This window comes from Passer domesticus, chromosome 25 (assembly GCF_036417665.1).
Source record: "Passer domesticus isolate bPasDom1 chromosome 25, bPasDom1.hap1, whole genome shotgun sequence".
Lineage (NCBI taxonomy): Eukaryota > Metazoa > Chordata > Aves > Passeriformes > Passeridae > Passer > Passer domesticus.
Window position 1 is genome coordinate 4,509,016 of NC_087498.1, and position 273,787 is coordinate 4,782,802.

At 54.5% G+C, this 273,787-nt stretch overlaps 13 protein-coding genes and 2 long non-coding RNA genes across 43 annotated transcripts in view; 6 read left to right on the forward strand and 9 right to left on the reverse strand.

Annotated features, from left to right (window-relative positions):
• The first annotated feature begins 31,541 nt into the window (after window positions 1-31,541).
• Window positions 31,542-39,537, forward strand: LOC135286280 (polymeric immunoglobulin receptor-like). Its single transcript, XM_064399383.1, has 8 exons — window positions 31,542-32,141; window positions 33,109-33,444; window positions 33,760-34,047; window positions 34,699-35,025; window positions 35,643-35,706; window positions 36,501-36,616; window positions 36,932-36,981; window positions 37,425-39,537. The coding sequence occupies exons 1-8, from the start codon at window positions 32,093-32,095 to the stop codon at window positions 37,623-37,625; spliced, it is 1,431 nt and encodes a 476-aa protein (XP_064255453.1). The 5' UTR covers window positions 31,542-32,092; the 3' UTR covers window positions 37,626-39,537.
• A 172-nt stretch (window positions 39,538-39,709) lies between these two features.
• On the forward strand, window positions 39,710-43,341 carry LOC135286283 (triggering receptor expressed on myeloid cells 2-like). Its single transcript, XM_064399405.1, has 4 exons — window positions 39,710-39,764; window positions 41,418-41,759; window positions 42,407-42,461; window positions 42,582-43,341. The coding sequence occupies exons 1-4, from the start codon at window positions 39,725-39,727 to the stop codon at window positions 42,793-42,795; spliced, it is 651 nt and encodes a 216-aa protein (XP_064255475.1). The 5' UTR covers window positions 39,710-39,724; the 3' UTR covers window positions 42,796-43,341.
• A 3,750-nt stretch (window positions 43,342-47,091) lies between these two features.
• Window positions 47,092-62,429, reverse strand: NFYA (nuclear transcription factor Y subunit alpha). Of its 19 annotated transcripts, none has more exons than XM_064399393.1 (10): window positions 62,272-62,429; window positions 59,905-59,992; window positions 58,100-58,180; window positions 55,805-55,951; window positions 54,370-54,501; window positions 53,622-53,727; window positions 53,020-53,186; window positions 51,825-51,998; window positions 51,068-51,169; window positions 47,092-50,287 (listed from the first exon to the last, which is right to left on the reverse strand). In XM_064399393.1, exons 2-10 carry the CDS (start codon window positions 59,977-59,979, stop codon window positions 50,234-50,236), a joined length of 1,038 nt encoding a protein of 345 aa, XP_064255463.1. In that variant the 5' UTR covers window positions 59,980-59,992; window positions 62,272-62,429; the 3' UTR covers window positions 47,092-50,233. The 19 variants fall into 19 exon arrangements, with proteins under 19 accessions (XP_064255463.1, XP_064255462.1, XP_064255464.1 ...); XM_064399392.1 differs by having other exon boundaries at window positions 58,100-58,183; XM_064399394.1 differs by having other exon boundaries at window positions 53,020-53,168; window positions 58,097-58,183.
• A 329-nt stretch (window positions 62,430-62,758) lies between these two features.
• On the forward strand, window positions 62,759-67,178 carry OARD1 (O-acyl-ADP-ribose deacylase 1). 2 transcript variants are annotated; one of them, XM_064399020.1, is made up of 6 exons: window positions 62,759-63,158; window positions 63,440-63,507; window positions 64,217-64,361; window positions 64,469-64,527; window positions 65,226-65,338; window positions 65,631-67,178. In XM_064399020.1, exons 1-6 carry the CDS (start codon window positions 62,774-62,776, stop codon window positions 65,731-65,733), a joined length of 873 nt encoding a protein of 290 aa, XP_064255090.1. In that variant the 5' UTR covers window positions 62,759-62,773; the 3' UTR covers window positions 65,734-67,178. The 2 variants fall into 2 exon arrangements, with proteins under 2 accessions (XP_064255090.1, XP_064255091.1); XM_064399021.1 differs by having other exon boundaries at window positions 62,961-63,033.
• Window positions 66,763-83,761, reverse strand: APOBEC2 (apolipoprotein B mRNA editing enzyme catalytic subunit 2). Of its 2 annotated transcripts, XM_064399023.1 has the most exons (6): window positions 83,664-83,761; window positions 82,172-82,380; window positions 81,480-81,618; window positions 71,792-71,949; window positions 68,083-68,630; window positions 66,763-67,692 (listed from the first exon to the last, which is right to left on the reverse strand). In XM_064399023.1, the coding sequence occupies exons 2-5, from the start codon at window positions 82,342-82,344 to the stop codon at window positions 68,090-68,092; spliced, it is 1,011 nt and encodes a 336-aa protein (XP_064255093.1). In that variant the 5' UTR covers window positions 82,345-82,380; window positions 83,664-83,761; the 3' UTR covers window positions 66,763-67,692; window positions 68,083-68,089. The 2 variants fall into 2 exon arrangements, with proteins under 2 accessions (XP_064255093.1, XP_064255092.1); XM_064399022.1 differs by lacking the exons at window positions 81,480-81,618; window positions 82,172-82,380; window positions 83,664-83,761 and adding an exon at window positions 72,457-74,489.
• A 7,805-nt stretch (window positions 83,762-91,566) lies between these two features.
• Window positions 91,567-105,286, reverse strand: BAK1 (BCL2 antagonist/killer 1). 2 transcript variants are annotated; one of them, XM_064398993.1, is made up of 6 exons: window positions 105,143-105,286; window positions 102,153-102,252; window positions 99,626-99,761; window positions 99,407-99,550; window positions 96,252-96,435; window positions 91,567-95,265 (listed from the first exon to the last, which is right to left on the reverse strand). In XM_064398993.1, the coding sequence occupies exons 2-6, from the start codon at window positions 102,220-102,222 to the stop codon at window positions 95,164-95,166; spliced, it is 636 nt and encodes a 211-aa protein (XP_064255063.1). In that variant the 5' UTR covers window positions 102,223-102,252; window positions 105,143-105,286; the 3' UTR covers window positions 91,567-95,163. The 2 variants fall into 2 exon arrangements, with proteins under 2 accessions (XP_064255063.1, XP_064255062.1); XM_064398992.1 differs by having other exon boundaries at window positions 99,407-99,496; window positions 105,143-105,261.
• Window positions 105,287-118,661: 13,375 nt separating this feature from the next.
• Window positions 118,662-156,011, forward strand: ITPR3 (inositol 1,4,5-trisphosphate receptor type 3). 2 transcript variants are annotated; one of them, XM_064398886.1, is made up of 58 exons: window positions 118,668-119,033; window positions 124,425-124,495; window positions 127,929-128,050; window positions 130,748-130,834; window positions 131,479-131,637; window positions 131,750-131,848; window positions 131,934-132,017; window positions 133,168-133,314; window positions 133,398-133,493; window positions 134,453-134,503; window positions 134,952-135,094; window positions 135,200-135,299; window positions 135,588-135,748; window positions 136,405-136,546; window positions 136,751-136,912; window positions 137,050-137,222; window positions 137,309-137,428; window positions 137,804-137,986; window positions 138,071-138,322; window positions 138,566-138,710; window positions 138,840-138,987; window positions 139,282-139,478; window positions 139,607-139,736; window positions 140,026-140,083; window positions 140,257-140,422; window positions 140,562-140,726; window positions 140,910-140,978; window positions 141,336-141,461; window positions 141,591-141,713; window positions 141,876-142,076; window positions 142,467-142,718; window positions 142,805-142,930; window positions 143,210-143,335; window positions 143,435-143,555; window positions 144,210-144,394; window positions 144,501-144,649; window positions 144,803-144,911; window positions 145,040-145,130; window positions 145,324-145,493; window positions 145,947-146,121; window positions 146,208-146,392; window positions 146,685-146,885; window positions 147,196-147,306; window positions 147,658-147,753; window positions 147,903-148,004; window positions 148,233-148,319; window positions 148,894-149,004; window positions 149,409-149,601; window positions 150,351-150,476; window positions 150,902-151,074; window positions 151,166-151,330; window positions 151,810-152,002; window positions 152,333-152,428; window positions 152,781-152,905; window positions 153,107-153,272; window positions 154,102-154,262; window positions 154,701-154,862; window positions 155,141-156,011. In XM_064398886.1, the coding sequence occupies exons 1-58, from the start codon at window positions 118,945-118,947 to the stop codon at window positions 155,207-155,209; spliced, it is 7,995 nt and encodes a 2,664-aa protein (XP_064254956.1). In that variant the 5' UTR covers window positions 118,668-118,944; the 3' UTR covers window positions 155,210-156,011. The 2 variants fall into 2 exon arrangements, 1 of the variants encoding a protein (XP_064254956.1); XR_010350584.1 differs by lacking the exons at window positions 151,166-151,330; window positions 151,810-152,002; window positions 152,333-152,428; ... (3 more) ...; window positions 154,701-154,862; window positions 155,141-156,011 and having other exon boundaries at window positions 118,662-119,033; window positions 150,382-150,476; window positions 150,902-150,931.
• Window positions 156,012-156,944: 933 nt separating this feature from the next.
• On the reverse strand, window positions 156,945-160,502 carry LOC135286018 (ubiquinol-cytochrome c reductase complex assembly factor 2). Its single transcript, XM_064398887.1, has 4 exons — window positions 160,326-160,502; window positions 158,197-158,271; window positions 157,821-157,890; window positions 156,945-157,123 (listed from the first exon to the last, which is right to left on the reverse strand). Exons 1-4 carry the CDS (start codon window positions 160,461-160,463, stop codon window positions 157,029-157,031), a joined length of 378 nt encoding a protein of 125 aa, XP_064254957.1. The 5' UTR covers window positions 160,464-160,502; the 3' UTR covers window positions 156,945-157,028.
• Window positions 160,503-162,167: 1,665 nt separating this feature from the next.
• On the reverse strand, window positions 162,168-175,692 carry IP6K3 (inositol hexakisphosphate kinase 3). Its single transcript, XM_064399196.1, has 6 exons — window positions 175,233-175,692; window positions 171,492-171,836; window positions 167,661-167,841; window positions 165,707-165,879; window positions 164,918-165,093; window positions 162,168-163,573 (listed from the first exon to the last, which is right to left on the reverse strand). The coding sequence occupies exons 1-6, from the start codon at window positions 175,327-175,329 to the stop codon at window positions 163,121-163,123; spliced, it is 1,425 nt and encodes a 474-aa protein (XP_064255266.1). The 5' UTR covers window positions 175,330-175,692; the 3' UTR covers window positions 162,168-163,120.
• Window positions 175,693-177,201: 1,509 nt separating this feature from the next.
• Window positions 177,202-189,176, reverse strand: LEMD2 (LEM domain nuclear envelope protein 2). The gene is made up of 9 exons (XM_064398888.1): window positions 187,744-189,176; window positions 186,573-186,613; window positions 185,408-185,483; window positions 184,131-184,207; window positions 183,405-183,484; window positions 181,506-181,651; window positions 180,472-180,573; window positions 180,288-180,390; window positions 177,202-179,131 (listed from the first exon to the last, which is right to left on the reverse strand). The coding sequence occupies exons 1-9, from the start codon at window positions 189,128-189,130 to the stop codon at window positions 178,981-178,983; spliced, it is 2,163 nt and encodes a 720-aa protein (XP_064254958.1). The 5' UTR covers window positions 189,131-189,176; the 3' UTR covers window positions 177,202-178,980.
• Window positions 189,177-193,876: 4,700 nt separating this feature from the next.
• LOC135286175 (promotilin-like) lies at window positions 193,877-207,013 on the reverse strand. Of its 5 annotated transcripts, XM_064399185.1 has the most exons (6): window positions 199,232-199,280; window positions 198,613-198,813; window positions 197,345-197,470; window positions 195,991-196,113; window positions 194,774-194,876; window positions 193,877-194,021 (listed from the first exon to the last, which is right to left on the reverse strand). In XM_064399185.1, the coding sequence occupies exons 3-6, from the start codon at window positions 197,459-197,461 to the stop codon at window positions 194,014-194,016; spliced, it is 351 nt and encodes a 116-aa protein (XP_064255255.1). In that variant the 5' UTR covers window positions 197,462-197,470; window positions 198,613-198,813; window positions 199,232-199,280; the 3' UTR covers window positions 193,877-194,013. The 5 variants fall into 5 exon arrangements, with proteins under 5 accessions (XP_064255255.1, XP_064255253.1, XP_064255257.1 ...); XM_064399183.1 differs by lacking the exons at window positions 198,613-198,813; window positions 199,232-199,280 and adding an exon at window positions 206,925-207,013; XM_064399187.1 differs by lacking the exons at window positions 198,613-198,813; window positions 199,232-199,280 and adding an exon at window positions 206,585-206,763.
• Window positions 207,014-208,757: 1,744 nt separating this feature from the next.
• On the forward strand, window positions 208,758-212,698 carry LOC135286153 (green-sensitive opsin). The gene is made up of 5 exons (XM_064399158.1): window positions 208,758-209,277; window positions 210,875-211,043; window positions 211,313-211,478; window positions 211,584-211,823; window positions 211,967-212,698. The coding sequence occupies exons 1-5, from the start codon at window positions 208,917-208,919 to the stop codon at window positions 212,096-212,098; spliced, it is 1,068 nt and encodes a 355-aa protein (XP_064255228.1). The 5' UTR covers window positions 208,758-208,916; the 3' UTR covers window positions 212,099-212,698.
• Window positions 212,699-233,289: 20,591 nt separating this feature from the next.
• Window positions 233,290-236,288, reverse strand: LOC135285957 (putative uncharacterized protein DDB_G0271982; the record flags this gene model as incomplete). The annotated part of the gene is made up of 2 exons (XM_064398761.1): window positions 236,252-236,288; window positions 233,290-233,711 (listed from the first exon to the last, which is right to left on the reverse strand). Coding segments are annotated over exons 1-2 (459 nt in total), but the record flags the coding sequence as incomplete, so codon positions are not given.
• A 32,806-nt stretch (window positions 236,289-269,094) lies between these two features.
• On the reverse strand, window positions 269,095-272,555 carry LOC135286188 (uncharacterized). Of its 3 annotated transcripts, XR_010350646.1 has the most exons (3): window positions 272,347-272,555; window positions 270,474-270,539; window positions 269,736-270,307 (listed from the first exon to the last, which is right to left on the reverse strand). It is a non-coding gene; the product is annotated as an uncharacterized LOC135286188 (long non-coding RNA). The 3 variants fall into 3 exon arrangements; XR_010350647.1 differs by lacking the exons at window positions 269,736-270,307; window positions 270,474-270,539 and adding an exon at window positions 269,095-269,260; XR_010350648.1 differs by lacking the exons at window positions 269,736-270,307; window positions 270,474-270,539 and adding an exon at window positions 269,095-269,260 and having other exon boundaries at window positions 272,337-272,555.
• Window positions 272,556-272,691: 136 nt separating this feature from the next.
• Window positions 272,692-273,787, forward strand: part of LOC135286189 (uncharacterized) — a 1,217-nt gene continuing 121 nt past the window's right edge. The window contains exons 1-2 of the long non-coding RNA XR_010350649.1: window positions 272,692-272,931; window positions 273,768-273,787. The exon at window positions 273,768-273,787 is cut by the window's right edge and continues 121 nt beyond it. This is a non-coding gene — a long non-coding RNA (uncharacterized LOC135286189). The remainder of the gene's footprint in view (window positions 272,932-273,767) is intronic.

Sequence of the window (273,787 nt, forward strand, 5' to 3'; positions counted from 1 at the left end):
TCCCCTGGGAGTCCCAACCCGTCGTCTGGGAGTCCAAGATCATTCCCTGGGAGTCCCAACCCATTCCCTGTGAGTCCCAAATAATTCATCCCCTGTGAGTCCCAAATAATTCACTGGGAGTCCCAAATTATTCACTGGGAATCCCAACCCATTCCCCGGGAGTCCAAAATCATTCCCTGGGTGTCCAAAATCATTCCCTGGGTGTCCAAAATCATTCCCTGGGTGTCCCAGCTGATTCCCCGTGAGTCTCAGCTCTCTCTTCTCACTCCCTGTACAACCCAGCTCTCCCTGATCATTCCTTGTGAGTTCCAACCCATTCCCTGTGAGTCCCAACCCATTCCCTGGGCATCCCAGCTCTCCCTATTAATTCCCTGGGAGTCCCAGCTCATTCCCACAGAGTTCCAACCCATTCCCTGGGAGTCCCAACCCATTCCCTGGACATCCCAGCTCTCCCTGCTCATCTCCCAGCTCACCAAGGGCTGAGCAGAGTGGAAGGAAGAAAGAGCAAAGCCCAGAAAACTCCTTCCCCATCATATTTACTGAACTGCTCTGAGTTATGACTGGAGGCCAAGATCTGGCTTCAGGCGATTGCCTAAATCATTTAGGAGCTGACAAGGCAGGGAGGGGGGAAAATGTTCTTGTAATTCTTCAGTCTGAGGTACATTAAGGAGCCATAAGCCATGTCGAGAGCTTGAATTACATTAGAGAGATTATCCTGTTACAGTTCATAATCCTGGATAATATAGCATCCCGCAGCACACCTGCCAAGGATAAATCTCACCCTGTAATGGGGCAGCCGTGACCCTGGCGCTCCCAGAGCCCTCCTGGCACGGAGCAGCAGCGCCAGGCAGAGGGATGGAGTCAGCAGGGACAGCACTGAGCAATAACAGCCTGGCAGAGGGGGCTGCACCCGGGGAAATTCATGGTTTTTCCTGGGATGGGATGCTCCAGGGCTGGGGTGCAGGTGTGGGACACCTGAGGTGTCCACTGAGGGGTTTTGCTCCATGCCAAGCCCAGGGAAGAGCCTGGCAGGCAGGTGGAGCAAATAATTGCATAAATGCATTCCAGAACTCAAAAATAAGATTCAATAAACATCAAAACAATAAAGCACCCTCGAGTCCATAAATCCTGGCATTCCCTGGGTGTGAAGTGACCGTGTAAACACAACCAGGCAGCTCCTGCCTCTCTGCCAGGCAGCCTCTCCCTCTCCCAGCCCTCACTCCCCTGCACTGGGGACTGCAACTGCTCTGTGTCAGTCTTCCAGCACATCCCAGGGGAAATTCCCAGGTGAAGCCCACCAGCACTTCACCCCCAGAGGCCAAAACCTGCCCCAGCCCCAGCTCTGGGGTCTGCACAGAGTAAGGAAGGAGTCCCTGCAGGGATTTGGGGTCTTCCTTAAGGAATGAGCCCCTCTATCCCAAAAGGGATTTGTGTTATTCTGTAAGGAATGAGCCCCTCTATCCCTCAGGGATTTAGGGTGTTCCCTAAGGAATGAGCCCCTCTGTCCTGCAGGGATTTGGGGTGTTCCCTAAGGAACAAACCCCTCTATCCCACAGAGATTTAGGGTGTTCCCTAAGCAATGAGGCCCTCTATCCCAAAAGGGATTTGGGGTCTCCCCTGTCCCTCAGGGATTTGGGGTGTTCCCTAAGGAATGAACCCCTCTATCCTGCAGAGATTTGGGGTCTCCCATCTCCCTCAGGGATCTGGGGTGTTCCCTAAGGAATGAGCCCCTCTATCCCACAGAGATTTAGGGTGTTCCCTAAGGAATGAGGCCCTCTATCCCAAAAGGGATTTGGGGTCTCCCCTATTCCTCAGGGATCTGGGGTGTTCCCTAAGGAATGAACCCCTCTATCCCTCAGGGATTTGGGGTCTCCCCTGTCCCTCAGGGATTTAGGGTGTTCCCTAAGGAATGAACCCCTCTGTCCCTCAGGGATTTAGGGTGTTCCCTAAGGAATGAACCCCTCTATCCCTCAGGGATTTGGGGTCTCCCCTGTCCCTCAGGGATTTGGGGTGTTCCCTAAGGAATGAACCCCTCTATCCTGCAGAGATTTGGGGTCTCCCTTCTCCCTCAGGGATTTGGGGTGTCCCCTATCCTGCAGGGATTTGGGGTGTCCCCTGTCCCTCAGGGATTGCTGTCTCCAGCATGGCCCCGCCGGACACTTGACAGAGCCTCTTGTCCGGGCCGTGTGTGTTTTGTTGAAGTGCTCTGAGATAAAGCCCTTTTATCCCGACGAGAGCCGCGTTGCCCCGGTTTCCTCCTCTGGCCTGAAGGCCATTCTCCTCCTCCCTCTTGTTTTTGACCTCAGGTTCAAGAGTGCCAGACCTCCCTGCTTCAGGGCAGACCTCGGCGGCCGCTGTGGGAAAAGGCAGGGCAAGGGTTGGAGAGGGCTCCACAGGCCCACAGGGCTCAGGAGCAGCTCCCAAACCACTCAGGAAAAGCAGGAGCGAGAGGAACACCAGAGCAGAGCGCTTCAAACCTCCCCTGCCCTCCCTTTTGTCTCCTTCCCTCTGCTGCTCCCTTTTATTCACCCCTCCATCCTTTCTCAGCCCTTTCTCCCTGTTTCTCCTCCTTTCCTCCTTTTTCTCACCCTTGTTTTGCTTTCCTTGCCTTCCCTCCTTTCTCCCTCTCCCCCTTCCCCTGCGGCTTTGCCAACTGCCAGCAGATGACATCTCCTTTCATGTTTGGGGCTGAGCGAGGCTCTGAATGTTCGTTTGATTCCGTTAAGATAATAGCTGGTTCACTGTCAGACGCAGACTGATCAGTTAAAACCTTAATCACTGCCTGTCTACTCACATGGCACTTATTTTTTAAGAGATTAATCCCCTAAGCACTGCACCAGCATACATTGAGGCTCAAAGAAAAGGGTGGGTTTTTATTATTATTTGATGCGTTTACTGTTTCTTTTTTTTTTTGTTGTTTCTTTTTTTCTTTTTTTGGCTCTTTTTGGAACTGATGCCTCCTCCCCACCCTGCCACCTTTTTTTGGAGCTTTTCCCCCTCTCTGTGCCTGTCCCTCACAGCGGGCAGAGCCGGGAGGGAAGGAGGGAGGCGATGGGAGGAGGTGGGAGATGGAGCTGATGCTCCATGGGAGCTGAGATTTGCAGGACGCCGTGGTGGGCTCTGGATTAAGCCTGGTTGGGCTCTCAGGAGAGCTGGGCTGCATCAGTGCTTCCCCAGCCAGCCAGGCCTCCCTTCCCTCCCCGAGCCAGGGCAGCAGCTCTGGATGAACAGCCCAGCTCAGGGAGAGGCCCCAGCACATCAAAACCGGCCGGGGAAGGTCTGTGTCCACCTGGGATGGAGATTTAGGCAAAGCTGCCTCAAAGCACCTCGGTTTAGCACCTGCCTGCATGAAGCAGCACCTCTGCAGGCAGGCTGAGCCAGCGCCCAGACATGGGACGTCACCCCAGGGTGTCACCGTGGGTGCCACCACAGCCCCGGCTCTCCCAGCCACGTCCCCAGCTGCTGCTGGCACTTCCAGCACCAACCACTCCACGCTGGGACGACAGCGAGCTGGAATCTCCTCCCAAGCCAGGGTTTTAATTGATGGAGAGCAGCACATCAGCCCGGCCCTTGCAGCTGGAGGAGGACGTGGGACAAAAGGATGGGGACGCGGAGCTGGGCTCCCCTGAGCAGCTCTCAGGCAGCATTTGGTATTCCCAAACTTCCAAGGATCCCACAGAGCAGCCTGCCATCCTCACATGCCTCCAAAGGGAGGGGAAAAGCTCCTTTGCCTCAGGTGAGGGCACCTCCTGCAGGTGAGGGCACGGCTCTGTTTCCCAAATCAGCCCCAGCAGCTGCCAGGCAGGAGGAGCTCGGAGGTCCCACTCCAAGCCAGACCATTCCAGGATTCTGTGATGCTCCTTCCCTCCTGCTGCAAGGCCCCGGGGCTGGCCTGGGGAGGGGGGTGTTTGTTTCACTGCTCCCAGCACCAGAGACACCAGGCAACATCTGAGCGCTGAAGGGTTGGGAAACTTTTCCTTCACGTTTGACTTGTGATCAAAGGAGGAAGAACAGCCACATTCCCGGGCTCGGGGTTTGCTTTCACACTTGTGAGGAAAGTTCCAGAAAAGCCAGTGTTTTATCACCTCCTGGTTAACATTTCCAGACTCCAGTTGCTCGGGATGGCCATGAGAAATGAGAGATTCCTGCATCCCACCAGTTCCTCCTGCCTCCATCCCACTAATCCCTGCATCCTGCCTCCATCCCACTAATCGCTGCATCCTTCATCCCACCACATTCCCGAGTGCCCAGGCCTTGGATCTGCCCCTCCCTGAGGTCGTGGCTCTATTTTTGGTCAGACCCAGCTCAGGGGATGCTGAGCTCTCACTGTGCCCTCCACAGGAGCTCAGCCAGGGGCTGTTGTGCTCCCCCTGGCACAGATCAGCTTCCAGAGAGGCACTTCCAGCAGCTCCTCTGGCAGCACAGCCGGGGTTTTGCAGTCCCAAACTGAGCTGGACACCTGGACAGAGCCCTCACTTCCCCGTCCTGCTCCTGACCCCACACCTGCAGCTCCTGGATGGAAGAGGAGGAATTGCTGGCAGCGAGTGAGGAGTCAGGATTTGGTAAGAGAAAATCAGGGGAGTGTGAAAGGGGTTTTGTCAGCTGCTCTTGGAGTTTCCTATTGAAACTGAAAATGGAGTGAGAGAACAGGCCCTGAGTGTATTTTGGCAATTTTTTGGTGAAGTAAAACAAAGCTGTCAGAAAGATCTGAACTTCTATGGAGAAGCAGAGTTCACCTGCAGGCCTCACTCTGCTCATTCCCCGAGCGATTCCCGAGGAGTTGGAAAAAAAAACAAAGAAAACAAACCCACGGAAATTGAAATAAATGATCCCCAGAATCAGGGGGATGGAGTTTTAAGAAAGCTCACAGAGGAAAGGGATGCAAAATTCCTCACTGCAAAGGGATAAAGCAATTTTGAACTAATGGAGATTAGGAAGAACCTCTCCCAAAGGACTGGTTATCCCATAAATTAATGGAATCAATGGTGTCACAGCCCCCAGCCTCAGGGTCCTGAGTCATTGCCTTAAGTGCTACGAGGGCACGAGCACCCTGTCCTGGAGCAGCTGGGGCTGGGCACTCCTGGAGATTGCACAGGGACAGATGGATCCTGTTGTCCCATTGTCCTGGTCCAGAATTCCAGGTATCCTGAAAGGTACACCTTCCTCGGAGATCTCTGCTTTTTAACAATAAACCTCACCATTTTAGGAAACAATTATCTCAACACTGAGGAAACAATTATCCAATGGATTTGTTGTTATTTATTGTTGGAGCTCTGGCTGTGCTTATGGCTCCACAGCAGCATCTTTGCAATGAGGGTTGATATTAATAAATAATAGCCAGGAATTAACAGTAATTCCTTAATTATGGATGTGATCTCCATTCCGGGCCTTTCCCTGCCTAACATCACCCCTGGGCTGAGGAGGAAATTGCTGCCAGGTTTCCAAGGGGTGTGGAAGTGTTTGACTCCCCCTGGAAATGCCCATGGCTCCAAGGCTTCAGCCTCAGAGCCCAGACCTGGGGTGGATTTGGGAATTCAACAGCATTTCCTCAGGATTTCACCCTGAGATCCTTCCTCCTCTATCACAGGACCTCGAAACCATTTAAAAGCCTTGAAAATTGATGAAGAGAAGGGGTTGTTGTTGCTTCTCAAAGGGGCTCCAAGGCAAAGGGACACAAGGGAACCCCACAAGCTCCCATTAAATTTTGCTGGGAACACTGAAATCCCAGTGCCTGCCCCTCATTCCCATCGCGGTGACCTCCGGGAGCATCCCTGCTCTCTCAGCAAATGGAAACGGGCAGGCACAGGTGACAGATTGACCAGCAGAGCTTCCTGCATGGATTTCCCACAGATTGCTGCCGGGGCCCTACAATGGAAACCAACAAAAACCCCGGCGGGAAATACACGGCAACCTCATCCCCCGCTTGTGCCGCGCTTCAAAAAGCCCTTTTCCCTCGCAGGGGATAAATCCTTCAGGCCCAATCCTCTGGTGGGAAGCAGAGAAGGAGCAGCAAACCCCCTGACCCTGCCCGGAGTCAACAAGTGGTCAAGCAGAGGTCAAGGGGCCGAAACGGGGCCAAAAAGGGCATTTTCTGCCAGGCCCATCTGGTGGCAAGCAGGCAGGCAGCACCCCAAAGGTGCAGCACGGCTCGGGCTCCAGGCCTGGGCTGTTTCTTCCCCCAGACAGTAGCAATTATCATAATCAAGCAGTTGACTCCAATTACGCCTTCCTCTCCTCGCAGCCAGGGGATGGACACAGCCCAGGGAAAGTTCGCAGCCGCGTCGCCTTTGCATATCTTAATCTAAAATGACAGGGTGTGACACGGGGGGCCGGTGACCCTGCCAGCCTTCAGCTGTTCGTGTGGCAACAATTTCCAGCCCCAAATTACTCCCAGGCAGGGCTTGATTGGAGGTTCAAGGCGGCAGGAGAGAGAAGCCATTTAGGGGACTGAAACATTCTTCACAGCCCTATTTAAATACAATTTACATTCCAGGCTCTGCTGTTGGTGCATTGTTAATTGCACCTTGTACCTCAGTTTATTTTGTAGTTGAAGGGGGTTTTGCTTTGCTGTTGTTTTTCAAAGGCCTCCTTTGCCTGCTTTTTTCTCTTTTCCTAAGGGGCTGTTCTCAGAATACAGTCCCAGTTCCTGGAAGGGAAAACAGATTAGTGGATTTAAAGGCCAGAAGGGACAAACAGATCATCTCGGTGACCTCCTGCAGAAGACAGGCCAGGACATTTTGCTCAGTAATTCCTTTGTCTCCCGTTTGTCCAGACTTAACCCAATCCCCTGCAGTGACCAGAACACCCCTTCCAGAAAGGCTGGAGCCATGGAATCACGGGAATCTCCAGCTCCTGGGCAGCTCTTCCAGTGCAGCATCACCTGGAGCAGTCACGGGGAGATCCGGACAGTCCTGGGCTGCAGGGACAACCTGGTTTGGTGGTGGCATCTCAGAGCTTCAGGTGAAATCAGGTCCCTGCTGTGCTTGGTGCTGGAGAGAGAGGACAGAGCCAGCCAGGAATGTCACCAGCACGAAAGGACAGGCCAGTCAGGACAAAGACAATTGTGGAAGCCAAGAGAAACCTCAATTTCCAGCATTTCTTTAGCACTGCTGCGTTTGTTGCCTCACCTGAGGTTAATTCAATCCAAGTGTGGACAGAAAATCCTACACAGCTGAATTTTGGGGGTGCAGACATTTCTCTCTTCTCAGAACTGACCAAAGGCTGAGTTCTAACCTGGCCCTAACAAGGCAAAAAGGGATTCCAAAATCCCTCTTCCTCAGCCATGCAGAAACGGTGACCGGAGAGATGGAAAATGGATTTTGAATTTCCCAACGTGGATGGAATTTCAAACCTCAGCTCTGCTTGCAAAAAAAAAACAAACCAAAAAACCAAAAACCCAAACAAAACATCTGTTGGGGAGCAGAGGAGTGAAATGCTGCAGAACTTCCCACTCCTCTTTTCCAACTTGTTGGAACAGCCAAAGTCTCTCCAAGTGCTCAGGATCATTTCTGACTGTGGGCTTCCCACCAGGATAAAAGCCAACTTTGGATCCTGGCAGCTGGAGCTGGGATCCAGGAATCCTTGCTTTAGGAATGCCCTGAGAGGTTCAAATGTAGTTTGACAGGTGGGATTGTTCAATCTGGAGAAGAGAAGCTTCAGAGTGACCTGACTGTGGCTTTCCAGCACCTGAGGGAGCCGACAGAAAGGATGGAGAGGGAATATTTACATGGGCCTGGAGGGACAGGACACAGGGATTGCCTTCAGACTGTCAGAGGGCAGCGTTAGATGGATATTGAGAATAAATCCTTGCCTGGGAAGGTTAGATTGATATTGAGAATAAATCCTTGCCTGGGAAGGTGAAGAAGCCCTATCACAGCGTGCCCAGAGCAGCTGTGGCTGCCCCTGAATGCCTGGAGTATCCAAGGCTGGGTTGGATGAGGCTTGGAAAAACCTGGGATAGTGGGAGGTGTCCCCGTGGCATGGAATGAGGTGAACTTTAAGGTCTCTTCCAACCCAAAGCATTCTGTGATTCTCTGAGTGCCATCCAGGTGGCAGCCAGGAGGGAGGCAGAAACCTTCCCCCTGGAGCTCCTGCCCCCCAGGCCAGGTGTGATTCTGCCCCAGGGACACCCAGCAGCACCGCCAGGCCAGAGCCATTTTGGCATTCTTTTCTTTGAGCCCCATCTGCTGGAGTCCCACGATTTCGTGACACATTTGATCTTTCCCTCATTTGTTCCTATTTCCAAAGCCCCCCCCGAGCCTTTGCAGAAGCCATAAACCCCAAAAAATGAAGTAAAATGATCAAATTGAGGAATTTCAGGACAGCCCCCATGATTCCACAGCTCCTGGGTGTTGCTGGCTGGGAATCCCTGGCGCTGCCACTGCTGAAAGGAACCTCCAGGGCCTGGTTCTCATTCCCATGGGTTCCCATGGATTCCCTGCTCCGGCCACGCCGGGAGCTGCTGCCACACAAAAAGGTGTGGGTGTAAATGACAGCTCAGCTCACTTGACCCCAGCCAGCCTCCTCCTAATTTACTCCAGCTCTGGGGAGGTCTGACTCAGACACCAGCTCTGCAGAACTTGACGGAGAGACAGACAAATGTACTCCCCAACCTGCTGCTGCTCCAGAGGCCTCGGAGCCAATTATCCCGGTGATCTCACTCCTCCCTTCCCTCTCCTCTCTCCCCCTTTTCCCCATCACGTGCCCGCTCCCTGCACACGCACGTCCTCCTGCAAGAGGGGGAAAAAAAGGGAAAAAAAGCAGCGCCGTGGAGGAATGTGAGGGTTTGGGAGCCCCCTGAGAGCAGGTAGATCCATCTGAGCAGCGCCTGCCTCCTCCGAGGCGGGAGGAGATCGGTTTACATAAGTGCTTTGCCATATGAAGGAATAATTCGGCGGTATTAATAGAGGTTAAAGTTTCCCAGGAATCCCAAACAGGCCCCACAGACACAGGTGGGTTCTTTCACTCGCAGGGACGGGTGGAGTGACACAGCTCCGGTGGGGGTGCCCAGGGGTGGGCACTGCCAGAGGGGTGAGCCATGGGGTGAGACCCCAGAACCTCCCTGTGGTGGTTGGGGGGACAGGAATGGCCAGGCAGGGTGCTGGGTGCTCACAGCGTCGCGGGATGGGTTGGTTGGAAGGGAGCTGGATCATCCCCTTCCATGCCCTGCCACCTTCCACTGTCCCAGGGTGCTCCAAGCCTGGTCCAGCCTCACCTTGGGCACTGCCAGGGATCCAGGGGCAGCCACAGCTCCCCTGGACAATCCCAGGGCCCCACCACCCTCACAGGGAGGAATTTCTTCCCTTATCTGATCTAAACCTGCTCTCCTTCTTCTCTGGGAGGGAGGAGCCGAGTTCCAGGTCACATTTGGGATCAGGAAGGGGTCTGTGTAGGACCCAGGCAGGGACACACATGGGATGAGGCTCATGGTGTGTCCCACTGAATCCCAGGACTTCTGAGGCTGGAGAGGCTCCTCAAGGCCATCCAGTCCAAGCTGCCCAGTCCCTACTTTGTCACCAGCCCAGAGTGTGACATCCAGTCCTTCCTTGGGCACCTCCAGGGATGGGGACTCCAAACCTCCCTGGGCAGCCCCTTCCATTATCTGGCCACCCTTTGCATGAGGAAATTGTGAATTTCTCCCAGGTGGAGCCCACCCCAGACGAGATCAGCGATGTGTGGAGAGGGCTGTGCCAGTGCCACAGTGGGAAATTCACTTTTCCTGAGCTCAGGTGTCACAGACCAACCTGAAACCTCCTCCTGCTTTGGCACAAAGCCCCAGCTGGTGCCCAGCCATGATCCAGCTCCTGGAGAGGTGGCTCCATGCCAGCTAAGAGGATAAACCAGCATGGAGCACAGAGAGGGGGCGACAAGAAGAGCCTGGCGAGCCCAAATCTCCCTTTGTTTGGATTAGGATCCCAGATAATGTTGCTGATTCTCCAACACGGAGATTTTCACAGCCCAGAGAGTTTTACACCACCCCAAAAATAATCATCTCTCAGATCCCCAGTGGTTACTGAGCTCTCACCCTGCAGACACACACAGGACCAAGCTCCAGCCCACCCTACCTGGACTGTGCTGCCTTGCACGGATTTGGGATTTGGCCCAGAGCCTTGGGATCACAGCCCTGCCCGGAACATGTGGCGGCTGCTCTGCCCCAAAAGGGACTAACAAAGAAATAAGAATATTTGTTAATTTTTTTTTTCCACTGCAAAGCAGTTAAACCTCCTAAGACACTTTTTCCAGACATCTAAATCCTTTAAAAATATTCTCTAGACTCCATAAAACTTACATTTTCCCTGGGTTCTCCTGTGAGTTATTAAAAAGCTGAAGTCCCTACCTTAAGAGCTTAGAGCTTGGTCATGAGCAGAAAGCCAACAAGGTGGAGTGGCACCTCCTTGTGCATGAGAGACAGCCCAGATTGGTGGGGAAGAGCTGGGGCTGCAGAGAACAGCCCAGCCTGGGGGTTTTGGGGGTATCCAGGCTGGGGCAGAGGGAGGGATGAGTGTTTGGGATCACTGATGGGCACGGCAACGTTTGGGGCTGTTGGAAAATTGTTACCGCGTCCTCAGTGTTTGCTCTTTTCTCAACAAACTCTCGGCAAAGTTGGATTTTAATGGCATTCGGTTCGGTTTCTACCAAAACCAAGTTTTATTCCCAGGAAGTCTTGATACACAGGTCAGAAGAAAGTTTCTGGATGCTGTTGTCTGTCCATCCATCCATCCATCCATCCATCCATCATCCATCCATCCATCCATCCATCCATCCATCCATCATCCATCATCCATCCATCCATCCATCCATCCATCCATCCATCCATCCATCCTCCATCATCCATCCATCCATCCATCCATCCATCCATCCATCCATCCATCCATCATCCATCATCCATCCATCCATCCATCCATCCATCCATCCATCCATCCATCCATCCATCCAATCCCCAGCCTGCTGTAGTGACAGGACAAGGGGAATGACAGAAGAACTGGAAGAGGGGACATTTAAATACCTGGGTGTCCCTGTGAGGTGGGCAGGCCCTGGCACAGGGTGCCCAGAGCAGCTGTGGCTGCCCATCCCTGGAAGTGTCCAAGGCCAGGCTGGAAGGGGCGTGGAGCAACCTGGGGCAGTGGAATATTTCAGGAGGTGGGACTGGAAGAACATTCAGGCCTCTTCAAACCCAGACCCTTCTGTGATTCCATCCCAGCTCAGCACGGAGGGGCTTCAGACGGAGCCAGCGCAGGGTGGATTTTTCCATCGCCGCTTTCCCAGATCTGTGCTCCAACAAGGCTGGAATCAAAGGGATCTAAAACCCTCCCTGCTTGCCTTGAACATCACTTTGTCTGGGCCGTGAACTCAGCAGCTCCCTCGAAGTGCTCGCCTCTCACTTTTCCCCTTTTTTTCCCCTTTTTTAAAAGCTTTCCCTCCCTGCTCTTCCCCGGCTCCCTCCCCGCAGCCTCCCAGAAGCACCGGCGTGTTTTTAACCCAGGCATGAAACAATCCCAGAGCCGCAGATTGTGATGTTTCAGATAACATACGGAGAATGTAAATCCTGTCAGCAAGTGCAACAGCCGTAAAAGGCTAAAATGGATTCCTGCGGATTAGAAATAAAGCACAGAAAGGGCCCTGTTCTCTCACTTTCCTCATCCCACAAGCTCCTCCACCCCCTCTCCTCACTCCCCTTGAAAAAAAAAAATCTCCTGGAAATACAAGGGGTGGGTTTTTATATTTTTTTTTAAATTATTTTTTATTATTTTTTCTTTTTTTTTTTCATCAACTTAAAAGAAAAATAAAATACATTCCAGGAAAAGGACTGCTGCTAAGAAAACTCAAACCAGAAAATGCTTAAAGATGTTTTAATGACTTAAACACAGGGCCGGGATTGTGCCTAAAAGTTTCCACATTTAAAAATGAAAAAAAAAAATAAGAAAGAAAGAAAAAAAGGGGGAAAATTCAATACGAAAAGTCCCCCAGTACAAGTGCTGGTGGGTTTCTTGCTGGATTTCTTGCCGGATTTCTCTCCCAAACCATCGGATCGGATTTAAGACGGGGGTTGTTAAAGGAGCTCCGTTTAAGCAAAGTTGATGCTTCTGGTCCAAATAAAATAAAAAAAAAAAAAAAAAAAAAAAAAAAAAAAAAAAAAAAAAAGGGAAAAAAAAAGGAAAAAAAAGGAAAAAAAAAAAAAAAGAAAAAAAGAGGGGGAAAAAAAAAAGCTCCTAAAAATAATGAAGGCCACGTGAGCGCGGGTCCGAGAGGCTGTTAACAAGCAGCTGACAAGTTTCTGCCGGAGGAATTAGCCCCTCATTTAGGAGGAGATTAGCAGAAATCTTCCTTCTCATTACGCAGCGAGCCGCGCCGGGGCCGCCCCGAGAGCCCCGGCCCGGGCTGGGGTTCAAGGGCTGCTTCAAAGCCCCCCGGGGTCCCCGCTGAAGCCACCCCATGTAATTTGTCACGACTGTGTTGTGGAGGGCAGAGCTCGGGGTCACGGCCCCGGGCAGGGCTGGGCTGCGAGGAAAGCACCGGGGGTGTGAGCTGGGGAGAGGGGAACTGGGATCGGACAGCCCCGAGAGGGAGAAAAAAGTGGTAAAACAGCCCCAAAAGGGAGAGAGAAAACTGCTGAAACGGCCCCAAAAGGGAGAGAGGAACCTGGCTCAAATGGCCCCAAAAAGGGAGACAGAAAACCTACTCAAACGGCCCCAAAAAGGAGAGAGAAAACTGCTAAAATGGCCCCAAAAGGGAGAGAGGAACCTGGCTCAAACAGCCCCGAGTGGGAAAGAGGAATCTGGCTCAAATGGCCCCAAAAGGGAGACAGAAAACCTGCTCAAACAGCCTCAAAAGGGAGAGAGAAAACCTGCTCAAACAGCCGTGAGAGGGAGAGAGAAAACCTGCTCAGAGAGGGAGAGAGGAACCTGGCTCAAACGGCCCCAAAAGGGAGACAGAAAACCTGCTCAAACAGCCCCAAAAAAGAGAGAGGAAACTTGCTAAAACAGCCCCAAAAGGGAGAGACAGATCCGGCTCAAACAGCCCCAAAAGGGAGACAGAAAACCTGCTCAAACAACCCCAAAAGGGAGAGACAGATCCGGCTCAAACAGCCCCAAAAGGAGAGGCAGATCCAGCTCAAACAGCCCCAAAAGGGAGAGAGAAAACCTGCTCCGAGAGGGAGAGAGGACCCTGGCTCTAACGGCCTCAAAATGGAAAGACAAAATTTACTAAAACAGCCTCAAAAGGCAGAGACAGACCGGCTCAAACAGCCCCAAAAGGGAGACTCAAACCTTGGCTCAAACAGCCCTGAGAGGGAGAGACAAACCCAGCTCAAACAGCCTCAAAAAGGATAAAACAACCCTGCTAAAACTGCCCCAAAAGGGACGGACAAACCCGGCTCAAACGGCCCCAAAAGGGAGAGACAAACCCAGCTTAAACAATCCAGAGACATCCACGGGCAGCTCCATCGAGCCTTGGCACAGCTCTGTCCCAGGGAGCAGCACCTGGAGTGTCCTGGGCAGGAAGAAACCCCAAATCCCTTCACAGAAAAATCAAACAAGGCCGAGCTTTGCCTGTGGATGTGCCCCGTTCCTGAGAGGAATGTGGACACACAGAGGTACCACAGGCAGAGCTGCTCCCAAAACATCACCTGGGTGCAACCCTAAAATCTCCCCATGTCCTGTCTGGAGCCAAATGTCCCACCCTGCTCCCACCACAGCAGCCCTGAAGTCAAACTTGCTGAACCCAAGGCTCTTCCACAGCTTTGAGAGGAGGAAAGTCCTCTCCTACAAAGATCCTTGGTGAAAATAAACCAGTGTGGGACAGGGGATCCACCAAACCACCGCTCTCCACCCCTTCACACAGCAGGAAGGACCTGCTGAGGCTCCAACCCAGAACAACTCAGCAGCTGCTCTGCCACCTTCTCCCCATCTTCATCCAAAAACCTCATTTCTCTTTTATCCACACTCTCTTAGGGAGGGCTGGGTGGTTGTTGGGGTTTTATTATTATTATTATTATTATTATTATTATTATTATTATTATTATTATTATTATTATTATTAAGAACGTGCAATCGTGTTTCCAAGCCCAGATTTCCATCCAAAAGAGTAGGAGGCCGTAGTCAGACTTCCCAGACCACGAAGACGCACGACTCTGTGGCTTTTCCAGCCAGAGTTTCCATTGTATTCTTCCCAGATGAACTTTTAAAATGTGTGTGTGTTATGTGTCAGCGTGTGCGCAAACGTGCGTGGTTTTACCTCTCTTAAAAATAATAAAAAAAGACTTTGAAAAAAAAAAAGAGTGAGCAAGTGAGGCTTTCAGGAGGTTAATCACTGACCTGCTGCCAAGTTGGATATGTGCATGGAAGGGGGGAGTCAAGGGTTTTAATCCCAGTTTTTGATAAATAGAAGACATTCTAGTCATAATAAAACGTGTTTTACACTTGAGGGGAGGAATAAGGGGGAGAAAAAAAGGAAAGTTTTGGCCAGGCACTGCGAGCTCCTGAGCCCAAACAATGAGGTTCAGAAACATAACTGTAACGCATTAGTAAATTGACAATGAAATTGCAGTTACTTCACTGGCTCTTTATTAAATAAACACAGCCCGAAAGGGACCTGTCTGCCCCGGAGGTATTTGCAGAGGGTTCACGTTACAAACCCAACACCGGCACCGCTCCCCCCCAGAGCAAACACATTCCAGCCGGACCCTGCGAGGTGGGGCCTGGCTTTTCCCCCTGTCACTTTTTCCCTTTCGTGGAGATCCAGGGTTTTACAGGCTCTGGAGTTTCACCCCCAGCCACAGCTCCGCTCAGGGAGAAAGGGCTGTGGGAAGGGGGCGTTCGTGGAGCAGCCCCTTCCCACACACCTGGCCCTGTTCCTGCACCTTCAGAAAGCTCTGGATCTCCTTCCCATCCCATCCCATCCCATCCCATCCCATCCCATCCCATCCCATCCCATCCCATCCCATCCCATCCCATCCCATCCCATCCCATCCCAGCTCCTGGTGGCAGTTCTGCTCTTCCCAACCCTTCCCACTGAATCCCAGCAACAAAAATTTCCAACCAACCGCCACGGAGCCCTTTGCAGCCACAGCCCCAAGCAGTGACCACCAGCACTTCCCACTCAGCAGCTGCACTAAAGGGGCTTCCAACAACATCTCCAGCCCTGTCCTGCTCTGGATTGATCCCATCAACATTCCTGATGCTTTTCCAAAGCTTTACCCACAGCCCTCCGAGGCTGCAGCCACGAGTGGGACTGAGATCCCCCACCAGAAACCTCAGGAGAGCCAGCTGGAGCTCCCACGCAAGGTGAAGCCACCTTACAAACCCTTCACCTGCAGCTCTGCCCGACTATTCCAGCCAAATCCCAGCCCCATTCCGGCAGGGAAGCTGGGGTAATCCATCCCCCCACACACACACGCCGGAGACAAAAGGAACGTCGGCGTGTTCAGCACCTTGCGAGGCCTTGAACGGCTGCCAAGGGCCTTTGGAGAGGGGCCAAGGCAGTCCATGAGATGTGAGGGATCGGGATTCTCAGCAGCCCATGGGGTCTGGAGCAGGCTGTGCTACTGTTGGAGCCTGGTCACGACACGCTCCCCCTTGTTCCGAGATGTACCTCCTGTGGAGGAGGCTTTTCCCCGGCAGGGATTCTCTCCCCGTCTGCCAGGAGCAGGGAAAAGCCTCTGCTCCTCTTTTCCTGCAGCACCAGGACTCAAAGGAGCAGTGGGTTAAGTGTTTTCCTGCTCTGCTGTCATCGAGGGCTTTGTGGGAAAACATCAGAGTCCCACAAAGGTAAAACGCAGAGATGGGAGGAATCCTGTGGAGCAGAGGATTTACCTGTCACTAATTCCATCCAACCAGCCTCCACCTGGACTTCAGATTTCCCCAGCTCAAGGCTCATATTTCCAAACCTTCATGCAGACGTCTGAGGTGGTGGGAAACCACACCAAAATTCCTTTTTTGGGGGGTAATTTCTTCTACACCTTCTCCACAAACCTGAGCCTTGGAACAAGGGTGAGAGCATCCCACTGAGGAGCCCCCAGGCCCGTTCCTGCAGGGAGCAGCCAGAGCCAAGGGGATGAAGAGGAAGCAGAGACACAACCACTGATGGGGATTTCAGTAACATGGGAGATGAAATTGGCATGTTGTGTTTTTGTTTGTGCTGGGGAAATCAGGAGGTGAAAGCTCAGGGCAATGACGTGATGTGGCTTTGCACAACTCTGTGTCAAACACAGGGCTGGGGATGCTCTGCACCTAAACATGAGTGTGGGGAGCACTGGAGGGTGATTATCTGGGTTCCTCCTCTTTGTCCCATCCCCTCAGGTGTCTAACTGCTTTAAAATCCACCAGCATCAAGCTCACACCAAGTGTTTCCTTCACCATCCTGCTTTTCCACGTGAGCAAACGGTGGCGTTGGCACACTGAGCCTTGGGAAGGGCTTAGAGAGGGGGGAGGCAGCAAATTCTCAGGGATTTGGGGATCTTAAAACAAGGCTGGGTGTTTCTCCCTAGGAGATGATGCTGTGGCTCCACCAGGGAGTGCCTGGAGCGTGGAGGGTGGCAGTGGGCAGGGGGTGAGCCCAGCTGCTCCAGGGGATTCCATCTGGCCCCAAGGAATCACAGACACGGCCCCTTCCCTGCCAAAAGCAGCTTCAGTTTGGTGAGTGAGTGCAAAGGAGAGCTTTCCACAGAGTTCTTTCATTCCTAGAGAATGGTGGAGTTTCAGATTATTGGTTTTTTTTCTTCCAACTTGGTGCCGCCTCCAAGTTTCCCTGAATTCCATGCTGGGATGGTTTTGTCTGTGAGTTACCCTTTGCAGACTGCCCAGGTGCAGCCCCCTCTTTAAAGGGGTTCTGACCCTTTCCTGCCTGGGACAGGGTGAGTTTCCAAATCCCACTTTAAGAAAAATCCACTGTGGAGTTGCCCTTTGTGGGCAAGGCATGAGGGAGAGGGACTGCGAGACAGAATTTACAGGGAGTTAAACTCTTGGAGTTTCCATCTTTTCCCCATCCAGGTGGTTCTAAGCATCGTCCCTCCTCGCAGTGGAAATCAAATCCCCTTGATTTCAGAATGCTCCCACCTTCCCCTGCCCCATTTTCCAAGCCTTCCATTGCCATCTGGGAAAGAGGGCTGGAAGCCACCCTGCAATGAAACCTTACCCTGCCTCTTTTTCCAGCCTGTCTGACAGAACAAGTCAGCTGTGGGCCTCAGCACCAACTTTAAACAACCCCCCCAATCCAGCAGGTCAGGCCATTTTAGCATCTGTACCTTTTATTTGTAGCAGACTGTTAATAATTAAGTGATGCCTTTCATACAGACATTTACAATAATTTAACCTTGCCCTTGCTGTGTAATTTATTCTTCGCAGAAGCCAATAAAAATAAAGGCCCCATATTTCGTCCCCCTCGCTCATTCTGTGTCCATATATATAAATATATACACACACATACAGCCAGGAGAGTGTAATAGGTTTCACATATTGTTCCATAGGTATCATTAGGGTACCAGAGCCAAGTGTCTCAGTTCATATGACTCTTTATAGGTGCCTTATAATCCACATAAAATTGAGTTTATGTTTCCTTTCCATCTGCTGATTCTAAAACAAGATGAGGAAGGGTTTTCTCACTCTTTTTCTCTGTTTTTTTTCCTTCTTCACTTCACTCCTCACTGAACTAAACTCAAAATTTAAAGAGGAAGCAACAATCTCCAAACTGGGCATCCTTTATTATCCATCTTTGGTGATGTCTTATCTCTGATTATGATAAGCATTAAAGGCTCCAGAAAAAAAGGTTGGAGCAAAGACAGGGAGGAAAATCCTTCCCAAGTTTGCCATGGAATCATTTTTCCTGTTTCTAAATCCACATAACAGAACCTGGCAGGTAGATGGAATAGGAGCAAGGGAAGGGACTAAAACCCGAGATTTATTTCTTCTCCAAAAAAACCCAAAAAAACAAAAGGAGAGGAAAAAAAAAGCACAGGACAGGGAAAAAAAGAGCCAGAGCTCAAAGTATTGGCTGCACTTCCACAGCAAGTCCTAAAGAGGCTACGCAGAGAAACAAAAGAAAAATATTTTCCCCTAAAGAAACATTCGTAAAAACACATTTATTAAAGCCCCAAAAATTCCGTAACACTTCAGAGCCCCAGTGCTCTGGAGAGTGCTGGGCTGAGCACGGGGCCTGCCCTGCAGGGCCTCCCAGTCTGCCCAGTCCAACCCAGCCAGGGCCACCAGCACAGCACAGCTTGGCCTGATCCTTGTGGAAGAGAGCCTAGAACCTCAGCTGGGCTGTTCCTGCTCTCCAAAAATCCCCTTTCTTGCCCTTCCTGTGGGCTAACCTGCTCTCAAATCCTCTGCTTTAGTTATTCCAGCTTTTTCAGGGGAACCATGCCATGGGATGGGGCTTGGAGCAGGCTGGGATGGTGGAAGGTGTCCCTGTCCATGGCAGGGGGTGGAATGAGATGGGATTTAAGGTCCCTTCCAACCCAAACCAGGTTGGGAGAAGCCTGGAACCTCTGTGCCACACAGGGACCTGTTTCCCCTGGTAACAGTGCAAAAATTTCCCATTCCATCCCAACCACAACTTTTTTTTTTCCCCCTGGATCCTTTGCAGCAGCAGCTCCATGAAATCCCCCTCATGCTGTTCCTGGGGCTGTTTTCCAGCAGGAGGACAGGGAAGGACAACCCAGACCCCGGTCCTCGGCAGGGCTGGCTCAAAACTGCTCCGTGGTCCCCGTGAGGTGATGGAAAACTTTCCCCAGCATCAGGTGTGAGTGTGAGCAGCTCCAGTCCCACCCCGAGCAAGTGTTATAAACACACAGGCACAATCTAAATATTTATGGCACATGAAATCTCCCGTCTGCTGTTGCTCAGCGCCCAGAGCCGAGGAGGGAGGGGGAGTTAAGAGGTGATTATTGTGAGGGGCCTGTAAACCCAAAATGAGGGATTGAGCTGAGTCCAGTGCCCTGGAATGGTCACTGCACCAGGGCCAGGTGTCAGCTCTGCTCCCTGACAAGGATCTGAGGGTTTGTCACCGCCTGGGCTGGGCTGGGCCTGGCTTCCATGGGGAAACAGCAGATGGAAAACACGGCCCTGGCTTTGTGGGCTCCTTTTCCTCTCTAGCACCTCCTGAGAGAGCGGCTGCTCCAGCTCGTAAAACCTTCCTGGGGCTGGGAAGGAGGAGCAGAGCACGCCGGGCAATTATTTCCCTGGCCTGGAGAAAAATTATGATAGAATTTGTTTTCTTATTCGAGCTATTTTTGCTCGGATCTCTGGGGGTTTTTGTTAAAGGTTGAAATAAAATTTTCAAAAAAAAAAAAAAACCCAATGAAAACACAAGACAACAGAAGGAGAGAGGCAGGCTGGGGAGTTCCATGTGTTCCTGGAACAATTGCCCATTGATCCAGCCTGGAAAGTGCTGAGTATCTGGAGGTGATAGGACTGTCTTGGCAGCAAGAAGCAGAGCTGCTTTAGGAAAAATGCTCCACTTAGCAAAATTTGGGGAGCTGGTATCACCCAAAAAAGGCACACCAACACAAATCCTGCCCACGCTGCTCTCTGGGCCCACACCACACTCCCCCAGGCCACCACAGAGAGCTGCCAAGGTGAATGATGCCCACAGCAAGTCCTTCCTCCCTCCTGGGAGCTGCTGCTCCCACAGACGCAGTGATTCCCGTCAGGAAGGGTGACACCACACGGAGCAGTGGGATTTCAGCTCCTGCTGCCTTTGGTTCCTGGCTGGCACAGCCCAGGAGAGCAGCACGTGGGCATTCGTGCGCTGCTCTGCTCTCCAGGGCAGCTGAGCCCTCAAAGTTAGTTTAACTCAGCACCAGTGATGGAGCAGAAGGCTTTGATGTTTTTTCTGAGTGAGTCCCAGGGCCAAATTATAAAATCCAGGCAATTTCAGCTCCAGCTGGGAATCTGTAGAGAGTTTCACCTTGATTTGTGTAGGTGATGTGAGCACAGGCCGCAGACAGGGCCAGCAGGACACACGTGGGTCCCTCTGGGGTGAGCTCCACCAACCAAGACCTCATTTCTCCAAAACACAGCTTTGGTTTTTTTCCCCAGCCCTACTCTGCAAAGCCACCCTCAACTTCAAGGAAGCCCTCCAGGGGCTGCCAAAGGAGAGCAAACACAGCAACTTCCACGTGCCCTGGAGCCGCGAGCGGGGCATGGATGGCTCCGGAGAGACTGCGGAGGCCTCAGCACAGCCAGGGCACGCTGGGCTTGGCACACCCAGGGCACACCAGGCTTGGCACACCTGGGGCACGCTGGGCTTGGCACACCTGGCTGGTTTTGGCATTCCTGGCTCGTGTTTACACCCACACCCAGAGCGGCGCCAGCCCCGCGCCCCGGCCATGGCAGGCCTGGCTCTGCCGGGCTTCCCCAGCACAGCCCCGCTGAGGAATTCTGCTCCCAGGAGGCTGGGAGAGTTTTTTACAGGGAAAAAAAAAAGGAGTTTGCCCTTGGGAAAGGTGCTGTTTTTGTGTTTAAACAGGCAAAGTTGGATATCACCTCACATGGCCTAGCACACATTCATCTCTGGGACTCGGGGATTCACTGGGGCCGTCAGTGAGACAAGGGGCAGCTTTGGAATTCTTCCCGTTCCCCATTTCCCTGATCTCTCATTTAAACCTCTCCTATACCTCAACAAAGCACATTCCTCCAGGAACAACAGCCCGGCCAAAGGTAAAGCTACTGTGGATGTCCAGAAGCCTCCAGGCTACACCACGTCTGAGCTCAAGCCTCCAAAAAAGCCAAAACCCTCCAGCTCAAACTAATAGACACATCTGCCAACAGCTTCTTTTAATTTTTTGGAACCACTCTCCAGATTACTTCATTGCCAAGAAAAAGAAGAGATATTTATGATAGCAACTGGAAAGCCTTGAAATTCCAAGTCAGAGCCTCGCTGGTGTAAACTGAGGCTGCTCCAGTGAGTCAGGGGGCCACTGCCAATTCACACAGGTTGAAGTGGCTCTCTGCTCTTATCTCCTGGCTCCCCAGCACGCAGGGACAATTAAAGGCAGCTCAGGCAGGCACTCCATGAATCTCTGCCACTCTCTGCTCTGAAGTCATCCCCTTGGAAAAGAAATAGGAGGGTAAAAATGCAGGAGTGAAAGCAGACATTTGCTCCTGCCTTGAACTCGGAGCTACAGCTTCAGCAGGAAAACCAAAAGCTGGAGGGACACAGAACACCTGCTGAGAGTGTCCAGTCATTTCCTTGAATGTTTTGTTGTATAAATCAGGCAGAAATATGTGGTTTTAGTTTGAAATAGGTTCAAGTAGATTTAGTTTGTGGGTATTAAAAGCAGGTAAGGCAGGGAGAGGTTTCAGAAGCAAAGGAGCACGAGGGAGCTCTGGAGAGACAGAACTCCTGAACAGGTGCCTGGGTTTCTGGAACATTCAGCAGGTGTTGATGTCCAGCTCAGTGAATCCTGAACTTTCCTGTCCTGAAAAATGTTCTCTCCATGAAAAAAACCTTTCCTGGGGTGGTTTGGTTCCAAATCAGGGCCTGGTGTGACAGGGCGTGGGTGGGGTTGGTCTGTCACTCACCTGGGTTGTGTGTGAGGAGACACCTCTGTGGTTAATCAGGGGTTAAAGAATGGACTTTGGAATTAAAAAAACCTCAGATTTTGGTCAACAGAAAAAGAAAATGCAAGCTGAGGTGTGCACCAAACACATCAGACTTAACCTGGGAGTAACTTTACTCATGGTAACAGTTCCACTTGTCTTAAACTTCACACTGGTGAAGTGATGGACACTCCTGCAGGACCCTACAGAGCATTTTAAAAATATTTTAAAAAATAATTTTTAATGTCTTTAAAAGCCCCACAAACCAGAGGTGAGCTCCTGTCACCCTGGGAGTTTGCACCAGGAACGAGCCCTTTGTTAGATCTGAATTTAATCTCAGGATGGAATTTTATGGCCAGGACATCACCCAGCCTGAAAAGGGAGTTTATAAAGGACAATCTGAATTCGAAGGCCATGAAAGGCAGCACTTTAATCACCCATTAAAGCCACCAGTCCCTCCCAGCAAAGGGTGCTGGAGCCACTGGGCAGGTGGAAGGATCCTCACTGGCTTCAGAGATCTTGGGATCAGGCCCAGATTTTCTATGGATTTCAATTATTTTATTTCCTTTCAATCCTTATTCAGCCAGATATTTTAAAATATGCTAAATATCTGCCGTTTCCTAATCCCAAATTCCAGATTTTGCCTGGGTGTAACTGTTGTGCCAACTGGTACTGGATGAGCTCCTTGAAGAGGCTCTTCCTTGACTTTGGGATGGGATTTTCCCGTGATTTTGGTGACACTTTGATTCCTTTAAAACACTCGTCCCCTTTTGTTCCAGCCCACACTGACACTGCAGTGTGGGGATTTTAATTGTGGGGATTAACAAAAAAAGCCTTTCCAGTTATTTGGGGTTTCATTTTCATTTTCTCAGGAAGAAAAGACAGGAAAAAAATAATAAAGAGAAAATGGAAGGTTGAAAATGATTGGGTTTCGGGGGAAAATATATTTTTGGCATTGAAATGAGGAAAAGCACCAGGGTTAGGGAAAAAACCTGAACTGAGCTCTGAAACTTTACCTTCCTTTAATTATCCAGGTGACATTTCAGACATTTAGTCTGATTTTTTTTTTTTTGCATCTGCATATTGAAAACACCCTTTTAAAAACACTTTCAAAAAAACCCAGCTGCTCCCGAACATTTATTTAGCAAAAAGTAAATCTTATAAAAATTCAATTGCAAAGTAGTTAAGGTATTTGAATTTTTTAATATATATATATATATATTTTTTTTTTTTTTAAAGGAAAGAAGAATCCCAAGAAAGAAAGTATTTGATGGCTAATAATCTCATTTCAATATAATAGGACCTTTCTTTTGCAAAGAGCAAGACAGGTTAAAAGATATAATTATGACTTTGCAAACTCTCCCAAGTGCTACGAGATCATCTGACAGTTCTGATCCCGGGCTCAGCTCTCAGAGGGGAAAAGTCTTTGTCTAGTTCGAGAGTTAAAGAGACAGGATCCCTATTCCACCCTCTGCCTACATTGCAATTTAACTGTCAAAAAAATCCAAGCTGCAAAATTGTCTTATTCCAACACAGCCAAGGAAAGAGAGAGAGGTTTGAGACTGACCTGTCAAACGCACCCTCTTTAAAAATGTATAATATATTTTAAACATTTTTTTCCAGAGGTACTTAAAGGTTAAAGATGTGCCAAAGAAGGAGGATGGATTTTTTTTTTCTTCTCCCCCTTTTCGCTAAAGCTTTTTAAAACAATTAAAACCAAAAAAAAAAAAAAAAGGAGAGGGAGAAAAAAAAATTCGAAATTAGGGATCATCAGTGTAAAAAATCCCCTGAAGATCAAAAGGAACACATTAGAATCACATTAATTCTGATTTAAAAAAAAAAAAAGAAAAAGAAAAAAAAAAGACAATAAATCCCCTCTTTCAATGGGAAGAGAAACTTGGAGGACATTTAAATGGTGTTTCCATTGTCAGGATGTGCAGGAAGGTGGAGCAGAGTGTCAGGCAGAGATGGAGCCACGGGCAGAGCTGGAGCCTGGTGACACTCCAGGATATTCCTGGGCTTTTTAAAGCTCGGCTTTTTTCGTGTTTCAAAACAGGGAAAGAAGGAGAGGAAAATATTTTTCCCAAGTAACCAAACAAAAGGAGCCATTTCCACGGGGGGGTTTCCAAGGAGCCACAAACAAACAATTCCCAGTCATTTTTTGACCAAATATAGATGGCAAACGGGCAGCTGGACATGGCCAGAGGCTCGTCCGTGGTGCCACCACCCGGGCACGTGGCCGTGTCCCCACACACCCCTGCCACTCCACGGGGACCCAGGGGCTGGGAGCAAAGCCTGGGAGCTGCAGGAATGCCAGGCTGGGGTGTGGGAGTGCAGGATTTGGGTGTTTGTGGAATCACAGGATGGGTTGGGGAAATTTAAAAAATCATTTTATCCACCCCTGCCATGGGCAGGGACACTTCCACCATCCCAGGCTGCTCCAAGTCCTGGCCTTGGGCACTGCCAGGGATCCAGGGGCAGCCACAGCTTCCATGGACAACCTGTGCCAGGGCCTCACTGTTAAAAAATTCCCATTATTCATCCTGCTGCAAGTCAGGAGCAGGACCCCCACAGATCAGGAGTGGATTCCTGTGGGACTGTGATTTCCCACCTGACAGAAGCCAGGCGGGAGCGTGTTCAGGTCCGTTATCCACCTCCAGCCCACCCCAGCAAACTGGGAGCTGGCCCTGGGATCTCTCAGCCCAGCAGAGTATTTGGGGTCTTTGTTTGCTGCTTGTCCAAGGAGCCAGCTTGGGTTTTCCTCCCTCCTAAACTGGGATTGCTCCTTCCCAGCCATGCCTTGATGGATTGGTGACAGATTGGTGGCTTTGGGACAAAAGGAAAAAATGACAGCTCTCCCTGTCCCACCTGGCATTGGAGGTCATTCCCACAATGGTTCCTCTCGCAGGCACCAAACCCACCAGGAAAAATTGGGAATCTCATCCAGGCTCTCAGCTGATCCTTCCAAGCCAAGGCTGCCAGGGAGGGCACCTGTGTGAAAGTCACAAAACCTAGTTAGGACTGAGAGCCAAAGGACAAAACCTTGGGGGTTTTCCCAAATTATTGAAGATCAAATAGTCCCAGTCCAGCAGCACCTGCAGATTTGTATCACCTGCACAGGAGCTGCACAGCTGGGCTGATGTTTCAAGCTTTAAAGAGCTTGGAAACCGCCCCTGATTTCCTTGGGTTTACACAAACACCAAGGCCGTGGGCACACCCAGTAAATCCACCCTGAATGGTATCAGCACAATCCAAGATAACCTGGCACCAGCCTGATAAGGGGCAGGAAAATCAACCCACCCCTGTGCCAAATCCCTGCCTTTCCAGCCCTCCTCATCCTGGCTTTCCAGGTGGGTGGGGAAATCGAGGAGTTTTGCAGCAGCAGAAATGTCAGATATGGGAGCTTGGGAACAGGGGAAAGTTGTGTGCTTATCTTCAATATTGAATAGATATCAACCTCTGCTGAGCTGGGGGTGACCAAACTGAAACAAAAAAATTAAAAAAACAGGGATGGGGACCTCCTTAAAGCATCCTGGCAAATGGATTTGTCCCTCGTGCCACCCTGGGAAGTGTCACAGCCCTGATTGCCTGGGACCCGCAGGGTGACCGGGCTTTTGGGATTGCTCACTGAGAATGAAATCCAAACTGGACTCCTGCCCCAGGAATGCTGCCAGATTCCTGCTCTGCAAGGAATGATAAACCTTTGGGATGCTGCTTGTCTGACTGCGCAGAACCAGGGTGAGTCTGGGAGCTCCTCATTAAACGGCTCCAGTCCCTCTTCCCTTCCATCAGAGGGGTCTTCCCTGAGGAGCTGGCCCAGGACCCATGGGCCATCCCAAGGGCTCCCAGGAGCTCTTCCTTTCATGGATGTTTTCCCAAGGAGACAACACAGCCTTTCCCATCAATTCCATCCCAAATTCTCCTCGGTTTGCCTCAGCTTTCCAGGGGTGAGGTGGTGATGAGGCTTTCCCTGGTGTAACCAGGAGCAGGATCTGGGTCTCCTTGGAAAAATCCTTGTGCCAAAGCCGAATTCCTTGTTGAAAGCTGCCAGGATTCTGTCACAGATGAACCCAAACTCATCTGCTTTGTACAGCTTCCTCTTAATTCAACCCATTTTCCAGCTCATCGTGCCTTGTTTGGGATGGGTTTGGAAGGATTTGTCCCTCTCTGCCAGGGACAGGCTGGCTGTGACAGCACCATGAGGGCTGCAGGTGTCGGGAGGGAATTCCAGCAGTGAAAATCATGGATGTAGCTCCGAGGAGACAGGGACAGTGGGGAGGTGACACTGTGAGTGTCACCTGGTGAGAGGACAGCGTGTGACAAAGGGCACACAGTGATTCCAGGAGCACCCATCCAAAGGGGAATGGGAACCAGCAGGAGAAAGCCAAGAAATCTCAGACAAACCCATCCCTGTGTGGATTTTTCCTGTGAAAACGGCTGATCCAAACCATGGCTAGCACCAGCAGCTTTGCCAGGCTTTTCTCAGGAGGGGAATTCTGCAGGGGGTGTGAGGCTGGTGGTGCCAGTGCCACCCTGTCCTGGGTGTCCCCAACACTGAGTGGAGCTGCCCCAGGCTGGGCAGGGCTCTGGCACCGTCCCTGTCCCCAGCCAGGCCCCCCTCGGTGCTCGGCTCTGGTTTGGTTTGATTGATTTTGTAATTGCTCGTTTAATTGAACAGTTACAGCAACACTACCAGGGAAAGGTTCCAGGGCTGGGAGGGGAGGTGGGAGGGTGTGGGGGTGGAAGGGGAATTGGAGCTGGGGAAAGAGCAAAATGGGTTTTTCCCTGTTTCTCAAGATGCAGACAGAGGGAAGAGGCAGGGGATGAGTTCCCTTCAGCAGGAACTGAGGAGGAGGAGAGCCGAAAACAATAAATTACCAGGAGGAGAAAAAGAAAAATGAGAAGTGGGTTGAAAAGTGTGGCAGGGCCAGAGGGTCCCAGGGACTGCTCAGCCTCCAACTGACATCGGCTTCCTGAGGGCCGGGAGTGCTGGGATGAGGAAAATGGGCCACCGAGAAGGAAAGGGGGGAAACTGGGAGGGCTGGGAGGGGGAACGAGCAGGGCAAGGTGGGAAAAGATCTCAGTGAAACGTGCAGGAGCAGCATGGGGAGGAGGGGAAAGGCAGCCCTGAGTCAGAGGAGCTGCAGAGAGGGGAGTGGGGAAGGAGAACAGGTGAGCTCAGGAAGGGCTGTGCTGCAGAGGGACTCCTGACAGGGAAAGGGACAATGGGACAATGGGACAATGGGATATCGGGAAGGAATTGTTCCCTGTGAGGGTGGGCACAGAATTCCCAGAGCACCTGCGGCTGCCCCATCCCTGGAAACGTCCAAGGCCAGGCTGGGCAGGGTTTGGAGCACGCTGGGATGGTGGAAGTGTCTCTGCCATGGCAGGGGGTGGCACTGGATGATCATCCCTCCAACCCAAACCATTCCACGATTCCATGTGTTACCCCACGGCGTGCCCAGCTGTGGGGCGGGCACAGCCAGCTCTGAGCTCGGTGCCAGCCCCTGGCTGGGGTGAGCGTGAGCCAGGAGCTGGCTGGGAGCGTGTCAGGAAAAGGACAGGAGAATGCAGACGGGGTCAGGGGGGAAGGTGCACGCAGAGGCCACGGTGCAGCTCCACAGCGAAGCAGCTCAGGTTTCAGGAGAGCCTGGAGCCGGGGCTGCAGGGGGACAGGAGGTGGGCTCTGCATTCCCTGGCAGGCAGCACAAGGCAGGTTTAAAGAATATCCTTCCATTTAGGAATTTGTTTATTATTCTTAACTAAGCAGCTCAGACAGGCAGCGCTGCATCCACGCTGGCTCCCCAGGAAGGCAGGGAAGGGAGGGACAGGAAGGCACATTTCCAGACTGGGGGCAAAGGGATTTGTGCCCTGCTGGGCCAGGGAAGGGGGCAAAATGCTTTGCCAGCTCTTTAGGAGAAGTGTGGAGGAGATTCAGCTTTGGGATGTGAGGGGAGCCGGGGTGGGGTCCAGCTGAGTGCCCAGCAGGGTCAGAGCTGAGCTGCTGTCCCCAAACCCAGCAGCACCTTTGGGGTGGCTGCTCCTCTGACACGTCAGACCTTGAGATTTTAATCTGAAATTCCTCAGACACTGGAGCAGAGACTGAGAAGTGTTTTTTAGGGAGGAGAGAGAAGGGATCTCTCTTCTGTTAAAATCCTGAAATCCACTCATTCTGTGAGGAGTCACAAGGCACCAGGACATTCATGGTCACAGAAATCCCCTCACCTGGCAGGTGTGTCCGTGCTGGGGGGTCAGGGCACATCTCCCACCTCTGCATTTTGAATTTCTGGACCTTCTGGAGTGCCTTCACCTGCTGCAGCAATGTCAAGAACACAACCCAGGCCAGGCTGGACATTTCTCCTTGTGAGGGTGGTGATGCCCTGGCACAGGGTGCCCAGAGCAGCTGTGGCTGCCCCTGGATCCCTGGGAGTGTCCAAGGCCAGCCTGGAGCAGCCTGGCATGGTGGGAGGTTTCCCTGCCCATGGCACGGAGTGGAAGTGGAAAAGCTGTGTTTGTTTTTCAGCCCAAATGTTCCAATATCCCCGACCCTGCTGTGCAGGGTGCTGGACACCTACCCTGGGGTGAGCACTGCAGGACAGCGAGGAGAGAACAGCCTGCCCTCCCCCAGGCCCTGCGTGCTGGAAATGAGGGTGAGGAAGGTCATTCAGGATAAATCAAGGAGGGAAGCGCAGTGGGAGCCTGTGGATGCCAGCGGTGGGGGAGGAACGGCTGAGGAGAGCGGGAATGCCACACGTGGGGGAGCAGAAAATCCCAGGAATGGAAGCAGGGAAACGGTGGCAGCCAGAGCTGGAGGCAGGAAAGGTCCCTCATCCTGGCCATAACCAGGGCTGGGTGTTAACTCCAGGGATTATCCTGCTCCACACCTCCGACAGGAAACCCTGCGCTGCAAACTCGCTGCAGAATGCCTCACTCCTGGTAGAAACTCATTCCCCATCCCTGGAACGTTGCTGGGAGCAGAGCAGCAGGCGGGGGCTCCCACCTGGCCCCCCCAGCAGGGAGCAGAGGGCTGCCTGTCATCCCCTGCCAGCCCTCAGCCCGCCTTTCACCACCTCCCCTGCCACCTCTGCCCTCTCTCCTCCCTTTTGCTCCCATTCTCCACTTTCCTTTCATCCTTTTCTGTTCCTCTCCCATCTCCAGGCCTCCCAAACTCATCTCACCTGTGCCCCACCAGCAGAGCTCAGCACTTGTGGCTCAGGCCGAGCCTCCAAAGCCTCTCAGTGGTCAGTCCTCCCCCAGCACGCTCTGGACAGAGTCTCCCTCTCCCCTGCTCCCTTCCCCCTCCTCTTTCTCTCCCTCCCATAATATTTTCCATATGAAGAAGCCTTCCTGAAGCCGCACACTGCCCTCTTGGCGAGTCTTAGGCGGGTTAGAGGAGACCCTGGGAGCCTTTAATCCTCTCTCCCTCTCTCTCTCTCTCTCTCTCTTGCTTTCATCCTCAGCCACAGCTGGACGCCCCATTGATGTGGAACAGACCAAACACCCGGCCCCTCACTAAGCTGCTGCTGCTGTGGGGCCTCTTGTCCTGCAGAGCCCTCAGCCCGTGCCCAGCAGCCCCTCCACACCCAGCCTGGGGGTCCCAGCTTGCCCCAGCCCCGCTCCCCTCTCGCTGCCTCTGCCCCTGCCTGAGCCACCTTTTCATTCTGAGTCTCCCCGTTCTCCCTCATCCCAGGATTTCCTTTCCCAGGGTGGTTTGGGATCGATTCCCCCTGGCTGTGCAGAGCTGGGTGAGGGTGGGGGGCTGCTCAGTGTTGGGATAACTCGTGGTTATGTCCCGGGAGGGTCTGCAGGGCTCCCCCAGGTGCTCAGAGTTTTGGGGAGAAGCGTTTTTTAAAGCCCACTGCAGGTGAGGCAGGAATATCTTGGAATTGTGAAGTGGTTCGGGTTGGAAGGGATGTGAAAGGTCACCCAGTGCCACAGACACTGTGTGACAGCAGCTGTGGCTCCCTGCATCCCTGGCGGTGTCCCGGGCCAGGCTGGACAGGGCTTGGAGCCACCTGGGCTGAGGGAGGGGTCCCTGGCATGGCAGGGTGGCACTGGGGGCTGTGTTAGGGGTCCCAGGGTGGCACTGAGGGTGGCACCAGGGGTCACTGCTGTCCCAGGGTGGCACCAGGGGTGGCACTGGGGGGCTCGCTGTGGTCCCAGGATGGCACTGGGGTCTGTGTCAGGGGTCTCAGGGTGGCACCGGGGGCTTGGTGCGGTCCCAAGGTGGCACTGGGGTCTGTGTCAGGGGTCCCAGGGTGGCACCGGGGGTGGCACCTGGAGTCGCTGCTGTCCCCAGCCCGGGCACTCTCGGGCTCATTCCTGAGCCTCCCCCGCCTCCTGGCGGCCCCGCTCGGCCACTGCAGCCCCCTCTGCTCCAAAACCCACCAAAAAACCCCAAAAACCTCAAAACCCAAAAAAATCCCACCCCAAACCCCGATATTTTCAGAAAAATCTAACCCACAGGAGCCTCCGTGGGTGTGACAGCAACCAGAGTGAACCGACTGCAATCAGCTGCAGTTCCAGGGTCTCCAGGAGGAAGCAGAAAGGGGATGGCTCCATCCGTAAGATCCAAAGGAACTTTGGGGAAACCAAGAAGGCAGGAAAGAGGTGGATTGATAACAGAGTTCAGAGAAAGGGGGAGAAAATGATCCGAGTTGTCAGGAGCACAGCTGAGGAGGGAAAAATCCAAATATTTGGGATGCAACCATCTGGAGTCAGCCTGGAGGGGAAGGACTGAGGGGAGGAATGGAGAATGGGAAGGACTGAGGGGAGGAATGGGAAGGACTGAGGGGAGGAATGGAGAATGGGAAGAACTGAGGGCAGGAATGGAGAATGGGAATGGTCTGAGGGGAAGAATGGAGAATGGGAAGGACTGAGGGGAGGAATGGAGTATGGGAATGGTCTGAGGGGAGGAATGGAGAATGGGAATGGTCTGATCTCCCAGGTCACAGTGGGTACTGAGGCATTAAAGTGCAGCAAGGCCTCAAAGAGCAGGGAGAGGCAGAGCTGGGAGGAGTGCTCAGATGGGGCTGGTGCCTCACTGGAACAGGAAAATGCTGCAACCCCAACTGCTTAAAGAGATCTCTAGAAATGCCATGGACAGGCCTGATCCTGTCCCTGGGCTGGATGAAGTGACCTCCTGAGATGACATTCATCTTCTCCCTGTGATTCTAGAATTAAAATCATATCGATCCTCTGCCAGAGATGCAGCAAAAGGCCCAACTTCATTCCATTCCTGCTGCTCCAGGATGCCAGGCCCTGGATGGGCATCTCCCCACGACCTGTGCTGCCCCACAGAGCCTCTCCCCTCGGGCAGGACCTCCATGGATGCACCAAGCACCATGGGAAGGGCTGAGGAACAGCTCTTGGCTCCGTTTGGAGGCAACCAGTTGCAGCAACTGAACTAATTGCAGACTCCTGGGATTTGCTCACGGGAGCCCGAGCGCGTTCCCCCTTCTCGTTACCGAGCATCAAGTGCCTGATGAGAGAGGGATTTGGGGACAAGACAATGCGGAGCTATCTAGCACAAAATGATTAGCCAGAATGTATTGTTAATAAGCTGCTTATTCACATAATTGGAAATTCTTTGCAGCCGGGGTGTCAGTGGAGTCTGCGTGTGCTGCTCTGCTGGAGCGGGGCAGGTGCCGGCCCAGGGGACCCTGCTCTGCTCCCTGCTCCTCCTTCAAGGGCAGGGAAGGACACAGGGAGGTGAAGGGGAGGCAGAAAGGCTCAGCCAAGCCCCGCTGATGAGGGACACAATTCCCAGTGTGGAAGCACGGGGTGTTTGGGAGCAGGGCACAGCACAGGCCTTCTGCAGCATCCTCGCAGCACTCAGACAGAGAAAGGCCAGCTTGGCCTCGAGGCAGATAAGACCTGGCCCTGCTCCTGCTCCCCAGAGCAGCTGTTTGGGACAGAACCTGGTGTGGAAGATCACGAGGGAGCCCCCGGAGCTGGGGCAGGTGCCACCAGAGGGGGCTGTGGCTGAGGGATGCACACACAGCAGCTCCAGGACTCACCTGGAGGCTTGCACAGGAGCACTGGCTTCGTGTGGGTTTGTAGGAGGCAGAGCTCCCCAGAGAGGCTGAGGGAAAGGAGGGAAAGAAGCCATTCCCCATTTTCTCTGTTAGCCCAGGCCTGCAAAGCACCTGGGTGCAGAATCAGCTACAGGAAATTCCTGTGACACCAAAACCCGGAACATTTCTCTGTTACCAGCCAGGAAGGAAGAGGAGCCAGGTGGATCAACCTCACCACAGGCTGGGGGGACAGGAGGGTGACAAAACAGATGCCAGCAGCCAGGCGAGAGCAGCAACAGCCTTTGGCACCAGGACAGGCCGTGCTCTGGGCTCAGCCACTTCCCCAAAAGCACCCTGACATTGCTGTCATATTAATTTTGTAACAAAACATGGGGAGGTGTTTCCGCTTGTGGCAAGAATGAGAACTCGGCACTTCCCCCCCCAGATGTGTCACTTCCAGGCAGGAGAGGCCAGGGGCACCCACACTGGCACAGGACACGCTGGGCAGCCCCCAGTGATGCCCCTTCCCTGGGCCCCAGCATGGCCATGGAGCTGAGAGCTCTGTTCCTGCTGCTGCTCTGCTTCCCAGGTAGGAGAAGGGCTCGGGGTGTCCCTGGGGACAGGGAGAACCTTCCCCACTTCCTGCTGCCCCGGGAGCTCCTCCATCAGCAGCCGGGCTCTGAGCTGGCAGTGCTGCAGGGCTGGCAGGGAAGGGCAGCCCCAGTTCTCTGGCTCCTCCAGGTTGATCCATGCCGGGGGCACAGAGCCTCTCCCAGCCAGCATTCCCACCCTGCTCAGCTCCTCTGCGGGCAGTCCTGGGTCAGGGCAGTGCCCAGGGCAGTGCCAGTCCCTCAGCAGCCCTGCAGAGAGCACAGAGCTCCCAGAGCCAGCACAGCCTCACAGCCACGAGCCCTGGCATGGCTGGGCATGTGGCAGGAGAGAGCTGCTTCCCTGCCCTGGCTGCTTCCCTCTGCTCCTCCCCAGCACCCAAACAGGGCAGGGCATGGTCCCCATCTGCCTGCAGGGAGGAGCAGGGACGAGGGGACAGCTGCAGGCACTGTGCCACACGTGGCTTGGAGGGCCAGCACCTCGAGCACCCTGTGGGCTTCAATCCCCAGCTCAAAGCTCAGCGCTGCCCTTCCCATTTCCAAGCAGGTGAATTCAGCGTGGGGAAGGGATTTTGGGTTTTTGAAGTTCTTCCAGCCACCAGTGTCCACGGGGGAAGGTTGGAGGCAGAGTTTCCGTGTGTGCCCCGAGGGGCTGTGGGCAGCCCTGCACCTTCGCAGAAGGGCTGATGGGGCATTGGAAGGGGCTGCCCAGGGAGCTGGTGGGGTCACCATCCCTGCAGGTGTTCAAGAACAGACTGGATGTGGCTCTGAGTGCCATGCTCTGGGTTAGGACTGGTTGCTCTGGGTGACAGGCTGGTGTTAGGACTTGGGTTGGGCTTGGTCATCTCAAAGGTCTTTTCCAGCCTTGTTGATTCTGTTTCTGTCGTGCTGTAATTCTGTGGTTCTGTGATCAGCTCCCCTCTCCCTCACCACATCTGATCCTTCCAGGTCTCCAAGGCCAAACCCCAGAAGTCCAGAGACGACGGGAAGGAGGCACTCTGTATATTGAGTGTTCTTATGCAGCACAAACTGAACACCAGAACGCAATATGCTGGTGCCTCCTGAAAGATGGAGAATGTCAAAGACTCCTGTACATATACAATGAAGGCACCAGACACTCCAATGACAGGAGAATTGAAATAAAGGATAACAGAACTAGTAAGACTGTTTCTGTCACCATGACTGACCTCAAGGCAGAGGACTCAGGCACATATTTCTGTGCTATTTACAAATCTTACTATGACTATCCACGGCTAAAGACAATCTCACTGATTGTTTTCAGGGGTGAGTACCTGTACCCCACCCAAAGCCAAGCCTTGTCAGGAAGCAGCATCACTCCTTCCCCTCCTCTGCCCCCTCTCCCTCACAGCTGAGCAGCTTCCCCTGGTCCCCCCAGCCTCGCTCCCTGCTTTCCCTCCCACACAGGGAGAGAAGGAGCCCCACAGACCTGCCTGGTCCTGCTGGCTCCCAGCTCCTGCCCCACCTCCCCCCTGCCCTGAGGAGGGCCTCTCCTGAGGGAGCTGCCCCAGGGCATGGTCTGTGCCAGGTGCCCCTGTGCCCAGCACTGACTGGGCAGTGCCCACCTTTGGTGTTTCACAGAGCTGCTCAGGTGGGAGCTGGACACCCTGACAGTGCAGTGCCCAGTGGGGAATGGCATGGCCTGGTGCCGAGGGCAGACTGAGTGCACAGCCCCAGCGAGGGGACGGACATCTTCAAAGCAGAGTGAAATGAAATCCCTGCAAGACAGAGTGACAACACAGTATAACGGTCAAGGGGCTCTCGTTGTCACCATGAAGAACCTGAAGAGCCAGGACTCTGGTGTGTACTGGTGTGCACTGGGCTCCGAGCGCACCCCGAAAATGGAGATCGTGCTCTCTGTGTTCAAGAGTGAGTACCTGCCGTGTCCTCCGTGTCCAAGGGGGGGATTTTACTGCACTCAGTTTCCTACTGCACTCAGTGTCCAAGAGTGAGCCCCTCCTGGCAGCCAGGTGTGGATGGGGGCAGGTCTCAGCCCAGGTGATGCCCATCTCTCCCTGCCATCCCTGCAGCACACACAGTGCCAGGTGATCCCTGGCACCTTCAAGCCAAAGCTCAGGTCTGGCCCTTCATGCTCTGTCTGCTCCCTGCAGAGGCTCAGGGCAGGTTGCTGTGGGTCCCACAGATGGGGATTCTCATCCCAAGTGCCTCCCACAGGGCCAGACCTGTGGCTCCAGCACTGGTTCCCACTGGGTGCTGCTGGGACCCTCCCCCATGCCAGGCACTGCTCTTCTCCGACCCCACAGCCACCAACCCTCCCAGACCCCATGGGCTGAGTGTCCCACTCTGAGGGAACCAGAGGAGGAGGACAGGACCCCCACATTTATGACATTTCTGCATGGGGAATCTGGGTGCAGTCCCCTTCTGCTTAGGGGAGGTGGATGTGCAGGTGGAGGTGGATGGGTGGGGAAGCAGTTCCAGGGTATTGCAGTGCTGGGGAGGGGGTGTCCCACTGTGGGATCCCACTTTGGGGTGTCAGCACACATCCTGGGTGTTTTGCAGGGACCCAGAAGCTCACAGCCAGGGAGTCAGGCAACGTCACTGTCCAGTGTCACTACAAGATCTCAGACTACAAGGATGTCAGCAAAGCCTGGTGCAAAATCAAAGAGGGGAAAATGTGCAATGTGCTGGTGACCAGCAGATCAGAGTCCCCAGCAGGAAACAGCACGGCTCGGGGGGGTGTCAGCATCCAGGATGACACCCAGCAGGGCATGGTCACCATCACCATGGAGCAGCTGCAGGTGCAGGACTCGGGCGTGTACTGGTGCGCGCTGCAGGACGGCTCCGCTCTGCTCCGCATGGAGGAGGTCACGCTCAGCGTTTCCAAGGGTGGGTGTGGATCTGTCAGGACACGTTTGTGGATTCCAGACTCCCTGCCCAGCTCACCCCACCTCCCACCTTGCCTGTGTTTGCCTGCCCAAGTTTTGGATCTCCTGGTGGCCACCACCGTGTGGAACAGCAGCAGGGATGGGAGCAGATCCACATCCCTGCTGTGCTGCTCCTCCTTAACCTGGGAGCAGCTCCAGCTGTCCTGAGAGGCGTTTCTGTCACTCAGTGTCTGATATCAGTTCTTTAGAGTGACTTTAGAGCCCCTTTGGAGTGATTCATCCTTTGGCTTTCAAAGACCTTCCATTGGGTTGTCAAGGGAACAACTTTAGAGTTGGATTTTACAGATCTGTGACTTGTGGGGTCTCTGTCAGACAATGTTTTAATGGCAAGGGAAGGCACTGAGTGCCCTGGTCATGGCAGAGCAGCCCCAGGCTGCAGCCTGGCTCTTGCAGCACTAAGAACAAGCAGTGCAGATGATGAGAGGGGACACTGGGATCTCTGGACAAACTCAGGGGATTTGGGAGCATGGCCATGGGAGCAGCAGGGGCAGGGGTTTCACTGCTGAATGCAGAGCAGCCCCACAGTGACCATTCCTCTCCTCATGTCTGTGATTGCAGCGTTGCCTCCAGGAGGTTTTCCAGACTCTGAAGGCCAAAGTCAAGAGACTCTTTTGGGCGACAGGTAAGGCTTGAGAAGAATCTCTGAGCCTGAGCACTCACAGGTTACTCGTGTTGTACACCTGGGACACGCAGGCCCTGGGCACTCTCCCTCCTGCCTGTAGAGGAATTGGGTATGACAGGATCCTCAGCAAAGGTGGCTTCTCCTCCTCCAGCTCCTGCCCTAACCCTAATTCCAAAGGAAGAGGCAGATTGGTAAAGTCATGTCACAGCCTTCTGCAGGTGCCTCTCTGCTTCTTTATCTTCTCACTTCTGCACTTCACATGAACAGAACCCTCAGATTCTGCCCCTCAGCCTGGGCTTTGCTCCCTCCTGTCTGAGTATTTAACAATGGGACAGTCCTTGGCTGCTGTTATTCCATTTACCAGTTAAATGTGAAGGATTTTTCTCCCTTTGTACATCTGCTGTCATCAATGCTACAGCAGCACCTAACAGCAGAATCATCCCTGCTCCAGAGAGCCTGGGATTTTCCTTGGAGCTCTGAACAGTGGCTTTTTCCTAAAGCCTGGAGAATGGTTTAGGAAAAGCTCAGAAGATACAGCCAAGTAGAAAAATCAAGAATCAGGAAGCAGAGAAGTTCCCCAGTGCCTCTTTTTCCCTTCTGAATCAGCAGGGACTTGCCCAGGCTCATAGATGGAGGACCCTGCAGGATCTGCAGGAGATCTTGCAGAAGAACCAGACCCTCCTTCCAAGTGCTGAACTGAGCACATAAAACCTGTCCCTGTCCCTCTTTTGGTCTCTGTTTGGTGATGGGCTGTTGAACCATCCCAGGCTGGTAACTGCCCTCCTCTCCTCCAGCTGCAGTGGGAACACCTTCCTCATCCTGTCCGTGGTGCTGCTCATCCTGCTGCTCCTGGCCCTCCTCACCTCCGTCGTCCTGGCTGTCAGGTACTCCAGGCTGCTGCTGAGAACAGGTACGTGGGGCTGGGGTTGTCCCAGGCAGGGCCTTCCCTCCCTGCACCCCAGCTGAGATCAGTGCCCTGGGAAGGTCAGGCTGGCATGGCAGTTTCCTCCCTGCCTCCCCTCAGAATAAATCTAACCCAGGTTCCTCCAGAGCCTGCACAGGGGTGTGAACACCTTAGAGGAGGAGTAAAGAGAGCAAAGTGTTCCCCAGGCCCGGGGCAGAGGCACATCCCATCTCTGGGCAGTCCCACAGCCTTTCCAAACCTCCTCAGGAAGAGCTTTTCATTGATTTCTCTTCTAAACCCTCATTTTGCCTCATTCTAAAGGTATCAGAGAAGCAGAGGACACCAGTGACAGAGCAGAGGGCACAGCACAGGTAAGGAAAACAAAACATTTCCCACATGGTGCCAAACCCCTGACCAGCAGTCTGGGAGGAACTGTCAGCCCCAGCTGCTGAGGAGCTTGGAGATCAGTTTGGTTATAAACAGGAGGGAAATGGTATTTAATGGCAGCAGAGAGAGGAATATTCCTGGCTGGAGACAGTGGGGGGTAATTCATGCAAGGAAATTCCAGTGGGAACAAACCCAGTGGAGCAAATTCTAGTAACCCTTGAGAAGGGACTCAAGGAATAGCAAGCAGGGTCAGAGCATGAGGCTCCACCTGTATCCAGGAGAGGTGGTGGAAAAGAGAGTTCTCTGTTCCTTCATCTGTCACGACCAGAGGTTTTGACACAGCTTCTCCTTTCCTTGTGGGAAAATCTCAGCAGCGGTGGCCTGGCACTGACTCATGCTAACGAGTGTTTTCCCTTTCTCTTCCCAGCCTGGCAGCACTGGGAGGAGGGAAAGTTCTCAGGATAACAGCAAAGGGCCAGCATACATCAACCTGGATGTGCAATCGCACCCCAACCCCGAGGATCCTCTTTACTGCAACGTGGAACTGAGTCAGGCTCCCCGGAACCCCCAGCATGTGGAGTACGCCGTCATCGCCTTCAGCCAGTCCCCAAGGACCAGCAGGGAGTGAAGCCCAGAATCCCAGACAAGCCAGAAATGGGAGGAAGGAACTGGAATACAGAGTGGGAATGAGGACTAGGAGGTGTGTGGATGGACAAGCTGAGTTTTGCTGCTGTGTGTGTGGTGGTGCCTGGGCATTTTCAGCCCTCCCTCCCGTTTTAGGGCCAGGCAGAGGTTTTGCCACACTCGTGGCAGATTGTCTCGGGTCAGGAAGAGCTGTGGGGGAATTCCACAGATCTCCTGTACATTGCTTTTCCAATTCCATTAAAGTGCAGAATCTCAGAGAGGCAGGTGTGGAGGCCTGGCCTTGTGGAAAGGAGCAGTGTGGACACAGTTGGGTGGGATATCCCAGCTGTGTCCTGCCCCAATCCCAAGAATTCAGCTACTATGCCAAACAAACTCATTCCAGTGCTGCAGGGACTCAAACCTTGCTGTGACTGGGTTCATTTTCACGGAATGGGCTGGGGATGTGAGTGCTGGATTCTAAGAATAAGCAGAACCAGCTCCTGCACTTCCCAGTCTCTGCTGGAAACGCTCCAAATGACACATTTGATTTAGCAGTCATGTGGGGAGCAACATGAAATGAGTTTATGGGGCTCAGTTCCATTTCTCCAGGAGCTCTGGCTCCTGATTTCCCTGCCCCAAGCCCTGCTGGAGGTGACAGACCAAAGGGGCCTGAACCAGCTCTCATTCCCAGGCCAGTCACATCCAACAGGCTTCTCTTGCCAGGGCTGCAGCAGGGAGGCTGATGGAAATTTTTTAAAGATTTTCAGAGTTGATCTGACAGAAAGAAAAAGAAAATGGTTCTGGAAATGGTTCATTCAGTCCAACATTCCCCTAACAATTTGATCTTCGTGCAGTTGCACTGGGTCAAGCTTTGGAAGAGTAATAGCAAAAAACAGTGGAGTGGAAGAGAGACATTTTTGGGAAGATTCTTGAAGAGAATCCAGATTTGTGCTCACTGAAACAAGAACAAAAGCTGCAATCAGCCACCTGACAGAATTTCTGGTCACTGTGAGGGACCATTTTCTTACCCACTAACTCGAGGAAAGGCACATTTAGGAATGGCCAGGCCTGCAGATTTGGCACCACACCAGTTTTGAAGCCAGGGTCTATTTGTACTTTCATGGAAGATCTCCAAGTAAATAAATCACCTCAAAAACTAAAAACCAGCAGCCCACCCCCATCAGTCTGCTGATATTCTGGGGGGTCTGTGGCTGCATCCCTGAGCCCCTCCAGCACTGTGGCACTGGCTGCTCAGAATCCCCAGCAGAGCTCCTGTGCCCTTTGTGCCAGGTACAGAACACAGGTGGGTACTGGGCCTGTTTAAAGCACCCACAGCTTCTCCCAGAGCAGTGCCCCTGCCCTGCTCTGTGTGGTTGGGTTTCAGACAAGGATGCTCCATGCACAGGCTCTTCTTTCTCTTGGAAACCCAGGGGATGATGTCCTTGTCCTCCTTCACCCTCAGGATGCTGCCAGAGCTACCAGGAGAGCCTCCCTTTCAGCTTTCCAGAAATTCCCTCCATGCACAGCTCCTGTAAATAATTTATTGTGATTTATCACCATCGTGCTTGGAGTGCCAGCACAAGGGAATGGCTTCCCACTACCACAGGGATGTTGGGAGGGTGGGCAGGCCCTGGCACAGGGTGCCCAGAGAAGCTGTGGCTGCCCCTGGATCCCTGGAAGTGTCCAAGGCCAGGCTGGACAGGGCTTGGAGCAGCCTGGGGTAGTAAAAGGTGGATGGAGCTGGATGAGCTTTGAGGTCTCTCCAACTCAAAGCATTCTGTGATTCCATGATTCCATGAAATCCTGCTCCAGTGGGAGCAGACACCCAGCCTGTGGTGTCACCACGTGCTGCTCCCTTCTGTCTGCCTGAGCTGTGGCTGGGACTGGGCAGTGCTGATGCCTGAATTTTCAGCCCACGAGGGCAATGCCTGTCCCTGGAGAATTGCTCAATGTGCAGGATGAAAAAGATGCCAAGTTCCTGTGCTCCTTCCTTCCGGCACGGCCGGGGAGAGGAGCTGCCCATGGGCTGAGCCGGCTCGCTCCTCTCCAGCTCCTCTCCAGCTCCTCTCCAGCTCCTCTCCTGCTCCTCCTCTGCTCAGCCCCATGGAGAAGCTCCTGCACCTCACCTTGGTCTTCCTGTCAGGTAAGAACCACACGAGGCTTTGGGGTCAGGTAAAGGGGGAAGGATTGGGGCAAAGCTTTCTCTCTGTCTGAAGGCTCCATCCTCAGAGTTTTCCCGTTTTTTAGCAAAGGGCCACCCACCAAAGGGTGGTCCCAGTGCTCCCAGATTTCCTCACAGGGATCCTTTGGAGTGAGAACAGGAACCACTGGTGAGAGAAGTCCTGTGTGCAATGTGAAATTGCAAAATCCTGGGTTGTTTGCATTCGCAAATGGGATTTACATAGATGCAAATGATCACAGGTGGGGCTCAGGGGCAGGGAAATGAAACCCAGTGAAGGGCACAGCTCTGAAATCCCAGACACCCGGCTTTTCCAGCTGGGAAAAGAATGTCCAGCTGAAATGAGAACCGAGGTACAGGGCCCAGCACTTTGGGGATCCCAGATCCTCACAGCAGTGCAGGGAAGGCAACAGACTCAGGCTGCAAGAGCACAGGAACCTGTCCCAAAAATCGGGATGAGTTTGGGAAAAGTTCACTGTACTTTGCCCAGTGGCACCCAAGAAGAGAGGAGGAACAACAACAGTTTATGATCTGTCAGCAAAATTGGTTGAAAAGAGAATGACAGAACATTTTCCAGAGGGACATGAGGAAATCTTTCAGTGATTGTGTTTGAGAGATGTTTTGCAGTTCTGTTGGAATTCTGGGACTGAGGGGGCAGAGCTGGAGGAAGGAAGGGGAAATGGGAGAAGCAGTTAAAGAGTTTTGGGAGGGATTGAACAGGACTGGACTGGATGTTCCATGAGGTAAACTCTGACTGGAACAACCAAGGGGAGCAACACGTCAGGATAAAGTCCTGTAGGTGTTGGATTGCAGAGCACAGATCCATTTTAGGTCTTCTTCAAGTCAAGCTGAAAGAACTTCATAGTTTTTAGTTTACAATCCACTTAGAATTGTTGAAATTATTGTAAGAAGTGTTATTAAAAGACTCAGCCAGCACAAAGTCCTCACAAGAGTCTATTTTTAAATTTACTTTTGTTTTATCATTACTTATGGTGTCACAGAAGCATTTTCCTTTTTTTCAGTAGAAATAGAGATTTCCACAAATACCACACTGCACTTCTCTCTGGAAGTATTAATAGCTCAGACTGTCGCCTCTGCCTGTCACAAAGAGGAATGGAAATTAGAAATGAGGAACCAACACAATAAAAAAAACCAAACAAAGTCGAGCAAAGACCAGTTGTCAACATGGTTAAAATTAGTAAGATATTAAAATATAAGGTAGGAAAAAAAGTTAAACTGGATTTGATAACTGGGATTCAGAAGGAACCAGTGAGTAGGGTACTGGTTTGGAGGTGTCACTGGGACGAATTCCAGAATATCTGAGCCAAGGTCTGAGTACAGTGGGTTGGTCATGGAGAAAGTGGACAGGCGACATCCTACAGGTGACAACCCTGAGGGTGACATCCCTATGGGTGAGAATCGTATAGGTGTCAGCCCTGTGGGTGACAACTCTACAGGTGACATCCCTGTGGGTGACAGTCCCACATCACGAGACAATGAAAATAACGTTCAGCATCCCCACAATGAGGGATAGACATGGAAGAACCTTGTCTCACCCCTCCCTCTGTCCCTCTGTCCCTCTGTCCTTCTGTCCCTCTGTCCCTCTGTCCCTCGTAGCATCCTGCGCTGCAGAGAACGTCACCGTGGTGGCCGCCATGGAGGGGGACACCATTTCTGTCAACTGCTCCTACGACCCGCGGCAGTGGTGGCGGGAGAAGAGCTGGTGCAGGCAGCTGGAGCAGAGGCGGTGCCAGCACGTGGTGGGCGCCCCGCCGGCGTGGCTGCCCTTCCCCGGGAGCAGGAGGGGCACCACTTCCATCAGGGACGACGCCCGCGCCGGGCTCCTGACCGTCACCATGAGGCGCCTCCGCAAGGAGGACGCGGGGCTCTACCAGTGCAGAACGGATTTCCTGGGCCAAACAAAGAGCCTGAGGGTGGTGCAGGTGGAAGTGCTGGCAGGTACGTCCTGGGGCTAAGAGTTTGGAGGGTTCCTACTGGAATTTTATGGGTTCCTACTGGAATTTCATGGGTTCCAATTGGAATTTCACGGGTTCCTACTGTAATTTCATTGGTTCCTACTAGAATTTCACAGGTTCCTATTGGAATTTCACGTTTTCCTATTGGAATTGTACGGGTTCCTATTGGAATTTCACGGGTTCCTATTGAAATTTCACAGGTTCCTACCGGAATTTCACGGGTTCCTGTTGGAATTTCACAGGTTCCGATTGGAATTTCATGGGTTCCTACTAGAATTTCACAGGTTCCTACTGGAATTTTATGGGTTCCTATTGGAATTTCATGGATTCCTACTGGAATTTCACAGGTTCCTACTGGAATTTCACTGGTTCCTATTGGAATTTCATGGGTGTCTGCAGCTTCCAAGGGCCCACTTGAGTCAACATCTACTTTTGTCTCACTCTAAGGAGGTCCTGTGTTTCACTGTCTCTTTTTATTCCTGATTTTCAGCAGTGTGACCTCACTGTTAGAGGGTATCTGACACGTCACCTCTTTATTGCTCCCAGTGCCCTGTCTCACCTGGGTTACCTGCCCAGCTGAACGTCCCCCAGAAACATCTGCAGACTAAACTGTTGTGTTTCCATCAGCAGCTGACCTGGTGACCCACGTGCCAGAGGAGCCCAGAGCTGTGCAGAGCATCTCCAGGTGAGCCCAAAACTCCTCATGCTGAGATCTCTAATCTTCCTAGGACTTAGGCAGCACTACAAGAGATTTTTTTCAAGGTTGGACCATCCACTTGATGGTTGCATCTCTGGTTCCCCACAGGTCCTCTCCTGATGTGGATTTCACTGTTTTCTACATCCTGGCTGGATTCCTGGTGGCCAAGTTCATGGTGGCTGTGCTGGTCGGGGCTGTTGCCCACAGCAGGAAGAAGAGGGAGAGAGGGCAGAACGCAGGCCTGGGTGAGCAGCAGGTGCTCCCCCTCCCTGCTGACCTTGGACATGATGGAATTGGCCTCTCCTGGGAGAGCTCTGCATGAGCCAAGCCAAAGGGAATCCATGGAAAAGGCAAATGAGGGTTTGCCACCTGCCATAAGCAAAGGATCACTACTAAACACCGGTCTGGAAGAACTGGAGAGGGAACGTCCCCATCTTCTTTGTCACCTCTTCCCCTTGGCACCTCATCCCCAGGCAGTTATTCCAGACATCATTCCCAGGACCATTCCATCACAGTCTGAACTGACACCCATCAACTTCCTGTGACAGATTCTGTCTTTCCAAGGTGAGGAAGAGCAGCTCTTCCATGGGAATGCTTGGAGAAAATCCCTGTGGAAATGCGTGAGGAACTGCAGGACACACCAGGAAAGGGATGTGGTCTCTTTGCATCTCTGAGCCAGCTTCTCCTCCTTGAAGGGACTTCGTGAGCACAGGAGCTGTCTCTGTTGCTCTCCCTGTGTTTTCTCTCCCGTGTGGTGGTTGTTCATCCCTCCCCTCTCAGCTGCACTCAGCTCTCCCAGGCTCCAAACCCATGGGCACTCACGTTTCTTTTTCCCTGCAAAACTAAATAAAATCCAGCTGATTCTCTGGCTTGGTGTGGATTCCTGCAGGACACCAGGTGACAGTCGTGTCCCAGAGCAGAGGTGATGCTTGGAACACCCTGGAGTGTTTAGAACATCCAGGAACACCCAGAGCCAGCTCTGTGCAGGAACAGCAGCTCAGAGCCCAACCTCTCATTGCCCACAGAAGCAATGGCTGAAATTTGCTTATTTTAATTACACTTTTGGGTTCCCTTTTTTAGAGTAGTTCTGTGTTTTGTCCAGAAATTGAAATTCATGGTGGCACATCTGGCAACCCTTGTCCTTCCGAGGTCTTTCCCTCCCACCACTCTGAGGTTTTCAGTCTTAAATCAGCAACTTTTGGAGAAGAAAATCTGTATTTGTTGCTCTCTCCTGGTCTAGACAGTGACTTGCTGTATCTGCATCCACAGAGAGGAATTTGTCATCTGAAATAAAATTATCTCCAAGGAAATAAGAAGAAATTAATCAATAACTTACTGATTGCCATCAAAAACAATGAATGTAATTTGGGACAATTGTATTAATCAAAACCAAAAGGGTTTGGGGCAGAAATATTTCTGGGGCTTGTTCTGTCCTTCCCTTCCCCAGTTCCCTCTGTGCTGACGCTGGCTCTGCTCCTGTGCTGGGTGACCTGGACACTCTGTGGGGGTTGTTTTTTCATGTCTTCCCCCCTGATGAAGGTTCATCAGAACTTTTAGGGCTGTTTGCAAAAAACAAAAAAAGGAACTCGCTGTCCCTCAGTGCTCCCAACCTGTGAGAGCCAACAGGAAACTCCAAGGCTGTGTTTGGTGCAAAATGCCGTCCCAAATTCCAGGTAACTCTGATCAAAGTCTCATTAAAGCTCACATTCACTTTCACCACACATCCCCTCTGCTCTTCCCCAATTTCATGAGACAAGGAGGAAATATTTCCGTCTGTAGATGAACCAAGGGTGATACCCAGAAACCAAAACCACTTCACTTAAACCGCCCAGCTCGGTTTGGACCCAGCTGCTGAGGGTGGTGATGGGGTGAGGGAAAAGGAAGACCTGGAAGCACAATTCCCCTGGAAAATAACTGCACTTTTCTAACAGCACAGCACCTTGGTGGGCAAACCCAGAGGAGAGCTGTGGTGCATTTGCTTTTCAAAATTACTCTCTTTTTTAAATAGCAGGGAGCTATAAACCCAAATACAGGAACTGCTTGTGTCTGTCAGCAACTGATACAGCAACACAGCCAGGCCAAGTGAGCTCCTTCCTCTGGACCTAAATATTCACAAAAAATAATTAATTACTGCCTATTCCGATGAGATTCAGCAAAGTGGTAAAAATCTGCTTTATTTTAAACCTATGAGATTTTTCCTGAGCTTCAGAGAGACAAGTAATGCATTTGACATGTTCTAATAAACAAGGGGCTTCTTGGAAAATATTTGTCTACTTTATAGTATCAATTGTCATCAGCTTGAGCTCCCGGGGTGGAATTTACACTCCAATGCATTGATTTGTTTTACAAAGAAATAACTGTATTTCCATGTTTGTTGTTTATTAACACACACCTGTCCTCCAGGATAAATCTAGCTTGACTTTATTACAAATTACACCCCTGTTGATCCAACTACAGAATCCTGTTATCACAGTGATATGAGCAAACATCCCTCAGGGATTACGGATAAATCCCCAAATTCAGCTGACTGAGATTTCCCTCTTAATTCAATGAGCTAGAGACTGAGGATGCTGAACAGGACACAAAAATGGGTTTAAATTTTGGATATCAAGATTGCAGGAAGATCCCAGCCTGGATACTGGCTGGCAGGGGAGGGAAGGAAGGTGGAAGGGGAGGGAATACATCCATGGCTTGGATAAACTCTGCTCTGGGAGTGATTATGCAGTTCTGAAGATGAGGGTGAGAGAGAAAAGTAAATTCTTGTTGACTGCTTTGATGTGGCTACACAACACCAGGTTTTTTTTACCATTATATCCAAGATGATTTTATTATTCTACTGCAAATTGTCTGAAAAAAAAAAGCTAACCAATTACATCATAATAGCTAAAGAAACTGATTTCTGACTTCCTCAACAGGCTTGCATGATTGTTCTCCTCATTTCCTATCCCAGCTTCCACTCTGATCTCACATACTGTCATTTCCTTCTTTTCTTGTTTGTTTGTTTGGGTTTTTTTTTTTCTGGTCATCACTGTATTGACCAATTCTGGAAAGAATTTGTGACTGCCAGCTTTGTGCTCTGGGGGTTTTGAGATGGTGCAATGTTGGTGTGGAGTTTGTACCATTAACTATTTCTGATATTGCAGTGAGTGTGCAGTTCCAATCCTGGGAAGAGCAGCGTGCCCAGAGGGATTACACGAGACTGGGAAATTCTCTGTCTCTTAAAGCCTTCAAAGCCCACCCAATCCTCCTAAGAGGAAAACTCTTTTTGTGCCAAAACACAGAAATAAGCTCATTCTGAGGTCTTCATTCAGCTGAAAAAAAGATAATGACAGGATCCCTGGGAGTTGGGGATGAGGAGGAATCACCTTCCTGGGAGGTAACCTGGAATATAAAGGGATTAAATCTTGGAAAGAAGGGCAGCTGGGCACGTGAGGATGGAGTGGTACAGACACAGATTCCAGCACCACTTCCACCTGGAATATAAAGGGATTAAATCTTGGAAAGAAGGGCAGCTGGGCACGTGAAGATGGAGTGGTACAGACACAGATTCCAGCACCACTTCCATCTGGAATATAAAGGGATTAAATCTTGGAAAGAAGGGCAGCTGGGCACGTGAGGATGGAGTGGTACAGACACAGATTCCAGCACCACTTCCATGGACACTCCTGGTGCTCCAGCACAGCTTCCAGGTGACTTCAGGGATAATTACAGAGCACAATGGATCCTGCAGGAGGTAATGGCGCATCTCCATGAGTGCTGTGCCCACAGCTCTGCCAGGACATGGAGCCACTGCCAGGCACATTTCCCATCCCCTTCCCAGCTGGAATGGTGGCACAGCCTCCCTCCCATCTTCTTCCTCTCCTGCCTTCCTGTCTTTCCTTTCTCCCTTTCTGTTCCTTTTTTTTTCTTCCTTTTTTCCTCTTGTTTTCCATTCCCAGCTCTCTGAGGGCCCTCAGGCCCGGGGCAGAGCCCTCTCCCCTCACGCCGCCATCTTGAGGCGCCGCCTCATCCCTGGGACAGAATCAGCCCAGGATGGAGGGTCCCACTCCCAGAGACCCCCCCACACCAGGAGCAGCTCTGAGGGGACATCCCGGTGTCCCTCAGTCCCCTCAGCACCCACAGCCCAGCCCTGGGGCCGCAGGAGCAGCACCCATGGGCGGCGATATGGTGGATGGGGCTGAGGGGAGCCAAAATGGCCGTGCTGGGCCCGTGAGGCACAGGGTGAGGGCAGGGGCTGTCCGGCCACCTTGGAACAGGGCAGGAGCTGTCCCGCCATGCTGGGTGAGGGCAGGGGGTGAGGGCAGGGCCTGCTTGGCCTCTTTTGGGGTATGGGGGGGCAGGGGATTTGTTTGGATACACCAGGGCAGGGCTGTCCAGCCATCCCCGGGTGAGGACAGAGGGACAGGGCAGCGATGTCCAGCCACCCCAGGTGAGGGCACAGGGTCAGGACAGGGCTGTCCAGCTGTCCTGGGTCAGGACAGGGCTGTCCAGCTGTCCTGGGTCAGGACAGGGCTGTCCGGCCATCCCCAGGTCAGGGCTGGGCTGCCCGGCCACCCCAAAGCCGCCCCTGTCCTCCCCACAGCCCATCACAAAATCCCCAAGACACAGCAAAAGCTGCTCAGTTTATAAATTTTATTAGCTGGAGAGTGTACACAGTACTTACAATTGCATCTATTAAAGACCAAAATACACTTGAAAAAATGCGTCATATAAAAAAAATTAAAAACTTTGAACTATGTACAAACGTTGACATCACGTTAAGCTCAGGACCCTCCCACGCCCCTTCACAAAGAAAAGTTTTATTTTTCCCCTCTTGTTAACATGCAGGGCCTTAAAGCCATTTAGCATCACTTGAGGACCATTTTTTTTCCCAAATCCTGATCTTTACACTCCTATAAATCTGGGTTTTGATGGGTTTGATGCTTCACTGCTCTGGGTCAATCAAACACATTCCTCCCAAACCTCCTTTCATCCTCACCCACTCTAACTCACTCCTAAAGTGAAGGTTTTGTTCAAGTGTAGCCAATCTACAGAGAATTTTAATTTAATTACTAGGGAGGTTTGAGCTGGACATGTCTCCAATTTTCACAGATTTGCCTAGAAAAAAAAGCAGATATTTTTGGTACCGTGGTGTTGATTGCTGGCTCCAACCTCACCAAATAAACACAACTTTCAGCAGTGATACACAGAACACAAAACAAATAAAAAAAATGATAGGAGCACTCAGGCTTTCACATCACTATTTCAAAATATTAACAATAAGACTTCCTAGAACACAAATCCATATTTCTTCACACACAACCTACAACAGCAGATCAGAGAACCTAGATATGAAAGGATATTGGGAAAAAGTTTACAAGTTCTTTAAGGAAAGTAATTAGTCATTAAAAAAAAAAAGAAACAAAACCTATGTCAGAGCAATAATCTTGCTTCCTGAACTTCCAGCTTTCAAAAAGTTGTTTCAGGACAGATTTACCATCAACTGAAGAGCAAAAAATATCACGGAGAGGGTCTTACTCCAGCACGCAAATATTCCAACAAAATGTACAGATGCTCCAAAAAAATATTTACAGTAATGCTGCAAATTCAACTAAAATCCCTTAAGGAGAGCTGCACCTTCCTGGAATGGGGGAGACCCCAGGAAATGCTGTGTGAGTTTAGGTGCCAGCTGAGGAAAACCAGCACCAACTGGACAAGGATTTAAGGCAGAAGCAACCAGAGGCCCTGATGATGCCATCGATGTCAAAAATGCCCTTGGAATTATTAGAGATAAATCCTAATTAAGGGTTGTGAGCAGAGTGTCAGATTACTCATCTAACTTGGGACAAAAACTGAAAGAAAGAAGATTTATTTGCCTGCCAGGAGCCAGGCCAGCTCCTCCTGCAGCTGCAGGAGTCCCTGAGTGTCCTTCCCAGCTGCAGCTGTGGGCAGGGACAGGAACCAGGACTCACACCAAGGAGCTGAGCTGCATTTAGAGATCCAGCTGGCAATTCCAAACCTCTGCAGCTCCTCCTTGTCCTTCCACTGCCTGCACAGGGCATCCTTCCACCTGAACAGGCTCCCTCTTCCTCCAGGATTGCCTGCTCACAGCAAGGATCCAACATTTCTCCTCAATCTCATACTCTCAGGTTTAGCATTTTTTTTTCATCCAAAGGAAACAGAATTTTGCAAGCTCTGTTCTTTTGTATCCTCCCAGTCTTCCACAACTTGCTGATTTGCCCTCCACTTTGTCTTTAGCCATAAATTTCCAGTAAATGGGAAAAGATGGGAGGTAGAAAATGTAATTTCCAAGCTGCATTTCCTTGTCACTTGAATTCAGCATTCACTGGATTGAACCCAGTCTCACCCATCCTTGGCAGCATTTCCTCAAAAACTCTTCACTCTTCAGCTTCACCTGGCCAGGTTCACATTCACCCAGCAACATTCCCAATCCCAAACTTCACTGCTGTGATCCAGTTTGAATTACAGGACCCAAAGCCTGGAAATTCTGGGACTCCAGCAGGCAGATGATCCCCAGAGCAGCTGTGTCACTCATCAAGGTGAGAGGGAACAGGAGTGCAATGGTGAGAAATCACCTGTTAAATGCTTTTAATACTGCTCCCATCACTAAATTCAAATCATAATAGAGCAGGCTTAGAATCTAAATGAAAACTGTTCTGGGGAGATGCTCAGCCCAAAGCCAGCTGTAGGTCATGGGAAAATCCTATTTTTTAATCATGTAAGTATTGCTCCTTTGCTAAGTGCCACTTCTGTTTTGTTTTTAAGAGCTTAATTTACAAAAAGCACGAAAGGTTCATCAGTATCTGCTGAGTCCTTCAGGTGCCTCAGGCTGAGCTGCCCCAGCTGCTGCTGTCCTGAATCACCCCTCACTCTGGAACTGTAGAAATGATTTAGGCATCAGAAACTCCATCCCAACCATGGCCAAGTGCCACCAGTGTCACACTGAGGGTTCCACATCTCCTGGAGGAACCATGGACTTCACTGGCAGGTGAGAAAGAAGATTTAAAAAAAAAAATCCTTTGGAAGAGAGTCACTGAAAAGTTTCAATCCTTTCTAGACTCACATCCAGTTTTCTTCCAAGCAACAAGTACTGGCAATGAACATCCAAACCCACCCAGAGACTGATTTACTGACCCAATCCCCCCACATCTCCCTCTCCCACCCCACTTGCAACAGAGACACAACACATCAAGTCCTGCAGTAATCTTGACTATTTCTAGCATTGATTGGATGGCTGAACCTTTCCCAGAGAAGAGCTTCTTTACACATTTACAAGGTGGAATTGAAAAGAATCCCCTTCAGTTTCTGCCAGGCTCGGAAGTGCAGGGTCCAGCTCAGGGAAAACCAAGTCCAAAGGGGTGAGGAGTGGATGGAATAACAAATCTCTGCTGGGCAAACCCAGCCCCGAGGTGCAGCCATTCAGTGCTGGCTGGAGGAGCTGGAATCTGTCCCTGGACAGGGCTGAGCTGCACCAGCCCCAGGAAAAGGTGGGGAAATGAAGGAAAACCAGAGAAGAGCACTCGGACTCTGAATTCCCTGTGCTGGATCAGGAGAGGGCACCAAGGAAGCCTGAAAGGTTCTGTTGGTAGAATTGAAACCTCAAGCACGTCCTCAACACGTGGTGCTTGCTCTGTGGAAAAGGACAGGCTGTGACATGGAGATTGTCCCACTCCAGGATTCACTGGACACTCTGGGCAGGCAGGACAGGCTGGCAGGAGGGATGGGAATTCCCTTCAGGTGTTTTTCCTGGGAAGCAGGGGTTAGGAGACCCTGATCATCTGTGTCATTGCTTCTTCGTTGCTTTGAGATGGATCCTGCAGACACAAAAGGGTGGAAATGACACATTTTCCCATGAAGCACAGAGAACCACACACAACCATCAGCAGGACACTCCTGCACTTCCCTTGATCTCCAAAACTGTCCTGTTTTTCCTGGGTTTTACAGACCAGAGACACAAAAATCCTAATACCTCCCAGGAATTTGTTGTTTCTGGTATTTAGGAAGATTTAGGACTGGACTGATATTTAAGAATGATTTTAGTTCAAAATAAGAAACACTCCCTAAAGGCACAGGACTGCTCTAAAGCACTGAGCCACCACAGAACCTGTTTGTTCTACTCCATTATGTCCCTTCCTTTGAAAAATGCCTTGCACCTTTTATGCAAATCAGGATACAGCTAAGAATCAGATATTCCCGTTTTTAATTTTGCATCAGATGTAAAGATAAGGAGTCTCTACCTTTAATTCATGTCCTGAAAGAACACCCCCGTACCCAACCAGAAAGGATGTTTTACATACACAGAATGTTTCTGTGCATTTCCCCTAAGAACTACAAAGCCTCTATCCACATTATTGTCATTTAATTCCTCAGGGCAAACATCCCTTGGTGTCCACAAGCAGTGACAGGAGGTTTTATTCCCAATGCTTGGAATAAATCTAAAGGCAGGGAGGGCCAAGGGGCAGCAGATAAAAAAATCAGAGGCAGTGAGGGACAAGAGTCAGCAGCCAAGCCCAAAAACCCAAACAAAGCAGCACAGCCACCTCTGCTGTGTGTCCTGAAGGGCTGGAAGGGGGTTTGCCCCAAACCCCACTCACCTGCATGTGAGGGCTGTCCTTTTCCTTGGGGGAGAAGAAGCGACCCCCCTCTCCCCGTTTCCTGGCCATGGCGTGCCGGTGCCGGGACTCGTGCAGGTATTTCTGCAGTGAGGGAAGAGCAGTGAGGGAGCAGTCACTGCTTTCCCAGGGGAAATTCCCAGTGCCCATCCATCCTCTGACCCACAGATTCCCAGTCACTGCCTCCCCAGGGGAAATTCCCAGTGCCCATCCACCCCCTGCCCCATGGATTCCCAGTCACTGCTTTCCCAGAGGAAATTCCCAATCCCCATCCATCTTCTGCCTCACAGGCTCCCAGTCACTGTCTCCTCAGGGGAAATTCCCAGTGGCCATTCACCCCCTGCCCCATAGATTCCCAGTCACTGCCCCCCCAGGGGAAATTCCCAGTGCCCATCCATCCCCTGGCCCCATGGATTCCCAGTCACTGCTTTCCCAGGGGAAATTCCCAGTCACTGTCTCCCCAGAGGAAATTCCCAGTCTCCATCCATTCTCTGCCCCACAGACACTGTGCTGACAATCAGTGCATGCTCACACACAGCTCCAGACACTCCCAAAAACATCCAAAATAAGCAGAATTATCCTCAAGGGACTTAAAAAATTTCCTCCGATGTAGCTCATCAACAACAATAAAACCATTGTTAAGGAACACCAAAATTCTAATCCTCATATTCCATCCCAGGTGGGATTCTGTGCCTTTGTCACAGAGCAAGCCCGTGTTAGATATGAGTTTTATTCTCACCCTTCTCTCCTTGGGGATTTTCCCCTCTGCTTCCAGCTTGGCCCGTGCCTGCCTCCTCTTCAGGATGCGGTGGTACTGCTTGGCATTGACATAGAGGGGCTCCTCTTCCAGCATCTCTGCTCCAGGCAAAGGGATCCTCTGGATGGCTGGGACTGAGCCAGCTCCAGGCACCATCTGTACACACAGGGTGGTTTAGTCCTTGCAGCTCAGCACACAAACTGAACACAAAAATGGCATTAAAAACCCCAATACTTAAACAGAAAGTGGGTTTTGCTCAGGTAATGCAGCTGCTTAAATGAAAAGGAGCAATGAAGCTGTTCTCAAACTGCAAAACCAATCTAAACAAATCAATTCTTCATCAGTCCTGCTGGGTTTTCCTGACAAAGTAACATTTCAATACAATTCTTTGACTGTGTTGCTGTTTCTTGCACAATTAAACAGGACATGGCTGGTGCTTCCCTTTCTTTTGGGTTATCTCTTATTTCAATTTTCATTCCAGAGCATCTCTAAGCTAACACTGCAGAGCTGCTGACATCTAGTGGGGACCAGCAACATTCAAAGAAACAGGACCTGGCAGGAAGAACCTCTACAAATGATGGAAACAAATCCTAAGGGACCCTCAAGAAAACCAGAAGTGACTCAATCTATTTAAACCTTTGCTCACCAGCTCACAGCTCAGTTTGCATTTCAGTTTCTAGATTTCTGAGCTGCTGTGGGAGAAAGTCCAGAGCAAAGATCACAGCAGGATCCAGGCCTTTGAAGCTGAAAATTTGCATTGTTTAAACTTTAAACCAATGAGAGGACTAAACTTTACTCACTAAACTAAACTTACAGAGAGGACTGACCATGGTACCTCAATCTCAGACAAGAGTTTATCAGAGAACCAGGGATGGGTTGGAAGGGATTTTAAGGATCACACAATTCCAACCTTTGCCATGGGCAGGGACACCTTCCACTATCCCAGGGTGCTCCAGCCTGGGATGGAGAAGCCACAGCTTCTCTGGGGTCCCTGTGCCAGGGCCTCCCCACCCTCCAGGGAGAAATTCCTTCCCCATATCCCACCCAACCCTGCCCTCCTTCGACTTAAAGCCATTCCCACTATCCTATCCCTACCCTCGTGAAAATCCTGCTAGATTTGAGCACAAACACCTCCAAGCTGAGCCTCCAGAGGCAGCAGTGGGAATTTCACACCTACCATGACCATTCCCCCTGAATTGACCACGTTCCCAGCCACTGGCAGTGTCACTGTGACCGTCCCCTGGCCACTGCTGGTGGTGTTGGTGTTGGCTCCTGTTTGGACAATCTGGGCTCCAGCCAGGCTGGCTGCAGGAATGGTGATCATGCCTGTAACAGGGACTGTAACTTTAAGGAAGTAGAACACAAAAGGAAAGGAAAAAAAAAAAAAAAGAAAAAAACAAGGAAAAAAATAGAGAGAAAGAAAGAAAAAAGAAACAAAAACACGCACACAAAAAGAAGGGAACAGCATTAGTCCCACTTCTGTGTTTTACTCATTCATCCTTCCAAAACATGCAGAGAGGCAGGAAAGTGCTGAAGCCAGGGATTAAATTCCATCAGAAATTCTGGTTTTTGCATTTGTAACCTCACTGTGAGTAACTATGTACTCTTGAGGTGGAAAAGGAAATTTCAGGGGTTTTATTCTAGCAGCCCTTGCCAGAGACAAGGAGTTATTCTGTTTCTGGGGAAAGAACCCTGGAGTGGATTCCTGCAGAGCACACAAACACCTCAATAAATAAAGAGCCTCTCAAAGAGGTGCCCTGGCTCCTCCCAGCCTCCTACCTTGCTGCAGGATGGTGCCATCAGCATTCACGGGCTGGTACACGATGGTCTGGCCCTCAGCAGCCTGGGCAACCTGCTGGCCTTGCACTGCAATCTGCTGCTGGGTCTGGACAAAACAAAGAGCACAAAAACGTTACAAAGTGCCTCTTTTTTTCCCAGTGTTTACAATTCCTGAATGAACACATGGTGCTTGAGGTGTTCCAGGTGTTTATTTCTGCTGCCTCATTTGCAGCAGTAAGAAATAGGCTGGAGCACAGAGCAAATACCTGGAGATCAAACACCTGAAGCACATGTAAGATGCATTTTCCAACAGTTCAATAATGAAAAAACCCCAAATTCTAGGTTTCCTGTCTCACTATGAAGATGTAAAAGGAAGAACTGTTCTGCTCCAAAATTTAATTTTGGCCCTGACCAAAAGCATCAGCAGAAACCCCAGGTGTGACTGGACTACTGCACACAATGGCCCAAGTATGGAATTAGCAATGCTTCATGTTTTCAAAATCCAACAAAGAGACAAAAACAACCACGAACCAATAAAATACAGAAACACGATGGAGAAAAACATGCAATCTAATTTTTCTGCCCCAGAGTCATGTATGGAACACTACAAAAACATGACACTCATTCTCAAGTTCTCCTCAATATTAATAATTCCTTTTTTTTTTTTAACTTAACCACATCTTAAGTCATTTGTCAAGTTTCTCTTCCTGTTCCTCTGCAGAAAAGCCTTTCATGCTGGTGCAGTTACCTGTGTCTGGCCAGCAGTAACTGCAGTCTGGGGCTGCTGTATAATGATCTGCTGGGTCTGGCCCTGCTGCCCCTGTACCTGCACAGCCTGCCCACCTTGAATCTGAATCTGACCTGGCTGGACCAACTGAATCTGTGGAAGAAAGAGTCAGAAAGGAACATTAACTATGCCTCTGATTTCTCCCTCCTCGGCCTCAGCATGACCAAGTCATCTCTGAGGGTGATTTACTGTTGCACAGAAAAAGGAAGCAGGGAGTCTTCTCTTTTTCCAGTTGAGAATGAGGAGTTTTAATGGATTGCTCCCCGTGCCACAGCCACCCAGGGCAGAGGGACCAGCGTGCTGTGTCACCGTGCTCCAGCAGCTCTGCACTGCTTACACAATAAATCACCCAGGAGAAATCAATTATTCACATCCACTGGGAACAAATAGTCAGGTGGAAGAGGAGGACTAAGATTTAAGACATCTGTGGGGTGTTAATTATCCAGCACTCAGAAGTGCTTCTGGGATTTATAAAGTTGTCCTCAGCTTTGCAGAGTCTTTCCACCACTGTGGAACATTCTTAGATTAAAAAAGAAGAGCTGGAATTCAGTTTGAAGTTTGTGTATAAAAACACAGTTATGGATTTTCCTCCACCAACCTCATACAAATTACAGTGGTTTGCAACAAAGGAAATATTAAATAAACCTCTCAGAACACCAAGACACCGTTTGCCTTCCTGGACTGTGCTGGGTTCCTAAATCCCATCCTAAGCCATCAGGACACTTTCATCATGCCATGGTTACAGTTCTTCCCTTTGCTTTTCAGGAACACTTCAACCACCTCCTCAGATTTACTGTCTTTTGAACAGGTAATTACTTCCAAAAAAATCCATTTTCTATACCTCCTTCACTACAGCCTTCTGTGCAACAGGGATGTTTAAATCCCCCTTCAGCCATCACACATTAGAGGGGCTCAAGCACAAGTTACTTGCAAGAAGCTTTCTTAAATAATATTTTTTAATCCTCTTTCTGAGCCATAAATTGAACAGGCACCAGATCCCCAACTACATTGCAAGGGCCAGATAAAACATCCCAACAAACAAAAATCCTGCTCTGTGGGACAGTATCCCACATGATAGGCATCCCTATCATAGGTATCCCTATTCCCACAGAAGATATCCCTATGGCAGGAGGGTGCAACTGGATGAGCTTCAGGATCTCATCCAACCCAAATCATTCCATGAAAAACCCCAAACCAACCCAGCTGTGTTCCATCAAAAGCTTTACACCAGCCCATAAACCATAAAAACTCAGACTTCCACTCATTCCCACCGTGCCAGAGCCACCACCACCAGCACCTCAGGCTGGTTTGGTGGCGCTGAGCAGAGCCCTGCGTGCCAGTGGCAGCACCCCAGAGCGTGGCCAGGCAGTGCAGGGCAGTGCCCGGGGTGTCTCACCTGCTGCAGCCCCTGCGTGCCGGACACGGGCACCTGCATGATGGTCTGGCCCTGGCCCCCGGGCACGGCCTGCACCATGATGGGCTGGCCCGTGGAGGTGATGAGCTGCCCCCCGCTCACCTGCACCATCAGCGGCTGCCCCTGCACCTGCAACAACAAGGCAACAATGAAAAGCCTGCCAGAGCAGCCCCAGAGCCCTCCCTGTGGGGCAGAGGAAGTGGGGAGCGGGCACTGAGCTGCCTCAAACCTTGCAGCACGTGCTGTGGATTTAGTGGGTTATCTGCTTCTCTTGCAGTCTAGTTGTTATAAAGCATGAAAAACACGTTTTCCAGCCACAAGAAGTACCTTCATGCACAGCCCAAGAGCAAAGTGGGATAAAAAACTTCATTATTCACCTCGGAATTACTGATTTTTACTTGAGGTTCCTACTGAGAGAACTCTGTTCTGACAGGGAGGTTCTGAGGTGGCCTCAGCTCTCTCCAATTTCATGCCTACAACATTCCCATTCCCAAACTGACATGGAGCATGGGATGTGCTGAGAGAAACTCTCAATGCTTATGGAGGGAAACTGTAACTGGAGCAACACAAAATGGAGTTCAGGGAGGAAAACTCAAAGTGGATGAGCAGCAGCCACTTCTGGGCCCAAAAAGGTTTAGACTGGAAATATAAATATTTAAAAAAACTATAAATAAAACTATAAATATAAATATAAATATAAATATAAATATAAATATAAATATAAATATAAATATAAATATAAATATAAATATAAATATAAATATAAATATAAATATAAATATAGTGTGAGGGTGGGCAGGCCCTGGCACAGGCTGCTCAGAGAAGCTGTGGCTGCCCCTGGATCCCTGGAAGTGCCCAAGGCCAGGCTGGACAGGGCTTGGAGCACCTGGGATAGGGGAAGGTGTTGGGGTAGGAACTGTGTGAGCTTTAAGGTCCCTTCCCACCCAAACCAGTCTGGGATTCTGAGGTAACTTTGGCCTGAGAATCTCTGGACTCTTGGACCTGGTATCTCTCTGCTCACTGGGAAAATGGCCCATGAAAAGAAAAACAAGGGGAAAACCCCTCTGTTTGAACCCCCTCACCTGCCAAGTCCCCAAATTCCCCAAACACATCTTGAAAAGTACTCCACCTCCACAGCATAAATGCAGAATCAGTCTCATGAACTCGGGGATCACAAAATCTGATTTGTTCAGGAACAAGAACATCACAATGTGGTAAAGCCACTGAGTTCTGGGTTTCACACCCCATGGAGTGAAGAGCCAATCCTGCCCTGGCAATTGGAGTTTCCAGGTCCCCACTCTGTCCCTCAGCCTGTCCATGTCCCATCCAAAGGGATCCCCGGGCTGGGTCACACAGGGAGGAGCATGCTCAGGTCAGCACAGAGAAGCACAGGCAGCAGCACAATATCCAAGAAGCAGAAAGGAAAACAAGACATTCCAGGATTTTTGTTAATGAATCACAGCAAGGCAAAATAGAAAAAAAAAAATGGTGGGGAGAACAGAACAACAACCAGAAGTCCCAGTGAGCTCAGCAATCCAAGTGAGGCAGCATCTGAGATTTAAACTCTGAACATAAAAAATGCTGTGTTAATTCTGTAGCTGGCAGGGCCATCCCAGCCCCTCTGAACCACCCTGCTCTGAAGAATTACAAACCAAACAAAACCAGAATCCTGAGAGCAAAACTGCCACGGCTGCCCAGGTCTGTCAGCTGCTCTACAATGGCTCTGGAAAGCCTGGCTGAGCTAAGGAAGTGGAGGCTGCATACTGGAAATACTTCACACTGACACCAGGTTCTTTCCAAACTGGGATGTATTTGCTGTTTGGATCCACGTGGCTCCTGGCTTTCCCTGTGCTGTTCACAGGTAAATAAGAAATTGGATCTCTCAGAGCCACAGAGGCCAATGCTGTCCCCAGGTGCCCCTTCAGTCACAGCTGAGAAGGTTCCACTGTCCAAGGTCAGGTTCTGGCACCACCTCAGAACCCTCATTTCCTTGGAATTACAGGAAATCTTTGGGGTTTATCCCAACTTCTCCCTCCTCATTTTGGTCTTTTTAACTTTAAAGTCTCCCTGAACCACAATTCCCTTCCAGAATTCCTGCCGTGCACCTGGGAACAGCTCCAGTGCCACGGCAAACCCTAGAGGCAGCACCCAGCAGAGATTCCTGCTCCACATCCCCCTGCTCCTCCTGGAAACCCTGGGAAAACACAGCATTAGATATGTGCTGCTGGGGAGGCTCATGCAGTGCTCAGAAACACAAACCAGAGAGGTCACCACTACCTGGAGGGTCTGGACTTGCTGGCCTGAGGCCGATGCCACCTGGGCCTCAGTCTGCAGCTGGACAGCTGTGACACCTCCCTGCTGCTGGGAACAGGAACAGGGAGAGCTTGAAACATGGAAATGCACAACACACTGCTGGGACAGGGCGTGGGGGTCACACACACTGCTCCAGGAACACAGGAATGGGAGTTGTAGCAAACCTAAGGATGGAGTTCCCGGAACTGCACTGCCAGGCTTCAGTATTTCAACCCACAGGGAACAGGATTTTGCAGGATTTCAAGCTCAGTTTCAGGGTTTTAGTCTGGCACTGTGAAGGGTCTCACATTTTGGGCACACTGGTGGTCCCAACACAAAGCTCTTCCTGCAGCACAGTCTGAGCTCATCTCTGCCACCCCTGTGTTGGTGTCTGCCCACCAGTGACCCTGAGGGACAGTCTGGAGAGGCTGCAGGAGCAGGCAGAGCTAAAAGCCTTTTCTATCTTTAGCCTCTTTGCTAAGAGTCCCAAAATACTCCCAGTAACTGTGTTAGCACGGGGAGATGAAGGACAGCTCCTTCCCAAGTGCTGCAGCAGCCTGGTAAAACAACTTATTTTAGCAAAATGCTTCATATCACACACAGGCTTTAAGAAGTTGTGCTGAAAATGAAAGCCAAGAGTTGGTTTTATCTCCTTTTCACCTAGAAAATGTCAATAAACCAACTGCATCTCTGGTTATCTGCTGCAAACAGGTATTTCAGATAATCCTCGATATAAAATGTTTTAATCTCAAGTGCAATCTTGTTCTGACTGAAAAAATCAACTCCAGCCAAACCCACTGGAAGGATTTGGTCCCTCCTGAGGCCAAAGCAAAGCAGATCCCCTGAAAACATCAACTAGAGCAGAAGATGCAACAAAAATTCAGCAGCAGCTGAGAACACATCCCCAAATCTGGATATGGAAAGCTGAACAGCCAAAATCAGTGAGCCCTCTAAACTCAGCCCTGGTATTTTGCACACTGAGAGATGAATTTTTGGGGATGGATGAGTTCATCCAAAGCTACATGGCTGGTTGAATTCCTGTTCTGTGTGTTTATTTTGCTCCACCTGCTGTTCTGAAACAAAGAATCTCTACAAATGTTTAATTGATAAAGCTGGAGGAAACCTCTGTGGGCTTGAACAAAATCTATTTCAACTTTGGGGAAAGTTTTCTCGTGGACAACTGATTGTTCCTGTTAATATTCTGTTTCCTCCATTTTCAGAGATGTGTTAATATATTTTTATGTTTCACTTTCCCCATGTCACTACCATTTTGCAAACTTCCTGCTACACTGAAATTTGGTAACATGTACACCTGCATTTTCATTTTAATTTTATATTAATTTTTCTAGCTATATAAAATGTTATCAATTTTATTTAATTTAAAAAATATAGTAAGTGTTTTCTAAAGACCACATTTACTCTGACTTCCAGGCAGGTGCTATCAGTGCCCAGGTGACAGAAGTCAGGTGAACAGGTACCCAGGAGGATCAGGATTGTGCTGCTGAAACCAAGTTCTTTCCAAACTGGGATGTATTTGCTGTTTGGATCCACGTGGCTCCTGGCTTTCCCTGTGCTGTTCACAGGTAAATAAGAAATTGGATCTCTCAGAGCCACAGAGGCCAATGCTGTCCCCAGGTGCCCCTTCAGTCACAGCTGAGAAGGTTCCACTGTCCAAGGTCAGGCTCTGGCACCACCTCAGAACCCTCATTTCCCTGGAATTACAGGAAATCTTTGGGTTTTATCCCCACTGTGCCCCTGTGAGGGGTGCAAAGGGCTCCCCCATTCCGTACCTGCTGCTGGATCTGCCCTGCCTGCACCACGATCTGCTCCGTGGAGCTGCTGCTGTTGGCAGTGTACTGCTCCATGGTGCCTCAGCCCCTGCAAGAAAAACAAAAACCAGGTGATTGCTGTCCCCAGGCCTGGCACTGCCCTCCCCACTGTCCCCAGGCCTGGCACTGCCCTCCCCACTGTCCCCAGGCCTGGCACTCCCCTCCCCACTGTCCCCAATCCTGGCACTGTCCCCAGCAGCTGCCCAGCCAGGCAGAGCAGGAGCTGCCCCAGGGCAGGGCTCCCCAGAGCTGCCCCATCTCAGAGATAAACACAGGAGGCTCTCCAGGCACACCCAGCCCGAGGGAGCAGCAGAAGCACGTCAGTTGTGGCCCAGATTTCAGGGGCTCAGCAGCTCTGTGAGTTTGCACAGGGCTCCAGATCACACAGGGTGTCACTGCTGGGAAACCTCAGAAATGCAAAACCTCCAGGTGGGAAACTGAATTCAGCAAAGCTGTGTAGGTTTCTCTCCTCATTTTTCCTTCCCTCTCCTACTCTCATGGATGGTTTGGGTGGGAAGGGACATTAAGGACCACCCAGTGCCACCCCTGCTGTGGGGACACCTTCCACCATCCCAGACTGCTCCAACCTGCCTTGGACACTTCCAGGGATCCAGGGGCAGCCACAGCTCCTAACCCAGGCCATCCCCACCCTCACAGGGAGGAATTTCTTCTCTAAAGAAGTATTTCCATACTCAAATACAGCCTTCATGTATTTTGGGAAGCAGATTTCCCAGCACCTCCATCCTCTCGCTGCCCCTCGTTCCTTGGTCCTTTTCCTGCACACATCAACACCACAGTGCTGAAATAAAAACATCTTTTCCCTGCCACTGCTTCTCTCCTCACGGGCCCAACAACAGCACAGCTCCTGCTTTAGTGAGGTGTTTGATTTATGCCACGACTGAACAAGTTCCTGCTACACTGCTGAATGAAAACACAGCCTGGAACTTTAATTTTCCAAGTCTAAAGCAACAAAACTTCTGGCTCCCTGGCTTTTTCAAGGAATGCTGACAGGATTAAGTCACAGACTCTCTGTACCCGTTGCTGTGGTTACTGCTGCTGTTGGAGTTCCATCCTTTGCCCATTTCCTGAGACTTTTCCACAGCCAGAATAAAAGAAGATAAATTTTCTTTCTGAAAGTGCTGCTGTCAGGTTCTCATTTCAATTTCACACTGGATACTTCATTTCTGCCTTAAATTAAAATCCTTAATTAAAAGATTAACAGCTCTGTAATCCCAACACTCTGCAGCAGCTGCCTGAATTTCTGGGACAAAACTCCACCAGCGCTGGATCCTCACCATCCAAGGGATTATCTCATCCCCTTCGTTAAACAGAGCAGCCAAGTTAAATATTAATGATCAGGGATCAATCAGTGGCAGAGGATGGCAGCTCCTCCCCCAGTGAGCTCATGGGCAGCTCCTCCTCACCGGGAATGCTCTGGGAACCAGGGAGTGTTCCAGTCCCAGCAGCAGATATGTATATACTACATTTATAAGTCAAATAATATATAAATATAGTATAAATAGAATATTACTTATAATATTTTAATATTATAAATAATATATAAATGTAAATATACTGAGTTGTATCATATGGGAATCATTAGGACCATCAAACTCCTGGCCCTGCCCAGGACAGCTCCAAAAATACTTGCAAATATTTATATAGACACATATAAAATACACATAATTTATATGTATACAAATATAGCTACACCAGGAGCAGTTTCCCCAACAACCAGCCCACACCGAGAGCAAACCAGCGGCACGAGCAGCCCGAGAGCTGCGGAACATCACTGAAACCGCGTCCCGGTGCTGCCGAACGGGCAGAGCCCGATCCCGCCGCTGCCGGGGCAGCGCGGAGCCGCACGCCCACCCGCGAGCGGGCTTTAACACGGGGGCGGGCTGAGCAGCACACGCGGAGCCCGGGCTCGGCTCCCGGTGAACCGGGGATGAGCCGCGGCCGGTGTGTCACTGCGGGAATCCCCGGCCCGCCGGTCTCCTGGCTGCCCCCAAACGCCACCCCAGCCGCCGGAGCACCGCGTGCCCGGACACATCAGGGCAGCCACACCGGCACCGGACGCGCGGTGAGGGCTCCCGGTGAGGGCTCCCGGTGAGGGCGGGGCGCCGCGGCGCCGGGCGAAGAGGCCGTGCCGCGCTGCCGGCGCTCGGCCCCGCGCCCCCCGCGCCCGGCCGCGGTGTGCCCGGCCCCGCTGCCGGCGGCCCCGCGGCCCCGGCGCGGCCCGGCCCCGGTTCCCCCCTCAGCCCCTGAGTGGCCGCGGCCCCGCCAATCCCGGCGCGCGGGGGCTCCATATTGGCCGCTCGCGCTCACCGTGCCGCGCTGCCCGGTCCGCGCCCCGCGCTGATTGGCTCCGCCGCGGCGCCCCGAAGCCCAATCAGCGCCCGCACTCGCCCGCCGCGCAAAATGGCGCCCAACCGCGGACAAAGGGGGCGAGGGGCGGGGCCGCCCGCCCGCCCGCGGCCGCCCAACCGCGCGGCTCGCCCTGCCCCGCGCCGCTGCGCCTGCGCGGGGGCTGCGGCGCGCACGCGCCGGGCCACGCCCAGCGTCATGCTCCGCCCCCTGTCCGGAATATTCTGGGGCGGGGCCGTGGGGAGGGTCCGCCCGCGCGCGCGGAGAGGCGCGGCCGCCATGTTGTGTGGGGCGGTGCCGCCATGTTGTGTGTGGCTGTATCGCTGAGTTGTGTGCGGCTATATCGCCGTGCTGTGCGCGGCCGTACCGCCGTGTTATGTGAGGCGCTGACGCCGTGTTGTGTGCGGCTATAGCGCCGTGTTGTGTGCGGCCGTACCGCCATGTTGTGTGGGGCGGGGCCGCCATGTTGTGTGGGGCCGTGTCGCCGTGTTGTGTGCGGCTGTATCCCCGTGCTGTGTGCCGCCGTACCGCCGTGTTGTGTGGGGCCGTATTGCCGTGTTGTGTGGGGCTGTATCGCCGTGTTGTGTGCGGCGATACCGCCCTGCGGGCTGCGGACGACCCGCCAACTCCCCGCGAGGCGCGTCCGCCATTTCGCCGCCAGGCGGAGCCGCTGAGGCCGAGGCGGTGTCGGCAATGTCCCCCTGAGGCGGAGCGGCTGAGGCGGTGCGCTGTGGCCGTGAGGCGGGGCCGCCCTTGCGGCTCGGCCGGAGCGATGTGGGCGGCGCTGGGCAGGCTCGGCGTGGCGCAGGCCGTGGGCCCGGCCCGGTTGATCGCTGTGCGCCCCGCGGGTGCGGCGGCCGAGCGGCCCTGAGGGGTGGGAGGGGAAGGAGGAGGGTGATGATGGTGATGAGGAGGAGGGAGGCAGCCTGGGGGTGCCCATTGTGCGGTGACTCAGGGCTGGGGCCTCCTCCCGGGCGCAGCGGGACCGGGCCAGGGCCAGCGGCATCTTCAGGGGTGTCGTGGTTGTCCCGCTGTCACAGATAGAATTAGGATCAGCCTCGCCCCCGCTAACACACTCTTACTGCCTAGCTTGAGGTTCCTAATAATTGTTTTTCTCTCATCTTTCCAGCCGCAGGAGCCTTCTCCATACCCCACGTTACCATGGCCACCCACTTCTCCAAGGATCAGGAGGAGAGAGTGCGTAGGAAACGGGTTACATGGGATATTATTGTGTGTGCAAAGAGGCTTTCCCCTCATTACAGCCCTGACAGCACGGCACTGGCTGCTTCCTGCAGCTTTTGAGAGCAGAGTGCCTGCCAGTGCTGAATTCCGTGTGCTTTTTGTGTGTAATAGTGAGGCAGATGCTGTGCAGCAGCACAGAGCTCACCTGCCTGCCTGAGCACCTCGAGCCTGGTGCTGCTGCAGGGGTTTCACTAATCCAGCTGTGCTCCCTGTCACATAATTACCCTTTTAAGCTTTGATTTTGTAAGATTGCCTGCTGAGCTGCTAGATGATGCTCATAAATCATCTTGTTGAGAAGGTGTAGCGGGTTTGTAATTCTGTGTGCGGGGCGTGTAATTCTCTGTAGTGGGTTTGCAAATCTCTGTAGTGGGTTTGCAGTTCTCTGTGTTGGGTTTGTAATTCTCTAGATTGGGTTTGTAATTCTCTAGATTGGGTTTGTTATTCTCTGAGTTGGGCTTGTACTGCTGTGAATTTGGTTTGCAGTTCTGTCCGTGGGGTTGGTAATTCCACACGTGGGGTCGGTAATTCCCTCCCTTGGGTGTGTAGCCCGTGCCAGCTCAAACACGTACAGCAAACTCAAACCCTGCCCCTCTTGCTGCCCTGTCCCTGGCCACCTGCGTGCCCAGGTGTGCTCTCTGAGCCGTGTTGCTGCCCTGCCCTGCAGATCAGGTGTGTGAAGGGGGACCTGTTCTCGTGCCCGGGCACGGACGCCCTGGCTCACTGCATCAGCGAGGATTGCCGCATGGGCGCCGGCATCGCCGTGCTCTTCAAGAAGAAGTTTGGTGGTGTCCAGGAGCTCCTGGATCAAAGTGAGTGGTGCCTGGAGGAGCTCCTGGTTTCCAGCAGGGAGGCAGTTGGAGCTGTTGGGGTTGTGGAGTGTGGCTGTTGTAAAAACACCTTGATTTTTGTGCCTTAGAGAAGAAGACGGGTGAGGTGGCGGTGCTGCAGAGGGATGACCGCTACATTTACTACCTGGTAAGGGCTGGGGTGGCCCTGGGACACCTCCCTGGAGCTAAACTGTGTCACACATCAGGCATTAATAGCTGTGGGGGTTTTGGTCATGTTCATGGAATCAGGAATCACAGAATGGTTGGGGTGGGAAGGGACCTTAAAGCTCATCCTGAGCAGGGACACCTTCCCCTATCCCAGGGTGCTCCAAGCCCTGTCCAGCCTGGCCTTGGACACATCCAGGGATGAGACAGCCACAGCTGCTCTGGGCAGCCTGTGCCAGGGCCTCCCCACCCTCACAGGGAACAATTCCTTCCCAATATCCCATCTAACCCAGCCCTCTGGCAACGTGAAGCCATTTCTCTTGTCCTGTCACTCCAGGCCTTGTAAATAAATAGTCTCTGCCTTGTTGCCTCCCTTTGGGCACTGGAAGGGAGTTCTGGAATGTTCTCTCAATAAGAGATGTGTCCTTAAGCATTGCTTGTGAGGAGCAGCCAAGCTGTTGTGTGTATCTGCATTTCCACTTTACCTGGACAGAGCTGGCTGCTAAATTAGAGTGTTTTAAACTGGGAAATGTTCTTTGCTCAGGCCTTTCCACAGAGGCAAGTTTGGGTGTGGAGTTCTGGCATATGAGGGAATGTGTGTTTTATACCAGTATTTATAACAGACAGAAGTTTGCAGGGGTCGTGCCTTAGGCACAGCTGAGCTTTTCTATTTTTCTGTAGATTACAAAGCAGAAGGTTTCTCACAAGCCCACCTACGAGAGCATGCAGAAGAGTTTGGAAGCCATGAAAGCTCACTGCCTGAACAACGGAGTCACCGACATCTCCATGCCCAGGTGAGGGGCTCAGCAGCTGGATGCCAATGCTTGGGTGTTTAATTTCCAGAAGGATGTCTGAGGGATGATCCCCTGCTGTGAAATAAGAATTCAAGCATCCACCTCTATCCAGCTCCTCTGTTTAATTGGGCAGATCTAATTTGCATTTCCCTGTGCATTTGTTTCCTTGTTCTCCCACGTTCTGTGGGTTCATGGGGAGGTGTGGCAGGGCCACCTCAAACTGCAGCTGCTCCAGGGCTGGCTGGGCACAGCACAAGGCCCAACAAGGCTCTTTTGGTGCTTTGTCTTCCAGGATTGGATGTGGACTCGACGGCCTGCAGTGGGAAAAGGTGTCAGCCATCCTTGAGGAAGTGTTTGAGAACACCGACATCAAGATCACAGTTTACACCCTGTGAGCAGAACAAAGATCCCCATTTCCCCCAGTTTGGGAGCAGAACCTATGAACTGACAAGATGGGACCTGTATGTGGAGCACGTTCTGCCTTCGGGTGCCACTCACTCGTGTGACAGTGACAGCGACAAGCTCCCGAGAAGTTAATTTGGGTTGTTAATTAGCAGGCGGCAGCGGCGCTGTGAAAGCCCGGGGGGAGCTCCCAGTGTGTCCCTGCAGCCACCAGGTGTCACTGGGGCTCCGCGCAGCGAACGGAGCCGCTGCCTCGTGGGGACTCGGGCTTCTCTTCGGGTTGGCACTGCCCCGGGCAGCGCTGGCACCTCTGCTTTGTTCTGTTTGCCTGGCTCTGGGGTCACTCACCTCTTCTCACACGTGGAACGGTTTCATTTCTCCCTTCCGGCCACAAATTGGGTTTGCTGGGATTGTGCTCACTCAGGATCATGGTGTGATGTGAAATAAACGGTGCCCTGCTGTTGGATTGGTACCTGTGGCTGTTCTGGGGACAGGCTGGGATTGCAGGGAATGCTGGAGGGGAGGAAATCCACCTGGTGGGTGTGTTTTATCCGGCAGCTCTGTAATTTATGGTCTGCAGAGCTCTTGGTGAGGATCCAAACAGGCTCATGTGCTCTAAAACTCACAGGATGGGGTTTGAGGTGGGATTTTCACATTTCTTTGTTTGTTGCATTTATAGTCCAGGTGTTACACAAAGGTTGGTGTTTGTCAGCCAAAACAAAAGCAAATCAGTACCACCCCTGGTTCCTGAGATCCATGGGAAACTCCTGATTTGGAAGAGTTTGTTCCAGAACTGAGGAACTGCCACAGACTTTTCCTTCCTGTTTGGTTTTTAAACCCCCCCACAATAACAAATCTTTTGGACTTCTGTCATTCTAAATGCCCAGAAAAGTGCCAGGTGTGTTGAAATATAAAAATGGGACATGAGAGTTGGGAATTTTGTAGCATGACAGGGTTCTTGATAGGATTCCTTGGGAAGGGACTGGGTTACTCAGTTCTGTGGGGCTTTTTGCTGATGCAAATCCTGTTTGTCTTTATCCTTACTCTCCTTGTTCCCTGCCCATATTTTGTAGAACTCTTTGGTGGGGAATTGCTGTAGCTGGGAAAAACAACAAAGAGGAATTTGGAGCAGAGAGCTGATCCAGAACAGGCACTGAGGCTGCTCATGGATTCAGTCCTTCCCCTTATTTGTGTCTGGGTTTTTGTCCTGGTTCCTAACTCATGGTATCCCCGTGAGCTTTGTTTTACATGGAAAATGATCCTGCTCTCCAACAGTTGTGTGTACTCTGGAAATTTTTTTGGCATTTAGTTCTCCCTTCCCAGCTACAAAATATTCCCTGTGTGGCTGTCCCGGGATGTCCTTGAACTCAGACTTGTCAGGTTCAATTTAGGACTTCTTGCAAGTAGAGAAGAAGGAATAAACAGTGTTTTGGCTTTTGCAGTGGCTTCCCATTTTATTTCATTCTGCTTTTCCCAGGTTTATATCCCAAATAACATTGTTTGATATCAAGTTCTCGGGCTCCATCAGATTTGGAAGAGAGCTGTTGGCCCTGAATTAAATCACAGCTCTGACTATTGAGGAGAACAGAGGGAGAAAACTTCTTTTTCACCTTAAATCCCTTTCTTTTCCACTTTCTAATGTATTTACCTAACCAGCAGCTTTGCTCTAAGGTCTTTTCCCATGAAGGATTCCCAGAATGTGATCCCACAGCCTGCCTGTGGATCACTGCCATCCCTTTCACCACAGCATGGGTTTGGTTGGGGCAGGGAGGGGGAGGAACAAAAAACACCCAAAAAATCCCAAACACCAGAGGTCTGTGTTGTGTGTGTGTGTTTGGAGTCCCACAGGGCCTTGTTTCCCAGAGGCTGGTTCTCCATCCTGCTGGAATCAAAGCTTTGGGAAGCAGGACTGTCCCAGGTCTGTCACATCTCTTCATGGATCCTTTCTGATCCTGGGGAGGGAAAAAGAGACATCCTAGAGACTCAGAGGTGACTCCTCAGTGCCCCATAGAAAAGGGAATTCTGCAACCACTGGGATTTCCTTTATTGGTGTTTTTTAGACTTTGGGGTATGAGTAAAATCCCCTTCAATCTGCATTCCTCTCCCTGTTGTCCTAAACATCAACCCTGTGGGGAACAGGGAGGTGTTCTGGTGGCCCTGGAACCTTCTTATTCCTGGAGGGGAAGACAGAAAAACACTAAATCCCTTGGGAATGTGCTGTGGGGGAGCCCCTGGCAGGGGAAAGCCACTGCCTGGGATTATTAGCAATATTCAGCTAGCAGTAAGAGAAATTGGAACCCAAATTAAAGAGAGGAGAGTTAATGAGTGACCCCCTCACTCACCTGAGCCTCAGTGCAAGATCTCCGCCAGCTTCTCCTCGTAGTACAGGAAATTCTCCTGAATATCCTCCCAGGGCACAAAGGACTTGGCCTCCTCCCCTTCCTCCTGCTCCACAAAGTTCTTCCAGACATACTCAAAGTCTTGAGGCTTCATAATCCTCAGCTTGCAGCCCGCCTCCTTCATGCTCCTGAGGGCCGCCTGCATCTCGGGCTCCTCCCACATGAAGAGCCTGCCCACCATGATGGTGAGGCGCAGCCCCTTGTTCTTGCGCAGGGCCTCGCAGATCCTCTGGGCGCAGGTGACACAGGGGCTGGAGGACACGTACCAGGTGACGTCGTGGCGGGCGCCCGCCTGGCACGTGGGCAGGATGGTGTTGAAGAAAGCCATCTCGGCGTGGGCGGCCGCGTGCTCGTCCTCCAGGTAGCCCCGGCTGGTCACCGGCTCCTTGCCCTGCGTCTCCACCACGTAGCACAGGAAGGTTTTGTTCCTGCCCGAGCTGTACTCCACGTTCCTGAACTGGAATTTGAAGAAGATGGCTGGGAGGCGTTCCCTAGGAGAGGAGAGCAGAGAGGAGGCTCAGAGGCAGGTTTATGTCACACTTTTGGGTCACCTCTACCCATGCCCCAAATCCCGTGGGCAAATCACTGCCTTGCCCCTGGTTTCTGTGTTCCAAAGTTTAGGTTATGAAATATCCAGGATCAAATCCAACTTTGCTGTGAAGATGTGGATTTCCTGCTGGAGTCCCTACTGATAAACTTCACCTACTCTTTTAATTTATTGTCCACATCTTCCCTTCTGTGACTCCAAGATGACCTCCTGGTGGAACATCTCGTGGCATGGCTCTGGAGATGGGAAGGGAAAGGGATGGAAAAGAGTGGGAAAAAATGCATGTGCTTCCAAGAATTGCACATTTCCTGCTTGGGATCCCGGATGATGAGTGCTTCTTTGGCTAAGGGTTCTTTAATTAATGATTTTTTGAAGGACAGACATGAGACGCCCATTCCAGAGCAAAGTCTGCAGTGAGTTGTTTCACAATAACATCAGGTTTTTAAATACATCAGAGGCACAGGGAATTTCATCCCTGATTTAACTCTGACAGCAAAGGGGTCACAGCAGTGACGAGGTTGGCTCTGGGTTTCCATGGAACAGCTGAAGCAGCAGCACCCTGCTCCAGGATGGATTGACTCAGGCAGGATTGACTGGGAGCTGCATTTAGCCAGCCCTCCCTGATGGATTTTCTTGCTTATCTCGGTGTGTGCCTGGGCTTAGCTGGGATGTTCACCTCCATTCTGCTCCCAGCACTTTGGAATCTGCATTAGCTCAATTAATAACGTTCCAAGAAGGAATAGAAACAACGCTCAGAGCCCATTGCAATGCCTGGCAACCCTTGCTGTGAAGAAATTCCCCCTGATGTCATCCCCTGGCACAATTTGAGGCCATTTCCCCTCATCCTGTTGTCTGGGGGAAGAGGCTGATCCACACCTGGCTCCAGCCTCCTGTCAGGGGTTGTGGAGAGTGAAAATGTTTATGGAAATAATTTATAAACTGTTCACAGGCACTGAATTCCCCAATATTCTCAATATAAACCCCTGCTCTGACACCAGGCTGGGGTGGCATAGCTCACCTGAGGATAGGAAATGTCAAAATTGAAACCTTCCCTGAAAAGCATCGTTAAATGACATTTTTTAGGGATTTCTAAATGCTCCAACCTAATTTATCAGTTTTCCCTGAGTAGGAAAGTGATAGATCATATTGAGATGTGACCTTGGCACTGTGACACAGGAGAGAAGGAAAACATCTAATGAGGAAATAAAAATGTGGATTATCTGAAAGAGTAACAAGGAATTATTCCTACAAGAAGCCTCATTTACACCTGGGGAAAGTGGAAAGAAATGTGGCAGGAAATGCTCCCAGATTGGGATTACAGGCTGTGTTCAGTCAAAAAAAAAAATAGGATAATATTCTTAAAGAGAGTAATTGGCTTCCCAGGGATTCCTGGAAGCCAGGCTCCTCCTGGAGCTGTAAGCAGCAGAGTGAGAACTTGGCTGGGAGTCCTGAGATGCCCCTAATCCAAGGGCTAAAGCTGAAATGCAACATAATTGGGTTTAAGTGCTTCTTCCCTGGCTGCACTTGTGTTTCCTCATCACTCCCATAACTGCCTTGATTGCCTGGGAATTTGTAAATCACTGGAAAAATCCACGTGGTGATCCCAGGTCAGGACCTGGCCTGATCTCCTGGTGTCCTCCTTAAAATGAAACTAAAAAAATCCCTGGGGTTTCTCTACCTCTTTGGGGCTCCTTTAGGATTTCTGTTTCACTTCCTCACTCTCCCCTTTGCAGGGTGGAAAATCCTGACAAATCCTGGAACGCCTGTGGCATTCCAAGAAGGGATTTAACTGCAGGATGGTGCTGAGGGAGTTTTCCAGCCCTGGTTTTCCAGGGCCTTGGGCTTAGCAGGGAAGTTTGGACATCCTGCTCAGTCCCTCAGCATTTCTAACTGCAGGCCGAGTGCTCCAAGGCTAGAAAACCCAATTTTCTCATTAAAATTCATACTGGGACTTGTCTTAAGTGTTCAGAACTTGGCCCAGTGGTTTATATCCACAATTTTTGGTGCTTTAGCTCCAGTCCTAGCAGAGGGATTTCTTTCCTTAAAAACCACTGCTAATCATTTATTTCTATGATTATGTGTGACAGAGACTGCCCCAAGAAGGGATTTTTTTCACATCTTGAGAAGAGAATGGAGATTTTTCCTCCCCTGAGCAGGAATGGAACACAATTTTGTGGTGGGGTGCTGTCCTGCCTCACTCATCCTGGTTGGAACACACAGCCAAATTTCACCTGCACGGCCCATGGCACAGCCAGAAGGATTCCAGGGGAGATTTTGGAGGCCTGAGCTTTAGTTTTAAGTAGCTGGAGGAATTCCTGAGGTTGATTTATTTGATGGGACACTCCTTTGGTGACTGATAAGGGAAATATGAGGGGAGAAGGACTCATCCTGCTGCTCCTCCAGGGAGCATTTGGAGGGAGCAGACACCCAGGGCTTTTCCTACTTGCAGCTGTCAATTATGGCTGAGTTCAGCTTCCACCAGAGCCCTGTGATATTCTGCTTTTCCAAAGGCCAGGCTCCCTGCTGCCCTGCTGCCTTCAGAACTGCCTCTTGTTTTGGAGCCTTTCTGCAAGTTGGGCTTTTTGGTTTCTTTATAAAAGTCAGGTTCCAGCTGTGGCTGTGGAGCTCTTGAAAATGTGAACCTTTAGGTCTCTGGAAAAATGTGTCCCTCAGGCCCATCAAGCCAATCAGCCATAGCAGGGGTGTTTTTCCTGATCCACAGGTGGAGAAACTCTCAGACAAGAGCCATTGATCACAGCAAGAAATCAATACTGAGCTCTCATCAAAGCCAACACCTCCATCCCCATCCCGTCAGCAGGGCTGGGAGGGAACCAGCACTGCAGAAACAGAGCTGTTCCTATAAAACAAGTGCACTGCAGAAACAGAGCTGTTCCTCTAAAACCAATACACTTCTGTGCCTGCCTGGTGGGAGTCCATCCTCCAAAAAGTCAGCAAAACTTAGAACAAAATCCCACAATAAATCCAAACCATTTCAGACTCTTCAGAAACTCACTGCAGAAGATGCTGCTTGTGTTGCCTGACCTAAAAGCTGAGACAGAGCTCACCGAAGTCCCCCAATTCCATATTCAAATCCCAGTCTCTTACCCTGTGACAATCTCAAAGGGTGGCAGGTCCTCCCTCTTCACCTTCTTCTTCTTCCCCTCGCCCTCCTCGGCGTTGTCGGGTTCCCCGTTCTGGGCATTGCTGGGCTCCTCCTGCTTCTCTGCCATCTTCCCCAGCACACTGGGACCGAGCTGTGGCCACTGGGAGAGAGAAAGAGCAATTTCTGAGAGCCCTGGGAGCCGAGGGAGGAGGGAAAACAGAGCTGGGAGTTCCTGCCCCAGGCACAGTTGTCAGGAACTAAATATGGAACAAAGCAGCGGCGGCGGCAGGGGCTGGACAGGGTTGGGTGACCCAGGGCTCTCAGGTGTCACCTCCTTCCCCTGCCCTCTCCAGCTCCTTTCAGCAGCCCCTTCTGCTCCCCTTTTCATTTCAAACCAAGTGACAACTTCTCAGGGGGCAGGAGGAGCCCATCATTTTCCCTGATGGAAAATCCTGGAAGCTCTGGCGGGTATTTATCCCGAGGGGTGACGGATGGCTGGCACGGGGCACTCCCTGCTCTCACAGCCCTCTCCCTCCTCTGCCAGTGGATTCCACGGCTGACCTTGAAGGACCAGCTCAGCCTGGCCTGGCCCAGGCAAGAGGGGAAGGGGTCGTGGCTGTTTTGTTGGAAAATCTCTGCTTTTGGTGGGTTTGGCTTCCTGGATCACCTGGAGCATCCTGTGGTTCCTCCCATCCTCCTCATGCAGGACTCTGAGGGGGAAATCTCCTGGTTGGAGCTGTAAATCCAAGCCAGAACCTTCTCCCAAATATTTGAAAATCCAGCTGGAATTCGCAGTGGGCAGCAGTGCTACTTCTCCCATTGTTCTGTATTTTCCTCCTTTCTGTTCCAGAAATTCCCAGTGCACTGGGGTACAGCTGGGTTGGAGGGGTTTTCCCTCTCTTTTTTGTTCCCTTCAGGATTATATTAAACTATCCCAGCATCTCACTCTCAATTTCAATCACTTACAGTTTGTATCAATCCTGCCTGAGCCGAGTTTAATTAAAAACCTGGGTGAGGTTTCCCCAGGGACCAATCCTGGCCATGCCATGGGGCAAAGGAGGTGGGAAAAGCGTGGCTGTGCAGGATTTTGGGATCAAAGCACATTGGAAATCAAACCTCCAGTACTGTGGGCTTTGCACTCAGAATCCACCACCAGCAAGCTTTGAGTAAATGTGGAGTATTCATCTGTATTTGATGGAGTATTCAGTCAGTATTAGTGGAAAAACCTGCTCTTAGTTGGAAGAGGAGAAGAGGTATTCCATAAAAATCAAATCTGTGGGAATATCTGCTTTGGAGCCAAGTCAGCCTTTGTGATCCTGTTAAATTCAGCTCTTTAGAGCCTTGGGAGGAGGCTGCACCATCACAAAGGGAAATAAATCCACACCATCAGGCAGGTCATTTATTATCAGAGAAAATTAATAACAAATTATCACAGATAATTAATTCTGGCTGCTCTTCCCAGCCCCCTTGCCATCACCCTGCCTTTGCTGGGCTGGATATCCTTTGGAGTTTTTCCCCAGTGCCACCATGGATGCAGTTTTTGGGGACAGAGCACCCCTTTGATGAGTTGTTGTTTAGGTGGTGTTGTTTAGGTGACAGTGGTGACAGCCCAACCAAGGATTTGACAAATTTCAAGACATCCTATCCATGGAACATATATCTTCCATGGTGCAGGATTTTATTTCTTTTTAAGCCTAGAATACTTTCCTGCAGGGCAGGGGTGGTGTTTTGCCTCCTGTGTGGTGACAACGCTCAAATTCCACCTCCCCTGTCCAATTGCTGTCACCTCTGACATTTCAGGGGCTGCTTTTAGGGTGGGAATCCTCTCCCAATGACTGACAGCTCATTTCCTCCTAATCCTCATATTTTCTAGCAGCATCTCAGCCCCTCTCCAGTCCCTCTGACCCACTCTGCTTTATTTTTGGAAGCTCTTCCTGGCTGGGGTCCCAATTTTGCTGCAGCTTTAGCCTGGCCCCTCCGAGGGCTGAGCTCTAATCTAATCTGGGGAATGTGGCACTGAGGTTCCCCCTCTCTCCAGCCTTTCCCAGCTGCTCCCCAGCTCCTTCTAGGGCAGTGCTTGGAACAGCCATGATCCTCCCCCCACTGCAGCCAAAAATATAAAAGGGCACCACGGAGCTGCTGTGTCGGAGCTGGGGGTGGGTGAGGGCTCTGGTGGCTGCTTGTGACCCCAAATGTGTCCCCAAGGGCTCAGGAGGGGCCTCCCAGCAGCACTCAGGGACCCCAAATTGCAGAGTTTGTACTGAGGTTCCTCTCCACCTGTCCCTGTCCCCACTGATTTCATATTTTATCCAGCTGGCTCTGAATTTGTTCATAAAATCTCTTCGGGATCATCGTGTCCCAGCTGTGCCCAATCCTCACCCTGAGCACTCAGTGCCACCTCCAGGGATGGGCACTCCAAACCCCCTGGGCAGCCCCTTCCAGCCCTTTCCAGGAGGAAATTCCTGCTGATGTCCAACCTGAGCCTCCCCAGCCCAGCCTGAGGCCGTTCCCTCTCCTCCTGTCCCTGTTCCCTGCGACAAGATCCCAAATCCGCCCTGGCTGTCCCCTCCTGGCAGGGAGTTGTGCAGAGCCACAAATTCCCCCTGAGCCTCCTTTGCTCCAGGCTGAGCCCCTTCCCAGCTCCCTCAGGACTCTCCAAACCCTTCCCAGCCCCCTCAGGACTCTCCAAACCCTTCCCAGCTCCCTCAGGACTCTCCAAACCCTTCCCAGCTCCCTCAGGACTCTCCAAACCCTTCCCAGCTCCCTCAGGACTCTCCAAACCCTTCCCAGCTCCCTCAGGATTCTCCAAAGCTTTCCCAGCTCCCTCAGGACTCTCCAAACCCTTCCCAGCTCCCTCAGGACTCTCCAAACCCTTCCCAGCCCCCTCAGGACTCTCCAAACCCTTCCCTGCCCCCTCAGGACTCTCCAAACCCTTCCCAGCTCCCTCAGGACTCTCCAGACCCTTCCCAGCCCCCTCAGGACTCTCCAAACCCTTCCCAGCTCCCTCAGGACTCTCCAAACCCTTCCCAGCTCCCTCAGGATTCTCCAGGCCCTTCCTAGCTCCCTCAGGACTCTCCAAAGCTTTCTCAGCTCCCTCAGGACTCTCCAAACCCTTCAGGTTTCTCTCCAGGCCCTTCCCAGCCCCCTGAGCCCCAGCCCTGCCGGGGGATCACGGCTCAGCCACAGGGGACACACAGGACAGGCCTAAGGGACAGCCTGTGCTGGGAGAACCTTCCAGGCTCTGCTGGAGTTTTGGATTTTGAGGATCCTGCATCCATCCAAGTCCAGAGCAGCTTCCTCAGTGGCTCTAGAGGCACCCCTGAGCGCTCTGATGGCTTTTGTCCCCAAACAGGGATCTCCGTGGCCCTGTGTCCCTGCAGGTCCAGGCTGTCCCTCCCTTTGCAGCAGCAATTCCTGGGGTTAACCTGGCTGTCCCCATGTCCCATCACCTGCCTGCCACAGGCCCTGCCAGGAACAGGGAGCTTTTATGGCATTGTGGGGCCAGAGGAACATTTTGGGATAGATGGGAGAGTGAAATAAGAGCCTGGCCGGGTGAGTCACGGCTCAGCCGTGCTCTCCATGCCGAGGGGACAGCTGGTGGCACTAACAAATGTCTCCCTAGAGACACTGTCTGGCAGCCAGCCCCCTCCTGCTTTTTCCAGCTGTAACTACGGGACAAATAAATAAACACTGACAGCTTCCCTTCCTCCCTTCCTTTGGGGTTCTCACCTGGCCCTCTCCTCCTGCCTCAGCACCCAAAAGGTTTCAAAGAGGGCTGGAAACGCTCCTGTCGCACGGGACTGACCTGGGCAGTGCCCAAATCCTGCTGAAAGGTGCCCAGCTGTGCTGAGCCCAGGTGAGGGATGCTCTCACCTTCCATGCAGACCCTCCCTGGCTCTCCGTTCCCAGCCTGGCACTTGAGGAGCCTTGGCAGGCGCTGCTGCCTCCCCAATTAATTCCAAGCCCAACTGGGAGTTAATGACAGCTCCCAGCAGGGCTGCAGCTCCTGCTGCTGCTCCCTGCGAGCAGCTCTGCTGGAAAGAGAGCTCCAAGCACAGGAATTGGTGTCCTGCAGCAGCAGAGCTGGGGCAGGGCCTGGCAGAGTGGCTGTGTCACCTGCACGGAGGTGACAAACCCTGGCTGGCACCTGGGTGGGCGCTTTAACCCAGCTCCAGGGGGGGAAATCGGGGAGGGCTGCAGCAGAGTGATGGGGCAGCTGTGGGTTGTGGGGTGGGAGGAGGGAGAGGAAAAAGGGGAGAGGAAAAAGGGGAGAGGAAAAAGGGGGGAAGGAAAAAGGGGAAAGGAAAAGGGGGAAAGAAAAAGAGGGAAGAGAAAAAGGAAATAAGGAAAGGAAAGGAAAGGAAAGGAAAGGAAAGGAAAGGAAAGGAAAGGAAAGGAAAGGAAAGGAAAGGAAAGGAAAGGAAAGGAAAGGAAAGGAAAGGGAAAAGGAAAGGGAAAAGGAAAGGGAAAAGGAAAGGGAAAAGGAAAGGGAAAAGGAAAGGGAAAAGGAAAGGGAAAAGGAAAGGGAAAAGGAAAGGGAAAAGGAAAGGGAAAAGGAAAGGGAAAAGGAAAGGGAAAAGGAAAGGGAAAAGGAAAGGGAAAAGGAAAGGGAAAAGGAAAGGGAAAAGGAAAGGGAAAAGGAAAGGGAAAAGGAAAGGGAAAAGGAAAGGGAAAAGGAAAGGGAAAAGGAAAGGGAAAAGGAAAGGGAAAAGGAAAGGGAAAAGGAAAGGGAAAAGGAAAGGGAAAAGGAAAGGGAAAAGGAAAGGGAAAAGGAAAGGGAAAAGGAAAGGGAAAAGGAAAGGGAAAAGGAAAGGGAAAAGGAAAGGGAAAAGGAAAGGGAAAAGGAAAAGGAAAAGGAAAAGGAAAAGGAAAAGGAAAAGGAAAAGGAAAAGGAAAAGGAAAAGGAAAAGGAAAAGGAAAAGGAAAAGGAAAAGGAAAGGAAAATAAGAATTTGCCCATTCCAAAGGCAAATCTGGGGTTGGGGCTGGACAAACACGAGCTTGGACAGGGCTTGGCTGACCTGGGACAGTGGGAGGGGTCCCTGCCCCTCCCAGGGGGTGATCCTTTAGTTCCTTCCATCCCAAACCATTCCAGAGTTCCAGGATTCTGTGAAACCAAGGCTGGTTTGGGGCTGGCTGCACAGTCTGGGCAAGAAACCTTCCAGATGACTTTGAAATGTCATTAAAGTTATTTTTATGCAAGGGGGTTCAGTGTATTTGTTTAAACAGCAAATGCACCAAATGTTGCTTTAAATATTAATACAGGAGGGTGTCTCACTGAATTTAATTTTCCCAATTGATTTCAAGTTGCTCTGGATATCACAGGGAGGAATATTTGCTATTTTTGCTGCCTGTGAGAAGAGGCAGGAGGCAAAGAAAAGCTCCTTCTGCACTTACAGGTGGGCTGGGAGGAGGAGAAATTGGAAGGAAAACAAGAACAAGGCAGCCAGTCCCAGCAGCTGGGAAAATGGGGAAGGCACACATGGAAAAAAATCTATTAATCTTAATTTCAGATTTTCCTTTGCCTGCAGAAAAAAGTGGGAAAAGGAAATCGTCCCAATTTATGAAAGCTGATCAAATATGCATTCATCTATTTAATTGGAAATGTTACTAAAGAGTTGCAGGTATGAGCCAGATCTAGAGCCATCAATTTAAATGAGATTTAAATAATTCTCTTCCCTTTCCAAAAGGAGATAAAGGCTCCTTTAATCCCTCCTGCTCATCCCTGTTCCCTGAGGACAGGATGGGCAGAGCCAAAATCAGCCTGAACTCCCCCAAATCCAACATGCAGCCAGACCCCACCTTCATTTGAGGGAGAAATAATTTACATTTGCCTTTCCTTTGGCATGAGGGACTTCCTGGGAGACACAGAAGCTGTAAATAAGAGCAGTGGTATCACAGAAAAGAAAGCCCTGAAGTGTTTTAGGATTTCTTTTTTTAATTCCTTTTTTTTTTTCCAGCAGTTTTTGATGTCACCAGTGCTGCTGGCAGGGCTTTGTGGGGCTGCTCCTGCTCCCAGCCTTTTCCTGCAGCTTTTCCTTGGGACACACAGCCCTGGGGAAAGAAACCCCGAGCCAAGAGGGGAAAAATAATGGATCAAAATGACAGAATCACCAAATTTGACAAGGAACTACAAATTCCAGCTGCTGCCAGCTCCCGGGGTTCGTGTCTCAGTGGTGCTGAGAGATCCAGGCTGGATCCAGGAATGTTCAGCATCTCCCAAAACCCAGCTGGACGGGGGTCAGGGGGTCCCAGAGGCAGGAATTGTCCTGCTCTCCTCAGAGCTGGGCTGGTGGCACAGAGGAGCCTGTCACAGGGATGTCCCCAAGGGAGGATGTCCCCAAGGAGGGCACCCAACCTGCCCCAGGAATGAATCCACCTCTGGAGCCTTCCCAAATCCCTTCCCTGGATCCCTTGAGCTTTGGGGAGCCTCACCCCAAACCAGTCCAGCAAGAATAACTCCGATTTATTTATTTATTCTCCAAAGAACCAATGGCTTGGTTTATTCAAAGCAAATACAATTTATGTTACAGCCCCAGCTCAGCCCTCCCACCCCCAATTACACCCCCAATTACAGCCCAAATTAATTACAGCCCGTGCCAGGAAGAAGTGCCCCTTCTCTTTACATTTAGTGCTTTTAGCAATTAAAAATGATGTAAATTCTGTCTGGAGACAGCGGATCTCAGGTTTTTAGGAAATGGGGCAGACAAGGATGAGTCCATGCACCACTTGTGTCTGATTCCATCCCATTCCTTCGGAATTCCTGTTATTTTAACCTTTCCTGATTGATAATGGCCTGGAAATGCTCCAGGATGAGGCACTTGCACTGCACCTGACAGATTCTGCTTTTTGCCAATTATATAATTAATCACAACCTTCGAGGCAGGGGAGCAGGCTCACGAATTTTACATGCTCTCGTGTCTCTGTACTTGGAAAAAAAGAACAAAATGAAGAGTTTTCTTCAAAGGCACTGGTGTGAGCTTTTCAGTTCTGCTGAGGGATGGCACACCGAGGTGCAGGAGAGGAATTTCCTCTGGGGAGAAGCATTTGGGTGCTGCTCATTGCTGCTTTATCCCACAGCAGGGAGGGGAAGGAGTGGGATGCCCCCCAAAGAGGAGGCAGAGCCCAATCTCCATCCAGCAGCAGAGCAAGACCCAGCCCTGCTGGCAGATAAAGAGCTGAAGCACAAACTGGGGCATACAGGAACACGAAGCAACAGCACAAAGAGCAAAAAAAAAAAGGAGAAATTTCTTTTTAATAATCAAGCATTTTCTTAAAAATTCAAGTAATTAAAAAAAATCAAGTTCTTAAAAAAAACCCAAGTAATTTCTTTTAAAAAAAATCAAGTAATATATATATATTTAAAATCAAGCAATTTATTTTTAAAAATCAAGTAATTTCTTTAAAAAAGATCCATTTATTAAAAAAAAATAAAACCAAATCAAGTTAGTTCTTTAAAAAGAGGTGAAGGCCATTTTGGTTTGGTCCCAGCAGAGGAGATGGGATTTGCCAGGTGTGTGCCCAGGCTCTGCTCTGGGGGGAAGGTGGCAGGTGAGGGGTTCCCAGCCTGAATTATTCCAGATAATAATTGACTGCTGGAATTTGACCTGGTGGCATTAAGGCCATTTGGGGAGGACGGAAGAGTGGCAGCTTTGGAGCTCTGCAGGGGAAGATGCAGCACAAACACTGAATTCTGCAAGTGTCCTGCTCTTACCCTGCATTGTGTGGGGACATTTTTATTATTAAAGAAAATTTCCCTTGCTTTTATACAAAAGGAAGTCCATGAGCAAATTCAGAACCTCCCCCTGTGCAAAGGTGAGAGTTCTCTCTGCTGTGGGTTCCTGCAGCACTTCAAGCTGCTGCAAGGATTTTTGTGTCATAGACCTCTTTTAAAATGAAAATTAAAATAGAAATCCATGTTGAAAAATCAGCTGGATCCCCCAAACCTGCTGGAGAACACCCTAGGAATGGAAGGAATGGTGCAAACCTCTCCCCGGGTTTGTGTCAGCAAAGGGAGGAGAAGGAGGAGGAGGCAAATCCCAAAACAAACCCCCCAAATTGTTCCACCTCAGGCCAGTTAACCTTACAAAACAGGATTTTAGTCGCTCTTGGCCGACTTCTGCTCGGGGTTGTCCTTCCAGATGCGGATGGTGAGGCAGGTGGCCATGGCCAGCCAGCCCAGGTAGGGCAGCAGCAGCAGCGCTGCCAGCCGGTTGATGCGGTACCAGGAGCACAGCGTGCCCAGCGCCAGCGCGTCCAGGCACAGCACGTCCACCAGAGCCTGTGGCACAGGAGAGAGGTCAGCCCGGGCTGGGGAGCGCGGCACGGCCCCGCCTGCCCTGCCGGAATATCCCGGGATGGGGGCGAGCTGGGGGGCTGGCACTGGAGACACCCCGACACGCAGGACGCTGTCCCTGGGCTCTGACCGCTTCTGAGTGTGACACCGTGAATAATTAATGTGCTCATCTCTGCTCATTATGGAATTCTGCAGTTGAACACCATGTTCATGGCTATTGTCCCCTTTGCTGACAGAACCTGCTCGTGCTGGTGGCCATTGAACAAAATTTCCAAAAGACCCGGGTACAGGTGGGGAAGTGGGACAAGGATGGGGGGCTGGCACTGGAGAGACCCCGAACCACAGGACACTGTCCCTGGGCTCTGACCACATCTGAGTGTGACACCATGAGCCCACACTAATTAATGTGCTCATCTCTTCTCATTATGGAATCCTGCAGATGAATGCCCTGCTCATGGCCACTGTCCCCTTTGCTGACACAACCTGCTCCTGACAGTGGTCACCAAACAAACTTTCCAATGGCCAAAATATCCTGGAATGGGGGGAGCTGGGGCAGGGATGGGGGCTGGCACTGGAGAGACCCCAACCCACAGGACCTTTCCCCTGGGCTCCGACCACATCTGAGTGTGACACCACGAGCCCACACTAATTAATGTGCTCTTCTCATTATGGAATCCCACAGATGAACACCCTGCTCATGGCCAGTGTCCCCTTTGCTGACACAACCTGGTGGCCACTGAACAAACTCCAAAATAACCTGGTACAGGTAAGGAGCTGGGACAGGGATCAGGGGCTGGCACTGGGGAGACCCCAACCCCCAGGACATTGTCCCTGGGCTCTGATCAATGACACCTGAGTGTGTCACACCATGAATAATTAATGTGCTCATCTCTGCTCATTATGGAATCCCACAGATGAGCTCTTCTCCTGGCCAGTGTCCCCTTTGCTGACACAACCTCCTCGTGCTGGTGGCCACTGAACAAACCCTCCAACTTTCAGCCCCAGAGTGACAAAATCCAGGTGGAAACGCCAATCCCCAGCTGTGCCTCTGTCACCTCAGCCTTGGCACCTGAGCAGAGCCCGGTGCCCAGCCCGGGTGTGGCAGTGCCCAGCCCCGCCCTGGCTGTGCCCGATAAGCCCGCGGGGGCTGCTCCCCGCAGGGATGTGACAGCGCTGTTGTCACTCAGGGTGTGACCCCACAAAGGACTTTATCTCCCAGCCCCGACCCTTAACTGGGGGGTGCAGCCCTGGCACTGCCCAGCCCCGATCCCCCACCCAGCTATCGAGGCTGGAGGGGGCTGATACCATTGTCTGTGGGCAGGAGTGGCTGCAGCCCCAAATTCCCACAGAATTCCCCCCAGCGCAGCCCCAAAGCCAGCGGGGAAGCCCCGTTACCATGTTCAGGTTGTGGGCACCGAAGAACAAGGGTGGCCATGCCCAGTTGAACACCAGCTGAGCCCCGTAGAGCCCCAGGGGGACGATGGCCTTGCTGCTGCAGCCACCCAGGTCGTTCCACACCAGGTAGGAGGCGTAGCTGTGGGGAGGGACACCCGTTAGTGCCACCCTCGTCCCTCCTGCACGAGAGGTTTCCCCACCAGAGATTTGCTCCACAGCAGGATGCAGGTCAGGCACTGAGCTGGGAGCAGGGGCAGGCCCAGGGAACAGCTCTGGGGAGGGTCAGGTTGGACATCAGGGAAAGTTCTTCACCCAGAGGGTGCTGGGCACTGCCCAGGATCCCCAGGGAGCTGCCAGGACGTCTCAGGGATGCCCAGGGTGGGATTTTGGGGTGTCTGTGCAGGGCCAGGAGCTGCACTGGATGATCCCCTCGCAGCATTATTCCATTCCACAATTCCCTGCCCCACACTCCTCCCAAACCTCCCCTGTCCCACCAAAGTGGCTCCTGCCCCCTGCCCGGTGCCACCACGGCTGGTGGTGGCATCCCCCAGGCTGTGTCCCTGCCAGCAGCGTGCCAGGCTCACCCCTGGCTGGCACAGGAGCCCCCAAAGCCGGGGCAGAGCCTGGCAGGGCTGAGGGCTGTGCCAGGGGCAGCAGGACAGCAGGACAGGAGGACAGGAGGCAGCACTCACCCCATGCCCGTGTACAGCATGGTCCAGGCCACGGGGAACACTCTGCGGGACGGGCACCACGAAGGCTTCTTCAGCTTCTCGTACCACGCTGGGATCTCCTTCCTGCTCAGGAACCAGCCAAGGAATCCTCCAACGTGGGGCAGCACGGTGAAGCCCACGGTGTAAGCCCACATCCTCCCTCAGGGGCTTGAAATCGCTTTTTTCCTGCTCTGAGTAAAAAGCAACATCACAGCGTCACTTCTGAAGGACATTTTTCCCCCCCCTACTTCCATCCTCTAATTCCATGTTGCACCTCAGCCCCTAAGGCAGGTGGAAAGGATTTAAGGTGTTCAGCCCTCTCTGCCCCTCTCTGAAATGGGGATTATTCCTGTCTGGGATGGTTTTCCCCCCTGATTTCCGCACTCTTTCACAGCTCCCTGCAGTATTCTGGTGAGGTGGGAGGATGATGAGGCTGTCCCCATCCCTGCTCCTGGGGCTGGCAGGCTCTGAGGTGCCTCCTGGAGCTGCTCCTCCTTCTCTGCTGCCCTCAGGATGAAAACCCAAACTCCATCCAGACCTCCCCATGATTTTTCAATGTGGATTTCTTCTTTAATTTCTATTTTAAAAGAGGTCTATGACAAAAAAACCTTGCAGCAGCTTGAAGTGCTGCAGGAACCCACAGCAGAGAGAACTCTCACCTTTGCACAGGGGGAGGTTCTGAATTTGCTCACGGACTTCCTTTTGTATAAAAGCAAGGGAAATTTTCTTTAATAATAAAAATGTCCCCACACAATGCAGGGTAAGAGCAGGACACTTGCAGAATTCAGTGTCTGTGCTGCATCTTCCCCTGCAGAGCTCCAAACCTGCCACTCTTCCATCCTCCCCAAATTCCCCTTCCCTCAGGATCCATCCAGGAATTAAACCCCAATTAACATTCGTCAGGAATGCTGCCAGCAGCGCAGTTCTGAGCTGTCAGCATGGGCACAAAATGCACAAATGGGAAGGTTTGGGATTAGGAATGCAGGAGTGGGCACGGAGCAGTCCCTGAGCCAGGGAAATGTCCCGGAGCACTGCCCAGGGAAATGGGGAATAGGGGATGGGACTGACCTGCACGGGCTCTGCTTGGGATTTCAGTTCCCAATTAACACTCTGCTGCACGCTCAGCTAATTGTAATTATCGTCACCACACCGTGCTTGGGAATGCCAAATTCCCACCTCACCACGGAACAAACACCCCGGACACCACCTCAACCAACAGTTCCTTCACCTGACAATTTCTGGCGCTCTCAAAGTCCCCAGAGAACCAGGAAACAACTGAGAACTGACACAAATTCAGTTCTGCTTGAAACGAGACCCAGCCCTGCCGAGTTCTGCTCCCCACACACACCCCAGGAACGGAAAATGGGAAAAAACTGAATTCCGCCCGATTCCTTAGGGGCTGCAGAGGTGAAGGAGGGTTGAAAAACCTTCTTTAACCTCGCAGCTGCCTCCCCCGGAGCTGCCTGAGCCTTACCTGGGTCAGTGCCTTGCTGTGCCTGGCCGAGGGAAGGGCTGGGACATGCAGGGCTGTCCCCCTGGTGATCCCCGAGGGCTGCAGCTGCAGCCGCGTTTTACCCAAAGAGCCCCAGACTGGGCGGAGAGCTGGGGCTGCATCTGATTAAACGGGAGCTCCTGCGGGGACAGGCACTGGGAGTTTGGGGTGCTGGAACCTGGGTAAAATCACTGGGAATTCGGGATGGTGGAGCCTGGGGACAATCGCTGGGAGTTTGGGATGGTGGAACCTGGGTAAAATCACTGGGAATTCGGGATGGTGGAGCCTGGGGACAATCGCTGGGAATTTGGGATGGTGGAGCCTGAGGACAATCGCTGGGAATTTGGGGTTCTGAAACCTGGGGACAATCACTGGGAATTTGGGATGGTGGAGCCTGGGGACAATCGTTGGGAGTTGGGATGGTGGAACTTGGGGACAATCACTGGGAGTTTGGGATGGTGGAGCCTGAGGACAATCGCTGGGAATTTGGGATGATGGAGTCTGGGGACAATCACTGGGATTTTGGGGTGCTGGAATGTGGGGACAATCACTGGGAATTTGGGATGGTGGAGCCTGGGTAAAATCACTGGGAATTTGGGATGATGGAGCGTGTGGACAATCGCTGGGAATTTGGGATGGTGGAGCTTGGGGACAATTGGGAATTCAGGATGGTGGAACTTGGGAACAATCGCTGGGAATTTGGGATGATGGAGTCTGGGGACAATCGCTGGGAATTAGGGATGTGGAGCCTGGGGACAGTCTCTGGGAGTTTGGGGTGCTGGAGCTTGGGGACAATCCTTGGAATTCAGAATTGTGGAGCTTGGGGACAATCACTGGGAATTCAGGATGGTGGAGCCTGGGGACAGTCACCAGGAGTTTGGGATGGTGGAGCCCAGCAAAGGCACGGTGGCTTTGGGGCTGTCACCACCAGGATGGACCCGGATCCCCCAGCTGGGGACACACCCCAGAGCGTGTCCCTGCTGTGGGCAGGAGCTGCTGCACTGCCGGGTGTCCCTGGCACCTCCTGGGGTGTCACTGTCACACTCATGGGGTGTCCCTGCCTGTCACACTCATGGGGTGTCCCTGCAATGTTCATGGGGTGTCCTGTCACATTCACAGGGACATTCACCCCTGTCACACTCATGGCTGTCCCTTCTGCATGTAAATGTTGTCCCTGCCACACTCCTGGCCTGTCCCACCCTCCCCCAGGCACTCATTAACACCCCAATAATTAACCAGGTGTTTCCTGGGGCCACCTGTGCAGCCCTTTGGCCGAAATTTCCCTGGCAGGTAAAACGAAGCTGTTCCACGGGTGTGTAAAATGGCAGAGGGAAAAGGCAGAAATCAATTTCCATTAGGGAGCTGTCTGGCAGGGCTGGCAAAATGAAACACTAATTCCCAGCAGTTCTGGGTCATTACCTGGATTTCATGGAGGCAGGAGCAGGGCTGGCTCCTCACCCGCTGGCATTTTGCTGCTGCAACAGGAATCAGGAAAATCTCCTCTTTTACTGAGCTCCCAAGGAAATTATTTTTTTCATGGGAGGAGAAAGAAAGGGGGGGAAAAAACCACTGTAAAAAGGCAGATTTTCAGCCAGCCTGAATGCTGCCCTGCCGTGGGCTGGTCCAGTGGAATTCCCAGTTGCAGAGACAGATGCAGAGCTCGTTAATCACACCCCAGCCTCACACCTCCTCCCAGAGCCTGTTGCTATTTGTGCCTGGAAATTTGTGTCATGGAACGATGCAGCTCCTCAAAGACCTGAATGGTTTCCATCCCAGTCAGCCCTGCTGCCCCCACCAGCCCCTGGCAAAAGGCACAAAATTGGGCAATTTTCACCTGGAGATTTTTCTCTCCCTGGGCACGGTTACTGGATGGTTTGGCAGGAGTGTGCCCAGGCTGGTTTGGAGCTGAATGTGCTGGAAGATGGAGAAGCTGAGGGTCACATCCCAAGGATCTGTGAATGTGTGACGCTGGGAATGCTGCTGGTGATGGGGGAACAGAAAATGGGAGGAGGGAAAAAATAGCAGGGGCAGTTCCAGGCCTAAAAGTTGTGTCTTTGCTGAGCTTTGGGGCAGAGAACGGGATCAGGGAGTCGTGGAAGGGATTGGGTGGGAAAGGGACCTTAAGGCTCACCCAGTGCCACCCCGTGGAGGGTGGAACAGCCCTGAGAATGCTCTGGAAAGGTTTTTCCCAGCCCTTCCCCTGCTCTCATGGATTTTCTCCTCGATATTCCAGCTCTGGATGATTTTCAGTAACCCAGGCCGAGCTGAGGCTGCTCTGCAGTGGAACCATGTCCATGCCAGGGCTTGGAAAAAATCAGGACCGGGTTTGGGAAGAACCTTTGGTGGCACCATCAGTTCTGGATCCAGCCTGGATTTACCTGTGGCATGAATTCACCCACAGCTACCCCAAGGGATGTGTGTGATGCCCTTGGTGTTCCTCCTGCCCTGGGCACGTGCTGGAGCAGGGAACAGCCCTGAGAATGCTCTGGAAAGGTTTTTTCCTGCCTTTCTCCTCTTCCCATGCATTTACACCTCAATATTCCAGCTCTGGATGATTTTCAGCCGCCCAGGCCGAGCTGAGGCTGCTCTGCAGTGGAACCAGGTCCATCCTGGGTCTTGGAAAAAATCAGGACCGGGTTTGGGAAGAACCTTTGGTGGCACCATCAGTGGGTTGGTGTGGCACAAATCCATGCCCAGCCACCCCAAGTGTGATATCCTTGGGGTTCCTCCTGCCCTGGACACGTGCTGGAGGATGGAACAGCCTTGGGAATGCTCTGGAAAGGTTTTTCCCAGTCTTTCCCCTGCTCTCGTGGATGTTCTCCTCGATATTCCAGCTCTGGATGATTTTCAGCCGCCCAGGCCGAGCTGAGGCTGCTCTGCAGCGGAACCATGACCACGCCAGGGCTGGGGACGCCGGGATTTAGGAGCTGTGCTGCATCCCTGCACACGCAGAGCCGGCTTACACAACGCTGCTGTTTGTTTTCCCTTCTTAGCAACCCCCGCACGTCGTCCCCGGAGGTGCTCGCTGCGCGCAAGATTAATTGCTCAAATAGAAAGGCCCCGTTAACCTGAATATATTATTGAAAAGCAGCATATTTCAATCCGCCCTAGATTTGGAAATAGAGATGCCGGGTCAGCTCCTGGCATAAATCTGCAGAGCTCCTGGAAGGCGGCGGAGCTTCCCTGATTTACGGCGGCAATAAAGGCGCCGTGACCGCGGTGGGGACGCGCCTGGCTGCCACCAAGGACGTGGCAGGGGACAGGCAGGACCCTGCTGGCCATCCCTGTGGCCTGCCATCCCCGACACTGCGGCAGGAAACCTTTCCTTGTGCTGCACTGGAAAAAAAACAACAAAAAAAACCAAAAAACCAAACGAAAGCACCACCGTACTTTTAATTTTTAAACATTTTTTGTGGGGGTTTTTTGGTTTTTTCGTTGTTTTGGGGGATTTTTTTGAAGTTTTTTGTTGTTTTGGGATTATTTTGTTAGGTTTGGTTTGGGGTTATTTTTAGTGGTTTGGGTTTTTTTTAGTTTTTTGCGTTTGGTTTTTTGGGGTTTTTTTGGTTTAGTTTGTTTTTTGTTTGTTTAGTTGGGTTTTTTTTGTTTGTTTGGGGTTTTTTTGTGGTGCTGACATAAAAACCCTGGATGATATGAAAGGATACAGGAATTTCCAACTGTTTAGTTGGAGTTTTTCCATGTGGAAAAGCCCCCAGCCCTTCAGAACGGATGTGGGATGAGCAGGGAGCTGGATCTCCACCTTCTCCCCGCTGGAGGGGATTTTTAAACAGGTCGATTTTGGGGAGGAAAGTTCAGTTTTGGTGTGTTCTGAAAGCTGACTAAGGGATGGGCTGGGGTGCACGGGGATTGGAAAGGGCTGGAAATGGGGATGGAAATGGGATGGAAATGAGATGGAAATGGGATGGAAATGGGGGATGGAAATGGGGAGATGGATAAGGGGGCATGGAAAGGAGGGATGGAAAGGGAGGGGTGGAAAGGGGGGATGGGAATGAGGGGATGGAAAGGGAAAGATGGAAAGGAGGGGATGGAAGGGGAAGGATGGAAAAGGGGATGGGAATGAGGGGAATGGAAAGGAGAGGATGGAAAGATGGGATGGAAAGGAGGGATGGAAAGGAGGGGATGGAAATGGGTTGGAGCTGGCTGGAAGGGGCAGAATGGGGCTGGAGAGGGCTGGAAGGGACTGCAGGGGACAGAAAGGGACAGAAAGGGGATGGAGGGGACAGAAAGGGGATGGAGGGGACAGAAAAGGGATGGAGGGGACAGAAAGGGGATGGAGGGGACAGAAAGGGGATGGAGGGGACAGAAAGGGACTGGAGAGGACAGAAAGGGGATGGAGGGGACAGAAAGGGACTGGAGGGGACAGAAAGGGGATGGAGGGGACAGAAAAGGGATGGAGGGGACAGGAAAGGGATGGAGGGGACAGAAAAGGGATGGAGGGGACAGAAAAGGGACAGAAAGAGACTGCAGGGGATAGAAAAGGATGGAGGGGAGGGAAAGGGCATGGAGGGGACAGAAGGGGGCTGGCAGGAGCTGCCTCCTGCGATAACGCCGGGCCGGGCTCGCCCTTATCTGCCCGCCTTGTGGCCACAGGAGAGAATTCCAGCGGCCACAGAGAGAATTCCAGCGGCCACAGGAGCGAATTGCAGCGGCCCCGGCTCGTGCCTGTCCTCGCACTGCTCAGCGCTGCTGTTCCTTCAGTGCTGCTGCTCCTTCTAACACGACTCACCTGTATTTTTACCCCACCTAGTCCTGCTGGAATGCATCTTCCGCAGTTCTAATTCTCTGAAATATCTGGTGTTTTTGCAAAGGCAGCTTTGAAAACTTATTAAAAGTTATTTTTTTAGTTCAGTCTGTCTCTCAGCAGTGTCATCTCTATTCCAGGGATTTCTTCAGTCAGCACGCCTTATTTCAAAAAATATACAAAATATACAAAAATATACAAGAATACACAAAAATATACAAAAATATACAAGAATACATAAAAATATACAAAATATACAAAAATACACAAAAATATACAAGAATACACAAAAATATACAAGAATACACAAAAATACACAAAAAATATACAAAAATATCTTGTATAAAGACACAAGACTGTGTGATTTTTCTGTCAGACTTTAAGAATTCTTTACAAACCCATTTCTCCCAGGTCCTGCTGCCTGCAGAGGGGCTGATCCCAGCTCTGGGCAGTCCCAGGTTCGTGTTCCCCCAGGGTGGGAGGCCAAGCTCAGCTCCCTGCAGCTCTCCTGGGCCCCTGCAGCACCTCCCAGGGAAAATCCCAAATATTGGGGGCAGAAATAAAGCACGGCATGGATGGACAGGGAAAAACCCTGCAGAGGAAGGGGATCCTGCCGTGGGATCCCAGCCAGGGCTTGAGGATTCCGGGGATGTGCCAGTGAGGGAAACGTGCCTGGCAGGGAAGGATTCTGCTTGGAAAAGGGAAATGATAAAAAACAGGAGTGTCCTGCCAGCTCCTGCCACTTTGTGTCTGGGAAATTACCTAGGAAAACCTTTATTCCCACAAAACTTGGGGTTTTGGAGTATGGAAAGCCTTTATTCCCACAAAACTTGGAGGTTTTGGACTCCAAAAAGGCTTTATTCCCACAAAACTTTGGGGTTTTGGAGTATGGAAAGCCTTTATTCCTACAAAACTTGGGGGTTTTGGAGTTTGGAAAGCCTTAATTCCCATGAAAATTCGGGGTTTTGGAGTATGGAAATCTTTACTCCCACAAAACTTGAAGGATTTGGGGGTTTGAAAGAGTTTTATTGCCACAAAACTTGGGTATTTTGGGGTTTGAAAAAGTTTCATTCTCATAAAACTTGGCTGTTTTAGGGTTTGAAGAGCTTTATTCCCAGAAAACTGAGGGGTTTGGGATTTGAAAAACCTTTGTTCCCACAAAACTGAGGGGTTTGGGGTTTGAAAAAGCTTCATTCTCATAAAACTTGGCCTTTTTAGGGTTTGAAGAGCTTTATTCCCACAAAACTGAGGGGTTTGGGGTTTGAGAAACCTTTATTCCCACAAAACTCTGGGGTTTTGGGGTGTGACCCAGTTTTGACTCAAATCCCAGCCTCAGCTCCACCCTGGCACCAGATCCTGGCTTCTCTTTGGGGTCGATCCCAAATCTGGATGGCCAAAGGCAAACACTGCAGTGCTACTGTGGCCTTAATTATTTTTTTTTTTTTTGTGATTTAATTAGGAGCGGGATCTGGGTTTGGGGCAGGGCACAAAGTGGATTAGGGGAGCAGCTGCCTCTTTAATTTGGGCCATTTCTCCTCCCTTTAAATTCACCCTTTGCTCTCCCAGGGGCAGCTCCAGGCTCTGGGAATCCTCTGAGATCCCAAAGAAGCAGAGCTGGGGGAGGTTATTTATAACCCCCAAGATCTGGGGGGGGGAAATATTTCTTTGGATTCCAACCTTTAATCTGCCCCTGGCGGCTTCTGTGGAAAGCCTGAGCCCCCTGCTCCTCCTGCAGCAGTTTTTATCCCCAGCTTCCCTCTCCGCTCTGCTCCCAGCACATTCCCAGGGATTAATCCTGGCAGGATTCCTGTTCCACCCTCCTGGCATCCTGAAACCCAAACCCAGTGCCCCCCCACTGCCCTGGGGATGGGGGGGGACAGCAGAGCCACCCCCGGGATGGTTTCTCTTTGAGCCAGGGCTTAATGAGCTCTCAGAGAATTTATCTCACCTGAGACAGCCCAGCTACGCCCTCAATGGCATAAAATGAGCAGGGTGGTGTTGGAAACAGAAAAAGGTTCAATAAAAGGCAAAATAACAAAGGTCTTGCAGATAAAAACTGAGCCAGGGGTAAGAGGTGGCTACTCTTGCTAAAACACCTCACAAAAGTGATTATTTCATTTGTTCTCTTCTTTTTCTAGTGAATTACCTAAGCCAAACCTCTTGGCCTCTGTCCAGTGGCAGCCCCAGGTCTGAGGTGAGGTCCCAAAAGTCCTATGAGGTGTCTTTGCACCAAACTGGGAGAGAAACTCCTGGGCTTTTGGCCTTTTTGAGCAGACACTGAATAATCTAGGCACTCCATCAATGTGGGGCACATTCCTACATCCCTGCCTGGACACATCAAAAATCCTCAGTTCTGGGTGGGTGGAGCAGCTGCTCAGACATCCCCAAAATCTCCCATCTTCCATCCTCACAATTTCCCCTCTCCACCCCAAAAATCTGCCCTCCTCCACCCCAAAAATCTCTCCCTCTCCATCCCCACAAATTCCCATCTTCCATCCCCACAAATCCGCCTCTTCCATCCCCAAAATCTCCCATCTTCCATCACCAAAACTTCCCCTCTCCACCCCAAAAATCTCTCCCTCTCCATCCCCAAAATCTCTCATCTTCCATCCCCACAATTTCCCCTCTCCACCCCAAAAATCTTTCCCTCCCCAGCCCCACAATTTCCCCTTTCCATCCCACAAATTTCTCCCTCTCCATCCCCACATCCTCCCCTCTCCCATCCCCAAAATCTCCCATCCCAATTTCCCCTTTTCCATCCCCAAATCCTTCCCTGCAGCTCAGGGAAGGCACCAGAAGCTGCAGCAGCAGCAGATTTCTCTCCCTTTTATCTCCTCACTCTGGAAAAAAAAAAAAGCTGAAGGAGATCTGGGATCCCAAAATTAAGGAGGCAGCTGAGGCTGGGGAGCTCGTGGAGTGAGGAGCAAAAATCCTGGAAGGTTCTGGAAGCTCCTGGAAGCTTCTGGAAGCAAACCCTGCACACAGCCAGGTGAGTTTGCACTCAGTGTACCATTTTTATTTTGACATAGATAGATATTTTTATATATTACATCATTTAAAAACAGGTTATTTGTAAAAAACACATGGTTTTGATTTGGTTTTTTGTTCATTTTTTTGCAGGTCAAAGCCACCCCAGCGTGTCCCACCCAGTGCAAAGGTGACCTGCAGGTCCCTCCTTCCCCCTCCCCCGGGACAATCTGTGCATTCCCCCTCTTCTCCCCATGGAAAAACAAGTTTGTGTCCTTGTCCCGCCCTTCCAGAGCCACCACAAAGTGTCCCCTACACCCTGGGGACAGCTGGGGAGGGGACACTGCTCTGGGAACGGGGCAGGGAGGGTGACAGTGACAGCGAGGGGCAGGTATGGCCCCTTCACCCAGAGCTGCCACCAGCCCTGGGCCACCTGGGCTGGCCAGGGGGGCTCAGGGTGGCCCAGGGTGGCCCAGGGTGGCCCAGGGTGGCCCAGGGTCTGGGGAAGGGCTGCAGAGGTGGCTCTGAGCCTCGGGGAGCTGGGACACACTCCTCCATCCAGGAGGGACAGGGTGGCATCAAACATCGCCCTCAAATCGGCTCAGCTGGAGCAAAAAGAGGCTCAAAAGGTGTAAAAAGAGGCTCAGGAGGAGAAAAAATAGGCTCAGGAGGGGTAAATGAGACTCCTTTGGGCTCTCAGCCCTTTTTTCATGCAGCACCCCAAGCTCTGGGATGAATTCCTCCTGGAGAAATCCTCCTGGGTGAATTTATCCTGGGTGAATTTATCCTGGATAAATGCTCCTGGGTGAATTCCTCCTGGAGAAACCCTCCTGGAGAATTCTTCCTGGATAAATTCTCCTAGATGAATTCTCCTGGCTGAATTTATCCTGGATGGATCCACCTGGATGGATCCTCTCTGGATAAATTATCCTGGATGAATCCTCCTGGATGAATCCTCCTGGGGGAATTCCTCCTGCCAGCCCAGGAATTTCCTCTCTCTGTGCCCTGATTCCCCTCCTGGGCAGCACCAGGAAATCCCCCAGGCCCCTTTTCCTGCCTGGTGTGGGCTGGCAGGGGCAGTGGGGCACAGCCCCAGTTCAGCACCCCATTCCCAGTTCAGCACTCCCAGTCCCCAGTCCCAGTTCAGCACTCCCAGTCCCAGTTCAGCACTCCCAGTTCAGCACTCCCAGTCCCAGTTCAGCATTCCCAGCCCCAGTTCAGGTCTCCCAGTTCAGCTCTCCCAGTACCACTTCAGGTCTCCCAGTCCCAGTTCAGCACTCCCAGCCCCAGTCCAGCATTCCCAGCCCCAGTCCAGCATTCCCAGCCCCAGTTCAGCACTCCCAATCCCAGTTCAGCATTCCCAGTCCAGCACTCCCAGCCCCAGTTCAGCACTCCCAGTCCCAGTTCAGCACTCCCAATCCCAGTTCAGCACTCCCAGCCCCAGTTCAGCACTCCCAGCCCCAGTTCAGCATTCCCAGTCCCCGTTCAAGCTTTTTCCACCCAGGCAGGTTGGGAGGGCTGAGGGCAGAGGGAGGAGAGGCACTGACATCCTGAGAGGCTCCTCCCTCTGCAAATCCCCTGAGAAAAACGGCTAAAATGGAATTTCTCCTTTGAACAGCACCTCTTGCAAAGTTCTCCCCTCTGTCCTGGGCTCCACTAAGGCTCAGTCGTTTCCCAAAAATCTGAAAAATATCCTTTACGGCCTCACAGCTGCAAGGGGAAGCTTTGGCTGGGAAATGAGAATCAAATGAGCAGCAAAAGCTCTCCCTGATCCCCTGCAGTTCCAGGAGTGTGTGTGAAGCAGCGAATTAAAGATAATTTTTATTTTTTCCAAGTCCTCCAAGCAGAGAACCGACGATGATTTGTCAATTAAGGGGCTGATTAGGAGAAAAAAGGGAAATAACGACCGGTGGCTCGTACCCATCGTGGCCAAAAGGCTCCATCTGGTGGCGTTTGCACCCAAAAAGGAGCTGGGGAGGAGGGGAAAGCACGGATCGCACTGGTTAAACTGGTTCACCGCAGAGAAATGGCTTTAAACTCGAGCTAAAACTCGAGATGAAACTTCTCCCAAGCTGGGAGAAGAGGTGGCACGATGGGAACGGGAATTTTGTGTGGAAAAAAGGACCTGCAAGGGGACAAAGCAGCCAGGGGGGCTCAGGTGAGCCACAAAAGCTGAATTGTGGCCACAAAACCTGAATTGAGGCCACAGAACCTGAATTGTGGCCACAAAACCTGAGCACGGCCAAGCTGTGCTGCCCTGCAGGAGTGAGAACAATACAGCAAATATTTTAATGCTTTTCTCCTGAGCACAGCCCAGAGCATTCCCATCAGGGAAAAGGGAACCTGCAGGAGCAGCCAGGAGCAAAATGCCAAGCTCAGATAGGGAAGCAGGCTGAAAAATTGGTTATTCTGTTAAAAAAAAAATAAAATAAAAGAGGCAGGGACAGGAGAAATGTGAGAGTTAAAAAAAATCCAGGCTGGTCCTGCTAAGCCTGGGCAGCTGCAAGGGGAGGAGAGCGAGGGCAGGACAGGGAACACCCAGCTTGAATCCCCTGGTTTGCAGAGATCAGGAAGGTTTGGGATGGCAGACAGGAGCTTGCTCCCTCCCTTCCTCACCCCCAAATCACTCAAGCATCAGCCAGGAACAGAACCAGGATAAATCCCTGCCCAGAGGAGCCTGGTGCCTGCTGCTCCAGGGAGGGGCTGCAGCTCCAGTGGCTCCCAGTAAGAGCCCAACTGGGGCAGGAGGGGCACGGGGCCACTGCCAGACCAGGAACTCACAGGTTTTAGTGCTGGGGGAGCTGCTGGTGCTTCCCAGGGAGGGCTCCAGGCAGGAGGGTTTTCATGGAAAGGGTCAGGATTGTCCATGGAGAGCTGGGAAAGCTCAAGGGCTGGGAAAGGCTCAGGGGCTGGGAAAGGCTCAGGGGCTGGGAAAGGCTCAAGGGTTGGGAAAGGCTCAGGGGCTGGGAAAGGCTCAGGGGCTGGGAAAGGGTCAAGGTTTGGGAAAGGCTCAGGGGCTGGGAAAGGCTCAAGGGTTGGAAAAGGGTCAGTTCTGGGCTCAGGGGGAGCAGCCCCCCGGGTTTGTCCCTGCTGGGGTTTCCAGCAGCTGGAGCAGCCAGGGCTGGGATCACTCTGGGACACGGGGATGGAGCTGTCAGGGATGGGGAGGGGGCTCTGCTGCTGCCCCAGGGGCACCACGGGCATTGTCACACACTGCCACTGTGTCGTGGTCACACACTGCCCACTGGGGCACTGTGGGCCACGTTGTCATTGTCACTGGGGCGTTGTCACTCCCCTCTGCTCCTCCAGAGCAGCCAGGGGGGCCAGAGATGTCCCCTCCCAAGGACACCCCATCCCAGAAATGCCCTATCCCAGAGATGTCCCCTCCCAGGGATGTCCCCTCCCAGGGATGTCCCCTCCCAGAGATGTCCCCTCCCAGAGATGCCCCATCCCAGAGATGTCCCCTCCCAGGGATGTCCCCTCCCAGAGATGTCCCCTCCCAGAGATGTCCCCTCCCAGGGATGTCCCCTCCCAGAGTTGTCCCCCCTCAGCAGCTTTTTGAAGCACCAACCACAACAAGCAGAGCCCCCCCTCTCCCCAGTCCTGTCCTGGGGGTGCAGACCCCAGGCCCTGCAGCAGGAGGGTCCCAGCCCCGAGCTGTGCTGTCTCCTGGAGGTTCCTGGGGTCCCCCCAGTCCCGGGGGCGTGGAGCAGAGCTGGGGGTGCTCGGTGCCCCCCGGCCCCGTGCCCGTGGCCCTCAGGAGGTGAAGAAGCGCCGCAGCACCAGGTGCACCACCACCACCACGGCTGCCACCAGCACGTACTTCACGTAAACATTGTCCAGGTGCTGCACGGCCTCCTGCCAGCGAGGGGACACCGGGGGGTCAGTCCTGCCAGTGCCCTCGACCCCCAAACCTGAGCCCCTGACCCCCAGTCCCTGACTCCCCCAGCTGCCAAACCTCCCTCACCCCAAATCTACCCTCCTGACCCCCAAACTATAATCACCTGCCCCCAAACCCTGACCCTCAGACCCCAATCCCTGACTCCCCCAGATATCCTGCCCCCCCTAACCCCAAACCCTGCCCCTTGCCCAAAAAACTATAACCCCCCTGACCCCAAAACTGCCCCCAAACGCTTCTCCTTGTCCCCAAAGCTGGCCCCAAAGCTGCCCCAAAACTGCCCCACAGCTGCCCCCTGCCTCTAAACCCTGCTGCCTTCCCCCAAGCCCACCCCCTGCCCCCAAACCCACCCCCTGCCCCCAAACCCTGCTGCCTGTCCCCAAAGCTGTCCCCTGTCCCCAAACCCATCCATTGCCCCCAAAGCTGCCCCCAAATCTACCCCCTGCCCGCAAACCCTGCTGCCCGCCGCCCCCAAACCCTGTCCCCAAAGCTGCCCCCTGTCCCTAAAGCTGCCCCCAAACCCTGCTGCCTGCCTCCAAACCCACCCCCTGCCCCCCAAACCCTGCTGCCTGCCCCCAAACCCACCCCCTGCCCCCCAAGCCCTGTCTCCAAAGCTGCCCCCAAACCCTGCCACCTGCTTCCAAACCCTGCCCCCAAAACTGCCCCAAACCTGCCCCCGAGCTCCCCCAAACCTGCTCCCGAGCTCCCCTCGAGCTCCCACCGAGCTGCCCCAAACCTGCCCCACAGCTCCCCCAAACCTGCCCCCAAGCTCCCCCCAAGCTCCCCAGAGCTCCCCTGAGCTGCCCCTGAGCTTTCCCAAGCTCCCCCAAACCTGCCCCAGAGCTCCCCTGAGCTGCCCCCAGTTCCCCCCAAACTGCCCCAAACCTGCCCCTGAGCTCCCCCCAATCTCCCCCCCAGCCCCCCAGCCCCCCGGCTGCCCGCTCACCCATCCTCCCTGCTGGGCGATCCAGCGCGCGATGCGGTTCTGCAGCATGAAGTCGCCCACGTAGCGCGCGATGCGGCGCAGGAAGCCGCCGCCGCCGCTGCGCTGCCACACGTGCATGGCCAGGCGGTAGCCGAAGGCCAGCAGGGCGATCACCCGGCCCCAGTTGATGCCACTCTCGAACAGGCTGCAACAAAGGCCAGCAGAGCCCTGAATCCCCGCCCGGAGCTGCCCAGGCCGTGTAGCCGTGATATTTTAGCGAAAAATCCTGGTCAGTGTCATGTAGCCGTGATATTTTAGTGAAAAATCCTGGTCAGTGTCATGTAGCCGTGATATTTTCGTGAAAAATCCAGGTCAGTGTCATGTAGCCGTGATATTTTAGTGAAAAATCCTGGTCAGTGTCATGTAGCCGTGATATTTTAGCGAAAAATCCTGGTCAGTGTCATGTAGCCATGATATTTTAGTGAAAAATCCTGGTCAGTGTCATGTAGCCGTGATATTTTAGCGAAAAATCCTGGTCAGTGTCATGTAGCCGTGATATTTTAGTGAAAAATCCTGGTCAGTGTCATGTAGCCGTGATATTTTAGCGAAAAATCCTGGTCAATGTCATGTAGCCGTGATATTTTAGTGAAAAATCCTGGTCAGTGTCATGTAGCCGTGATATTTTCGTGAAAAATCCTGGTCAATGTCATGTAGCCGTGATATTTTAGTGAAAAATCCTGGTCAGTGTCATGTAGCCATGATATTTTAGTGAAAAATCCTCTGCTAGGATTTTTCCTGTCCTGAGGAGCTGAGAGCCTCAGGAAAGAAATGTAAACAATAACTGTGTGCTGCTGTGGAATGCAACAGGTGTATCTTTCATTAGTCCATGTGGATTGGTTTTAATTGATAACCAATTAAAGCCACCTGTGCCAAGGCTGTGAGCAGGCACAGGATTTTGTATTGATTTCTATTCTATTCTTGTCTTTGTAGCCTTCTAATCTTCTTCTCTCTCTGTTCTTTTCGTATAGTTTTAATGTAGTATTTTAATATAATGTATAACATAATAAATCAGCCTTCTGATGAAAATAGAGTCAAGCCTCGTGTCCTCACACAAGGGGTCTCAACTTAGACAAGAATGTCGCTCTGATTTTGTTAAGATTTTCTAAGCCTTCTGATGTTTATGTTGTAGCAAACTTTTTCACCACTTTCTGTAAACAACTCAGTGTTTTGCATTATTTTATAGAAGGAGAGAAATTTGATGGGCTGTTGGTTTGGCCAGTGTCATTGGAGAGGTGGCACTGTCACCCTCCAGTCCACTGTCACCTTTGGAAGTCTATAAATGTTGGAGACAGAAAATAAACTTCTCCTTTTCTACCTTGGGAACAGCAGCGTGTTTGCTTTGTGTTGTTTCACATTCCATAGTGACAGGTCAACATTGAGGAAATAGCCCCAAATTGTACCAGGAAAAGCTTAGCTTGGATATTATAGAAAATCTTTCTATGCGAGTTGAGAAAAGTGACTCAGAAATGGGGCTGCACTCAGAATTTTCCATGGGAATCCAAACATTCCTGGGAAAAATGCAGCTCCCCAGCAATTTGCAAATTTACCTGAGTGTGACAAGGGTTAATTTACATGAGTGTGACCAGGAACAGGGACAGAGGTTAATTTAATTTACCTGAGTGTGACAGGGACAGGGACAGGGGTTAATTTACCTGAGTGTGACAGGGACAGGGACAGAGGTTAATTTAATTTACCTGAGTGTGACAGGGACAGGGGTTAATTTAATTTACCTGAGTGTGACAGGGACAGGGACAGAGGTTAATTTAATTTACCTGAGTGTGACAGGGACAGGGGTTAATTTACCTGAGTGTGACAGGGACAGGGGTTAATTTAATTTACCTGAGTGTGACAGGGACAGGGGTTAATTTAATTTACCTGAGTGTGACAGGGACAGGGACAGGGGTTAATTTAATTTACCTGAGTGTGACAGGGACAGGGGTTAATTTAATTTACCTGAGTGTGACAGGACAGGGGTTAGTTTACCTGCGTGCGTTGCCGCCTCAGCCAGCGTGGCTGCCCGGACAGGGGAGCAGGAAAAGGACAGAAAGGAAGGAGTTAAACACTGGAGAAAAGAAGGAATTAGACACAAACACCGAGCAGAGGGCACAGGGACAGGGCTGTCACAGCCAGAGGTGTTTGGAGGAGTGACAGGAGCCCAGAGACCCGTCCTGCCCGTGCCTGACCAGGGTGACATTTCCCTGCAGACAGAACCCCGCGGTGCCACCTCGATCCAAGCTTCCCTGGGAAGTCCTGGCAGGAAGTTTTGCAGCTCTCACTCCTCACCTGTGGCTGTGCTTTGGGTGGCTGTCACCTGCAGGAGCCTCTGGGTGTCACCTGCAGGCTCTGGGTGTCACCTGCAGGAGGCTCTAGGTGTCACCTGCATGCTCTGTGTGTCACCTGCAGGCTCTGGGTATCACCTGCATTCTCTGGGTGTCACCTGCAGGCTCTGGGTGTCACCTGCATTCTCTGTGTGTCACCTGCAGGCTCTGGGTGTCACCTGCAGGCTCTGGGTGTCACCTGCATGCTCTGTGTGTCACCTGCAGGCTCTGGGTGTCACCTGCAGGCTCTGGGTGTCACCTGCAGGCTCTGCCAGCCCGTGGAGCAGCCCCCATTCCGAGGTGTCCATGAGGACCAGGGTGGGTGGGGACTCTGAGCCACCTCATCTCGTGTGTGGCATCCTGCCCATGGCAGGGGTTGGGCTGAGATGGTCCCTCCCGACCCAACCATTCCATGATTCCATGATTTCTGTGACCATCCCACCTGCAGATGTGGAGTTGTGGCTGGGGCTGTTCCCTGGGATGTCCCAGCCTGGAGCAGGGGACAGCAGGAGCTGGTTGTGCCCTGCAGGTTGAGCTGGGACGGGCAGGGCCAGGTACCCCAGGGACACCCCCTGAGGGACCCCAGGCAGCTGGGCAAGGACTGGGAGGGGACAATGACAGAAGCAGTGCACAGGAGGAGGAGCAGACAGGCAGAAGTCACAGGAATCACCCCGGGAAGCTCGCTGGGATCTCAGCCAGGGCTGGAAGGTGAAGCTCAAACGGGCAGAGCGTGCATTTAACCAAACAACCTCCCCTTCCCTTCTCCAGGGAGAGCCCCCACCCAGGCAGGAGCTTTACCTGGAGGCAATTTTGGTGAAGTGCTCGTAGGCGTTGTCGCGGCTGGGCTGCAGGCTCTCCAGCATGGTGCGGAACTCGGCGTCGTAGCGCCTGTAGATGTCGTCCCCGATGATGGCCAGGCGCTGCCCCACCTGGCTGCCGGTGCTGCGGGCCCGGGAGAGTCAGGCCGGGCTCTGGGCACGGCCTGGCTCGGGCTCAGGGGTGGCAGCAGGGCTTTACCTCTCCAGGTCCTGCTGGATTTGCTCGATCTCGGGGTCGGGCGGCAGCTCGGCGCCGCGCTCCTGGCGCTCCTGCTGGTAGCGGTAGAAGGCGTAGCTGCGGAACACCTCCTCGGCCTCCTCCGCCACGCGGCCTTCTGCGGGGACACGGGACAGCGCTCAGGGCACGCGCATCCCCCTCCGGCCTCAAATGTGGAAGAGGTTATTCACACAGGGCCCACTCCAGACCCACACATGTCCCCACAGAACCTTCTCCAGACCCACACATGTCCCCACACAACCCTCTCCAGACCACATAGTTGTTCTACACCCACAGAATCTTCTCCAGACCGACACATGTCCCCACAGAACTTTCTCCAGACCCACACATTTGTTCTTGTCTCTACACAACATTCTCCAGACCAACACGTACCCCTGTCCCCACTCAACCATCTCGAGGCCCACTCCGGTGTCCCTACACCCATAGAACCTTCTCCAGGCCCACACATGTCCTCACAGAACCTTCTCCAGACCCACACGTGGTCCTGTCCCCACATAAATATCTCCAGGCCCACACAACCATCTCCAGGCCCACTCAGGTGTCCCTACACCCACAGAACCAACTCCAGACCCATGCATGTCCTCGCAGAACCTTCTCCAGACCCACACATTTCTTCTTGTCTCTACACAACCTTCTCCAGACCAACACATGTATCCCTGTCCCCACACAACTCTCTCCAGGCCCACTCCGGTGTCTCTACACCCACAGAACCTTCTCCAGGCCCACACACATGTCTCTGCACCCTCACAACCCTCTCCAGACCCACACATGACCCCGGCCCCTCATAAACATCTCCAGACCCACACAACCCTCTCCAGACCCACTCAGGTGTCCCTACACCCACAGAACCATCTCCAGACCCACACATGTCCCCTCACAACCTTCTCCAGACCCACACGTGGCCCCATAGAACTTTCTTCAGACCCACACGTGTCCCCACAGAACCTTCTCCAGACCCAAACATGTGTCCCTGTCCCCACACTGCTCAGGGACACAGGAGCATTTCAGCCCCACGGTGACAGATCCCTCATCACACACATTCCATGGCTCCAGGGAAAGTCCCCACGGGATGTCCTGGATCGAGCTCGGTCTGAGCTGCTCCAGAAGCACCTGGAGAGGCACAGTGGCTCCCACAGCCCCACTGAGTGACCCCACAGGGACCAGGAACACCAAACTCTGTCCCACCATCCCAGAATTCCAGACTGGCCACGCAGCTCTCCAGAATCTGTATTCCAAGCTGAGATGTTCCTGCCCAGGGCTGGGAAGTGAGGGCACAGCTGGGCTGGCAGTGCTGCCCCCCAGACCCCATCCCCAAATCACTCCAAATCCTCCTCACAGGCTTTTCCACCTCCCTGTCCCGGCTGGACCTGCCGTGCTCAGGTTACACCAGCCGAGCTGAAGGGAAAGGACAGCTCCTGTCACTTCCCAGGGGTTATTTTCTGTTTTTAGACACGGGTTTGGGGGCAAACAGACCTCCAGATTTCCCCTCTCCTTCAACTTTTGGGAACTGGAGTCAGTGATGTTCCAGGGAGAGCCAGAAAATGAAAGCAACTGAGTCAGAGTTTCAGGGAGAGGAGTGCAAACACACAGCCAGACACAAGAGGAAATCTCTGCACCAAAAAAAAAATAATACCTGGAGCTATTTTTAGTAACACCAGGACAGGATGATTCCCCCTTCCCACAGGTGCTACCCCCACTGGGGTTGTCTTGGGATCTCTCCCACTCAAGGGATCTGGGCCAGGGTTTGCCTGGTGGGTTCCCAGTGCCAAGGACAGGTTTGGAGCTGCCCAGGGATCTCTGGAAGGAAGGAAGGAACTGCTCCGTGTCTGCCCAGGTGATTTACCCTCCTCACCTGCCCAGCAGCACCAGGAGTCACCGTGTCCCACCCTTCATCCTGCTGGGTTTTTCCTGTCGGCCCCATTCCCAGTTTCACCCATTAACCAGGGCTGGGCAGGGCTGGGCTCACACGGGGACAGTGGCCCTGCTCCCAGCTTGTCACCACGGCCCTGCCCGGGCACACAGGACCTGATGTCACCCCAAGGCCACCTGGACTGACTGAGATCTGTGTTTTCCTCTAAGATTCAAGCCCCAAAACCCCTCCCACTCTCTCGTGCTCAGGGAAGTAAATACTCAACACCAGACAGCACTTTGTTCTCTCCATGCCTCCAATCCCACCTTGCTGCCCACCCTGACCATGCAATGCCAAGCACACAATCCTTGGTTATTTTGGATGGAAAAGAACCTCAAACCTCGCCCCGTTCCACCCAGGGGACCAGGATGCTCCAAGCCCCCAGCACTGCTCCTCCCAAAAGCACTGAGCACCTCCCAGTTCAATCCAGTTCCTCACAGAGCTGATCTGTTACCCCAGCCTTGCGAAAAGCCCTGGAGACAGGAAATCCCACCTCGCCAAAGGAACACAGCAGGGAAATGAATAAAAAAATAAAGGTTTGAAGAGGGGAGCTCCCCTGAGCACCCCAGAACCCTTTACCTGAGCTGAGCCTGTGGCTCCCCCGGCGTCCCCGCGCCTGCGGAGGGTCCCCCTCATTCCCTGAGGCCATTGCAGAGAGGTTTGGGAATGGCAGCTTCACCTGGAAGGGTGATGGAGATGGTGAGTGGCCAGAGCCCTGTGGTCCTTCACAGCCCAAGGATCAGAGCTCTCTGCTTTTATCTGTTCCAGGGCTGGCTGGCTCCTCCCTCAGCATACTCATTCTGTGCTCCTAGAAATTCTGAAAACTCACTCCAGTTCCACCTCCCTGGACTTCCCCTATGTTGAAGTGATTTTTTGGCCACAAAAAGAGACTTTCCACCTCTAATGGACTTCCTTCCTGCTTCAAGAGATGCGTGTGGTAGCTCAGATCCCCGAGCTTCATAAAAGGCTTGAAGAATAATTCCAGCACCTCTGAGGCTCCCTGGCTGTGCCCACTCTGAGTTGCCCTGATAACACCTTCACAAGATAAGCCCTGATTTCCTCCAGGACTCCAACTGCCTCTAACTCCCCTTGTTCTTTACATTTACCCTCTCAGAAAAGAAAAAAAAAATTAAATGAGAGCTAAACACAAACTTCCCTGAAGTTTGTATCCCAAACCTGCAGTTCAGGGCTCATCAGAGCTCCTTGAGGCCACAAAGTTCCTGTCAGTTTTAACGGAATCAGGGCAGCTCCTGGCTGCTGCCTGACATTCCAGAGCATATTCCCAGCCCACACTTCCACAGGGCTGAGCTGGGGGCTTTCCTGAATTTCCACCAAGCCTGAACTCACGGATGAAACACAGTTCCTGACACCCCAGAATTTAAACTGCACCCTGGACAAAAATGAAGAAGTGCTGGGTAGGGGCAAATAACCACCCACGGGTATGGGAGAAGTGCACAACGTGGTTCAAGCTCATGGCATCACACTGGGGATTGTTCAGAAGGAAAAAGAAATGTGAGACAGGAAGCCAGCCCATCCCTGTGGGATGGGGTCTGGAAGTGCAGAGCTTAAAAAACCACGAGGCCCTGCACGGCTGCAGAGGGGCCTGAGCCTGGCGACCAGCATGGAAATGCTGGTTTTTCCTACACTCCGAGGATGGGAGGACAGGATTGCCCCCTTCCTCCCCAAACTCCAACATCCCCACCCAAGACAGAGCTGAGAACGCGGTGAGGATCATCAGCTGGGACCAGGGTAAATCCCTGGGGAGATTGCTGGTCACTCAGCCAGATCAGCTCCAGAGCTGCCTCTCCTGGCCCTCAGAGTCACAGAATTCCTTGTTCCGGGATGTGCAGAACCCCTGGGATGTGCAGATCCTTTGGATGGTGTCCATCCCTTGGATGGTGTCCATCCCCTGGGATGTGCAGATCCCTTGGATGGTGTCCATGCCTGGGATGTGCAGATCCCTTGGATGGTGATCATTCCCTGGAATGGTGTCCATCCCTTGGATGGTGTCCATCTCCCCCTCCACTCAGGAGCCTCCTGAGCTTCACCCTCTGCCATCCCAAGCCATGGCTGAGCCCACCTGCACTGGGAGGACTCAGAGCTGTTCCCAAGCTGGGAGCAGCCCCTTGGAGCTGTGGGGATCTCCTCTGTACCCCACAGTGGCACTGCTCGGGTGGCACAGGACACTGGCAAGGGTGTGGGGGCACCCAGCAAAGATCTCGGGAGCCTCTGGAGCTTTTCCAGCTCGGCCTGTGGGGCAGGGGGCTGTGCCCACAGCTGCCCAGGGCTGACAGGGACTTTCCTGCCTGACATGAGTGAGTGAGGAGTGAGGACTTCCTGCAGCACCACATAACCCAGACGTAGATGACTCATGATTTACAACTTGCATTTCGTTTTCGAAGCCCTGCAGGAACTTGTGCTTTCGTTTTCCTTCTGGGCCCTGCCAGCAGTGTTTCCTCTGTCACACATGATGCTGCAGCCCTGTCACTGCTGTCCCCACCCTCTGCCGGCCCAAGTGCCCATGTGCGCTCCCAAAAGAGTTCTCTGCAGGGCTCGGAGTGCCTCAGGCCATCCTCTCCAGCTTCCAGAGCTGCTGCCCCTGCTCCTCCTGCTTCCCAGCTTCCTGCTCCCTCTTTGTTAGGAGAACCATGCAGGAGAACAGGGGAGGGTGTGAAGGGGGAGATGACACCCAAACACCCAGAGACATTTCCTGGGGCTGCAGGAAATGAAAACCCTCCAAGACTTGAGTCAGGGCTCAGGGGAGGGTGTCAGGAGAGCTGCACAGTCTCCTCCACCCTACGAGGCTGCAAGGGGTTAAAAGCAGCTGCAATCCCTACATCCAGGCCCAGCAGCGGGGCTCTGGAATCACCCCCTGACATGTTATGAATGCCAGGAAATTGATGGAGCATCCCCTGGGACGAGTTTTTGGCAGCGATCCCTGCCGGGCCAGAGATCCCGCAGGATTCCTGACCCCATCCCCCCCCCCGGCCGGGGGGACCCGGGCCGCTCCTCCCCCAGGGCAGCAAAATTTGGCCAGTTTTGGGGTTACCCAGTTTGGGGGCTGCCCAGTTTTGGGGTTACCCAGTTTGGGGGCTGCCCAGTTCGGGCGCTGCACAGCTTTGGGGTTGCCCAGTTCGGGATTTGCCCACCCAGGGTGGGCACACGACCCCCAGCACCCACCCAGGCACGGTCGCCCCAAGCCGTGCCCGTGTCCCCGGTGTCACCCGTTCCCCGGCGGGGACAGCTCTGCCCACCGATGTCCCCTCCCTGAGCCCTTCTGATGCCGCGAGCACTGTCAAATATTTTTCGGTTAAACGAGGGGAAATTCCCTTTTTGGGGCAGGTAAATCCCCTCTTTTGGGCAGCGACCCGCCCGGAGCGAGACCTTCAGCCCTGCCCCGGATTTTCCCGCAGCCAGCGCGTTCCCTGAAGAGCCACTTTGTCCTTGTCACCCCTGCCGCACCCCGCACCCCGCGGCTGCCCGTCCATCCCTGCCCATCCCGGAGGAGCGGGATAACCCATCCCGGGAGAGCCTGGGGAGGGGGAACCGGGGCTGCCCTGGCCACTCACCGCGTCCCGGCGGGGAGCAGCGGGCCGGGGTATCCCGGGAGCTACGGCATCCCTGCCGCGATCCGCTCCATCCCTGCGGCCGCTCCCTTCCTGCCGGAGCGCGCCGCGGGCAAAGGAAACGCGCGGGGAGGAGGAGGAGGAGGAGGAGGAGGAGGGAAAAGAAGAAGAGGAAAAAAAAAAAATCAAGTAGAAACCCAACCCCAGTGACCATAGAGAGCCAGATAGAGTCTATGCGGAGCCGCGCTGGATTCAGCTCCCTCTAGAGGCACCAACCCCGGCGCGGGGCAGAGCCGGGCACCGGGGTTTTTTTGGGGGGTTCTGGGCGCTCCTCGGGGGTTCGGGGGAGGCTGAAGCATCTCCCGGTCCCTGCGCGGCTCGGGGGTGCCGGGTGCGGGGTTGGTACCGCACACCCCGTGCCCTCCTTGCCGGGCTCTCCTCGGCTCCTCCCTGGCTTCTCCAGAGGTTTTTGGAGCTTTTCCTTGAGGCTGCGCCTTAAATTCTTAATTTCTTAAATTCTCCCTCTGCCGAGTTCCCCGGCTGAGTGCCTGGTTAAAGTAACGATTTGAGTTTCTTTTCCGTGGGAGGGAACTTGTGTCGATCCAGCAGGAAATAAAAAAGTCACCAGTGGCAGAGGCGGCTCCAGCCAAGTGTTCAAAGAATTCGAAATCCGCGGAGATTTTGGGGAAATCCCAGCAAATCGGGGAGAGAGATTCAGCCCCGGAGGGTTCAGCAATCTGCCCCGGCTGCTTTTCCTCTCCTCGCTGCTTGGGCCACTGCCAGGGCGGCTGCTGGGGCTGGAAAATGCCAGATAAGCAGCGGAGCTTGGGGGCTGGCAGAGCCTGAGCGCCGATTATCGCATCACCTGCCTGCCCGATGGCAGCAGCGCTCCGAGGGCCCCCGGGACCGCCCCTGCCCCTGAGCCAGACATTTTGGGGTTTTTGGCGGAGCTTTTCCAGGGAAAACCGGCCCCTGGCTCCCTCGGAGGTTTGGGGACACGGCCTTGGACACCCTGCTGAGGTGTGAAATCAGCTGCTGGAGGGACAAAAAAAAGGATTCCCACCGTGGCTGTCCTTCAGGGGAGGAAGATCATCGTGGAGCGAGGAATCAGCTCGTGGGGCTGTGTCCACCAGGCTGGCAGCAGGGGGGTCCCGAGCAGCTTTGTCCCGTGTCACTGCAGCCACCTGGACACCGCGGGGGAAACCCTGCCCTGCCCGAGGCTGCAGCTCTGGAAAAACACCCCGAGGGGCCCAGGGAGCAGCAGGTCCTGGTGTCACCCCGGCAGGGTGACACAGGGTGACAGGAGTGGCAGGAACCACTGCCAGGAGGGATGGAGGAGGTTTGGTCTCCCTGTGGCCTCATCCAGACCCCCTGGCTGTGCTGTTCCCACAGGGATGGGCCCCAGCAGCTCCGGGTGCCCGTGGGGAGGGTGGTGCCAGCTCTGAGCCAAAGCTCTCCGTGCACTCTGATGTGAATGGGAGAAGCAGCAGCTCCTGGAGGTGAGGGGAGGGCTCAGAGGGAAGGGAAACCCCCCTCACCCTTCACTCGAGGGCTGCTTGGTGGCTGGGGGGAGGGCCCTGAGGAGTGAATGGACATGGAAGGCTGAGGCACCCCCCAAATTCAGTGTCCAGCGTGCCTGGAATGGGCCCCTTGGCTTTGGAATATCTGGAGCTGGAATATGAGGATGCTCTCTCAGCCACTCCTGAGGGGAGTTCAATTCCCACAGGAACTGGGAGGTGACACCCAATCCACAGGACACATGGGGAGGTGACAGCTCGGGGGGGTCACTGTCCTTGTTTTTGGCTTGTTTTGGTCAGCAGGTGGAGGTGCAGCCCCCAAAAGCAGAGGTGTCCCCGGGAAGAGGCTCTGGCACACGAGCAGACAGCGAAGGGCTGAGGTGAGGGGATGGGGAGGGGGGGGATGCTCTGAGGAGGGTCCCAGCCCTTGGAGAAGGTGTAAGGCTGGAGAACCACGAGCAAAACTGATCCCAGCTCTGCCCTGGCCCCCCAGGGCTGTCCTGAGGTGCTTCCATCCCTCCGTGGCCCTTCCCAGCTGAGGAGGGAATTCCCTTGGGATGTGTTGGTGAACAGCCCCTGGCTTTTGGGACTGCTTGGCCCATTGGTGACATTGGGGGACATCAGCCCCGTGCCACGGAGCATTCCAGGAGCTCTGGGTGATGAAATGGCCGCGGCAGGGGAAGGGTGGGAGCAGAGGAAGGGTTTTCTCCCAGCTCAGCTTCTGGTGTCAGCTCCATCAGGACGGAGCTGCTGGGTGTCAGCACTGGCATCGTCTCTGCCCGGCTCTGCTCCCTCTGCAGGCTCCCGGGGTGGGAAGGGAGCAGGAATCGCTCCCGAGTGGGGCTGCAGAGAGCCCTGGGGTCTGCTGCTGCTCACGAGGTCAGCCAGGAGAGAAATCCACTGCCAGGGGCAGGGCTGGAGAGGATTCCAGCAGGAATTCCTCCCCGTGAGGCCCTGGCACAGGGTGCCAGAGCAGCTGGGGCTGCCCTGGATCCCTGGCAGTGCCCAAGGCCAGGCTGGAGCAGCCTGGCACAGTGGGAAGTGTCCCTGCCATGGCAGGGGTGGCACTGGATGGGCTTTAAGGTCCATTCCAAGCCAGCCGAGGATTCTGTGGTTCTGAATCTCCTCGGAGCACCAGGTGGCACTGTCCGACTTCCCAGCGAGCCGAGCTGAGCCGGGCTAACCCGGCTGGGAGACGCAGACACCGCTGGCTCCCGGGCCAGGGGACAGCGGGGACAGCGCCATGGGACAGCGAGGGACCGGCTCAAAGGGGTTTTTTGGGTTTTTTTGGGTGGGTGGATTCACCTCCCGCACCCTCAGCAAATCCCAGAATGATAAAAACCCCACCCAGCAAACCCCTGCTGTTGGTCAGGTTTATCCCAAAGTTCCCTCTGGGGGTCCCGAGGGGGACAGGGCACCTTTCCCCTGTCCTCACGCCGGGGTGTCACCCTGTGCTGGGTCTGCAGGAGCACAGAACGTGAGGCTCCAGGCAATGCAAAGCGCTTCTCACCCGCAGCAGATTTATCAAATTGATTAAAACCCCACCGGCTCCAGGCCTGGCTGCTGTAGCAGCTCCTGGAGCTGGTTAATCACGCTGGGTTTGGGAGCCCAGAGCAGCCAGCACAGCCAGCTCGTGTTTCCAGGCATTGGAAGAGCTGCCGGGCTGTTTAGGACAAAATTCCTCACAAACCCACCTTTGATAATCTGCTGTACAAACACGGGAAGGGGGAGAGGCTGCGGGAGGGCTGAAAAATCCACTCAGGTAAGAAATCCAAGGCATCCTGTGCTGGGGGCGAGTCCTGAGGCTCAGCAGCCTGGAAAGGCTCCCAGATGCTTGGGAAATATCCTGAAAGAGCCTTGGGAAAGGATCCTTGGGAAAGGTCCTGAAAGATTCTTGGGAAAGGTCCTGAAAGATTCTTGGGAAAGGATCCTTGGGAAATATCCTGAAAGAGCCTTAGGAAAGGTCCTGAAAGAGCCTTGGGAAAGGGTCCCTGGATCCCAGAGCATTCCCAGACCCCAGAGCATCTCCAGACCCCAGAACATTCCTAGTCCTCAGAGCATTCCCAGACCCCAGAGCATCCCCAACTCTCAGAGCATTCCCAGCCCTCAGACCATTCCTAGATCTGAGAGCATTCCCAGACCCCAGAGCATTCCCAACCCTCAGAACATTCCCTGCCCTCAGAACATTCCTAGTCCTCAGAGCATTCCCAGACCCCAGAACATTCCCAGATCCCAGAACATTTCCAGCCCTCGGAGCATTCCCAGCCCTCAGAACACCTCTCAGACCGTTCCCAGCCCTCAGAGCATTCCCAGACCCCAGAACATTCCCAGCCCTTGGAGCATTCCCAGACCCCAGAACATTCCCAGCCCTCAGAGCATTCCCAGACCCCAGAACATTCCCAGACCCCAGAACATTTCCAGCCCTCGGAGCATTCCCAGCTCTCAGAGCATTCCCAGCCCTCGGAGCATTCCCAGATCCCAGAGCATTCCCAGATCTGAGAGCATTCCCAGCCCTCAGAGCATTCCCAGCCCCCTGAACATTTCCAGCCCTCAGAGCATTCCCAGCCCTCAGACCCTTCCCAGCCCTCGGAGCATTCCCAGCCCTCGCAGCATTCCCAGCCCTCGGAGCATTCCCAGCCCTCGGAGCATTCCCAGATCCCAGAGCATTCCCAGATCTGAGAGCATTCCCAGCCCTCAGAGCATTCCCAGCCCTCGCAGCATTCCCAGCTCGGTCACGGGCCGGAGGAGCTGCTGGCAGCTCGGCCGGGGCTAATCTGGGAATTGTATGCCAGGAAGGGCACACCCAGCCGGGACAAAGGCTGCGCTCCACGCTCCAGCGCTCCCGGGCTTCCCCCTGAGCGCCCCGGGGCTGCTCCGGAGCCGTCCCTGGCCTCGCCCGGGGCTTGGGCACCTGCTCCAGGTGTGGGGACAGAGTTTGGGGACGCCGTGAGCTGCTGGATGCTTTCCCAGCCACCTCGTGCTCCTGCCCATCCCTGGGGAACGTCACAGGATGGGGATGTAGCACCCAAACTGCCCTGGCCAGCCTGAACCCGGGGCTGTGAGAGAAATGCACAGCCTGGTCACCCCCAGGGTGTTTAATCTGGACCCTGACAGTGCCAAATTCACTGAGCCGTCGTTGTTTTCCTGTCCTGGCAACAACCCCTTCCCATGATGCCTCCCCGGGTACCAAAACTCTCCGTCCTTGACACATCCTTAGAAGCCTTGAGCTCCAAATAGACTCCAGGCTGTGCAAAACCGCCCGAGATTTCCCGAAGCTGCAGAAAATGTGGGGGTTTATTATTAGCGCTCAGCCTGCGCCGGGCCAAGTGTCAGACACCACGGAGGTGTCGGGAGGAAGGGTTTGACCCGGCTGAGTCACTGCAGGGCAGCTCCTGGCGGGGTTCTGGGCACCTCTGAGGGAACAGCTGCTGTCATCTGCTGGGAGGAGCCTGGCAGGGGACAACCAGGCCTTTGCTCAGTGTCACTGTTCTCCTTGTCCCCGTGGGAAGCAGAGATGCCTGGCCGGGCTGTGCTGGGGAGCTGCTGTGCCCTCGGAGGTCACTTGTCACCCTGGCGCAGCTGCGGTGACGCTGCCACGTCCTGGCATCTGCCAGCCTCGCCGGCTTCCCCTGCGCCTCTGGAAAACCGGGATCCAGCTGCGGAGGTGGATGGGCTGGTGGGATGGCTCGATCCTGTTTCCATCACCCTCCAGCTGCGGAGGTGGATGGGCTGGTGGGATGGCTCGATCCTCTTTCCATCACCCTGCTCCTCCTTGCCCTGAGCCACACGGGCTCGTCCTGCTGCTGCTGCACCTCCACAAAGCCCCGCTCGTGGCCTCCTCCGTGCAGGGTGCTGCACCAACACGGAGGGGAAGAAAGGCCTGGAATCACGTCCAGGCTGAGATCCACGGGGCTCACGAAGCTGCTGTAAAGTTGCATTACAAATGTGAGCCACTCGGATATTCCAGTGATCCGAGCCAGCAGAGGAGAATATTTTAAATTAAATATTCATGGGGATCCTCAGCCTGAGAAAGTGATAGAGCTCTGCTGCCTTCTGTGGACTCACACTAATTTATTTTTTATTATGACCCATTTGTAGGATGATGGGGCCGGGAGGCTCCAGGCGGTCGCCTCCAGCTTCAGATCCCATTTTATTTTTTCAGGTGCTCTAGAAGCACAGAACAGCTCCAAGATCTGTGCCCCAAATTCCAAACCGCTAAGGATGTAGCCTGGTATTTCTGACACACCAAACCTGGGCTCTGACACAGGCTGCAGTTCCTCCCTGCCCTGGCAGATCAGACAGGCCACAGGGTCCCCTCTGTGCCACTGGCACTGCCCTGGCTGAGAAAGGGACCATCATCAAACCAACAAAGGGCACTCACAGCCCCGGAGCAGATGGGAGAAATATTTGCCAAACAAAGGCTCTATTTTCAAGGAAATCCTCTGACTTTCTGCCTCGAAGACAGAAATGATTCAAGCTCTGGCGCAGTCAGCCCAGGAGCTGTGGGTAGGAAATTCTCCTGTCATGGGCTCTGCCGTGGCTGCTGTGAAAGCTGGGGCTGCTTTTCCAGGCAGATATCATTCCTGCTTTACATTTGGGAATGACTTGGACCCCTTTGCAGACTCCAGGTGCACCTATTTCATCCCTGGAAGTGTTCCAGGAGTGGTTGGACAGGGCTTGGAGCAAACTGGACTGGTGGAAGGTGTCCCAGCCCATGGCAGAGGATGGAACTGGGAGATCTTTCCAACCTGTCCTGGAATATTTCCAGGGATGGGCCATCCCCAGCTGCTTCACCCACACATCCAGCCCTGCTCAGGGCTCAAAGCAAACAGCTTTGGGGTCTGCTGGTGACATGTGAAACACACTATAATGTCACCTACAATTCTTAAACCCCCGCAAAACAAACCGCTTGTGTAGCTCCCTTTTTTCCTTCCCAGCTGTAAATCCTGCCCAGCTCTGCCTCTCCCCCTCCACCCGTGCCTGTCCCGGTTTATGGCACCACCACAAGCTCCGGACTGATTTCCATGCGGAGCCCATGAAGAGTCGCTCCCGCCCCGCGCTGTCCCTCTGTCCCTTGTCCCGGCTGCAAGTGACTCAGCCCAACATGACTAACTCTTCCCTCTCCGGCAAATAGGGATGGCGGCTTTGTTCAGCGCCCTGCAGCTCTGCTGGGAGCCGCCGAGAACCGCCCTGGCACAGTGACTCATCCCCAGGAGGTGATGTCCGGCTGGAACGGGGCTGGAACGGGGCTGGAGCGGGGCTGAAGCCGGGCAGCCCCCCTGCGCTCCCCCCATCCCATCCCGCATCCCCGTGCTGGGGGCTGCACGGTGCCCGTGCCCTGAAATCAGATTCCAGGCTGGATATTGCCCGTTTATTGCTGCTTAATATCCAGGCTGGATATTGCCCATCCTCCCCGAGCTGCTTGGGTTGTTTCCTCCCCAGCGGGGTTTGGACACGTTGGGAGGGTTTATCCATCCTGGTGGGGTTTGCACACAGCCTGTTCTCACCCTCAGGCACGATGGGGTGTGCTTGGGAGTCAGGATTTTCCTCATCTGGGCTTGGGAGTGAGGATTTCTATCACCTGAGTTTGGGAGTCAGGATTCCCTGGGTTTGGGAGTCAGGATCCCTGAGTTTGGGAGAGAGGATTTCCCTCACCTGAGTTTGGGAGTCAGGATTCCCTGGGTTTAGGAGTCAGGATTCCCTGAGTTTGGGAGAGAGGATTTCCCTCACCTGAGTTTGGGAGTCAGGATTCCCTGGGTTTAGGAGTCAGGATCCCTGAGTTTGGGAGAGAGGATTTCCCTCACCTGAGTTTGGGAGTCAGGATTTCCCTTCCTGGGTTTGAGAGTCAGGGTTCCCTGGGCTTGGGAGTCAGGATTTCCCTCCCTGGGTTTGGAAATGAGAATTTCCCCTCACCTGGGTTTGGGAGTGAGGATTCCCTGGGTTTGGAAATGAGAATTTCCCCTCACGTAGGTTTGGGAGTGAGGATTTCCCTCACCGGGGAGGGACAGCCACCCCTCTGAGGGTGGAAACCTGTCTGATGAGGCTTTGTTACCCCCACGGCCACTCCCCAATTTGAGGTGATGGAATATCTGCACAGAAGGAATAATATGGAAGGAATTCCTGCCTCTGAGGGTGGGCAGGCCCTGGCACAGGGTGCCCAGAGCAGCTGTGGCTGCCCCTGGATCCCTGGCAGTGCCCAAGGCCAGGTTGGACACGGCTTGAAGCAGCCTGGGATGGTGAAATGTGTCCCTGCCCATGGCAGGGGTGGGATGGGATGGGATTTAAGATCCCCCCAACCCAGCCCATCCATGCTCCGATCCCAGCAGGACGTGCAGGGTGCCCAGGGCACTCCTGGCCATGCTGGGATGGGCACAGGGCCCCTTCCAGCTTCTCCTTGAGCACCTCTGGTGCCATCCAGCTCCAAGCTGGCACCCTTTTCCTGACATTGTCACCTGGAGGAGCCCGGGCAGGCTGTGAGCACCAAGGGGAGCAGCCTCTGCCTGTCCCCCACCCTCGGGGACATGCCCAAAGTGACAGGGGTGGTGGCCTGGCCAACAGCGAGGCACAGGCCATGGGCCAGGGCTTCCCAGCCCAGCACTCAGCAGGAAGGAAGGCAAGGCTGTGGTTTGCTCAGAGAAGGCTGTAATTAGGCTGATTGGCACTAACTTGCCTCAAAACTCCGGGGAGGAGGGGAGAAACCACAGCTCAGCCATTTTATGTGGGATTTTACTGGGAGAAACGGAGCCAGCACAGGGCTGGCTCTGTCCCTTCTCTCTGTGACATTCCCCTGAGCCCTTTCAGAGCAGACCACCCCCGGACGAGCTTCACTCTTGCACCCCCTGCTTCAAATCCTCCTGGCACAGCATCCCCAAGGCCCAGCTGGGGCTGGGATGGAGCTGAGCGTGCCCTGGGGCTGGCAGGGCACCGTGGGCTGCGTGCCCAGAGCACGTTTCCTGCCAGGCTCTGATAAGATGTGCCTTCATTCACGGCTGTGTGCTGACCACAGGCCACATGAGAGGCCCGGCGTGGCCCACTTGGGAGCAGAGGAAAGGCGGCGTGGCCTGGCAAACCCCTCTGCAAGGAGCTGCTGGGAGGAGAGGCCGTGCCCGGGAGCCCTTTGGGGCTGTTCAGGGGCTGGGCACGCTGTGGGATCTGATCCCAGAGCTCCTTGGGGAATCTGCCCGTTTGTCACAGAATGCCAGACTGGTTTGGGGTGGGAGGGACCTCAAAGCTCATCCCATTCCGCCTCCTGCCATTGACACCTTCCCCTCTTCCAGGCTGGTGGGACCAGTCTGGCCAGGCCCTGGTGTGCAGGAGAAGGCCTTGGGTGAATCAGGGAGGCTTTTCCTGGTGTATAAATTGTGTGGGGTTGAGCCAGTGGGGCTGGCAGTGCTGCTCCCACACGGGCACGGCAGTAACGGGCGAAAAAGCAGCAGATTTGGGGCACGGCTGAGGAGGATTTTGAAGGTGGCTGCACAGAGGTGGCACCTGAGGTGCAGGGCAGGGGTGGCCCGTGAGCCAGGAGCGCTGGGCACTGCAAAACCTCTTGGGCAGCTGAGGGAAGGGGAATGAGGAACAGGGCTCTTCCCTCACCCACCCTGGCCCGGCCTGAGGGTACAGCTGGCAGCCCCAGCCCCTGCTCCACCCCCCAATTAACCCGTGTTTGCTTATTAGGGGAGTTACAAGCCTGTGCAAACACTTCCATTTGCTTTCGATAAAACCAGGGGAGGAAAAAACCCTGCCTGTGAGGTGTGGCCGGGCCCTGCAGCTCCTCCCAGGGGTCTGGGGCTCTCGGGGGCTCCCCAGGGCCACCTGCCATGGCCGAGTGTCCCTCCCTGCCGCGGTGTCACCCGCTGGCTGTCCCCAACCCCGCTGCTCCCACACAACCGCGGCGTTTGTCCCAAACTTGGCCCGGTGTCGCCAACAGCAACTGCTAATTGTTCTCGCGCTCTGTACTATATTTAATTCCCCACTATTATTTTTTCCCCTTTTAATCATAAAAAGCCTAAATTTCCCTCGGGGAAGGTTATTGGCTCGAGTGTGGAAATATACCTGTGCCTCGCATGGCGCTGGGCCACCGGGGCTTTGGCTGTATTTTTAAATCCAAGTACAAAGTGTCTTCCACGCCAGCGCCGTTTAACCCTTCCCAGGAGGGAGAGTGGGAGGAAAGGAGTGTGTGTGGGGGGTTCTTGCCTTTTTTTCAGCTCCTGCTTGGAGCAGGATGGGTTTGGATGCGTGGACAGCAGGGTGGGCAAGGAGAAGAGTGGGGTTTGAGGATCTGACCCTATTTTCCTCTGGCAATTCCTCTGCTTCTCCCTCTCCCACACCCACGAGGTCGCCCCGAGCCTCTCCTCCTTCCCAGCCTCCTCCTGCCCCCCTTGTGGGTGCGTGGGGGGGTTGGGGTGCTCCGAGGTAACCCGGAGCCTCAGCACCTTTGAGGATGTGGGCCAAAGTCATCCAGTCTGAGAGCTATTTCGGGGGAGCGCGGCTGCTCCCGCGGGAGCGCCGGCACAGCCGCCGCCGGAGCCGGCCGGGCACGGGTGGGACAGGCAGGAGGGAGCTGCTCCCGTCTCCTCCTCCCTTAATGAAATCACCCGAGGGGGCTCAGCCCTTCCCCCGCAGACCTTGGGGCGCCTTTCAAGCGGCCGCTGCAGGGGGAGGTTTGGGTTTGCAGCTCTGAGCAGATTTGGGGTCTCACCCTCGTCCCTGTGGGTGGATGTTCTGTGCCAAAGGAGAGATTTTGTTCCAGTGGTAGCTGCTCTGGTCTGAAATCCTCGCTCAGAAGGAGAAATGGGATTGAAACAACCCTTTTTTCTGGCCTGGGGTCAGCCCTGGTTTCATCCATCCCAGCCCTGCTTCTCTCTGGGGTGGGAGGACGGGGCAGCAGCTGAAAGGCTCCACACAGGCTCTGTGCTGCCTGACCCCGCTGCTGTCCCCAGAGCCACCAGACGAGGGGACAAATTCCCCTCCTGGCCCGAGAACCCCCCTCCTCTGCCTGACCCTCAGCAGAGCCCTCTCACTGCCTGCTCTGCCCGGCACAAGGGACCGAGTGTCTCCCTCCCTCCTCCTCAAACAAAGGCAGCCACAGTCATGTTTCTCCTTCTTCTTCTTCCAAGTGGTTTCACCCTTGAGTTGCCGGCCTTGATTTGGGATTCCTGAGGGCTCCAGAAGCCAGAGGGGGCCCTGGCAGGGTGCTGGGAAGCTCTTTGGGCACCAGCACCCGTCTGCCCTCCCCAGCTGCTCCATCCCCTCCAGCTGCATGTGGACACAGTTGAGCTCCAAGTGGGACCCTGTGGAGCTTTGGGGGTGAGGACCCAAGCCCAGGTGATCTGTTCTGGGAATCCAACCCCACGGCACTGCAGGGAACACTCCCTGCCAGGCTCAGCGTGGGAAGGGTGGGCAGGTAAGGGGAGCCTTGCCAAGGGAGCATCCCGCGGGCAGGGCGGGGGCCTGGGGCAGGGAGGGGACCCTGCAGCTCCTTCAGAGGAGCAATTTCAGCATGAGAAAGGAATGTGGCTCCCGGCCCTGCCAGGGATGGGATGGAGGCTCAGGAATAGGGATGATTTCTGCTGGCCTGACTCACTGGCGGCCTCCTCGCAGCCGCTTCCTCTCCAGGAGGCAGAAACTCCCAGTTTTTATTTATCACATGCCTTAAAGTAGGGGTGAAGGAAGGAAATGTTCTTATTTTTAACTCCTCTGCCTCCCCGGGGCCTGGGCCAGCGCTGGCACGGCGAGGTGGCCACCAGGAGCATCCCCCTCACCTGGGCCCTGCTGCTGGCAGCTCCCCATGGGCTGAGCCCATGCACGGAGTGTCCCTGCAGGCTGGGAGCATCGAGGGGCCCTGTGCAGAGTGGGGACACCCAGGGTGGGCAGGGGGATGGCTCGGTGTGGGCACGGCCACGCTGAGGGCACCTGAGATCCACTGAGCCCCAGGGAAAATTCATTTCTCTTTCCTTGAAGCCACCCGCCCGTGCGGCTGCTCGTGTGGGGACAAACCTTGGTGACCTCATGGGGGTCCCTCTTTGTGCCCTCCACAAGGACAGAGCTGTCACCATTCCAAGGGTGTGGGGTCCCTCTTTGTGCCCCCGACAAGGACAGAGCTGTCACCAACCCCAGGGTCCCTCTTTGTGCCCCCCACAAGGACAGAGCTGGAGGATGGGGAGGGTTTCATCCGTGCCAGCCCCATCCAGGGAGGATTTGGGATGTTGTGCCACCATTCCCAGGGTTCAGAGTGGGCAGGGCGACACCCCTGCAATATTTTGGGTTCCCCAGCTGAGCTGGGACATTCAGTGCCTGGCTGGGCACTGGCAGCACCTGGTGATGCCATGGCTGGGATAGAAGCTTCCAGAGGCTCCATCCTGCTGTCCCCAGTCCTCCTGGGTGGCAGAAACCAGGCCAGGTGCCTGTTTGTGTAGTGCCATGGGGTTTTTTGCTTTCCCAGAGGGTTTTCCTTGCCCAGCCGTGCCCGGTGAGGCTGGTGGCACTGGCGTGGCACAGCCACAGTGCCCCTCAGTGAGGCACCTGTGCTCACAGCAGCTGATCCAGGTGTGGAGTTTGGGACTTTGGTTCCTTGGGGCTTTCCTTGAGCTCCTGTTGTGAAACCTTCATTTGCTTCTAAAAGCAGTGAGGTTTTGTTGGGTTTTTTTTTTCTCATGATCTTCTCTTTTCCCCCTCTGTTGCCCTGAGATAAAGGCTTCTAAATTTGTCCTGTGCTGAAAACGCAGCTAATCCTGATGGACCTGAATTCACATCTCCCCCCCAGAGGAATTGCACTAATTTTTTTCCCTTTGTTCTGCCAGGGGACCTGTCCGTTTCCTAGTGGAAAGAAAAAAAAAAAAAATCACTATTTAGGGCAAGGTTTATATTCCCGAAACCTGTGTTTGTTTGCGAGAAAAGAGGACAGGAGGGAAATAAATGAGAAAAGCATCATGCTGGTTTTTTTTTTTTTTTCCTCCTCTCCCGATATTGTTTTTACAGCAGGCAAGTTTTAATTAAAGTGAAGAACTGGGTCGCTTGTGCTGTCCAGAAGATGCTCTGAGGACGTGCTCCTTTCCCACCAGGGCTCATTTGGGAGCCCAGAGCAGCTGGCCCAGCCCGGGGGTGTTGGGAAGGCTCCTTAAAGGGCTGCAGGGGCAGGGTGGGCTCTGCAGGAGGGCGTGGGGGTCTCTCCCTCCTGCCCACAGCTCCTGGCGGGGATGGAGGGGTTGGGGGGCCACTCTCAGGGCCGGGCTGGCACCGCGGCGGGGGACGGGCAGCGCTGCGGGGACAGGAGGGGACAGCGCTGCTGAGAGGCAGAGCAGGTGCGAGCGGGCCCTGCTGGGAGCGGCGAGCCGGCAGGAGCCACCTGGGCTTCAGGAGGGGACAAGTGACGGCCTGGGGCAGGAAAACCCCCCGAGAGCCACCGAGAGCCTCCGAGAGCCACCGAGAGCCTCACCGGGGGCTCTCCCTGCTGCGGGACCCGGGAACGCGGCGGATGAAGGGACAGGGACGGGGACGGGGACAGGGATGGGAACAGGGACAGGCACAGGGACCTGCGGCTCCCGCGGTGCCACCTGAGGAGGGGCGGCACTGTCGGGGGAAGGAGCGGCGGCAGTGCCCGCTTGGCAGCGCACGGAGCGCGGGGGGCTCCCCGCGACCCCCGAGCGCCCGGGGCCGTCCCAAGCGGGGCTGAGACCCCCGGGCTGGGGGCTCCGTGCCGGCTCTGAGCGGCCCGGGGGGGCTCCGTGCCGGGGGCCGGGGGTGGCGGGGCAGAGCCGGGGCGGCGGAGCCGGGGCTGCCCGCGGGCACCGGGGAGCGCAGCCCGAGCCCCCCCCCGACGGGAGGCGGGAGCGGGGGTGGGGCCTCCGGTGGCCCCCCCCGTCCCGGGCGGCCCCGGGTCCCCTCCCCGCACGCTGCTGCCGGCGGGACTTCCTGATCCCGCCGCATTGGCCGCAGGTAGCGCAGCCGTGCGGGACGGGGCACGGACAGACGGACAGAGCCCATGCGGACCCTTAGCTGAGCTTCATCCCCCGCCCCCCCCCCCCCCCCCTCCTCCTCCTCGTCTTCCTCCTCCCTCCCTGCCCGGCTCCCTTCCTGCCCGGCACATGTAAAACTTGTGGGGCTCCGCTCCCGTCGCGCTCCCGGTGCTGCTGGCGGCAGGAGCCGGGCTGGGATCGTCCCCCCGAGGAGCAGAGACCCCTCCTCACCCCCCCCGGAGCGGGGACCCCCCGGCTCCGCTGGCCCATGCTGGATTTCGGCCCGGGAAGGTGACTGCAAGAGGAAGCGGCGCCGCGCCGGGTCGGGGTAACCATGAATGAGATGTCGAGTTTCCTGCACATCGGGGACATCGTCTCCCTGTACGCCGAGGGCTCCGTCAATGGCTTCATCAGCACCCTGGGGTGAGCGAGGGGCTCCCGGGGCCGCCCCGCGGTGATTCCGGGACGGACGGGACGGGAGCGCGGTGGGAGAAGGAGCCGGGGAGCTGCGGGCGCTCCGCGGGACGGGCAGAGGAGCCGGCCGGGGACAGGCTGTCCTGCCCCGGGCTCGTCCCGGGCTCGTCCCGGACTCCAGCTGCTGTCAGGGGCGGAATGTGGCCCTGCAGGGACCCTCAGCCCCGCTTTCCCCCGGCCAGAAGCTGCTTCCCCCCATTCAGGGGCTGGGGGGGTGAGATGGGTTTGAGCAGCGCGGGGGTCGGTGGGATGAGCACGGGGACATGTGGGGTGACAGCTCGGCCAGCCGGGACCCCTCCTGGGCACGGGGTCATTGCGGGAGAGCTGGCACTGCCCTGTCCCCCGGCCCTGGACAGGCGGTGGCGGCTCCCGCTGTCCCCCTCGGTGTCGCACACACAGCGGGAATCGCTGCAGGGTCACCAAGCCGGGCTGCCCGTGGCCACCAAGTGCTGCCAGGGGGACAGGGCAGTGCCAGCTCCGGGCTGAGGCAGCTCCCTGGACGTGGCAGGACGGGCCGGGGCATCTCTGCCCACCCTCTGTCCCGTGTCACTCCCGTGCCCGGCTGGAGCCGCCCCTGGGCACAGCCAGGCCAGCGATGCCACCCTGCTCCCGGCGGGAATGTTTGCCCGGTGGCACGGGGACAGGGTGGGTGACAGGGAGGGCTCCCGCAGGGCCGCCCCGGGGCACGGGTGGGATTTTCCTTTTCCACACACTCAGGAGCCCAAAGCGTGCCCGCAGCCCGGGGCAGGGGGGATGTGGGGCCATGCCAGCTCCTGCCCCACGCTGCTGCGTGTAGGAGAGGCTGAGCTCAGGCAGGAATGCTGACTTGGATGGGATTCCTGGGGCAGGAGCTGCCCGGCTCTATAATCTGCGCTGAATGCACTTGCTCCCACATGCCTGTGCCGAAGCGGAGCCGCGCATACCTGCGCCCACACGCGTTCCTCACCCACCCCTGGGCACGCGTGGCACCAGGCTGCTGCCCACCGAGGCTCCCTGTGCCTGGCTGCCCAGAAATGGGGTGCAGGGGTGCTCAGGATCGCCGTGTGTGCAGGCACAGTGCCGGGCAGCAGGTCCTGCAGGTGCAGCCCGTCTGTGCCAGCCCTTCCTGCATCCCCACGGGTGCTTTTGGAGAGGTGGCCTCGGGGCTGTCCCCAGCGCTCCTCCAGCCTCTTGGCAATGGGCTCTGCAGGAGGCTCTGCAGGGACCAGCGCTGGTCGTTGTCCCCAAACACGTCCCAGTGGTTCATTTAGAAATGTGTGCATTGTTCAGATCTCTGATCCCTTTGCAGCTCTGGCCCTCACACCCCTCTTTTTGCCAGGTGTTTTTCCAGACTCCCTCAGAAGCAGCACAAGAGCAGGGCTTGCTTGGGGAGCCTCTTCTCAGCCCTGCACATCCTCTGCTGGGCAGCCCCACTTTCCCAGGCTTCTCTTCCTGCACGTTCTTTCCCCCCCTCCCTCCTAAAATTGTTTTCCCTGGTGCCCTGCGACACGGGAGACCCAACCGCACCTTAAATCACTCCCGCGATAAGGGAGCAGGTGACTCACCGAGAGTGCTCCTCCTGCCCCTGGGACCTTCCTCAGCTCATTTGCAAGGCAAACAGCTCTGCCGGCCCACGCGGCCGCCCTGCGGAAACCTTCCTGACATCCTTCCTCGTGGAGGGGCCGTGGGATCGCCTGGGGTCTGCAGCGGGATCCTCTCTGTGTGGGGTGACACGGAGGTGCTGATCACCAGTGTCACATTGAGGGTGGCTGCTGCGACATCCCCGGGGGTCTCCGGGGTGTGGGGTGGAGGTGAGGGGAGCCCTGCAGCCCCCACCCGAGGCTGCTCTGCTCCCCGAATCTCTCTGTCAGGCACAAACGCTCCCTTTCACCCCCTGTCTGCAGTGGGTGTTTGCTCATGAGCAGGAAAAACATCCCGGGCCGGGCGTGGAGCTCGGGGGGAATGCCAAGATACCCAAACCAGCCCAAACCCCCGGGTCAGCCCAAAACACTGCCCTGGGAAGGCAGAACGGGGCTCAGGGCTGCTCACAGTGACCCTTGTGGGGCTGGGGCATGGGATGGGCAGATTGGAGTGGCCAGAAGAGGTTTTGGGGATGTGGGATTTGCCCTGGAGGATTTTGTGCTGCCCCAACCCTCCAGGGGCTCAGAACGGGCGCTGGCAGAGGGGACGGGTGGGTGACAAACCCAGCTGGGTGTCGGGTGGCTGTTTCAGGTGAAATAACACCTGTCCCTGCGGTTGCAGGTGGATTTCGGGGTGGAGCAGCTCGGGGAGATGCAGTTGGTTAAAGGGTAACTCCAGCTCCGCCGGGTCAGGATGATCCCGTCCCTGCCGGGGGGAGGAGGAGGAAGAGGAGGAGGAGTCCGAGCCCTCCTGGCACCGGGACAGCACCAAAAAGCTGCATTTTTGTGGCTGCCCCTCTCACTTTACTCTCTCCTCCCCAGGGCAGCGCCCACCCTGCGGTGCCAGCGGGTCTGACCCGGCTCCACGGCCAACAACGAGCTCTCATCACCCTCCTCTCCCTCCTCCTCCTCCTCCTTTTCCTCACCTCAAGGGTTGCTGGGCTTTCTCTTGGGGTTCTCCTGGCTCTGTTGGGGTTTCCCTTCTCCCAGAGCTCCCTGGACCCGGCGTGCCCGAGCCTCCCTTGGCATCACCTGTGCCACATCTGGGAGGGTCTCACCCATCCCAGCGGGCTCCAGCTGGGGGCTGACCCCAGGGAGGGGTCGGGAGGGTCGGACTGCCCCGGATTTTGGACGGGCTCCTTCCCCCTGACCCCGGGAAGGCTCTGCCTCGCACGGGGCCAAACGCGCTGGCCCCGGGCCAGGGACTCACTTTGTGCTCGGCTTTTGGAAGCCCCGCTGGAAGCCCCGGGGCTAAGAGCCGGCCAGATGCTCGCCCGAGCCTTGGGGGGCTCATCAGCGCCGGATCCCTCCCCTCCTGCACCCCGGAGGGGGAATTCGGAATGGCAAAATGACATTCCCTGGACGCATCCTGCCTGGCTCAGGATCCTCCTCCCGGTGCTTGGACACCGTTTTCCCATTAAAAGGTGCCCTCGCGCATCCCCGCTGCTCCTTGGGGAGCTTCCCCGGCCCATCCCACCGCGGGAATGCCGGTTCTTAGCGGGAGCGTGTCCCGGCCTCGGCAGCCTCCCAGGTGACTCATGTCCACTCTGTCAGAATCCCTTTTTTTTTAATTTATTTTTTTTTATTTTCAGCAAATTTTTAACGGAGGAATGTTCGCCCAGAGTATCAGTTTAATAAAAAGAACACTCCGCGTTCCTGCCGAGCGTGTAATCCTGGGATTAAAGATGCTGAAAGTGCCTTGAGATCGTTAACTAATTAAGACTTCCAGGCTGGCAGGTCACTGTCTCTAATCGTGCCTGGTGGAGCAGGGGCAGCAGGGCCGAGCGAAGGGAGAGGCTCCCGTGCTGTTTTCTTCAGTGCTGAAAATAAACCCGGCAGGTCAGGGTTTCCTCAGAGACCTCCAGCAGTAAAACTGGAGGATTTGAGGGTTTGAAGTGCCCAGAAGAACGGAGCCTTTCTGCCTCCGGGGGAGCTGGGGATGTGCTGAGGGTCAGGGCTTCGCCCCCTGAGCCCCACCCGGGGGTTGGCGTCCTCAGCCCTCGGTGGTTTTTGCTCCCAGGCACATCCCAAGGGTTTGTTCTGCCCTGGCCCCCCTCAAAATAACAGAACAGAAACCAAAACTGCCCCCGAGTGACACCAGGGCTGGGCTGGGGCTTTGCATGTCCCCTGTGGTGCTGCAGCTGCTCTGGATTTTCCTCTTTCCCTCTTTCCCTCTTTCCCTCTTTCCCTGCCCTCCCAAGGCTCTGCAACAACCTGGGAATGTCCCTGGCTGCTTCCCTGCTGTCAGGACCCAAGGAAAAGGTGTTTGGATGGCCCCAAACCCCCTGGTTTGCAAAGCCCAGGCAGCCCAGTCTGGCCACAACTCGTGGCTTTGGGGTTTTTCCAACCTTCCAGGTCTTTGCTAATGGTTTTGAAGCTCCTGCTGCCACCAGGCAAATTGCTTTTCTCTCTTTGTGTGAAATGTGAGGCCGTGAGGAGCCCAGGGGTGTCAGAGCCCGGTGCCAGCCCACGCCTCCTCAGCAAGGACGCGGCAGCTCGGGGTCCCCGGGGTCCCCATCCATCAGCAGCGAGGCCAAATTCCTCCCTGCGAGCGAAAGGAATTCTCCCCTCCTCCCGAGGGCTGAGGGAAGGGAGCTGGAGCTGCGGGTGGGATGGATCTGCTCGGGATTTTCCCCTTGTGGAGCAGCGCGTCCATCCTCGGCGATTTTCGGGTTTTTTGGGCGCCGGGGACACCGAGAGTCCCTCGGGGGCGGCGGGGACAGCGCGGGCTCCGCTTTCCTTTGCCACCTCTCGCTGCTCCAGGCTGTCCCTGCCCTCCTGCCCCGGGGACAGAGCTGTCCCACCACGGATTGTCCCTTCAGGGGGGCACTGCAAGATGAGGACACGCTTCCCTCTGGCTCTGCCGGGCAGGAGCGGAGCTGCTGCCGCTGCTGCGGCTCCCCGGGGCTGGGCAAAGCGGGCGAGCGGGTACAGCCTGTCCTGCTGGAGCTCCCGGTTCCCTCCGGAGCCCAGCACGCAGCTCCCAGCACAGGGAGCCCCTCGGGCGATGCTCAGCCCCTCTGATCCCCCTGCCGGGCTCTGCTTTGCTGCTCTCCCTAACTCTGAAAAGCAACGTCCCACACACCCCAAAATCAGCCCCCAGCAGCCAAGGCCAAGCCTGAGGGATTTTTTGCTCAACGCTGGGAAAACAGAAGTGGGCAGGGAGGAGACACGGAGCCTTGATCTGATGGGCAGAGCCTGCAGCTCTGATCAGATAATAATTAATAACCGGGTTTGGGGGGCCCTGCCACCTCCATGCACAGCACCTGCACCCTCCGTGTCCCCGTGGGAAGAGTTCCCAGCCAGGGAAGGAGAACTGGTGAATGGAGCTGAGCTCCTCCCGTTTCTGCTGGATTGAGGGTGCAACAACAGAGCTCTGTGTGCAGGGGGGAGAGCTGGGCAGGGCAGGGTCCCCCCTGGCACAGCTCACCCTGCAAAGGGCCTGCAGTCACTGCCATGATCCTCCTCTGGTCCTGCACTGCTGTGCCAGCCCTGTGTGCCCGAGGCAGGGCATGGAAAACACCCAGGGAAGTGGAAAACACACAGTGGGAACTGAGGGAAGGGGGTTCAGCTCCTGAGGAATGTTTATGGGTGGGAAACAGGAGGTGCAGCATGGATTTGTCGCTCTGGGCCAGGTGATGGTGGCAGAACCACTCTGCACACTCAGCCCCGCTGCCACCCCGCCGTTCCTGACCCTGCTCCCTCTTCTTGTCCCCCTCAGGCTGGTGGACGATCGGTGCGTGGTGGAGCCGGCGGCCGGAGACCTGGACAACCCCCCCAAGAAATTCCGAGGTGAGGCTGGGACAGCTCCATCACTCCTGGAGCAGCGTCGGGGCCAGCCCTGAGCATCCACAGCAGGGACAGGATGGGATCCATGGGATGGGATGGGATGGGATGGGATCCATGGGATGGGATCAGTGGGATGGGATGGGATCCATGGGATGGGATCCATGGGATGGGATGGGATGGGATGGGATGGGATGGGATGGGATGGGATGGGATGGGATGGGATGGGATCTATGGGATGGGATGGGATGGGATGGGATGGGATGGGATGGGATGGGATGGGATGGGATGGGATGGGATGGGATGGGATGGGATGGGATCCATGGGATGGGATCCATGGGATGGGATCAGGGCACAGCTCTGCCCTGTGCTGCACCCACCCGGGAGTTGCTGCCCCAAGTGCTCAGGGTGCTCCACACTCAGGGAAGGGCCCTATCCTGGCGGGATTGGAGTGCCTGGATCACCCAGCCAGGGAGTAGAGAGCTGGGAAATGTCCCCAAACCCGAGACTGAGGTGTTGGTTTAGGGCAGATGTTCCTTTCATCCCCCTGTTGTCATTTTATGTCTTTTTTTAGATAAGACTTTTAAAATATCATCTCCCCACTCTGCCTTGTGCCTCCACCTTTTTCTCAGGGTGGCTTTAACAGCACCCTGACCACCCTCCTTTCCCCCACACCCCAAAATGTCTCAAGACATCAATTCTTCCATTCTCAGGATCCCCCCAAGCAATGACCTGCCTCTCCACAGGAGTTATTACCATTAATTTATCCACGACTCTAATTAACAACCCATCCAGCACCCCCAGCAGCTCCATCCCCACATTCCACCCAGGGCTGGATGCTCAGCATCCACCCCATCCCTCTGCCTGCCCGTGCACGTGGGTCCAATCTCTTTTCCAGGCGCGGATTCTTTTGGGCTCAGCCCTGCTCCCTATCAGGATATCCAGCTGTTTGTTTTAATGGCCGGAAAGGTAGAGCTCTCCCTGCTCGATAGCCATCGCCTGCAGCGAGGTGGAAACAACGGGCTGGGGCTGCTCCCTGGCCCGGAGGCTGCGGGAGATTTTCGAGCTCTGTCGCCGTCCCCACATCCTGTGGCCGGACCCTGCCCTATCCTGAGCCACTCACGGGTCGTGCCGGGGCTTCCCGCTGGGAAAACGGGGCCCTCCCGCCGGGGTCAGCTCCGAAAGGTTCTTTGGAAATGCCAGAACCCACCTGGGAGCTGTTCCTGCCCGGCTCTGCCTCCCCGAGACGCTGCACGCCTCTCAGTTATTTGCTTTTGATTCCTTGTGGTTTCTCCCCCTGCCGAGGATCTTCCCAGCCCAGCTCAGGCACGGCAGGACAAACTTCCACCCTGCCAGGCAAGGGGACAGCGGGACCCTCAGCTGGGCCACTGCTGTCCCTAGTTCCCAAAGGAGTCACCTGGAGGTTTTACCCTCCAAAGCCTCTGTGGGTGGAAGTTTTGCCCCCAAAGCCACTCTAGGTAGGAAGTTTTGCCCCCAGACCTCTCTGGATGGGAAATTTTGTCCCTCAGGCCTCTCTGGATGGGAAGTTTTGCCCTGCAAGTCTCTCTGGATGGAAAGTTTTGTCCCCAAAGCCACTCTAGATAGGAAGTTTGGCCCCCCAGACCTCTCTGGGTGGGAGGTTTTGCCCCCAAAGCCTCTGAATAGGAAGTTTTACCCCCCAGGTCTCTCTGGATGGGAAGTTTTGTCCCCAAAGCCACTCTAGATAGGAAGTTTGGCCCCCCAGACCTCTCTGGATGGCAGGTTTTGCCCCCCAGGCCTCTCTGGGTGGGAGGTTTTGCCCCCAAAGCCTCTGAATAGGAAGTTTTACCCCCCAGACCTCTCTGGATGGCAGGTTTTGCCCCCCAGGCCTCTCTGGGTGGGATGTTTTGCCCCCAAAGCCTCTGAATAGGAAGTTTTGCCCCCCAAATCTCTCTGAATGGGAAGTTTTACCCCCCAGGCCTCTCTGGTGGGAGGTTTTGCCCCCCTGACTCTGGGTCCTGGCAGGTCAGCCCCACATCACCCTCAGGCCCTGCTGGTGCAGGAGCTCCCTCCACCTCCTCTCTTTTCCACCCCAATCCATTTTCAGAAATCTGGTGGTACCAAAGCCTCCAGCTCCCAACACAAGCCGTGCTGGAGATTTTCTGCACACAACCCCCGCCGTGCCTCAGTTTCCCTCCTCACAAAGTCAGGCTCAGCACTGAGCCACACTCTGAGCCAGGCCTTGCACTTGCAGCCATTTCAGAGTCGCTGAGCTGGGATTTTTTATTTTTTTTTTACCTCCCCTTGGCTTCTCCTTCCCAGCATCACCTTTCCCAGCAGCTCCCATTAATTCCCCATTCACGGAGCCCCGTGCAGGTGCTCGGGGGAGGCTGCCCCGGCCCCGAGGGCTGCTCTGGCTGCCTGGCACGGGATGTGCCGCTGGCAAACGGGGCTGGGAAACGAGATGTGAAAGCTGGCCCTGCCCCAGCAGCCCCGGCCGGTGAGAACTGCGCTCGGCGCGGCCCCAGCGGCACTCCCAGGTAAATAAATACACGCTTGGGCCCGCCGCCAGCCAGGGAAGGGACTTTTGTTTTTGTTGTTTTTTCTTTTTTTGAAATTTTATTTTTTGTCTCTGAACTTTCTGGGCTGCTATTTCAGGCATAATTAGGGCGATTGAGGCTGCAGAGCCCTTCCTGCCCTCGCCCTGCGCAGCCTCCAGCCCGGGAAGGGGGCTGGGAGATGTGAGGGCCTCGTTGTCTCCAGACATCTGCTCTCCTGCTTCAGCTCCCCAGGCCTGGCCCTGGATGTCTGCGCTTCCCGCCCACCATCCTGGGGGAGAACAGGCAAATCGGGGCGATCTGCAGTGCAGGGAGGCTTTGGAGGAGCTGGGATGCATCCTGTGCATCCTTCAGGATCTTGAAATAGAGCTGCTGACGCGGGGGTTTCGGGAGCGGGCGCTCGCAGCATCCAGCGCTGGTGATCCAGGTCACGGAGGGACGGGCGTGTGTGCCCCGGTGGCACGGCCACCACAGGCTCCTGCCACAGCTTCTGCAGGCTCAGGGTGTCCCCTGGGTGACAAGGGACGTGGAGGTGGCTGCTGGTGTCCCAGCCTCCCTCCTGCCGGGATCCTCTCCCCCTTTGGTGCAGCTGGGCTCCATCAGAGCTCCTTCTCCCCCCCGAAGCTTTCCTTCCCGACCAGCACAGCCATTTCCGATGGGAACACTTCTAATCACGAGTCCAAGAAGTGCAGTAATTCCTGGACTCATTATTTATCCTGATTTAAAGCCGACCCAGCCGCCAGCACACGCTGACGTGACCTCCACCAGTCCCCGCCGTGCTCCCTCGCTCACGGGGGAACCACGCTCCCTTCCAGGACTGTCCCTGCCCCTCGGTGACACTGGCCCTGCTGGGGACACCCCGGTGGCTGCTGCAGCCTCATCAGGCTCTGCTCTGTTCCCAGATTGCCTGTTCAAAGTGTGTCCCATGAACCGCTACTCTGCCCAGAAGCAGTACTGGAAGGCCAAGCAAACCAAGCAGGACAAGGACAAGATCGCCGACGTGGTGCTGCTGCAGAAGCTCCAGGTGAGCAGGAGCCAGGAGCCCAGAGCTGGCAGTGCCCACGAGCTGGCTGGGCGATGGCATCCAGACCTCTGGTGAGGCTGGTTTGGGATGAGAAGGGATTTCCAGCTGTGTTCTCCCACTTTGTCCCCTGCCCAGCCATTGCTGTGTCACCCTCCTGATGCTTCTTGTGCAGAGGTGATGTGGCAGAGGAGCTCTGCGAGCACAGCCCTGCACCCTGGGGCACCCCAGGGCACCCCAGGACACCCCAGGATACCCTTCAGCACCCCAGGACACCCCTCAGCACCCCAGGACACCCCAGAGCACACTTCAGCATTTTAGGACACCCAGGGCACCCCAGAGCACCTTTCAGCACCTCAGGGCACCCCTCAGCACCTCAGGACACCCCAGGGCACTCCAGGGCACCCCTCAGCACCTCAGGGCACCCCTCAGCACCCCACAACACCCGAGGGCACTTCAGGATACCCTTCAGTACCCCAGGACACCCCTTAGCACCCCAGGACACCCCTCCGCACCTCAGGACACCCCAGGGCACCCCAGGACACCCCTCAGCACCCCAGGACACCCCAGGGCACTCCAGGACACCCCTCAGCACCCCGGGACACCCCTCAGCACCCCGGGACACCCGTGCAGGAGGGAGCCCTGCTTCCAGGACGTGCTCCAGAGGGCTGGGGAAGGGAAAGGCTCCCGTTGGCTTCCCCCAGCCTTGGCCAGGGCCCACATCAAACATTGCACAACGGCCTGAGGCAGCTGGCGAGGCCCCGCCGATGATTCATAAAAGCGAGGCTGGGGAGAGATTTCACTAAATCATCTCATCGGGCCTCCGGCCCAGCCCCAGCCCCGCCATCCCCAGCTCTGCCTCGGGCAGGGGGGGCTGAGCAGTGCCAGGACGGGCTGTCCTGCCCTGGAGGTGCCAGGGCAGGGTCAGTGCCCGCCCCGTGCCCAGCCCCGCGCGGTCACGGGCACACAGAGCCCCCATTTTCCTGCTGCCCTTGTAACGCCACAGCTGTCCTGGCCACGAGTGGCCCCAGAGGCTCATTTCTGAGCCTGATTGATTGCACCTTGGTCAGGGCTTGTCTTAAAGAGATTCTGCCATTTCCTGGCTCCTTGCTGCTGCTCCTGGTGTTTCCCTTCGCGGCCGGGGCTCAGCCCAGCCCAGCCGAGCTCTGCAGCCTGCCCTCACCAGGAGGATGAGAAACAGCCTGGGAACATCCCCCAGCCCACGGGGATGATTCCTGAGGGGAGAGCAGCCAGGTCTGGGGTGGGGGAGCCCTGCCTGCAGTGCCTTTCTGACCTCGTGCCCCTCACTGCTGTGCTTCAGTGGGTTTAAACTCTGTTTTCTTGGCCCAAATCAGCTCAGAGAGGCTGTGGGGGCTTTCCAGCCCCTCTGCTGGTGTCCCCCAGTGCCCCCGATCCCTTGTGGGCACCCCTGACACCCCATCCCTGGGCTTGGGGACAGACCCTCCCCATGCAGGGAACATCAGCCCCAGGAACTCGAGAGCTTGGGGCAGCCAGTGCCAGTGCCACCCCCCCAGCTGCTGGCTCGGATCTGGGGGGAGATTTAGGATATTTGGGGGGCTGGATCTCCCATCAGAGCCGTGTTGCTCCCTGGGGTGGTTGTTAAACTCCCAGAGCAGCACCAGTGCGGGATTTCTTGGAGTGGGTTTGTTCTCCTGATGGCAGCAGCCACCACTGCAGGGTGGTGAGGGTGACCCCGGGTGGCACCCAGGGCTCTGTGGGCATGGAGGGGTCACCCCAGGTGGCACCCAGAGCTCTGTGGGCATGGAGGGGTCAGCCTGGGTGGCACCCAGAGCTCTCTGGGCACATTCAGAGCCCTCACCTCCTTGGGCACTCAGGACCTGCAGCCCCATCCTCCCTCCCAGTGCCAAGCCGTGATTCCAGATGTTTCCCAACTCCTCTGCCCTCAGGAGAAAGGGGTGGGAGAAAGATGGGAAAGGGCAGAGGCTCTCCCAGCTCCATCCCTCGCTGTTTTCCACCTTCCCATCTCAATTTTGGGGGATCCCTGGGCTGGAGCTGCCCGGGCCGTGCCCAGCCTGGCGCCGGGGCTGTCGGCGCTCCCTCGCCATTCCCAGATTTGCTGTGGGAGCAAGTTCCTGCCTCGCTCCTGGGGATGTGTCAACATCCCGTCACTTCTCCCACTGCCAGAGCCAGCGAGTGGAAAATCTCTGTGGTTTTGGAGAGGGGCTGCTGAGCCTTCACTCCTGGGGACACATCCTGCAGCAGCAGGTCCAGGCCTGCTCCATCTCTGGGCACGGCACCGCTGGCACGCCGCCTTTGGCTGCTTGGCTTTGGTGCTGCCAACAGCCCCCAGTGCCCAAATCCCCCCTTTTGGGTGTTTGACCCCCATCCCCAGCCTGAACCCAGCACCCTTGTTTGGTGTTATGCCAAAACTTGCTGTCCCAGGGGAATTTTGGTGCCATTTTGTCCCTGTCCTGGTTTTTAAAGTCCTGGATTTAAAGCCCTCATGGCCTGCCTAGGGCTGGTCAAGGTCAGACCTTGGCGCTGGGCTGAGCTCGTGGATGCTCCCTGCTGTGGCCTGGGGGACAGAGGGGGGCTGACCCTGCTCCCAGCCCGTCCCACCCTTCCCAAAGCCAAGGCTGTGAGTGACCTTGCTGGGATTTGCTCCTGGGGAGGGAGGAGGCTGCTGCTCCACCCTCAGCCCTTCTCCCTTTGGAGCAGCACGCGGCCCAGATGGAGCAGAAGCAGAACGAGACGGAGAACAAGAAGGTGCACGGGGACGTGGTGAAGTACGGGAGCGTCATCCAGGTACGGGGGCAGCGGGGATCCAGCACGGGTCCAATGCTAGTCCAACATGGGTCCAACATGGATCCAGCACAGGTCCAGCACGGATCCAGCATGGGTCCAACATGGATCCAATGCTAGTCCAACACGGATCCAACACGGGTCCAACAGGGATCCAGCACAGGTCCAGCACAGATCCAGCACGGATCCAGCATGGGTCCACCATGGATCCAATGCTAGTCCAACACGGATCCAACGGGGATCCAGCATGTATCCAGCACAGATCCAGCACGGATCCAGCACAGGTCCAGCACAGGTCCAACATGGATCCAACATGAATCCATCACATATCCAACACAAATCCAACACAGATCCAATATGAATCCAGCACGGGTCCAACACGGATCCAGCACAAGTCCAGCACGGGTCCAACATGGATCCAATGTTAGTCCAACACAGGCCCAGCACAGATCCAGCACGGGTCCAGCACACATCCAGCATGGATCCGGCACAGATCCAGCACACATCCAGCACAGATCCAGCATGGATCCAGCACACATCCAGCACAGATCCAGCATGGATCCAGCACAGATCCAGCACATCTGGGAAGGGGCTGGTGGTGCCTTGGGGGCTGCACTTCTCATCTCTCCCACCCTTGTCTCCTCCAGCTGCTGCACATGAAGAGCAACAAGTACCTGACGGTGAACAAGCGTCTGCCGGCGCTGCTGGAGAAGAACGCCATGCGGGTGACCCTGGATGCCACCGGCAACGAGGGCTCCTGGCTCTTCATCCAGCCCTTCTGGAAGCTCAGGAGCAACGGGGACAACGTGAGCGTGGGGCCCAGCAGTCCCTGAAGGGGTGTGCAGAGAGCTCCGTGCCTGGGCTGGGCTCCACCCCGAGGTCTCATCCTCGCTGCCCTTTTCCCGTTTTGCTCCCCAGGTAGTCGTGGGAGACAAAGTCATCCTGAACCCCGTGAACGCCGGGCAGCCGCTGCACGCCAGCAACTACGAGCTGGCTGACAACGCTGGCTGCAAGGAGGTACAGGAGGGGCTGGGCTTTTTTCCTTCTTTTTCCTTTTTTTTCCTTTGTCCTGGGGTCGTGACCGTGCTCTCTTGCTCTGTAGGTGAACTCGGTCAATTGTAACACCAGCTGGAAAATCAACCTGTTCATGCAGTTCTGCGACCACATGGAGGAAGTGCTGAAGGGGGTAAGGAAGGAGCTTTGGCTGCAGGGACCCGACAGGCTCTGAGGGACAGGACGTGTGAGCAGCCACCTGGCTCTGTGACAAGGGCACAAAAGAGCTCCTGCCTTGAGGGCTGTAATTCCGGCTTGAATTCCTCACCTGGAGAACAGCACAGTGAGGCGGAGTGGGATATTTTAGGATCTGCTGGCAGCAGAGAGCTGAGGGCACAAATTACCTACCTCAGGGTGTTAAATTGATTTTTGGGGACAACCCCACGCAGTGCCAGCAGTGGCTTCTTGTGTGGGGACAATTCCAGCTGCTCAGCCGTGCAGCAGGGTGGCTGTTGCCTGGGAAAGGAACTTTCCCTGCTGAGCCATTGTTCGGGGCTGAGGTCCTCCAGGAAGCAGCTGGATGGATGTGGATTGTTAGGATCTTACAGCCCTTCATCCCCAGGCACTGTGCTTGTCCCAGCTTCCCACATCCTCCTTCCCGGAGTGTTAATGCCTTAAACACATCCAGGAGTGGAGCCTCTGCCTGCTCCAGGGCTGGAAAGTGATGGATTCCCATCCATTTATCCCCTGGGGGTGGAAGCAGAGGGTCACTGCAGGGTTAAAGGCAGTGATGGCAATGCTGGGTGCCTGTGCCCATCCCCTGGGCTCGGAGGAGCATTTGAGCTCCTGGGGCAGGTTTCAGCAGAGCTCCAGGAGGTTGGGTGGGAAGAGGTGACAGTGCCCTGTGGTCCCCAGGGTCCCACCATCCTGCCATGCAGGTGGGAGCTGTGTCCAGGAGGAATCCTGTCCCCTTTGCAGCATGAGGGGTCACAAGAGGAGATGCATTGCAGGAGAGTCATGGAGAAATTTCTCCACTGGCTGAGTGTTTAAACATAGGAACAGGCTCCCCAGGACAGTCACCTTCCCTGGGAGTGTTCCAAAATGAGTAAACCAACACTTCAGGATACAGTTTGGTGGGCATGGTGGTGAAAGATTGGATTTCATGATCTTGAAAATACAGTTTGGTGGGCATGGTGGTGAAAGATTGGATTTCATGATCTTGAAAATACAGTTTGGTGGGCATGGTGGTGAAAGATTGGATTTAATGATCTTGGAGGTCTTTTCCAACCTGAAAGGCTCCAGGATTCTTTGACCCTGGGCCTCACGCCTGTGTCCTGGCGCAGGGGGATGTGGTGAGGCTGTTCCACGCCGAGCAGGAGAAGTTCCTCACCTGTGACGAGTACAAGGGCAAGCTGCACGTCTTCCTGCGCACCACCCTGCGCCAGTCGGCCACCTCGGCCACCAGCTCCAACGCCCTGTGGGAGGTGGAGGTGAGCAGGGAGGGCATGGAGGGCGTGTTTGGGCTGTCCCAGTCCCTCTGCGCTGTGGCTGAGCCCTCCCCTGCCTCTCCCAGGTGGTTCACCACGACCCGTGCCGAGGGGGAGCCGGGCACTGGAATGGCTTGTACCGCTTCAAGCACCTCGCCACGGGCAACTACCTGGCAGCAGAGGTAAGGGGGTGGCAGAGGGGTGCAGGAACGTGCCCTGGGGCTGTGGCACCCCTTGCAAAGGCAGTGCCCACCTCGGGCAGCCCAGCGTTTCCTCTGGTCCTCTCCGGTTTGCTCTGGGAGCCCCTGTGACGTCTCCTTGCTGGCAGGAGATGTTGGCACCTGACCATCATCATTTATCTGGTTTAGGACCAAAGTTTCCCCCTTGAAATCCCCCAGTGGAGGGGTTTACTTGCTCAGATGGCTGGGTTTGGTTCCTTTTCTGGCCCAGGGGACAGCAGGAGGTGTCTGGGGCATTTCTGTGCTCACCCCATGCCAAGGGACTGACTGGCACAGCCTGGTGTGCTGGAAGTGGGACGTGACTCATCCTGCTGTCCTTGCCTGGCAGAGGGTGGGGGCAGAATCTGGGTCTGGAGGCAGCATCTGCCAGGTTTTTCTTCTCCTTTTTAAGGCCAGCTCAAGGCCTCCTGATAGAGGCACGATTGCTGCACTTGGATGCTGGGGTGTGTCTGGCACTGCCAGGGCAGCAGGGACCTCCTGGGGATGCTCCCCAGCTCCCAGGGCCCTTCCATCACTGCAGGATGGAAACCAGCAAACACTGGGGCTCTGAAATGGGTGCTGCAAACCCAAAGACACTCTGGTAACACTTGAAGACAAAAGATCTCGGACTGAGCCCATCCTGGGCTGGTGCTGCTCACTGGGAGCTCAGCCTGGAGCCTCCAGGGAGTTCTTGATGCCACACAGAGCCCAGGTTGGCTCCCCTGAGCTCCCCCATCCTCCTCCCAGGGCTGGGACACCGTGCACTGGGCACAGGTCACATCCTCCAGCCCCACCCGGGCAGGTTTTCCCTCTGATGTGTTCAGGGAAGGCAGGGATAGGGATCACACACCATCCCCAGGGGCTTGGAGGGACCGAGCAGGAGGACTGACAGCTGCTTTTCATCTCCCTCTTTAACTTTTCAGGAAAACCCAAGTTATAAAGGAGACGTGGCTGAGCCCAAAGCAGCGCCCACGGTGAGCAGAGCCGCTGCTGCGCTGCCCCAACCACGCCAGCTCTCAGCCAGGGCCTGAAAGCAGGGAAATGCCCCAAAACAGAGCCCTCTGAGGGGACTACAGCCGAGTTTGTCCCACTGTGCCAGCCCAGCACCCCCTGCCCTGCACTCAGAGCAGCGTCCTGCCTGTGAGGGGGCCCTGCCAAAACCTCTCAGAGGGGTCCCAGTGCATGTTGGCTCCCCAGGCCACAGGGAAATGCTTGGGAGATGAGGGAGCTGGACGTTCAGGGGGGTTTTTCTGTGCTGTTGGTTTGGATTGGGGGGGGCCTCGTAGCTCAGGTGCATCCACGCCGCTTGCGCTCCGCTCGTGCGAGGCTCGGCCCCAGCAAAGCTTCTGCTGCATCCCCCCGGTGCCCTGGGGGGCAGGAGACCCCCGAGCCGGGCTCAGACACCCCCTCCCCACCGTGCAGGGCGGCAGCAGCCGTGCCAGCCGCAGGAACACCGGGGAGAAGATCAAGTACAGGCTGGTGGCCGTGCCCCACGGCAACGACATCGCCTCCCTCTTCGAGCTGGACCCCACCACGCTGCAGAAAACGGATTCCTTCGTCCCACGGTACGGCAGCAGGGTCAGGGTGAGGGAGAGGCTGAGTGCTGAGGGAAGGGCAGCGCAGGCGTGTCCCCGTGGGGGTCACCCAGCAGGACGTTGTGCTGTTGGCAGGAACTCCTACGTGAGGCTGCGCCACCTCTGCACCAACACCTGGATCCAGAGCACCAACGTGCCCATCGACATCGATGAGGAGAGGCCCATCCGCCTCATGGTGCGGCCCTGCCCCCTCCTCCCTCCTCCCTCCTCCCTCCCTGGGCTTCTTCCCTGCTCCCTGGGAGCTCTCAGGCTGCTCCTTCCCTCCCAGGGATAAAACACCCGGGATGATCCAAAGGGGTGGGTGGACACCAGCCTGGAGCCCACCCCAGTCAGCCAAAGCCCACCCCAGCCCCTCTGATGGGGACAAAGTGGGACACTGATGTCAGCAGGGCTGGTGGCAGATGGTGGGGACACACCTGGCATGGCCCTGTCTGTGTGATGCTGCTCCTCTGTTGCTTCCCAGCTGGGCACGTGCCCCACCAAAGAGGACAAAGAAGCTTTTGCCATCGTCTCCGTGCCCGTGTCCGAGATCCGGGACCTGGACTTTGCCAACGACGCCAGCTCCATGCTGGCCAACGTGGTGGAGAAGATGAACGAGGGTTTCCTCAGCCAGAACGACCGGAGGTAAAAGGCCCCTGGGAGATGGGGCCGTGCTGGGCTCCTCCAAGGGCTCCCCAGCAGGACGGGGCCCCTGCCTGGTGCTGGTGCCAGCGCTGCCCTTGCTTCCCTGCCCACAACCCAAATCCACGCCTGCTTGTCCCAGAAGCCTGGCGAGGAAACCAGATAACGGCACAGCCCCGCTCTGGCCCCTCCTAGAAAAATATCCTAGAAAAATATCCCAGAAAAATATCCTAGAAAAATATCCGAGGGGCTGGGAGATGGCCCCACGATAGGGGCAGCCGCCTTAGTCACTGTATTATTTTTAGGTGGGTGGGTTCTTGGTGCTTCCTGAGCAAACACAGATCCCTGTGGGACAGAGCGAGCGGCTTCCGCCCTGCCAGCCTGGCCCACGGGGGTGACCACAGGGGCAGAGGCGTTAAATGCAGAATCCCTGGTGTTAGCCACAAGCAAAGCCCCCCAGACATTCACCCTGGCACGTACGGGAACCATAGGAGCTGCAGATCCAGCCACTGACCTCCTCAGGGAGTGTGGGATCAGCCAGCAGCTCCCCTGGCAGGTTTCTGAGGCTCTTTGGTCCCCACAACCCACCAGCACCACTGCAGGGACCTGAGTCTGGGCAGTGAGCAGCCCCCAGCCACTCACCCCGTGTCCCTTTGCAGGTTCGTGATCCAGCTGCTGGAGGACTTGGTGTTTTTTGTCAGTGATGTCCCCAACAATGGCCAGAACGTGCTGGACATCGTGGTGACCAAGCCCAACCGGGAGCGGCAGAAGCTGATGCGGGAGCAGAACATCCTGAAGCAGGTGGGTGGCCCTGGGGCCCTGCATCTCAGCAAGGCTGGGACGTGTCCCGTGGAGATGTCCTGTCCTGCTCAGGGCCACGCTGGGGCCAGAGGGATGGAAAACACCACGGGGGAGGGTCTGCCCTCCAGCCCATGCCATGGTGCCCAGCCATGCACAGGGAGCTGGTGTGGAGCAGGACTCAGCCTGATCTCTGCTTTTGGGCAGATCTTTGGGATCCTGAAGGCCCCTTTCAAGGACAAGGGCGGGGAAGGGCCCCTGGTGAGGCTGGAAGAGCTGTCGGACCAGAAGAACGCTCCCTACCAATACATGTTCCGCCTGTGCTACCGCGTGCTCCGGCATTCCCAGGAGGATTACCGCAAGAACCAGGTGGGTGGTAATCCTGGGGGGTGACTGGGGGGTGACTGGGGGGTGACTGGGGGGTGACTGGGGGGTGACTCCCCCTCCCCGTGGAGCCTCGGGGTGGCAGCGGGACATCGCTCACACCCCATCTGCCCCCGCTGCAGGAGCACATCGCCAAGCAGTTCGGAATGATGCAGTCCCAGATCGGCTACGACATCCTGGCCGAGGACACCATCACGGCCCTGCTGCACAACAACCGCAAGCTGCTGGAGAAGCACATCACCAAGACCGAGGTGGAGACCTTCGTCAGCCTGGTGCGCAAGAACCGCGAGCCACGGTGCGTGGGGGGCTCCGCGGGGTGAGAGGGCGACGGGAGCCGCGGGGAGCCCCCCTCTGATGGCAGAGCTGCCTCTCCCCCGGCAGGTTTTTGGATTATCTCTCGGATCTCTGCGTGTCCAACCACATCGCCATCCCCGTCACGCAGGAGCTGATCTGCAAGTGCGTGCTGGACTCCAAGAACAGCGACATCCTCATCAAAACTGAGTGAGTGGCTGAGGGAGAGGTTTTCCACGCCAGGGGTTTGTTGTGAGTTGTTGTCAGGCACCCACCAAAGCCTCTCACTCTGCAGCTGGAGAGAGGAGAGAAAAATTATTGAAGGGTTCATTGGTTGGGATAAGAACCAGGAGAAATTTCTCATCAAATACAATCACAGTGAAACAGGCTCTAGTTAGGGGTATGAATTAAGTTTATTCTTAACTAAATCAGAGCAGGATAATGAGAAGTTAAATAAAACCCTTACACCTTCTCCCCACCCTACAAGAAACCCACCACAGGATGGGCCTGGTCCCACTGAAGCTCCATCACCTCTTGAGGTGCAGCCCCTCCATCCATCTCCAGATTTCCCCTTTCCTGTCCCAGGTTGAGGCCAGTGAAGGAGATGTCCCAGACCCACGAGTACCTGAGCATTGAGTATTCAGAGGAGGAAGTCTGGCTCACCTGGACAGACAAGAACAACGACCACCACGAGAAAAGCATCCGGCAGCTGGCACAGGAGGCCCGGGCTGGCAATGCCCATGATGAAAACGTCCTCAGCTACTACAGGTGATGCTCCTGTGGCACCTCCTCTCCAGGTGAGGCTGTGAGGGATGCACGGCCTCACTCCCTCTCCCCCTCACCCCTGGGCAGGTACCAGCTGAAGCTCTTTGCCCGCATGTGCCTGGACCGCCAGTACCTGGCCATCAAGGAGATCTCCCAGCAGCTGGGGGTGGACCTGATCTTCCTGTGCATGGCAGATGAGATGCTGCCCTTCGACCTGCGCGCCTCCTTCTGCCACCTCATGCTGCACGTGCACGTGGACAGGGACCCCCAGGAGCTGGTGATGCCCGTGAAGTTTGCACGGCTCTGGACAGAGATCCCCACAGCCATCACCATCAAAGAGTGAGACACGCCAGGGCTTGGGATGGCTCTGAGGGACTGGGCAGGACAGGGGGTGGCAGATGCCCTGTCAGGAGAGTGTTTGTGGAGTGAGCTGGGTGGGTTTGAGCCCTCAGAAGGAAGTGGGCTCCTGTCACAGCATCGCTGCTGGTCATGGTGGCTCAGGTGCCACCTGGACAGTGCTTCTGCCAGCTGGGTGTGAGGACACCCGCTGTCCCCAGCTCACCCCCACGTGTCCCCTTGCAGCTACGACTCCAACCTCAACGTCTCCCGTGATGACAAGAAGAACAAGTTTGCCAGCACCATGGAGTTTGTGGAGGACTACCTCAACAACGTGGTGAGCGAGGCCGTGCCCTTCGCCAACGAGGAGAAGAACAAGCTCACCTTCGAGGTGCGGCACCTTGCAGGGTGTGACACAGTCTGGCTGCCGCTGCCCCTGCCATGTCCCTGTCCCCCACCAGGGATTCTCCTGCTCAGCCCCGAGCAGGGCGAGGTCTGGAGCTGCCTTGTCCTTCCCCAGGTCGTCAGCCTTGCCCACAACCTCATCTACTTCGGCTTCTACAGCTTCAGCGAGCTGCTGCGCCTGACACGGACCCTGCTGGGCATCATCGACTGCGTCCAGAACCCTCAGCTGATGATGCAGGCTGTCTACAACGACGAGGTGACAGGTGAGTCCCTGTTCATGGCCAGGGAGGTGTTTGCCATGGTCTGCCCAGTGTTTTCCATGGTCTGCCCAGTGTTTTCCTGTTTTGGTGACAAGAAAAGCAGATGCTGGCTTGCTGGTGTGGCTGTGTGTGCAGCAGGACATGGGGTGGTGAGCCCTTGGCTATGCCAAAAGAAATATTTGCTGCCTTCTGCTCATTCTCTGATTAAGTCTAGAGAATTTTCCGTTCCAAGTGGGTCCTTCCTTGGTCCTCTGCCACCTCCCTCTCCACCCACTCTAACTGCGGCTGCCTCTGCAGGGAAGAACGTGCGGAGGTCGATCCAGGGCGTGGGGCAGATGATGTCCACCATGGTGCTGAGCAGGAAACAGTCCATCTTCAGCCCCCCCAGCCTCAGCACTGGCTCTGCCCCGGAGCAAGTGGACAGAGGGAGGAGCATTGAGAACGAGAACATTGTGGTGATGGAGACCAAGCTGAAGATCCTGGAGATCTTGCAGGTTGGAGCCGAAGGAGTGGTGGGACCTGTGGGATGGGGGTGTGTAATGTGATTTTCTCAGGCAGGGGCAGAGTTGGCGTGAAGAGGGCACTCAGTCACTTCTGGTTTCTCCTTCCCTGCTGCTTCCAGTTCATCCTGAACGTGCGGCTGGACTACAGGATCTCCTACCTGCTCTCCGTCTTCAAGAAGGAGTTTGTGGAGGTTTACCCCATGCAGGACAGCGCGGCTGATGGGACAGCTCCAGCCTTTGACTCCACAAGTAACTGTCCCACTTTGCTCCTGGTACACCCCCAGCTCAGCAAACCCCAGGGGCTGGGAGGACACAGGTGGCAGAGGTGACATCTCCAGCAGAGGTGACATCTCCAGCAGAGGTGACATCTCCAGCAGAAGTGACATCTCCAGCAGCTGCTGCTGGCAGGGGGCAGGGAGGGATGGAGTCCGTGTTTTGGTGGGAACAGGATCAGGGAGCTGGGTTGGTTCCTGTGGGTTCCTGCCAAGACACAGGGCTGGCATTGTCCACCCTTGTCACTCCCTTCCTCTCCCTGCAGCTGCAGCCATGAACCTGGACCGGATCGGGGAGCACGCTGAAGCCATGTTTGGTGTGGGGTGAGTCCCTGTCCCCCATAGCTCCCCTGGCTATAGGGCCCTTCCCCTTCTGTCCATCCTGCCCAGGCCGGGAGCTGCAGGTGATGAGCAGGATGAGGCTCTAAAGGCCCTGAAGCTGTCCCCATCAGCCCCTGAGCTCCGTGTTAATGCCCAGAATTTCCATCCCGCTCCAGGAAATCGAGCAGCATGTTGGAGGTGGATGACGAGGGAGGGAGGATGTTCCTGAGGGTGCTGATCCACCTGACCATGCACGACTACCCTCCACTCATCTCTGGCTCCCTGCAGCTCCTCTTCAAGCACTTCAGCCAGAGGCAGGAGGTCCTGCACACCTTCAAGCAGGTGACGCTGAGGGGACCTGGAGATCCCACGCCTGGCTGTGGGTGGGGACGTGGTGTGGATCCTGGCCCTTTCCTTGGGAGGGAGAACTGGGAGTGGGATTTGTGCCCCAAACTGGAAACCCCTGGGAATGTCTCTGCAGGTCCAGCTCCTGATCTCAGCCCAGGATGTGGAGAACTACAAAGTGATCAAGTCAGAGCTGGACAAGCTCCGCACGATGGTGGAGAAATCGGAGCTCTGGGTGGACAAGAAGGGCAGCACCAAAGGGGACAGCACAGGGGAGGGGAACAAGAAGGAGAAGAAGGAGGTGAGAGCCCTGAGCAAGGCACTGGGATCCAGGGTGGGGAAGGAGTGGGAGGCAGGGGGGCAGCTCACCTTTAATCCAGCACCTGATGCCTCTCGATGGGCTCAATGGGGAGGCTCCAGAGGGTCCTGTGGGGTGTGGCTGGAGGGGCACAGTGTGACCCCAGTGCTGTCGTGTCCCCTGCAGCATGGTGCCGACGAGGAGGTCATTGCTCCAGGAGAGAAGAGCAGTGAGAACTACCAGATAGTGAAGGGGGTGAGTGACATCAGTCCCCTGGGCACTGACAGGAAGGAAAGGGGCAAAATCCTGGGGGGATTTCCAAGTTCTGCTGTTCTTCAGTAGAAACAAGTCCAAGCCTGGCTTGCTCCTGCCAGCTCGGCACAGGGAAAAGCTGTCACATCCTTGCACTGGGGGGACTGGAGTGGACTGGGTGGGTGACAGCTGTGAGGGCTGTGCATGGAGGATCCCTGAGGGGGGCTGAGATTTGTGAGCAAAGCAGGGAACATCCAAGATTACAGAGGGAACACCTGGAATGCAAACCAGCCCCAGTGCTGGTGGCCATCCTGAGTGGCTCCAGGCTCACCCTGCCCACCGTGGTCCCTCTGTCCCCAGATCCTGGAGCGGCTCAACAAGATGTGTGGGGTGGGGGAGCAGGTGCGCAAGAAGCAGCAGCGCCTGCTGAAGAACATGGACGCCCACAAGGTGATGCTGGACCTGCTGCAGATCCCCTATGAGAAGGTGGGTGGACAGGAACCAGCTGGTCCTGAGTGCCCAGGGCAAAGGGGGCACACAGGAACCCCCCTGAGTGGCCTCCTGCCACTCCCATCCCTCTCAGCTCCGTGTGTTTCTCCTCTGCTCCTTCCTCAGGGGGATGCCAAGATGATGGAGATCCTCAAGTTCACCCACCAGTTCCTGCAGAAGTTTTGTGCTGGCAACCAGGAGAACCAGGCCCTGCTGCACAAACACCTCAACCTGTTCCTGACCCCGGGGGTAAGGAGAAGACACGGAGGGGCAGCAGCACAGGGAGGGAATTCAGCACCACTGCTGGGGCTCAGAGCACGAGATGGAAAAGCCAGGAGGAGACACCAGGCAGGACAAGAGTTGGGGACAGTTCCTGCAGCCCCCTGGCCTCACTCTGCCCCTTGTTCCCAGCTGCTGGAGGCAGAGACCATGCAGCACATCTTCCTCAACAACTACCAGCTGTGCTCGGAGATCAACGAGACGGTGCCGCAGCACTTCATCCACTGCGTGGCCACCCACGGCCGCCACGTCCAGTACCTCGACTTCCTGCACACCATCATCAAGGCCGAGGGCAAGTACGTCAAGAAGTGCCAGGACATGATCATGACTGAGGTGAGGACCTTTCCTGCAGGGCAGGAGTGGGGGGGAAGCAGGACAAGGCTCTTGGAGCCTGCACCGTTGGCTTCTTCCTTGAGAAGAGCCTTCCAGCCGTGCTGGATCCTCCCTGGAACCAGCCAGCCCCAGTGCTGGTGGCCATCTTGAGTGGCCATCAACCATCTCCAGGGGCTCAATGCAAGGCCCAAGAGTCAGTTTGGGAGTCCCACAATTTTTGACTGCACTGCAAATGCCTGGTTTTCTCTGTAGGCACAAATCCCTGTCTCCCTCCTCACCCACTGCTGCTCATCCCCACTGCACAGGGGACACCATTGGCCTTGAAGGCTTCTGACCTTCCTCTTTCAGAGTGGTGACCACTGAGCACTGAGCACTGACCCTTCCCTGCAGCTCACCAACGCCGGGGATGACGTGGTGGTTTTCTACAACGACAAGGCTTCGCTGGCCACCCTGCTGGAGATGATGACAGCAGCCAGGGATGGGGTGGAGGAGAACAGCCCCCTGATGTACCACATCTCCCTGGTGGACCTGCTGGCTGCCTGCGCCGAGGGCAAGAACGTCTACACCGAGATCAAGTGCACGTCCCTGCTGCCCCTGGAGGACGTGGTGCGGGTGGTGACACACGAGGACTGCATCACGGAGGTACGGGGTGGCAGCCAGGAGGACACTGGGGCTCTGCACTGATTGTCCCCTGACGGTGTCCCTGCCCATTTCCCCCTCCCTGACAGGTGAAGATGGCCTATGTGAACTTTGTCAACCACTGCTATGTGGACACGGAGGTGGAGATGAAGGAGATCTACACCAGCAACCACATCTGGACCCTCTTTGAGAACTTCACCCTGGACATGGCCCAGGTGCGTGGGGAGGGCTGGGTGGGAGGGACACAGCAGTGGTGGCTTGGATGGGGACAGGGTGGTGTCACCAAGGCTCCCTTGAAGCCTCCTGCAGGGCATGGATACACATGTGGGACCTCACATAGCTGCCGTACTTGGGGCTGGGGAGTGGTGAGGCTCTTTGCCCTGACCACAGGAGCTGTGTCACCGGCCACGTCCCTCAGCTCAGTGTGGTCCCAGCAGCCTCTGGGCAGACACGAGCTGGCCCTGCTGCCATCAGCATCCTCCCTGTCCTGACAGATGTGCAAGAAGAGGGAGAAGCGCCTGCCGGACGCCACGCTGGAGAAGTACGTGCTGACGGTGGTGCTGGACACCATCAACGCGTTCTTCAGCTCGCCCTTCTCGGAGAACAGCACCTCCCTGCAGGTGACAAGGGTGGGCAGGGTGCCAGGGGGAGCACAGCGGCTCAGCCAGGCCCCCAGAGCACGGTGTGGATGTGTGTGCTGACGCTCCTGTCTCCTCCAGACCCACCAGACCATCGTGGTGCAGCTCCTCCAGTCCACCATGAGGCTGCTGGAGTGTCCCTGGCTGCAGCAGCAGCACAAGAGCTCGGTGGAGTCCTGCATCCGCACGCTGGCCATGGTTGGTAAGGAGCCACTGCCGTGCCCAGGGGACAGGGGACAGGGCCACCCTGGGCTGTCTCTGCCCAGCAGCGAGCAGGACACTCTGTGGGGGTGGCAGGACACCACGGTGAGGGGCTGCCAGCTGGGGATGGGGACATTCAGCTCCAGGATGGGCTTTTTTTTGAGCTTCAGCTCACCCAAGGTAATGTGGGGATAAGCAGAGCCTGGGCTTGGCTGGGAGCTCCCTGTGTGTCCCTGCCCGGACACAAAGCCAACATTGACAGTGGTTTTCCCTGGCCAGGACTTTGCCCTCGGTGTGCAGCTGCCTGACTCAGGCTGAGGGCTGTTAGCACTGAGTCACCGTGGAAAGGATTGCTGCTGGCTGGGCTCTGGGTGGGGATTTCCCTTTGGAATTGCAGGCAGGGTGCTCACAGCCTCCCCACGCTGGGCTTTCCCAACCAAAAACTGGGGCTGGGGCCAGTTTCCACCCTGCGTGGGGCTGTGGGTGTTGGGATGTGTGGGAACACTCCACCCATGTTGGCCTGGAGGAGTTTACTGGTGTATTTACCCCAAATCTCTGCTGCAAATGAGGTGAACGCTGGCGAAGGGATGCCCAGACAGGGTGGTGGGACCCATCTGGGTGGTGGCTGTGCCAACCCCATCCCCGTGTCCCGCAGCCAAGAGCCGCTCCATCGCTCTGCCCATGGACCTGGACGCCCACGTGAGCTCCCTGCTCAACAGCAGCTCCACCAGCACGGTGCAGAGGAACACCTCGAGCTACAAGGCAGCCACACGCACCTTCCCCCGCGTGTCCACCACCCCCAACCAGTGGGACTACAAGAACATCATCGAGAAGCTGCAGGTGCAGGGCAGGGCGTGGCGGGGCTCAGGTGGCAGGGGGACGCTGGCGTTGCAGGGTCCCTCTCCCGTGTGTCCCCTGGCTCTGAAGGGCCTGCTGTGCCTTGCAGGACATCATCAACGCCCTGGAGGATCGCCTGAAGCCGCTGGTGGAGGCTGAGCTGTCCGTGCTGGTGGATGTCCTGCACCGGCCCGAGCTGCTCTTCATGGAGGGCACGGAGGCGTTCCAGCGATGCGAGAGCGGCGGGTTCCTGTCCAAGTGAGGCTGGTTTGGGGCTGCCCTGGGGGTCCTGGGGGTGCTGGGAAGGGCTTGGGACCCTCATCCTGGCTGGGCTGCAGCCTGGAGGGTGGTGGCTTCCCCTGGGATCCCCGGGTCCCTCCCAGCTGTGTGACAATGGCTTTGCCGTGCCAGGCTGGTGCAGCACACCAAGGACCTCATGGAGACAGAGGAGAAGCTCTGCATCAAGGTGCTGAGGACGCTGCAGCAGATGCTGGTGAAGAGGAACAAGTATGGAGAGAGGGTGAGCACCATGATCTGTGTCCATCCAGCTGGCAGAGCCCACCCTGGGCACCCAGGGGTGCTCAGCTGGTCCTGCTCTGGCCCCAGCCGTGGCATGGGGACACTGGTGACATTTGTGTGCCTTGGCAGGGCAACCTGCTGCGGAAAATGCTCATGAACAACTACCTGCAGAACAAGAGGTCCAGCTCCAAGGGGGAGATGGGGGATGCTGCTGGGGGAGGTGAGTGCCCTTCTCCTGCCCCTTCCCCTCAAATTCCCAGCTCGCAGACATTGATGGGACCAGATCTGTGGCTGATTGCCGTGTCCCCAGCTGCACAGGAGCAGAGGATTTGGGGAGGTGAAGGGATGAGATGCCCTGGCAGTGGTGGAGCTGTGCTGCCACAGCATCACGTCCCTCCTGCCCTCTCACACAGGCCAGGACCAGGACTGGTCGGCCATCGCCGCTGTCCAGTGCCGGCTGGACCGCGAAGGGGCCACCAAGCTGGTGGCTGACCTCATCATGAACACCAAGAACGAGAAGATCTTCCAGGAGAGCATCCTGCTGGCCATCCGCCTGCTGGATGGAGGCAACACCGAGATCCAGGTGCTGAGGGGGGTCGGGCAGCCAAGGGTTGATGTGGGCAGTGTGAGGGTCCAGTGCTCAGCCCCAGGCAGTGGGTTTGGCTAAAACACCTGTTTGTTTGTTTGTTTGTGCTGAAATCTGATTTGAGTTTCCCAGCTCCGTGGCTGGAGGAAAGGCTGGAGGCTGTGGGAAGAGCAGGTGGTTCCAGGTTGTTTCTGGAGTTCTGCTGATGCCCTCTGCTGGGAATTCCTAAAATGGCTCAGGGCTGCAGGGCTGGTGGGGGACCTCCAGGGTTATCTCAAACCCTTTGTCACTGAGAAGATGAAAATTGGTGTGTGCAAAACCCATTGAGGCTTCAGCAAAAAACCAGGTTATCCTGAGCAATGCCTGGAGTGCTGAGGCTGCTGCCCAGAGGGACAGGCAGGGACAATTTGGACCCCGTGTTGGGGACCTGAACGAGTGTCCTTCCACCAGAAATCCTTTTACAACCTCATGACGAGCGACAAGAAGTCCGAGAAGTTCTTCAAGGTCCTGCACGACCGGATGAAGAAAGCCCAGCAGGAGACCAAGTCCACGGTGTCGGTGAACATGAGCGACATCGGGAACAAACCCCGCGAGGACAAGGACGAGCCAGACCCTGGCACCAAAGGTAGGGGCAGTGTCCCCTTGTCCCCTCAGGACGGCCAGCACTGGCTCGGTGACAGCCTGAGCTGAGGAGGGGACACTTCCCTCCAGGACGAGGAGACACCTTCCTGATGCCCGGCACCCCCACGCGGTACCCGATGGCCGTGGGGTTCCGCAAGGGCCACGACCCCGGGGAGCAGGGCCAGAACAACGAGATGGGGGTGACGGTGCTGATCATGGAGCCCATCCTGCGCTTCCTGCAGCTGCTCTGCGAGAACCACAACCGCGACCTGCAGGTTGGTGCTGGGGCTCTGGGGTTCTGGGGGTCAGCTCTGGGGTTGGGCTGGGGGAAAGTTGGGGTCTGCCCCAGTTTGGCCCCAAAATGCTGTGGCACCCTGCAGCTCTGTGCCTCAGTTTCCACATGTGCAGTGCAACATCCAGCTTGGGGTTGTGGGAGGAGTTCATGGCAGGAGTGGATGTGGGACTGAGGTTTGAGGTTACAGGGGCAGTCCCAGCCCAAATGTCCCTCAAACTGCAGCTGGAGGGGTGTGGGGAGAGAGGGATCAGGACCTGGGCTCTGCTCCACAGAACTTCCTGCGGTGCCAGAACAACAAAACCAACTACAACCTGGTGTGTGAGACGCTGCAGTTCCTGGACATCATGTGTGGCAGCACCACGGGCGGGCTGGGGCTGCTCGGCCTCTACATCAACGAGTACAACGTGGCTCTGATCACCCAGACCCTGGAGACCCTGACCGAGTACTGCCAGGGGCCCTGCCACGAGAACCAGGTGCCCCCAACCTCATCACAGGCCAGGGGAGATTTTGGGGGGGATGTGGGGGGAGCAGGGACAGGTTTTGGGTTCAGAGTGAGAGCAGGAGCAGAATGTGGGCAGCACAGGTCACAGGTCACCAGCTGCTGCTTGGCTGCAAAATGGGGTGATGCAGGTGGGGGGTAAATAATTCAGTGGTGTGCATGAGGTCCTTTGCAGAGACAGGGGAGGTGTGGGGGCCCAGGGCTGCAGGCAGGGCAGTGTTTCAGCCCAGGAGCTGGGAGGATTGGCAGGATCTGTGGGGTAACACACTGCTCTACTCCCCCAGAGCTGCATCGTGACCCACGAGTCCAACGGGATCGACATCATCACAGCCCTGATCCTAAACGACATCAGCCCCCTCTGCAAGTACCGGATGGACCTGGTGCTGCAGCTGAAGGTGCACAGAGGCCTGGCCTGGGTGGTGGGACGTGTCTGTGTGTCACTGCGTGTGTCACTGAGTGTGTCACTGCGTGTGTCACTGTGTCACTGCATGTGTCACTGCAAGGACTCACTGGCAGGGTCACGGGGTGTGTTCTGGGCTGAGGTTGGCACTGTAGAGGGGACCCTGGCTGTGTCAGAGCCTGGGCGTGGGACCAGATGGGCTCGGTGGGGCAGGGCTGGGGCATCACCACGCTCAGATGCCCCTGGCACAAGGGAGTTGGTGGGGGCACAGGATAATTCTGCCCACCCCAAAGGCCTGGGCAGTGGCAGGGCACAGCTCCCCTCACCAAGGGCTTCTCCTCACCAGGACAATGCCTCCAAGCTCCTCCTGGCCCTGATGGAGAGCAGGCACGACAGCGAAAACGCCGAGAGGATCCTCATCAGCCTCCGTCCCCAGGAACTGGTGAGGGAGCTGGGAATGTCCCCTGAGCCCCCAGCCCACAGCTGGACATCCTCTGCCCTGGGCTGTGCTGCAGTTTCTGCCTCCCCTGCCCAAATCCTGGCTGGAGAAGGAAGCAGGGAGGAGCTCAGTGTCCCTGTGGCCCCTTGCAGGTGGATGTCATTAAGAAGGCCTACCTACAGGAGGAGGAGTGTGAGAATGCTGAGGTGTCTCCCCGGGAAGTTGGACACAACATTTATATCCTGGCACTGCAGGTAGGGAGCTGTAAAAGCATCCTGCCAGGCTGTGCTCGCAGGTTGTACTTTTCCCTCCATAATTATGCACATTTTCCTCCGGCCACATTGGCCTCCCTGGGGAGCCAAATGTGCCTTTGGCTGTGGGGAGCAGCCACGGCACATCCTGTGCCCCATGTCCCCCTCCCGTGTGTGCTGGTGGCTGCCTGCCATCCTGTGCTCACTGTCACCACCCTGTCCCCCTCCCAGCTCTCCCGACACAACAAGTCTCTGCAGCAGCTCCTGAAGCCGGTGAAGCGAATCCAGGAGGAGGAGGAGGAGGGAATCTCATCCATGGTATGGAGAGGCACAGCCTCCACAAGCCGCCCTGATCCGAGGATGTAAAAATCATGGAGAGCTCACCTTTGGGCTTTGTTCTTGAGGATTTGATGGATTTTGGTGTTCCCCAGGGGATTAAAGAGGGAGAGACACTAAATACCCTTTTAGCCAGAGGTAGAAGCCCAAAAATGTGTGTCACCTTGTGGGTGACACGGGCTGGTGGCCCTGGGGGGGTCCTGCCCTTTCCCACTTCCCCCCTTCTCTTCAGAAGGGAAGGGCCGAGTCCTTTACTGCTGCTCCTTGCCCAGGTACCTCAGATCCCGACAAGATTCAGCAGGAATGTGATTTCCCCGGGGGTTTTGTGAGCACTGGTTTGTAATTTGTGGATTAGCAGCACTTGGATGTAATTATTGCAGGGAATCGATTGTCTGTCACCGCGGGGAGCACTCGCACCTCTCACGGAAGCTTTAATTCATTTGCTTTTCCCTGAAAACCTCATCAGCTGTGGGAGATGTTGAGGCACGTTGTGGGAACAGTCGGATCCAGCTTCTGGCTGGATCCTCAGCCTCTCCCTTTCCCTCTCCCCATCCAGCTCAGCCTTAACAACAAGCAGCTGTCGCAGATGCTGAAGTCCACAGCTCCAGTGCAGGAGGAAGAGGAGGATCCACTGGCTTACTACGAGAAGCACACGTCCCAAATCGAGGCAAGACCTCCTGGCTGTTGGCTCTCCAGCCTGCCCATGGCCCATGAATCCCCCCTGGCTCCAGATGCCTCATGTCTGATTATTTTGCACCAGGAGCTGCCCCCTCTTCCCACCCCCATTAGCTCCAGGACTGAGGGATGAGCAGCCCCCTGCACCCTGCCCTTCTCTCCCAGCAGCAGTGGGATGCAGCAGCCTCATCCTTGGCGTGGATCCCCCATTCCCACACTCCCACTTACCCCAGCCAGGGCTGCCTCTGCTCAGGGGCACTTTGGAAGCTTTTAAATGAGGGGCTGACAATATTTGGACCCTGTGGAGTGGGAAGGAGGAGGGGAAGGCACAGCTGGATGTGGGAAGGAGGAAAAAAACCACAGCAGGGCAGGATCTGAGGGCTCTGCATCCTGCAGATCGTGCGGCTGGACCGGAGCATGGAGCAGATCATCTTCCCTGTGCCTGGCATCTGCGAGTTCCTCACCAAGGAGACCAAGTACAGGCTCTTCACCACCACGGAGCAGGATGAGCAGGGCAGCAAAGTCAGTGACTTCTTCGACCAGTCCTCCTTCCTGCACAACGAGATGGAGTGGCAGAAGAAGCTGCGCAGTAAGAGCAAGGCTGAGCCTCCCCCGGGCTGCCCCGCTGGGAATCTGGGGACATTCCTGCAGGGAAAGGGCTGCACACCTGGCAATGGCATGGCTGAGCTGCCCGAGCTCTGCAGAGCACCACGCACCTGGCAGAGAGCAGGGAGGGAGGGTTAAAATCCCAGCCGTGTGGCTTCTCTGTGTTCTCAGGGCAGTTTCTGCACAGCCTGAGGGGCACCTTGCTCACATTCCCTGAGATTCCAGCTGAGGTGTTTTCCCTGGAAAGCCCTTTCAGTTGCCTTCCCCTAAGCCAGGGTCTTGTAGCTGCACATGGGAAATAAAAGCTGTTTCTCTGCCCCCCAGGGGCTTCCAGGGTGGAAATCCTGGCTGTAAATCCTGGGAACTGAGGAGAGGGTCACACTGTGGATACTGGGCTGCAGCTGAGGAGGAGTAGCGTAGGATCTGTGAGGGAGGACAGAGCCAACCTGATTCCAGGGCCTCAGAGCGGGTTTCCAGAGGGCTGGGAGACCAAGGAATGTGAGCAGAGCCACTTAGAAGGTGCACTCCTCTAAGAGACAAGCAGGAATGTTTTCAAAACACTTCATGAATGGTTTGAAGAATGTGGGAGGCTGGGTTGGTCTGGGGGCAGCAGCTGCAGAGCCCACAGGGGTCTGGGATGGCACAGAGGCTCTGGGATGGCACAGGGGCTCCAGGAGGACCCGGTTGGCACGAGGCTGGCTGAGGTTTGTGTGTTGCCTCCTCTCCCCCCAGGCATGCCGCTGATGTACTGGTTCTCCCGCAGAATGACGCTCTGGGGAAGCATTTCCTTCAACCTGGCCGTCTTCATCAACATCATCATTGCTTTCTTCTACCCCTACGTGGAAGCCACTTCCATGGGTAAGTGCCCAGGCACCTGCTGCTCCTCGGGGTGGAAGGAGCAGGTCCTTGGGCTGGATAAAGGCAGATCCTTGGGCTCCTACGACCCCAGGTCCTTTCTGCTGGATAAAGGATTAATCAGGATTTCAGTTTCCAGCCCTCCCACCCCTTCCTTCTCAGGGAAACCTCTCTTCTCCTGGGCTGCCCTTCCCCTGTTTGTACAATGTGGGGAGCAGTGATGGGACACATTCCTGTTGTCAGGCAAAGCCTCCATCACCTACAGTGGCTCTGAGCTCTTGGATAAAAGATGTTAGAAAATGTATCAGCAAAAACCATCTGAACCAACACAAACCCTGCAGTGCAGCATCACCATTTCTGATCAAGAGCTCATTCGTGTGGCTGCAGCAGTGCCCCTGCCTTTAGCATCCGTGTGTTCCTCCTGCCAGGAGTGCTGGATTCCCCACTGATCTCGCTGCTCTTCTGGATCCTGATCTGCTTCTCCATCATGGCCCTGTTCACCAAGCGCTACGGGGTGAGGCCGCTGCTGGTGGCGCTGATCCTGCGCTCCATCTACTACCTGGGCATCGGGCTCACCCTCAACATCCTGGGGGCTCTCAATGTGAGTTCTCCACCTGCTGGGGATCAGGAAGCTGTCCCCTGTTCCCAGAGCACGGCAAACCCCTCTCCCTCCCGTTTCTGGCTGTCCCCAGCTGACCAACAAGATCGTGTTCGTGGTGAGCTTCGTGGGCAACCGAGGCACCTTCATCCGTGGCTACAAGGCCATGATCATGGATGTGGAATTCCTGTACCACGTGGGCTACATCGTGACCAGTGTCCTGGGGCTCTTCGTGCACGAGCTCTTCTACAGCATCCTGGTATGATAAATTCAGGTGCCTGGGGGCACAGGCAGCCTGCCTGCTGCTTGAGGAGCTGGAAGGTTCCTGTGACACCTCCCAGGGGCTGATTGATAGCGGAGAGAACAATTCCCTGTGCTCTAATCTGTGCATGGGCTGAGCTTTCTGCCTCCTGACAGTATCTTTTGCTGTCTCTTTCTTGGTCCTGGGCTGTATCTCTTCTTCTAATCTGCTGTGTGCTTTATCTGGGTCAGCTGGGAGGCAACGTGAGCTGGCGAGGGCAGAGCCAGGGTACGTGTGGCCTATTCCTGGCTCTCCTGCTGTGTATAAGTCACTCCATTCTTCCCTTCAGTAAGCTGGGAAACTTAAAGGCTTTGTGAGAAAAGTTAGTCAAGGTCTGCTGAGCGATCCAAGATCTCAGGATAAAAGGAGATATAGATAGGCCAGGCATTATCAAGAGAAGCACCCCGCAGCATCTCTTTGCTCCTGGGTCCTTTCAGCTGTTTGACTTGATCTACCGTGAGGAGACCTTGTTTAATGTCATCAAAAGCGTGACGCGGAACGGGCGCTCCATCCTGCTGACAGCCCTGCTGGCCCTCATCCTCGTCTACCTCTTCTCCATCGTGGGCTTCCTCTTCCTGAAGGATGACTTCATCCTCGAGGTGGACCGGCTGCCGGACAGCAAAGCCAAAGGTTGGGCAGTGCTCGGGGTCGTGGGACACTCCACACACGTCTCAGGGTGTGCTGTGTGGGATTTTACACTGGGAGCACTGGTTTTGGGGTCACAGACAGGACAGCTCTGTGCTCGTGCTGCACAGAGCAGGGTTTGGGGTTAGTGGTGGCAGAGAAGGGGGCACAGCTCTGCAGGGTCTCAACTCTGAGAAAAAGCTTCAGGACCTAGAAAAAGTAGGAGGATATGAGGCAAGTTTTACCCAGGAAGGTTGGCATCTTCCTGGCAGCCCATGGCAGTGGTTTGCTGGGGAGAGGTGCTGCTCTCACAGCGCTGGGGTCTCTTCCTTGCAGATGATCCCTTGGGGATGCAAAAGAATGTGGAGACCTTCGTGGAGTCGTGCAGCAGTGACAAAATCAGCTGCTCTGCTGCACCCACTGCTTTGGAAGGTAAGAGAGCCCTGTGGAAATGCCAGCTGTGTGTGGCAGCGTGGATTTGCCAGCCAGCTGAGGAAAATCCCAGCTTTTCCAAGGCAGAAACTCGATTTGCTTCCTGGGACGTATTGGGCAAGAGGCCTGTGAATTTTGCACTGACCCTGGCATAAAAAATGTTGGGGTGGATTGATTTAATCAGAAAGGAGGTGGGAGCTGCAGCAGCATTTGGCTGCTGGAGGAGCTGCTGGCTGGGACATCACAACAGGCAGCTGCTGCTGTGTCACTGCCACTGCAGCTGGAACCATGCCACTGCCAGGGTCTGGTGCTCTGCCTGTGGTCTGAGTCCCTGCCCTGCTCTCCTCCCCAGAAGCTGACCCGGAGCAGTGGGAACGTGCCTGTGACACGCTGCTGATGTGCATTGTCACCGTCCTCAACCACGGCCTGCGCAACGGCGGCGGCGTGGGGGACATCCTGAGGAAACCCTCCAAGGATGTGAGTGGGGACAGCACCCGGGACTTCCTTCTTCTGCCAAACCCTGCTGCAGTCACTGCTGGCCCCTCTCCCTGGGAGCTGCAACACATCCAGCTCCATCTCTCACGTTCTCCTCCTCCCCTGTGCCTCAGCCACAGACTGTGTCACAGGGCTGGAGCAGAGCTGTGCAAGACACCCAATTCTCCCTCTCATCCATTGCAGGAGTCCCTGTTCCCTGCTCGAGTTGTCTACGACCTCCTCTTCTTCTTCATTGTCATTATCATTGTCCTCAACCTCATCTTTGGGGTCATTATTGACACCTTTGCTGACCTGAGGAGTGAGAAACAGAAGAAGGAAGAGATCCTGAAGACCACCTGTTTTATTTGTGGTGAGCACTGGAATACAGGAATTGCCCCATAGCTCTTCCTCCCCTCCCAGGCTGGGGGAAGGAAAAGAATTTCAGCTGGATTCTGGTTTTTATTTATCCCTGCAAAACTTGAATCTGTTCACTGCACTGGGGAGGGGTTCAAACAAGGACACAGCTGGAGGGAAATTCTCAGAGTTCTTCCTCACCCTGCTAATGAGGTGTTAAACTAAAACCACATTGTGGGATTCTTGTCGCTGTGCATTTCACTGCTGAGACCTTCCCTTGGCCAGTGGGGGAAAAAAAGCAGCATATCACTGGAGAAATAGAATAGAAAAAATGCTCTGGAATCCTTTCAGTCAGCAATAGGCATAAAAAAAAACCCCACAGTAAATCTCTCTGCTTTTTTCCTCTAAAGATCTTCTGGGTTTATTTTACTGGGCAGAGGCAGAGCCAACAGAACATGGGAAGAAATTGTTCCCTGTGAGGGTGGTGGGGCCCTGGCACAGGGTGCCCAGAGAAGCTGTGGCTGCCCCATCCCTGGAAGTGTCAAAGGCCAGCTTGGACAGGGCTTGGAGCACCCTGGGATAGGGGAAGAGGGTGGAAGATCCCTTCCAACCCAAACCATTCCATGATTCTCTGATTCTGGGATTTTAAACAGAAGTCTCCTGAACCTCCAGCTGGGTTGTTGCCCCCTGGTTTGGATGTTTATGTGCTAAATGCCAACTAATTATTAAAAGCACTTAAATGTCACCTTTGGGAGGAGAGGCACTGGGCTGAATTTCCTCCTCACTCATCTCCTCCCTTCTCCATCTGCTCCCTGTCCTCCTCCACCCTTCCCTGCCTTTCCCAGGGCTGGAAAGGGACAAGTTTGACAACAAGACCGTGTCCTTTGAGGAGCACATCAAATACGAGCACAACATGTGGAACTACCTGTACTTCATCGTGCTGGTGAGGGTGAAGAACAAGACTGACTACACCGGCCCCGAGAGCTACGTGGCACAGATGATCAAGGTACAGGTGCCCTCAGGGCAGCTCCTGGGCTATCCCAACCTGCCTGCCCCGGGAACAAGGGGCTGGCCAAGGAAAAACAGCTCTGGGAAATAATTTTGGAAAATATTGGCTAATGGTGCAGTGCCTGAGTTCATTCTTTGCTGGTTTTTCCCACGTCGTGTTTCAGGGTTTGTCCCATGGGTTGAAGGGTTGGACCAAGCAGGGAGTGGGGTTTCAATGGGGTTTCTAGGCAAGGGAGGGAAAGCAAGGAAAGAAAAACTTCTGCACTTGAGCCCATGAACCAACCTAGAAATGGACCATGCACAGAAAAATTGCAGATTTTTGCAAAGAAAATTTCTTTAATCCCAAAGCACAGGGAGGCTGCCTGTTCAAATCAATCTTCCCTCCTCCTCTCTGACCCTTCACCCCAACTGCCCTTGTCCATGGTCACGTTCCCAGAACAAGAACCTGGACTGGTTCCCCCGGATGCGAGCCATGTCTCTGGTCAGCAATGAAGGGGAAGGGGAGCAGAACGAGATCCGCAATCTGCAGGACAAACTCAACACCACCATGAAGCTCGTGTCCCACCTCACCTCCCAGCTGAACGAGCTGAAGGAACAGGTATGGGAAATGGGAAATCCCCTGTCCTTCCCAAAATAGCCACTGAGAGCAAGGAATGGGAGAAAGGACCTGCCCAAGGCAGCACAAAGGCAAGCACAGGGCTCCTGCAGCTCTTTTTGGGGGAATTGGGGACACTGGGGACACGTGGGTTTGGGAAGTGCCTCACCAGCTCAGAGTTTGCTGGCAGAGGCTCAAAGCAGCACAGTCAGACACTTGGGAAGCACATCCAAGAGCAGGAGGGCCTGGAATTGCCTCAGCGTGTCCTTGTTGAATGGCAGATGACGGAGCAGCGGAAGCGCCGGCAGAGGATGGGGTTTGTGGATGTCCAGAACACCATGAACCACTGAGACAGCTCCAGCCACCGAGGGACTGCACCGCTGCCAGCTGAGGCTGCTCCTCCCCGGGCTCCAGGCGTGGATTGTCACTGTCTGGGGACAATGGACCACGTGGAAAGGGCTTCCCAGGCAGCATCTCCCTTAGAGCTTGTAAGCAACCCCAGGAGCAGGGACTGGCCGGAGTCCACCCCACACCTGGGCCCAGGTGTTTTACACCCTCGTAGGAAGATAAACCATACAGGACTTTCATTCCTCATTGCAATAACTCTTTCATTTTGCAACTGTGGAGGGTTGTATCTTTATCTCCATGTGCTCCAGCCCCTCGGCTGTGGGGTAAGTAGCTGTAGGGCCGCACTATTTAACTTATTCCGAGTGCCACTTGTCCCTGTGGATATCTGCCAAGCAGCCCTCGTTATCTGCTGTGCCTGCTCCACGCTGACCCCTCTCCATTTACAGAATTCTCTCCATCCTGTGGTGCAGCAAAGAGCAGCTGAACTCAAGGAGGTGGATTTAATTTAATTAACTTGCCAGATGAGGAGCTGAGCTTGTCCTAGTGGGAATTAAAAGTCTTTTGCCTTCTGTGGACCAAGGATCTTTGGGAAGCAGTAGTAGGAGCCTGCAGGTTTACAGGAGTTCACTGTGAAGGGGTGTCCTGTGTTTTAGTTTCATCTCTGGTGTCATGTTTTACTTTGGTTTTGTTTTTGGTTTTTTTTTTAGTTGTTATCATTGTTACTTAAGAACTGAAGTGTAAATTGCCTTAACTAAATTAAATACAGAATCATGTTATAATAAAACCTTCAACGTGGTAAAGAAAGTCCCCTCCCTGTGCCCTCTGGTGTGTGATGGGGCTTTGGGACAGAACCCAAAGCAGGGGTGGCACCCAAGGTGCTCCCAGCTCCAGGTGTTGCACATCCCCTGCCAAACGCTGCCATGAAGAGCCACCACCAGCACCAGCCCTGGTTCCTGGAGCTCTGGACCAGAGCCTGCTGCAGTTTCAAATTCTTTCAGTGCCTGCCAGGAAATCACTGCTGAAACCCATAAAAAGGAGCAGCTGTTGGTGCTGTGGAGCCCTGGCACAGCTCTGCTCCAGACACGCATCCTTCCCAAGCCAGCCCCAGCTCCAAGCCCAAGAACAGACACTGATGAAAGCAGTAAAGCTCTAAAAAGGAATAAAAAAGCCCATAACAGTGAAGTTGCAGAACACTTGAAATGTGTTTATGGCTCCATCTAGCAGCATGTCATTTAATCCTGCCTTCACCTTCAGCTCTGCACTAACCCACACATCCCTCTCCTCAGGCTGGGGGGAATCTGCACAGAGCTGGCTCCTCCAGCAGCAGCAGCTGATTAAAATCTCAATTAAACTCGTGCAGTGCTCCACTGTCACCATGGCAAAGTCACCCTCTGTCCTCTCTGTCTTCTCCGAAGGAAAATAAATGTGGTGATTAAAGTTCTCCCTCCCTGCACTGCCCTGGTCCCTGGGCTAACACACAAACACAGGCACAGAGAGGGTTTCACATCCTCTCTGTTCTCTTCACAAGAACATTTAAAGCTGCACCTCCTCCCCCTGGGCAGCTCCTGCTCGTTCCATTTTCTGAGATACAAAGGGCCAGGTTTGACACCACAAAGTTCCCTTCCCTACATTGCACCAGCATGGATGTGTTAAGCTCTGCCCCAGATTCTCAGCACAAAAAAGGAGGCACTAAATATGAAGAATGTAAAGGGTAGGGCTGAACAAAAATGCTGTTGCTAAGAGGAATAAGTGGTTTTATTCATCATGGCAACACACAGAGCTTCAGGGATATGTACAGTGGAGAAGCTGAGAGCTGAGCCCTCACTTCAAGTCCTCCTCGGGTTTCTTGGCAGAGAACTTTTCCCGCAGTCTTTTCCACGTCCCTTTTTTCCTGTCTTCCATCTGTTTCAGAATGTCTGCAAAAGGAGAAGGGAGACAGAGATGGGGCCAGCGGAAGATAAGCAGGCAAGCAGAGGAATGAAACCCTCTTAAAAGAGCTCTGCCTTCCATCTAATTTCCTTTCCTGACTTTTCCTCTTAATGAATTTTCATTCCAGGCCCGAGGCGAGGTTGGTTTCCCTTCCAATCAATGCAGGGAGTCTCTTATCACCAACAACTGATACTCAGTTTCCACGCACTGCAATCAAAGTTAGGAACTGGAGCAGAACAAAACTGCCCTGGCTCCCAGCTCTGCCCTTCATAAGGGATGTGGTGAGAGCATTTCTGTGTGGGGCACCTGCTCCTCCCCAGGGTCTGACACAGGAGGAATGCGAGGGGAATTGGAAGATGGTGAAACAGAAGCTGAGCTCAGTTGTTGGGCTGACGTAGCAAACATGTTCCTTCCACACAGATCCTGCTGGTCTGACCCCACAGAGCCTTTGCAAACCCTCTATGGTTGCTGACAGTGCAAAATCCCATTGATTCTTCACCCCAGAATACTGAGTTACTCCTCAACTGAATTATTCTTGAACTTACTCCTCATCCAACACCTCCACAGAATTGCAGGCAGCCCCTTGGTGCCCTCCAGCCCCAGGGGCTGAGGGATGCAAGGGAGCACCCCAAAACCCAGACTGTCCCTTTCCCCTGCCCCTCAGACCAAGCCCAGCAGCAGTACCTGTGGCCAGGATTGTCCTGCAATCCTCCAGTGTCACCCCGGTGAAGGTGGTGTCTTTCAGGCGTGGGTACTTCCCAGGAGAGCAGGAAAGGGAGGGAAGGACACAAAGAAGTCACTGGTAGTGCATGGAAAAGGTGCACGTGTCTCCAGCTGGCACAGTGTGAGTGCCTTTTCAGCTGGGATTCTGCTCATCCACACCAAGAACCAGGCCTGCCCTGCTCACCCAGCAGCTGCCCCGGGTGACCACAGGCACGGCTGCACCCACCCCTCAGCTGTCCCTCAGGCATTCCCAGGCACGCTGCCATTCCCAGGAATCCTGCAGCAGGGGGTGGCTCCTCCCAAAGAGAGGGGCAGAAGCCAGTGCCTCAGCTCTCACCTTGTTTTTGTAGAAGTTGGTGTGGATCCTGACCAAGCTCTCGTACATTTGGTCACAGGCCTCGGGGTCAGAGATCTGCAGGGGACACAAGTGTCACACAGGTCTGGTTTTACACTCCCACAGCAAAAACCCTCCTCGTTCCAAGGGACAGCAGCCACGAAGGAGCAGCTCAGAATTCCCAGTGCACTGCTGGATATTGTCCATCTGCTGTCCTGCCCCAGGTTTTTCCCCTCCATCTGCCACCAGCCCGGCCAGCAGGAATAACAACACCTGGGATTTCCAGAATGGATCTGAAGCTCTGCACCAACAGGATGTGACAGTGAATGCACAGCCCCAGAGAAGGTTATGGGCTGGTGCTGTGAAACCTGTGGCCCTTCCTGCTGCGAGGCCACTCCTGTCACCTGCCTCACTGTAGGGAATCACCAGGACAAGGTGCCAGGGCTCCCTGTAGGGGGCTAAAAATAGCCTGTAATTGATTAGGGAAATCAGCACAAACGACAAGGAACAGCTTGAAGGGTAACTGGATTTCTATTTCAGCTGGGAGATCCGGCTCAGCTCGGTGTCTCTGCCTGGCACAGCCCCTGCTCAGCTGCTTTCCCAGTCTACAACAAACACCCCCTGCCAATGCTCCAGCAGATCCAGACATTAAAATAGTGGCACAAACAGCATTCCTCCCCTGGAAATCCAGCAAATCTCATTCCATTAGATGGCTAAAGAAGGCCTGTGGCTCTAATTCCCCTCTCAGAAGCTCCTCCTGCCTGCACATTCAGCCTCTCCACACACAAATTGCCACCACTGCTGCAGGCATCAATTCAGATTTCCAGGATCAGTGGCAGCTTTGGGATCTTGGAGCCAACTGGTGCAACACATTAAGCTGTCCTGAGCATATGGAAAAGCAATAAAAGCCTTCCCAAAATGCCTGCTGCAGACTATTCTGGTCACCAGTACCGGATTAGGAGCCTCTAATGGCCCCTTGAGGTGGCAAAGGCATCTCTGGAACAATGTTTTTATGCTAAGAAAGGGCACATTTGCATTCTGCAGCAACACCTCCGCTCCCGGGAAGGTCTGCAGCCAAGTCAGGCAGCAGATTCCCTAATTTATTTCAGCAGCAAAGCCTAAACTCCAACAGAATTACAGCTGGAGGCGGAATTCAATTGTACAAGGGCTGCATTCCATCAGTGTCAGGCAGTGCTGCAGCATCCCATCATGCCACCCTCGAGGCAGGGACAGCTCAGGAATTCACTGGACCCCAGCACGGCTGAGAAACTGCCCAGGCCCTGCACCCCACTGCCACACCCACAGCAACGGGGTCTGCAAAGAACACGGTGCAAAGGGTGCAAGAGCTGGGTACAAACCAGTTATCCTGGGGATAAAACAGCTGTCCTGGGGCTGGGCATAAACATTTGTCCAGGGCACCAAGCAGGTGTCCTGGGTGAAAATTGTCCTGGGTACCATTCAGGTGCTAGGGCACAAACCATTTATTCTGGGTACAAAATCCAGTGTCCTGGGCACAAAACCCATTTATCCTGGGTACAAAACCATTTATCCTGGGTACAATCCCAGTGTCCCGTGCACAAACCATTTATCCTGGGTACAATCCTAGTGTCCTGGGCACAAAACCCAGTGTCCTGTGCACAAACCATTTATCCTGGTCACAAACCCAACGCCGAGGGTACAAACCAGGTGGTCCCAGGTACAAACCCAGCATCCTGGCTGCCAATCATGTGTCCCAGGTACAGCCCAGGTGGCCGGGGCACAGTTTGCCCCGTGCAGGCACAAGCCCGTGGCCGGTATTCCAAAGCCTTCCCGGGATGCGTGTCCCAAAGGCCCGGGAGCAACAGGACCCCATCACCCCTGCATTCCCCGTTCCCTCCCAGCTCAGGATGTAATACTCCCCAAGCACAGCCTGCTGCCGGCAGGCAGCCCAGCGAGCCCCGGGGCGGAGCCGCGTGTGAGCCTCGAGCCCTCAGAGCCCCCTCAGAGCCCCCTCAGAGCCCCCTCAGAGCCCCCTCAGAGCCCCCTCAGAGCGCCCTCAGCGCCCCCTCAGAGCCCCCTCAGCGCCCCCTCAGCGCCGCTCCCCGCGCCCTCCCAGGCCGGCGCCGCGCGGGTGCCGCCCTCCCGCCCCTCACCGGCGTGTTCTCGCCCTCGCGGAAGGCCTGTGCCACCCTCTGGCGCAGGAAGGAGCCCAGGTCCCGCTGCTGCTTGGTCTCCTCCACCGGCCATTCCTCGCAGAGCCGCAGGAAGCGCCGGTAGCGGCTGGCGGCCATGGCGCCGGGTCACGTGCGCCGCCTCACGTGGCGGCCGCGGCGCCGGGTCACGTGCGGGCGCGGCAGGGCGGGAACGCCTGAGGGGGGAGAGTGATGGCGGGGGCGGCGGGAGCCGAAGTGTGTTAGAACACGGCGTGGTTTTGTTTATGCCTTGCTTGCTGTAATCAGTAAATCCCTATTTGATTGTACCATTAAGGCGTGTCCCGATTTATCACAAAAGCGTGCCCGGTGCCCGCCTTGTGGGCTGCCCAGAGCCGCCCCTCCAGCCATGGGCACGCCAACACCGCCCTCCAAAGCCTGACCGCCCTTTCCGTGAGGAAATCCCAACCGGAACCTCCCCTGCCTCAGCTTGAGAGTGTTTCCCCTTGTTATGTCCCTTGGGAGCAGGGCACGACCCCCCTTGGCTGCCCTCCTCTGTCAGGGACATGTGCAGAGCCAGAAAGTTCCTCTCTGATCCCCCTTTTTTTCCAGGCTGAGCCTCTTTCCCGGCTCCCTCAGCCTCTCCTGGGTCTCCAGACCCTTCCCTTCTCCCTCAGCCTCTCCTGGGGTTCCAGACCCTTTCCTGGCTCCCTCAGCCTCTCCTGAGTCTCTACACTCTTTCCCAGCTCCCTCAGCCCATCCTGGTGTTCCAGACCCTTCCCTTCTCCCTCAGCCTCTCCTGATGTTCCAGACCCTTTCCCAGCTCCCTCAGCCCCTCCTGGGGTTCCAGACCCTTCCCTTCTCCCTCAGCCTCTCCTGATGTTCCAGACCCTTTCCCAGCTCCCTCAGCCCATCCTGGTGTTCCAGACCCTTCCCTTCTCCCTCAGCCTCTCCTGATGTTCCAGACCCTTTCCCAGCTCCCTCAGCCCCTCCTGGGGCTCCATTCCCTTCCCAGCTCCCTCAGCCCCTCCTGGGTCTCCAGACCCTTCCCCATCTCCCTCAGCCCCTCCTGGGGCTCCATTCCCTTCCCCATCTCCCTCAGCCCCTCCTGGGGCTCCATTCCCTTCCCAGCTCCCTCAGCCACTCCTCACAGGATTTACGATGGTTTGAGTTGAAATCCCATCTCATCCCACCCCCTGCCATGGCAGGGACGCCTCCCACTATCCCAGGCTGCTCCGAACCCCATCCAACTTCCCTAGGACACTGTGCAGGTGTACGAGGGGTGAAAAGACAGAGCACATGGAGATTTTTCTAATTATTCAGCCAACGAGTTGTTTTCTGTGCAGCAATGGAGAGTGAGGGGCTGCCCAAGGAGGCGCTCTGGCTGTGGTGTCACACCCAGACTCTTCTCATCCATCCCTGCACCCTGAGAATGCTCAGGTGGCTCTGTACAAACTCCTCCACAAAGCCACAAAGTCTTATCGCAGACTTCTGCTGTGAGCCAGGACAATCTGTGGCTCAACCTCTACTGAAGTTGAGTGTTTGTGGCTTTTTTTTTTACAGTTTGTGGTCAAGCAATAACCCAACACTGTGAACAAGAGTCTTCCCAGGTGGACTCCGGGCCAAGCAAAACACACAACTGGGCCAGATGTCTTAAATTTTCCTGCTATAAATTGCAGCAGCTCCCCCAGCTTTCTGCTGTAAATCCAAGTGAAGCGTCTCCCTTGGGATCTGGTGTTTAAACCCGTGGCAATAACAGCTCTCTTAAAAAATGATGGGCTTAAACAAAGGATAAATGTACCTCAAGGATGCTGCAGGAGGGGAAAAAGAGATGGACAACGGTGGGAGTTACTTCCGCAATTTTATTTCTATCCCCTCTCCCCAGTAGTGGAGTTCTGTAGCTCTATTCCTTGTGCAAGGACTTCTCCTTCAGATTTCCCACACCATGCAGGAAGGAATTGTGTTTGTTCCATCATCATAATAAAATCTGTCCACAAAAGCTGTAAACATTATTTTTAGAGTCTTTTGTTACTGTCTCCTTCAAACACACATGCGCACACACACACGCACACACACACAGAGTATTTGTATCAAAGAATTTCTGGGTGACCTTTGACGTCCAGTCCCTGACCCAATCTCACACTGTTTTTCCTTTTTTTTTTTTTTTTTTAAGCAAAAATCCCTTGATGTGAATGTTTTTTGTGGCTGATACCTGACGGAGTCATCACACTCCCACACTTCCAGCCCCAGTGGAGCCTCTTTCCTAGAAAATCCGTGGAAAATTCCCTGTTATAACCCCACAGGGATGTTAAAGCTTGGTGAGGTGCAACTCTTGGTCTGAAGACGTGTACAGAGAATCCCAACTAGGGGCACTGGGAATGTTGGAGGGTGTTTTTCCCTCCCACCTGAGCAGGAGCAGGAAGGGAAGCTCCGAATGGAAGCTCCATCTGTTCATTCCTGCCTCAAACCCCCTCCTCCCGCTCGGCTGCGGGGCGAGCATCTCCTGGTTTATCATTAAGACTCTTCCCAAGTAATGCTTTCTTTGGCTCACAAATAAATCAAGGACAGCAGTAAAACCAGAAAGGAAAATAAATCTTCTGATGGATGGCAGAGAGAGCAAATTCTTCCAGCTCTCTGCTTTCCACGCTTCAGTTCAGTGACGGCACACGGAAAATTTTCAGCACTTCCCGACTGATCCGTGCTCGTTCCCTGCCACACCCAGCAGCTGGAGGGTCCCACACAGCCGACCCCAGGTGGGATTTTCAGGGCTATCAGTCATTAGGAAATCACAGAAATTCTCACTTCCCTTCCAACAGGCTCTGAAGGATTTTGATGAGGTTCTCCAAGCCAAAAATGTAGCCGTGGTCCGGCCCATCGTACGGGGTGGGGTTGGGGTTGCTCTTGGAGCCTTTGAAGGTGGTGTGGGCAAAGTCTATCATCCTCACATCCACCCTGGAGGGGTTCGTGCCGTGAGTTTTTGGGAAGGAGAGGTGTTGATCCACGCTCTCCTTGTGCTCCTGCCCGTCGTAAATGATGAGGAGGGAGCTGGAGTAGAACCTGTAGGAGCTTTGCTTCCTGATGACCGCCAGCAGCGCCTTGAGCCGCAGGATGATGGGCTCCAGCAGGTCGCTCCTCAGCTGGTTCCCGTTGCACAGGAACTGCCGCAGGGTCTGCCGGAATCCCTCCGGGGAGAGCTTCCTCCCATAGTATTTGTCTTTGCACAGGAAATGGCCGGTGTCTGCCTGGTAAACCTGGGAGGGAACAGAGGAATAATCCATCAAATCGTCCTGAGTTGTGAGGGATTCACGAATGATGCTTTAGACATAAAGATTTTAGCCTTTATATTTTTCAAATCCTGTGCTGCATTATTGTCTAACTCTAAACTTCATGTAACTGCTTTGGTAGTTAACACTGGACACTGACACACTTTGGTCAGACAAAACAATTCCTCTGGGCCTGGAACCCAAGGACACCCTACAGGCCCTCAGCAAAGGATAAACAAAGTATAAACAAAGCAAAGTGTAAACAAAAGTGAGTTGGGGATGAGCGAACTGGTGGTATATGACTTCATTACCTGAAGCTCTAATTGGAGAATTAACCCCTAATATGCAAATAGACCAAACTTATATCTGTCTGAAAAACTTGTGACCATCTTCCATCTCAGGTGTAGCCTCTGGGAGGCTTTTGACTGCTCAAGGTGTATCTATTAATTTTAATAAATACCTACTTTATTCTCCTAACTCTGTCTAGCCTCTGTTCTAGGTAGCCACTCCAAGGATCAATATGACTGCTGAAGTTCAGCTCTGCCCATACAAAGATGCCAGAAAAGGACATGGGTTTTGACTTTATATATTTTGATTTATATTCTATTCTCATTATCCTTCAGGCAGTGTTTTGAAACCTGGGTGAGAACAGTGAGTGAGAGAAACGTGTGGTTTGGGTTTCCAGGAGGAAGGATAAGGATTTCCAGCAGGAAAAATTTAATTCAAAATGAACCCCTGGCTCTCACAGCTCAGTGAAAGCACAAGTGGGGCAATGTGGTGCTTTTGGGGTTTTTTCATGCAGCAACCAAGAGCTGAGCAGGAAGCTGTGTGTAAAAGCAGCTTCTCAGATGGGGTGAAGGGTTCCAGCTGCTCACACTGGTGGCCGTGGCACAGAGAAAGGATCACCCTAAATGTGCCATATTTGACACCCTCTCTGAGAGGACACAGCTGAGTGGCTGTGGGAATCCTTAAAATCAGAGGGTTTCTTCCTAATACCTTGCTAGATATACTTTTCTGATTCTATCCAAGTGTTAATAAACAGACCATTGTTCTATTTGTCCTCAATTTCTACTTCTTATATAACTTTTGTGGTGACAAATCTTAAGGCTACTTCTCAGTTCTGCTGTTTCTGAGGCTTGCCTTTTGCATCTTTCCCAAAACCCTCTGATTTTAAAGATTCCCACAAGTGGCCACTTTTTACAACCCGTGTTTGAGAGGGAAAAAATAAAACCGCTTCAATTCACACCAGCCAAGAACCCCTGGAGAATCCAGCTTGGTTCCAAGCGAGGAGCCACGGGGGGAACCAAGACCCTGAGGGGCTGGAGGCGTTACCTGCATCCCACAGATGCGCACGCCCAGCGACGCCGAGGTGCTCTGCTCACACTTCTTGATGTGCCGGGCTTTCTTCTCCTCTGAGGCGTCATCCCCGTGCTGCCTCGTGCCCATCTTCAGGTCCAGGATGCAGGGATAGCTGTACTTGGACACCACGTTTTCCAGCAGGAGAAACTCTGAGCGTGAGTTAAGGGAAACCCAATACTTTTAAATTCTAATTGAAAGAGGCCTTAAATCAAAGCAACTGCTGACACTCTCCATAACAGCTCACAACTGTAATGAGACTTTCTCAGCCAATTTCTCTGACGTGTCATTGCTATGGGCCTCTCGCTGCCAATTCCAGTTAATTTACTGTACTACAGCCCTACCAATTAAAGCCCCAACAGCTCCATTCTCCAGTGACACCGTAGCCCTGGGCTGTCACTCTGACACCTTCCCTAGGTGCTGAGCTCGCTCCAGTGGGTGGGGGAAGTTGTTAAACTCTATTACTCACATGACTGCTGGGTAATGAAGTGTAATAGGAAAATAAAAGGCGAGGCAGCTGCTAATTCCTGTATAGTTGTGTTTTTAAATGTATGCCAAGGGGATCTTTGACTTCTGCTGAGAACTCTTTATGGGAAATGGGTTTTTTTCTTCTTTCTCTCTTTTTTTTTTTGTGGAGGATAACAGAGAATATTCCTTATTTTCCCAGAGTCTGTGCAGAGGAGGGGATGCAATAAACCCTACGCTGGTTCCCAGCTGTTCTCTGCAGCCAGGACTGTGCTGGAGGGGAGAGAGGAGAAAGGATACGATGGAGTTTGTTCTCGTTGTGCTTGGAGGACATGCGGTTCAGGTGCTGCCGGTGACAGTGCAGTCCCCAGGGGTTGTAGCTCTTCCTTTCTGCCTGCTTCCCATTTGCATCCTCCAAAAGGGAATCTGTGTGGTACTGAAGGTCTGTCCTCAAAAGCATCTTGCCAGGGCAGCTAGACAAAGCACACAAAGGGACATGTCAGGTTTATAAGCTCCAGAGGAGAATATGCTCTTCCCTATTTTTTTTTCTTTTCCTGTAGAGTCTCAAACTTGATAAGGTGGATTTTCAGGGACTCTCAAAGGAACCATATTGATCATATCCAACCTGCAGAGATCCTTTGTTACTCCATAACAGTAATTTTCAGAAAGCCAGCTATTGCTCCCTGCCAATACTTTTTTTCATTATAATTTAAAGTGTGCTGGCTCCCTTGAAAAGCCGTTCACAGCCCCAGCTGCCAGGGACTTTATTTATCCACCTAATGGGCACAGCACAGGAAAATGGTCCAACAATGGGAATGATTCCCAATTTGGAAGGGCTGCCTCCAAGGAAGGGAGTGATGAGAAGATTTGTTCTTCTTGGGGGGCCATTCCTTGGTCTTGCTCATCCCAACTCCACCACTCCCATCACTCCAAAGGCAGCAGGGATATTCCACCTCCAGTCCTGGGTGGCCCAGGGCTGCTCTGAACCGGTTTGGGATGAAGGCAGAGGTGCTGGGAGCACTGGGTGCCTTCCTGGGAGAGCTCTCCCCTGGGATGGGATGGGATGGCATGGGATGGGATGGGATGGGATGGGATGGGATGGGATGGGATGGGATGGGATGGGATGGACTGAAGCCCCTCTGCTGCCAGCAAAGGGACATTCCATGCTCAGTGACTGTTCTCCTATGGCCTCTCCTCTCCTGGAGCCTGCTGTGCTCCAAGGAATGGGGTTTAGAGCAGAATTTGAGGCAGATATTTGAACAACAACATCCCAGATCCACCTTACTCTGTCCCCACACCAGGGAAGAGCAGAATCACACACAGGGCACGGCTCTGCTGCTCTTCACCTTGGCTGGGTCCTTTTGCCCTAAACCCACAGCTGGACCACCAAACCCATCCCAAACCCATCTCAAACCCATCCCAAATCCAACTCAAACCCATCCCAAACCCATCCCAAGCCCATCCCAAACCCATAAACCAAACCCATCTCAAACCCATCTCAAACCCATCTCAAACCCATCTCAAACCCATCCCAAGCCCATCCCAAACCCATCCCAAGCCCCTCCCAAACCCATCCCAAACCCATCCCAAACCCATAAACCAAACCCATCCCAACCCATCCCAAACCCATCCCAAACCCATCCCAAACCCATCCCAAACCCATCCCAAACCCATCCCAAGCCCATCCCAAACCCATCCCAAGCCCATCCCAAACCCATAAACCAAACCCATCCCAAACCCATCTCAAACCCATCCCAAACCCATCCCAAGCCCATCCCAAACCCATCCCAAACCCATCCCAAACCCATCCCAAACCCATAAACCAAACCCATCTCAAACCCATCCCAAACCCATCCCAAACCCATCCCAAACCCATCCCAAGCCCCTCCCAAACCCATCCCAAACCCATCCCAAACCCATAAACCAAACCCATCCCAACCCATCCCAAACCCATCCCAAACCCATCCCAAACCCATCCCAAACCCATCCCAAACCCATCCCAAGCCCCTCCCAAACCCATCCCAAACCCATCCCAAATCCATCCCAAACCCATCCCAAACCCATCTCAAACCCATCCCAAACCCATCTCAAACCCATCTCAAACCCATCCCAAACCCATCCCAAACCCATAAACCAAACCCATCCCAACCCATCCCAAACCCATAAACCAAACCCATCCCAAACCCATCCCAACCCATCCCACCCAAGTTGCAGATGCCAGCCAGGAGGACTGCAGGGGGTGACGGACCCTCACCTGTCTTTGAAGGTCTTGGTGACCTGGGTGTGGCTCCACTTGCACTTGTGCCACAGGGTGACCGCGGGGTCCCCTCCGGCGCTGTCCAGGCGGCCGCAGCTGTCCGGCTGGCCCAGGCCAGGGCTGGCAATCAGGGTCAGGTTGCCCATGCTGTCCTTCTTGAGGTGCACGGACACAATGCCTGGACAGAGGGGAAAACAAAGGAGACAGAGATGAGCCCGTGGGGTATCACGGAGGCCTGGCCACCACCTCGTGTTTTGGTGGCCTTTCACTGATCCCACTCTGATTTCAAGCCCAATAAAGCATCATTAGGCTGAGACCCTGGAAAATACTCTCAGGATTTTCAAGGGTTCCCCCTCTTAAGGCTCAGTTTGAAACCTGCCTCCTCTGACCCCACATTCCTTTGTTCCCACCCCTCTGAGCCCTGCTGTGCCCCAGGTGACCCAGAAAAGCCCCCTGCTTCGGATCAGGAGCTCCCAGCTCATTTATCACAACAGATTTCAGTGCTTTTTAAAGACACCACAAGGCTGGAAACACTTTTCATTGGCAGGAAGCAGAGGGAGGGTTGGGGACAAGGCATTTTCCAAGGACACCCAGCGTGCCAACTGCTCCTTTTAGCTGGAGAGCCCCAGGAGCAGGGCAGGGATGTGGCCATGGGCTGGCAGTGCTGCCCACACATTGTCACGGCCGTGTCCTTCCCCCAGCGCCAAGGCCAGCACCCAGACATCCCATGGGGGGCTGGAGTGTCACACGCCCCGTGCTTGCGCCCCGCAGGGACCATGACTGCGACCCGAGGTTATTTTTTCCCACCCTGAGTGCTTAAAACACCATTCTGCATTTGAACATTGCAATTTTCCCTGACTCTGACAGGAATCACAGGGCTCAAATGCCAGCCGCTCCAGCACGGATTTAGCCCATCCCTGGCACGGGGCCGGCTGTCTGCGCGTCTCAAGTGACAGCGCAGGAATGGCCACGGGTGGCACTGCCGCCGGCTCTGACCTTTCTGGGAAAGGCTGATAACGCCAGCCCGCTCCCGCAGCTCCGCCACGGCTCCCCGGGCCTCCCCACGCTCCGGGGGCCTTCTTAGAGCACAGCCTTAAGCTGCACCACGGGAAGTTTAGCTTAAATATTTCAAAAAATAAAAAATTATTCAGTGAAACAGTGATTAGGCACTGCCCAGGGTGGAGTCACTGTGCCTGGATGTGTTTGAAAAAGGCTGGATGTGGCACTCGGTGACGAGGAGGTGTTAGGTTAGGTCATGGGTTGGATTTGGTGGTCTCAAAGGTCTTTTCCAACCTGGTTCATTCTGTGATTTGGGGCTCAGGGAGCTGCCAGCTCCCAGAGAGGGCAGGGACCAGGGACAGGGCAAAAGCAGCGCTGGAAAGAGCCCAGCTGGGGACAGGGAGAGCTGGGCTGGACCCAGCTGTGCCCAGGGCATCCTCACCGGGCCTGCCGGGCGTGTGGGGAGATGATCTCAGCAGCTTAACAAACAGCTCTGCTCTCCCAAGCAAAGGTGCCAACGCAAATAAAGGTGCAAAGCCCCTTCTCTCCGTTCCGAGTGTGACTGCAGTGAGCAAACCCCGAGCAGAGGCTCTGCCTCCTGTGCCTGCTGGGCTCTGCTGCCGCAGGGCTTTCCCCACCTGAACGGTCCCTCAGCCACCCCGCTGGGTTGGGGTGCCCATCCCTGCACCCCAAAACTTGGCTTTGGGTGCTCTTCCCTCAGCTCAGCCATTCCTGGTCCCTTCTGCTGCACAATCAGCATTGTTGTGAACAGGCTGGGTTAAACGGGCTGACATGACACAGAAATGGGGGGGAAATCTACCCAGGCTGCTCTGCCAAGGGAGCTGAGGGGCTGCAAACCTTCCTTAGGGGGAAAAGGAATATTTTTAGCCCTCCCAGCCCTCTGTGGTGAGCTCAGGGAGTTCCACCTTGCTCAGGCTCCGGCATTACATTTTCCCTGAGTCCTATTCTTAAAAAATCCATATTTCTGAGAGCAAACAAATCTCCTCTGAGCCTGGATGACTGCTTCACATTTTCAGGGGATGTAGGCATAGAAAAAAAAAAAAAATGCCAGTGTCTCTTTTGCCTAAATCAAAGCCTTTTTCATTTTAAAAAGTCACGGGGAGGCGACCAGAGCCTTCGATTGCAAACACCATAACCTTAAAAACTGTCCCAGTTCCTGCCTGCAGTCAGCAGGGCTGTGCTCATTTGCATAGTGCTGACGGGCTGGCCCCAAAAAACTTCTATATAGCGTGAAAGTAAGAGTTGTTAAATATCAGCCATTAATATGAAAATTAATGGGGAGATTTTCAAAGGCAAGAACCAAGCGTTAAATTGGAAGGGAAATGCGATCCTCTCCCTCCTCCCAGCTGGAAATTCAGCCCTCAAAAAACCTACAGCTCAGCCTGGAAAGTGTTTTTTGTCTTCTGGGGGGATTCCACGGGGGTTTGCAGGTGTCCTGCCATGACCTGTGTGTGGCAGACATCCCCCAGAGCTCCTCCTTTGCTGCGGTGGGCAAACATCTCTGCAAAGCCTTTGGGTGCCCGTCTGTGCTGGCCTCTGGTGTCACTGACACCCCAGTGCCCCTCCTGCCGCCACCAGCCCGGAGCCAGAGGGTATTTCTGGGTGCTGTCACCACGCTGGTGGCATCCCAGAGGCTCTCAGGAGGTTTCATTCTGTAACTCTGCCCTCGTGGGTTTATTTTTGTGTTTACAAGCGCATTCATCTACGGCCCAGGGCGCTGGGAACCTGAGCAGAACTGGGCTGGAAAACAAGCCCAGCATCCCCCTGCGAGCTCAACTGGGACAGGCAGAGCCTTCACAGGGGGTAAAAGTTGGTCCCAAGGTCGCCAAAGTGCCTGATATGGGTGAGGTGAGCAGGAAAAGCCACGGGCTCGGGGTGAGGCTTGGGTGATATTTGATCCCCATTGTGGAGAATGTCATCGTTATACAGAATGTCACCATTGCACAGAATGTCACCATTGCACAGAATGTCACCATTACATAATGGTCCCAGGGCCGTTCCCACAGCCCAGAAATAGAGATGAGGTATATGGATACGTGTGGGTGGGGGATGGAGCCACCAGGATCATCCCCCTCATCATCCTCACAGGAAAGCCTTCCACCTCTTTGATTGCCTGGCAGCAGGGCTGGGACAGCCAGGAGAGGAACAAACCTCTGAGCCCAATGCCAGAGTGGAGAATTGCTTTTTAATTACCCCTCATCATAAAATTCTCTGGGATTTGAAATAGGAGAAGAAAAGACACAAAGGTTTGAATAACCAGGGCACCCTGGACTGGTTAAACTGGGACTGTTTAACAGCTTTATCAGCGAGGCCCCAGTGCTGCAGAGCCCGGCTCCTGCCAGAGGAAACTGCTCAGAGGAAACTTTTCTCCTTTAAGTATCTTTTTAATATTGTCCCATAAATCTGCAGAGGCCCCTGACTTTCTGGGAAAGGGAGAGATTGGGCTGGAAGCACACTGGAGCCGTGGCTGACTGAGCTCTTTGCTGTAACGCCGAAGGACCAAGAGATATTTTAAGTTTTTACGTGACAAGCGAGCTTCTCGCCTCCCCCAAAAGCCAGGGTCAGGAGCTTTATGAGCAGCACAAGTCTGGCAGTAAAAGCAGAAAGTACTGAAGGAATAAGGAAGAGAAGGGAGGGAGGATGTCTTTAAAAAATGCTCTCGCAGTGCTGCTTTCCAGGGGCTGAGATATCCAGGGATGGGGCAGCAAGCAGAGGGACAGGCAGGAAAACCCTCTGTGCCTGGAAAGGCCTCACCTGCAGCAGCTGGGGGTGCTTTTTAGGGAGCTGAGAGCTCTGCACTCCCCTTACCTTTGTACTGAGGCGTGAACTGCCTCATGGCCAGGGGCAGGGACTCGTAGAAGCTGAGCTCCTGCGACACCAGGGGCTTGCAGACGGTGTGCTCGTCGTAGGTCAGCATGCTGGTGTGGCCGCCCACCTGGTGCACGAAGGGCTGCAGGAGCACAGCAGCCCTGGGCTCGGCAGGGCTCTGCCCCACCATGGTGCCAGGCACAGCCCAGGGGGCTGCAGACCCTGCAGCAGCAGCAGCAGCACACGGAGCTGGCAGACACGGGCTGGCACGGGCAGGGCTGGGCTGGTTTTCACCCACTCTGGTGTTTCCCCCACGCTGGGTTTTCCTCCTTTCACTAATGGGATCTGCAAAACAGGGAGAATCAAGGAGTTAGAGGAGAAGGGTCACCCAGCAGCTGGGCGGGATGAGGTGTGTCAGTGCCCAGGGGCTGGCAGGGAGCCCCAGCCTGGCACAGAGAGTCCCAGTTTTGATCTGCTGGGGACAAGAGACAGCGATCAGAAGAGCTGTGAATTAAAGCAGTGACCTCATCAAGGCAGCAGGATCAGGGATTAACACCATTGGTGCTGTGGAACACCCCCAGTTTGCCCCACAGGCCATGCTAGGGTGGTCCCAGGCCTTCCCTTGGACATTCCCTGCACAGCAGCGTTGCTGCAAAGCCCCTGCAAATCCCCAGGGACTCCCCCTGATTCCAGAAATTCCTCTTGGTTCTGACAGCAACACGTCTCAGCTCTAAAGCAGCAATGTGGAAAATCACGGAGCACATCTGTGCTGCATCCCCAGCAGCAGCACCCAGCAGCACCTGCTCCTTCTCCATCCCTCACAGGACACCCTGGACGCCTCGTGGACATCAGGGATTGAATCCCACAGGCACCAAGGATGACAAAAAGGACCAGAGGTGGACACTCCACATCCCAGACTCACAGGGATGGGAAAAAAATTATTCAAATCATCATTTGAGGATGGGCCCATGGCAGCACAGCCCCTTTCTCCTGATTGCTCCAGCATCAGCACAACCTGCAGGGGGGAGCTTTGCAGCCCATTTTTGCCAGCAGAGCCCCAGTGCAGGGACAAGGATGCCTTTCCAAGCCCCAGTTCTGCCAGGAAAGCCCCCAGGATGTGCTGCCAGGTGAGCAGCTCCACCCCTGCCAGCCCCACGGGACAGGTGTGACCCGGGCAGCGCTGTCACCCCTCCCTGTGCAGGAGCAGGGCACAGCAGAGGGGTGGTGGCACCTCCGGGAGGCACCTGCAGCTTCCATGGCGGGCAGAGCTCTGCTGGAAGGGCTTTCATCCTGCAGGAAGGATCCCGAGCTCCGGAGCTGGATCCTTCTGGGTCCCTTCCAACTCAGGATGCTCGAATCTCCCCTGCTGGGTTTAACCCCCGAGGGAAAAGCACCTGGCGCAGGTGCCTGCTCTGCTCCCCGCCTGGAGCAGTGGGATGGAGCGGGCTGAAGAGCCGCTCCCACCTCCGAACGCTCCTTTATCTCCCCCAGGGTGGTGTTTTTCCCCTCCCATTATTCCTCCTCGGAGAGGAATTCCTGCTCTACAATTACCTTTCCCGGAGGAACAAAGGCAGGCCCCCGAGCCGAGCGCTTTCCAGCCGGGAAGAAAGCGGCTCCTCGGAGCTTTCCTGGGCGTTAATAAAAGCATTTTGTTAAGTTGCGGCAATTTTTAAAGAGGATTTTCTGCCTCGGGAGCCGCGGGTTTGTTGTGGTTTGTTTTGTGTGGCTTTGCCCCCCCCCTTCCTCTCATCCTTAAAAAGAAGGAGAAAAGCCAAAAGCAAGCGGATTTGTCATAACACCTCTTTGGAGCAGGGAACAACACGACTTAAATCCTTTCCTGCTTCTGAGACAGTCCAAGGCTCAGACTCAGCTGCCACAACCCCCTGACAGCTCTGGCAACCTTAACATTGGGGAAAAAACATCCACAATTTGCTAAAGCTCCCGAATGTTTTCTCCCAAGCAAAACTCGGAGCGGGATTTGCAGTAGGAGAAGGAGGTTCTTTTCTGGGAGTTTCTGCTGGGAAGCAGCTCATCCATTCGGAGCAGATAAATGTTCCTGTGAACACTGAGCTCCCCTGAAACAAGACACTGGAAATAAATCACTTCCAGTGGCTCAAGGTATCGCAAATGCCAGGAGATATTCACGTCACTAAAAATACACGGAATTACAGATAAATCAAGACCCTCCAAGAAAAACCAGAATCTGTCAGCGTTTTTCCCCCAGCTAAAGCAAAAGCAGCTCAGGTGCTGCAGGTGGAAGTGAGCCAGGAAATATCGGGGAAGGAGGATATGGAGAACATTCCTCTGCATAGAAGAGAAATATTCCATTCTCCAGGAAAGGAATGGGGCTTTGGAGAAGCCATGGAAGGTGTCCCTGCTCCTGGCAGGGCTGGAGCTGGGTGAGTCTGCCCCAGTGCTGGGGACAGCACTGCTCCCCTGGCACTGTCACCTCCCACCCTGCTCCCAGGCAGGGCCAAATGTCAAAGGAGTCTCAGTGAAACAGATTGTTTATCTCAACCCCAAACTGAGCCAAAAGGAACTGGGCAGGTTCAATTCTCTAATCTTTGAGTGGCACCTACTCCATCCCATCCCATCCATCCCATCCATCCCATGGATCCCATCCCATCCCATCCCATCCCATCCCATCCCATCCCATCCCATCCCAACCAGGACTCCTGTGGCCCCAGGGGAATGCACAGCCAGGCCAAGCTGGGTCCTGGTGGCAGAAACCCCCAGGAATACTAAAATGCAAAATCTGTCTAAACACAAGAGCTCTGTGCTCTCAGTGTCACCCCTCGTGGCCACCTCCCTGCTCCTGGAGCCTCCCAGAGCTCCAGAGCTGGGTCCAAGCACTGCACTGCAGATTCTTTGCTTCATTGAAGGCAAGAAAAGCTCGTGGCTGAGATCTGTGCGTGCACAGCTCACGGTGCTGGAGCTCACCTGGAGCCACACCAGCCCCACCATGGACACGGTGCCACCACAGACACAGTGCCACCAGGACCCACTGCCAGCACAGGCACAATGCCACAAGGGACCCAGTGCCACCACAGGCATAATGCTACCAGGACCCAGTGCAACCAGGGACCCAGTGCCACCCTGGACACGGTGCCACCATGGACTCGGTGCCACCAGGGACCCAGTGCCACCACAGACCCAGGAACACCAGAGGACCCAGTGCCACCACAGACCCAGGAACACCAGAGGACCCAGTGCCACCATGGACACGGTGCCACCATCGACCCAGTGCCAGCACAGACCCAGTGCCACCATGGACACGGTGCCACCATCGACCCAGTGCCAGCACAGACACTATGCCACCAGGGACCCAGTGCCACCACAGACCCAGTAACACCAGAGGACCCAGTGCCACCATGGACACGGTGCCACCATGGACCCAGTGCCAGCACAGACACAATGCCACCAGGGACACAGTGCCACCAGGGACGCGGTGCCAGCACAGACGCAGTGCCACCACACTCTGCAGCAAAGGGCACAGCTTCCCTCACCCCCCTGCCCACTTTCCGCCTTCCACAGCACCTCCCTCCCCTCCTCCAGCCCAACGCTTCCCAGCCATTCCATTCCCCGATGGAGAACCGAGAGCCACCGGCTGCAGGGTCCCTGCAGAGACTCCCACCAGCCCCAAGAGCCGCCTGTCCCTGCTGCTCCCATTCCCTGCCAACACCCAAGGCCGTGCCCATCCTGCCCCGTCCCTCCTGGCCGCGGATCCAGCCCCGAGCTCACCTGGGGCTGCAGGTGTGCGCCGGGGGCTGCCTGGGCCGGCCTTCTCGCTGCTTCTCGCTGCAGCTCCAGAGCGAGGAATGAGGGAACATTTGGGCATGGCCCGACTGCGTCGGCGCTGGCAGGAGCCCGGAATGTCCAGCTGACATTCCAGGGGGCTGTGCTAGGCAGGGACAGCCTGGCTGGGACAGGGAAAGAGCCGCGTGCGAGGGCTGGGAACGGAACGAGAGGAGCCGGCCGCGCGCCCCGGCTGCCTTGGGAAATCGGCTCTCCAGGAAAACAACTGGGGATTTGTCCATCTGTTTTCCACGGAACTCCCCCCTCAGCTCGGGTTCGTCACCTCCCTGCAGAGTGACACTGGGAGAGGGATGGAGATCCTGAACCACCGGGAAGAACAGCCCAGGGAGCTGCGGGAGGAGAGGCATGGGGAGGTGACAGGGCTGGGGGACACCAAATCCCCTTTGTGGCAAAGGAAGGGTGTGGGCAAAGCAGGGGAAGGTTAGAGCTTGCCCAAAGCTGGGCAAGGAGATGAGTGCATCCAGAGCTCCAGCCCTGCCAAGGGGAAAAGAGACACGTCAGAGCTGGGAGCCGTGATGGGAATGGAAAAGTCCCAGGGAGCTTCCTGCCAGGGCCACACTGTCCCCTGCAGCCATCCTCAAGGACAGCATGTCCCCCAGGCCTTGCTGTGCGGTACAGAGAGTGCCAAGGGCTCCTGGCAGCCCTGCACCCCAAAGAAACGGGATCCACGTGGTTTTTAGGGAATCACAAGGAGCACTGGGCCTGGGCAGCAGCCGGGACAAGGAGGGGACGGTGCCCACTCTCACCCCCAGGCCCCAGCAGGAATTTGGGGACTTCAGCACAGCCATGCCCAGGCCTGGCCCCCCAGGGATGCCGTGGGGGAAATGCTGGGGAAGAAAACCTCACAGCTGGGATAGGGAGTGGTGGATGTGGAAATTCCCACTGACTGGAGGGCAGAAACCAGGCTCAGGCCAAGCAGAGGGATCAAACTCATGGTGAGGGCAGGGGCCTCACCAGGCTGACATGAAAGACAGGATGAAAGAAAGACCCAGATTGCCAAGGCCTGGCTTCCCAGCTCCCCTGGATCTTTCCAGGAGAACTGGCCCCGTGCCCTGACTCCGTGCCCATCAATAAGGTGCAGAATCAGCTGTCGTGTCAGCAGCAGGAAAAACATCCCATGGGAAGGGCTTTAAATGGAAGCAGGAAAGGAAAAGATGAAGAGCTGGGCTCATTTCAGAGCCCTCGCTGGGCCACGTTTGCCTCCCTGTCAGGGAGGGGATGCAGCAGCTCCAGTGGCTGAGTTATTTATAGAAATGTGGTTCATTACAAAAATTTATTTTGCAACAAAGTGGGAAAGGGCCCTCAGCAGCTCTGCTGGGCAGTGGGGGCTGGGAGGGGAGCAGGGCAGGGGGCAGAACCTGCTTCTCCCAGGAAAACTGCCACAATTCCCAGCCCAGTCTGGCATGGAATGGGGCTGCTCCAGCCTGGAGAGGAGATGGAACAGGGGACATGGTGGGGGTGACAGTCACAGCCACCATCAGACAGCCCCTGGCACGTGGAATGGCTCCAAGCAGCACCATTTCCTAACCTGAACAATTCCAGCTGTAACTTAGCAACCTCACCTGGGTGAGAGCATCCCGCCAGGAACGTGGGGCCTGAGGAGAACCAGCCCTGCACTGATCCCCTCCCTTTGTTCCCAAACCTCAGCAACTGCAGCTCCTGCTGGCCACGGAGCCACCCCCTTCCCGAGCCACTGGAAATCCCCTTTGTCACCCAGAGCCACAGATGAGATGAATTCATCCGAACGTGAGTCACCCCTTTCCACAGAAGTCCCACAGTGGTGGGGAACCACTCCTGCCACACCCCGGAGCTTGGGAGGAGCTGCAACTCGACCTCATCAAGCAAAAGCACTTGGGACAGTCTGTGATGTCTCAGCACAAATAAAAGTAGTAAATTATTGGTAATAAATTTATTTTTGATATTGATTTTTTTTTTTACAGAGCTAAATGGAACATAGAAACAGCACCAAGCCATTGAAGTTTGTTCTACAAAACCAGGTTTAATACAAAAGGATGACAGCAATGCCTGACTCTGCGCTTCTGGACGGTTAAAAAAGCTCACCCAAACCCCACCAAGAGTTTAAAAAGGTTTAAGAACAGAGGCACCGGTGTTTGAGAGGATTTCTCTGGCAGCAGTGGTGATCTTGATACATGTGGAAGAATCAAATTTGCCTTTATTCCCAATTTATTGCAGTGCAAGGGGCTGGTCCTTGCCTAGAGCTGTTGAGTCTCCTGCCCAAACACCCACACCCAAAAATTTGGGGTAAGAGCCCCCTCCATGCAGGATATTCCCCATTTCATGGGAAAGATCTCCTGGTTTTGCTCCTGGAGAGCTCTGCTCCACCCCTGTGGGGAGAGGTGCAGGCTCTGCCAGGTGAGCAGGCACAAGGAGCACACCTGGAGTGGCATCCCCTGCCCAGGGCTGTGCCCTCAGCCAGCCCAGAGCCCGGGACAGGGGCAATCAGAGCACCCAGCCCCAGATGTCCTCAAGGAGAGCAACACCCAGGGGCTGCAGGGCTCAAATCACTGCTGGCTTCACTCTGCAGCTCCTCCTGCCCGAGGCCAGCCAAGGATTTGGGTCCTGCAGCCTCAGGAGCTGCTGCAGAGCCCTGGCAAGAGCAGAGCAGCAGCTCCTGTGCTGAGCCTGAACTGCCACACACTGGTGCCATTTCCTGGGAAACAAACACTCCTTCACTGGACAGAAAGAGAAGCTGAAGGAACCAAGTGATTACAGACACGAGATACGATGCAGCAGGGCTGGGACAGAGCCAGGCTGCTCCTGGGACCCGTCAGGGGCTGCAGGAACAGCGACAGTCCCAGAGCTGGCACCTCCCTGCTCTGACACAAACACAGACACTGCAGCTGCCCAGCTCAGACACGAGCACTGAGCCCTCCCAAAGCTGCTCTGAACAGCCACGGAGCAGAGCTGGGCTGCAGCCACAGCAAAGCGCCTTTAGAAGATTCCTATATCCTTTATTTTCCACCCAAATTCCCCCCCAAGCCCCCCCCAAAATAAAAAAGCACACAGACTGCAGACTTAAAAGTGTAACAGGATCACAAACTCTCCTCCACCACCCCAGCCCAGCCCAAACCACCAAGGCACGTCAGGCTCCCCCCTCTCTCCAGGCCCACCTTCACCCAATTCCCCCTCTCCCAATTTTGGATGGATGAAGCCAACACAAAACATTTTCTCTGCTGGGAAGCAGCAAGTGCTTCCTCGCTGTCTTTGCACTGATAAAAACAAATGCAAACAAAGACACGCCTGCAACTGCCACCCTAATGTTTCCATGGGAAATGTTATCTTTCAGTACATTCCCTGATGGACTCTGCCACCAGTTGGCCTTTGCAGAATTGAGGTCAAATTTTGCACCCCCAGGCTCTGGCAGCCCTCGAGAGGGGTGTGCAGTTATTCTTTGTTGTTTGCTTGCCACGGGAGCCAGGTCTCTGTGGAAGGCTCACTTTGGTGCAATCCCAGCTTCCCACCAGCTCAAGCCCATCTTCTTTCCAAGCCAGTATTGCCCTGAACGTGTGTGTTTGGAGAGTTTCAGCAGTTGAGAGCAAACAGAGCCGTGCAACCCCCAACCCTGGGCCAGGCCCTGCTCCTCCCACCAGCAGAGAGGGCCCCGAGGGCTGCACAGGCTCCACGTCCCACCCTGCTGCTCCTCCTGCTGCCCTCAGTGCTCCGAGTCCGACAGGTACGAGGGCTGAGTCCATCTCCACACCAGCATGTCCTCCCCTGCCACCCTGTGGGATTCTGTCTGGATCCGGGACTCGTTGGAGGCCAGGAAATCCACGGCTCTCTCCCACACCCTCTTCATCTTTTTTCTGCAAGGAACAGCAAGAAAAATAAATGAGAATCCCAAGCTGGTTGTGCTTCCGTGCCTACAGCCAGTGTGCCTGTGGATTTGGCTGCCTGCTGTTCCCTGTGCAGGCAGAAAAGGGCATCAAACAAAGCCTGGTTTAGAGATATTCAGACCAGGGCACGGCCACACAAATCCTGCCTGGGGGGAAGATGAGAGGTTCTGTCAGTGCCCTGAATTTCTGCCATCAATTTGTGCTGCAAAGGGACTCGATGAGCAAATCGCCCTCTCCTGTCCTGCACACAGAGATCTCAGCCAGGGGGACACCCTGATGTTCAGCCCAGCTTTGGATCCAGCTGTCCTGAGCATCTCACACCCAGTGAGGCTCAAACAGCTGCAGTCATCCCTTGTAGGAAAAGGAACCCTGTTTCTGGTACAGAGGGAGGATGTTTAACACTTCACAGGAGGACAAAGCAGCTCCATTTAACCAAAACACAAGAAATAACCCTGCAGAAATGGAGCAAAGCACAAGGATCCAGCCCTGCAGCCCCACCACCCACAAAGCAATGACCTCAACCACAATATCTGTCTGAAAAAAACCCAAACCCAACTGAGAAAACACCAAACCCAACTCAAGAATGCCCCAAACCCAATCCGAGAATGCCCCAAACCCAATCATCTCACTCCAGTTCCCTTCCCAGCTCCACAAATCAAACTGGCCTCTTTCCAGGCACACAATCACTGCAGAAGAGCCCCAATATCCTGCTCAGCTCATGGGAACTGCTCTGGTCTGGAGAGCCAGGTAAGGTGGCTGGGAAAGGAGACAGCACCAGACACCCAGCAGATGGAGCAGAGGACACCTGAAGCTGCAGATCCAAGCAAACCAAACCCAGGTATTGCTGGACAGAACAAGGACAACACACCTGTGGCACTGCACAAGTGACAACACACCTGTGGCACTGCACCAGTGACAACACACCTGTGGCACTGCCCCAAGTACCAGCCCTGGGGCTGGCACACTGATCTGTACCAGGTGCAGGCACAGCCTGAGCTCTGCCCAAGCCTTTCCCAACTCAAAGCTTCCAGCCTCGTCCTGCAGAGCAGCTCCAGGGATTGATTCTGGAGCTGTGCTGAATCCCATCCTGCTGCTTCCAGCCCTGCTGAGTGCCAGAGCAGCTCACCTGCTCTGAGGAGGGATCAGGCTGTCCCGGACGTGGAAGATGCCGACGTAGGGGTAACGCTCCAAATTCCGCTCCCATTCCTTGTAGTGGTCCTGGACAACAGCTGGAGGACAGAAGGACACGGCAGTGAGGGCTCAACCCTGCAGGAGCAGAGCAGGGCTCCCTGTGCTCCCACAGCTCCTACCTATGATCTTCTTCACCATGTCATACATGGCCTGTTCCTCCTCCTCCATCTTGCGCCAGCGATAGCGGAGGTAGAGCAGGATGCCCCAGAGGGTTATCAGACCTGGGAGAATAAAAACAAAGGGGGTTCAAGAACTGGCAGCTGTGTGCCTGCTGGATGCAGTTTTAGGTCTCACACTGTGACCCAGGCTGCTTGGAACTGAATCCCAGTGATTCTTTTTGTTCCCCAAAGCAGCTGCACCCCAAAATCCCCTTGGTGCTGCCCCTGCTGCAGCACAGGAGCTCCTGTGGATGTGGAATGAGGTGGGAAAGCCTCAGCATGGAGCTGCCCTCAGGAAAGAAACCTCAGCACAACCACATGGCCCCAGGTCTGCAAATCCCAGAGGAGGCTTCACCAGAGGCCTCCCCTACAAGGATCACTCTGCAAGACTGTCAGGTTTCAGTGCTCCATGGAGAGCTGCTGGACAGGGAAATAAAGCCTGGGGCTCCAGAGGCAGCCCAAAATGCAGGAGATGTGTATGGAAGGTTTAGCACTTACAATGCCCCCAGTAGGACTTCAGTGTCTGCAATAAACAGAAGTGTCCCTTGTCACCCCCTCCCTGTCAGGCTGGATTAGAAACTCCTGCAGTCACACAGCTCTCGTTATCACCTCGCTGGGTAAAACCCCTGTCTCAGCTGAGGCGTGACAGACTATTCCAATAAAACCTCCAACCCTGAAATGCTACAAGTCATTATTAAAGAGGCTGGAGGACTTGGGAGCTCAGAGCAAGAAAAACTGACTCCTTAAGGTAAGTTAACACACTTATTCTGCAGCCCATAATAACGGGCACTTGAGGAATACCCAGAGAGCTCATCAGCTGCCTGATTTAAAGCAACTTTTAAGCACTCACAGCACAAGAGGAGGGCTGTGGGTCTCCTGTGCTGCCAGAACAAAGGTTAATTAGACATTAACTCGTCAGCAGATTTATTTCACCTCTGTTAGGTGTTTCCTATGGCTGAGCAATGTGTGATCACAGGGCCCCCAGAGCCACTTACTCCAGAAGAACAGGAACAGGTTCATGATGGCCGTGACCACGGCCCGGCGGAAGCGGCAGCCCAGCCCCATCTGGGGGTGGGCAGATTCCAGGCAGAACACTTCCTCCACGCTGGAAACAGGCTCTGACAGGTCCCTGCCTTTCAACCTGATGGCAAGAGGAAGAAAATCTCACTGAAGAGAGCAGGCTGCAACTGCAGTCTTTAATCAAGGCCGGGAGAACAAGCAGACTGCGGATGCAGCTGCTCGCAGGAAATGCCCCCACAGCCAGGCATTCCTCCTGCCAGAACATTTGGGATTGACTGCTTAGGCAGGGCTGGATGTGGCTCCAGGAAGGCAGTGGGGCTGCAGCTCCCACTGGCACGCTGAGTATCCCTGCACTGCCTCTCTGACAGCCCCTCTCAGCGTGCACAAGATTGAACTCGGAATTGGATTCCCACCTCCCAGCACGGAGATGGAAACGTTCCCTGAGTCAGAGTCACTGCTCAGCCCCAGCAGTGGGAGCTGGGGGACCCAGCCTGGGAGCAGCAGCAGCTCAAAGAGTGGCAGAGCACCAGCACAGAGCCCTCAGCTCCCCTCCCTGCAGCTCTGCTGCTCCCAAACCCAGCTCACTCCTCACTGAGCCATTCCCAGAGCACACAGGCACTGAGGGGTCCAAGGCACAGCCAGCAGATCCAGGGGATCTGGAACAAAGGGGTGTTAAAAAACATTTTTTAAGCTCCTAATTATGAAAATTGAGGTTTGCTCAATTTACAGGTGTTCAGCTCATGAACTGCAGAGAGCTCGGCCTGTTCTGGGGTCTGCAGGAGCTGCAGCACACCTTGTTTTGTTGTTTCCCACCCCTTGTCTTATTTACAACCCAAATTCCACAGAAACATTTAAAACATGCAGCAGAAAGCTCATTTTCAGTCCTGCCTCTCAGACTAGCAACTAAAAAATAATCTCATGTAGCTAAAAATGCCAGGGGCAGGGATTTGGGGATGCTGCCACACCAGCTCCGGGGAAGCAGAGCTGTTTGGGGACCAGCCAGCAGAGCAGCTAATTAACAAAATAAAAAGTGGGAGGATATTGTATCCCACAGCTTCTGACTGGCAATGTGCTGGAGTATAAAAACACAACATTTGAAACCTCTGCATCCCAGCCCACCCACAAATGCAGCCCTGCCCCTGAGGAAGCCGTGGCCCGTCCTGGGAATTTGCAGAGCCCAGGAATCAAAGCAGCAGACGCCGTCTGATCCGTGGATCACAGCAGCAGCTGCAGGAATATTTAAGAGCAAATGGAGCAGTGGGAATTCCAACAAGCTTGCCCACCAACCCCAGCACCACGACTGCTGCAATTCACTTAATCAGAGACACATTTAGCAACGTGAAAATGCAAACAACTGTTAAGGCTTTGGAGTCAGAGCAGGCTGGAGGCAGCCCACGCTTCCCAGAGGAAGGTGATGATGGCTGCTGACTCTGGGAAAAGTGACCTCGTGGGCAAGTTAAGGAAGAGCTGTAGGCACAGGACACCAGGACCACTCCACAGGAGGCACAACACAACCACTGATGGCCACAAGCAGCTCCATCTCACTGCAACACATCCCTGGACACAGTGTCCCACAGCCTGGGCTGGGAATGAGACTCCTGGAGGGAGCCCAGCTCCCACCCTGCTGCAGGCTGTGCTTTTCCTTTGGAAGTTTGCCCAGCAAGCTCAGCCAGAGCCCATCCCAGCCCACCTGCTGCAGCCCAACGAGCTCTGGGAGCTGAAGGGCACCACTGACCCTGTCAAATTCCACCCCAGCCAACACCCAGATGCCCAACTTTGACACAGTGGGCTCCTGCCCACCCAATTCCCAAATCCCTGCTGTTGTTCACTCTCAGCAGATCCCTAACTTTGACACGGAGGGGGTTTCTGCTCACCAAATTCCCAAATCCTTGTTGCTGTTCAGTATCCAGTGCAGGGCAGCTTCAAACTTCTGTGAGGAACTGCCAGTTACATTCTGTGCAAAGGAAGCCATAAGAAGATTAGCCCTGCATTCATTTAAAATACTGACCAACATGATTTCATTACAGCAGTGGGAGAATTCATTCCACAGGGGCTGTCCCCAGGTTAATTCTTATCAGGATTCTGCAAACTGGAAGGGGGAGAACTAAGCCTGAAGGTCTGCCTGGCCTGAAGTCTTCTGGCTGGGGAGATGATGCATGAAGCACTGTGTGAAATAACACCATCCCAGACTGTTAGGGCTAACCACTAAATACAACATAATCTTACTGACAGGTTACCAGGAAAGAAATGGAATGCTGGATCAGAGCAGTCTGTCTCCTGACACTCTGCAGCAGAGAAAAATCCTTCTTCTGCCCAGCCCTCAATCCAGGGAAATTTCTGGTTGCACAAGACTGATGGCTCCAGTGAAACAACAAACCATTAAGATTTACAGGGGGTGAAATCAGAGATGGAGGAGAAAATGATTTTCAAAAGAACTGCTGAGAACAGGACTGGCCAAAGGGGAAGTGAGAGATATGGGAGAGAATCAAAGCAGGATGAGGAAGCAAAATGGATGGTGAATTGTTTTAGTGTCTATTATTTATTGCTTTATAAGAGACTTAAGCACTGGGTTGTAACAAAACTGCTCAGAGCCCACTCACCAGCACGTGATCCTTCACCTCACTAACCCAAATGCATTTGCTTTTTAGGTTCTCAGGGTTTCCACATTCAAAATTACCTGGTAAGAGAAGTCAAATAGAAAAATCATGTTTGTGAAAATAGCCTTTGAACAGCTCAGAACCAGGCTCTGAATGCACACCAAGAAATGCTCTCCTTTCCAATCAGCCCCAGCCCTGAGCAAAATGATTCCAGGGTGAGATTTATATTGCAGGCAGATCAGATGACTATTAATAAAATGCTCAGCCACTGCACAGAGGTTGGATAAGGGCAATCAAACCTCTCACTTCAGAGCTGCTGCTGGATAAGGGCAATCAAAGCTGACACTTCAGAGCTGCTGAACACACAATGAGGGGGAAAGTATTGCTCCTGCCCCTTGCAGAGCACAGAGCCACAGCTGCCACCAGGTATCAGGTGTGGAGCTAATGATCAGTGTTCAAAAAGCCTCCAAGGAGCTGAAATCGCAGCTCTGCCTCCAACCCAGGCAGAGAAATGCTGGCAAGGCACTAAATCCTCTAAATCTTGCCTCGCCAAGTTGACTAAACAAATGTGCTAAGTAAATCTGGTGGAAATCCGAAGTCAGATTTGAAAAGATTTAGGAATTCTGTGCAGCTTCAGTATCCAAAGGTTTCAGCCTTGAGGTCTGAAATGCAGAAAATGGAACTGAAACCCTTTTACTGATTACCACTGCAGTGAATCTTGCTGAACAAGTCCCTGCTCATACAGTGGATTTCTAGCAGCCTACTCCATCCCAAAATACCAGTGATGGGCTGCATTTACTCCTGGAGTAGGGACTGTGCTGGGTCAGCTCCTCATCTCAGAGAGCCTGTCCCACTCTGTGGTGAGGAAACGGAGAGGCACTCACACATCTGTCGTCACATTTCAGCAGAAATGACAATTTCTTAGAGCACTTCATGTGTAAGAACACATCAGTTTACACTCCTGCCTCTATCCTGAAGACAATTTCAAGCTGTTGGTAGAAAAGAATAACAAACCCAACCAATCCTACCTGAAACTCCCAACACTTCAAGTACAAACAAGGCTCACTCACCCAGGCAGGGTGACAGGAGTGCATTAGCCAAGCACCACTCAGAATAAAAATAAACCCAACTTTCTCTGTTTTCCTATTCCCTGCCTGCCTCAGAAGTCCTCAAAGGGAACTGCCTGTTCCACAAACCCCTGCAGAGTGGGACAGAAGTGAGCAGGAGTGGGAGAGGCAGCTCCTGCAGGCTCAGCAGGGAGGGGATGTGCTGGCACTCACCTGCCTGCACGGACAGGTAGCTGTAGAGCTCGTGCAGCATGGCCATGATCACGTCCTTGTGCTTGGCCTGGCAGAACTGCAGGGCACAGACAGGGACAGGGACACACATCAGCATGGCACGGGGACAGTGGGAGTGCAGCTCCAGCCTCCAGAACCACAGCACTGGAGCCTGGCTCAGTCCTGCACCACCAGCTCCAGCCACATCTGCCGAGCAGGGGAATGTTCCAGGCACAAGTGACCCTGAGCATCTTCTGCCCAGAGGAACTGAGTGAATTTCAAGGTCCCTTCCAGCCCAAACCTGGGATTCTGGGCTTCTATGAAGTGCCACCAACCCACAGCCCAGCCTTGGACCCACCAGAGATGGATCCATCACCTCCAGAACTTCCCAGCACACCAGGACTTCAGAATCCAACACAAAACCTTCTCCCTCCTAATCATGGAATGTTTGGTTGGAAGGGACCTTTAAAGCTCACCCAGTTCCATCCCTGACAGCTTGCCCTATCCCAGGTTGCTCCAAGCCCTGTCCAGCCTGGCCTTGGGCACTTCCAGGGATGGGGCAGCCACAGCTGCTCTGGGAATTCCATCCCAGCCCCTCCCCACCCTCCCAGGGAAGGATTTATTCCCAATATCCCATCCAAAGCAGCACATGGAGTCCTGGGATGGACTGGGGTGGAAAGGATTATCCAATCTCATGGGCAGGGACACCTGCCACTATCCCAGGGTGCTTTTTTATCCACTATCCAACCTGGCCCTGGGCACTTCCAGGGATGGGGCAGCCCCAGCTTTTCCAAAAATCCACCCTGACAGAGGGAGCAGGGCTGTGCAGGCACTCCACGGTGGAGCTCAGGGAATTAGCTGGGTTAAATCTTACACTGTTAAAGCTGAAAACAGTTTTATTGCAAACCAATACCTCTGCTGGTACAACTGTTAAAAAAGAAATTGATTCGCATAATTGGGAATTTAAATTTTTATCTTTCAGAGTCTCATACACACTCCTAACTTCATCTGGCCCATTAATTTCAACTCATCAAGTCCCAATTTTTCTGTAAAACGATAGAACTAATCATTTTACAGTGATAGAGTGTTATGGGTGGAATAGACTACCTGGAATAATCACTGTTCTGTGAGAGCTCACAAGATCGAGGATAAATAAATAAATGCTTACATCATCCGTTCTTTTGTCACAATCCACAGGCAAGAGATTAACTAGGAGAGAGAAGAGGGTGAGTTAGCTGGCTGCAAACAAGAGCTTTGATCAAGAAAATAATTATCTTTTTAAAAGCAGGCTCAACTTAAAGCCTGGTTCTGCTGTTGTTCATCTCCCCCTGGCAGCAGCTGGAGATGCAAAGAGCCCCTCCAGGAGGTGATTTGGGAGCAGCCCTGAGGAAAACCACAGCAGTGATGGAGCTGATTCATGTGTTCAGCTGGGGACTGAAAACTGAGCTGGATGTTTGAACAGCTCCTCTTTGAGAAGCTTCACGCTGATCTTTACACTCTTGCTGCCCACCAGGGTCACCTGAAATATCCCAGCACAGCCAGGAGGGAAATGAAGCTCCTGGAGGGATGATTGCAGCTCTGGGCCCTGCAGGGCTTGGACAGCTCCTGGCACTTGTGGCACAGCCCAGCCCCAGGGCTGGCACAGCTCAAACCCGGGCAGCATTCCTGCCTCCAGAGCTCCTGTCACAGCTGAAACAGGACAGTCCAGTGACAATGGGCACTTTTAGCCTGGCTTTGGAAATGCAGCAGCTTTCCCAGCCCACACCAAGGGCACAGCATGCCCAGGACCAGCACCTTCCCAAAACAGCCCCCAAACCCTTCTTTGTTCTGCTCAATGCCTGAAAAATCCCCATTTCCAACTGCTCCAGCTGGGGAACTCTGTTGCTGAAGAAAGCCCTTTTTAGTTCTCACGGAAGAGAGTCACACACTCTGCCACACCTGAAGTGCTGAACTGACCTGCTGCACTCCCCCCTCGGACAGAATAAAGGCTGGGAAGGGCATTGCTGGCAGAGGGAACATCAAAAACACACCCCAGGTACTACACAGAGCTTGTGTCACACCATAAAATCCATCCTTGGCCCAGCAGGAATGGCACTCCACATAAACCCCATGGTTCTCAGGGACTGAAGGCCGAACTCGTTTGGAAAAAGCAAACTTTTGATTTGCTTCCCATGACTAACAAGGTTCCCCATAGGAAAGGGGAGATGGGAAAAAGGACAGAAAGATGTCAGGTCATGGCAATGAGAATGATAAACGTGATGGTGATGGAAGCAATGAAGGGAAAGCAGGAAGACAGGTGAGGAACGAATTTTAAACGAGAATTAAACCAGCGCACGTACAGCTCTCCTCTCTGCCGTCCAGCCAGCCTGACCCAGCCATCTTCACCGCCAGGATGCCCAGAAAAATCAGCAGCAGCACCAAGCTGGCGAGGCACAGGAACTGGGACAGGTAATACTCCAGGCCCTTCCCCTTGCCCTCCGGCTGCTGCCGGGGCGCCGAGCGCAGCAGGGCGGAGCGGGGGGTCACCCCGTGCCCCCCATCGCTGGCCGCCCGCCACGGGAAGCGCCGGATCAGCCCCCCAGCCCTGCTGCCCGCATCCCGCTCCGCCTGCTTCCCACCGCTGGAAGCCAGCTCCTCCTTCCCTCTCCTGAACAGGCTGCTGAACCTGCTGGGGGCGGCCGAGGAGCCCCACTGGGTGCTGGGGGTCACCTCGCTCTCCCGTCTCCACCAGCTGTTGGAGGAGAGCCCCCTCCTGTCCCCCGCCGTGTCCCAGGCAGCCCGGGAGCTCTGCGCCCCAACTCCCGCTGTCCCCCAGAGGCTCCTGGATTTCTCCTCGCTGGGAAGGGGTTTGGAGCCCGCCGAGGAGCCCCAGTAGGGTGTGGAGCTCAGCCCCCCAACCCCATCCAAGCCCGAGCCCGCCCGGCTGCCGAGCCCCCCGCTCCTCTCTGCTGAGGGGCTCCACTGGGACGTGGAGTTCGAGCCCCGGACCCTGTCCAGGGTGGGTCCCAGGCCGCTGCTGAGCCCCCCGCTCCTCTCTGAGGCGCCCCACTGCAGTGAGGAGCCCCGGAACCCATCCAGGGTGGCGCCCAGCCCCCGGCCGTGCTCTGGCACATCTCTGGAGGTCTCCCAGCGGGACGCGGAGCTCAGCGCCCCGGCCCTGTCCGCCCCAAGGCCCCCGCTCCTCTCTATGGACGTGTCCCACTGCGAGGGGGAGCTCAGCGCCCCGTGCCCGCCCAGGGGCGCCCCCAGCCCACCGCCGCCTCTCTCCACAGCGGTCCCCCACTGCTCCGAAGGGCTCAGCCTCCCGAGGCTGTCCCGGGAAGGGCCGCCCTCAACCCTGACGCCTCCGCCCCGGCCCGGCGGGGACCCCCGGGGGTCCCCCCAGGCCTGCCCGCCGCTTTCCCCCGACGTCCCCCAGCGGGACGCGGGCGGCCGCCCCACTTCCTCCTCCTCTTCCTCCTCCTCGTCCTCCTCCTCGCTCTCGCGGGCGGCCCCGCCGGTGAAGCCGGAGCGCTGCCGCGAGGGCGAGGCCTGCGGCGGCCCGGCGGAGGAGCGGCCCGGGCTGGGCGGCGCGGTGCGGCCGCTGCGCCGCGCCGCCGCCACCTCGGCCCGCAGGCAGCCCAGCTTCTTGATGTAGACCTTGCGGGTGGTGGCGGTGATGGGCCCCGGGCGGTAGCCGAGCGCCAGCAGCTCCTTGCGGAGCTCCGCGTCCGTCAGCTCCGCCATGGCCGCGCCAGGCCCCGCCGGAAGCGCCCCGCGGGCGGGAAGCGACGCCGCCATCTTGGGAGGGGCCCCGCGCGCCCCTGGCGCCGCCATGTTGGGAAGGGCGCGGGGCGTGTGGGGAAAGGGCGCGGGGGGCGGGCGCCATGTTGGGAAGGTCGAGGGGTGCGGGCTCGGTGCCCTGAGGGGAGCGGCAGCTCCCGCTCCGCTGCTCGCTCAGCACCGGCGAAAAGCGGGAGAAACGCGGAAAGCAAAAGGCGAAAGCTGCCTCATGTGCGCAACGAGCCGCTGTCGATGATGGGTTGTCCCCCATCGCTGTGTGGGGCTGCTCCTGGCGCAGCTCCTGCCTCACCCACCCTGATGTTCTGACATTTTTAGGGCCATTCTCCCAAAAAACGTCCCTTTCCCAGCCACCTGCCACCCCCACACGCGTTTCCATCATCGCTGCCCACTTGCTGAGCTCTGCCAGAACCTCAGGCAGGACCAGGATCCACATCCGTGAAATATTTCCTGGGAAGGGGGGTCCGTCCACACCCCACACCTAAAACAGCAAACCCAAGCGTTGACTTGTAAATTTATTTTGGCACAGCTGTGATGAACAGTAATTGCTTTTTCTTGCTGCCGCCGCTAAAGAAAGCGATGAAAGCGGCTGAAATACGGTGGCGTCATGTCGGAATTTAATTAAAGGTAATGGAGCGGTGGTGCTGAAGGTGCTGAGGGCTGGCTGCGTGCCACGGTGTGGTGATGGATGTGTGACACTGGGGTGGGGACACGCCGTGCTCCCTCAGGAATGGCACCTCTGGGGAGAGGGAGGCTCCAGAGGAGCACGAAGCTGAAAGAGCTGAGCTGTGCCTTCCCGACATAAATCACAGAATCCCAGAGTCAGTGAGGCTGGGAAATCCCTGCAACACCATCGAGTCCAAGCTGTGACCGATCCCCACCCGAGTGCCATGTCCGGTCTTCTTTGGACACCCCAGGGATGGGGACTCCAAACCTCCCTGAGCAGCCCCTTGCGATGCTAACAACCCTTTCCATGGAGAAATTCCTCCTGATGTCCAACCTGAGCCTCGCCTGTCTCTTGTCCTGTCACTAATCCTTCTTTCAGGAACCCTCTTCCTTAGCAGGTCCCCAAAGCTCACTTCACTCTTCCCAATTTATCCAAGAAAGCAGCAACAAGATGCTGAGATTTGTTTGTCAGGTTGGCAACAGCAAATGCATCCTCAGCAGAGGCCAGGGAGCCCATTAAAAGAGCAAACTCAGCTGTGCTGGGGAGTGTGAAGGCGCTAAGCTGAGCTTCCTCGGTGCTCCTCTGCCAGCTCATGATGTGGAGAGGGGTCTAATGTAAATAAAAAATTCCAATTTGCTCCTATCACACAGATCCTGTGAGCGCACAGCTCTCATTTTGCAGAAGCTCTGCCTGGGCACGCAGCTGCGCGCTGGCTGAGCCGGTGCAAATCTGGGAATTAAATGAACTCACCTTTTTCTGGAGAAAACAGCAACGAAAGCCCAAATCCATCCTTTCAACTTTTGATTCTGCCCATTATGGAAATTACCCCAGGCCCAACAGCCCCATTGCACAATCTTTGGAGGGGAAGACATGGGATTGGTGCTGGACAACTGGAGGATGGGGAAAAGCTGTGATTCCTCCTCAGAAGGAGGCTGGCAGCACCAAAGCTCAGCAGGATCAGGTGCCTATTCTTTGTGGCGAGAAATCCACAACCCCTTTCCCTTCCTCCCTGTGGGAGAATCCCTGCCTTCCCTGGAAGGCATTTGGCCCCAACAAGGAAGGCAGCAGGAACAGAAGTGTCAGACCCTATATCCCCATGGGCAATCTTTGTTCCCGTCCCCTGCCCACAGTGCCAATGCTGAATTTGACAGTGGATTTTCTATTTTTGCAGCCCCTCCATCATCCTCGTAGCTCTGGGAGCACCAAGCGGTGCCGAGGCTGCAGATGGGCTCGGCAAAAAGCGTTTCTTGGCTGGAAGCTGCCGGAGCTGGCTGTGGGAAGCTGGGAGAGCACGGAGGGACAGCCTCCACCTTCCCTGCGAGCCCAGAAGCTGCCTCAGAGCTGCTGGCAGCAGCTCTGATGCCAGAGGAGCAGACGCGCCGCGCCGGCTGCTCCGGTTCTGGCAGCCTGGGGACAGGGCTGGTGTGAGCAGAGCCCTGGGAACGGATCCGTGCCGGAGCAGGGAATGGCTGCACCCCAAACCCGCAGCTGAGCCCTTCCACCGCTGACTGATGGGCTGCTGAAACCCCGAGTCCCCCCCTCCTCCTTGTCCGTGGCTTTTGGGTGACTGCCCTGCACATGGCACCCAGGGAAGTGCCAGGGCTGTCTTGGGAGCCGACTGTGCCCGTTTGTCACCCTGTCACTCACAGCCACAGCACAGGTGTGACCCAGGAGCCCTCACCCGCCTGCCCGTCCTGAGGAAGTCAGAGGTGACTCCATTCCCTTCCCTCCTTTTTCCCCCAGCTATTGGGCTGCTCATCCCACCATGAAATTCTTGTTTGGTTTCTTCCTGCCTGTCTGCAGGTGTGACCTGGGTGCTGCTGGCTCCCAAAGCACCTTCCAGGGCAGGAGAAAATGGAGATCTGTCCTGAAACCTGGAGGACACTTCTTTCTTACCCAAAACCAGAGCCCTGACAGCCTTGAGGGCGCTGGTTGGGGTCCCTCCATCTCTTTCCAGTGGAAATGTTTCTGCTTCTCCTTCTCAGGCCTCTGAGGGTGGAAGGAATTTACTCCCAAAAGTTGAAGATATACTTTGGTGCCTGTTTGGACACCACAGTTGGTGCTGCAAGACAGGACAGGGGTTCCTGTGGTCTCTGTCACAATCAGCCATTACATCCTGAGCTCATTTATAACTGGGACGAGCCACTGGAAAATCCATGGTGAGGGTCACAGCTGGTCCTTGCTGATGCAGCTTGTGTGGGTCCAAGGGTAAGAGCAGAGTCCTACTGATGGATCTCCCTCTGGAATTTTCCACAGCGTCAGCCCCCCCATCACCCCAGTGGGAAATGGTCCAGGGAGCAAATCCAAGAGGCTCATGTTCACTTTGTTTCCATCACTGGAAAACTTTCCTTCCTGGATGGCACAGGGGAGGTGTTGGCCTGAAAAATGATGGGAGGGAAGGAGCTGGGAAAGGACACCCTGAAGGGACAGCTCTGATCCACAGTGGAGATTATGGAGGGGGTCTGGGGGCATTTTACCCTTCGAGGGGGAATTCTCCTTTGTTTTCATGTTGCAAAATCAAACCTGGAATAAAGATTTGGATGTCTGTGAAGTAACAAGGCAAGAGGTGCCCCCTGAAGTGAACAAGACTCTGACCTTGCTGCACACTGGTGTAAATGTGGCCCAGCTCCTCCTGTGATTGCCATGCCAGCTCTTCCATGGATATCACCCCTCTGCAGATGGAGCTCCTGCAGCCCAGACTGCTCTCACTCCCAGCCTAATGGAATGTGTTATTTCCCATCTCCCTCCCACTCAGAGTCATTACAGAGCTTCCACAGCTCACACAGCCTCAGCATTACTGGGAGCTTCCTGGAGCTGCTCAGTCCCTGGACAAGGAGCGTGCCTCTGGATCAAACATTAGAGCTGGAATCCACTGCATGCTGCCTGTTCCATTACCCACTGGGAGCTTTCTCCTCTCCCCAGGGCTGCTTACGGCACAGTGCTCCGAGGGGTGTTGTTCCAGCACAAACAGAGCTCTTGGAATGAGCTCAGCGAGAACAGAACTCCTGTTAGGTTGGGAGGATAAAATTGGATTGGAATTGGATATATTCACGTACATGCCATTGATCTCATCCATCCGTACTTTACATATGTTGGATTTCCTGCTGCCAGCAGAGAGGAGTAGCTCTCAGATAAGCCAAAGGTATGGAAATGGAGAGCAGGATGTTCAAGTGGAATTAGGATTTCACCTTGGGGTGTGTTTGAGAGGCAGGAGAAAGGGCAGAGTGCAGTTCCCTCACACTGTGCCTGGCACAGCTGCTCCTCACTGTGCTGGTGGATTTTGGGCACAGGGAGAGGCTGCCCATCAGGGCTCCTGCGTTCCCCAGCAGTGTGGGAATGTGCCAGAGCACCCTCCTGGAGCAGGGAACTGAGTTAGGGACACCCAGGTCCCCCCTTGTGTCACCAGTTTGACCAGGAGATCGGGTAAAGGTTTGCCTCAGTTTCCTTTATTGCTGAAAAGAAGGGCTAAGATTTAATATTCCTCAAAGATTGATTCCTCAGGCTTTGCCAGACACTTTCACAGAATCTCAGAACCCTTGAGGTTGGAAAATCCTTCCAGGATCATCAAGTCCAACCTGTGCCCAATCCCCACCCTGAGCACTCAGTGCCACCTCCAGGGACGGGCACTCCAAACCCCCCTGGGCAGCCCCTTCCAGCCCTTTCCAGGAGGAAATTCCTGCTGATGTCCACCCTGAGCCTCCCCAGCCCAGCCTGAGGCCGTTCCCTCTCCTCCTGTCCCTGTTCCCTGGGAGCAGATCCCAAATCCCCCCCGGCTGTCCCCTCCTGGCAGGGAGTTGTGCAGAGCCACAAATTCCCCCTGAGCCTCCTTTGCTCCAGGCTGAGCCCCTTCCCAGCCCCCTCAGGATTCTCCAAACCCTTCCCAGCTCCCTCAGCTCCTCACAGGACTCTCAGAGCAGTGCTCAGGAAAACAGGGGTGTTCTCCAAAACCTGGAGCCTTTCCTCTCTCTTCTTTCCCACATTGGGCACTCCCCATCTGCTTGAGAGGCTTGCAGGACAGAAGACACAAATCCTCCTTTTAATTACGTTGCACATTTATTGTCTCACCTCAGATTTTGTTAATCTCTCTCACAAATTTCGTTTACATAAGTGGAGTCTTTCAGCTTGAGCAGCTCCAGCACTTTCTCTTCTGATCCTGCAGATATCAGTCAGCTAAATAGAAAAGAGAGAAAAGCACAAGTGTCCTTAAATCTGGCACTCAGTCTTTCCAGAGCTTTATGTGTTGTTTCCTCCTCCTCAGCTCCCCAGCTGAAAGCTCGGAGGCAAACTGGGATGAGCACAGGCAGAGCAGAGCAATCCCACAGGGAGAGCAGGACCCCCTTTCCTGGGCTTAAACATCCCAGAAAAGGCCAAGGCACAGGGACAGCACCATCCCACCATCCCTCAACCTGCAGGCAGGAAGGGCTGCACAACAACCTGCCCCTGGATCTTTGCTGCTGCAATTCCCACACACCATTTCCCAAAGGAAAAGGAGGATTTGCAGCAAATTGCAGTGTAATTAAGTGGCAGTGTTAAGCCCCCGTGCAGGCAGCGAGGTGTTCCAAGCTGGCTGCACATGCTGAGCTGCCTCACAGGTACAGTTGCTGTTATAAGCTCTGCTGGAAATTGTTCCCTGGAGACTGAGGACTTTTTGGGAGAAGGAGGAGCAGGGAAGTGGCAAACAGAGTTGCTGGGAAGGGCTGTGCTGCTGCTTCCAGTCAATATCAGCTCTGGGCAGCACCTTACGAGGGAATAACCTTCCCAGAAAGGTGCACACGGGAACAGTTGGGATCTGAGGGCTCCACAAAGTGAGCAAACATGACACAAAAACCCTTCTGGGGAATATAAATATCTCTGTGCTGATGAGCTGGTGAGAAGAAGGAAAGGCAGAATTCCCAAGGCAGAAATCAACCCTCTGACAGTACCATCTGGGGTGTCCTGTAACAGCTCTGCCAGCAGTTTCTCCAGGACATCTTGGTATTTTTCCAGCTGCCTTGGGGTGAGCCAAGCTCTGACAGGAAGGGCTTGCTGTGGAGGAAACCAGAGAAGTCAGAACAAAAAGGTGAGGGGAGCAGAGGGAGGGAGGTTTGCTTTGACCCCACTTGGACTGAGTTAGTGAAGGGTTTAGGATTTGGAGGGAAGAGGACGAGCCTCATATGGGGAAAAGCAACATTTTGATGGCAACACACTCTTGAGTCGTTCAGAGCGCTGTTGCATAACCCGTGGGCTGGCTCAGAAATCCAGATAAAGGCACCTCCTGGCAGCAGGGATGCAAAGAAAATAATTTCTGAACCCTCTAATCCTCCACTGTGTGGCACATCGACCCTTCCAGCCTGAGCTGCAGAGCTCCTGCCCTAGCAACAGCTGAGGCCGAGCTGTGGTCCTGCTCCAGCCTGCTGCTCTTGGAGCCAGCTGTGCCTGAAGCAAAGAGCTCTGTGCTGGTGCTGCCAGCTGAGGGGATGTGCTGGCAATTTCACACTTTGAACTGGGCATTTTGCTGTTTAAACCTGTTACCGAGTGCTGGTGCATCACGAGTGCGGGAGGAGTTGCACATTTAGCTGTGCCTTGGCCAAATTCCAGCCTGGCTGGTCCTGCTGTCTGTCCCATGGGGTCTGTCCCTGTTTAGGGGGACCTGCACCCTCCTTTTGCTGGCAGAGAATGGCCGAGCTCCCTGCAGGAGTGGCTGTTCCCTGTGCTCAAGTGGCAAAGCACAATTTTCAGACTTGACTCACCAGGTAAGTCTGCCTTTGAGGGCTTAGCCTGGCACTTCAATCCCTAAAATTGCCCATTTTCTGCTCTGTGTACAGACTTGGAGCCCAAGTTTTTAAATAAGGCCTCTCCAGTGCAGAGAACTGTGGGGTCAGAGGTGACACCGAGCAAGAGCTGAAGCAGAACTGGGAGTTCCTGCCTTGCACCTTGCTGGGCTTCACTGCCTGGCACAGACCTCAGGCTGTTCCCATCTTCCTCAGGGAGAAGCTGTTGGGTCTCAGGGGTGACCTGGCTGCTGAACGACCAAGATAACTTTGAGTGGAGCTAAAACTTCTCTCTGATGTAAGCAGGCAGGCTGACAGAGGACCTCTCTTGGACTCCTTGTCCCCTGCACGTCCTCTTGGGCTCCTCAGAGTCAAATGGCTCCACATACCTGGAGGGTCTTGGCTGCATTGACATCCACACCAGATTGCTCAGAGAAACCTTCCTCCTCCAGCTGCTGCAGCGAGCTCAGGGATTTCTTCTGCCCTGCCTTGTTCCTCTCCTTTTCCTGCAGCTTCGGGGCAGAGAGCAGAGGGGGCAGTCGGTGATGCTGGGGTCAGCAGCAAACCCACTCCATGCTGTCCCAACAGTGCTGGGCACAGAACCAGTGAGGAGGTGGAATCCTCCCGGGAAGGGCCCATCTGCTGTGCCCTGGTGGCCTTTGGGGACTGAAATCCAGCAGTGCTGGGGGCGAGGTCAGGTTACGGGGCAGGGTGTGAAGGTCTGCAGTAAACAGGAGCCACGTGTGGTGGGGGAACCCTGTCAGGAGGACACGGGAGCTGGCAGCACTGGGACCTTCCCACAGGAGCTGACAGCACTGGGACCTTCCCCAGCTGTCCCACAGAGCCTGGCCTGGGTCTGTGCTGGAGCACTGCAAGGAAATTGAGCCGAGCCCTGCAGGAGCAGAGGTCACGTTTTCCCAGCCTTCCTGCAGGTTTGTCATGTCAGCCTATCCCCATTTATTTAGTTGCCTTCAGGACCCTCTGGAAAAAGCTTTGGAATATGACAGACACATCAGGACACGTCAAATATGTCACAGGCCATGCTCAGTGTCCAGCAGGTGAGGAGCAGGGACAGATTTCCCCTTTGTTCATCCAGAAACTCCCAATCCCTGCTGTGGCAGACATGGTGCTACAAGGGCTGTGGGGTACAAACACAGCCCATGTGGGTCCCCATCCTCCTCGAGGACTTTGCAGAATGCCTGTGCTCCCCACAAAAAGCAATTGTTATCCAGGGGTAGGTGTTGGAAATGGGATTTTTCCCGGTATCCAGGGGCTCGGCAGCGCGGGGGAAGCTCGCTGGGGCTGCGTTTCAGAAGCTGCCGTCTCTGAGCCTGCCTGACACCTTTCAACGGTATTTGTTTCACTTCAAAAGGAAAAACGTTCTCTCGGCACGTCCCAGAGGTGACAACCAGCCGGGGGATGGTTAATTATTTGTTACAACAAAAGAGCCATCACTGAGCTGATGGGAGGCTGCAGCTGCTCTGGAAGAATTCCAGCACCAGGAAGGGGAAAGGACCCGCAGGGACTGCAGGTGACACCCCCACAGGTGTGGCACACCTTTGGTAGGGGGGTCCAGGCTCTTCCTTTCTAAATCACAACTTAAAAATTCCCTCTGCCTCCCCCCAGCGCCGTGGATTTTGGGAGAAGGAGATCAGAGTGTCTCCTGTTGATGGCGTGCACTGCAGTTTGGAGGATGAGGGCAGGAATAAACCTTTCCTGGTTTATTCATTCCAGAGGGGTTACCTGCATTTTCTGGAAGTCACTCTGGGTGAAAAAGGGCATGAAGCCTTGGGTCTGCTCAGCCAGCACGGACAGCAGGGACACCAGCAGCAAAGTGGCCACCACCTTCCTCGAAACCATCCTGAGAGCCTGCACAACACAGGGAAGGAGACACCGGGGCAGGAATGGAGGGGACGTGTGACCAGAAACGCCTTTGGCTCTGCACCAGCTGCAGCCCAGCTCGGCCCCAGCCCACCTGAGGGATATTTACTCTTCCAGTTGCTCCTGAGCTGAGAATAGAAGTGCCTTGCCTGAGAATAGAAGTGCCTTGACTGACAATTCTCTTCTCAAAGCTGTTTGTGTAAACAGATTTGTTCTTGAGCAACATCTCCAGGGATTTCAAGCCCAGCCCTTCAGGACTGCTCAAGCCTCCCTGAGTCCTCGAGCCTCAGCCCTGCAGCTGTGTTGGTTTAAGACCTGAACACATCCAGAGCAAACCCATCAATCCCAGTGCCAGCACGGCAGACAGAGATGCTGCAAAGAGAAAACCCTTCAAACAGCTGTTTTTTTAATTTTTGTTTTGATTTTCCTCGCCACTGGAAACCTTCCTGAGTGGAGTGGATCTCTTAAAAAGCCTCATTGAGTCCAAGGGAAATGGGGAAAGCATTTTCCAGCCCAGCTCTGTCTGAGCCCGGAATAAAGGGCTTTAAAAACCACCTCTGAAGTGATCTAACTGTGACTTCACGTCAGGAAAGGACTTATGTATACATTGAATGTTCTCTTTAAATATTAAAATATTCTCTCTGGACAGACTTAATGAAGTCTGGTCCTACAGCTTAACTTCTCCACCTGATTGGAGCCTGATCCTTAATTAGTTTCAGCAACCTCTTGGTTTGGACATTATTGAGAAGACATTGTTAAGTTAGATTTGACTCCTGAATTAGATTTCCCATAAATATTAGCTGGTATTGAACCGAGGGCCAGTGGAAGTTCATAAATATTCCCTTTCCATAGCACCTGTCAGTCACGTCCTCCCCTCTCCCTTCCCTGGGCACTGGACTGGTGCCATCTCCCCCTGCCCACCCAGACTGGGCCACCAGAGCCACCTCCTGCCCTGGGACATCCCAGCGTGTCCCAGCCCTGTTTCCTGCAGGGATCCAGGCAGGAATTCTCAGGCTCTGCCCTTGCAATGCAACCTCAGCAGCATCAATCTTTGGTGCTTTTTCATTTGTTCTATCACTGCAGTAAATATATAAATAAATAAAATACTGCTGAATACAAAGAAAATTTACCCAGTCACTTCCTTCATCTCTTCTTGGCTAATCCCTTTGGGGAATTGATTCTCTCCTTCTTCTCCCAGAAAAACACCCACACAGACCTCTCCTCTCAGAAAGAGCCCTGCTGAAAGCCTCCCTTGCTTGGCAAGCAGGACCCCCAGATCTCCAGCTCAGCACCTCTCCAGGCAGACAGCACTTGGTGGATTTGCTTCCCAGCTCCAAAGGGAAAAGAAAAAAAGCAGAAGGATCCCGAGTTCAGCATCAGCACTGTGGGCACACAGGGCTGGGACAGCTCTGCTCACCCCCCAAAACCCAGTCAAGTGCCAGCGTAGGGGCAGGAGGGGTGGGCAGCTGGCACAGTGACAGGACAGGAAAATCCTTTTCCAATCCAGGAAAATCTATTCCTGGCACTGGGACCTGTCTGAGGGTCATTTTCTGCCGGCTCAGAGGGCACCAGGGCTCCCCACAGCTCTGTGGCAGTGCCCAGTGTCTGCCAGGTGCCCACAGGAGGCAGAAGCTGCTGGAATCGGTGTTCCTGTGCTGGGGATGAAGGAAAAGCACCTTCCCCCTTGTTTCAGCATCGATTTTGTTCCCTCCTCTTCCTCTGAGCTGGCTCTGCTGTGCCAAGACCTACCTGGGAGTGCAGCCACAGGACGCTGGAGGTCGGAGCTCTTCTCCCTCCTGTCACACCTGGATGCTCCTGCTGCTTCTCCTCCCTTTATAAACCCATCCAGGCACGGCAGCCACTCACCTGTGACCCTGTCCTGCTGCCTGGCCTGCATGGAAACGGCTTTCCCAGGCAGGGAATGTTATCTGCACTGGAGTTTTCGGAGTTTCTCGTTTCCAGGCAGATCCCCTCTGCTCCCTCCCCAGGTCCTTCAGCTATTCCTGCTGGTCCCACAGCTGAGGCAGATCAGTTGCTGCCTCAGTTTCTCCATCTAAGAGAAATTCCTCCCTCCTGGCTTGTGTTTCTAGACACCGAGACTGCAGAATGAGTTTTTTAGGATGTGAATGTCCCAGCACTACGACACCTGTGTCAATTCTATTTCTACTGTAATTGCAAATCACAATAATATCAAAATTGCCACTTTGAGTCTTCAAGTGGCTCCTTCTCCCATCCTCACGGAGCCTGGCACACTGATCCCCTTGGGAACACAAACCCTGCACTGTCATCCCTCTCCAGACAAACGAGGTGCTGAGAGGGGAGGGAATTGTGCAAGAACTCATCCGTGCCCTCCCGGCACCATCAGCCAGGAGCTGATGCCAGAGGATTTGGGATCAGGCCAGGCACATCCTGGTGCTGCTCCTGAGGGAGTCTGGGAGCAGCCAGGCGAGGAGCAGGAGGCAAAAACGAGCTGGGAATCCATGAAAGCCTCCTGCATGCACGGGCTCCATGGGCTGGGAGAGCAGGGAGCATTCCTGCCTGCCCTGGAGGGATATCGGGAACAGCGATTGCCCAGCCCAGGAATGCCATTTCTCACCTGGGAATGTCACCTGGGAATGCCATTTGTCACCTGGGAATGCTGTTTTCACCTGGCCCCATCGCAGCCAGTCAATAGGACACGGGCACAGCAGTGTCACCAGGGACCTGCTGCTGTCACAGCTGTCAATAACGCTCGATTTGGGACAGAGCCCTCCTGAAAAACCTCGCGTCCAACACTCAGGTGTTTCCCGGATCCCTGGGCATCCTCCCCAGCTTATCACCCCCTGGGCAGTGGAAAGGTCCCAGAGACTCCAGCACAGCTTTGCTCCCTGGAAACCTCCCTGGGAATGCGGCTGGGGGTGATGGAAAGGATGTCACCCACACGGCGTGGGGTGACCCCTCCCTTCCCTAAACAATTAGCACAAACCCCATCCAATTGCCATTTTAATTGACTTTTCCAGTCCTTTTCTTCGCATGGTTATGATGGATGCAGCTGACGAGTCAGCAGATGGTGCTGGGAAGTGACAAATTAGTTACCAAGAAAGGTCACTTTTCCAAAGCACTAAACTTCCCCGTGCCTTGTCCCACTGTCCCTCCAAGACGCGTCAGGCTGGCAGCTTTCCATCCAGCTGGGATGGAGCCTTCTGCCTGGGGAAGGACAACCTTCCAAATCAAACACAGGGATGAAAATTAATCATATCTGTATTAGCTGCATGCAGCCTGCCAGCTTCACCTCTTAATTATGCGAGACTGCTCCGACAGGAAGGAATCGTGGAGCTGAAAATAAAGGATGTGACTCCAGGTCTGGAAGTGCCAGGGCAGGTGGGAGCAACAGGCACCTCCTGCCTCAGGCTTGGCCCAGTCCATAAAAGCAGCTTTTGGCACATCCTGGCTGCAAAACAAGGATAAATGAAAATAAAAAGTCCCAGCTGGAGGTCTCCCTGCCAGCGCTGTAATTCCAAAATTCCATCCTGCTGCATCCCTGGCACTGTTTGCAACCTGCAGCCCCCAGAACTCCCCTTTGGGCTGCGGTGCCAAGTGGCAGCAGAGGTTGGAGGCTCAACAGAAACACGATGTGCAAGACAGGTTTGAGTGCAGTTCTGCTTGTTCTGAAAGTGAAACGTTTGGCATAACTGGGAGTCGTTTTCCCAGGAAACTGGCGGTGGAGTGCAGTCCATTGGGCCTGGCAGTGCCAAGGAACAAGGGGCAGAACGAGCTGCCTGTGCCAGCAGCACACCAGAGCCTCTCTGGAAACCAGCTCTGAGGTGACCTGTGCACCCCAAAACTGGGGAAATTCTGCCTGTTGCCTCAGTTTTCCATGAAAGAATAAAAGAGAGGGAAAATGGTTTTTTGGACAGAGCCTGGGTGGATTTGGCTTCTCTACAAGGACAGGCACTGACCAAAACATCCTATCCCATAACAATCCTCTTTCACTGGGATTAAAAAAATACCAAAACATTTTTAAAAATCCCTTTTTCTAATAAAATAAATGTCTGGGCTTATGAAAACTTTCTCATCTCTCAAATAAGGAAAGAAATAAACAGGAGAAAAATGTTTCATTGCCTGGTTTCTCTACATTTTTGGTCACTCCTTTGCCACCCTCTCCCCGATCTGGAAGAAGCGAAGAGAGAAAGGAGAGGAGGTGAGAAAACACGATGGGATGCAGCTCAGCTGTTCCCATTTTGCTTTTCAAATCCGAGCCACCCGGTTTTCACTTGAGGGATCAGGAATATTTTTAGGAACGGTACAAAATGCAGCCTCACACCCAGGAGGGGAGGTGACTGGTTTGTCCCGTGGGGCTGGGTGACATCCCTGGGCACCCCACTGTCCTTTTGGGGTGCTGTCACCCCAGGCAGGGGATGGGAGAGCCCAGCCAAGCTCAGAGGCAGGGAAATCACTCAGATTTCAGCTAAAGACATCCCTGCCCTGCTCCCAGGATGAAAATCCAGCCTGGGGCAGGTGGAGGGCTCAGGTAAGGCTGGGATCGCTGCAGGCAGGTGGGAAAGGGGAGGAGGGAGAGAGATCCAAGCACCGGGATCTGCCCGTGCTCACCACGGACAGCGGCCACTCCTGGGCACATCGAGGGAAAGAGGGGCAGGGAAAACAGCTGGGGGGAGAAAAGGAGGGAAAGAAAGGCAGGAAAAATAATTGGAGGGGAAGAAAAGGAGGGAAAGAAAGAAGAGGAGCACAAAGAAGGGCAGGAAAAACAACTGGGGGAAAAGAAAAGGAGGGGGAAAAAGAGAGGGAAAGAAGGGCAGGGAAAACAAGTAGGGGGAGGATAAAAGGAGGGAAAGAAACGAAGAAGGGAGGAAAGAAGAGCAGGGGAAACAAGCAGAAGGAAGAAGAAGAAAAGAAAGAAAAGAGCAGGGAAAGAAGGGAAGGAAAACAATTGTGGAGGAAGAAGAGGAGGGAAAAAAAGAGAGGGAAAGAAGAGCAGGGAAAATAATTATGGGGAGAATAAAAGGAGGGAAAGAAAGAAGAAAGGGGACAGAAGGGGTCCAGCATCGTGCCAGCAGATTTCCCAGGACTGGATGATGCCAGATTCCCAGGATTTATTGGTGCTCTCACTGGAGTCCCCCTGTTCATCCCAGCACCTCTCAGCAATCAGTGGCCATTTATCTGCCACAGAGGAGAAGGGTTCTGGCTCTCAAGGCACCAATTCATCCTGGGAGGAACAAGGAGGCAGAGCTGGATGGCTTCAGGGTGAAAAAGAGACTCATGTGGCAGGTCAATGAGCTCCTGGGCAAAGAATCCCGGGAGAGACTGGGGAGAGGAACTGCAGCACATCCATCCAGCTGGGATATGGCACAAACAGAATGGAAAATTGTGACAGCAGCAGAAAGATCTGCAGAGCCTCGGGGCCTGTGCAGCCAGGCCTGATCCCAGCACAGGGCTCACTTTTGATAAAATGCCCCTTTAATCCGTGGATATTTTGCTTAGGTGTGGAACAGCAACCTCAGCGAAAGCCTCTCAACCACAAAGGCTTTAGAGGGCTAAACAGTAAAGATTGGGAATTAAGGAGAATAAATATTAATGAAAGGGGTGGGGAAATGCATCGTTTCTCCAGACAACCCTGCTCCCCTGCACGGGGCTGTTGGGTTTTTGGCTCCCTGGAGCAGGAGCTGCAGGGGCTCAGAGGGATCCTGCTGGGATGGAGCTGCAGCACGAGCCACACAGAGCCCACATCCCATAGGAGAGGGAAAAGGGAGCAGATTGCCTAAAAAATGTCCAGTATGGGATTCAACATTCACGGGATGCAGCAAACGCTGCACTGCTGTCAGTGGCTGTGGGTCAAGCCCAGAGTGGCACGGCCAGAGCTGTTACATAAAGGGATGGGGAGCAGCCAGGCCTGGGCTGGATGGAGGAAATGAATCCAATTACAGGATGAAGGGCACAGGGAGAGAGAGGATGGACACATTTGGTCTGGAGCAAATCCCTAAAAGGCTTTAAAGCAGGGACAGCAAGAATGAATCATGGTGCAGGACACGCGGCCACCACCGAGAGGAGCTGGGGCCTTGGAATGGGGCAGGAGGCAGGAATGGGGCTCTGCACCTGGCTGAGGGAGGAACACTGCCGGGATGTGGCTCTTCTGGGAGCTGGGACACCAGTTTGGCTGCTCCTGGGGATGTTGGAGTGAGGAGCCAGCCCAGCCAGGCAGCAGGGAGCAGCCCTGCTGGAAAGAGGAAACAAGCAGGCAACCCCCAAATTTCCTCCGTGCTGATTCCCATAAGATTATAACCCAGCTGCCCATGTCACAGCAGGCTCCAGACTTCCACTGAGAAAACTAAGGGTTTGTATTAGAAAGAAAAAAAAATAAAATAAATTGACCCAGTTATGACAAAACGAAGCAGCACGTTCACAGCAGCGCTGTGGAAGCCCATGAGCAGTCACAACAAGGCCCTCGGGAGTAACAGGATTCCACTTCAAATGAGATTTACAAATTAAAAATAAAAGAGCTGGATTATTTCTGTGTGCCTGAACCCCCTTTCCTGGCTGCTCAGCCAGCCTCAAGTGGACACTGGACACTGCAGGGCGGGGGGGTGCTGTGCCTGTGCATCCCTCGGGAATTTGGGAAAAGCCTTTCCTTTGCCTCTCTGACTTTGCAGTCAAGCACCTGCCCCATGTCAGGCAAAGGAGGAGAGCTGAACACAGAACCCTGGTAACTCCCGTGATAACTCCTGTCTAACCCTCAGAGAGCCCAGAAACCAGACCAAAATCCTGACTGGTTCCAGTTTGCCAGGCAGGGAGATCAGAGCGGTGTTTTTGCTGTCACCCCTGGCAGAGCATGATTTGCTATGGGCACAGCCATGGGAGCTCTGCCAGAGCTGATGGGATCTGCTGGAGCTGTCAGGATCTGCTGGAGCTGCCAGGATCTTCTGGAGCTGATGGGATCTACTGGAGCTGATGGGATCTGCTGGCTTTGCTGGGATCTGCTGGAGCTGCCGCGATCTTCCAGAGCTGTTGGGATCTGCCAGCTGTGCCAGGATCTGATGGAGCTGATGAGATCTGCTGGCTGTGCTGGGATCTGCCACAGCTTTTGGGATCTGCCAGCTGTGCCAGGATCTGATGGAGCTGCCGGAATCTTCCGGAGCTGTTGGGATCTGATGGCTATGCCGGGATCTTCCGGCTGTGCTGGGATCTGCCAGCTTTGCCAGGATCTGCTGGCTGTGCCAGCTGCTCCTCGCCTGGGGCCGAGGGAATGTCTTGCACACCTGCCCACTCTGCCACAGCCCCGGGTTGTCACCGAGGGAGAAGCGTTGACAGCACCACACGGAGCGGAGCAGGCTCGCAGCTGAGCCGGGATTGCTCAGCTCCTTGGCAGGGAAATGACAGGGCCCAAAGAGTGCCTGTCTCTGCAAGGAAATCCTGCAGAGCTTGGAGAGACGTTACCTGGATCAGCAGCGGGAGGAAAAGGCTGGGAGCTGACAGAGCGTGCAAATATCAGGAGAAGATATGTGGGGGAGCTCTCCCCACATCCCAGCTGCTTTATGGCTTGGGGGGAGAGCCTGAGCAGGATGGAGATGGAGAACCCGCATGGAAAATGGGAGCTGAGGTCCCTCCTGCTCAAATTTTGTGCATGAAAGACAAAAGACAGCCTGCTGTGCACTCTTATTTTTTGGGACAAAAGCAAACTCACCTCCCCGTGCACCCCCAGCCCCTGCCCTGGGTGGGTGCCCAGGGCATGGCCACAGAGCCACAGAGCCACCAGCCATGGCCAGGTAATCCCTGCTGGGGGAGGGCCGGCCCAGCAAACCCAATTGTAAATACATCAGTGTCCTCCTTCTCCCTGCCACCCGTTTAAATCTATTTGATCCACTCTAATGGATTGATCTACAAGTTTGTGCACACACATCCTGCTTTGGACGGGCGGCTGGCAGCGCCTCGCCCATCACGGCCTGTCAGCTCCACTCAGCCTCACCTCCAGCGCAGAGCGAATCCAATTACAGGATAAAGGGTTTTCTTCCCCTCCATATGGTCTCTATAACGCCGTGGCTTTATCTTGCCTTAACCCCTTTCCTGGTGAGGGAGCTCACAAGCCCGGCCTAAGCGGCTCAGCGCCGCGGCCCTGGGTGGCTGCTATGTGATACAGGGTCTTCCCAGGGCACCCAGAGGCACGTTCCTCCCTCTTTCCCTGCCCTGTGGGGAGGAATGAACCCCCACAGGAGGGAGATTCAGGGCAGCACTGGTTATAAAACCAGCCAGAGGCACAGGAGTGAGCTCAGCCGTGCAGAGCTGCGCTCACAGCCGGGGTTCACGGGGCCGTGCGTCAGCCCAGCACCAGGAGCTCAGCACAGATGTTCCCTTCATGACTGATTTGTTGTGCTCCTGCATTTCCCTCCACCTTGCTCTGCCAGGTGTTCCCTGGGTACCCCTTGCCTGTGGTTCCTGTGCCCAGCAGGGCTGGGGATGGGCACCACAAAGGGCTCCAGGAGCCCCCTCCCCGTGTGAGCTCTGCCTGTCGCTGATCCCTGCGAACCAGGCGTGTCGGCTCTGTGCAAGCCGGTTATTTGATTATAATTATCATCCCTTGCTTTACACAGGACATGAAAGCCCAGAGCAGCTCAGGGCCCCGTCACGCCGCGCGCCAACAAACAATGAGCGAGAGACAATCCCAGCTCAAAGCAGGAAAACCTGCAAGGGGCAAGAAAAGCCTTTTCTTGGGGACAAACACAGAGCAGCAAAGCTCTCCTCCCGCATTAGGCAGGGCCTGGAATTTGCTGCTGTTGTAGAGTCAGCACAGAAAACAACCGGGAGCTCTCCTGGAGAGAGAGCAGCTCATAAACTTTCCCTGCTAAGAGACAGCAAACGAAAGCCATCTCTGTGACAGGGCTGCAGCAGGAGCTGAGGTTGCATTCAGGACACGTCCTGGAGGGACCAGCCACCCTCAGCGGTGTCATTTCCCTGCTCTGGGTTGACTCGAGGCCTTGGCCATTGCTCCGGCTCTGCTGACCTGCCCAGAGCTCTAAATCCACCAGCCCCGGGGCAGTGACCCCAGGGGACAGGTCCCTGAGGACAGCTGGGAGGGGACAGCCCTCTTCCAAAGCACAGGTGGCTCAGGCTTACCTGCTCCACAGGCAGCTCCCAAAAAAAGGGGAAGGGCCTGGTCCAGGTCGGTTGAAACCCTCTCAGTCCAGTTGTCCCTTTGAAAGGGGTCTGGGGACCACCCCTGGAGCCAAATCTCCTCCACACTCAGCTGCCAGGGTGAGTGGAGAGGGCCTGCTGAGCCAGGAAAGGTCCCTCTCCCAAAAAAGTGCAGCTGAGTGTTCCCCCAGCACCCAGACTCAGTGTCCCTCTTCCCTTCACAGCTTCCTTTGCACCACTCTTGGCTTTAGAAGAGGGCAGGACACTCCAGAGGGGTTCCAGGAAGGGATGGGATGTGACAATTAACTTTCCCATGGGGCACCTCTGTCCACATGCAAAGCCTTGGAGAAGAACCAGAACTCTGGGATGCTGCTGGCACTGGCAGCGAGGCCTGAATGTTTTTGAAGTGAAATCTTGGAGCTGAAGACTTGCTTTCTCTTTTGAAGGTGGGCAACCACAGTGAAATACTGGAGCTGGACGGAGTTGCTTTCCCCCATGGGAGCTGGGAGGTGCACACTGGAATTGAGATGGATGCACAGCTGGTTTTGTGCATTAGAATTTCTGCGATCTCCTTTGATATTCACCTCACTCTGCAACAATGTGCCAAATTGTACATCTGGAGCCTGACTGTGGCCAGGAGAGGCAGGAAATTCCTCCAGGGAAAGCTCTGTGAGAAGCAGGGCCATGGGACTCCTCCACCTGCCCCTCATCCCCTCAAGCAAGACCTGGACCAGGAATTTGGTGCCTGATGGTTTCATGGTGTGACAATTCCAAGAGGCACATCCCTCCCGTGGGGAGCCCTCGTCCCGGGGCACCTGAGGCTGGCCTGACCCACTTCCCTGCACCACGTCCTACTTCTGCACCCACTGGGTCAGGAATTAGGACACCATCCATGCCAACACCCCTTTAGCCTTCCGCTCCCAGCCTCCAGCTCGAGACGCTCCGGGCGTGCAGGAGCCCTCATTCATCCCACGGGACAACGGTGATTTTTCCATGGGCCCTGCCTTGAGGAGGAGGAGGCCCAGCTTACCTCGTTATCCGATCAGCTCCCTTAACGCCCCACATCCCCAGGATTAATGGCAGAGCTTCCCTAAGGCGCCTTAGGCAGGTCCCCTGGAGAAGGAGCACCCATGACCCAGAAGGAAGAAATGGGGAAGCAGAACTTGGATGAGATGGAGCGTCGGCACTGGCCCTGCTGGGAATGGTTTCCCAGGCTCGTGTGTGCTGGGATGGAGATCCCACACTCCGTGCTGGGAGCCTGGGAAAAGCTCCCTTCCATCCCTCTGGCTCTCCCATAGAGAGAGGGGGAGAGATGGAAGGGAACTTTTCCCTTTTCCGGGCTGTGCTGGTCTCTCCACACTCTCTGCAGGGAATTCAGGACATCTTTGCTCTCCTTTGCCCTGTGGCACAACCAGGGGTGTGATCAGGGTCACGCAGCCAAGAGCCCTGCCCCAAAATGCTACATTTACCAAAAAATTACCAACTTCATTACCTTTGGGACGGGAAGTGGCTTCCCCTCCTACTTTGCCCAGCTCCAGGCCCTTGGCTGTGCCAGCAGAGCCTGGGTTTGGGATGCAGACCCCAGCAGTCCCCACACAGAGCCAGGCACCTGAACCAGAGCCCAGCCAACAGCTCAGACCCGCAAAGCTCAGCCCAGTCTTCCCCCAGTGACCTCCCCAAGGTCAGTGGGGCAGAGCTGGCCACTCCCCACTCCCCAAGTGGTTTCACGGGGTCCTTCAGCCACCCAGGGACACCCCAAACCTGTGACACACTGTGGACCCCAGAACAGCCCATTTTCACATCGGCCACTCCCAAACTCCCCCCTGCTCCTCCCACCTTTGCCCCTCTTCCCAAGCGCTCCCCACCCCATCCCTTCCTGCCCCCAACACCTTAAACAACATTAAACACTTAATGGCAATTAATACGCTTTAATGCAGGTTTTGGGGCCAACTGGCTGCTTAGAGGGTGCTTAAACCATCAACCCCTCTCAATCCCGTTGCCCTTGTCACACAAAGTTAGCCGAGCCCCTCGTCAGCCTCCCCCCTCCCTCGAGGAGGCCGGAGGGTATAAAACCACCCCGGGGCGCGGCACCGCCAGCCCCCGGCGCGGCGCAGGCCAGGGCACCACCTCCATCCCCTCAACTTCTGCTGCTCCTTGTAATTCATTCATCTTTCAGGTTGGAGGGGAACCCTCTCACCGCGCACTTTCCGCGTTGGGAGGGGGTGGGGCTTCCCTTTTTTTAATTTATCAGGCTCGGAACGCAATTCCTTGCAGAAAACCCCTCCGGCAGAGCAGCTCCCATAGCGAGGGCAGCATGAACGGGACGGAGGGGATCAATTTTTACGTGCCTATGTCCAACAAGACGGGGGTGGTGCGGAGCCCCTTCGAGTACCCGCAGTACTACCTGGCCGAGCCCTGGAAATACCGCCTCGTGTGCTGCTACATCTTCTTCCTCATCTCCACCGGCTTCCCCATCAACTTCCTCACCCTCCTGGTCACCTTCAAGCACAAGAAGCTGCGGCAGCCCCTCAACTACATCCTGGTCAACCTGGCGGTGGCTGACCTGTGCATGGCCTGCTTTGGTTTCACCGTCACCTTCTACACCGCCTGGAACGGCTACTTCGTGTTCGGCCCCATCGGCTGCGCCGTGGAGGGATTCTTTGCCACCCTGGGAGGTAAGGGATGGGAGTGGGGGCTTGGGGCTTCCTTCTCCAGAGCTTTGGGAGTCCGGTTCCATCCCTTCATGGCACTGTTGGGGTGTGCAGCCTTGTTCCCCTGACCTGTGCTTAAAATGGGGGAGGAAAAGAGATTTCTGCGTGTTTGACCTTGATAGCAAGGAGCCTTCATGGCATGGTGGGAGGGAAAGGAAGAGATTCTTGTTTGCAGGATCTAGGCTGGGGCCACCTGGCCCTGCTGGTCACTGGGGGTATGATGCCAAGGTGGTTACCAGAGACCTGCCACAGCGTGTTCCCAAATCAACGCCAAGCAGCTCGGACCAAGAACAGGCTTGGACTTGACCACCTTAGAGGTCTTTTCCCAACCTTCACGATTCCATGATTATTCCTTTGCGCAAGGGCTTCCCTTTTTGGGGAAATTGAGGGTTTAGAAAGGGAAGAGAATTCCCTCAGGAAGGGAACTCCACGGAAGAGCTAGAGGTGTGGAGAGATGAGAGGGCTCAGAGCTTACCCAGGGGCAAAAGGAAGATGAGGAGGACCTAGGTTGGTTCCCAGGTTCCTCAAGGGTGGCTCAGCTCTGTCCCAACTGCACCAGATTTTGATGCCCTTGGGATTTTCCTTGAGGCATTTCTCAGGGACACACACGAGTGCTGCCAACACTTTGCCCTGCAGAAAAACAGGGAGAATTCACTCGGCAGCCGCAGCCCACACAGCCAGCCCTGCCCACGCCACACCTCGTGATGGATCTGACAGCCACCAGGCCTTGTTGGAGAGACCCAGAGCCGCCACAGGGGCTCAGCTTTCCTTCTCCTAAACGGTGCCATTTCCCACAGTGATGCTGCTCTGCAAATACACATTTTAAAAATACGGATATTCTGCCAAAGGCACAGCTGCATGCCCTGATCCAAGCCAAGGAGCGAGGAAAGGCTTGGTTTTGGGCTCAGAAGATCCCAAAGTCTGCTCCATCCCTGCTCAGTGAGCCTTGGGCAGCATTATTTTGCCTTTCCAATGTTTGTGCCTCCCAGAGGAGGAGGAGGAGGCTCCTGTTCCCAGGGAAGGAAGTTGGCTGGGAAGCAGCGGCTGTGTGAGCAGCAGGTCCCCAGCGAATCCCAGCACAGGGTGTCGTTATCAGCAGCTTATCACAGCTGGGGGCATTAGCAGGCTTACAGCACCGACTAAACGCTCCCAAATCCCCTGAAGTTTAATTATCCCTCATAAATACATGTGCACGTTTCCCACCCACACAGTCCCCCCCTCCCCGCAGCTCCCCTGATCCAGCGCCAGCAGAAGGCTCGTGAAATGCACATTTAAAGGAATCAACAGGTTTGGAGGCATCTGGCAGCATTGCCAGGAATTGTGCTTCCCCACGCCCAGGTGGGATTCACTCCCTTGGTTCTTAATTTATTAAACCCTTCCACTCCCAGCATCCCCTCAGCTCCTAGAGCTTCTGCACTGGAGGATTCCCAGTTTTCTAGCAGGATGCTGCTTATCCCACGCTAATCCCCACCTCCCTCTGCTCTCCTCTGGAAGCACCAAGGGAAGGTGGAGCCCAGAGGGGCCCTGACCACTCCGTGGGCTCTCCCTCTCCTCCCCGCAGGCCAGGTCGCCCTGTGGTCCCTGGTTGTCCTGGCCATCGAGCGCTACATTGTCATCTGCAAGCCCATGGGCAACTTCCGCTTCTCCGCCAGCCACGCCATGATGGGCATCGCCTTCACCTGGGTCATGGCCATTTCCTGCGCCGCGCCGCCGCTCTTCGGCTGGTCCAGGTGAGCCCCGGGATCCCCAGCAGCCCCCGGATCCCTCCATCCCTGCAGGGAGAGCAGGTGGCTACCAACAGGGAAGTGCTTGGCCTCGGAGGAGGGAAATGAATGTCCCGTTCCCATGGGAGGGAGTGTCACAACAAGGTGACACAGCATGCTTGAGTGCACCCAAACCACGTGTACCACCCTTCCAGCATCCCCCATCCTCAGGGAATTCCATCCCTGTTGCCCCCAAGGAGGGTCCCGGAGCAGATTCCGACCTTTCTCCCTGCCAGGTACATCCCAGAGGGGATGCAGTGCTCCTGTGGGCCCGACTACTACACCCACAACCCCGACTTCCACAACGAGTCCTACGTGCTCTACATGTTCGTCATCCACTTCATCATCCCCGTCGTCATCATCTTCTTCTCCTACGGGCGCCTCGTTTGCAAAGTCCGCGAGGTAACGGCCGGAGGGGACTGACGGGGACAGGGGGGTGGCTTGGGCAGGACGGGGGACGTGGGCTGGGGGTGGAAAGCTGCCCCTCACCCCTCTCTGTGTGCACAGGCAGCTGCCCAGCAGCAGGAATCGGCCACCACGCAGAAGGCGGAGAAGGAGGTGACGCGGATGGTGATCCTCATGGTGCTGGGCTTCATGCTGGCCTGGACGCCCTACGCCGTGGTGGCGTTCTGGATCTTCACCAACAAGGGCGCCGACTTCACGGCCACGCTGATGGCAGTGCCTGCCTTCTTCTCCAAGAGCTCCTCCCTCTACAACCCCATCATCTACGTGCTCATGAACAAACAGGTGAGACACCCTGGGGCTGGGGGCTCCACGGGCACGTTGCTCCTTCCCAGAAGGGGTTGGATCTCAGTTCATCCAGGGTCTCCTGATCCTGTAGCACCTGCTATCCCCCAGTGCCACCATTGTCATTTCTGTCCCCTCCCCAGTTCCGTAACTGCATGATCACCACAATCTGCTGCGGCAAGAACCCCTTTGGGGATGAAGAAACCTCCTCCACCGTATCCCAGAGCAAGACCGAGGTCTCCTCCGTCTCCTCCAGCCAAGTATCACCTGCATAGAGCATGGACAGTTTGAACTGGGGTGACCTGCCGAGCTCGGGGACCCAGACAGACGCCCCACAGCCGCTCCCTCGTGCCCCGGCCCCCTCCCCTGCAGGGGAATTTAGCTGTGCCCGTCCTGCTGTAGCTGTGCAGACCCCACCCCACACATCCACGGGGACCCACACGTGGTGCTCTGAGCTCTGCCACTCCGAGCCTGGGGAGCCCAGAGCTGTGGCCCAGCTCCCAGGAGCACGTCACCTCTGGGGGACTGTCCCCACCTGTCCCCATCGAGTTCAAACAGCTGCAGTTGATGGGGACCCCAAACCTTTTCCTGCCTGAATCCCGCTTCCCGCCAGCATCGCCCTTCCCTGGGCTCCTGGGAGCATCCAGGAGCATCCAGGCTCATTTGCAAAAATCTAAATATTCTGGCAAAGCCCCAGCAGAGGGCCCGTGGCTGGGGTGGCCCCACCTGCCCCTCCCCACGGCCTGAGCCCGGGGCTCTCTGGAGCTACACTCCCACTGGGATTCCCACCAGGAATCGATTCCTGCAGCCTCTATAAATCAATATAACAAACGGAGCCACGAGCGGGCTCCGCTTCCAGCCCAGCTCCCTCTCTCCCCAAGACAACACTGTAGATACATTTTTTTTTGTCTTGGAACCTGTAAATATTTGCTCACGTCCTTTGAAATCTCTATCCCTCTCGGCTCTTTCCTTTCTCCTCCTCTTCCCCACTCCGAAGCAGAGAAATTCCCCTTCCACCTCTGCTCTGGCTGGACAGGCACGGCCACCCTTGGAGGGTGGGGCCGGGACCCGAGTGCTTTCCTGTACATATTTTATAAATAAATAATCTCATGGCAGCACAAGGACGTCTGCAGTCAAGGAGTAGGGATTTTAAAAAAATAAGAAATAAACAGAAGCAGCACAGAGAAAATACAGATGCTCAGTGCTTGTCCTTTCTCTTGGGCTGTGGGGACAAGATGCTGGTGGCCAGCTGGGGGAACACCATGCTGCTCTTGGAGACACAAGCCTGCAGCTGTCCCAAAAGCCATGGGAAGGGAGATCTGTGGGTGACACCATCCCCACAAGGTGACAGCCCTATTAGCTGGAGCACCAAAGGTGTTTAGAGGCAAAAAGAGACACACAGGGCACAGCCCTCGCTGCCCAGCCCGGGGTTTTTGTGCTTTAATATTTAAATATTTCCCCATGTAGCCTTAAATAAAGCTTCAGCTGAGAGCTTCTCACAGAGTTCAAGTTCCCCTTCCTGTGGGGCCCTTCCAGGCAGCGTGGTGCCAGAATTGGCAGAATCAGGGAAAAATTGTCCCCTGTGTCAGTGAATTCATTCAGGAGCGGCCGGAGAGCGATCCCAGGGGCAGAACCTCGCCCTCCTCCCCTCCCTGCTCAGCTCACACCTCCCCTCTCTGGGTTTTCCTCCTTTTTGGGTCCAAAGCCATCAAAACCAGCGGGAAGTCCCAGACTCATCCCTGCCGTGGGAAGGAAGGGGTAGGAGGCACTTTTTGCCCCAAAACACCAGGCCTGGGAGGGGAAGGATGAGCCCCAGCTCTCCAGGCACCCTCCTGTCTCTGCACCCACCCAAATTCGGGGCTCCTGGCCAGGGTGGCCCTGGAGCAGCTCCCACAGCACTCCTGCCGTGCTGAATGATTCGTGGCCACTCTGCCCATCCCAGGAGCTTTTTTTCCTTCCCTACAAAGCCCCGTACCCAACCCAGAACTGATTTCTTCAAACCATGGGAGCAGGGGAGGAGCAGGCACCAGACAACCAAAACCCCAAACCTCACCCAGCCCAACAGACCCAGCCCTTCCCTGGCAGAAAACATCTCATTCAAAGGTTCCCCTTGAAAAATCACCCAGGAGTTGTCTCCTTCCACTTTTCCATAAATACACGGATTTATCCAGGCACTGCATTTGCAACCAGCAGGGACCATCGTGGCATCACCCACTCAGAGCAGGCACCACCAGCTGCTCCAGCGCTGCTGGCCTGGCACTGCTGCCACCTAAATTCAGATGCAAACTGAGGAGAGCAGCCAGCCTCATCCAGGGAATGCAGACAGCTGGAATCTCGGGCCCAAAGGGCATTTCAGTGCCTGACTCCCATCCTTCTGCAGCTGGGACTGCTCCTCCTCATCCCAGCACTGCTGTCAGCTGGTTTAGGAAAACCGCAGTAATTGGCTCAATTCATTTTAAATCAGTTCTCGTTTGTGCAAGGAGCACTCAGGGAAAAGCAGCGTGGAGTTAATAACGTCCTGATTTGGAGCATCCACAGGGATGAGGGGGGAATCTCAGGGAGGTGCTCTTGGTCTTTGCCCCACAGCCCCGGGCACAGACAGAACCCCAAAAAAGGGACAAACCAGGCTGCTGGCCCTGTGCTGCTCCCCACAACCCTCACCCTGCCCAGGGCTGATGTCTCCAGGCGGGAATGGCACTGCCTGGATTTCTCCCAGGACGTTTTTATCCCATCAGTGCAGAAGGAGCAGCTCCATGCCAGAGGGTCTGGCTCTGCTCATTTGTCTCTGCCAAAGGAACAACATCTCCTTGTCCAGCCACTCCAGCAGCTCTGGGAACAAGAAGATTAAAGCCCTCAAACACTCTCCCCTTCCCTCTGTGCCATCACACACAGGGCTGGGGGGGCCAGATCCCTCTCTGGGGTGCCCAGACCTGCTACCAGGGGGAAAAGCTGCTCCTTAAGGGAAAAACTGCTGGAATTAGAGCTTGGGAGAAGCCAGGATTGCCCCTGACAGTGCCAGGGGCACCTTGCACAGCCCAGGAGCCCAGGCAGACCCAGGCAGTGTTTGCCTCCCACCCAGGAGGCTCCAGGAGTCCCCACGTTTGTGTCACTTTGTGTCACATCGCCAGCCCGAATCCATCACGGCTGCCTGTGTCACGTTAGCAGCAATAAAAGGATTCAAACAGCAATTCCTTACTTTTATGAACAAATGGCCCTGGCTGGATGATTCAGGCAGCATTCAATTCCCAGCCAGAAAGTGTCAGCAAAATCCCAGCCTCTCACATGTAGGTGGATAACTGCAAATGAAAGGAGGGAATTATTAGCACTTAATTCTCGGTGGGTTTGCACTCCCCAGTGCTCCTCTCCGGGAGATGCCAAATGCTCCAGTGCTCCAGCAGCTGGGAGGGCCCTGCCAAGGGGGGCTGCAGGGATGGGGGTGATGGCTTGGGGCACTGGGATCGACCTCAGCCCACTGCTCCAGCCCAGCCCCACCAGAACCCCTTGTCTCCTCCAGCCTGTCCTTTCCACAGCCCCTTTCTCCTCTGATCCATCCTCTCCAGAACCCCTTTTATCCTCCAGACTTTCCCTTCCAGAGCCCTTTTCTCCTCCATTCCATTCCATTCCATTCCATTCCATTCCATTCCATTCCATTCCATTCCATTCCATCCCATCCCATCCCTCTTTTCTCCTCCAGCCTGTCCTTTCCAGAACTCCTTTTTTCCTCCATCCCATCTTCTCCAGAACCCCTTTTCTCCTCAGACTTTCCCTTCCAGAACCCCTTTTCTCCTCAGACTTCCCCTTCCCTTTTCTCCTCCAGCCTGTCCTCACCAGAATCCCTTTTCCCCTCCAGCCCATCCCATCCTGAGCCCCCTTTTTCCCTCCATCCCCTCCTCTCCAGAGCCCTTTTCCCCTCCCCACACCCCCTCTCCCATCTCCCCCTCCCCACCCAGGAGCCTCAGGGTCCCCAGGCCCTTGGTGCCACAATCCCCCAGCTCCAGAGGGGTCCAGGGGGGCTCCCCAAGGCCTGGGGCTGCTCCTGGCCGTGCAGCAGCGTGCTCCACACTCTCCATTTCTCCTTCACCCAGCCTGCCCGTATTTTTCTTGTTCATCAGACTGACAAATGGGCAGAAAACAGACTCCTGGTGATTTCCTGCACAGGCTGCCCACTCCTCCTCTCCCCTCGGCGATGACTGAGAGCTGAAAAAGCAGGAATAGCATATAAATTTCCTCCCTGCTTTAATAAATACCTCTATTACCTTGTGCTTTCCCCCGGCTCACTGTGCAGCTCCTGCTGCCCGCCAGGCAGACGTGATAAACCAAAATTCACATTTCTGTGGGGAATCAGCAGCAGGGCTCAGGCAGGCTGGCAGCAGCATGGGAGGGGTGAAGCTCCCACCTCGGGGGTCTGGCTGCAGCTTCACACCATCCCACAGGGAGATAAATGAATTCATTTATGACCAAAAGGGAGCTGGGGTTTGTCTGGCCCCTCTGTGGACACCCTGTCCTGGTCCCAGGGGGAGGAGGGGTCCCACCATTCCCAGGGCTTGTCCCAAACACCTCGGGGTGAGCTGGGGGTTCCTGAAGGGTGGGAATAAAGACAAACCCTGCTAAAACCTCAGCCAGAGGGTGCAGGGGGAGCAGAAGGGTTTGGTGGTGGAGGAGAAGCTGTCACAGCTGGGATCTGTGCTGGATTCCTCCTCCCTGGGCCTCCTGCTCATCCAAATCCCTGCCTGGGGCTCTCAGGACAGGATGTGTCACTGTCCCTTGGCCAGGAGACCCCCGAGCAGTGCAGGACCAGCCCAGTGGGATGGAGAGACCCCCTCCATCCCCAGCCCACCCCATCTGAAGGACAACAGGCAAAAGCCACCGGCCTTTTGCACCCCCTGGAGCACCAGTGTCCCCTCTGGCACCCCAGCACAGCCTGATGCAGCCCTGCCAGTGCCACTGTCCCCATCCCCGGGCACAGCGCCGCAGCCTCGGCTCCTCCTCCCCCAGAGCCGGATTGATGCGGTGCTTTGCAAAGCCGGGGGGAAAAAAAGAAAAAAAAAAAAAAACCAAAACACCTTCAAAAGGAGCATTAGGAGGTGGCAGCCACCCAATTTCCCCCTTAGCCGGCGATTGCTGTGTCTCATCCTCTTCCTGGAGTCTATTTAACTTCTGCATTTAAGGAGCTCCTAAACGAGCAGCAGCAGCAAGTGGCAGCGCCCGGCTCCCTCCCTGCGAGGGGCATTTGGGGGCCCGGGAATGGGAAATTCCTCCAAAGTCGCCTTGATTTATGGCTCTCGTTAATTCTCCAGGAGGGCCCCGAGCTGCCCCGAGCGCACGGAACCTCCGAGGGATAAATAATTCACCAGCTGGTTAAATATTCTCTAAGGGCTAGAGAACATCAGTGGGAGCGGGGATTTCGGAGGGGGAGTGACACAAAACTGCAAATTGAGCCCAAAAAGTGGGAGGGGATGGCCTGGGAAGGGAAGGGAAGGGAAGGGAAGGGAAGGGAAGGGAAGGGAAGGGAAGGGAAGGGAAGGGAAGGGAAGGGAAGGGAAGGGAAGGGAAGGGAAGGGAAGGGAAGGGAAGGGAAGGGAAGGGAAGGGAAGGGAAGGGAAGGGAAGGGAAGGGAAGGGAAGGGAAGGGAAGGGAAGGGAAGGGAAGGGAAGGGAAGGGAAGGGAAGGGAAGGGAAGGGAAGGGAAGGGAAGGGAAGGGAAGGACTGGGATGTTCCAGGAGGGAAGGATCAGGCCATGCCAGCCCTGTTGTCATGGGATCAGCACAGCCAGCGGTTTTGGGGGAACATCCCGTCCAGATGTGCCCTGCCAGCTGTGCCGTGCAGATGTGCAGGGCTGCCCCGCCCCTCCGAAGGGAAGGATGACCCGGAGCAGGGAGGGAAGCAGGGAGGTGCCAGCAGGAGGTGTCCCGGGCTGGCCTCAGGATGCTGATGCTGCCCTCGGGGGCCGAGCTGCAGGGACACAAAGCTTTGGCAGCGGAACCTCCATGAAATGTGGTGCCAAGGGCGTTTTCCACCTCCTCCCCAGGGATCAGGGTGCCATTCCCAGCGAGGAATCCCTGGACTTATGCTAGAGGGAGAGCACGGAGCAGAAGTTGGAGAGGAGACTCCAAGCGCTCCTACTGTGAGTTCTCAGCCCCGGCTCGGGATGTTTTGGGCTCCCCAGAGCCCTGAGCCCCCCCCGGCCCCGCAGCCCCGCGGATCCGGCGGAGGTAGAGGGCAGCAGAGCCTGCTCCTTGCGGCAGCCGGGATGTGACAGGTCCTGGCTGTCACAGGAACCGTGTGAGGAGTGAATGGAATGAAGCTGCTCCACGGCAAAGGAACAGCGAGGCTGCTGGGCCAGGCAGGGTCAGGTGAGAGGGACAGGCTGCACATCCCAGTGGGAATGTGGGATGGACCAGGATGGGTCCTGCAGGCTCTGGGACACCCCTCCCCAGTGGCTCTGGGGACAGCAGGGCCACAGGTCGGGTTCAGAGATGTCCCATAACATGGCCACATGTCCTGCTGGTGCCACAATCCTGGGACAGCCTCCAGAATTTGCTCCAGCACGGACACAGGATTCCCACGGGATGATACCAACACTGGCAATGTCACCCCTCATCATTTCCAAGAAGCCCGGAGGGCTGTGGGGATGAATCGATATAAAAACCATGTTTATAACCCCCACATCCCCTTCCCAACAGCTCTGGGGCTTTAGCTGGGATCTCAGGAAGGAGCAGCTCAGCCCAGGTGCCCCCATCCTGCTTCCTCTCCTTTGTTCATCCTCACTCCTTGCCCCAGTCCCCCACACACCAGTGATGGAGGCTGGGGGTGAACCAGGGAGAGGAGCTGGAGCTGGGATGGATCCCGGCTGTCCAGCCTCAAAAAGGAGGCAGGGAAGATCAAAGAACTGAAAATGTCCTGAAACACAGGGGAAGGGGAGCTGGGATGCACCAGGAGGGACCCCAGACCCAGGGGCTGAGCCCCTTCCTCGCCGAGGCTGTGCTGAGGAGGGGCTGGCACGTGGATTTCGGGCTGGATTGGAGCTGGTCACACTCCCCAGGGTTTAGTTCAATCCAAACCCAAGTGTCAGAGAGGAGAGAGACCCTTGGGGCCGAGCTGGGGCAAAACCCCCGAGCCTTACTGAGCCCTGCTTGTTTAAAAGAACAAAAAAAGGAGTTTTTTTTTCCTAATTCCCATCCAAAAACCTGCAAAGAAGTGAGGGAGGGGTCTCATTCTGCCCCTGCCCTGAGCTCTGGCAGTCCTGGGGCTCCTGAATCCTGGAGATCCTGAGCAGGGCCAGCTCCCAGCACCGGGCAGTGGGGCTGGAGAGATCCAGGGAGGCACCACGAGCCGCTGGCACATGGCCAGGGCAGGACTGTGATGCTCTTTTTTCGCCCACAGCCTCCTTTTCCAGTTTTTTTTCCTGTTTTCCCTCCTTTTCCCGGTTCTCCGCCTCCCCCTGCGGTGCAGATGGCCCAGCATATGGGCAGCCTCCCCTCGTGCTCGCACCTTGTAAGCACATTCTGGCAGGTTTAAAGAGGAGAAGCTTAATTAAGCAGTTGTGTGTGTACAATTATGTCCTTAATTATCTCCGCGTTTCACTCCTTTGTTGTTCCCCGTTTGCGAGAAGTTTGGGAACAACCGCAGGCGTCCAGCAGGAGCTTTTCCCTTCCCCGTTTTCTCTTTTCTCTCTCCCCCTGCCTCATTTTGGGGATGTTCTGGCTGAAGGGAGCTGCAGGACGAGCCCCCGAGATTCATTGACCCCAGCTCGGTTCCAAAGCAGAGCAGGTTCCCAGCGGCGCTGCCCACACAAAATGCGAGTTTAGCTGCTCCGAAACTGCTTCAGCCCGATTTATCACCTCCCACATTCGTGCCCCAGCCCTGCCCCGACACCCTCGGGATTCCACAGACCCGTGAGAGCATCGCCAGGGTGATGCTTCATTTCTCCCACACCCCAGCAATGCCAGCCAAGGGGCCCCTGCCTAATTAATAACTCTAATTACTGCATTCCCCCCCATTTCCCAGCTTGGGCAGCAAGCCTGTCACATCTCCGGGGACATCCCGGGGTGCCCTGGTCCCCTCCTCACTCCCAGTCAGGGTCTGGGGCCGCCTGCAGAGATCAGGGACAAACAACCGGCTAATTTGTGGTGCTGCTTTTAATTTATGCTCAGAGCACTAAACAGCCATAAACATCCCGAGCTGGATAGTGGAGCTGGGGGTGGTTTTATTGTCTGTAAGTCCTTGAAGTTTTGCCTTGAACCTTTATCTTTAAAATAACCCCAAACTCTCGTTTCTCTAATTGAGTGTATTTCAGAACCCACATGCTCGCATTTGTACCCAGGTCTGTTTATATCACCAGCAGTTAATTTTTATTTACCTTCTAGTGAAACTCATCTTCCTCCTTAATTCCCAGGCCTGCATTTGCTTTCAAATCAGAACAGGACCCACCAACCGGCCGTATATTTAAGGTGCCATTAAATCCTCAGCTCTGCTCTCACAGCTTCCAAACCCAAGCACGGCAGTGACCTCCCCCTCCTTTCGCAGGCATCCCAGCAGGGAAAATGAATCTTCATCCAGCTGAGAGGTGTCAAGTGCCGGGAATGAGCCCGGGGAGAGCGGCGGGAGTGATGGGGGCTGCAAAGTGGGGGATTGGAGGGAGGGAGGAGAGGAACAATCCGTCCCTGGGGTCAGGGATGGAGGGGCTCGGGCAGGCTGGGGGTTCAGCAGGGGAGGGGGCAGACAGGGCAGCTTGAGGAGCAGGCAAAGCTCAGCTTCACCGCATCCCTCCCCTCTCCGGCCCCCTGCCCGCTGCCGTGCCCAGGAAAGGCTTCGTGTCCCTGCCAGCAGGGCTGGGGACTTCGCCAACCCCTTCCCCCCCAGCCTGGGGGAGCAGGAGGGGCTGGGCACTGCCCGGGGCTCCCTGCTCCCGAATTTCCACCGAAACCTGTTCGGAGGGGCAGCAGGGAGCTCCCTCCTCTGCGGTGGTGTGTCCGTCTGTCTGGCTGGCCCTGAGCTGGCCCCGGGGCAGAGCACAAGGTCTCCAAGTGGGGCTGGGGCAGCTCCTCCTCCCAATTCCCTGCCCTGCTCCCCAATTCTCTTCTCCACTCCCCGATTCCCTGCTCCTCCCTCCAATTCCCCTCTCAACTCCCCAGTTTCCTGCCCCACTCCCCAATTCCACCCTCCACTCCCCGATTTCCTGCTCCTCCCCCCGATTCCCCTCTCCACTCGCCAATTCCTCTCTGCGCTCCCCAATTCCCCTCTCCACTTTCCAATTCCCTGCCTCACTCCCCCCAATTCTCTTCTCCACTCCCCAATTCCCTGTTCTGTTCCTCAATTCCCCTCTCCACTCCCCAATTCTCTTCTCCACTTCCCAATTCCCTGCCCCACTCCCCAATTCCCCTCTCCACTCCCCAATTCCCCTCTCCACTCCCCAATTCCCCTCTCCACTCCCCAATTCTCTTCTCCACTCCCCAATTTTCTTCTCCACTCCCCAATTCCCCTCTCCACCCCCCAATTCCCCTCTCCACTCCCCAATTCTCTTCTCCACCCCCCAATTCCCCTCTCCACTCCCCAATTCCCCTCTCCACTCCCCAATTCCCTGCCCCACTCCCCAATTCCCTGCTGCTTCTGCCCAGCCCCAGCATTCCCACGGAGGCAGTTTGGGGTGGAACACAGGGCAGGGAGATCCCCTGCACCCCAAACCCCCATCCCCGGGTGCTGAGGAGGCCGGTTCAGGGAGCCCAGGGTACTCCTGGCCCCTCTGTCTCTCGGCTATTCCCACCTCCCACACTGTCCAGCAGGAATTTTACACCCTGCAGGAATTTTACACCCTGCAGGAATTACACCAGGCAGCCCAAAGCAAACACAATATTTTAAAGTCCTTCCCAGCCTAACCATCCCCAGCGCTATTAATAACACTTGTAAGGAGTTGTTCTTGAATAGATATGATTTTTATCTTGACAGCGTCTCCCTAAATCATTTTTATCCCCACCAAGTTTGCGAGGAGCAGATTTTCTGAGGGCCATTTATCTTGGCAAATATCCCCACCCCTGTTTATTGCTCACTCCCTCTTTAGTTACGGTTTGGGCTGTTCCCCACCCTCATCCTCAGCTCCCAAACCCCTCTGTCCCCTCCCTCCACGTGTGTTTTACTGGTGGCAGCAAAATGAACTCAAATCCTCCAATCTTGTGCCTGAGATGCTGGTGGGAGGTGGGAGAGGGGTGTGAGCTCGCTGCCAAACATCTCCTGTCCTCCCTCCCCCCGCCACAATTCCTGTTGGTCAGAAGGCTCAGAACTGCCCAGAATTATCGGAATTTTCAGCTTTTCCCGGCAGAAAAGCGGCCGCAGCCCCCTGATTGTGGCAGATGGACAAAGGCACGGGAAGAGCTGGAGGCAGGGAAGGCGGTGGGGCCATTCCGGCTGTCACATCCATCACCGGCCTGGGAATAAAGACTTTTTTAAAGAGGAGAACTGCGGGGAAAGGAGCAGAATCTCTGATCCAGCTTGGGAAACACCGATTCTGCTGGCAGGTGGTCCAGGCTGCTCCTCCTGGGGGGATGAACCCATCCCGGGGCTGTGAGCTCACTCCAAAGGGGCTGAGCTCACCCCAAAAGGGCTGAACTCACCCCAAACATGCTGAATTTACCCCAAATATGCTGAGCTCACCCCAAAGGGGCTGAACTCACTCCAGAGGGGCAGAGCTTGGGAGAGCTGCCGTGGCTGTCACCGTGCTGGGGACATCAGGGCCCCCATGCCTTTAGAGGATGGGGCTGGAATCCCCCATGAGGATCCCTGCAGAGCCCTGCCAGGGGCTGCCAGGAGCCTCTGGGCCATGGCCATGTCCTTTAGGAAAGGCCAGGAACCCCTCAGGAGGGGGAATTCAGTGATCTGAGCCTGAGGAGCAGAGAGATGAGCCGGGCTCCCGCCAGCCCCGGCCGCTGCTCACGGATTGGGAATTTGGGCTTGGCTCTTGCTGGAGGAAGTTTCTCCTCCCCAGGTGTGGGCAGGAGGCCTCTCCCGGCTGTCAGCAGCGCTGCGGGGCTGGCAGTGGGTAATTAAACCTTTTATTCCCTGCCTGGAGGCGCCGAGACATCGGGAGCTCTTATCAAAAGAAGCCAGGGCCGGCTCCGTGCAGAGGGGAGGGAGAGATGCCAAAGCTGCCTGCAAGAAAGTTCGGGCTCCATCCTCCTCCCGCAGCCCTTCACACCCGCCCTGCGAGCAGCTAATCCCCGTTCAAAGCCGTGGCAGGGCTGAGCTGGGCAGGGCTGAGCCCTGCTGAGCTCCATCCCAGCTCTGCTCCTCATCCTCAGCCCTGCCCTGGCTCGGGATCCCGGCTCGGAGATCCCGCGGAGCCAAGGGATGGAGGAATAAGGGATGGAGGAATAAGGGATGGAGGAATAAGGAATGAAGGAATAAGGAATGGAGGAATAAGGAATGGAGGAATAAGGGATGGAGGAATAAGGGATGGAGGATAAGGAATGGAGGAATAAGGAATGGAGGAATAAGGGATGGAGGAATAAGGAATGGAGGATAAGAGATGGAGGAATAAGGGATGGAGGATAAGGAATGGAGGAGTAAGGGATGGAGGAATAAGGAATGGAGGATAAGGAATGGAGGAGTAAGGGATGGAGGAGTAAGGGATGGAGGAGTAAGGGATGGAGGAATAAGGAATGGAGGAGTAAGGAATGGAGGAGTAAGGAATGAAGGAATAAGGAATCGAGGAATGAAGGAATGAAAGAATAAGTAATGAAGGAGTAAGGAATGAAGGAATAAGGAATAAGGAATGGAGGAATAAGGAATCAAGGAATTTCTCTCCCTCTCCTCCACCTCTGTGCACGAGATGTGACCCAGGGTTCCTCTGCTGGCCCTGCTGTGACAGCTGGGGACACCCAGGATGGGCAGGAGGGGCTGTGCCTGGCCATGGCGGGACACAAAGCACCCCAAAAGTGCTGGCAGAGGTGCTGGCTGCAGCCCTGCCCCGCACACAGCTCCGTGCAAGGACAGGGGACAGGCCCTGGCTGTGCCCAGCCCCCAGGCACTGCTGTCCCCAGCCCAGGGACCCTCCCTGTGCCCCCAGCAGCAGGACTGAGCTCACCCCCGTGTTTTGGGGAGCAGCACTGAGGGGCTGTGACAGCAGCTCCGAGGTGGAGAGAATTTCCCAGCTCTCAGATCCAGGGAAGAAGCAGAACATCATTTGTCATCTTTAAAGATACGCGGAGTCGGCGGGAGAATGAATTCTTCTTCATAACCCAGTTCCCAGGGTATTTTTACTGTGCATCATAAATTATAATACCTTTTTATTTTTGCTTTATGGCCTGTCCCCCGCCAATTCTGGTGATCTACATCCTCACCCCCCCTCGGTGCTTTAGGAACAATCCCTGCCTGGCTCTCTCCTCCCACCAGCAGCTCCTTTCCCCCTCTCCGCCCACAGGAGGGGACAGTGGCACCTCTGAGCTGCTGCAGAGCCCCGGGCAGGGGTGGCACGGGCACAGCTCTGCCCCACAGCCGTGCTGGGAGCCCAGGGAATGTTCCCATGGGCATTTCCAGGAACATTCCCAGGGGCATTCCCGGGGCATTCCCAGGAACTTTCCCAGAAAGATTCCCAGGAGCATTCCCAGTAACATTCCCAGGAACATTCCCAGAAACATTCCAAGGAACATTCCAGTTTTCCCAGGAACATTCCCAGGGGCATTCCAGGAGCATTCCCAGGAACATTCCCAGGAGCATTCTCAGTAATATTTCCAGGAACACTCCCAGGAGCATTCCCAGCTCGTGCAGGATGCAGGGATGTGTGGAGGCAGCAGCACGGGGATGGGCTGGGGACAAATGGCACCCGAAACCTGGGAAAAGGAGCAGGGAAGAGGCTGGGAAAGGAGCAGGAGAGAGGCTGGGAAAGGAGGATGGAAGAGGCTGGGAAAGGAGCAGGGGAGAGGCTGGGAAAGGAGCAGGGAAGAGGCTGGGAAAGGAGGTTGGAAGAGGCTGGGAAAGGAGCAGGGAAGAGGCTGGGAAAGGAGCAGGGAAGGGGCTGGGAAAGGAGCAGGGAAGAGGCTGGGAAAGGAGCAGTGAAGAGGCTGGGAAAGGAGGTTGGAAGAGGCTGGGAAAGGAGCAGGGAAGAGGCTGGGAAAGGAGCAGGGAAGGGGCTGGGAAAGGAGCAGGGAAGAGGCTGGGAAAGGAGCAGGGAAGAGGCTGGGAAAGGAGCAGGGAAGGGGCTGGGAAAGGAGCAGGGAAGAGGCTGGGAAAGGAGCAGGGAAGAGGCTGGGAAAGGAGCAGGGAAGAGGCTTGGAGGTGTCTCCCAGCCGGGTTTTTGGGGCCACCCCAGCCTCGTTCAGCCCTGGCGCATCAACCCCCGGGGCTGCCTCTGAGCACAGCCAGGTCTGGGGTCCCAGACTGAGATGGGGCACAGGGAGGGGACAGAAAGCAGCTCGGTGCAGCCCCCAGGGCATTTCCCAGCAGTGGAGGCAGAGCAAGGCCATGGTGCCCCAGAACGTGGGGACACATCGGCCCCGGGGCCACCACGAGCCCTGCGAGGAGAGCGGGCTGGGAGCAGGGCAGCAGTGACAAATGAGTTTAATTCCTGGGCAGACGCCGATGGGAGGGGGTGATTAATGAGCCCAGCACCTCACGGTGGCCTCAGGAGCTCAGGGAGATATTTTGGCAGAGGGTGGGGGTGGCAGGCTGGGAGCTGAGAGCGGGCAGGAGGTGACAGCCACTCACAAGGTCCCTGTCCTGCCTGCCCACAGTGTCCCTGTGACCATCTCCCCGCTCTGGGTCCTCCCCAGGGCTTCGTGAGTGGGATTCAAATCCTTCCATCCTTTGTCCTGTCCTCTTCTCTCCCTCTTATCCCATCAAACAGAGCCACAGTGGGCACATTCCAAAGGGAAATGGGCCTGGCTGGATGTGCCACAGGGCAGGAGCAGGGGCACGCCGGGGACACCAGTGTCACCCTGTGTGTGCCTGGCTCTCAGCTCCTCCACCCCTGTGCTCGTGTCTCTGTCAGGTGGGACACGCCTGGACACGTGTGTGACTGCAACAGAGCCCAGGGAGGCACAGGGACACACCTGGAGTCCCCAGGGAGGGACAGGGACACTCCTGGAGTCCCCAGGGGAGCACAGGGACACTCCTGGAGTCCCCAGGGAAGGACAGGGACACACCTGAAGTCTTCAGAGAAGTCCCCAGGGAGGGCCATGGACACTCCTGGAGTCCCCAGGGAGGCACAGGGACACTCCTGGAGTCCCCAGGGAAGGACAGGGACACTCCTGGAGTCCCCAGGGAAGGACAGACACACTCCTGGAGTCCCCAGGGAAGGACAGGGACACTCCTGGAGTCCCCAAGGGAAGGACAGGGACACACCTGAAGTCCTCAGAGAAGTCCCCAGGGAAGCCCATGGACACTCCTGGAGTCCCCAGGGAAGCACAGGGACACACCTGGAGTCCCCAGAAGTCCCCAGGGAAGGACAGGAACACACCTGGAGTCCCCAGGGAAGCACAGGGACACTCCTGGAGTTCCAAAGGAAGGACAGGGACACTCCTGGAGTCCCCAGGGAAGGACAGACACACTCCTGGAGTCCCCAGGGAAGCACAGGGACACTCCTGGAGTCCCCAGGGAAGGACAGGAACACACCTGGAGTCCCCAGTTCCGAGCAGCCTCCCCACCCAGCCCAGCCTCCCCTCATTAATACCCACGGCTGAATTATTTATTGCAAGCAGATGTTAGAGTTTAAAGAGCTCTGAGAGGATCTCCTCGGCTAATCAATTCATTTCTAACTAGTTTATGAGTTTATTACCGCCAGAATTCGGATTTCAGCTGCCGTTTGGAGCCATCCATGGTTCATCCCTGTGCTGCTTGGATGCCTGTGCTGGCTCCTCGGGGACCACCAGAGAGCCACAAATCTGCTGCCACGGACTGGGTTTGCTTCTTTTCTCTTTCCCACACTGTGAAAAACGCCAGTCACTTGTTTTTGAAATTGTAAAATTTAATAGTAATAAAATGGTTATAAAAATAGTAATATAATTAGAATAATAAAATTTGAACATTTGAGATTAGGACAATATGAGACAATAAAAACAAAGAGATACGGAAGTCCGGGTTAACAGAGGATTAACCCTTAAAAACAATCGCCTGTTGCATATTCATACAGCTCATACATGATGCATAAATTCCATTCAAACACAGGATTCTGTCTGATCACTGTCAGCTTCTTCCTCTGAATCCTCATGCGTCTGAGCGAGGTGGGAAGAAGTTAATTTTCTGCTGATAAGAGAGCAATAAATTCCCTTTTTCTGAAAGATTTAGGTGTCCTGTGGCTCCTATCTGGTGTGAGTCCTTTCTTAAACAAATATCTTGCACAGCATAATTTCTATTTTAACATTATGTTATAACCTAAAACTATATTTAATACACTACTTAAGAAAATTAATATAGCATAACTTTCTAGCATAATACAATATTTATTTTAATACTTGCGCAAAGCCAATCATAAAATACACATTTTTTTCACGCACACCCCGCAGAAAATCCAGGCACTGAGCTGGAACTCCCCAAAAACGAGCTGGGACCCAGGCTGGGCTGGGAAGGGGGAATATCCTGGGAAAGGTGAGGAGGGGGATGCTGGGCACAGGTAAAGCGGGGTCCCCCCAGGGAACAGCAAACCCCCAGCCCTGTATTCACCTGTCCACTCCGGGGGCACAGCCAGGTGGCTGCAGGAGATTAATGACCTTGGCAAAATGTAATTACACCCCGGGCCCGCGCCGTTAATGACTGCGTATTCTCGCTGTCAATGCGCCTTAATTGAAAATGAGTAGGCGACTCGCTTGGCAGTGGAGCTGGCTGCAAAGGCTCGTCGCTGTATTAATTGTAGTAATTAGCAGTCACTTTAGGCTGGAGTCAGCTATAAATAGGGGGTCCGTTCCTTTAGAGGAGAGCGTGATTTAAAAATGCGAATAAAATCAGCGTGAATCGCTGCTCTCCCCCAGCCCCCCGAAGCTGCTCGGGTGAGTTTGGCTTCCCAAGGGAGGTGGTTTGCCAGCTCGCAGCAGCCCGAGGACACCCGAGCTTTGTCCCCAGCAGCCACTCTGCAGCCCCCAAATCATCCCCATCCCACGCTCAGGGCTTGGAACGCGCTGGATAAACCCCAAAATCCAGGCGGGGCAGAGCAGAACACAAAGCCAAGCGCTCCATCTCTGTCCTGGGGCAGTGGGAATGCTGCAGGGAAAGTTTATTTTTGGGGGAAAAAAAAAACCACCCAAGGGCTTTGAAGATGCAGAAGGGAATGCAGGTCCAGACAGGGCAGGCACGGTGCCAGGGTGGGTGCCAGGCACGGTGCCAGGGTGGGTGCCAGGCACGATCTGGAGCTCTCAGGCCCTTCCTGACACGCTCCATTTATTTGATTACCACCAAAGGAAGGACAAGTGAGAGAGGAAGGAGGGATGATCTCTTATTAATGCAGAATCGCTAAATTACAGCCTGTCCAAGCCGGGACAAAGTAACGCCTAAAATAAAATCCTGGCTCTGAAAGATCCCCAAAGCACAGCCATTAAAAATTTAAAAAAACACAAACACAAGAAATGCCTTTTAACTCCTGGGCAGTCCTTGATTTAACAGGGACCATCCAACCCCCTGCCTGCTGCTGGGCCGTGGGCAACTCCTGAGCGAGAAACGAGGATTTTAGGGGATTAAAAAGCTAATAAAAGAGAGTGGGGGAGGAAGGAGCAGCTCCTTGATGAGGTTTGTGAGGAGTCCCTGCTAATTGTGGCTGCAGCTCGGAGCACATTCCCCCTGTGGCACAGGGGACACGCCGGGCTCTGAGCCAGGCCAGGCCAGGACACATCCCCTGGCCACAGGAGATGCCACTTTATGAGGAAAAAGTTATCCATTTTTTTTAAGGTTGCAGAGTTAAAACAGGTTGGAGCAGTTGCTGTTGAAGGTCAGCTTCGTGTTGCAGTCACCTGTTGTTGGGAGTTCTTCAATGGTTGGTGATCAGCCATTGTCCCCCTTGATTCTTGCCAGGGAGTGACACCAGACCCTGCAGGCAGCAGGGGAAGGGAGTGACAGCAGAGCTGGTATGCAGATGAGAATGCATTTCACCAGATTTTGCACTTTTCCAGGAAAAAAACCCTAAAAACAACGAGCCAACATGGAATTAAGAGACCTAAGTGACGTCTAAAGGTGAGGAACTTAGTCCAGTGTGTGCTAAGATCCTTTTTACTTCTCACCCTAACCTAAAAGATCTTGACTAGAAAGAGGCCCTGGAATGTTAGACTGAAAAAGGGGAATTTCCTGATCTCTAGTGAGGACAGAATCCCCAGTTCTGCTGCAGACAAAGCTGCATCACCCTCCTCCTCCTCCTCAGTGCCACGCCTGGGAGCAGTGGCGGCGCGGGCAGGACCCATCGGCTTCTCCCCACCTGAGCTGATTCTCTTTAATAAAGGCATTAAAAAGGAGAAGGATCTCCTGCCCTGTGTATTTCACCAGCAGTCACCTTGTCACACAGAGCAGCAGCAGCAGGAGGCTGCTCAGGGAGGGTACAGTGCCTTCTCCATGTGCCCAAGCCCCGGGGACACCACGGGCTCCTTCCCCTCGCTCCTGGCACCACTTCAAACCACAGGTGACCCCTCCGTGTGCCCAGGGTGGTGCCACCCACCTTGGCTTCAAGGAGCCAAGCCCTGGAGCTGCCACGGCAGCCTTGGAGGCCAGAGTTTATCAGGATCCTCGCAAAATCCACAGAAAAAAGCCACCCTTGGGATTTCCTGTGCTCTGCTCACAGACCCAGAGCAGGATTTGCCTCCTGGTGCTTACCTCTGCTTCCAGGAGCATCACAGGCAAGGCCAGACCAAAACTGAATATTTCTACACCCATCCCAGCTGGAATTACCCCGTGGTGAAGAGGAGGGACAGCCCTCATCAACAACGAGGGTTTTCTGCACAAAATCCCTCCCCAGAGCTGAGGAGGAGCTTCAAGGCCCATCAGAGGCAGGAATGCTCCAAGCAGGCGATGCTGCTGCTCCTTCTCTGCAGGAATTAAAGGAGAATCCAAGATTCACAGGGCTCAGAAGGTGCCAGAGCTTCAAGGGAGGTGCTCCCCCAGCCCTCCTGGAGCTGTGTCCTCTCTGAGGCAGCCATGGCTCCGTGAGCTGCACGAGCTGGGCTTGGAGAGCTGCCTCTCCACACCTTGCTTATCGTGACAGGGGAATTGAAAAAAAAAAATCAAAATGAAAGAACATGAAAATAAATACAGAAGCAACTTTGGCGTGGAAGGCAGATCAGGCCTGATCTTTTGCTTGACTTGCTCTGGAAATTGCTTCTCCCCTGCCCGTTTATGCACATTAATTGAACGTCTGGCCCGGCTGCACGTCTGTTTAAGCCCTCAATCAATCCCCTCCTGGACCACTGTGAGATCAATAGGGTGCTAATTTAATAAAGGACTTTTTCAGTTGCCTTTTAAACGCCATGGACGGGATTTAATTCTTCCCTAATTTTTCAGAAGAGGCGGTGGGAGAAGGGAGCAGAGAAGGGAGCCAGGCTCTCCCCTCCAGCAGCAGAGCTCCAGAGGAGGCTGTGCTGAGCTCCTCAGCTCTCCTGGCTGTTCCTCATCCTTCCTGAGACCTGGCACGTGTGACAAACAGCCCGGCAGTGACCCTGCTGCTGCCAGGGCTCCCACAGGCTGGCAGCGATTTCTAGGGAGGGATTTTTGGGATCAGCAGCTGGAGAGCTCCCAGGAGCCGGGCTCCTCTCCCTCACCAAAACAACAGGACTGCCCTCGCCAGCACTGCTGGGATTTGGGGGAGAACCCCAAATTCCAACCATGCCACAGCAAGGATCAGTCCTCCAGCATCCCCAGGGACCCCAGGGCACGGGGAGTGCTCCCACAAATGACACATCCATCTCTTATCCATCTCCCATCCATCTCCCGGGGATTTCTCCAGCCAGAGGCGCTGCCCTGAGCCTCCAGGTGCTCTGTCCCTCACAGAAGTTTGTCCAGCAGATGTTTCTGGACGAAACACCCAGGTGAAACTGGATGGATCTGGAAAACCAGAGGCAGAACAGCTCCTTTGGGTTCCTGGAGCAGCCGTGCTTTGCCAGGCAGGAATGAACACCCTGCTGCAGTTCCAGAGCCAGTCCCTGCTGCCCTGGGACCTGTGTCACCTCCTGCTCCAGCCCTGCTGTCCCCAGCCCTGCTCAGCTCAGCAGTGACAGCCACAGCCTTGTGTAGCCATGATATTTTATGAAAAATCCTTTGCTAGGATTTTTCTCCTGAGAAGCTGAGGAGCCTCAGGAAAGAAATGTAAATAATAACTGTCTGCTGTGGAATGCAACAGGTACAGATGGGATTGGTGCATGTTGCTTGTTTCTAATTAATGGCCAATCACAGATGCAGCTGCATCGGACTCTGGGAGTCAGGAGCCTTTGTAATTGCATCCCATTCCTGTTCTTTCCAGCCTTCTGATGAATCCTTCTCTCTCTATTCTTTTAGTACAGTTTTTAGTGTGGCATTGTAATATAACATATATCATAGTACAATAAACCAACCTTCTGAAACATAAAATCAAAATTCACATCTCCACACACGGGGCATCCACCAGAGCTCCGCTCCCCTCCCCAGCCTCCCCTCCAGCCTGGCCGTGTTTAATTTGCTGGAATCTCTCTCTTCACAGCCATCCTCTCCAAAGCCTTTATCTTCCCCCCTGCTGCAGCTCCCTCCCTCTGCTGCCTCTCCTTTCCTCCCTGTGATGCTTTGCCCAGAGCCCTCTGAATTCCAGATCCTGTCCCTGGCTGGGCTCGGGACACACGTTCAGGGTTTTGTCCCAGGGCTGCCTTTCCCTGCTAATTCACTTCTCATGACTTTTAAACCGCGTCCTCATTAATCTGATTAACGTCCTCATTAATCTGATTAACGTTCTCCCAGCTCCACACACACCTCAGCTCCTGCCAGAGCCAGGTGTGCGCCCAGGGCTGACAATTCCTGTCCCCACAGCGTCCCCAGAGCTGTCCCTGAGAGAGGCTCTGGCTGGACACTCTCCCTGAGCAGCAACCAACTGGAGGAGCCCGAAGCTGCAAATAAAATCCATGAATTAAACAAGACTCCTGCTGTTTAAAAGGGTCAAACGAATCCTCGGTCACTTGGAAATACCAGCTACTCCCACAAACACCACGGGGGAAGCACAATCAGTGTTTGTCATCACTTGTTGTTCACGGAGTGGCAATTTGAAGGCCCAAACCTCACCCTGCTGTGAGCGTGGAGGCTCCAACCCACGCAGAGAAACACCAACCTCCCCTGAAAGCAGGCAGGTGAGGGCTGGGCCAGTTTTAAAGCCGGGCAGGAATTTTCCCAGGTTAACTTGGCAGAGCCAGGATGCCAGCCCAGCGTCCTGCCTGCCCAGCCAGGCTGGCAGAACGAGCCCCAGGCAGCTCCAGGGACAGCAGGGACCCTCCTGTGTTTGAACCTAATGAACCCAGCCATGCTTCCCAAATTCCAGCTCTGAAACATTTCCACCTCCTGAATTTTCCTTAACGTGCTCCCAGCTCAGTGCAATGCAGGTGGAGCTGGGAAGGCCAAGGCCAACCCCTCTCAGCTGCCCCAAAATCCCCTCTCAGCTCCCCAAAATCCCCTCTCAGCTCCCCAAAATCCCCTCTCAGCTGCCCCAAATCCCCTCTCAGCTCCCCCAAAATCCCCTCTCAGCTCCCCAAAATCCCATGTTTTGTCAGGGGTGAGGAGCAAACACAGAGATTTTGATTGGAGATGTTTCCTGCCCCACTGCAATTGCTGCCAGCCACGGGCAGATCTTTCATTTCCAGGCTGGTGATAGGTGGGAAAGGACCCAATTCAAGCTGCTGACACCCAAGACTCTCCCTCATCCTGCTGGGACAAAACAGCTTGATAGGAACTCAGAAGCACAGAATGGTTTGGGTTGGAAGGGACCCTAAATCCCAACTCCCTGCTGTGGGCAAGGAAAATTCCACAACTCCAGGGAACCTCCTACAACTCCATCCGAGCTGCTGAGTGGAGAATGAAGCCATCAGAGCTGGAGCTGTGCTCCCAGCCTGGCATTCCTGGCACTGGAAGCTCCTGCCGGAGATGCTGAGACCTGGAGGAGGGAGCTCACCCCGAGCTGGGGACTCCTGGCAGTGCCTCCCCTGGGCACCATCACCAGCTCATTGTTCTAGCACACAGCCAGCTCTGGGTAACGAAGGGAAGCCCCTGATTGTCCCCTCATGGGGCTCTTCTGTCCCTGTCGCTCTCTGAGTAGCACAAATTCACTTACAGGTGTCAGGTTTTAATTCCTGCTCTCCTTAATTGGCCCCACTGTTAATACCAGCTCCAAACCTCTGCTTCTCTGAGACTGCTGCTCCGCTTCTGCAGCCACCACCTCCTTCCCCTCCTTCTCTTTCTCCTTCTCCTTCTCCCCCTTCCCCTTCTCCTTCTCCTTCTCTTCCTCCTCCTCCTCACCCTTCTTCTCCTTCTCATTCTCCTTTGCCTCCTTTTTCTTCTTCTTCTTCTCCTCTTCCTCCTCCTTCTCCTTTTTCTTCTCCTTCTCCTTCTCCTTCTCCTTCTCCTTCTCCTTCTCCTTCTCCTTCTCCTTCTCCTTCTCCTTCTCCTTCTCCTTCTCCTTCTCCTTCTCCTTCTCCTTCTCCTTCTCCTTCTCCTTCTCCTTCTCCTTCTCCTTCTCCTTCTCCTTCTCCTTCTCCTTCTCCTTCTCCTTCTCCTTCTCCTTCTCCTTCTCCTTCTCCTTCTCCTTCTCCTTCCCCTTCCCCTTCCCCTTCCCCTTCTCCTTCCCCTTCTTCCCCTTCTCCTTCTCTTCCTCCTCCTCCTCACCCTTCTCCTCCTTCTCGTTCTCGTTCTCCTCCTTTTTCTTCTCCTTCCCCTTCTCCTCCTCCCTCTCCCTCCTGTCCCAAACTCCCCAGAGCTGAAGATCTGGAATTTGAGACCCCCAGGACTGAAGCTGCCACTAAAACCAGCAAAGGCACCACAAGATGTTCACCCCAAATGGTTCTGGAGCCTTGGGGTGCCCCGAGGGACGAGCTCCAGGCCTCTGGGGCTTTTCCTTCCTTTCTAAAACAATAAATACCCCGGGCAAATGTGTGTTCTCAAGAGCAAGGGGCGCATCAGGCCAAATCAGGAATTAAGCCTGGAAAATCCTTGTTTGAGCTTTGTGAATGCCCCAGGCCCCGAGCTGGGAGCCCCCAGGATGTTGTGGCTGCCGAGGCTCCCAGGACCCAGCTCTGGGCTCCAGCAGCTCCTCCCGTGCCAGGGCACCAGCCCAGCCTGGCAGATGCTCTGAGCACAAACCCGCGGGCACACGGAGCCTCTCCAGTCCCAGGCTCCCAGAAAGACCTTCAGAGCGAGCAGCACTGTCAACAAATGTATTTAAATTACAAAAAAAAAAAAAAAAATAGCCCAAGCCCAAACCTGATGTGGTTTTAAATTGGAAAATAAATTAATTGCACAGGAGACAGAGGAGAGAATTATTAAAATCTACGTAGCCCTCCACGTTTTCCTCCCAAAATGAGGAGGTTGAGTGCTGAGCTGGGGTAAATCTCCTCTAAGTGACACCCCTGTTAATGATCCTGCCCTGATTTACACCAGGGGGGGATTGGCTCCCTCTCTGCACATCTGTCCTGCAAGAGCCAATAAATAAAACTCAAACAAAAAACATTCATCCACCATTTATTCTGCTTAATTATTTAAACTTCAGATTCTGGAAATAATAAAGGAGTAATAAAGAAGAGATTTACCATCCAGCACAATTGCTGGGAGCACTCCGGGTAATTTGCTCCTTCACATTTTAATCTCTCCCTCTCTTTCTCTTCCTTTTAGCCTCACCAGAATGAATCCATTTATTAAAGTTGTTGCCAAACCGGTGGTGGTGGTGAAGAGGAATGGGCTGCTCTGCCCCCCGTGTCCCCCCCAGTGTCCCCCCTGAAGAAGGGGACACGGGGTCACCCCGGGATCTGTATAGGTTTTTTTTTTGCAGCGCTGAAGGAATCAGCTCAAGCTCCACATCCCGATTTTGGAACCAGCTCCAAGGAGCACAAGACAAACACAGCGCCAGGCAGTCCCTGGGGACAGGCAGCAGCTGTAAAAGGGAACAAAAACTGTTTGAGGAGATTAGAAACTGCAGATAAGAGCACGGACCCGTTCCCACAGAGCTCCATCCCCAAATCCCCAGCACTGAAGGCTGAACGAACAAAGCCACAGCCTGGCCAAGGGGCCAGGGACCCCCATTCCCACCCCTTCCCCCCATGCTCCCTGCAAAGTGGCCTTTCCTCTTCCCAGAGCCACGGAAATAAATTAAAATTTAAAAATATGGGGGAAATTATTCACCATGGAGATTCAGAGAGACAGCAATTAATTAATAAAAATAAGTATTGCTAATACTGGGTTTTCACACAGCCCTTTAAATTGCAAATTCCTCTCAAAGCATGCACTATTAATTAAATCATTTGCATCCACTGTGACCCTCAGATACAATTATTTATTCTGATAAATAATTTTTTATTTATCCTGACAAATCTTTTTTTTTTTTAAAGCTGATAAATAATTGGTGGGGAAACGTAGGGCTGGCAACGAGGCCTGGCCTGCCTCCTGCTCAGCCCTGTCTGCCTCAATCAGCCTCAGCCCCTGGGCCCCCCCAGCTGATTTCCAGCCTCTCTGAACACAAATCACAATTCTCCACCCCTCATCCTCGCTGTGCTTTGGAGGAGCCAAGGCCCGGGGCGGTTTCAGGGCTGTGGCAGTGGCAGACTCGGGGCCAGATGGAGTTTTGGGCTCTGTCCTGCCCCACAAAGGGAGCCCAGACGTGCAGCTGTCACCCCCAGTGCTGCAGGATTCCAGGGGAAGGGGAGAGCTCTGTCCTGGCTGGCTGCTGGACAGATGGACAGGACAGACAGGGACAGGCTGGGACAGGGGGATCTGACACCCCCCGGGCTCTGGGCAGAGGTTCTGAGCTGCCTGAAAATCCCAGGCTGAGCCTGAGCTGGAGCAAAACAAAGCAGGAATTCCCTACAGGAACCAGTGCCAGGGAAATTAATGCACAAACACCAGAGGTTGGTGCCAAAAAGGAGACGGAGGAGTTCTGTGACTTTATTCAGATAAAGGGAGAGGCCATGGGGCTTTTCTCGTGGGGTCTCTCAGATTTTTTTGGGGAAAATTTTTATCCTTTTTATCCTCATTTCCCTCTCTCTTTCCCCATGGGCTGAGGTACTTGAGAGGTACAGATTTTCCAAAACCTTAATGCCTCAGCCCCCCTCCTAATATATATATTCCTTTCTCCTTGCATCCATCCGTGGAATTCCTATGGAATTCATGGTTCTTCCTGTTGTTTCTTTCATCTCTCAGTACCCAGTTTTATTTCTCAGCAGACCCACGGGGTTTGCAAAGACAAATCCCTCATTTCTTTCATGAGGGGGCTCCAACTGAGCCCAGTGACCCCCCCACAATGGGGCCATCCTCACCTTTCCCTGTGGAAAACCGATCCTGCCTGGAGCCCATCCCTGCGGGGAGGGGAATTCAACCCGGGAGAGGGGAATTCAACCTGGGAGAGAGAATTCATCCCCCCAAGAAGAGAATTCTTCCCAGGAGAGAGGAATTCAGCCGGGAGAGAGTGGAATTCCTCCCGGGAAAGGGGAATTCACCCCAGGAGAGGGGAATTCATTCCCATAGAAAGGGGAATTCATCCCAGAAAAGAGGGAAATTCCATCCCCCCGAAGATGAGAATTCATCCCGGGAGAGAGAAGGATTCAACCCAAGAGATGAGAATTCATCCCCATGGAAAGGGGAATTCATCCCGGGAGAAGGGAATTCAGGCGGGAGAGAGTGGAATTCCTCCCAGGAAAGGGGAATTCACCCCGGGAGAGGGGAATTCATCCCCATAAAAAGGGGAATTCATCCCAGGAAAGAGGGGAAATCATCCCGGGAGAGAGATGGGAATTCATCCTGGGAGAGAGAAGAATTCAACCCAGGAGAGGAGAATTCATCTCCATGGAAAGGGGAATTCATCCCGGGAGAAGGGAATTCATCCCGGGAGAAGGGAATTCACCCCGGGAGAAGGGAATTCATCCCCGCGGGTGGAGCAGCCCCCCAGTTGTGATGAACTTGTCCCTCTGCGAGCAGAGGAATTGCATCCCCGTACAGAAACCCTTCCCTCTCCTGGCCCGGCTGCCCCATTGTGGTTTTTTAGCCTTTCCCAAGTTAAAATTTCGACTTTTCTGCTGCCGGGCAGGTTTGAAAGGATTTAAAGCGTGAGGCAACCCCCGGTGCCAGCCCGGAGAGGCACAAGGGATGCGTTGAACCTGTGCTCGTTTTCCCTTCATTTTCCCCCAAAAATGCACCTCGGCAGCCTCCCCCCAGCCCCAAACCCATCCCTCGCTGCCAGAGCTGCTCCAGCTCTTTGGTGTGCAAATTAGAATTATTTCCATGCGCGGGGAAGGGAGGGGGAGGCAGATCTGGATCCCAGCCTGGCTGGAAAATGCCAGCGAGCTGCTCCAGCTGTTCCCGAGCCATTCCACTCGTCTGGTGTGGATTTGGTCCTTTAAACCCATCCCGGGGGATTCCGGCACCTCCCTGAGGCTGATTCCTGCCCGGGAGGGGATGGAGAGCAGGGCCGGGAGGAAGGATCTGCTTCTGCAGGGCAGGGAAAGCTGCAGCAAACAGCAGAAGGACAGAGGGGACAGAGGGGACAGCACTCAGCACCTTCTGTGACTCCACCTGGAAGCAGCAACCGCGGGTTTGAAGCGATGTGGGTTTGCAAAAAGTCCATTTGCAGGAATTGCAGAGCCAGCAGCAGCCATCACCTGCTCTGGAAATGAAAATCCAGCTCTGTTTGCCCTCAGCTCCTCACCTGCCACTTGCTACAGCCAGTTGGGTTTTTGACACCCTGCACCTGGGGTAAAGGAATGAACAAAAAGCCAAACAAAACCCAGGAAGAGAAAAGAAAAGCCACAACAGCCCCGCGCCAAAGCGATTGATCCTGTCAGAAGCAGGCAAAAGGCACCCAGCAGAATCACAGAGCGAGAAGTTGCAAAGCAGCAAGAGGTGACAAGTAATTATAGAACAGGGAAATGCAGAGGGAACTCATTTGGATGAGCAGCAGCTGATTAACGGGCCCAACATTTATTTTCTTTATTTATGGCCTGGCATCACGGGAAATTGATACAGAGCAGCCCATATACAACATGGCTGGTGACATGTTCAGCAAATGAAGAGGCTGGGAGGAAATCAAACTGAATTATCCCTGCTGTTACTCAGCCCCCCTGGGCTCTCCCATCCCTCAGAGGGAGGAGCAGGGGTGGCACGGCTCCCTGTGGCATCTGGGTGTCCCCAGGGCACGGCAGCAGGAGGGGACAGCCAGGCCACCTCCTCGTGGCCATCACCTGCTGGCTGGTGGCTCTGCTGTCACCACATCAGCCCAGGTGATGCTGGAGAGCTCCCTGTGCCCAGCCCTCCTCCAAAACACCTCTCTCCCCCGAAATTAGGAGGTTAATTGGGGTGGGATTGAGCCCTGAGCCTCCCACCCGAACCCCCGGGCATCTCACAGAGGCAGTGATCCCAATCCTTCTGCTCCCACCTCCCCGAGGAGAATTAAACTCAAATTAACGCCGGGGCTTTGTGCCCTCTGAGCCCTGGGCTGGATCCTGGCAGGGTTTGAGGAGAAGGAACTGCTCAGGGCACCCAGGCTGGAGCACCCCCAGCCCAGCCCTGGGGTGCAAGAAGAACCCTCCCATTGCCAGGAGAAAGGCAGGACCATGGAAAGCTCCCCGTGGCTCAGGGAGCCAGGCAAAGGCTGTGCCTTTCCCAAAATCCTCTGATTTTATGCATTCCCACAGTGCCCACGGGCAGCTCTGCCAGGGATGAAAGGTTTTGATGGAAAACTCAACCTGCAAACCAAAGGGACTGTGAGGAGCTGGCACCTGGCACCTCGGGCACCCCCAGGACACGGGGAGGGCAGAGGGCAGAGCTGGAGATGCAGCAGAACAGGCCCTCGTGCCGTGGGTTTTGTGCTGGAAAGTGCAAAATTTTTTGCACTTTTGGCTTTTTATAGAAACTGGTCAACGTCAGGAAAAGTTCATTCCGAGCAGAATGAGCTGGAGAAGCTTCCCAGGTGCTCAGAGCAGAGCTTCTCCTCCTGGTTTGCCTTCACAAGTGCCAGCTCTCGTCAGGATCTGCATTTTGTGCTGGAGCCTGAACGGGGTTAGGACAAAAAGGAGCTGAAAGGAGAAAAGCTTTAAAATGGCCAAGAACAGAGCACTCGAGTCCATCCAAAACAGGTTTAAAAATTTATAATTGCCTCCCGTGCACTGAGCTATAAACACTCCTTTCTGCTGCAGTTCCCTGGAGTCACCCCGGCCCCTGCCCCAGTTCTGCTCAGGGGTGACAGGAGCCCCTCCTTGTCCCCTCCAAATCCCCTCTGTGCCCCTGCTGCCCATCCCAGGCTGCCCAGACGTGGTCAGCACCATGGAGGGGTCTGGGCTGCTCCAGCCCCCATGGCTGAGGGTCAGCAGGTGCCACCCAGGAGCCAAAAAATGCCATTATCAGCCCCCAGTGTGAGCAGGGGCAGTGAAATCCCCCCCTCTGCTCCCCCTGAGCTCGGCAGGGCCCGGAGAGCCCCTTTAAGAGGGACACTGGGTTATGAAACACGGGTGATTTAAATGCAAATGAGCGAAAAAAACACAACTTCCTTTATTAAAATGGAAATTGCACTTCAAGCTGCCACCACCACCAGCACTCCCCACAGCCTCGGGGTGTCCTGGCGCTGGCAGCAGCCACATCCTGAGCCAGCACCTCGGTGGACTGGGGGGACAGGGTGCCTGGGAAGGCATTTCCAGCCCCGTGTCCCCTGCACATTTCACGTTGTGAGAGGTGTCACTCAGCTGCAGCTTCCTGACATCAGCTGAAGGGAATCATTGTTTTCCCATTTCCTGAGATCTCCTCACAAAATTTGTTCCTGTAGGGACAGAGAAAGGAAAATAAATTAAAAAAATAAAGATATGCCTTATGCTCCTCCCCAGGCTGGTGGGGAATTGGGATTTTTGGGACACTTGGAGCCCACGGCACAGGGCCAGGGATGATTCCTCCCTTGCAGAACTGCCCATACCCCCCATCCTGTGTGACTGTGCACAGCCTGCCCTGGGATCTGCTGCTTTCCCAGCTCCTCCAGCAACTCCTGGCTGTTGCCTTCAGCCACCAGCTGGCCCAAGTTGCTGGAAGATTATTAAGGCTAGCAGGGCCTGGCCAAGTCCCAAGTGGTTATCCTCTCCAGCAAGCCCATTCCCCCAGGAGAGCATTTAATTGCCTTTTGAAGGATCCCTCAGCCTCTGCAGGAGCTTTCCTGACCACCCAACCGTCCTGGCATTTATTCATCCACGGGGCCTGGCTTGAACTTTGTTTTCCTTTCACTTCCTATTACTGTTCCCCTAATCCTCTCCTCCAGCCCTCCCCGTCCTTCGTGGCGCATCTCCCGCCCTGTCCTTCCTGCTGTGCCTTTCAAACGTCCCTGTCTGATGCTCACCACGGGAAATGTCACTGAGAGACACCGAGAGGGACCTGAAACCAATCCCTGCCTGGAAACAGCCCCGGGTGCTGGCCAGGGAGAGCCTGGCATGGCCAGGGAGAGTCTGGCATGGCCAGGGAGAGCCAAAAGTGCCAGAGAGAGCTTGGCATGGCCAGGGAGAGACAAGAAGGGTTAGGGAGAGCCCAGGATGGCCAGGGAGAGCCCAGAACAGCCAGGAAGAGCCAAAAGTGCCAGGGAGAGCCTGGCATGGCCAGGGAGAGCCCAAAATGGATAGAGATAGTCTGGCACAGCCAGGGAGGGCCCAGGATGGTCATGGAGAGCCAAAAGTGCCAGGGAGAGCCTGGCATGGCCTGGGAGAGCCCAAAACTGCCAGAGAGAGCTTGGCATGGCCAGGGAGAGACAAGAAGGGTTAGGGAGAGCCCAGGATGGCCAGGGAGAGCCCAGAACAGCCAGGAAGAGCCAAAAGTGCCAGGGAGAGCCTGGCATGGCCAGGGAGAGCCCAGGATGGCCAGGGAGAGCCAAAAGTGCCAGGGAGAGACTGGCATGGCCTGGGAGAGCCCAAAATGGATAGAGATGGTCTAGGACAGCCAGGGAGAGCCCAACGTGGCCAGGGAGAGCCCAGGATGGACAGGGAGAGCCCAGCACGGCCAGGGAGATGCCAGCAGGATACATACAAAGCCCTCCTTGGCCTCCATCAGGGCAGGGACAGACCCCTCAGCCTGCACTGGGGGCAGTCCCCTTCTGGCTCTCGCCTCTTCCACTTCCCAGGATTTGTAGGAATGGGAATGGGGAGAGGCAGGTGCTGGTCCCCCACCACGGACAGGAACCTGTGCTGGGATGCTGAACAAAGCATGGGAGAGACCACAACTTCCTCATTTTCAGCACTTTAGAGAAACCCCCATTTGCTTGAGGCATCTAAAAATTAATGTGTCACAAACCCAAAGGATCCCATGAAGCCCCCACACTTCTGAGCAGCTCTGGAGGAAGTTTTGCCCAGCAAATCCTGCAGGAGCTGCCCGAGAGGTCACAGCCTCCATCCTCCAGCCCCGTCCTTCCACTCCAGCACCATTTAATCACCATTTGGAGTTTAGCATCCAGCATAGCTGCCTCATGGCCAGGCACGGTGCCAGCGTCCTGAAGCATCACTTCATCCATCATTGTCTCCCCAGCTGTCTCTCCTGCCTCCCAGGCATCATTCCTGCCCCTCCCAAAAAGCCACCAAGCCACTGAGCAGGCTGGGAGCCAGCGCCAAAGTTGCAGCTCCTGAGGAATGAGCCGGGCTTGCTGCTCCCTAATCGGGTCTGCTGCTCGCAGAGCTGATGTATTTATTTTCATTACATTTAATCCAGGGGTGTTCTCCTCCTCCCACCTTCCCTGCAGTCCAGCTGAAGCAGCAGGGCTCGGGAAAGGAGCCACCTTCCAGTTGATTTCTCATCCAGCGGAGCCTGGTCCGTGTTCCTGTCCCATTTAATTAGCACAGAGAGAGAACTGGGCTGTGCAGCCGCAGGGCTGCTGCCTCCACGCAGGAACCAGCAGGGCAGGGGCTCCCCCAGCTCATTCCCCCTCTGCTGGCACCCCGATCCCCCCGAGCTGGGGTAGAGCAGAGGTGCTCCGAGGTGGGTTTGCTGGCAGTGACGAATTGTGCAGCTCTGCCCACCTGCCACAGCCGCTCCCAGGCGGCAGCAGCTGAGTCACGAGTGAAATATGTCCCCATCCTCCCCAGGTCCCTGCACCTGGTGGGGAACAAGCGCTAAATCACCTCCCTCCCTCTGCGTCAGTCACCCGGGACACGGAGGGGAGAGGCTTGAAGCAGTTTTTCTAGGATAAAAACAATAAAAAACAGGGCTAACAACAATTAAGAGCCAGAGAAACTCTGAGATCAACTCGACTCCAGTGCCAGGGTTGGGCTCAGCCCAGAGAAGCTGCATTTTGGGGTTTGGTGGAGCTGGCAGAGATGCAGGGAGGAGCAGTGGGAGCATCTCGGGCTCTGCTGCTCACAGGGCAGGATTTAGGGACCCAGTGTAACTTCCAGAGCTGCTGGAACAGCCCTGGGCTGGCGCCCTGAGCAGGGCCTGCAGCACTTTCACTGCTCCGTGCTGAGATGTGGAAAGGAGGGGAAGTTTTAGGGCCACACAGAGCAAAACTCTTGTGTAATCAGTGCTGAATTATGCGGCAGCAGTTGCAGGGGAAATATCCTTGGAGGCTGAATTTGCCATCGTGAGGAACCACTCGGTGTTTGGAGCACACTGATTACCCCTCAAACAAGGATGAGCTGTAATTGGGGGGGTTTAGCTCTCACACTCTGCAGCGATGCCATTGAGTGGCAATAAATAAATCCCAGATTAAAAGGAAGGCGGCAGATTCCCCCCAGGAGCAAGGAAGGGAGCAGGACAGCATTTCTCAGGAGCGGGGTTGGGAGGGGATCAGACAGATCCCGAGGGTGCCCTGGGACAGCTTTTCTCCAGTCTGAGCTGCAAAGAGAAGCCAGGGACCCATCCTGGTGCTCCCCAGAGCCAGCAGAGCAAACCCCCAGCCCTGGCGCTCCCCCACCAGGGGTTCTTTTCATCCTCGGGGTGTTTGGGAGGATGCCTGGATCAATTGCAGGAATCCTCTCCTGCTCAGCCCGGTTTGGGGTCGGGCCATGGATTGGGGAAGAACAAAAGGCTGAATTTCTCACCCCGAGCTCCACACACACCTCGGAGCCGTTTCTGCATTGACTTGCAGAGCCTTTGAATCCACATTTCCCACGCTGAGACCAGGCTGGAGCTGAGCAATAACAGGATGCCATAAACTCCATCTCTCCCAGTAGTGAAATCCTGTTCAATACATTCTTAATATTCAATTACTATTTATGTAACATGCAGCAAAGGATTATCCCATTAAACCAAAATTAAGTGCTTCATTCGTTAATTAATACAACTTATTTCAAGTGCTGCCAGCATTTATCCCTGGAAACGTATTGTTTAAAACCCAAACTCACAAATGAAGGGAAAGGAAGTTATTTGCTTGTTGCTTTTATGTGTTCTCAGAGATGAGTTATGGAGCCTGTGAAGGATCCATCCAGAACGCCGGAGGGGAATCTCCCAGGGAGCAGCAGAGGAGAAATCCTGGTTGGAAATGCTTTGTGTGCCCCTGGGTGAGGAGGTCCAGCCTCTATTTCCTCCATTTCAGCTGGAACAGAACAGGGAAAACTCTTCTTTTCCCAGCCTGGAGAACGTGCTCCACCAGGCAACCCAACACCCAGCTCCTTGGGGACTCCAGGATGTCACCACCCCATGGATGTGGCATCTCCCACGGGGTCAGATCCTCTGTGATTGGTGCCACAGGACTTGGGCTGGTTATTCCACCCCTAAATTCCTGGAGAGCCACATCCTGGTCCCACTCGACCTCCAGGAATTCCCCAGCTGGCCCATCAAACCTCCAGCACCGGCAGCAAGCACCGGGAGAGAGCGTGTAATCTAAATTAAGTCAAGAGTCTCTTTCCAAAACAAATTCCTTCTTGAAGAAGCAAGCCCAGGCTTCATTACAGCAACCCAATTATCCACGAGGCTGAGCTCTGGAGAGAAGAGCTCCCCACGAGTGCTCTGCTCCCATCACAATGTCCCCTCTGTGCAGATGGGAGGGTCAGGAGCAGCTGGAGCTTCCCCAAAACTGGAAATGGGAGGGTCAGGAGCAGCTGGAGATTCCCCAAAACTGGAAATGGGAGGGTCAGGAGCAGCTGGAGATTCCCCAAAACTGGAAATGGGAGGATGGGGAACAGCTGGAGCTTCCCTAAAAGGGAAAATTCCTCCAGGAATTCAGGAGTTTCCCCAGCACCACCCAAAAAACAAATCACAGAGGCAGAACTGGAGTTTCTCTGTGGCAGAGCCTGCCCCAGGCTGGGTTTCCGTGAGCTCCCTCCAGGGCCACTCTTCAGGGTGGGAAATCAGAATTTGATCCCCAAAGTGCCCCATCTCTCAGGAAGGGGAACTAAACATGAGGTACAAGAGCTGTAAATTCATTTTTAAGCCCATGAGTCTCTCTCTGTTGAAGGAACTCTGCAGAATTAATATTTTGGAGTCATCTTTCACTCCAGATGATGTCTTTGGAAATCAAACGACCCTGCTGGCTCTGCAGGAGCTGGGGCACCCCGGGCACCTTTCTGCATTCCCCGATTGTCCTGCAGAATCCTCCTTGCCAACCCCAAAATCCCAAAATCTTCACTTGCACGAGATGGAAACTCTGAGCAGTGACTTCCAACCACCCTGGGTCCCACTCTGAGACCCTCCTGCTCCAACCCCAGCTCCAACCTCCAGCCTCCTTCTGTCTTTGGAAGCACCAAGGAACAGTTTCCCCCTCCTTTCCTTCCTCATTTCCAGCTGCCATTAGCTCTGTTTCCATCCCAGCTTTCCATGGGCTCCTGGGGAGGTCACAAACTTCCAGATCCATCAAATCACCTCAGAAAAACAAAACAAAACAGAACAAAACCCTGCAGAAAATCTTCCTCTCTGTTATTTTCTAGATTGAAGAAAGGAAAAAAAAAATAAAAAGGAAGAATTTACAGGTAATTTCCTTGTCAAAAGTTCCTGTCTGTAAATACAATCAAGATAAGAGTGACATGGCAAATAGCTCCTTTTCTCTCCTGAATGAATTATTCAATCCGCCACTGATCCCCTCTAACTGCTCCAGGATTGCCTTCTGCTTCCCTGATTTATTTTGCTTTATTTAGTTCTGTAGAGAAGCGCCGCCAATAATCGAAAGGAATTCAGGCAATTTCAGGATTCAACAAATCCCTCCCGCAGCCCCGGCGGCTCAGCCCGACCCCGGCTCCTTCCCACCCTGCTCTGATCCAGCATTTCTTCTTCCTCAGGAGCAATCCCTGGATAATCCAGATTACCCTTCCCTTGGCATGGAGCTGAATTTTGGGACAGGCTGCAGAGACCCTACAGGAATAGGAGTGTCCCATAAATCTCCTCCCCGTTCCCAAAGGATGGAGGAAACCCCATCCAGCACCCGGGAATGGTCTTGTCCCTTAATTGTTCCTCCTTGGAGAGACCACAGCCCTCCTTAGAGAGTGGGAATTCACCTCATCTCACACCTGCGGGGAATTTTTTTTAGGACAGCCCCAAAATCCCTGCAAGACATCAATAAAGAGCAGCGCTGCAGCCGGCGTGGAGAGCAAGGAAATGACATTACAGCTGGAAAAACCCTGCTCTGCAGCCACACCAAAGCTAATAAAAATATGACTCGAGAACAGAACTGTTTCGGAGCCGCCAAATAATATCCAGAGGATGATTCAATTACAGGGGATTAGCTCCAGTCTGGCTGCAGAGCCCAAAGTTCCTCGGCAAGGTTGGGAAGAGAGGGGATGGTGACGACTTCATAAACCCCCAGCCCGCGGTGTGGGGGCTCCAAGGAACGGAGAGGAGGAGCAGCAAAGCAGAACCCAGACAAATAAACCCCTCATTCGACTCACGAAACAAATCATGGGGATTTTTGTTCTTTTTCCCCCGGAGCAGGTTTCAGCCAGGGCAGCGTTTCTTTACGTTATCGATTAGCAATTAGAGAGGTGTTTTAGCTGCTTCTCTGCTGTGTCCGTTCCTCCCTCCAGAATTTCAATTCCACAAGAGCTTTTTCCACCCAGCAGTGGGGGCCAGGAAAGCAGCAGTGCCTGACCCCCTGCCCTCAGGCTTGCCAAAAAGCCTCGGGGAGGAGTGGGGGAAAAGAAAAATAGGCTGGAAAAGAGGAGAAAGAATCTCGATTCAATGCAGCAGGAAGCTTCCCCCTGTGGCTTTTGGGAAGGGAGGGATGCTCTCCAGCAGCTCTCTCCCTGAGGAGAGGGGTTGGGATCACAGGGCCAGGGTACGGGGACCTGCTGGTGCCTCTGTTACTGTCACCCACAAGGGGTGGCCCAACGAAATGCCACCACAAGATCCAACAGCTGTCACCAGCACAGCGTGAGGGGAGGCTCTGTGGGAAAAAGGCAAAGCTGGGTGGGACTTGGAACACGCTGGGGGATGTCCCTGCCCATGGCAGGATGGGCTTTAAGGTCCTCTCCAACCCAAACCATTGAGGATTCAGTGATTCCAGCAGTGGCCACAAGCCCCAGCACATTCCAGCCCAGAATCGATGGAGGAAAACCGCCGGAGTCTCCGAGGAAAGAGAGGCCAGACCCTTTCTTCAACAGCAATTTTCCAACCTTTTTATTTGGTTCCTTGTAAAAAGGGGGAAATAAAAGGAGAAGAAATAACAAACTGATTTCAGATAATTTGCTGGGGCTCCGGGTGCATTGTAAATGTGTGCTCCAGCCAACCGGCAATTTGATGAATTTCACAGCCCGCTTTTGTGCCGCTGCTTGCCGAGCACCATCCTCCACTGAAATTGTGCCTGCCTTCATGTTCTCTTTAGCACACGGCATAATTGCCCCCTGCAATTTGTTGCCTGGAAAGGTTACCAGGAAAGAAAGGAAAGGGAGAGAAGGACAACTTTGTTGGTGGGGGAACAAGGGAGAAGGGGAGAGACAAAGCTGGCGGTGTTTGAAATATGATTTATTCCATGGCAGGAAGGCAACGGGGCTGGTGGGGATGGAGTTCCTGCAGGGATGGGATCCCAGCATGGACATCCCTGCTCCCGAGGGGGCTGAAATGACAGGAGGAGAAACGGCCACGGCCAAGGGGGAAGCAGAGGGGAAGGGAAGGAGGAAATCCCGGCGGAAAGGCTGGAGCAGGGGTGGGGAGGGGGCGGCAGGCGGGGGCGGCGCGGCGGCAGCAGCCAGTGTTTATTAATTTTCTGCTTGGCTGCGCTCTCGGTGCCACAGCTCCGAGATCATGGAGCCGCTCCACACTCTATTAAATAATTCAATCTGCGAAGAATCCAAGTGTGTAAGCGAACACTCTTATGCGTCTTAAAATTTAATTGTGGAGCTAAACAAGATGAAGTGCAAGGAAGACATAAAAGATATGAAAATAGATGCTGCAGCTTTTGTTTCTCAGGCTGCTCGCAGCCCTGCCCAGGAACCTCTCCCCATTTTTCACACGCTGCCGCTAAAGAGTCTGAGCCTCCTTCATCTGCTCCCCCTCCCCTTTGCTATTTACAGCGGTGTTTGCAAGCAGCAGGCCCGCAAATCACTTAATATCCATTAGAGCAGCTCCATTCACCCCGCTGGCTCCTGCTCTGGCAGCCTTTCCCTTATAAATCCTCGTGTTCCAGGGTTTAGGGAATCAGCTGGGAGCACTTGCTTCGGCCGCCCCTCTGCCCGCTGGAGCCCATGGCCTCCCCCGTGCCAGGCTGGAGAGCTCCTCCTGCTCCTGCAGATCCTCTCCTCCCTTTTTGGAGCCTCTCCACGCTGAGATCCCATAAACCAGCCCTGCTGGAGGGTGAATCTCAGCTGCCTGCAGGCCAGGTGAGAGCCAGACCCTTCCTGCACAGGATGGAGATGATGATGAGAGCATCCCATTTCCCAGAAAAGCTGGGAAACCTCAGACAAGGGATGAGGGTCTGAGATTTATTTGGAAAGAAGGGTGAATTTGTCTCTTGGAATTGGGGGGGTGAAGGAGAACTTGCAGAGGATCAAAACCTGAGTTCCCAAACCCCAGCAGAACCCCTCGTGAGCTCATCCCCTAGCCAGCCTCACATCCAAGGTGCCAACAGACTGAGAGCAGCCCTGGAGGTTCAAAGCCCAGCTGTGAGCATTAGAGGTTTGCTCAGAACATCTGCGAGTGCACAGAACACCTGCTCCTGCCCCAAGAACCACACGCTGGGCTCGGGGCTGGTCCCACAGCCCCAGCAGCTGGTCCAGCACTGCTCCCACCTGCTGCCACAGCAGATCCCGCGGGGCTGGATCCCAGGGAATGGCCCAGTTCTCAGCCACTGAGCTGCAAACACCCCAGGAGGCGGGTTTGGGGTGGGAGCACAGGGCTGAGTGTCCCCTCTGTGGCACAGCCCTGCTCAGAGCTGCAGCAGCGCCGTGCAAACCATCCCTGCAAAAACCACTCACACAGAGCTGCTGCATTTCCCTCTCCGTGCTGGAAGATCAATCACAGCCCTGGCTCGTGGCAGGAGCAGCCAGCTCAGCCCCTCCTGCACCCAAATTTGTGGGATTTCAGCTTTGTTATTGCTCCCAGGCTTGCAGGTGTATTCGTGTAATTTCTTCTTGCAAAGGGCAACAAGTGGGACCCCGGGCTGCTTTGTCTTCATTTGCTGTGCTGCTGAGATTTTTGGGTTGTTCCCGGGGCTGGTGGGATGGGAACTGCCACAAAACCCTGCAAAGCCCCACAGTTTGAACCTCATCAGCTCCCCAAAAGACAAGGGGGGTTTGCTGGGTGGGGGATGAGGAGCTGAGACAGCAAACCAATATCAATAATCAATAAAATACACTCTGGTGAAGAACCCAGCAGGCTGAGGTACACAGGGACACGGGAACATTTCCACATGGATGTCCCCACTCCAGAAAAATTGAAGGGGTCTCACCCAGCCCCCCACACTCCTCCCTCCCACCCCCCTGTGTCAGATCTGCTCCAACACTGACAGTGATTGACGGGGGGCAGAGCAACAGGTGAATTAAACAGACACAGCCGCGCCAGGAGTGGTGCTAAATGTCAGAAAAGATCAACCCTGGCGCTCGCAGCGTGGCTCTGCTCCCGCCGAGAGAGGTGATGGAGTGGAAAAGCAGCCTGCAGAGAGGGGAGGGCAGCTCTGGAGGGTGCTGAGCTGCTCCGAGCCCCGCCAGGAGCCGCAGGGTGGGAGCCTTCAGTTCGGATCCGTCAGCTTCAAGGTCTGAGCCAGCCCAGGGTGCAGGGGTCATGTCCTCCCCCTGGACAGGAGGGAGCTGCACAGGCACTTCTCAGCTCTGCTTCTGCAGGGGCTGTGGGTCCTCCCTTCCCTGCCGTGTGAGCATCAGGCTGGAAGCAGTTCAGGACAGCAAAGCAGGAGTGAGACCTAAACCTAATCCTAACCCTAACCCTAACCCTAACCCTAATCCTAACCCTAACCCCTAACCCTAACCCTAACCCTAGTCCTAACCCTAGTCCTAACCCTAACCCTAACCCTAACCCTAACCCTAACCCTAACCCTAACCCTAACCCTAACCCTAACCCTAGTCCTAACCCTAGTCCTAACCCTAGTCCTAACCCTAGTCCTAACCCTAACCCTAACCCAAACCGTAACCCTAACCCTAACCCTAGTCCTAACCCTAGTCCTAACCCTAACCCTAACCCTAACTGTAACCCTAACCCTAACCCTAGTCCTAACCTTAAACCCTAACCCTAATACTAACCCTAGTCCTAACCCTAGTCCTAACCCTAATCCTAATCCTGGTCCTAACCCACTGGCTGTTCCAGATGCAATCCAAGACATCCCAGTCCAACCTCCCTCCCAGGACCTGCCTGCCTCGCACAGGAGCCAGGTAAAAAATTCCTGCTCTCCACAAGGAATGTGCCTCTTCCATCTCCCTCACCTTCCCCACATTCCTCCAGGATAACCCCAGAGAAAAATAATATCTGTATTCCAAGGACACCAGCCTTAAAATAATGTTATTTTGCAGTAGTGCCACTTTAAATCTCGAGCAGCTGAAAAACCAATTTGCACTTAGAAACATTCAATTTGTTTGCAGGTGTTTTCCTCTTAAGTGGCAGCAGCTAATCGGGGCTGGCAGGGGAGCCCCAGGCAGGTGCCACGTTCTGGGGCACCAGCTGAGCCAGGGCCAGCGTGGGACATCCCAGGAGAGTCCTGGGGCTGGAGCACTGGGAAATTCATTTCTCACATGAAACGAGAGGGGCTGAGCTGAGCATCCTCCAGCGTGGAGGGGAGACCCTGTCCCGTGGACATGGTGAGGGTGGAGGACATGGGGGACTGAGAGGGATGGGGACAGAGAAGGATGCAGGGAATGGAGAGGGATGAGGGGCAAGTTTGGCTCTTTGCCCACCTGAGAGTCAGGAGGTGGGAAAGAGGGGAAAGGGGCCAAGAGTCCTGTCCTGCTGCAGCAAAGCTGCTGCCAACTGCTGCCGTGGCACGGAGCTGCCAAGCCTTGGTCTGCCCACAAGATTTCCTCTTCCCAGCAAGAAGGGAGAGTGACTAACCCCAAACCCGAGCCATACATCAACTTAATCGATGTCCCCGTCGCCCGGCACCCCCGTCCCTCACCTTGCAGTGAGCCTGGAGGTGTGAGCCTATTGATCCCCCGGATGCCCGTGTGATTGGAGTCTCCAATCCAGTGCCTGCCAAGCCCAGCCGAGCCCAAACCTCTCAAATCATGTTGACACGTTTAGGAGGTGCCGGGCGCTTCATCCTCCCCGGTCCAATATGTAATTATGTCCTTGTCACCGTGATGTAGGGGCTTGGCAGGGCAATAAAACCCCGGGGGCCCCGCGGCCGAGCGCGGCCGCTCCGCGCCGCCGGCCAGAGCGGCTGCTGCCAATTCCGTGCTGTAGTTAGACTGCAGGAAATAGAGCTCAATAAAGGCGTGCGTGCATCACAGCTGAAAGTTTGTCTGGGAAAACAGGTGGGGGAGATGTTCAGGGGCTGCTGTCACCGCAGGCCCTCGCGGGGCTGGAGCGTTATTCACCTCCTCGCCTTCCTGCTGCCAGCCGGGGAAGGGAGGGAGCAGTGAGGGCTGGGAATGCAGGATTTAACCCTGCTCCTTTCATTTCTCTGCTTCAGACACCACCAGCCTGATCCCACCGGACCCTCCAGAGACAGCCAAACCCTCCCTGTGCTTGTGGCATCCTGGAAGCTGCTGGCAAACCTTCCCTGCCTCTCTCTCTCCCCTGTGGGCTCCAGGGTGTGGGCACAGCACGGTGCCACCCCTGCTGTCACAGCCTGCCAGGCTGGAAGGACATCAGTGGCTTTTAGCATGGCACAGCCAGCTCCTCACCAGCCTCACACTGCAGCAGCAGCCGTGGCAAATCCCCTCTCTGATTCCCCAATCCCTTCCAAGCCCTGGAAGTTGCCACCAGTCCTGCTGGGAGCGGGGTGCTGGGAGGCAGCAGAGCTGCTCCCCTGGCTGATGTTCCCCCAAAGAGCACAAACAGTTCCCAGCAGCTCGATTCCTCCCCTCAGGGCTCGGCAAGCATAATTTTTCTTCACTAATATATCTTTTGCTTGATGAGCTGTCGATGGCAGGAGGATTTAATCTCCCATACCCTCGCTCTCTCCCAAATCCACTAAGGTGAAGGCACTTCATTACAGAACCACTCAGCTGTCCGTTCCTATCGATCCCACTTTGGCATGGGTGACCTTGGATCGATGAGCTGCCGATTATTTAGTGCCTGTTTGCCCACACCAAATGCCAGCAGGGCTGGTACCAGCAGCTGCACCCAGCTCTAGACAGGAGCCTGGGACCCCTCAGCAGCTCACAGGCAGGAGCAGGGACACACAACCAACTCAGACACAAGGATTTGCCATCTGGGGACAATTTGTCCCTTCTTCGAGTGCATTCAGGCCTTGGGTTTGATGTTTCCCAAGTCCTGCTCCCAGAGTCCATCCTGGGCAGCATTGCTCTGCTGCAGGGCAGTCCCACTCCTGAGCAATCCCCCATCACAGCTTTGCCTTCAGGAACCCGAGATTCCCATCAGGAAAAGGGGAGTGACAGCCAGGACAGACAGAGGACAGCCCAGGGGGGTGACAGAGTCCCTCACTTCACTCCTAGACCCAAACCTCCCCCTGCAACTCTCTGGTGATTCATCCGCCCCCACCACGTCCCCTCCAACCAGTCACTGCCTTACTTTTTAATCAAATCCTTTGCTTCCTTTCCCTTCAGGAGCCAGAGCTGTTTTTCTATTACATCCTGATTGATCAGGCCCTGGCCAGGTCCTGGCGCTTCCTTTCCCATCCCCACCCAGCGGGCTGCGGGCTGAGCCCCTCGCTGGGCACCACAAACAGATTCATAAATGCACACAATTAAGGAGAGAAGGCAGGGGGAAACTTGATCCTGCTTTTGATTTGGTGCCCCCAGCTCCGCACCCCGCATCAAAGGGAGGGAGAAGCCGGCATTAACCCTGGAACTCGGGGGCAGAGGAGGAGGAGGACGCGGAGTGAGTCTGCAACGCTGCTCAGCGCCGGGAGAAAGAGACTCCATCCTTGCGCTGTGCAAAAAAAAAAAAAATTTAAAAAAAGCAGGAGGAGAGTCTCCAGGGCTGCTGGTTCCTCGTGCTAATGAGTTGTTTTCCACTGTAAGGAACCAGGAGAACAAGCCCAGGCCCTGCTAAACAAGGAGTGTGGCTACGCCAGGTCAGAGATCAGCCACCCCCCGAAGAGAGCGCTGACAAGACGGCAAAAACACGGAATTAAACCTCTTTTCCCTCCTCCCTGCTCATTGCCTGGCAAATTTAACAACTCCCACGTGTGCACAGGTGGCTGCAAAAGGCTCGGTGGTGCCTGGTGTGGCACACACACCCCTGGGATCACCTCGGGAAGCGGCTTTGGGGAGGGTGACACAGCCAGGACAGGAGCCTGTCTGCCTGAGCACTGCAAAACCCCCACAGGGGTGAAGAGAGAGGCTGGACAGGTCCATCGCTGTCATTCCCTCTCCCAGCACACCAGGGACAGCTGGCTCAGCCCATCCTGCCCTTTCCCTGCTGGCCCGGAGCTGCCTTATCTGCGCTGGCACAGGGGCTGCCCTGCCATCAGCCGCTGGCGGATTACAGGGGTTTATCGCTTTATTAGGGGACAGAAGGGTTCTGAGACACTGCAAGCAGCTGATAAGAGCCCGCCCGGCTCCTCAGACACCTCGGTCCTGTCTGGCACGTCAGGGGCAGCGGGACCCTGGCGCTCCGGGCACGGGGGGCACTCGGGGGAGTCCTGAGATGAGCGGGGATGTGGGAGCAGCTCCCTCTGCTCCACCTGCCCTGCCCGAGCCCCGGGTGCCACTCTGGGGTCCGAGCCCCTCAGGGTCCCCAGGGAGGTGGCAGTGGCAGAAAAAGAGCAAAAACCTCTGGGTGGATGAAGCACCAAGGCAGCGTCTGTGGGAGCCCCAGTGGAAAATCCCCAGGAGGTTTTCAGTTTCCTTCCAAAGTTTCACCCAACTCCATCACTTCTCCTCTCCTTTTTTTTTTTTTCCTCCTATTCCTTTTAATTAACAGTGTAATGGAACTCAATTCATTCGCAATCTATTCTGGCAAGAAACAACCCTCCCCGGACTCCAAATGACCTGACTAATAGGGTTAGAGGCTGGAAAAAAAATGCAAGGCAAAATTTTTTAGCTTCCTCATCCTAATTATCTCCTCTGAGCACCGCGACAGCGCTGTGACACAGCAGCACCGAGGCTGCGAGGGGGACACGCTCTGCCTGGGCACGCTCCCTGCATTTCAAAGCCTCAATAAAAAAGCCGATTTTTCCCTCAGCCTCCCATAACACACAGCCCAAGGCGACCAGTGGGAACTGGGGAGGGATGAGGAGCAAGGGGCCGGCGAACTGGGCGAGCTGGTGTTTTGCCACCGTGAGGGCAACGTGGATAAATAGGCTGCCAGTTAATGCTATTTAGAGACAGACAGACACAGCAGGTAAATAATGATAATGATCTTCTAACGAGCTCGCATCTGCACAGCACCTTGCCTCCGACTGAATCCCGAAATGCTTTACAAAAAATAAAATGATCCCGGCACGGTCCTGCAGCCCTTTCCTGGTTTGTTGCCAGCCCTGAAGGGGGTGCTCGGCTGTGCCCAGCTCCGGGCCAGAGCACCCTCGGGACAATCCCCCATCGCACTCCAGGACCTGTTTGGGAAAGCCCTTCCTGGTGGCATCCTCGGATCTTTCCCAGCCGGGTACCTCCCAACTCTGGGAACATCATTTAGGAGTTCTTAAACTGATTCTTTTGGGATGTGACCTAAAAATGAAGGTTTTGGTCCGACCCTTGGTTTCCTCATGAGCTCGGAGCAGAAGCTTCCAACAAACCTGGTTTGGGGCAACCTCCAAATCCTGATCCAGCTCCAGGTTAATCACCACAGTAACCCCGAGCTGTTAGGAGCTCTCTGCAGGATGGAATAGGTGTGATTCTCCAAGCTGTGGGGGAATCTGGCCTCAAATTCCTTTGGAGTAAAAGATGGATATTCAGGGCTCAGTTCCAGTCCAGCCCCGCTCTAATTTCCAACTCCATTTGTTCTATTGAGTGGTTATCAAGTTAAAAATGCAAGGACTATGGATTTCTTTCCAGCTTAAACATCTGAAAACAAATGTGCTAATGAGCAATCTGACCACTATAAAAATGATTACTGACAGCACTTCAAGGACCCGGCTTTGCTGCCTTCAAAAGCACCAGGAGCAGCAGAATGCACCCGGCAGTGCCAGGGCCATCCGTCCGTCCATCCATCCATCCATCCATCCATCCATCCATCCATCCATCCATCCGCCCATCCATCTATCCATCATCCATCCATCCATGGATTCCATCCGTCCATCCATCCATCCATCCATCCATCCATCCATCCATCCATCCATCCATCATCCATCCATCCATCCATCCATCCATCCATCATCCATCCATCCATCCATCCATCCATCATCCATCCATCCATCCATCCATCCATCCATCATCCATCCATCATCCATCCATCCATCCATCATCCATCCATCCATCCATCCATCCATCCATCATCCATCTGTCCATCCATCCGTCCATCCATCCATCCATCCATCCATCATCCATCCATCCATCCATCCATCCATCATCCATCCATCCATCATCCATCCATCATCCATCCATCCATAGATTCCATCCATCCATCATCCATCCATCATCCATCCATCATCCATCCATCCATCCATCCATCATCCATCCGTCCGTCCATCCATCATCCATCCATCCATCATCCATCCATCATCCATCCATCCATCATCCATCCATCATCCATCCATCCATCCATCCATCCATCCATCCATCCATCATCCATCCATCATCCATCCATCCATCCATCCATCCATCATCCATCCATCCATCATCCATCCATCATCCATCCATCCATCCATCCATCCATCCATCCATCCATCATCCATCCATCATCCATCCATCCATCCATCCATCCATCCATCCATCATCCATCCATCCATCCATCCATCATCCATCCATCCATCCATTTATCCATCCATCCATCATCCATCCATCATCCATCCATCCATGGATTCCATCCATCCATCCATCCATCCATCCATCCATCCATCCATCCATCATCCATCCATCCATCATCCATCCATCCATCCTTCCATCCATGGATTCCATCCTTCCATCCATCATCCATCCATCCATCCATCCATCCATCCATCCATCCATCCATCCATCCATCCATCCATCATCCATCCATCCATCCATCCATCCATGGATTCCATCCTTCCATCCAGCCATCCATCATCCATCCATCCGTCCATCCGTCCATCCATCCATCCATCCATCCATGGATTCCATCCACCATCCATCCATCCATCCATCCATCCATCCATCCATCCATCCATCCATCCATCCATCCATCCATCCAGCCTTGGCCAGCAGGAATTTCCAGATGAATGCTTTGGCGAGAATAAAACAGTCAGGGAGGAGGAAAGGAAAGCCAGGAATCAAACAATCTCTTGCCAAAGCTGCTCCAAGCCTCCTCCAAGTGATTCGTGCTTAAGAGGCCGCAGGATGAGGTTTCCAGATGCTCTGAATCTTTTCCACCAGCTCAGTTCAGCGTGGCACGAGCAACGCTCCAGGTGGGAAGGGACCCTACTGCTGCAGCTGCAGCTTCACCTGGGCTTTTCCTGGTGGATATTTCCAAGCCCAGCCTCACCGAGGGTTTTTTTTCCTGCGGGACGTTTCCTCCTACACCCACCGAAGGGAGAGAGGGAAGGAGGGAAAGAGAGAAATTACCGGGCTTCAGCTTCGAGGTATTGGAACAAAAGCCTGCCCTTCCTCAGGGCCTGGTGAGTGATGCTGCAGTCGGAGCTGCCCATCTGTTAGGATATAATCCTCACTGAAGGAACAAAGAGGGGCATTAAAAGCCAAACCCTGCTCCATTTAAACACAGATTGGAGATTTATGGGCGTTTCACCGGCCCCTTGTTCCTCTGGTGATTGCCCATTCCGGGCGCTCTTTGTTTTCACAAACAACCGCCCATTCTCTCCGCGCCATCGCTTTAGAGGCAGGAAAAGGGACAGGTGCCAAAGACAAAGTTATTTAAAGTGTCGTTCTAGCATCCCCTGGAACGGACAGGAGGGACAGAGCCAGCCTGAGGCCACGATGCCAGCACAGATGGGATCCTCTCCCGTGCCTGGCACGGCTGCTCCTGCGCTGGCACCAGCGGGGCTGGCTCCGGGCAGGGGGAAGCGCTGCCATGGGGGATCCCATCCCATGGATCCCATCCCATCCCATCCCATCCCATCCCATCCCATCCCATCCCATCCCATGGATCCCATCCCATCCCATGGATCCCATCCCATCCCATGGATCCCATCCCATCCCATCCCATCCCATCCCATCCCATCCCATCCCATCCCATCCCATCCCATCCCATGGATCCCATCCCATCCCATCCCATCCCATGGATCCCATCCCATCCCATCCCATCCCATCCCATCCCATCCCATCCCATGGATCCCATCCCATCCCATCCCATGGATCCCATCCCATCCCATCCCATCCCATGGATCCCATCCCACACCCCCTCAGGCTGGTGGAGAATGCAGAAATTCCTCAGGGGATGCTCGGGGGTCCCAGGCAGTGCCCAGGAGCAGCAAGGGAGGAGGAGGCTGGGGGCGATGCAGGAGGGTGGCACCAGTGGCTCAGCCACCTCTGGCAGCACCACTCAAAAACTTCTCCTTGTGGGTGAGACTGAATGAGGCCAGGTTGTGGGTTGTGGCAGGAGGAGGGGGAAGAGCAGGTCAGCTAAAGCTCAGCTCCAAGGCGTGAGCAGGACTCTCCCATGCCGGCAGCTGGGCCAGAACAGGCAGCTGGAGGCAGAGACAAGGCTCAGGGTCACGTCCTGGCTTTGTCACCCATCTGCTGTCCCCCAGCTTGGCTCTCATCCTGCGTTTACCCTCCTTGTCCCTCCAGACTGCAGCATCTTTCACACCGACTGAGAGCTGACGGCCTCCCCACCACGGACAGCTCCAGTCTGAGGGAGTCTGAATCGGTAATACAAACAAAAAGGAGAATGAAGGGCAAGAACGTTCCCTTGGGCGGTTTCCTCCCCATCCCCAGAGCCACCAGCCTCAGGCAGAGCTCAGGGTCTCGCTGCAGGCCTGCCCTGTGCAGGCAGCCCGGAGCAGCCAGAATTCCCAGTCCCAGGGAAGCAGCAGCACACGGCAGCCCAGCCTGATTGCGAGGGCACGCCAGGATACAGAGAACACATTCCTGCCTTCAGATGAACTGCAAGTTAACCACAAATTGCTAAAAGCACGTCAGGGGATGAAAGAGGCTTTGCTGCTGACTAATTAGTGCTGAGGAGCAGCCCGGCTTTGGGTGGTTTTGCCAGAGCCACCGTGGGCATCCTTGCCCTGGCAGCTCCAAGCCGGGTTTGCTTTAAGCCCTGGTGCATTTGCAAGCCTGGCTGCTCCAGCCGTGCCCTCCCGCGGGGAGCTGAGAGCCCAGGGCTGGTCCTGCTGGACCTGTCAGCTCCCTGCCGTGCAGAGACCACTCCAGCTGCTCTGCCAGAGGCTCCCGGGGAGCCAGCTCCTCTCCTGGCACCCACAGCAGGGCCAGGGGGACCAGCAAAGCTGCAGCCACCAGCCCTGGCTGGCACAGCACAGAGCCCACACTGCCAGAGCTGGGTTTGGAGTCACCTTCTTGTCCCCAAAGGCTGAGAACTCAATCCCAGAGCTTTTCAAGCACTGGGTAAAGCTTGTCCTCACAGCCAGCACGCAGGGTGAGGGAAATTTAAGAGCTGGAGAGGTTAAAATCCTTTCCCAGGGTCCCTGCATTGCCTGGGACATTGTCCTGCTGTTGTGCCCAGGGCTGATCCGAGCTCTCCTCTCCTTAGACACCTCTGCCAGGTCTGGAGCATCCCACAAAAGGCTGGGGGTGTGTCAGGGCACTGCCCAGCCCTGCACGGGCCCAAACTCCAGCCCTCTGCAGAGGAAGCAGCGAGGGTGGCACGGAGCATCCCCCCCATGTCAGCAGAGCCAGCCACCACAGCCCTCCAAGGCTCTGCTCCAAGGAGGAGGGGAAACAGCTGCTTCCATCATAAAACATGGATTTATTAGCTAGGAAAGTCAAATGGCTTTGCAGGAGGACGAACAGCAGGGAAAGCTGCCCACGTTGGCCAGATGTGAACTAGGAGACACATTCCAGGCAGAGGCAGCTCTGAGATGGAGCTCTGCAGAACATCCTTCTGCTCATCCCTGCAGCTCCTTTTCATTTAAATCACAGTCTCCATCCCAGAGGGGTGCCCAGGCTGTGTCCAGACACCTGAGAAACAAAATCCAGGCGACCCAGAGCAACCACGACAGCTCCTCGCTTGCTCCTGAGCACCACAGACTTCCCCAGCGACCGTGTCCCCTGTCCCTGTCCCTGTCCCCGTCCCTGTGTCCGTCCCCCTGCCCGGCTCGGCAGCTGCCATCCATCGATCGGGGATGAATCAGGCGCCTGGGATCGCCGCTTTTCACAGGCACAGCTCGCGGGCAGCGCACACGCATTCTCCCAGCAGAACACTTCAGAGAGCCTTCGCAAGCAATTAACGTCGCCGGGCTCCCGCCGGGGAGCGGGGACATTAAAGGGAACACGGGGCATTAAAGGGAACGAGCTCTGCAGCCGCACAAACTCCCATTAGTTTGTTGACATCGGTGTTTTCTTCCCAGAAGAGTGAGAGTTTGCTCCATCCGCAGAGTCCCTCTCAGGGGGTTCTTTCCGCCCAAACTGGGGCTGGACTTTGATTGCCGGCCTTGCCCATCACCTCCAGGCCACCCTCACAGCCTGTGTTCACCCCCGGAGGACAGGCAGGACAGGCATCATCCCTGGCACTCAGAAAATCCAGCTCCTGGACCGCAGCCAGCTCCCACTGACCCCACAGGCATCAAACACCCTCAGTTTCCCTCTTGGCTTTAGGATTTCATCAAGAACCAGGCAATTTGTCCAAGCAGGTGATGGGAAGAGTTGAACCTTCAGTTGAACCAGTGTCCCAAAGCTCCAGGCCATCCTTTTTTCCCCTAAATCCGATTTTTTGTGCCCTTCCTCCATTCCTGGAGAGGTGACCAGCAGGGAGCTGCTGCCCAGCAGGCACGGGGTGATCCTGCCAGTGCAAACACCAATAATTACAGCATATTTACACCCCCACGGCTTGCGCTGAGCTGAATGAACTCATTTAAGTCAGCAACAACGGGTCAAGCCAACAGCAACTTGTCTCCATCAGACCTACGGCAGGGCCAGGGGAGCTGCGGGAGGGAGAAACCCTTTTATCCTAATTAAAGCACAACCTGGCAGAGCTCAGCTCCCACCTTTCCAACACCTTCCACCAAACTGCTTAATCACAGGCAAATGAGTTTCTGTAATTACAGCAGGAAGGGATTTATCTCGGACGCAGAGGTGGAGCAGCACGACCTGCAGAGAAAGGCGGTGTCAGCAAAGAGGCTGGGGGATCTCCGAGTCCCTAAATCCCTCCCTGATCCATTCCGGAGCCAGCAAACATCAGTTTCTGTGTGCTCAGGCTCCAGGGATTGGCTCTGTGTGCTCTCTGGCACTAAAATCCTTCTCCAGGAGGGAGCAGGAGCATCCCTGGAAGGGAAGGATCCGTGGCAGGTGGGCACTCACCTGCTCCACGCTCAGGGAGTTTTGTTCCTGGCTGAGAAATCAAAACCTAATTCTGTTTTTGGGTTTGTCTCTCAAGACAAATGAAGATGTTTTTCCAAGCTGGAATGGGGTTTGACCACAGGACTGATTTTTTTTTCCTGCATCACTGTTCTGTCAGAGCCAGAGGAGCAATGAGGGCGCTGGGAAGGGGCTCCTGCAGCAGCTCTACACCCATCCCCTGCTCCTACAAACAGCTGGAAAGAGGAATTCCTCAGCTTCAAGAGGGTTTCATCTCAGCAACTGAGTTTAAGTCAATATTTATTCTCTGTGTACGGCAGCTTCAGTCAGGGACTCAGGAAAACAAACCCTGCTCAGTGCTGGGTAAGGCAGGGCTTGGCTGGGGACAGCTTCCTGGGGACAGCTCTGGGGCACGTGCCAGTGCCACCAGAGCCTGGGGACCTGCCTGAAGTCACCAGGATCAGCACAAAGTGTGTTTTTCTGCTCAGGACTGGCAATTTAACCGAGCAGAAGGGGCTGCAGCCCCGGCCGGGCTGATCGATGCCTCGCACATGCAAATAGGCACCGGGGCCTCTCGCTGAAAGCTCAGCAGGATTTTTCCATCTCCGCGGCCTCTCCAAGGAAAACTGCACGGAATTCATTCACGACAGGCCATCACCGGCTCCATTTCCCAGAGCCCGGCTGCACGTCCCTCAAAATCAAGAGGAAAAACATTTCCCTCAAGCTCTGGGTTTGGAATTAAGCGCATGCAAAGCACTCAGAGCAAAGCGAGGAAGGAGCTGAACGCTCCCAGTGCTGCCCATCCAAGCCCTGCTGCTCCCAAAGTCCTGCCTGGCAATTTTTTGTTGTCCTCGCTTGCAGAGCACATTTCCACAGCAGCACCCTGGCCTTTCCCAGCTCCTTCCTCTTCTTTGGCCACAGATTCTTCCCTTCCCAGAGGATTTCCCACCTCTCCTGGCAGGTTTGCCTGAAGGGCAGACCCAGAGCAGGGTCTTGGCTGCACCCCCGGGGATCCCTGTGCGTGGCAATCCATGGGCTGGGTGGGAAGCAGCTCCAGCCTTTGGATTAAGCAGGCAGGAACATTAATTAAAAAAAAAAAAAAAAAAAAAAAAAAAAACCACAACAACAACAAAAAACCACACACCAAAAACAAACAAACAAAAAAAAAAGAAAAAAAAGAAAAAAAAAACAAAGAAGACCAAAACTACAACAATAACAACAACAAAAATCAGAAGCTTCTGTTACACCCAGAAGCAGCAGGTTCATGCACTTTTGGAAGCACTTCTGAAAGGCAGATTGGATCAATGCAGAGATGGAAAGCACGGGCAGCACACAGGCAGCAGTCCCTTGTTTTATTCCACACAGATTCACATAAAAAAAAAAAAAGAGGAAAAAAGGAAAGAAAAAATCGCCTCAAAAAAAAAATTACAGTCAGAAAAGCAGAGCAGGAACAATGACTTTTTGATTTTCCATATTTTATTTTCCCCACCAGCGACTTCCAGATCAAACCCACTGACTTTCCAAGCCCCAGCGAGGGCTCTTTGCCCCCCCAGCTCCAGCTGAGCTCTTTGGCTCCACAGCCCGACCCCAACACGAGCCTCCCACCCAGAGCTGCGGTGGCTCCGTGCCCCAGCCGGGCAGGGCAGCTCCCGTTCCCTCCTCGGCGGCTGCAGCAAAAATAGAACCCAAAACCCAGCCAGGTTCATGTTTGTGGCCTGGGACAATGCCCCAGGCTGCCCGTTCTGGGGCCGGTCCTGGGGACTCCGGCAGCGACCCCGCACTCGATGCTTCCCCCCGACCCCATTCGCCCCCTCCGCGCTCAGAGCTGGCACCAGCGCGGGACTCGGCGCGTTAATTAAAGGTTAATGAACGTGCTCAGAGCACAGACATCAGTGCCCTCTGCTGGGACCAGTCAGAAGGTCTGTGGGGGAGCGCGGGGCACCCTGCGTGGGTGGATGTGCCCTGGCAGGGGGAGCCCCGCTGGGTGCGGGAGAGGCACGGTGCCCGCTGGGTGAGTGCTGCTCTCACAGGCTCTTCATCCTCATCCTCACCCCTATTCCTGTCCCAAACCTCATCCCCACCCCTGTCCTCATCCCTGTCCCCATCCTATCCCATCCCATCCCCATGCCCATCCCCACTCCCAAACCCCATCCCCATTTCTGTCCTAAACCCCATCCCCATCCTTGTCCTCATCCTATCTCCATCCCATCCCATCCCATCCCATCCCATCCCATCCCATCCCATGGATCCCATCCCATCCCATGGATCCCATCCCATCCCATCCCATCCCATCCCCATTCCCATCCCATCAATCCCATCCCATCAATCCCATCCCATCGATCCCATCCCATCCCATCCCATCCCATCCCATCCCATCCCATCAATCCCATCCCATCCCATCCCATCCCATCCCATCCCATCCCATCCCATCCCATCCCATCCCATCCCATCCCATCCCCATTCCCATCCCATCAATCCCATCCCATCAATCCCATCCCATCCCATCCCATCCCTGTCCCCATCCCCGTCCCCATACCCATCTCTGCCGCCCCGCAGGGCTCCCCCAGCCCCAGCACTCCGTGTCCCAGCCCCCAGGGGTGGCAATGTCCCTCAGGGAGCACGGGCAGCACGGGGACGAGCCATCCCTGGTCCCCAGGCCGGGTCCATCCCCGCTGTCCCCCGGCCGGGCACCCCCAGCACTCGGAGCTGGATGGGCTCTGACAGCGCTCGGGAAAAGCAGATCCCCAGGGGAGGGAGGCAAGGGGAAGGTGGGCTTTACAATTTATAAACCACTCGCAGTTTGACTGCATTAGCTTTGCCTTAGGCTCCAAAACACGAGGAAAGCCAAGCAGTGAGGGGGGGAAAGAGGGATTGGGGGGAGAGTGGGGATGGCAACGAAGGAGAAAGCTGTAATTGCAATTGCTGGAATTCACTTTTAATGCTGGCTGCTGAATACAGTAAACACACTCTCAAGTCCAGGGAATAAGCATTGATTTTTTTTTTTTTGCAAGTGTTCCAGTGAAAAGCTTCAAATCAATCCTGTTCTGTCAGACACTTTTTTGCCTCTTGGCCTCCAATTACTCACTCCCCACATCCACCCTTCCCAGATCTCACCTTCGCCAGGCACACCTGATGCTGAAGGAGCCCTGTTTGATCCAGAATCTCACCCTGCCCGGCCGGTGGGGCCAGGGAGGAATTCACAACCCCAGCAGAGGAAGGACTTTGCCTGCAAAGGTCTCTTGGGAATAAGGGACACATTCAGAATGAAGAGGAGAGGAGGGGCGTGCATTGAGGTGTGAGGATATTTCTTCCTTGTCACAGCTCTGTAACATCATGGGTGATGTTTTGAGGCTGAAGCTCTGGGCTGGACACAGAAGCCACAGGAGCATTTTGGTTGTTGTACTGAACCTTCACCACCAGAAGAAGCTGCAGAAACACCTAGGAATTCAATCCCAGTGGGAGCCTCCTCTCCCACCTGCCTCCCAGACCCCCCCCCAGTTCTCCAGGATCAGGTACCTTCCCAAAGTTTCATTTTCCAGCTCTGGCTGAGCCAAGGCAAAAAGCTGGATTTTCACCCCAAGCAGGCTTTGCAGATTGCTGGTGATGTTTGGTCCCTGCCAGGTTTCCCAGAGGCAGGAGCTGAGGAGGATGGGCTCTGTGTGAGATCCCAGAGTCCCACCAGCTGCTCAGTCTCTGCTGGAAAGCTTCAAAGCAAGGCAAAAAAATGTCACTGAGGCAGGGAACAACTCCAGACTCTTTTGTACCCTCTGCAGGGGACAGTGTCAGACTGCAGCCTGAGCTTTGATTGTCCCCCTGTGACTGATGAGGGAAGGGAAGTTGTTGTCGGGGTTTTGATGCTTCCCAGGGCTCTACCCCCTGGATGGCAGCATTTCATTCATCTGCTCCATGAGCAGAGGGAGGAATTTTGGCCAGAAAGTCTGGACTGTGGGACAGATCCAGCAGGGCTCTGTCACTCAGAGAGGGAACACATTCTCCTGTAAACTCAAGGTTTACTCAATGATCTTGGAGCTCCTTTTCAACCTTTTTTGTGACGATGAGGCAAAGCTGATTCTTTGTCAAGTTTTAATTTCAGTTTTAATTTTTTTAAACAACTTCTCTGCTCCCATGTCAAAGGGAAGGTCCAGCTGTCCGTGCTTGTGACAGAATCTGTGGAAGCACAGTGGGATAGGGCTGTGCCAGGGAAATGCCACCCACGAGGGGGACAGAGCTGTCCTGGTCAAACACATCCTCCCAGAAAGCCACAGCTGACATTTCCTAGGACAAAACTTTCTCCAAAGCAGACACAGAGGGAAGCAGACACATTCCATAGCTCCTGCCACACATTCTCCCTTTTCCTCCTTGTTTTCCTCACATGGATCAAGACCTCCTGGCACAGAGGATTTTCTCTCATTCCCAACACAAGGAAGAGTTACCACTGCAGTGACATGACCTTCAGCTGCTCACAGCCCAGACATCTCCTTCTGACAGCTCCCACATTCACCCTCAAATTATTTGTACTGTATATGACTGTTAAGAATAATCACAGGATTTGCAGTGGTGTGTTAGGCACCAAATTATGTATAGGCAAAGCGATTAGAGAGCAGAACAAAGTGGCTGTTCATGCAGCTAATGGCCAAAGTACCACTATTTTCCATCAAGACAATTTGCAGCCAGCGTAGCATCTTCTCACTCCCCAGCCAGGAGCAGCTTTGCATGAAATCTTCAAAAACAACTCTTGTTATCACAAGTCTCAACAGCAGAGCTCGGAGGGGGTTGTAACAGCCTTGATAGTCTTTAATTCTTCTCACCCCACCGCCTTTCCCTCCTGTCCCAAGTGCCTTCCTCTGGGAGATGTGGCTGAGCGTTGTCGCAGCCAAGTTGTGTATCCAGCACTTAACGGCATTAAAACTTCTGCTGACTCCCATCTTTAGATAAAAACCTGCTCTTTAGCTTTGTTTACTAAAAATCAAAATCAATAACCATCTCAGCTCGCTGTCCTACAAGCTTTCAGTCTCAGCCAAGCATCCAGAGCCCTGGGGATGCCAGGATATGCTCATGGATTTTGTGTGGATACACAAAATCTGTGTCTTCTACTGTCACCAAAGTCTTTCCATGGGTAAAATGTCCTGGTCCGGGCCCCTCCTGAGGTTCTCCCTCCTTTTTTATCATGGGTCTTTTCCAAAAAGCCAAGTACCTGCTTTATAAAGCCTGTCCAAGCCTAGAAGGAACTCTCCTCTGCCAGGGCCTTGGAAAGAGATCCAACACAGTAATTACTCCGGTCAGACCAACAGGGAGATTATTTTAACGGCAGATTGTCCCATGGGATAGGAAGGAAACACCAGAACTTCTAGGGAGAAGAGGAATCTCACGCTGGGGCTCATGAGACCCTCGGGCCAAGGATGGAGAAGGTGAAGGGAGTGCAGGGAAGGAAGTGATGAGGTTTTGGGAGCAGGAGAACAGGAATGCTGGTGCCCTTGATAGCTCTGGCTCCAAGGTTGATGGAGCTGCCAGGAGGTACAGCATGTTCTCTCCTATTGATCTATCAATGTCTGCTCTCCAGAGGAGGGATTACTCACTTCTGATAACACAGCAAGGTTGCCTCTGATGAAAATCAATGGCTCTGACTAGCCAGCCTTCGTTTAATTACATCACGCTGTAAATCCGGCGGGAGCAGAGCGGGGACATTCTCCACCACCAGCACCTCTGTCCCAGCTTTGCACGAGCATCTTCCTGGGATTATCAAGATAAATGGCCTTGATGAGCAGAGTTTTGCTGTCTGTTCTGCAGCCAGGGAAAGGACACGGGGGCTTCTCCATCACCTTGGCCCACAGCTGGCAAAGCTGGCCAGGAGGAGAAGGACACCAGAGATGTGCAGGCACATTCCTGGCAATTAGCTTTGTGGGAAGGAGGATTGGATTAAGACTGAGTGTGAGATCAGGCAGCTTTTTACAAGCTAAATAAGCAACAAGCAGTTTGAGAGAGATTTCTCCCCCTGTTTACAAGGCCAACCAAGGCCAGGTTAATTAATCTCTCTTTCCAGCTGCCCTTCTCACTAGGGCTTGTTCTTCACTTTGAGCAAAACACCCGAGACAGCTGCTCAGATCTCTCACATTGCAGGGTGATGAAAACAAAGGCACAGATGAAAATTGCTTTAGAGCTTAGCCTCTCACAGAAAACAAACGTGCCCGTGCTGTAATTAGGACTAGGCACGCGAAAAAAGAACCAGATCTTTGACCGGTGCTTAACCAGGGATAGTAAATAAAAATAACAACAATCCCTTCCCACACACACAGAGGCACCAAACCAGGCAGGCCTATTTTCCTGGAGCTCACAAAAGAGGGTGGTTCAGTCTCTTGATCCTCGCACAAAGGCAGATCCCAGGCACAGGCTGTGGCTCTGTGCATGCTAAACCCGGCAGCAGCGAGGCCCTATCAAAACAAGGCATTCAAACACTCTCTGCCGCCCCTGGGGAGAGTTTATACCCGGCACAGACAGCAGCCAGCAGTGCTCCACGAATCGCTCGGAGCTGTTCAGCCAAGGCTGCAGCACAGAGCATCATCTGAAGCTGTGGCACTGCCACGCTCCCAGCCAGCAGCTGGACATGCCAGCACTGCCATTTGGAGCTGCCCTGCTGCCTCCTCCTCCTCCTCCTCTCCCTCCTCCCCCAGACATGGTTTAAGGCATTTAGTGGCAGAGATAAATTCTCCCGTGTTTATTTTAATGAAAAGGTCCCCACAATGTTTTGTTTCCCTCACCATTAACAGCACAATTAGAGCTGGGAAGCCTCAGCGAGCTCTCCCCACACAACCACCCTCCATCCTCAGCTCATCCCAGCTCCTTTCACAGCAAACAGAAGGCAAAGGCACAGCAGGCACCAGCAGCAGACACTTCCACAGCCCTGCAGCCAGCCACCAGCTAAACCCAGGAGCTGTGGTGCTTTAACTGAGCTGGCAAACATCTGTGTGTGGGTCTGCTGTCTGGGGAGGGCTGAAACTCCCCAAGTTTATTGGGATTTGGGTAATAGGGTAGCAAGATCTATCTGGCTGTCCAGAAATCTCAGTCAGCACCAGGCTTTGCCCTGTCCCAGGAAAACATTTCTGATCTCACCAACCCCACAGACAGCAGCCACAAAAGGCAAAAAAACAGGTCAGAAAGTGCAAGAGCTCTCCCGGCTCAGCTGCCTGGCTGCAGGAGAGCCTGCAGGTCCAGCAGGGCTGGCTGAGCATCCCTCACTAGAGACATCTCCCTTCCTCCCATCAAGGTCTCCTCTCCAAGCACGTCCTCTCTGCCAGCCGGGCACGGCTCTGCAGCCAGGCTGGGAGCAGGAGGAGGGTGCCAAAGCCTTGAGTCACCAGGCTCAGAGCCCTGCCAGAGCCTGGCACGTCCCTGAGAGCAGTCTCCATGTGTGCTCGCTGCTCCTCAGCACCCAGACGTCATCTCCAGCCCACTTGCTAAGGCTGACGCGTTCCAGGGAGGAATAAGACACCCTTAGGAGCAGCTCTTCCTCCTCAGCAAGGGTGTCCTGAAGGAATTGCCAAAATGATGCTTTTCTCTGGGTTTTTGTGAGGGCTCTGCTGGCGAAAGGACAGGCTGCAGCTCCAGGGAGAGGGGCTCTGGAGCCAGGAATTCATCCCACAAACACGGGGGCAAAAGGCTGCCTGGTCAGGAGCTGGCAGCAGATTTAGGTTGGAAGGATTGTGGCAGGGATTCTCTGGAGAGAGCTCTCTAGGAAAAAAAGACAGGGGAGGGAAAAACACCCTTAATTTCTAGATTATCTTATTTCTTAGCCCTTTGCTATCAATTGCTTTGAGATATGGCCACGGATATCAGCAGACAACTTGCACTCCTTATCCCTAGCTGTGGAACAACTCTAAACCAGGGAAACTGCTCCTGGCCCAGTGACCTCGGAGATCAAGTCCCCTTTCTCTGCTGTCAACAGAAAGACTGGGCTAAGTTACCAGCAGCACATTCCCAAGATTCTTTCCTCAAATGTGGCTCAAATTGGCTAATGCATTAGGAGATTGCCGGGGTGGAAAGGGCAGGGGAGATGGAGGAATGCAATCACCAGGGCCTCATTTCTCCTGGAAGCTCTGTTAATGGACAAGGAGCCTTTTGGCACACAGATAAACCCCAGGCAGAGGGTAGCAGTGAGGGAGAGAAGGAAAATGCCTGCAGGGATTGATGCTTTCCTGCTCCACTGGCACCTTGTCCCAGCCTTCCCTGCATCAGCATTCACACAGCTCCCTGGGAGGGGACAGTTCCCTGTCACACACAGCAATATCTGACCACTAATTAATCCCAATGCCAGCGCTGCCCAACCTTTCCCACTTCTCCCGCGCTAATTTATTTAATTTATTGCTGTATTATTGCCAGACCCACGAGTTAACTTCTCTCCAAGCAACTGCAAAGGGGAAAGATCTGGAAGTTATCCCAGGGCCGTGTAAGACAGGAAATCATTTCTTACATCAGGTCCTGAGGCTTGCTCTGATCATGTAAACACACACAAATCAATTGGCTGCAGGACGGATGCCAGAGGTGGGAGACAGGTATTCCAGGGAGCCACAGCCACGGCTGTGCTGTGGGAAGAACATCCCTTCTCCTGGCTGACTTTGATGGAGGGATGCCAGCTGGCATCAGGGACGATTTATCCCTTGTCACACAGCTCCTCTGCAGTGCTGGGAACACTCAGGCCCAGGAGCAAAGTCTCGTTAAGTGGATTCAGCAGACCTGGGCCAGTTCTCAGCTTCAGGAGCCTCTGGCCTGGCCTGGCGTGGCCCAGGACGTGGCACAGCTCAGTCTGACTGGATTTGGTTCAGAGCTGCACGCTGGCACCCTGTGCCACGCCGTTCCCTTCCTCTGAGCCCTGCCAGCCGAGCTTGTTAAGCCTCATCACAAAGTGTAAACCTCAACCCCAGCTCCAGCAGCGCCCCGAGCTCGCCACCCAAGCGTTGGGAGATCTCTGCATGACTCCAGCCAATCATTTCATCCCTGTTCCTCGTTTCCTCCAAGGGATCATTCCTCTGTTTTCCAATCCCTGGGATAAAAACCAGCCCCAGATTTAGTGGCTGGCACTGGGGCTCCCCAGCCACGCAGATGGGGCCCAGCCATTGATGCCTTAGGATTTTAGCTTTTATTTTTCCATATCTTTGTAATCCTGTAATTCTTTAGTGTATAATTCTAAACTTCATGTACAGTGTGCGCTGCTGCTTTCCCATTTGGACAAAATAATTCCTCTCCAGGCCTGGAATCAAGGACACCTCACTGCCTCAGGCCCTGAGAGATGTAAACAAAAGTGAGTTGGGGGGGAGAAAACTTGGGTTAAATGACTCCATTACCTGAAGCTGTAATTGGACAATTAACCCCCAACATGCAAATGGCCCAAATTATAACAGTGTGAAAACCTGTGACCTGTGGTCCGTTTTTTTGGGCGTAGCCCCTGGGGGGCTTTGCCTGCCCTAAATGTACCTGAATAATAATAATGATAATGATAATGGTAATAATGATAATGATAATAATGATAATGATATCATAATGAGAAGAAGAAGAAGAAAGAAGAAGAAGAAGAAGAAGAAGAAGAAGAAGAAGAAGAAGAAGAAGAAGAAGAAGAAGAAGAAGAAGAAAAAGAAAAAGAAATGGAAATTAAAATGGAAATAAATATAAATATATATAAATATAAATATAAATATATATATAATATAAATATAAATATACACAATATAAATATACATAACATAAATATAAATATAAATATAAATATAAATATAAATATAAATATAAATATAAATATAAATATAAATATAAATATAAATATAAATATAAATATAAATATAAATATAAAGTGTGAATGTAAAATGTATATAATAAATATAATAATTATAATTAATAATATAATTATACCTATAATAACAAGAATATAATAAAAATTAAAATTAAGATTAAAAATAAAATAAATTAATTAAAAATGTAAGAAACATAACCACTTTTTCTTTTCCCCCAGGAGCTGCAGCAGGCCAGGATTCATTCCCCAGCGCTGTCCCTGAGCTGCAGCTCCTGAGCACACGTGCTGCGGCGGCACGCGGCGCTGACCCAGCAGCTTATCTCCTTCCCCTGGCTCATCACACCTCGGCAGCTGTGCACCAGGCGGAAAGGAGCACCGGGAGCCCATGTGGAGCAGGGCCCCGAGAGCAGGGGGCTGAGATAAACACTTTGTCTGGGGCTCTTTATCTGCCCAGGGCTCTGCGCGGGCAGGGCGGGCGCTCGCGGATATCTCAGCAGGCTGCTCAGGCTCTGTTCTGGCAGCTTTCCAGCAGGAGGAGGTTTCTGTTCCCAGGAGAAAAGGAGAAGAGGCGGGTGTGCATCAATAGCCTGAGTGGGGTCAGCAGCCTCTGCCCCAGCACCGCTGTGCCAGGGAGCAGAAGGATTTGGGGGGTGACGTTACATCCTCAGCTTTCAGGGAACTGTGGGAACAAGGGGAGGTTCTTCTTACCCTGGAGACCCCAAGGGGAGAATCCCTGAGGGGCAGCAAGGCTGAACAGGAGTTTGGCTGTGGCTGCTGAGCAGAGGGGGTCCCTGTCACTCACAGGGTCCCTGTCACCCACAGGGCACAAGGCCGCGCTCCCTCCCCGCTCCCAAACCAGCTCCAGTGCCAGTTCCTTTCTCCAGTAGGTGAAACACAGATGTCAGCTCGTGGTGACACCGAAATTGCTGTTGAATCTGGCAGGAGACACAGCCCTGACCCTGAGGATGCCCCCAGAGCTCTGCAGGCGGCTCAGGCAGGGCTGGTGCAGGGTTTGGGGATGTGGGGAGGGAGAATCCTCCTCAGCCAACGGAGCTGTGGGGGAAACAACCTGTGAGATTAATGGAAATGGCTCTGCTCCTCCTCCAGGAGCCGCTGGCAAAAAGGCTGGGGGCTCACAGCCTCTCCTGCCTGCTCCATGCCAGGACCCGCTGGATGGCCCAGCCTCAGCTGACCCACACTTCGTGACCCACAGCTCTGAGGTCCCCCCAGGATGAAGCTCACACCCCAAGGGAGAGGAAGATGAGAAATGCAAGGCCATGGCCAAGAGCCCTCCCTGGCCCAGGGCAAACACTAGGTCTGACACAGTGGCCATGGGGGCTGGGAAGGCGAGCTGGGGAGGGAAAGGATTTAACCCAAGGTGGCCAAAGGACTCAGATTTAACCCAAGGTGGCCAAAGGACTCAGATTTAACCCAGGCAGGCAGAAAAATTCACATCCACTGCTCCGGTGAGCTCCAGTCACCAGCTCAACTTGAGCCCAGGGTGCCTGGTTTCCCTCTTTTAGCTTAAACTCAGCTCAAACTTCTCCTTTCTTCCTCTAGTATGGATCAGTCCATGGAAATGAGCTCCAAGACTGGCACATTGTTGGAATATGCTTAGAGGAATATGCAGTTTAAGGAAACCAAAGCATCCTGGAGCTCTAGGCAAGCTCCCTGCAGAGAAAACACCAATGTGGTGTAAAACAGATTTTTCCTTTTATTTTGGACCCCCTCAGGCTGAGGTGAGGGCAGGTGGGCACCGTGCTGGGGGCACTGCCCCACGCTGGCATCACCACCACGGCCTCAACCTGCAGGTGAGCTCCCCTGCCTTGTCAGCAGAGCATGCAAGGGGAGTGTTTCTAATTAAAAAACCCTCAGAAAGCTGCTTCACAGAGAAACAATTTAAAGAAAAAAATAATTAGGGGAAAAAAAACCCCAACCATATCTCAATTGCAAAGTTCCTGCCTGAGTGTTTCATTTCCATTTTGCACCACAATAGGAAGAGAGCAAACAATGGCTGAGAGGAAGCAGCCTGATTGTGGGGAGGCAAAGTGCCACCACGCTCGTTTTTCATCAAACGTGGGTGAATGCGATTTAAAAAAAATAAAAATATAAATATAAATATATCCATTATATATTATAAATTCTATATATTGTGAATGAGAGAAAATATAAATTATATAAAAATATATTTATACTATATACTGTATAATATATAATATATAATATATAATATATAATATATAATATATAATATATAATATATAATATATAATATATAATATATAATATATAATATAATATATAATATATAATATATGATATATAATATATGATATATATGATATATGATATATGATATATAATATTATATATAATATTATATATAATATATATACTATATATAATATAGTATATAACATACAACATATAATATATATAATATATTATATATAATATATAATATATAATGTATAAATATTTTCTCACTTCATTATCTCCCCACCCAAAAAAACCCCAGCCCCTCAGGACAGCTCATTGCAGCTCCTTCCCAGCCCTGCTGCCCTCACTCACAGCCTCAGACCTGCTCAGGCTTCTTCTCTCCCACCTTCCTCCCCAGACTGGGAGGTTTGGGAAGGAAAGGGGCATTCCAGGGCCACCATCCCCAGTGCCACCAAAGTGCCACCAAAGTGCCACCTCTGTCAGGCGGGAGCCGGAGAGACGAGCTCATCCCACCCGAAGAGAAGGAAGAAAATTCCGCCAGCATCACTTCCAGGAGGGCTGGGAGGGCCAGCCTTGGCAGCAGGGCACCTGTTCAGGGTGACAGCTCCGGGTGACAGCGATGGAGAGGAGCCACCACCGCGGCTTCCAGCGTTCCCATGGCGACAGGCGCTGGGTACAGCGTGTGAAACACTCCATTCGCTTATTGATTGAGCCGCCGTCAAATTCAATCACAAGTGAAAATGGATTTTTTAATGCGACTATTAGCTGCTTTTGAAAGGCAAATTGAGTTCAGTTATACCGAGTCAGTCATCAAAAAACAATTTGCCATCAGCCAGACGGGCCGGAGAGGAGCCCGGCTGGGAGCAGCGGCTGCGCGCCGCGGATCGGGAGATCCGACACGGGAACCATGGGGAAATCCAGCTTTTCCTCCTCAAAAATGCACTGGGTGAGCAGGGTGAGGCACCAAGCTGGGCCGTGAGGGGCTGGCATGGACACGACTGCTCGTGGGATCCGTGGTTGGAAAGGAGCATGGGGTTCAGGGAGGAATTTTGGTGTGGTTCATCCCAAAAACCCAAGTAGGGCTTTTGGGCAAGCACGATGGGCACTGTCCCCAAATTCTGGGGTGCACAAGGGGAGCCAAGAGAGAAGGACACACAAGCCATGGTGCTGTGGTGAAGCCCAAGCAGTGTCAGCCCCTCCATCTGCCACCCCCAGCCAACAGAACCCAGCAAAGCTCATTTCCTCCCAGCCGCTGGAAAATAAGATTTTTCCCTCGCTGATTAGGGACGCAGATTCTCATTACTATGTTAAGTGAGGATCAATATCGCAGCCAAGTCTGAAATCAGCCCTGTCTGGCGAGGTGCTGAGCACACCAGTTTCCCCAGTTTGGGGTTGAGCACCATCTCTGAGGGGCATTCACAGCATTGCTCTGGGATGGGGATGGAGCAAGGGGGTGGGACAGGACAGAGAGTTTGTAACTGAATCTGAAGTTCAGACAAAACTCTGCCAGAGTGGGAGGACTTGCCTGTACACACATATTTATAAAAAAACCCCCTCTAGATGTCAAAAAATCCATATAAAAATAAATACATTCCCCCCCCCCCCCCCCCCCAGAGCTCTGGGATTATAATAGAACCTGTTAATTAAAAACCAATCATTTTCATCCCCCTGAGAACCCTCCAGTAAATAATTAAAAATCCAGCTTCACTTTGGGGTGCCACCTTTCCCAATTCTCCTCTCAATCCCACAAGCAAACTCACAGGCCTTGTTAAACACTTGCAGGAGCAGTCCAGGAATTTCTA

Excerpts from the sequence above, each read along its gene's own strand:
- NFYA (XM_064399384.1), bottom strand. The coding sequence starts at position 59,979 with ATGGAGCAGTACACTGCCAACAGCAGCAGCTCCACGGAGCAGATCGTG. Across the intron at positions 53,187-53,621 it reads TGGCACCATCCTGCAGCAAG|TTACAGTCCCTGTTACAGGC; the intron begins GTAGGAGGCTGG and ends ACTTCCTTAAAG. Across the intron at positions 51,170-51,824 it reads AAATCCCCAAGGAGAGAAGG|AAATACCTGCACGAGTCCCG; the intron begins GTGAGAATAAAA and ends CCCTCACTGCAG.
- LOC135286153 (XM_064399158.1), top strand. The coding sequence starts at position 208,917 with ATGAACGGGACGGAGGGGATCAATTTTTACGTGCCTATGTCCAACAAG. Across the intron at positions 209,278-210,874 it reads ATTCTTTGCCACCCTGGGAG|GCCAGGTCGCCCTGTGGTCC; the intron begins GTAAGGGATGGG and ends TCCTCCCCGCAG. Across the intron at positions 211,479-211,583 it reads TCGTTTGCAAAGTCCGCGAG|GCAGCTGCCCAGCAGCAGGA; the intron begins GTAACGGCCGGA and ends CTGTGTGCACAG.
- LOC135286283 (XM_064399405.1), top strand. The coding sequence starts at position 39,725 with ATGGAGAAGCTCCTGCACCTCACCTTGGTCTTCCTGTCAG. Across the intron at positions 41,760-42,406 it reads GCAGGTGGAAGTGCTGGCAG|CTGACCTGGTGACCCACGTG; the intron begins GTACGTCCTGGG and ends TTCCATCAGCAG. Across the intron at positions 42,462-42,581 it reads GCTGTGCAGAGCATCTCCAG|GTCCTCTCCTGATGTGGATT; the intron begins GTGAGCCCAAAA and ends GGTTCCCCACAG.
- BAK1 (XM_064398993.1), bottom strand. The coding sequence starts at position 102,222 with ATGGCCTCAGGGAATGAGGGGGACCCTCCGCAGGCGCGGGGACGCCGG. Across the intron at positions 99,551-99,625 it reads ATCCAGCAGGACCTGGAGAG|CACCGGCAGCCAGGTGGGGC; the intron begins GTAAAGCCCTGC and ends CCGGGCCCGCAG. Across the intron at positions 96,436-99,406 it reads TTCACCAAAATTGCCTCCAG|CCTGTTCGAGAGTGGCATCA; the intron begins GTAAAGCTCCTG and ends CCTTTGTTGCAG.
- LEMD2 (XM_064398888.1), bottom strand. The coding sequence starts at position 189,130 with ATGGCGGAGCTGACGGACGCGGAGCTCCGCAAGGAGCTGCTGGCGCTC. Across the intron at positions 185,484-186,572 it reads GTGACAAAAGAACGGATGAT|TTCTGCCAGGCCAAGCACAA; the intron begins GTAAGCATTTAT and ends TGTGCCCTGCAG. Across the intron at positions 183,485-184,130 it reads AGGTGAAGGATCACGTGCTG|AATGTAACTGGCAGTTCCTC; the intron begins GTGAGTGGGCTC and ends TCCTTTGCACAG.
- LOC135286018 (XM_064398887.1), bottom strand. The coding sequence starts at position 160,463 with ATGGCCGCCAGCCGCTACCGGCGCTTCCTGCGGCTCTGCGAGGAATGG. Across the intron at positions 157,891-158,196 it reads CCAACTTCTACAAAAACAAG|TACCCACGCCTGAAAGACAC; the intron begins GTGAGAGCTGAG and ends TCTCCTGGGAAG. Across the intron at positions 157,124-157,820 it reads CAGGACAATCCTGGCCACAG|ACATTCTGAAACAGATGGAA; the intron begins GTACTGCTGCTG and ends CTCCTTTTGCAG.
- ITPR3 (XM_064398886.1), top strand. The coding sequence starts at position 118,945 with ATGAATGAGATGTCGAGTTTCCTGCACATCGGGGACATCGTCTCCCTG. Across the intron at positions 141,714-141,875 it reads ACCTGTTCCTGACCCCGGGG|CTGCTGGAGGCAGAGACCAT; the intron begins GTAAGGAGAAGA and ends CCTTGTTCCCAG. Across the intron at positions 144,395-144,500 it reads ACATCATCGAGAAGCTGCAG|GACATCATCAACGCCCTGGA; the intron begins GTGCAGGGCAGG and ends TGTGCCTTGCAG.
- LOC135286175 (XM_064399183.1), bottom strand. Across the intron at positions 196,114-197,344 it reads GTGACTTCCAGAAAATGCAG|CTGCAGGAAAAGGAGAGGAA; the intron begins GTAACCCCTCTG and ends TCTGCCCCGAAG. Across the intron at positions 194,877-195,990 it reads ATGCAGCCAAGACCCTCCAG|CAAGCCCTTCCTGTCAGAGC; the intron begins GTATGTGGAGCC and ends TTTCCTCCACAG.
- IP6K3 (XM_064399196.1), bottom strand. The coding sequence starts at position 175,329 with ATGCCCAAATGTTCCCTCATTCCTCGCTCTGGAGCTGCAGCGAGAAGC. Across the intron at positions 165,880-167,660 it reads ACCAAGACCTTCAAAGACAG|CTGCCCTGGCAAGATGCTTT; the intron begins GTGAGGGTCCGT and ends TGCTTTGTCTAG. Across the intron at positions 163,574-164,917 it reads TGCGCATCTGTGGGATGCAG|GTTTACCAGGCAGACACCGG; the intron begins GTAACGCCTCCA and ends GTTCCCTCCCAG.
- LOC135286280 (XM_064399383.1), top strand. The coding sequence starts at position 32,093 with ATGGCCATGGAGCTGAGAGCTCTGTTCCTGCTGCTGCTCTGCTTCCCA. Across the intron at positions 32,142-33,108 it reads GCTGCTGCTCTGCTTCCCAG|GTCTCCAAGGCCAAACCCCA; the intron begins GTAGGAGAAGGG and ends TGATCCTTCCAG. Across the intron at positions 34,048-34,698 it reads CGTGCTCTCTGTGTTCAAGA|GGACCCAGAAGCTCACAGCC; the intron begins GTGAGTACCTGC and ends GGTGTTTTGCAG.
- OARD1 (XM_064399020.1), top strand. The coding sequence starts at position 62,774 with ATGTTGTGTGGGGCCGTGTCGCCGTGTTGTGTGCGGCTGTATCCCCGT. Across the intron at positions 64,362-64,468 it reads CCAGGAGCTCCTGGATCAAA|AGAAGAAGACGGGTGAGGTG; the intron begins GTGAGTGGTGCC and ends TTTGTGCCTTAG. Across the intron at positions 65,339-65,630 it reads ACCGACATCTCCATGCCCAG|GATTGGATGTGGACTCGACG; the intron begins GTGAGGGGCTCA and ends TTTGTCTTCCAG.
- APOBEC2 (XM_064399023.1), bottom strand. The coding sequence starts at position 82,344 with ATGTGGGCTTACACCGTGGGCTTCACCGTGCTGCCCCACGTTGGAGGA. Across the intron at positions 81,619-82,171 it reads ATGCTGTACACGGGCATGGG|CTACGCCTCCTACCTGGTGT; the intron begins GTGAGTGCTGCC and ends CCCTCCCCACAG. Across the intron at positions 68,631-71,791 it reads CCCTTTGAGATTGTCACAGG|GGAACGCCTCCCAGCCATCT; the intron begins GTAAGAGACTGG and ends CTCCTCTCCTAG.